This window comes from Catharus ustulatus, chromosome 5 (assembly GCF_009819885.2).
Source record: "Catharus ustulatus isolate bCatUst1 chromosome 5, bCatUst1.pri.v2, whole genome shotgun sequence".
Classification (NCBI taxonomy): Eukaryota; Metazoa; Chordata; class Aves; order Passeriformes; family Turdidae; genus Catharus; species Catharus ustulatus.
This window is the reverse complement of record NC_046225.1, coordinates 29,715,827-30,004,184: the sequence shown is the minus strand read 5'-3', so window position 1 is coordinate 30,004,184 and position 288,358 is coordinate 29,715,827. Positions and strand designations below refer to the sequence as shown.

Here is a 288,358-nt window from a genome sequence, read left to right as displayed (position 1 = left end):
GCTTGGTACTCCGGACAAGTGATTAAGGCACTTCTTGACTTCTGTTTGCTTCCTCAGATAGCATTTCAAAAGGAGTCAGTAGAAGAATCGGTGCCTTAGTTATGGGTGGGTGAACTTTGCCTGCTGTCAATCATCCCAGACTCCATCCCAGGAACAGCACTTCCCATCTTGTATTGGTATCTTGTATACCATCAGGTATTCTCTTAATTAATGAACAAAGTTAATTGAAGGACAGAACATCCTTGTTTCCATTGCAAGAAGATTCAGAATTAGACTTGAACAGGGAGGGAATTAGGGACTCATTACTTATAGACAGAAGCCCCAGTAGTCTCCTTTCTCCAGAAAAAAAGCCTTCTCATGCATATCTGTTGTGACAGACCTGTGACATGGGATTTTGCTAACTGCTTAACATTGCCTGAAAGACAAAAGGAGAAACAGCATGAACTGGCACATAACTACTAGACACACTAATGTCTGGCAACTACCCCATCTCCATTTTCCTGCTTCCTGTTTAACAGGCCCTTTAGGGAAATTTGTTGCTGATCTGTGCTAGATATAATTGAAATATCAGTGTAATATTGTTTTCCCAGTATAATTTTTTCTTTGGGAATTCTGGATGCAATTATCCCCTGTGACTAATAAAAACAATGGTTTAATCACAAATATATGTCTAGAAATGTCATTTTATGATTAAACATAAGATGCCTTTTGTCTCAGCATTTCACATCAAATGGACCATCCTTCCTGGGAACACCCAAAGGAATATGAGGAGCAGAAATGGGGTAGGAATCACAGGAGTGAATTATCCTTTCCTCAGGAATTTTAGTGAATAAGCATTTCACACCTGACCTTCAGGATTTTCAGAATCATCTGAAATGTAGGGCACCTTCAAACTCACCAGAAATTCAGGTCATGAGCCTCTGCCTGATGCAAGTCTACTGGCACCTCTGTCCCACTGCCATCCCCATTCCCCATCCCCTTTCCATATGAATAAGAGCTGGGCTACAGCACGACAAAGGGAGCTGCTTGGCATTTGTCCCCTGATTTACAGTGGGGAATGGCAATTCACAGAAAAACTACTCCAGAAAAGTTTGATTGGGTCATTTCTATTTTGCAAATTTTTTATGAAATCCACTTGATTTTATATATCTCTATGTACACATACCAAAAATTCTACATACACAGAAACATAAAGGCAATGAGGAAGAGGAGAGTGAATACTGACTTTTGAATTCCTGTAAAATCTCCAAATTGGTAATTTTTAAACCCTTGTATCATATTGAAATGAATAAAACTGCTTCATAGTCCCACTAGCTGAGAAATACAAGTTACTGGCAAAACATGATCAGACTCAATACTCTTCAAACCTCTGCCCAAGTTCACCAAAATACAATCATAAGATGCTAAGAATTTATTTTCCAACTAATGTTGAACAATTAGCACTGGAACAATTCCAGGAAATGGCCTAGAAATTGAAAGATCTGGTACTCAGCTGTCAGCACATCAGAATCCTGAGCTCATAACATGAAAAAATCCTGCTGTCCCTGTCTGCAATGAAGAGGATTCAATACAAACAACATAATACTGTCCACATTTGGTGAAATGGAAGGTAATTCCCGCATTACATCATGAAAATGTTTGCTTTTATTAATTTAGAGAGCTTAAATATAATTCACTAATATTAAGATATTTTTAAAAAAATTAAATCCCTAAACCTCTAAATAAAAATAGCTATTTTAGATCCCCTGTGATATCACCATAGTCTACACATCAGAACTGATGTTTTTTCCTTGCAACAAGCCAAGGCAGAACTGGACGACATGGGAACCACCAGAAAACTTGGATCCCAGTTATCATGTCCACTCAAAAAATGGCTCCTGTGTTTAGAAGAGGGCAAAGTTGTCTCCTTGCTCTGAACATCACAAATACAGAGGAAGCCTAGATACACCCTGAAACTTTGCAGCAGATTCTTTCCTTTAACATTCACTTTGAGTTTTGAATTACTTGCTACCAATACAGCTTAATTGTACTCAAGTTGAAAACAACATACTACAAGTATTGAAGCAATTTCTTAGTCTTCCGTTAGCTTTCAGACAACATCACTGTAAGCACTGGCACCAGTTTCAGTATAAGCAGAATGCACATTTCTAGATGTATTCTAAATTAAATATGTATGAAAACCTGAGAACCGCAATGACAATTACTGCACCTTGGAATGAGACTTGGAATATTTCATCTGGAAGAGTTCAAAAGACTTTTCAGCTGGGAACAGCTGTAGCGAGCAGCTGTAGCTTCGTTAGTGCAAGAATGGATTGATTGTAATTCATAACTTGAAATATGAATTAATGAAATATTCATGGAAAACTGCATGTGCAGAGATCCATATGGTCAGTGAAGCTTTGAAAGCATTTTGCTTCAGAGAAAAATCATGTCACCAGAATGCATTTGCCTTTACTGTGTCCAAGTTAGGAAGGAAGGAATCTATTTTCCTTGCTTAGCTGGTATGCAGATTGTGGAGTCTAAAACTCCTTTTGCCCCCACCCAAGGAGGCTGGAAGAGACCTCTCTTCCTAAAGCAGGAGGCTGGGGTTTGACTGCCTCCTCATTTGTACCCTGAAGATCACAAGATGCATTATCTCTGACTAGAACATCCTAACAAATACTCTAAGATAACTCTCAAGATTAGACTGTCAGTATAGAAAACAACCAGGACCTACTCACAGTCCAGGTAGACTCTTGACAGTAAAAAGGCTGCCACAGACCAAACACACCAGTCTACTTTGTACAGCATGAATTAAAAATCTGGATACTGAATAAGACACCAGGCAAGCTCAGACTCAGGCATAAGAGATGAATGCAAAGAGAACAGACAGGCTGCAACACTCACAGTTTTCTGTCAAAGACTGAAGAGAGCATTACAACCTCCCTTATGCTGAGTACCAGGGAAAAGCCAGCCAAACTCCACAATTATTTATCTGGCATCTGCTTTCCTGTTCTGGTGCTACTGAAGATCACAAAGTCAAGACTGAACAGCATATCTGGCAGATCTCTGGTGGTTGGGGCGTCAAAACAGGGACAAAAAAATATGTGATTTCAAATTGCTCTCCTTGCTGGGTCCCCACTCTTCACATGGCTTTATTTCAAAGCACTTCAGGAAAATATTTTTTTTTAAGTAGGAATTGTCCTAGGTCACAGAATGGTTGCTGTTGGAAGAGACCTCTGCCTGGCAAGGCAGTGACAGGAGGCAGTTGAGGACAGGCAAGAAATGTCTCTGTAAAACAACTTGGACTTTTCTGAGATCAAATCATCTGCTACATGAGGAATCACCAGAGGACTGGTAGCAGTGGAAGCAGCTTCTGGGGCATATCTGGACACCTCCCTTTGGAGGTCACCTTGTTCAACCCCACTGCCCAAATAGGGCCACCTAGAACTGGTTGCCCATGACCATGTCCAATATGTTTTGAATATACCTTCGAGGATGGAGACTTCAACAGCCCCTTTGGGAAAACTCTGCCAATGCTTATTCATTCTCACAATAGAAGAATTTCTTTTCATGTTCACACGGCATCTCCAGTGTTTCAGTTTGTGACCATTGCCTCTGGTCCTGTAACTGGGTACCACTGGAAAAAGTCTGTCTCTGTATTCTATGGACTTTTCCTTCAAGTTTTGATGAGATCCTCTCCAAAACTTCTCTTCTCCAGGTTGAACAGTGGCAGCAGCTCTTTAAGCCATTTCTCACAGCAGGAGAGTTCCAGCCCTTTCATCATCTTCATGATCATTTGCTGGACTCTCTTTAGCATGTCCATTACTTTTTTGTTCCAGGGAGCCCAGAGCTGGACACAGCACTCATGGCGAGGCCTAAGCAGTGTTGAGTAGAGGAGACGGATCATCCCCTTGACCTGCTGGCAATACCTCTCCTAAAAGCAGCCCAGGGTACATTTTGTTGTCTTTGCCACAAACACATGCTGACGACTCCCCAGGTCTTTCTCTACCAAGCCGCTTTCCACCTGGGTGGCCCACAACATGTACCAGCTCCCAGGGGGTTTCCTACCCAGGTGCAAGTAATTGAACTTCCCCTGGCTGAACTTTCTGAGGTTTCTGGACAAACGATTCTGTGCAAAGATGCTGCTGTTGGAAGGAGTAACTCTTACTTTGCAGATTCAGGTCGCTCAGGATGGCTTCATGCACAGAAATTGTTCTTCTTCCAACAGGTTGAAATATTGCAGCTGCACTAACACATGAGGCATGAATTTTACATTTGAAGTAAATAATATTCTCCTGTAAAGGAATATACTTCTGAAGGATAACCTGACAAGAAAAGTCAGAATGGAATTCCTTAAACTTGAATTGATCCAGGATACTGAAGTATGATGAAGGTTATCCCCCTCACCCTGTAAAATCTCAATTAGAAATGTCTTTGGGAGATAAGGCTTGAGCAGACAGATCACCTCCCACTGCTCATCAGGGTGGATGCTGCTCTGCAGCACCTATTGCTCACTCCATGTTTGCATGTGCATAAACCAGGAATCACAGCCTCTCAAGAGACATCGACCTGAAAAGTACTGGGATAAGAGGAAAGGCAGGGAGACACCTAGTGCACTTTCCAGGCATGTATTTGTGGCCAGAGGGTTAAGAAAACTTCAGCTTATTTCAAAACATGGCCTGGCTTCCACATACTCATTTCTGTGAGAAGTATTGTGATAAACATACTTTCAAAGACTCATAGACATCGTACTTCCCAATGGGTAATCTCTTTTAAAGACTTGACTTCCCTTTCCACTACTGAGACTTGTCTTTTCCCTAGACTAATTTCACACGTTGCATGGTGCACTTTTGCATCTTTTCCTGATGTACAGTAATTTCACGATTATAAGCCGTATAATTTTGACTAAAATCTTGGTCTGAACCCAGAAGTGCGGCTTATAATCCAGAGCGGCCAATATATGAATGAAGTTCAGAAATTTGCCAACCTGGAAGCGCAAGCCTGCAGCAGCCCCGAGCTAAGCCAGAGCCTGCCTGCCCCCAGCGGGCCGGTGCGGCGCTCGGAGGGGCTCCGCTGCTCGCCAGGAAACTTTCCCACCTGTGGTCCCTGCTGCCTCTGACAGTCTGGGGCAGCAGGTCCCCAGTCCATCCAGCCCCACTGCCCTCGTCCCACCTGGGCCACACCCTCCCCTCACCTGGGTGAGAGCGGAGTCGGCAGGTTTAATAAAAGTGAGTGATTTTTCTTTGTATTTTTTTTGGTTTTAGGCTGCATTTAAAGGCTACCCTGATCCTTGAAGAATGTTTGCAAATTGAGCACCTGCCAGTTAACCCCGTGATTGTGTGATTGTTACTAATTCATTACTTTGTTGCACGTGGGTCCTCGCTGCAAACGAAAGTTTATAATCCGGTGCGGTTCATATGTGGACAAAGAACGAAAAGTTGTCGACACCCGGAAGTGCGGTTTATAATCAGGTGCAGCTTATGGTCGTGAAATTACTGTAATTTAATCTCTTCCTACTCTTCTGTCTTTTCTGTACTAGCTTATGAAGTGGGAGCACACTGGGAGTACCTACTGATTCATCACAGGCTGTGATCTAATGCACAAATTTCTGCCAAAACCACAGTGTAGGTCAGGGAAGCAAGGGTGTGCTTAAAGTAACTTGTGCAACATGTTAGAAATCACACTAGCTATTATAAGGAGGAAGGCGCAATTACTGCATGCTGTTACCTGACTTCTGAGAATTTGGAGGAGCACTGCCCATAGTAAAACAAAATCAGTGAAAAAATACCCCAATTTGTGCCTTCAAAGGGTCAGCAATCCAGTTCTAGGTGTTCAGTGCTCAAGGCTGATGCTTTCTTGGAGTTCTTTTCCAGAGTCTAAAAGTGGCTTGTTGGAAAATAAATCTCAAATTCCAGGACTCCTGTTTCATATCAATGTTTGCAACCTGTACATTTGCAGTCTTCTCAGAATAGCAAATCTTCAGCCTTTTACATGATGCTCCTAAAAACACACTTCTTGACAATTTGTTTTTCAGCCACAACGCTGGCTGGTAGAGGCTGTGAAACATCACTTTGTTATGATCTTCAAGTTGATTGTTTTCCCTGCCACATAGCCTCTAATGCATACCGCAATGATCTACGATCTGGCAGATTGGATTTGGGGAGACAAAATGATCAGACTTGCTGCTAAATTGTGTTTCAGTTTCAGTTTGCCTTTTCATTCAAAACATGGCATGGTTTCAAAGCATTTTTAAAAACTAGAGTCTCTCCAGAATTCATAGATTAACAAAATGTTGTGTCTTACCTTCTCAGAACAAGTGTATAATTACAAGCACTGCCTCATGTAATTATATTTCACAAATAAATAATCACTCTTTCTAGAAGGCAAAGTCAAAGTTTTCCTTCCCGTCAATACTTTTTAAACAATACATTACAGACTGTGTTGTTTTCTCACAGTGATTTTCTGTGCATTCAGGTGCACTTCCTCATGGAGTTCTTGTGGTCTTGTGCACACCACACCTTCTGATGAATTCCCTTTCTTAACTGCTTGAGAGTTCTTCAGGTGGGTCAGGGCCATGTGAGGTTGTGACAGAAGACCCAGAGGTGGCAGAAAAAGGGCTAGAGGCTGCTGGGAGCTACAGAGTGAGAGCATCCATCTGATCTCCACCTGCAGCTAAGAAACAAAAGAAAACTTCCTCATGTACTTTAATCTCTATTTCATTGTGAAAGGTACATGAAGAGCCTGCCTCTGTGGTACTTACATCTGATTGAGAAAGCAAAATGTCACTGAAAAGCACCAGTATCACCCTCACACAAGACACAGATCAATACAGCCTGAAGCAAACACACACTCTTTCTCTACCGCCCAGAAATTCAGCCAAATGAAAAGCAAAGCCTTCCCTCCAGGAAAACCAAACAAAAGCCATGTGTCTTGAACCCTCTTTATGTCCAGACAGGCATAGGGAGTTTGCCAGAGCAAACAAGTTCCAGAGTCAAAAGATTTCCGCTGAGAGCTCTCTACAAGCAGTCTTCCTAAGACTGGCCCCGCACTTCCCAGCCAGCTCTTGCTGCTCAAACTGTGGCAAAGAGGCCTCCCATTACATGACATATTTGATTGCTTTGCCAAGATTACTTGAGGAGGTGCCAAAGAAAGAAGCAGTGCGCTTTCCTGAAAAAAGCAGACACTCTGGGGAAGAATACTTTAAATACTCCTTCTAGTAAACCTGAATGGTTGGGCACCCACACAGAGAAGCGCTTGGGCTGCTATCCCAAGGGAAAGCAGAGAACAGGTTCCACTAGGTTTCTCCCTCTCAATAACTTGCCCCACCCCATTCTCAGTGGTATCCAAAACATCTGCATTGAAGAGCGGCCATCTCTTTCTGTGCTTGAGCTCACTATGAATACATCCTTGGCTACTGAATTTCAGCCTGATACCCTGCATTTGCCTTTGCCTCAATCACCTGTGTTTCAGAGCCTTGGTTCCAGTGGCTCCTGTGTGGAGAAGTTTCACAGCCACCAAGATCTCACAGTCCACATGAAAAAGCATTGTGAGAAAGATTGAGATGTTCTTGAGAGGACACATAGAATTTGGGCAGTATCATCAGGGAGATTTACGCCGTGCTAAATGACAAAGATAGCCATTTGACTCCAAAGCCAGTATCACTCTGAATAACCAACCTTGAGTAAGAGGACAAAGATTCAAAATAATTGTACTTTTATGTCTCTAGACAGTAACAGAAGCCATGGCCTTGTTCAGGTTTTCCTGCTGTAGGGAAAACCCCAAGAAGGAAAGAATGCCATTGCAAGAACTACAGCATTTCTTTCCACTGCCCACAGTGGCAGGATGCTTCCCAGAGGCAGAGCTTTAAGAGACTCATGAAGCAAAGTAGAAAACCTTCCCACATATATATGGGTGTGTGGAATGAGTGTGTGAAATTTGTGCATCATAAAGTCTCCAGTATATTTATCTTGAGGCATCATGCAACTTCTACACTTGGATCTTGCAGAAAGGTTTTAATAGCATGACATAATCTAAATCATGTATGAACTCTGTTTTTAAGGTGTTTGACTTCTGTCTGGTTTGCACAACTGCCTCTGATTTTACACAAAGGCAAGCATAATGGAAGGCTCTTCTTCCATTGCTTTTATGTGCCATATCCTTTCTTTCTGTTTTTTCCTTAAAACACATAGGGTTTTTTTTATTTAATGCAGGATTGTGCATCCAGTCCCTTGCAGATGGAATGCATAATTGAACATTATACTCCACTCCTGAGAGACACCATAAAATAAATATTTGAACCATTTTCTCGCAGATCCAGGGCAGAGAGTAAAATAACTCCAAGAAAATATTCTAAAGCAATTTGGGGCCTACCTGTGAAATACTTTCCAGACATTATACAGTAAGAGAAATACTTAACATTAATAAAAGGTGAGATTTCATTCACAGGCACCATTATACTGTGCTGGGTTGCTATGAGTAATTTTGCAATTACGAAATTGGAGTAGGGTGATGAGGAGAAAGATAGGAGTGAGAAAAGACAAGATTTAAAGCAATGATCCCCTCTCTCACCTCCCAATGGACACACACAACTGTGCAATGGGGAAATACATAGCAAGAAACTGTTAGAAATGAAACTGCATTGCAAATGGAATCACAGTGGGGTCAGTGTTTTCACAGCATGGGTTCATGGAAGTAATTTGAAATGCTTAGGACAAAACATTATGGGTAATGTTTAATACACTACTACTGTAAAGCCAAGAGAAAACAAAACTAAAAAAAATTGTAAACTCTATTTAAGAGAGAAACAAGGCTAGAGGAAACAGAAAGGGGATGGCCATTATTAATTGAGTATTTCTGTCATTACCACAACTCTGAAACTAAGATATGAATTTGGAGTAGAAAGTGCCTCACATTGGGAGTGTTTTATCCTGGGATACTGGTGTGAACAAAGAGATGTATCTTAGTTTGAAAGACAGGTGTTAAGAAAGGCAGGAGCTTCTCTTGAAATGAACAATGTAAACTTCCTCTCTCCAAATTATTATGATTTTGAAATTAAGAACTCTCAGCCAAAGATATGGGAATAGGAATAACAGTTCTTCACTAGGAAAAAATAAAATAAAAATATAGTAATACAAAAAAGCAAAGAAAAAAAACCCAAAAAACCCAAAAAACAAAACACTGACTGAGTCAGAATACAACCTGACATCCTGTCAGTCAGGGTGTTGGTAACAATCCAATTAAATGGTGGCTGCAGTCCCCCTGGAGCGACAGATGATCAGTTGAAGCAGTGGTCCTGTGGAGGGGTGCAGTATTCCTGTGAATGTCCAGTGATGATGCAAAAGGGTCTGGTTTCCTCTGGAATCCAGTGGAGAAAGGCTGCTCTGATGTTCCAAATCTCAGATTTTATTTAGGTGGAAAATGCTTGGCTCCTCCCTCTTTGTGGAGCATCTCCCAATGGGATGATGTAATTTTATCAGTCATGTGGTAAGACTCAATGGCCTATTAACAGAAGATATGTCCCTGGAGGAATGACAGGTTGTGGAAAAGAAAGAACATTGCCCCATCTGGTTTTAACAGATGGTCCATTAACAGAAGATATCCCCCACCCCACATCCCAAATATAAAGATCATTGCCCCACCTGGTTTCAACATATGGTGATAGAATACATACTTTTGGTCGCATCCTGTATAGCAACCCAAGACAAGATTTCAAGTACAATAATTTCACGCTTACAACCCACACTGAGTATAAGTCGCATCTTTGGGTGTTGGCAAACATTCCGTTCTTTGTCCATACACAAGCCGCACTCAAATACAAGCCGCTCTGCTGTTCACAGCGAGGACCCGCGTGCAACAAAGTTGCCAAACAGTAACAGAATCAGCGGGATGGTGGGGTTTATGGGCTCAGCCCTGCTCAGGGTGGCTGCTAGGGAGCGGCCCCAGCTGGTGCTGCTGGGAGGAGGGAGAGGGGTGTCCCTGACCAGTGCCACTGGGAAGAGGGAGAGGGGCGTGCCCGGCCAGTGCCACCGCCATGGCCCCCCAGGGCCGGGCAGCGCTGCCATTGCACTGCCACTGCCCCGCCACCTGGGGCTGCTGCTGGTTCGGACTTCCGGGTTGGGAAATTTCCAAAATTTTTTCATATATAAGCCGCTCCTGAATGTATGCCGCACTTCCGGTTTGGGAGCAAAATTTTAGTCAAAATGGTGCAGCTTGTAATCATGAAATTATTGTAATTAAAATCTGTGCTGATGCCAGACAGTCTCAGATTCCAGAGTTAGGATCCAGAGTTTCCAATTATGTTCAAAGCTGTTTCTAGACATAGGAAAAAATGAGTTTTAACTTTATCATAGGAGCACTGATGCCTACTGACATCCAAACTCACCTGAGTTTTGTATAACCTGCGGTTTTGTGCATTACTTGGACTCTATTTGTCATTTTTACCAGATGGTTAGGTTTTCCTTAGTTAAGATGTTGAATTCTGATGATAGCGTTTGTGGAAACATACCTATAAAAGCATACAATATGCAATTTTGCAGTTGTAAACAGCTTAAAATTATGGCTGAAATGGAAATTTGCTTTTTTAACTGGGCTGGCATCTCTGCATTGCACAAATGGACAAGGCACAAAGAGAAAATGCATTATTTCATCCTCAGAAATAGCTAAGGTGCATAACCATGACCCACAATCACCAGAGTAATTAGTGCTAGAAAAGTTCGAGGCAACAGATACACCTACAGTACCACATCTGCAGCTCAGATGTTTATTAGTCCCAACTTGACATTAAAAGACCTTCAAATTGGCAAGGATTTATTTCCTCTGATCTCAGGAAGTTTATAATTGCAAGGGCCATAGACACAACATGAATAACATGTAAGTCCTCCACTGTTCCTAATGGGTTACAGAAACTTTGGTGCAGAGACCAGAGTGGCAGTGAATAAAAAGCAGGTGAGCTCCCCTCACTGGTCTACAGGGAAAAAAAAGAAGGAACCCTCAATTCCCAGAACAGGCATAAACCTAATTTCTATGTATAGCCTTGGTTAATTCTCTAATTTTTTTTATTCTCTCCAGTGACCAGCAGTTAAGCGTGCCTGACACACTCTTTGTTCCTTCACTCCATGCAGGAGTCAGCCAGCACCCCAGCAGCGCCACTGCTGCTGGGTTGCAGGGCCTGCCCTCCAGCCAGCAGGACTGGGTTGCAGCAGCTTAGGGCACAGGTGTCCCAGGAACGTGGCACTGGGTCACATACATACACGTGCAGCCCCAAGCACGCACACGGTGCTGGCCACACACAGAGCTGTGATGGGGATGATCAGCAGCACCAGTTTGTCATTTTCCTCACTTGTTCCAGTTCAGCCACCACTGCTCAGGGGAGGAAGTACCATGCAATGCTAGGGATGTTCTGGCAAGAAGTATTTCCAGAAAGCTGCACATTTGAGAAGGCACTTAAAAAGCCAGACCTCTTTCTTTAAAACCCAATTGAAGACAGACCCATAGGATCTCTATATTATTTATTAGTTATTGTCTTATTTAATCCCCTTTGGAAAGGCAACAATAGAGGAGTTACAGTTCTCCACTTTTTTTTCCAAGCTAGTGATGTTATTCCCTAACTCAGAAGTTGAGAGCAGACCATACCATACACTTAACTACTAGCACAGATGGGTTACTATTATCCAGCTCATTTGCCCCATTCCTGACTCACTACCAGTCACCATTAGTGATGCATTGGTCCCCAGCTCATCAATGGGGAACACAGGTCTTTGCCCAACCACCTGCGCTCGGCAGATGCATCCCTGCCCTCACGCAGAAGTGCAGAAATGCACTTTTCCTTATCACTCTTGAAGAATACAAGCATTTGGGAGCTGGGAAAAAACCCCTGGTAGACTGCAAGGATCTTACCCCTCATGCATACCACACTAGTTTCCAATTCTCACCCCCAGGCCAGCCTACAAAGGAAAACCAGGAGTAGAAAGGGCCACTTGCAAAATGGAAAGAGAAGATTGTCACCAGCCTAAAAGTGATCCACTTATGATTGAGGAGCATCAACACTCCCAACAAGTTCAGAAAGACTGGGTGACAAACAGGAGCAGGCTTCTGTTTTTTATATCAGGTATCTTAACAAAAATGCACCAAAAAACGCACAATACCCGTACTCTCTCCTTCTAGGTAAAATCCTACTAAGTAAGTAGAAAGATCAACAGATTTCACTCCCTCACAGTGAAGCAAACTGCTCTCAGACACAAGGGTGTTTTAGGTACCTCTGCTGAGGTTTTTGTTTTGAAGAGACATTTGTTGTCAGGGAAGTCATACATAAGAGTCAGTGCACCCTGAAATCTTATTTTAAGCCTTTAATGGTGGGCTTGGGTATCTGGAGTGTATATGAGCAACACCTGGCCTCCAGTTCAGCTTGTAAACCTTTTTGTGGGGGTTAGTGACTTTCCTAGTATTTTTCATGTTAGAATAAATTAGGTGTGCGTGGAAGGTAGAAATACATATGACTGAAATGAAAAGTTGGGCTAAAAATAGTACTACAATTGCATTGTTCATAGTGAAGGAAAGGAAACCTGGGGGAGGGAAATAAATATATTTAACAGTTGTCTCAACATAATGTCAGATTTATTCAAGATTTCTAAAATGGTATTTAACAAGTCTTGACTCATTGGGTAGGACTGAAAACGGTATTGAGGGTGGACTATTTCTCATGATTTATAAAAGACCACTGTGACTAGTTTGAAAAACCTGCTTACAAGTGCAGTAAATTAAAACAGAAGCCTACATAAGACTTGTACCTTACAGACAAAAGGCTGAAAGCATTCTTCAGTCTGAATCACCCAAGTGTGGTTTGCAAAGGGAAATCAGTTTCAAGAATTTCTGCTAGCCAGAGATGTATTCTCCAGTATTTAGAAGAATCTTCTATTAGCACATTTTGGAAACTAAAACCTAAACTCATGCAGCTATATCATGCTTCCAAAGGCATGGCACTTAGTCTCTGTATCAAAAACTGCAAAAATCATCAGTGGTACACAGCTCACACTAGATCATATAGTAGTCTCATGTATCAAACAGCTTGCATGGTGCATATAGCAACCTCTATGCAATTGCAACTTAAAAACCATTCAATTTTGCATGTGCAGAAGAGTGGAAAATGAAACCATGTGTGTTTGATAAAAGATGGGCATGTTGGCCTTCCCCTCACCTCTGAGAGACAGTTGCATAAATTTTCACATAAAATTTGAACGTTACTTAATTCATCAACAGAGCCTTGCACAGACTGTACCACAAAGAAAACACTCCAGACATCTTCACAGGAAGTGAAAACCCCACAGCTAGAGGTGCTCTGCATGAGAAGTGTGTTAGTTTCAAAAATCAAAGAGAAATCAAATTGTGATCTTCCTTAAAACCCTGGTTTCTGCCCTTCAGGCAGACACATTCCTCTACAGATTCCAAGAAATTACTGAGCAAAGGCTCATTCCGACTCTCACAGCTCTCTCCAAGCCCCATGCGTAAATTAATACAGGCAGTTCCTTTGTCTTCTGCCAAAATGTCTGCAGAGGTACATGGTCTACACTGAATAGTTTTGGAAAGGCATTACACACTCAATGTGAAGCTCTAGCACCATTTTGGATGTCCAGCACAAGTCAAAACACAGAAGGGTCACTTCTCCTTGAAATGAGACAGAAAATTGGAGATTAGGTCTAAAATTCTTTACTTAGATCCACTAGGGCATGGTAGAGTAATAGCTAGTGGCATCTTACTAGAGGACAGATTGGGGGAAATGGCATCTTATGGATATGCTTTGTTTGCCATTACCTCTTTGTGATGCTAGCTGGTAATTTGTAGAACCTCAAATGACATATTCAGGAGCCAAAACTCTCCCAACGACAGTTACCTCCCAGATTATATGGTGACCCTATAGTCTTTGTGTTACCATGCAAATTTAAGGGATCAAAACCAAAACTCCCAGAAACTTCTATGCAGCATTGTAATGCCCCTTTTCAGTGATGGGGATTTATTAGCTGTTGTTTGTGGAGGAATGACCAGGAATAGAGCAGTTGATATTCTTAATGAAGGCTTGACAGCTCTTCTTTGTATAAAAGAGTAGTTAATACACTCTGCATATAACAGCCAAGAAGGCTAAAGCAAAGGGCTGAGGAAGAAGGAAGTAACCCCAAGAGAAGAAGATGAACTTAATAAGCAAGAGACAGACCTGAGACTTCCAGCCTCTTCATCATCTCTCGTTACACAGGTCAAAACAGAACACCATGTTTGATCATTTCTTGTCTGATGTGACTATTGCTATTGGAATAAAATTTTTTTTTGGTACCTCTGCTCCCATTTGCCTTGCACAACTACAGTAAAAAAGATTTCTGTGTTAAACCTTGGGGTAAAAGGTCCCTGTCCAGTAAGAACTCCTCCCTCGTTCCACAGAAACTACTCAAGATATCACTTCAAAACTTGAGGGGTTATGATTGTCTATAGCAATTTCTCCCCTTCTTTTGTGTCAGTTAAAATAAAGCAACCTGATATTTAATTCCTACCCACATCCACATAAACCAAACTTCAAATCAGCACAGTTATACCAGATAAGAACTGATGGAAGATGCAAAGTGCCTTTTATCTGCTAGACTGCCTACACATTGAGCTGAAACAATGGGTCAATTGATCCCAATGCTATGTTCTTCCTGGGTTGAAAGAGGATAGTAAGTTGAGATCTCATCAATCACTCCAGCTCCTATTGCTCCTGCAGAAAAAACTGTTATGACAACAGGAGGTTGAAACTCAGGTTTATTGTAACCAAACAGGTGGATTCCAAAACTCTGGGATATTCTTGCAATGGAAAAGCTGACAAATTATAGAAGAAAAAACATATGTCACTTACTTAACTTTCTGATTTTCTTTGATTCATTGCTAGGACAAGCAAACAAATATTAAAAGAAAAAAAAGAAATAAAGAAAAAGAGCAAACATTAACATCATTATTGTTTCTATATTTCATAGAGTAATGCCAGCACACCACCTGTCCCTTGACCTTCCAACCTCAAATCCCTAGATGTAACCCTAATTTTTGAAAGAGGTAGGCTTAGGGAGTGCTAGAGAAAGTGTCCCCAGTTCCTCTCCCTATTCTTTTTTTCCCTACTGGCCAATGGCATTAACATTTGACAGAAGGGTAGCAGCCAACAGACTACATTTCTATGTGAAGATTGCAAACTAAGCACTGGACAGAAACCCAAAGCAGTGCTCCCACAACTAACAGCAGTTGCCAGAACATCCACACTCTCTGGACAGAGAGAGAGCAGGTGAGACTAGAGATGGTGCGCAATGCACAACCCGGGATTACAGCAGTGGATATAGGACACTCGGCAGAAAAGCAAGATCTGCTTGGGAACAGATCTCTCTACGTTATTGCAATAAAATTTTCCCTCTCACCCCTGGCAAAATAGAAAAGAAACACTTCTGAAGATGCTTTGTACTGAAGATTGCATACCTTGTGGCTGTGTAAAATGGCAAGAAGACCGTTTCTGAATCCAACCTTTCTTCTACTTGTGTGTATGTGCATGCTTGCACGTGCCTGCACACACAACTAGAACACTCACCCACAGAACCCAAATGTGTGTAAGCACACAGAATGTACACTTAATGTTCACTCACACAGGGGAAGAGTTAAACACAGCAATCATTGCAAGTATATCCATGTATATGCACACAGACAAAACCTGGGATTTCCAGCAAAGCTTGAGCAATTCAGTGTTATAAAAAAGGGCTCATTGTGACAAAGCACTTAAAGAATGGCAGATTGTATCCAAGGAGTGCCATTACCTAAGGGAACTGGCGGATTTGGCTGGACCATACAGTATAAGCAAATGGCCTGAAGGTTGGTCAGGGTAAGGACTGCATTTGGCACAATCAAAAGGTTTCATCTCCTCCGAAACCTTATCTATTTCATTCCCAAAGCAGATGAAGCTGCAATATTTTCCCATGCTTTAAAAGTAAAAATTTTGTGAGAGATACCTAATTTCTGAAAACTATTGTACCCTCCCAGTATTTTCACAGTCATGTTCTCCTCTCGGCCCATTAGCAAAAAAAATGAATACCTTGCATTTTAATGTAATTTCATTATTCATTACCTTCTTACATACCAACCAGGGAAAATTGAAAAACCTATCAAGAGAGAACAATAATTTTCTGTTTCAAATGGCCGATAGAGACAAATAATGGCAACGACATTGGCTACCTTCTAGAAAACACCTTTTCACTTTCCCTTATAACTCATAATTGTCCATACTCCTTGTGGCTTTGAAAACTCACTGACTCTCAGAATGCTTGAGGTTGGAAGAGACCTCTGGGCATCACCTGGTCCAACCACACTAATCAAAGAGGGACTAAGTCCCCAAGACCATGTCCAGTTAGGATTTTAATATCTCCAAAGATGGAGACTCCACAACAACCTCTCTGAGCAAACTGTCAGTGCTTCACCACCCTCATAGTAAAAAAGTTCTACAGTAATCTCACAAATACAAGCCGCACTGAGTATAAGCCGCATCGACGGGTGTTGGCAAATATTTCATTCTTTGTCCATAAATAAGCCGCACCTGAGTATAAGCCGCTCTGTCATTCGCAGCGAGGACCCGCGTGCAACAAAGTTGCCAATTAGTAACAGAACCGCGGCAGGGCGGGGTTTACTGGCTCGGCTCAGGTTGTGCAGGTTCGGCCCGCTCGGGGCTGCTGACGGGGCTAGGTGGCCCAACTCGGCGCTGCCGCTTGGCGGGTCCACTAGGGACCGGCCGCCGCCTCTGGGTTGGCTTGCCCTGGCCTGGCACTGCCCCGTGGTGGCAGGCAGGCACGGAGCCCCCCCCCGGCTCCCACGGCAGCGGAGGTGGGCGGGGACGGAGCACCTCGCCTCCTCCCCGAGCCACGGTGATGGTAGCATGGGGCCCCCACCTCCTCCCCGAGGCATGGCAATGGCGGTACGGGGCCCCCGCCACCTCCCCGAGCCACAGCAATGGCAGCACGGGGTCCTCGCCTTCCCCCCGGGCTGCGGCGATGGCGGCACGGGGCCCCCGCCGCCTCCCCGAGCCGCAGAGAAGGCGGCCCGGGGCCCCCTCGTCTCTCCCCCGGGCTGCGGCAGAGGAGGGAAGAAGAGAGTTCTCCCTCCTCTCTCCCCGAGCCCCCGTGCTGCCTGCAGGGAGCCAGGCTCCACCTGCGGCGCAACAGAGTAACAATTTGTAACAATCGCGAAATGCCGGCTTTTGCTGGCAGGTGCTCGGCCGCGCACCCTGGCTGGCACTTCTGAGGTTGTAAATGTCAGAAAATTATTCACATATTAGCCACTCCTGAGTATAAGCCACATTTCCAGTTTGGGAGTAAAATCTTAGTCAAAATGGTGTGGCTCGTATTTGTGAAATTACTGTAGTACTTTTTATTTAGACAGCACCTCCTGTGCTTCAGTTTGTGTCCATTGCTTCTGGTTCTGTTGTTGAGCACCACTGGAAAGAGCCTGATTCCATCCTCTTTTCACTCTCCCTTCTGGTGTTTATAAATGTTGCTGAGATCCTCCCAAACCCTCTCTTCTCCAAGCTGAACAGTCCCAGTTCCCTCAGCCCTTCCTCATAGGATGAATGCTCTGATCCTTTTATCACCTTTGTGGCCTTCTCAGGGGGGCTCTCAGGTAAATTCATATCTTGCTTTTACTGGGGAGAGCAAAACTGGACACAGCACTTCAGGCCTCACTGGTACTGAGTAGAGGGGCAGGATCATCTCCCTCCACATGCTGGCTACCTCTCTCCTAACAGCTCAGGGTACTTCTTAGGCTTCCTTATCACAACTGTGCACTGGTGGTCCTGGATTTGTCAGGAACCCCAGGTCCCAGGATACCTTCCAGATGGTCAATCCCCATCATGCACTAGGGCCCCCGGTTGTCTGTCCTCAGGTGCAGGACTTTGCATTTTGCTTTCATGAACATCATGTGATTGTTACAGCCCATTTCTCCAGCTTATTGAGGTCTCTTTGACAGCATAACCATCTGGTCTCTCCCAGTCCTGAGTTTTGTGTCACCTGAGATGATGATACATTTTATTTCAAACTTGATGAGGGTGCGCTCTGTATCACTGACCAGATCATTAACGAAAAGGTTAAACAGAATTGGCCCCACAGAAGAGCTGTATAAGTGTCCTTTGTCACCAAGTCCTCTGCCCCATTTAGAAGCAGAGCCATGTTCTACCTTGTCTCCCATTTACTGCCGATGTACCTATAATAGCCCTTCCTTTCATGTCCTTTGTCAGATTCAACTCCAAGTAGGCTTTGGAATTCCTAACCCCATCCCTGCATGCTTGGACATCATCTCTATGTGCCTCCAGAGTTACCTGTCCCTGTTTTTACCTCATGCATGCTACCTATCATGTTTGAATTTAGTTAAAAGCAACTTGTTCTTCAGGGAAGGCCTCTTAGCAGGAAACCAAGCTGCCTTTGCTTGGCTTTCCTGCTCAGGATGACCTTGTCACATTTCTGGAAGCATTTCTGTGCAATGTTTTTTCTGTGGAATGTGTTTTCAGTGAAATACAAGCAAAATAAAACCTGAGTCAGGAAAAAGCTTCTCTCCATGTAGTCAAGCCCATCCTCCTTTTTTCAGTAATTTCATCTGTAGGCTAAAGGGCACCTATCAGCAATGGAGAGAGGAGGAGATCCAAATTTAGATCAGAAGCTAATATTATTGAGTATACAAGGCATTTAAATAGGGTATTTCTTGTATGGCACTTATATAGGGTTCTATTTTTGATAACAATTTCCCATTGGTTACACGTTCTTTGTGACACCACCTCACCTAGTAACATTATCTTATCACAAAGTTTCACAACATGTTTCTTGGTCACTCCTTGTCCAGGGAACTCTTATCTTGTGTTTGTCTCTCCCATGGTTTTTGCTTGATTAGCCTAAGATATCAGGCCCATTTATTAGTTCCATTGTACTTACTCTCTGTTTTATACCCTATAGGCATCCAATAATTATGACTACATTTGAGTTGAAACCAATATATAGTAAGTCACAATTTGGGATATCCAGAATTGTACCTTCAAAAACACAGCTTGATTTATAAATGCCTGGCTGGAAGATATTTTGTGTTTAAGCTCCCAGCCAGGCATCGCAAAAATACTGCAGTGCACAAGATCCCCTCCTGCAAAGGACTATGTTTGCAAATACTGAACAGCATCTTCCGTAATGAACTGCCAATTTAGAGAAGGAAATAACTTTTAAAAAAGCAGTCCTGATTTGATAGCCACAGATAGGGATAGAGCTGTACTTGCAAATGTCATCACAGTAAGTCAAGCCCTTTCTTCAATTATGCAAATCTAACCCAAAAACTAATACATAGCTATGCATTTTTATCACCTCTAATTTCAGCATAAACAAAAGAGTAAAGTAACGGATGAGTGTCAAGGAAGTAACAGGTATGCTACCTCTTCTCATCACATGCAAAATCAACAGTATGATATTACCAGTGAGCGACCTAAGTTCAAATATGCATTATCATGTAAATCCTCCTAAAAATGTTCCAAAAATAGAGCCAAAGTAGTCAGAATTTGTCCCTTCCTTATGAAATTAAAAAAAAAAAATCTAAGTATATTTTAAAATAATATACAGTAATTTCACATTACAAGCCGCATCTCCAGGTATCAGCAACATTTCATTCATTGTCCATATATAAGCCGCACCTGAGTATAAACCGCTCTGTTGTTCGCAGCGAGGGCCCGCATGCATCAAAGTTGCCAAATAGCAACAGAATTGCAGGATCGCGGGGTTTACTGGCTCGGCTCGGGCCGTGCGGGCTCGGCCCACTCGGGGTTGCCAACGGGGCCAGATGGCCCAGCTCGGTGCTGCCGCTCAGTGGGGCCACTCGGGACCGGCCGCCGCTGCCGCTGGGCTCGCTCACCCCAGCCCAGCGCTGCCCCGCAGTGGCAGGTGGGCACAGAGCCCCCCCGCCCGCTCCCGCAGTGCCAGTGGAAGGTGGGCATGGAGCCCCCCTGCCTGCTCCTGCTCCCGCGGCACTGGTGGGAGGCGGGCACACAGTCCCCCCGCCTTCCCCCGAGCCACGGGGCTAGCAGGAGGGAGCCCCTGCCTCTCCCTTGGGCTGCAGGGCTGGTAGGAGGGAGCCCCCGCCTCTTTCTCGGGCCGCGGGGCTGGCAGGAAAGAGCACCCCTGTCTCCCCTCCGGGCCGCGGGGATGGCAGCACAGAGGCCCCGCCTCTGCCCCGGACCACAGGGCGGCAGGAGGGAGCCCCTGCCTCGCCCCCGAGCTGTGGGGATGGCAGCACGGAGCCCCCCGCCTCTCACCCAGGCTGCACTGCCTGAAGGAGGGAGCCCCCTGCCTCCCCTCCCCGTGCTGTGGGCAGGGAGCCCACCTCCACCCACCGTGCAACAGAGTAACCAATTTGCAACAATCGCGCAATCCTGGGTTTTACTGGCACGTGCTTGGCTCGGCACCTCAGCTGCACTTCTGGGGTTGGAAATTTCAGAAATTTTTTCACATATTAGCCGTTCCTGAGTGTAAGCCGCATTTCCGGGGTGGGATCAAAATTTTAGTCAAAATGGTACAGCTTATAATCATGAAATTACTGTATAAAATAATGTATTTCAAAATATTTAACTGTAAGGAGAAGGATGCCAACCTATCTCATAAGCAGAAGACATACTGTCATACAAGGTCACAACTGAGGGGTTTTACTTCATTTGTGAACATTTGTACAGCCAAACTTTAGCCTTGCTTAGACTGGTGACAGGGCTGAGCATCCCTGTGTGCTGGGCTAAATAATGAGGTAAGTTTCAGAGCTCAGTGCTGGGGCCTTGCAGTATTAGTGGATTGACTCGGAAAATGTCAAAACTCCCTTTGCTAGAAAATAAAACTTATAGAGATAGTTGCAACAATTTGTTTGAAATCTCACTGAATTAAGCAAAGCTGAAAATAGAAGAATTTTTTTCCCAGTACTGTACCTCTTTCATAGAACCACTCTTCTACTTTCCCAGAAAAGGTAAGGTAAAGAGGGAGCATATACACACACTGCTGTAAAGCAGAGAAAGTAACTGGGAACAGATGCTGCTAAATAAGTGCAACCTCATTCATCTGCTTAATATGAGGCAGATCTGAAGGGAAACCTCAAGAAACTGTTCAACAGTTATCATTCTCTACAAGCAAATAGCCAAAGGAAAATCTGCTCAGTCATAAGGTAAGTATTCACAGACATATTGCAGATACCGGTAATAACGCTAATAGGTCTTCTACTACTATAAATAGGTGAAAGATGCTGTATGCTTCTCTCTCTTCTTCCCAAAATCAAGAAACAAAAACCATCCAAAATTCAGAGACATATCCCAAAAACAACAGCAGGCATTTCAAATATGTTACTAGCCCCTATGGCTATAGCACAGCTGCGCACTGCATAGCTTTAGAGAATTAAAGGTGTTACCTGCACACGTTCTAAATTCACAGCCAGCACTAATGACACAGGTCGCCTAGAAAGGATTAAGGATTAGTTATCATTTCAACCCAACAAAAGAAGATCTATATTTCTCTTTTAGACATGTAATTCACAGGAGAATCATGCTTGCCAACACTCTGAGAAAATAATCTTTCAGAATTCTTGCAAACCCACTGTGTTATGATTTCATCTTGTGAAATACAACACCTTTACATAATGCCTCATAAAACTAAATCCTGCCAGATCTCTACCAGGCTCAGAGAATAAACAGCTACATCAGTGATGCCTATATCAGTAAAATCTGGCCCGCTGTCATATGGCATATTCCCATTTACAGAGGGGAGTGGGTCTGCAAACAGCTAATTCACTTTGCTATTACAAAATCCTCACATATAATGAACTTCTCACATAATTGGTCTAAGAAATACTTCAAGAAGAAGAAGAAGAAAAAATGTTTTGAAAACCATAATACATATTTATTTATACTAGGTTTCGGGAGGGGGACGGAAGGTGGGGTTGTTAACCTTTTCCCTTCCTTCTCCTTAATGAAATGTGTTGCAGAGTTTCTCTGGTTTCTGGCAGATAGCAAAGGAGGAAAATTTGTTGCCAGAAAAATGTTGTTCAGAAGCACAGATTAATATTTCTAATGAGTTTAAATCATGAGTAAAACATTATTATTCTCCCTTTGTTGTCAGAAATGCCACTCAAATTCCTTTCTGCCCTGCCAGTCCAGCCAAGGACATGAGTAAGGAAGACATCCAAATAACCAGTACAATTACAGAAGGCAACACAGATCTAATGCTCAAGCCCTCCTCAGAATATAAGTGCAAATGTCTTCCATAGAGATGGATACTGGTGTATGGCCAAAGAACAGCAGCAATTTTATATTTGATTGAGAATCTTCTCCATTTCTCATGTAGAACTGTGCTTCAATCCCCTGGTCCAGGCAGAGGTTTGCACGTCTTTATGTGGAAACTGAAGTTACAGACCCATATGTGCAGATGTCACACATTCCTTCCATCTTGCCTATTATTTATCTGGCTAATTACATCTCAGGTGAACCACAACCAGGTCCACAGTGCGAGAACAGGAGCCAAGGAGCACACAAACTGATAGCAGTCCTTACCAGGGCCCAAATTCCCCTAAGGTTCCCCTTCTCATTTTTTCCATTCTGACCATGGCATTCTGGAATTTAGTAGCTACAGATGGAGGATGATACTTCTACGGTAAAAGGAAGAGGTTAACAGTGCTGTAAACGGCCCTTGTCCACTGACACTAAGCAGAGGGAGAAATTCCAAAACATGTGGTCAGGCAGGAGCCAACACAGAAGGGACAAAGGTTCCTTGGGAATTGTTAGGAGATCTCTTTTGAAGTGGCAGAAGAGAAACATCCCTGTTAAGATGGTTGATTAGACAACACAACATCAGGACAAGGTCACTGACCCCATCACCAGATTTAATGAGGAGGGGATGTATGTGGTGGGCAGTAGATTGTATCTCCAAGCTCCATCAAGCAGAGGACTATGCAGGACACCTTCAGTAGCCAGACATCACACTCCCAGTCTTTCCCTGGGGTGGGGAATGCTGCCACCCTAGGAATGCTCTTCATGGTTGTCTTGACCAGCAAGTGACAAGTCAGAAAACTACTTGCATATGTAGGGTGTCAGAATTACAAACACTTGAAGGTAGGAGGAGAGATAGCAGGTCTTTACGGGCTTGACCATGCTTATATGGTCTAACTTTGCAGTGTCTAATGATCCCAGACCACAATTAGGTGCTCTCATGAGCAGCACACCCAGGCAGACTGTGCAACACAGTGCCGGGTGAAGTCAGAGTCCACAGGGGCAAATCATCATGAGGGAAAGAGAAACAAAACACAGGTGACAGCACACCAAGGTAATGTGAACTGGTATTAACATTCTTAAAGGCTTACCCTGGTATTTCAAGCATCTTTTTCAACATACAGTAATTTCACGAATACAAGCCGCGCCATTTTGACTAAGATTTTACTCAATACTCAGGAGCGGCTAATATGTGAATAATTTTCTGACATTTACAACCTCAGAAGTGCCAGTCAGAGTGCCGAGCTGAGCAGCTGCAAAGCCGGCATTTCGTGATTGTTACAAATTGCTACTCTGTTGCGCCGCAGGTGGAGCCTGGCTCCCTGCAGGCAGCACGGGGGGCGGGGAGAGAGAGCTCTCTCCTTCCCTCCTTTGCCGCAGCCCGGGGGAGAGACGGGGGGGCCCCGTGCCGCCATTGCCGCGGCTCGGGGAGGCGGCAGGGGCCCCGCGCCGCCATTGTCGTGGCTCGGGGAGGAGGGGGGGTGCTCCGTCCCCGCCCGCCACCGCGGGAGCAGGGGGGGCTCCGTCCCTGCCTGCCCCCACGGGGCAGCACCGGACCGTGGTGACCAAGCCCAGTGGCAGCGCCAGGCTGGGTCACCTAGCCCCGTCAGCAGCCCCGAGCGGGCCGAGCCTGCACAGCCTGAGCTGAGCCAGTAAACCCCACCCTGCCGCCATTCTGTTACTATTTGGTAACTTTGTTGCACGCGGGTCCTCGCTGCGACGACAGAGCGGCTTATACTCAGGTGCAGCTTATTTATGGACAAAGAACGAAATATTTGCCAACACCCAGAGATGTGGCTTATACTCAGTGCAGCTTGTATTCATGAAATTACTGTAACTTCATTTTCAACCAAACCAAATTAAGATAATGTAACATGGTTTCAGCTTTTTCATCTTTTTCAGTATAAATTCTTTCAACCCCCAAATGTATAACTCTATACACTAAGTAGCAAAGGATACATGTCTGTAAACCATAGTAACTTTTATTTTTAATGCTTATAAAACTACTCAAAACAACATTATTTCACTAATTATTCACAGATATAAATATTAATGCTAAACTGACCCTGACACACTTTCTGCTACAACTTTACTTACAGGATCTAAACAAACCTTTTTTGCTGTGAAGTCTTCTAAGGAAAAAATACAGTACAAGTTAAACAGAGAAGTACATTCTCATGATTTTTTCCAAAAATGAAGTTTCCCCTACAGAAAGTAGGTCAACCCAAAACAAGCACTACATATTAATTGGGAACATGGGATGCAATACACTCTCTTCCCTCAAAACTAGCAGTTCCAACCAGAATAAATGACAGAGCAACAACCAACTATTTGGGTAGAAGGCAGCTAAGATGGATTAGTCCCACAGTCAACAGAGAGGTGGGAATACTGAAAATATAGACATTCACAGAAACAAATTAATAACTTATAGTATGAAAATCCACCAAAATAATTTAAAAATGGGCTGGATAGCTCTAAGACTTACCTCAGCTTATATTATAAGTAGGTGCTTACATATACTGAGAAAGGAAAAATACATGTGGAGAAGAATGTGTTTATAATGTATTTCAAACAGGAGTTTATTTCCATGACTATTCAGCTTTACTTTTCTGTGCCAGGATCAGGAAGGTAAATTATAGCTCGAAACCAGAATAGTAGACGAAACAAGAAATTGAAGATGTTGAACAAAAGTTTTAATATATTCCTTGAATACAGGTTAAATGTACAGTAATTTCATTACTATACGGCGCACCCTTTTGACTAAAATTTTGATCAAAACCCAGAAGTGCACCTTATAATCCAGTGTGCCTTATATATGAACAAAGTTCATAAATTTGCCAACCCGGAAGTGCGAGCCACGAGCCGCGGCAGCCGCGGCAGCCAAGCTGCGAGCCACGCTGCGAGCCGAGCCGCGAGAGCCATGCCAGCTGGTGCTGCATTTGAAGGCTACACCAATCCGTGAAAAATGTTTGCAAATTAAGCACCTGCCAGTAAACCCCATGATCGGGTGGTTCCATTACTAATTTGTTACTTTGTTGCACGCAGATCCTTGGTGCACCTTATAGTCCGGTGCGCCTTATATATGGACAAAGTTTGGAAATCTGCCACCATTCGGAAGTGTGCCTTATAATCCGGTGCACATTATAGTCATGAAGTTACTGTAAGTTGCTTGCTTTTTCTCAATTAAAAATCTGAACTTGTGAAAACTGCAAATTTAATACCAATACATCATAAGCCATGTCATGCAGACTGCCTCTGGGTCAGCTGCTTCAAACTTCTGGATTTTTAAAAATTATTTGGAAATACCAACTCTGAAGTCTGCAAATATATTTAAATTACTGATTATGTGCCTACTAGTCTGATTATTTGAATCACTCTGTAATTTAACTCCAATGCAATACAGAGGCTTGCTGAGTAGATCAATCTGACATCACTGTTTCATTGCTTTATTTTAAATAGCATAGCTTTGGGGAACAGGTTCTTTTGATTTTGCTTTTCAAAATGCTTTACTACAAATTACTATTATTTTTAAATAATTTCCCTTTAGGAGTAATGGGTGTCCAAACCTTGAGGTCATTAGACTAGCTATCACAAATCTGACCATTTCCCTGCAAGAAGCAATTAGTTCTGAAAGTGAATTTCTATATCTGCCTTACTCACACACTCATTTACAGCTGTTTTCTCTGTAAAGGACTGCAGAAACAGAGCAGTCAGTGGCTATTTTTGTCCATGCATCTGCAGATTTACATGACTCCTGCACACAGATCCACACCGAAGCTCACCAATGTCCACAGCTTCAACTACTCCTCAGGGCAAGTACTAATGGCAACTTTGGACACAAACAGTCAAAACCTGCTGAAGTCCTAACAGGAAGTAAAATTTGGAGCTAGACCACTCATGACAGTAACAACAGCAAAACTCACACAGTGGCCAAGAATGGGAGTATTTCTGTCCCCTGTCATCCAGCCCAGACGGAGGCAGCAATTCTCCTTTCTCCCCACCTGAAGAACCTGTGCCCCACAAAGAACCCTGGCATTTTGGTATAAACACCCTGTACTTTTGTATGGTTCACATACACTCACTCACTCACAGAGTGGGGTCCCGCTCTCTGCTCAAGGTGCTAGCTACTACCAGGCTGCAAATAGCAGCTAGGGGGAAAGAAAAGATTTAATACATTACAGCTTTTTAAACAAAATACACTAGGAAAACCATGTACCACGCAATTATAGTCCTCCAGGGCATGGTTCTGCTACCTTTGCTATCCAGCACTTAGATTAGATAAATAGTAAAGTGAATGGTAATTACAAACAGAAATTCTGCAGGAGCAAAAATGCTCACCACAACAAAAACTGTAGCCAGATATAGATACAGGTCTGATAAATTTAAGAATTGTAACTTACTATAGTACTAGTATACAAATAAATCTGGATTTATATATACATGCATCTGTGTGTGCATAATACAACATATAAGCACCTATATTAAACACTTCATATAAATGGAAAGTACAAAGTAACATTAAAAAGCAGAGGTTTGGAATAATATTTAATAATGCTCCTACAGAAAACATTCCAACCTCGAGAAAAAGAAAAAAAATTTAAAGATAATAAATGCAGGGAAACTATTCAGGGAATGGCCACTAAAATTAAAATAGTAATAGAAGTGAAAACCTAGAAAACTGTGTGACTTGGTTTCATTTCCATTTGAAAGTAATCAGCCTCAATTTGATCTTTCCCTTCCATGATATCAAACCCTGACTAATGATGGCCTGGAGTTCCAGTCCCCAAACAGAGCTTCTAGAGAAGAAGGGTAGCTAGCAAAAATACAGAGCATCGTATACCTAGGGGGAAGATCAATACTGCGTGTCACTGGGCAAAGGAAAACAGAACACAGTGTGCACAGGCGCCACCAAGAGGTTCTTCTGCCATCACCCAAGGAAGATTTTTTTTCCCCTGTGCTGCTCAGGCACATCCTCAACACCTTTCGAGCATGTTCACTGCTGCATTTTCAGTGAGCATTCCAAATGCAAAGCAAAGCAAACTATAGTTTATTTCTAAAGGATTCCTTCCCGAGAAGAGGGAGGAAGACGGGAACACTTATCTACAGCACGTGCATTTTTTGACAATGGAACTTTTAAATGTTGTGGCAACAGAAAACAAGATTGCTGCCCAGCCCGGAAAATGTTAAATTCTGAGTTATCAGCCAGTGAAACAGCATCAGGAGGGATGTGTTGCTGAGCTGCTTCACATCAAAATCTATGCAATAGTATTTTTTTCCTGTCAAATTCAACTATGAGATTCAAATAGTAATAATATTTCTGTAGTGTGATGTTAGACACCATTTCTAAAGGTAAGCAGAAATTTTTTTCAGACGTTTTCATCATGGTGAGAAAACCAGTTTTGTCCTCACCATTGCCCTTCTATGAGCTGAAGAGAAGGAGCTAAAAAGACACAGGTTTTTTGTTCCTCTACAATGTTAAGGGCAAGTCCTCAAGCTCCACTTTTTTGCTTAGAAAGCCCCTGAGGTCATTCCCCTAACTTGCTTGGACTGGCTACTCTCGCCAGTCAGTGAGGCTAGACTCAATTCAGATGTGAAAGCATCACCCAGACATTTGGGGAAGGTGGGTGCTTTGTGCCAGGTAAGACTTGGTTTCCCTCCATGCATCCATGCCTCCCTTTGCAAATCATTGCTCTCAAAGTGGCAAATCATCCATCCTAGTCTCACCATCTCCCACGAAGGGAAACCAATCTGTGGGCTGCCCAAGAGCTGAAAGATCAATGTTTACACCAGGAAAGGGCATGAGGTTGAGACACAGCCTTGAATTAAGCCTCCCAGGTGAGGGTGCAGGCATCCCAGAGAAAGTCTCAGGAGTGTCAGACTGCAAGTCACCTGGCTAAACCCAGAATTTGGAGCATAGATTTGGACTAAATGGTCTCTAGAGGTTCCCTCCAGCCATAGTTATCCCATAATTCTGCAACCCAAAGGGACAACACCACCTTCAAGTCAGTGACAAAGGAATGTAAGGCCCAGGCTGGAGGAGCCATCAGTAATGGCAGCTTTTGCCTCAAAGCTCATCACATTACCAAAGCACCTCATAGAGTCAGGTGAAGGGAGAAGCAAAGAAGATCCCACATACAGTGCATTGCCAGGTAAGGGACTGAGTGATGTCAAAGCAGAAGGTATGGAAAAATATGACAGAAATTAACAAATTCATACTCTTTATTGCTGCCTGTGTTAAAGAAAGTGTCTTGCCTATTCTTTAGCAGACAGGCAAGTGTCAATAGATTTTTCCCTTTTCCACATCTCAGCTTTCAGGTCTGGTCAGAAAAATGTACAGAAGTCCACAGTTCTTACCAAGGCTTGAAAACAAGGGGAAGCAGCACCATGTTTTGACTTAGAGGGCATAGAACATGCATATTCCTTACAACACAATGCAACACTGAACTCCATGCAAGTTGCAAGGATTCCAGTTGGTTTACCCACAGTTAATTCATTTTCACCACCACCCATCAGGCAACTGTGGGTTAGGGATAACTGGAGCTGAGGCCTTTCTTACAAGGCCGCTCATTCTCTCACCTAACTCCCAAGATTTAAGGTGATTTAAGCACTTGAGGATTAAAGACATTTTAACAGCTTATACAGATTTAAACATCTAAAGTGGTTTAAAGGCTTATGTTACTTTCAGGGCTTTAAAGCGGCTTAACTATCCATGGCACTTGATGATTTTACAGGTGCTCAAAAAGCCTGAGATGCCTTTAAAACAATTAAAAAACACCTTAACACATTAAAAACAAAACAAAAACTACAAAAAAACCCAAAACAAAACAAAAAAAAAAGGAAAAAATAACCCCAAACAAACAAACAAAACCCCACAAAAAATCCTAACAGGTAGACCTTAAAACATCATTGTATTTTAGCAGTCCTGCTTGGCTCCTATCAGGTCGGACCAGGTCGCCCAAAAGCCTCTAACCCGATGGCCTTCGTGGGAGGTGGATCCCAGTGCCTTACCTGGCTGCCTCGGGCCCCGCACCTACGCATGAGAGCCAGGGCAGGGCAGGACGTCCGCGGGGTTGGACTCCCTAGGGGACAGAGAGGCGGCACCACTCCTCAGTTCCGTTCCCAATTAAGAGTGAGACAGGGGATGTTTATTGGCCCGAGCGCGTGCCGCTGGACGCCCCCGCGTCCGACCCCCGGGGACGCTCCCGGGCTGTGCCGGGCACGTCCCACGCCTGGCCCCGACGTGTGCCCCCGATAGTCGGGGGGCAGTGGCACCGGGGCAGCCAAAACAGCCCCGCTCCGCCTGCAGCGGAGGAGTGGTGCTGGCGCTGAGCGGAGGGGGTGGGGCCGGGCCGGCAGGGCGAGCATCATCTGCTCCCTGGGAAGGTGGCTGGGGTCATGGTGAACGGGCACTGCTGCTCTGCAGCAACGGCGAACAGCATTCGGCTTCACAGGCTAGGAACGTCATGCCCGAGCTGGCAGTCAGGAGCAGCCTAGCCGTCTGGCGCTTTGACCTGCAAGGGATCAGAGCGAGAACACCAATGATTGCTCGGGTCTGCAGGCATGAGCTGGTTTTGTTTACGTGATCTCAGGTAATTTCAAACTTAGAGTAAATGAGTTCACCGGGGGTCATTAAAAATGGAAATAATAAGGTCTAAATAAAACCTTGTTTCAAATCAAAGTTTAATCCAGGAAAACGTGTGGGTTTTCTGCTTATTTCCTGTAGACTGGAAACAAACAAGCAAACAACTCAGGTAAAAAGAATGAGCATGTTTCTGTCAGAAGTGTCTCATCCTCCACCACAGAGGTTATTGTCTCTAGTCTAAACAGTCTGCTCAGATATGGGTCTTTGCTTCCACATAGCTTAGCTAGCTGCATCCATGGAAAGTAGTGTACTAGAAATTTATGGAGCAGGCAAATTTTCTTCTGGTTGTGCTGAAATCCACCTGAGGGGATATCAATGACTCCAAAAAATGAGAAGCTGTGGAAAGAAAAAAAAAAAAAAAAAAAAAGAGAGAGAGAAACAAACCACAAACTTGTCCATTTTGGTGAACAGCCTGACCATTCAGGAACAAACCTGTTGGCAGATTTCCTTCCACTCAAGAGGAGTTTGGGGACAGAAGCTTGTAGAACCAGCAATAGGAGCTGGAAGGGACATTCCTGGCAAGTGACAAAGGCTACAGCCTCTGGCACTTGGCACAATATGCTTAAAATGGGCACCATAAGCCATCAGTGGGGCTCAGTCCTATGGAAGGCAACTGAGGCCAGCAGCTTACATGTGCTCTGCTTAAATGGCAAGAATATGTGGCGATGTAAGAAATAAACCATTTTTAAGTCTTACCACAAGTGATACTAGACATTCGGGATTTTTATTTTCCAGGTATCAAACAACTTCAGGAGAGAAGCTGGCCTACAGGAAGATTACATTCATCAGCTTGGCCCACTGGAAGGAATCTTGAGACCTCCTCTGAAAGAGCCAGCACTGATTTCATAATGTGACAGCAGCCTGTCTGGGGTAGTACTGCAGCCATTTCAGCATGGCAGACCTGTGCCTTCCTGGTGAGAGCGCTGCAGGTCCCATCTCTTTCCTATTCCACAAGCAATGAGTCACATCTCTGGGAAGCCCAGTAGGGAAACTGGATGTACAGGGATCCTGCAATTTACAGAAGTCATCACGGCTGAGGCTAGCTCCCCAAAAAACATGCCCATAAGGAGAAATATTCAGTAGCTGATTAATGAATGTGGTTCACCACAAAATGATACTACACAGGCCTACTCTTTTCAATAACAACCCCATAAATAATAGTACTAAAAATCCAAGAATTATACAAAGCACACGTAAGCTGAGTTGTGATCCCAGTGCCTTGCCTGTTGTCTTCCCCTTGGTGTTAAATCAACACCAGCACAATTCTTTAAGGGAGTTTCTAGGTGAAGACAGGAGTAAAAGGAAAGGGATGTGCCCATGCTGCAGGGAGCCAGGTCCGCGCTTTTAGCCTCAGAAAAACGTGCTAGTATGTCGAAAGCACTTGGATTCTTCCACTCGGGGAAATCCCCACCGGCAGTCGGAGGCCATCCAGGGGCTGTAGGACCCGGGTCCACTGCAGCCCCCGCTGCTGGCAGGGGAGAGCCAGGGGCAGGAGGGGCTGGGGGGCAGCAGGAGGGTCCCGCCTGGCAGCTTTCAGGGCTGGACGCTGCCGAGCCGGAGGGGGCCGGGAGTGTCGGCAGTCCCCAGTTGCTGCCTGCAGCTCCAGGCCGGACTGAACCATGCCAGCACCGCAGAGAGGGGTCGGAGGTGCCAGACACCCTCCGGGAGATGAGGGAGCCGCAAGCCTCGCCCTTTGCCTGGAAACTGGCCCGGCCGCATCTCCTGTTCGCTGGCAGAGAAAACTTCAAACGTAAGCAGGGAGTGCCGGCGGGAGCGGGGGCAGCTCCGCAGCAGCTGAGCCAGAGGCAAAGCTCACCTCCAGCTCCCCGCGGCCCGGGGCGGCCCCGCGCCCCCTGCCCAGCACAGGAGCTTCTTGGTGTTCTTTGCTCGCCGGGATCTTTCCCTCCTTCTCTGTGCTCGCACGGTAATGTTCCTTGCAAGGATTTCCTGCCAAAAGACAATCCCTCTGAGCAAAAGCAGACCGAGAAAGTAGTGACCAATCCTTTCTGGATGGCTGTCACCAGGCTCCTCCCAGTCCCCGCTCCCCCTACTATTTGCATACAAAAAATCTAGAAAACTCCAGTTTTCTCCAGCATCTCGCTCAAACTCTCCGTTCCCTCCTGGCAGCTGGAGTCCGGTCTAGGAGACACTGCCTGTAGCTGAGATAGCGTCGCGCCGCCCGCCCCGTCACCCCGGCCCCCCGAGCCTTTCACCAGCCCCCCCTCCACTTCCTCCGTGCCCCAAAATGCAGCGCCGCCTCTGCACCCTGCTCCTACTGGCGTCCCAGTGCATGGGCTCGGCCGCCGGGCTCTTCCCCTTTGGGGAGCCCGACTTCTCTTACAAGCGCTCCAACTGCAAGCCCATCCCCGCCCCGATGCTGCTGTGCCGGGGCATCGAGTACCAAAGCATGCGGCTACCCAACCTGCTGGGGCATGAGACGGTGCAGGAGGTGCTGGAGCAAGCGTCCACCTGGATCCCGCTGGTGCAGAAGCAGTGCCACCCCGACACCAGGAAGTTCCTCTGCTCCCTCTTTGCTCCCGTCTGCATCGACGACCTGGACGAGATCATCCAGCCCTGCTACTCGCTCTGCGAGGAGGTGAAGGAAAGCTGCGCCCCGGTCATGTCCGCTTTCGGCTTCCCCTGGCCCGACATGCTGGACTGCAGCCGCTTCCCCAAGGATAACGACCTCTGCATCCCGCTGGCCAGCAGCGACCACATCCTCCCCGTCACCAGGGAAGGTAAGAGGGAGCGGCCGGGTCGCCCCCGGCCCGACAGCATCTGCCCCCGATGAGGCTCCGCGACAGCGGAGTCCATCCGCAGCTTTCGCGGGGAGCGAAGGCGTTACAGCATGCCCGGTGCTCCGGGAGGGGGGGACCGGGGAGGTGGCCGCAGACCACAGGGAGGCAGGCTCAGGGAGGCTTTTCCAAGGAGGCCGGGGAAATCGCAGGTACCGTCGGGGAGCTGTCACCGGCCTGCATCCATCTCCATCCTCAAAGAAAAGTCTGGGATTCGGTGCTGGAAGTGCGTGGCATCCAGAGGGCTTGATCGCCTTGTACATGAGTCGTCGCTGTAGCGCAGAGCTAGGGTGCTCTGTGTCGTGTTCCAACCTCCCTCCCCACTCTCCTTGTACTTTTTTATCCCTTTTTACTCATTAAAACAAAAACTTTTGGTTGAGGCGTGGCCTTATAAGCCCACCGTGCCCCCTGTAGCAGGTCTGCAGCACGATAAGGTGCCACGAAGCGCTCAGGCAGCTCCGGGGCTGGGTGGAGAAGGAGCAGGCTCTGGGGTGAAGGGTTGGAAAGCTGGCATTTCCCAAAGGGTTCCCACTCCATCTGCTGTTCCTTTCTCGCCGAGTCTGATGGGGACTGCTGCTTGCATTTCCAGCACCCAAGGTCTGTGATGCCTGCAAAAACAAAAATGAAGATGATAATGACATTGTGGAAAACCTCTGCAAAAACGACTTTGGTAAGTGGAAGCAGAGTTTCTTGCTTGAAACTTGAGAGTCGAGGATCAGATACAGCTCCCAGTGGAGTCAGTAAGAGATGTGCCTGAATAAAGGCAGGGCTTGGACCATTGGATCATGAAACACAAAATTCCACCTCAGAGTAAAAACTAGCCCTCTTTATCAGTCTTTTCTGTTTACTGTTTTGAAGTAGTGCTCTTTTCTGTTTGTTATTGGCAAACCCAACAGAAAGTAAAATGGAAAAAAAAAATTTAAAAAGAGAATCTTAGAATCCAGACTGTTGCCTGGGGAGAAGTAGAGTAAAGCTTCATTTAGATGTCTGAGATAGAGCTGCATGACCAATCTCAGTGTATCATAAGAAAGACTCTTTCCACAGATTAATAATGAAGCTCTATATATCATTTGACAGAGAAGGTAATGCACGGACAATTGGGGATATAAACTTAATGGGAAGATCTGGGGTTAGAAGAGGACAAGAAAGCCCCTTAAACACAGACAACTGGAGGACACATTATCCACACATTAGCATCTCAGGAGCAAAAGGGAATAAGGAAGAGAATCCTTTTACAATAGGTCAGTGTTTAATATCTGGAAACAGATTTGTAGTATAAGTATCTACAACAATTCAAAAGCCTTTCTTTAAAAAAAGAAAACAAAACCCCACCCAAAACCTGAAACCATGATTGCAGTACATAATTGCTAAAACAATCAATAGTTTTGGCCTGGCAAATTGCACTCAGATAAATCCTCCGAAAGCTAAATATGCCCCACAGCGTCTTACAGAGCCCTGTATCCCCCTCCTAGCTATTTTACCAAATCGAATGCAGCTGTTGGACCAATTTGCCCTCCATGGGATCTTTTCTTTCAAAAAAACAATGCATGTGAAATATCATTTCCTTACAGGTTTGCCTAAAATCCTCTCCAGCCTAATAAATTAAGTGTAGAAATTTTGAGCTGCAGCAGAGATCAGGTTTCAGATTAGGTCAAGGTACTTGCTTCCCCACCTCCCCTTCAAACACTACTTCCAGGAAAGCTGTCCTCTCCTAGCAAAAAAAAAAAAAAAAAAAAAAAAAAAAAGTGCTCTGCTTAGTGTAGCAAACATGCCCTCTCTCTATTGCAAACAGGAGAAAAGCTGGAAAAAATATTAATTTAGAGAGGAGGGGAAAAGAGGGGGAGGGGAAGGAGGGGAAAAGAAATCCAACAAACCTCAACCCTAAGGTTGATTCAAACTGAAATGACTTGCATGCCCTTTGTGGCTTTAGAAATGGAGCCACCTGCTGCCTCTTCTGTCAGCCCTGACAGTTTAATTAGCAATAGAGCACCTCCCTCCCCAGGTCCTCTTTATGTGCCCTAATGGGAAAGAAACCTCTCAATCTCTCTCCCTGTCCCCACTTCCCCCTCCCCTCACTCTATTAGCCTTGAAGATAAAAGTGAAGGAGATTGCCTACATCAATGGGGATACCAAGATCACCCCTGAAACAAAGAGCAAAACGATCTACAAGCTGAATGGGCTAACAGAAAGAGATTTGAGGAAGATAGTGCTCTGGCTTAAAGGTGGCCTCCAGTGTACCTGCGATGAGATGAATGACATCAACGTCCCCTACTTGGTGATGGGACAGAAGCAAGCTGGGGAACTCGTGATCACTTCGCTGAAGCGGTGGCAGAAAGGGCATCGGGCTTTCAAGCGGTTCTCCCGCAGTATCCGTAAACTGCAGTGTTAGTGGCTTTGTGTCTGGCCGTGCTCCAGCAGCTGCCCCTGTCCCAAGCTCTCTGGGCCTCCCACACCTTCCTGCTTTGGCCCATGTGAGCCTCGAGATGCCGTGGGCACAAGACACAGTGACCGCTGTCTGAGAGGGGAAGAACTCCTCCATGTTTGTACATAGGTTAAAATGTAATAAAAAAAAATGAAAGACTATTTTTGGGAAGTATTAAAGTATCTCACTTAAAACTTGGGGTTTTCTAATGGTTGCAAATGTGACTTTGGTCTGAGGTCTTTCCCTCTTTATTTCAGTAATGCTGGTTCATTTATATTGCTGCTTCTCTGTATGCGTGCATGTTTGTTGCGCCACAGCAAGAGTCACAAAGAAAGCCAAGCGTATAGCTGGCCTGTCACTGCGTGCATGGCACTTCCGCTGAGGTGACACAGCTTCCCATCTGTCTTAGCGCTATAAAGGTCACTCTTGCATGTGACACATAGGCACCAGTAAGAGTATATTAACTATTCTCACATTTTATTTTCCACAAGTCTGAGCCCTTCTCTCTCAGAAAAAAAAAATAAGAACAAGTTTTGGAACTGGTTGATCTGAATGCAACTTTCTTTTTTAAAAATAATTTTGCAAATTAAACCATCTGTAGCCTAACTGTAATATATCTAGTGGTTAATCTGAAAGAGTTGTAAAATATTGCTTTAATTAACCTTGTAAATACTCCAGATTAATGTTATATTCTTGTATATAAACTTTACATCATAGTTTACTCATTGTCTCTGTATTCACTTTAATCCATTTTGGGAGAACTGTGAGAAACATGTTCAACTGGACTTTGTCATGGCAAAGCAGAATTTGCCATTCCACCCGAGGTGGCCAGTAGAAAAGCACAAGGAAGCCTCTAGTGCTGCAATCAGAAAATTTGTAGTGGACCTCATTTCCTCAAAAATGAGTCCACAAGGCACAGGACTGAGGTTCAGTCAGCTGATTTTAATATGTGTCCCTTGAGCTCCTGGAGATGAGGCTTCTTTTCTGTGGCTCTTTTGTCAACTGCCTGCATTTTCTCATCTTCTCAGAGGACTTTCCTGACATGGAATTGCAATGAGACCACTGTCTTAAAAATTACGTCAATCTTTCCCTTTCTTGAAAAAGACATATTAAGGAAAAAAATGTCATTTGCCACTTGCAATTCAGAATAATGATAGAGCAAGGCATTTTTATGCGTGTATGTACACTCACTATTCTTATTGAGAAAGAAAATAAAATCTACCTAATAGTGTAACTAAATGAATGTTTTTCACAATTTTCTTACAAATGTTTTCAGATGAAGAGTATTACCTGAATTTTATTGTACTTACTCTGAAAAGCAGTCTTGCTTCCCAGTGTCATTACACATAGAAAATTCTTCTTAGCTTCACTGACAGGATGAGCAGTCCCACATTCCCAAGAACAACATTTTAGGTTAACTCTTCACTGACATAATACAAATCCAACACTAGAATTTTCTGTAAAGTATATAAAAAAAAAAAAAACAAACACATTGTTTTCATAAATTTAGCATTACTTTTCATCATCGGGATCAAAAGATGAAAAGTAAAGATCCAACATGGACATTGTTTTGGAAAAATTAGTTATTGGCCCTCTCCCACAGTCTTAATGTATTCACTACACCTGGTACTAACAGTGGTATGATGCCAATCATGCAAGAAAAGATAAATCCTCACAAATATCCTCAAAAGTACAAGAATTTAAAAAAAGTTAAAAGGGGAACAAAATCACCAAACAAAATCTAACTGGCTCTTAATTATTTTGTGAAATTGTATCTGTATTTAAAGGCCAATACCTTGCCGAAATATCATTAAAACCTTTATTCTAAATGAACCTGACTTATCAAGAGACAGATTTGACTCTTTTCATGTCATGGTGTAATTATTTTAACGTCAGCATTCTGTCCATCATCTTACAGAGCCAGGTGTTTTCAGGTGTTTTATCACTCTACCCAGTCTGCTCACCATATGATGTAAGGCCTGTACTTGATGTAAAGCCTTGGGTTTAGAGGGAACAAGCTCACAGATACAGAGGAGGTGTTTGAAGATGAATCTGCAGAAAACAGGTGTGTGTCCCCCTTGGAAGAAAGTATATTGAAGAGGCAGTTGTTGCAATGAAGTCACTGGGAACTGAAAATGAACAGCTAGGACTGTTGCACACAGCCTGGGTTATAGATACTAAGTTGTCCTACAGCACCCATAAAATTATCTTAATTAGGCTGTCCTAGAAGGAAGCAGTACTGATGCTGATGAGGACAGACAGGTCAAAAGTTATTCACTCTGGGGTCATGTTATGGCCAAGAGCATATAACAGATTTTTGCCAAATCACTTAAATGTATGAAGACATATCGCCTATGATCAACAGTGCCTTATCTTAAAGAAAAACCCCATACCGCATTCTCCTTCCTCTATCACAACATAAACAGAGTTACACCAGAACAATCCTGTTCAGATCAGGAGAAATTCAGGAGAAGAAGAACAAGCTAAGCTGGCAAACATTCAATTTTGCTAGTATAATCAGTGTCCTGTATTAAGAGCACCCTGCCATACAGATGCCCTACTGATAAAGCCTTCTGCATGTGGCCCTTGGCTGAATCACTGGGACAATCCACTCTCAAGGTGAATAGACAGGGGTAGGATTACCTTTCAGATAAACAGGATTTAGGCAAATGTGAAGGGTAATGGGATTCACCTTTTCCCAAAGTTCCATTACCTTGCTCTAACAGTATTGTATTCAAAGAAGGGTCATATCCACCTCAACAAGAAGTGTCAGTGTTTCTAGTGGTGTAAAAGCTAGACATTGCAAACCATTCAGTTGACAATTAGGATTTTAATGTCACAGCCTGACAAAACCTCACCTCTCAGATACTGGCAAAAAAGTAAAAACATACATTTTTACTCTTACTTGCTCAAAAATAACTGAAAATCTTGGACTGTGTGAGGAAAAAAATGAGCCTAACATATACCGAAAAATTATCAGAGCCTGTTACTTCTCATAATTGTGTCACATATACTTCAGAGTAACTTTATTATCTGCTATGGTTCACTTCTAACAAAGTTTGGGGTTTTTTTTGCAACTGATGAAAAAAGGCAACCCACTGCTGCATTTTTTCCAACATTTTTTGTCTTTTTCTAAAGAAAACAATGTTTTTATGCAGTCAATTATGTAGCTCCCATTGTATTTTCTTTTATAAAAAACTATAAAAGCAGCTGACTACAATGGATTAGTTTAAGAACCATAATAATGACACTTGACATTTATATAGAAGTTTCCATTTAGTTTCTCTGACTGCCTTCACAAAAATAGGCATTAATATCCTTCTTTTGCAGATCAGGAAAATGAGGCACAGCGAAGTGAAATAACTCATTCAAAACCACCCAGCAAGGCTTTTACAATCAAGAAAAGCAGAGTATTTTATTTTCTCCAAGTTTTATGCTCTAATCACTGGCCCACAGCAATCAGAATGATGTATAATCAAGGCAGCATTTAGATAATAATTCGAAAGCCTAACAGCAACCAAGGCTCCCGCCAACTTCTTCCTCTCCAGTGTGTAAAAAAAAAAGTCTGCCCAAGTACAAATTTAAAACCCATCAGCAATATTCCTCACAGTCTTTTCCTTTCTTTCTTCTTGATCGTTCTCTTTAATTATTTCTTAATACTTTGTTTTCTCTCTCACTTCTCATTCACTTCAGACACCCACAGAGAAGCCGTTCAGCCCTCTCTTACCCCTCTCATACAGACATTTTTGCCCTCAGAATGGTTGGCTAAAGAACTCATGCAATATAACTACACACAAGCCACAAAAATCCTAATGACCAGCTGAAGACTTAAAAGGACCCATGCAGAAAATCCAGCAAGAGACATGTCAATTTAATTAACGATTTTCTCTGACAACAGGAGTGGTGTTAGATGCTACAAGGAGCTTCACAGACAGATGCTGGTCAGCTCAGGCCACTATACCTATTCTGAAGCAGGAGAATATAAAGATATTTAAGGAATATGTGAGCAAGAATGAAGAATAGACAGGTAGAACACACCTTTTCTTGCTGACCAGGTCTCCTGCATCTCTCCCTATTGTTTTAACCCTTTGTTCTCCATTCTTGGGCCATAAAGCACCTCTCTCAACCCTCTTTCAGATGTCTCACTAGCTCTCTTCAGCCATCAAGTGTATCAACCCAGAGCACAGCCACTAAGCCTCAGGAAAGGACCACCATGTTGTCCCCTGGGTGACTGCTGGGACATGAACAACCTCCCTGCATCCAGCAGAGCAGTTCAGCTTTGGCTGCTTCGGCAGCCAAATGCCCGCATCACCAAACCTGCCAGCTCTGACAGGCTTTGTGATGTGGCCATAATTGGCAGTGCCAGAGGAAGGGCAATGGATTGATTGCTACCAGAGCAGTAGGCAGCCTTCCTTAGGGAAGCCAGGATTTTGTTATTGGAGCCAGAAGTTTTTATTTTTAGGCTTCAGAGACCTGCCTATATGATTTATCTAGAAGTTGCTTTCTTATCAGCAGATGTAGTTTTAGTACGGCCTGACTGTCTGGTGAAACAATCACAGGAATGGATCTTGTTTGCCTCCGTATGAAGAGGAGAGTGCAAGATATTCACATCACAGGAATTCAAGACCCTAAGCTCTCTTACAAACATAAATTAGCCCACACTATATCCCTTTGGGATGAGTTTAATAGAGTAATATTTTCCAAATGCATCAACTGCTTTCAGCGTGAGCCATGGGCTCCTAAGTCACCTAAATGCCTTGGAAAATATTAGCTGCTATCCCCCACTGGAGTTAAAGCCAATTGGCCAGGCTCAGCCAGCATGCCTGTCACCCAGCCGGGTGGAATACCTCAGCAATCAGCCAGCCAGCCAGCCCACTGCACTCACAATTGATCAAAATAACCAAACAATACAGAAAGCTGTATTGTGGAACAGCTGATGGAGCAAACTTCAAAACCAATCACCACACACACTGAGCAGCTGTCTGGCCAGAAGAACCAGCACAAGTTATATGTATGCTCAGTGTCTTACAGGACAGACACAAGAAAGAACTTAGATACTTTCTAAGAATCACAATAAGGAAATACTATTAATGCAGCTCTTTCAAAACCCAGATGCTACAGACCATCCTTTGGGAGTCATTTTCAGACCACAAAAGTGATGCTAGAATTGTGGAGAATTTTCTGTTTGGACACAACAGATTGCCATTAGAGCTATGGCCAAAACCAGCAGCAACTGGCAGATTTAGGACTGATCTAAGAAGGTAGCAGAAAGTCTAATTTAAGAGCATTTTCAACTTTTCAGGTCTTTGTTTTCAGAGCTTAACCCTGACAGTCTTCATTAAACATAAAACTTTCCATATGGTTCCACTATGGAAGGACAATTAAAGAATTTTCCAGTGTTACCTGTTTTTTTCAGGCAAAGAGATAACTAATCCTTCCCTGGTAATATCCCTACATTGTTAGTTAAATCCCTAACATTGTCTAATTGCGTTTTTGTTATGTGAATTTCCAGCCATGCACCATAGGAAACCCTGGCTGGTTACACACTGAGACAGGTGCTTTAGTGGCTGCAAGGCTCACGTCATTAGGCACACACAGAGCTATTAATAATTTCAGTTTACTCAGAGGCACAAACCTGAATTAAGTCAGGCCACTTTTCTAAGCAAAACAATAGCTTAATTCTTACAGGTAAGGCAAAAGCATTTTGAGACATAGCATTTCAAGAACTAGGATAACTCTCCACCCAAAAAAAGAACCAAGAAAAACAAGAAAATACACTGTTATTTAAGAATTAGGAGATTTAATAATTTGTTTTCAACAAGGGAAGAAAAATAATTTTAAGATAATCTGTTCACCTCACACAGCCTGTTACCTTCAGATGCTGAATTCCTTGATATGGGAAAAGTAGTCTCATTTACATTCTGTGATCTGTAGCACTGCAATCATCCCAGTGATATGAACGACATGTTGTTTGGGTTTTTTTCCACACAATGGGGAGTTTTAAATAGAGATGGATTTTCAAAAGCATCTACTAAAACACAAATTCAAAGATTTCAAAAGTATTCTTAGGTTTTGATTTTTAAAGTACAGTAATTTCACGACTATATGTCATACCCTTTTGACTAAAATTTTGGTCCGAACCTGGAAGTGTGCTTTATAATCCGGTGCGCCTTATATATGGACAAAATTCAGAAATTTGCCAACCCAGAAGTGGGAGCCACGGGAGCCCCATGTCGCGGCTCCCACTTCCGGGTTGGCCGCAGCTCCTGAGGCACGGGGCTCCCGCAGTGCTGGGGTGGCGCAGGGCTCCAGGAGTGCTGGGCCGGTGTGGGGCTCCTGGAGCACAGGGGTGGCGCGGGGCTGCTGGAGTGGCACGGGGTTCCTGGAGTGCCAGTGCAGCACGGGGCTGCCGGAGTGCTGGGCGGCGTGGGGAGGGAGGGAGCAGGTGGCCGCAGAAGCCCCGAGCCACCCCAAGCCAACCCGGAAGTGCAAGCTGCCGCCGTGCCACGGCAGCCACGAGCCACGGGCAACCCCAAGCTGCCCCAAGCTGCGGGCCGCCCCGAGCCACCCCAAGCCGTGGGCTGCCCCAGGCCACGGGCAGCTCCGAGCTGCCCCAAACTGCAGGTAGCCCCAAGCCACTCTGAACTGCCATGAGTCGCAAGCAGCCCTGAGCCACCCCGAGCTGCAGGCCGCCCCAAGCCGCCCCAAGCCACAGGCAGCCCCGAGCTGTCCCAAACTACCACAAGCCACGGCAGCCCCAAACCACTGCAGCCCTGAGCCGCAGCAGCCCCGAGCCACGAGCCATGGCTGCCCTGAGCCACATCTTGCCAGCCGGTGCCAGAGGCAGGTGGGAGTGCTGGGGCCCACACACGGGGATGGCACTTGGGGCTGCATTTAAAGACTACACCAATCTGTGAAAAATGTTTGCAAATTGAGCACCTACCAGTAAACCCCGCGATCGCGCGATTCCGCTACTAATTCATTACTCTGTTGCACATAGTGCGGATCCTCGCTGCAAAAAAAGGTGCACCTTATATTCCAGTGCACCTTATATATGGACAAAGATCGGAATTTTGCCAACTCCCAGAGATGTGCCTTATAATCCAGTGCGCCTTATAGTCGTGAAATTACTGTAATTTACACAGTAGATGGAGGGGAAAAAACTTTGTTAGAAACAAAATAAGAAGTCATTTAAAATACTCTCAGATGCCTACAGCCTACAGATACTTATGTGTTTCTTGAAGTACCTACATAAATTTTAAAATCTGGCTGCAAGACATCTTTAGAGCAGTTAATGTACCTGGCACCCAGGGATTTTGGAAATGGAACCTAAACTGTTGAAAATATTAGCAAGTACTGGTGTTATAATCTATCCCACACATGTGGAATGATAAATTTGTCTTTACTCTTTTCTTTCAACATTTGACTAGAATATGATACCTACTCAAAGAGCTGAAATAAAACATCTTTGTTTCCCCACAGAAACAGACTTTGTAAATTCATAAGGTACCTCTGTAATTCTAAAGCTGGCTCCACCTTCACAAGAAAATATTCCATGGAAATCAGTCCCTCAACTCAGCTTTAGAAACCTTGCTAGAAAGATTAGCATCCTTCGCAACTTTGTACTGCTACATTAAGTAGATGAACAAGAGAAGATTTGTATTAAATATTTCTGTCTACAACACAATACAGCTGGAAACTACATTAACTGTTAAGACTTGTAACTGCTACAACTTACTAGTACATAGCAAGGAGTAGTATAAAATCAGAAGTGTAGTCAGAGTACACAGAATCACAGAATATTTTGAGTTGGAAGGCATCAATAGGATCATTAAGTCTGACTTAAGTGAATAGCTCATACAGGAATGAGACCAGTGAACCAGGCATTATTAGCACCATGCTCTAACCAGCTGAACTGATCTCAAAATGGATGAAAGAGTTGCATTTCCTCACATGTGAAACTCAAAATTATCACCAGAGACATCTAGAATGTGGATTACAATATAGCACATCTATGCTGGTAATATGCCATGATCTACTTTCAGGTGAAGTTCACCCAGCAATAACTACACTTATTGTTTGCATATTGTATGCAGCACGTGAGCTGCTAAATAGAGCAACCATTTTCTGCACGCCACTGCCAACTGTGTGCTTCCATCATCTTCCTGGATTACGCAAGGCAGACAGTGTGTGGGCTCAGTTCTTTTACCCAGCCCAAAATGAGTCCTGAATGCAAACAGCCAGATACCGTGAGCGGCTTGTGGTGAGTTTTGCAGCTGAGCAGGGCACCTAGTTCCATGGCTGCACCATCTCCATGTCTGCAAGGGGGGACCAAGCAATGCAGGGAGGTCACATGAAGTACACCTCAAAACCAGGCCCTCAGTCCAGACATTTGCAAAGAAAGAAGTATATTACAGGAGGCTCAGTCTTGATTTGCTGCTGTGGCTTGCCCATCACCAAGGTAAGTTGGTGAGGTCAGCTAAAGCGTTTGCAGTATCAACTTCGTCTTGGTATAGCCTTTCTCTGAAGCACATTACAAGGTCCCACAGGGGCCTACTCTTCATGACAAGGAGCCGGGGTGGGTTGCTGTTCCAGCCCTTTAACTCCCACAAGTCAGGAGAACAGCAGGTAGGAGATGCCAGTCGAATGACCATCTGCAGGGCAGGGCTCACCACACCTGTCTTAGACATGAAAAATATAGCTTTTCAGTCTTAAGGTAGTCTTGATAAGGCTCAGCCCTTAAGGCCCAGGCTTGCAGCATTTGCCAGCTGAACACTCCTCCTGCTTTTCTGTCTCTCACACTCATTCTATCTTTGATCCTCTCAAGAAGAAAAAGGATTTAGAACTTGTGGAAAACTTTACACACAGCAGTACTCAAAAGAGAGATAAGAAGGAGGTGCTGGTGAATACTGTAATGCCACAATCTTCTTCAGTGGAAGATTCTCATCTGGCTGATGCATTTAATTTCTGACACACTATTAAAAGGAGAGTGCAGAGATAGAGGTTAAAGAAAAAAAAAAAGAGCCAAAGTTTACTAGATAATTTGGTACCAACACATATTCTAGGTGGACTTTAATGAAGTGTGAAATCATGGCCTAGAGCTGGTCCTAGAGAAATAAGCAGTAAAATTTCATATACAGTAATAGAAACAGAGGTACCAACATTGACTATTTTGAAGAGTCTGACTGTTCAACAGCAAGAGAATCTTTTTCCTAATTTTCATGCTATGGATAAGTCAGTGACATCAGGGATTCAGAAGAGCCACTCCTGCTTAAACTCCAAGTAGAAGAAAAACATTGTGAGTAGATTTAATGGAGCCCTACTGAAGCCACTGCTCAAATATAGCTGATAGCTAAAATGTAATAGCTCACTAAGTCCGAATAAAACATCTATTTATATACAATAGTAAAATAGCAATAGTAAAAACTAAAAAATAGTTGGGAAGAAAAAACATCAAACCTGATTGTCATTGTGTGGGCATATAAAGAGGTGGAGAAGTAACTGTGGTCATGATAAAGTCATTCTCATAGTATAGTGTCAGGCAACTGACTAAGTGCAAAGTTGCCCAAAGTTCAGTGAAGTCAGCCTGGTGACAAGTAGAGCAGAGGCTGAAAGCCTGACAGCTGGAAATGCTGGAAGCACTTGTCATAAAAAGGTGGCAGGAAGCTTATGTCAGCTGGAAAAGAGCCTGGGGGCTTGTTGCTAGGGCAGCAGAGATAAAAGTGTTGGTGAGCAATGACCAGAGAGATAAGAGCATAGATCCCTGGGAAGGTGGAGGAGGGCTGGTTCTTCACATTTATCTTAAGTGATAGGGATACAAAAGGTCACTGCAAACCTCCAATTTGAGGCAAGGCCTTGCATGGTCTTTGAGTCATCTGCCACTAGCTTAACTCTAGAAGGGAATTGTTAGTGTGATATTTCATGCTCATTCTCTGTGTTATGGTATAAATGATACAGCTAGCAGGGAGGCTGCAGATGGGGAAGAAAGCAAGGGGTGTGGGGAAGAAAATATTCACCTTTGGGAAGAGTTAGACTTCTTAGACTTGACCTTGAGAACCTGAATGACAAAAGTTATGTCCGTGCCTGGAAAAATGCCTTCTTTTTGTATTTTACTTTCCTCTAGACACATTCAGAATAAAGCAACAGACATAGCAGACCTGTCCTCAAGTAAATCTTATTTGGTCCTGCAAAAACATAGAAGAAAAAAGACCCAAAATCTCTTTATTGGAATAGCTAAATCATAAGTATGTTAAAAACAGAAAGAAAACCAAAGGTCTATTAAAAAAATGCACAATCTTCAGAAAGACTGAAAAATAAAACCTTGTTGGTTGCTGGTTTCAGTCCAGATCCAGTAAAAAAATCTAGAAAACAACAAAAAATAGAAATTATTTTGCAAGTTTTTTTAAACAAGTTTCCCAAATGTACAATATTGCTCAGACATTTTCCAGAGCAAAATCCTCTTCAGAAAACATTATAAAAATTACAGTATTGATAGCAATTTCAGATAAGTGGAACACCCAAGGACTTTGTCAATTTTCACACTATGAGAAGTTTCATTAGTCAAGTACACTGGCTGAATATTTTTTTCGTTATATGGTTTATTGGTTTGGATTACTTAAATAAATTGGGGAAATTTGCCTAGTGCTATTTCCCTTTAATTTCCAAGGTTGGCAGTGGACATTTCTGAAACTACATATTCCAGTTTTGGTAACAGATTTGCACAGTCGCTGTCATTAGCTATACTCACTCATGCACACTCAAAGAGGTAAGTGAGATAAGATGGCAAACACTTATCCAGGTTGTGGGAGACCCACACTCAAATCTGGCCTCTCTGCCCCTCTGTGTTCCATGTCTCAGTTCACATTGAGACCTTAACCAGCAACCAGAGAATTTGGTAACTACACACTTGAATGGGGATTATGTTCCAAATTATATAAAATTATAGAATAAATTGGGAAGAGAAAGAATAAGCCTGTGGCCCGATGACTATGTTACTCACTTCGCACAGCAGTGGGAGGACATGAAGAAGAAGGGTCAGAGCCCTTCTCTGATCCTTAGTCTCTCTCTTGCCTCTGTAGATGTGTGCTACACATGATGGTCCCACATTAAACTCACAAACCGAGAAGATTCAGCGCAAGAAACCTGACCCACAAATTCTGATTTACTTGCTTGATCCATTTGGATTATTTTTTAAAATCTAGATATCCTAGGAAAGAAACAGAGCTCCACCTCAGAATACTATTTCCAGCATTATGACTTTCATCCAAGTGTTAGGCAAACATTTTAGTAAAAAGTTTGAAGTGGCTTGGAGTCTTGAATTTAAGTTGCTAACATCCCAGGTAAATTGCCCTACTCACCCAAACAGAAGATAAAATGGGAGAGCTAGGACTACTTCCCTCTCATGTTTATGATCCAATCCTTTTATTTTATTAAATGTACATGAAAGCCAAATGAAACAGTTTGCCAGGTGTTAAAAATGTTTTTATAACTTCAAATCAATCCTTGTGCTGTGCTAATAATTCTAAAGAATTTAAGTTTCCAATCAGTCCATAACATTTTCTTTGCAGCTCAGCTGCCAAAATATTTTAAACCCAGCAACTATTTGCACAGGCCTATAAATTAGATTTACTAAAGGAAACAATAAGCAAGCCCGTAGCTTACAGGAATTTTGGTTGGTACTGCTACAGTGCATTGTTAAGTAATTAGAAAATTATTCCAAATATTGTAAGTATTTTCAGAGCAAATCTGGTGCACATATTAATAATGGAAACTATAAAAAGCTTGAAAAGCTAGTCTGCAGAGGAGGTCATATGTTTATTACTAGTCAAACCACTATATGCTTCTCATCGTTACTGAATAACAATATTAAAATAAAATAGGGGCATACAGGGAAATGTGCTGCTAAAGTTGTGATAAATATAAATATATAGATGTGTCGCTTATTCCATTCAAGTTGAAACAGATGACAATCTGGATGAAGACATGAACATAATAATTATTGAAGTTAAGGTGTGCCACTGAACTGGAGTTCTGTATGAAATACTTAGCAGAGCTATAAAATCAGTAGCAAGATATCATGAAACCAAAATGAGTTTCCAAATGAATGAATGTCTATTTCCAAATGGAAATAGATTAAATCATAAATGAGATGCTTTAATACTCTCTACTATCTTGGAATGCAATTAATCTGCTACAAGACAGTAATACTTCTAATAACGATTATCAGCCTTAAGAAATTCGGCACCTCTGATTTAGCTATTAAGCTCTAAAGATGGGCTAGCAGCCAGATGTTTATAAACTCTTTTCAAGTTACAATTTAGTTACGGTTACAGGGTTAGACAATGTACTCTCATTTAGCCCTCCAACTGACTAGCTTAACCATTATCTGCCACTACACTGGGCATATGCACCCTGCTGGCTGCCACCGTCCAATGCCAAGTCATCTATTTCCCTGCTACTGTTCGTCTGAGGCTGCTCTATTCATCCCCTAGACAGCCTCCTTTCAGGGGAGCATTACAGGCTCAACAGACCTCTTTGTTGGAGTTCTATTTACACCACCATTTTTTGTTACTCAGATTGTGAAAGGAAACAACAGGAGATGGAGAGGAGATGGACTGCTAACACAGTAGACCAGAAGTCATCAACCTCAGTTCTTTGAAGTGATATGCACAGTAAATAGAGAAACTATACCAATATATGAAATAACCCGGTGGTCTAAGTGCAGTTCCCAATAGATACACACATCTGTATCTACAAGAAGTCAGCATCATAATCAGCAATAACCGGCAATCTTCCTTACTATTTATAAAGAACTGCAGTGCAATTATTCACCCAGCTCCCATTGATTATAATGGGATTTGGCTGGATAAATCCCCATGTAACTCTGAAAATTTGGGAGATTTAGGGCAGTTGCTGCTCTAGGGCAGTTGCTTCTACACATTCAGATGGAATGCACCCCCTTCTGAACACAGTTAAAATGCAGCAGTATGAGCCCTTGACTTGATTACTGCTGTCTGCAAGCTGTTGTGAGATAGAAATACATCTCCCTGCAGCAGGACAGCCCAATGACCGTGTGCCTCCGGTGCAAAGGAGCGCTGGAGCACATGCTAAACTTCGAAAATGTGTTAAAATCCTTTTGACTTCCATACAACTAAAGCACGCACGTGACTGCTTCGTGGCATGGATTTCAGCATGTGACCCAGGATGTAATGCATACAGCAGTGCTACAGAGGCCTCACCACACCTCCAGTTGTCAGATTTTATTTGGGGAAGCTGCTTTGCACACACACCAGGCTGCTCAGCAGCTGCCTCCCCGGTGCACCACGGGCTAGCTGCTCCTTGCCTTCACCACAAAGGCTTTTGCAGCCACATTGCTTCACTCTGTTGGCTTCAGCAGGAGCAACACTGCATTTCAGCAAGCGATGGCAGCACCAGGGATTTTTAGACTGAGATGACAGACACAGTATGTTGAACCACCAGTTGAGGAGGCATAAAGAGCTCAGAGAACTATCTCTGTGCCTTTCAGGCAGATCTCCTATACCAGATAGCAGCTCCATTAAGGGTACACGTGTATCACTCATTTCTTTGACAAACCGACTGAAATACACCTGTAACCCCTCAGCCCTATTATCTTCATTGTTTAGTGCAGCACCTTATCATCCAGCCTCAGCTTCCTCCATACTACTCCTTCCTGAGCTTCCCTGAATGGCAGTTCTGTGCCTCTTCAGTTAACAGATTTTAAGTTTGCAAGGCTAGGGCACTCTGGAACCACTGGCCATGCTGTCCATTGGCCCTTCTAGCACCCTCCACTACCATCTTCTAATCCAGTGGTGCCTTAGATAAAATAAACACCACCAGAGGCAAAGTTAATCTTACTTCTCTGTGACAACTGTCTCCTATTTCTATAGTGGGAGAGATACCAAAAGTGGTGGTGTGGAATATAAGTCTGTATGTGCTGCATTTTCAATGGCCCACAACCAGTCTTTCAGAACATTTTACTGGTGCACAGATTGTGAGGTTCTGGGATGATAAATATCTCACCTGCTTTCATTTTATAAAATGCAGATTTTTGGATTGCCTTTTTTAAACAACGACAAAAAGATGAAATATATAAGCCTAGTATCTAAAAATTTTAAAATTACTAAGAGAAATTATGTTGTTATTACAGAAATCTTTCTCTTCCTAAACCAGTCACATCACTGGGGAAACAAGGGCATTGGTTCTTGAATTTTCATTATTTGAAATAAAGAGGCTTGCTTCACTAACTCTTGCAGATATGAGGAGAAAACACATTTTTAACATGCTGCTTTTTGGGCAGATTAATTTACTATTTCTTGTCTTGTATGTTTTGCTGCTTTTTAAGAACACCTTCAGAAACTAAATATGTTCTTTTATTTGAGAGTATCCAGAAACTGGACATAACATGGACAATGTACAGGGCAGTGTGTTTGTGTGCATGTTTCAGTGCACAGAAATTTGCACTTTTACTTTTAACCAGTGCAAACCAGACAACTAAAGGCAATAGCCTTTTGACTTTTGTGAAAAGAGGTCCCATTTTTGCAAATGGGACCCTATAAGGGTAGTTAGAAAAACAAAATTGTATTGCCTGTAGAGGGCAACAATTTTCAGTAATTTGAGCTTATAGCGAAACCAGCTGATCTCCATTTTGCTTTATCTGTATTGCTTTATTCTTTGATTATAAATGTATCCAATGAATATATATATATATATTATTTTTTTGGTAAATTGTATGCATCATGAGATTTAAAAAAACCCAAAAACAACTAGTTACCATTATTTTCCTAATGGCTTTTCCTTTCCAGTACAGTATTGTTTTGTAGTAATCACATTGAGAATTTGCCAAAGTTATCTGAAAGACCCAGCCTATTGCTTCAGCAATTCTGACATTCCCACAAAAGTTCCCAGAAGAAGAAACAATCCATTATTTTTTACTTCCTAAGAGCCCCAGAACCCAACCTAGTCAGTCAGAAAAAGTTGTTGTCTTGTAAGGCTAAAGCAAGCCTTTGAAGCATATCAAGTTTATGAAAACATAGACAAATCCAGAAAAGCATTCTTCAGAGAAAAGCTCAAAGGATAAAATTTAAAGCGTTTGTTGTGTTCTGTTGATTGGTGGGATAAAGACAACAACTTACAGGGTTGTCTGGTCATCAAGAGGTTGGGATGGAAAAACAGAGCCCCTGATGTTAATTGCATACAATTTAAATTTGGCTTAGACTATCTTACGCAGCTCCTTGCTTTTGATTAGATTTCTGCCAAGTGCTCAGACTTTCTTGTTTGGTAAGTGCTACAAAGGTACAACGTGCACAGACTGAACTTGAGTGCTGTTGGTTTATGCAGACACATTCTTCTATCATCCAGTCCCATTTTGGCTGCCTACTCCTGTTTCTTAAAATGCTGTAGAAAGAAAAGAAAAAAGTAGGATAACAACATACAACTTTTCCCTTGAAAATTTCATTTGTGTCAGAAGCAAATTCTCTTTAGACTTCATTTTTTTTTAGAGATTCTGCCATTACATTTTAAAGAACACTTCGAAATATAAACCAACTACTTTTATAACAGAAAAACATCCAATGATTTAAGATTATTGCAAAAATTTTGATTCATATTCTGGGTTAAATACCCAGTATGGAAGCTATAAAATGAAACTACATTATGCTATGACATGCAACATACTGTACTGAAATATGTACATATTTTCAAAATAAATACTTGTAGGGAAATCTCTAGGAAAGGTTCACCACTCCATAATGATTAGGGACTTGTAAAGGGTGGCCATCTCTTCAGGATCCTCAATAACAGACTCAGACGGGGTCAGAAGACAACCACCATTTTAGTGTTCTATGCATCAGATTAAAAAAATAAGTCATTACATGGAAAGAACAAACAATAATGAAGTTCATTCTGCTGTTGCCTTGGAAGGCTCTGAGGAGACTGCTCAAGAGATCTCTCAGGCTGGTTACCCACAGCTGCTCCTCAGGCACTTGAAGCAAACCCAACAGGGAGAGAGTAATAATGACACATGTCCTCCCTCACGTTTAGAACGGAGAGTGGAAAGGCCCTTGTGGTCTGGGCTGTATTGGGTCAGATGAAACAGGGGGCAGCCTTGTCCACTCTTGATGCCAGGCTGCCAGCACTGCCGCCAAGACACCATGGACTTGGTTGGACATCTGGCAGTGACACCTTCCTTCTCACCTGCTGCAGGCGGTGTGACTACCCCCATGGCTGTGGTATGATCCTGGAGGTACAGCAGCAGGGCCAGAGGGAAGAGGAGAGCAGAGGCTGGCTGGAGAGAGGCTGGCAGTGCTAGGAGGTGTGGGGCAGTTGTGGAGTTGTGGTGGAATGCAGCTGTGTGTGTCCAGGCTGTGTGCGTATGCAGGGTGCAAGGCTAAGAGGTGGTGTTGACTGTGTGATGAGAAGCCACATTTTCAGCTGTAGTGTCCCACAGGCTGGGAGGGAGCATAGATCTTGGGGGAGACCAGATGCACCCTAGGCATCTGCAAGAAGAGGCAGTGACAAGCCTGCACCTCTAAACAAAAACCCAGTGCTCCTACTCCTAAAGAGAAATTTGTGCTTCTCAGCCCACTGGCTTGGCATCATCATTCCTAGCCAGCCTAGCTGGACTGGCCACTCTCTTAACCACCTCACTCCTGGGGACCAAGACTGTCAGGCCCTCCTCTGCCTCTGTGCATTTTTCCTTTGCTTTTGGAGAATGGAGCCATCAAGAGACTTTCAACAATTTCCTGACCTAATACAGCTTTCACAGAATTTTACAGCAGCTGACAAGGGTTAGCTCTCTGTGCAACTCTATGCATTAATCATTAGCATTTTTCATTACAACTGTAGTAGTATCAAAAAGCCCAAGAACAATTTTGGGCTAACGTTAATTTACACCTCATTAGTGAGTACAGTCATCTCATGACTATAAGGTGCACCCTTTTGAATAAAATTTTCCCCCGAACCCGGAAGTGCGCCTTATAGTCCGGTGTGCCTTTTCTGATGGACAAAGTTCAGAAATTTGCCTACCCGGAAGTGAGAGCTGCGAGCCGCAGGGGGAGCCAGCAGTGCCATGGCAGGCGGGTGGAGGTGGGCCTGGGGGCCCGCAGCGCCGCCCCTCCCGGGTCCAGGAAGTCCTGGGGGACCATGGCTGCCGGGTGAAGGCAGGCCAGGGGGCCCGCGGCACCACCCCTCCCGGGTCCAGGCAGTCCTGGTGGCTCACGGCACTGCCCCTGCCGGGTACAGGCAGGGCCTCGACCAGCAACCATGTGGGGGGAGCTGGGGGCGGAGCCTCACTGCAAAAAAAAAGTGCACCTTATAGTCCAGTGCGCCTTATATGATCTACAAAGTTGCGAATTTTGCCGACTCCTGGAGAGTGCACCTTATAGTCTGGTGTGCCTTATGGTCGTGAAATTGCTGTACTTTTTACCCAGCCACCAGAAGAGAGACCCTGACTACACAAATGGTATCTAGTCTTTATCTGAGTCCGTTGCTGACAGACACTATGTTTACAGGAGAGTTTAGCATTTACAGCAAGTACTTTTTTGACAGGTCAGTTTGTCACTGCTGAGTGGACACTGTTAAGGGCAAGTCATGCACATGGCCATACATTCACTGACCATCCATTGCACAATGATGTTACAGATCCCTGCTGCATTCAGGGATCCATTCTTCTCTTGGAGGTCAAATAAAATTTTCACTGTCACATCTAGATTCTGGCACATATAGGCTGATACATGAAGAAAAAATGTCACAATGTGACATTAATCAATTATCACAATGTGTAGGGTTAAAAAAAAAATCCAAAAACCAAAACAACAAGTTAAATAAACAGCAAAAAATCAGTATTTTCTATAACTTCCTCACTTAAATAAGCTAGAAAGGACTGTACAATACCATGAAATACTAGCAAATGGTCTGCTGTCTTTGAAATACAACTAGTTTTATTAAGACCCAGTTAACTAAGTTAACTCTCAACTGGTCCCTAGCTGGCTGCAGAGTTAAATTATGGTGTGCAATGTTGAGTAAAGTGGGATCTAAAGTATCCCAAGCAATTTTCAGTTTTATTGCACAGTGACAAGACACATGAGATTCAATTAGCAAGACATGAATGCATTTTCAGAATCTGCAAGTTTTTTATCACTTGCTAGCTGGTAAACAAATGAATTATGCAGTGTGAATTGAAACACATCTCTACTTGGAGCTATATAATGTAATTATTTTATCAGCTCTAATAAGATTAGATTTTGCAAATGTGTAATCCAGTACTTTTGTAAAGATGCATTACCATATATTTGAAATACAAAAGCAAGTCTGTTTTATCATATTTGCTGACTTGTTAACACCTTTACTTGACTCTGCAAAAGTTTAGTGAGTGTTTTCTTTACCCTTGTTCCCTCAATTTGATCCTTGTGACCTTCAAAAGACATGAGATCAGGAGCTTCTTGCCTTACACCTTTTCTGAAAGAAGCAGCAAAAAGAGCTGAGAAAGCAGAATGGCAGGTGGACATCTGGATGGCTATGAAGTTCCTGCTAGGCGAAGTTGCATCTTTTGGTACTTAAACCCTTATAAGAGTATACATCTCTCCCCAAGTGAGTGGTGACTAGGATTCCCTGTTTCTCCCTTAGATGAGTAGAAAGTGCCATGCAGTCCTTTAAGGCTGATGGTAAAATTGTAGCATATCCCTCAGTATTCAGGAGCAAAATTCAAGGGCACATCACCCATAAGGCTAAGCTGCATAGGGAAAAAACAACATGAAGGGGGACACTTCAATTCTTATTAACCACAACAGCCACCACCACATATGGACATTTCCAAAAAAACCAAAAACAACAACAAAAAAAACCACCAAAAACAAACAAAAAAAAAACAACGACCAAAAAAACCCCAATAAATATTTGTTTAAAAAAAAATTTATCCCCTTCAGTTTTATAATTTATATAGAAAATTTAAAGACATTTACAGAATTGGAAGATTTGGGAGGAAAAACAAGAACCAAATGCCATTTTGATAATGACCTTCTCTAAGAGAACTCAGTTTGGAACTAGACTTTCTTTGGAACCAGACTATCTTTAGACTTCATTGAGTACTCAAAGTCAACTTTTCAGCCTCCTTATGTGTCACCTGTACTACGGGTTTTATAGTGTACCTATACAGTTGTTGGATAAAAGCACCTGAAACATAAGACCCAGGCCTTTTTTATTAAGCCTAGAAGGCACTTCATTTAAACCTCAGCCTGCTAATTTTATTGCAGTGATTTTACCCCCATGTATTGACGATGTAAAAGAGAATTTGTTGCCACAGGAAGCCTGGAGAGGCAGTGAAATACCCATCCATGAAGATTTTAATAATTAAGCTAGACTCAGCCCTGAGCAACCTAATGTCCTTACTCTGTTTTGTGCTGGTCCAGATAACTGCCATGGTCCTTTTGGTGGAAGTCATGCTATAATTCTAGTAGGTCTCTAGAATACCCCATCATCACAGTTGGTCATTCTAAAGGAATTACAAGATCACTATTCCTTATGTACTGCAAATTCCTAAGTGCTTTCCATTCAAGAGAGGCAGAGGAAGCTTAGCAACATATCCAGCAATTCATGGAACAAAGAGGGTGACGAGGGTGAAGGGAAGAAGACTCTCATCTGGCTGTAGTTCAGTGTGAAGTTAAAGTATTTGTTTTGAGTGCATTTCAGGAAAGTGATTTATTATCAGCAGAGGAACAATGGAAGTAAAGTAATTTATATTGCTTGCAAATATTTTATAATCAAATTGCATGTGTATGGCAATACATTTAAGTTTCATCAGTACCTCAGGAAAATAAAATAGGGAGCAGCTCTACAGTGATTATTATGGTGATTGCTGCTGTACTACAATGTTTTCCTTAAGGTGCAATAAATGTACAGTAATTTCACGATTATAAGCCGCACTGATTATAAGCCACATCACCGGGTGTCGGCAACATTTCATTCTTTGTCCATATATAAGCTGCACCGGATTATAAGCCGCACTTTCGTTCGCAGCGAGGATCCGCGTGCAACTTTCACAAAGTTGCCAATTAGTAACAGAATTGTGGGATCGCGGGGTTTACTGGCTCGGGGCCAGGCGGGCCTGGATTGGGGTCACCTCCCCTGGGCTGGGCTACGCCTGTTGCCGCTCTTGTGCCACCTCCCTGGGGCCGGGCTACGCCCGCTGCTGCTCCATGCCGCCCCTCTGGGGCGGCAGGCTCGTATGTCCAGGTTGGCAAATTTCTGAACATTGTTCATATATTGGCCACGTCTGATTATAAGCTGCACTTCTGGGTTGGGACCAAAATTTTAGTCAAAATGGTGCGGCTTATATTCGTGAAATTACTGCTTCCTGTCCTTGCAAGTGTAACATAAAGAAATGATCCTTTAGCCATCCTCTTAAGACCTGCTTTGCTGGGAGACAGGTGGGAGAGGGTGGAGAGGAAAAGCTTGTTACCTCCCTGTTTCCACCTCACTTTTCCTAGTTCCTTAATTACTTACACCTTAATCAGTTCAGCCATGGGCTTGTTGGTATGCTCCCCATAAGGGGGCACTCTTGGTTGTGTCCTGAGGGACCACTACAGGCTGCTCAGAGATGCTGCTGAGTGCCAGCACGCCGCTGGCAGGGGTGATGTGGTGTCCCTGTAGTACCCACATGAAGCTGGAAAATGACATGTTCCACACTGGTACCGGTACCCACTGCAGAACTGCAACATCTAAGCTCAGCATTCATCATCTAACCACTTCCTTCCAAATAAAAAAAATGCAGCTACTACTGTGCTTTTTCTTCTGAAGAAGGAATGGGAAAGAGTCACGTGTTTAAAACTAGTATCCAGATTTCTGCAAAGTCAAAAGTTTAAATTGGATGCAAACTTTGGTTAACATGAGATAGTAACTAAATAGCAAAAAAAAATGGCTTCTGGCTTTTGCCTGATTGCTTGCTCAAATCTGGATCCCAACTGGTTTTACACTGGCTGTGTCTGAACAAAGAAGCTGCTGCCCATCAGCCACCATGACACAAGGTCTGGATCTGCAATTCATCCAAGGCAGGCATCACACAAAACGTTGTAGCTCTCTTCCAGGAATTCAGGCAATGCATGTCAGTCTCTTTAGTTTGATTTCAGGTTGTAGTTGAGGTGCAGTCAGTGCATAAACAGATCTATAAGCCAGGACGTGCTGCTGACTCCTGAAATGTAGGCCCAGGTTAGAGGAAATGAACATCCACATTAATTCAAGTCAAGCTCAGATGAAGAAAAAAGTTTTTAACTACAAGAACATGAAACTCTGATCTAACACAGAAGCTTACTTAGACTTAGGTATAAAAAGAGGCTGATTTATGCTCTAAGACAATCTCCTCCTTCTTCAGGGGCTCAAAGAGACTTTTATTAACTCTAGAAGGAAGAGAAATACCCCTTACACTTCTCACTTTCTATAGAAGGAAGCAGAAACAGGGCTTTAAGCCCTCTTCTGACTTTCCATTTACTTTGGATATTGCAGCCTTGCTGTTGCCCAGATCGGGCTTGTTCAGTGAAAACAAAGCCACTGTTGGTCCTACAATGTGAATGGGTTGTCAGAAAGAACCGTTTTGGAGCTGTCTTGCTTAAGACAACATCCATCTCAGGTTACAGGCGGGAGTTAGGACACAGCCCTCAGGGGCTACATCTAGCAAGAAAAACTACGGCTGTGGAAAGCAGCAAGCCATGGCTTTTAGTCAGGTGGAAAATAGCTTTCATATAGGAAGAAAAATCGGGTTCTATTTTCTGTGTATGTGGAACGATGCTGTTGTCAGTCTTTAGTAGGCTCAAACTTCTAAAGAAAATACTCGGAGTTTTCAAACTGTCTAATAATGGACTATGTAGGAGAAAAAAGTCACTACCCTTATCTAGATGAAGTATTGCTACAGAGGATTTACTGAAAGAATTGAACACCCCTATTCATCAAGTTACTCAGGCACATGCCTAATTAGAGAGAAAGCTTTTTATGTGATTAAGGTGCCAAAACTGGGGCTCAGGATGCTTTGGTTCATTTCCTTCCCCCTACCACAGGCTTATCAGCAAACCTAAGAAAACCAGAGTAATGTATTTTCGACACCTGACCTCCCTATGCAATTGCTTAAAAAAAAAAATAAACAGGTAAGGCATCTCAGAAAGGACCAGTCCTTAAAAAGCAATTTTTATGGTTTTTTGAGTTTTAAGGGAATGTTAAACAAATAATGGGGATTACACAGGTAATACACACAGGAAGAATTGTATGAGCACAAGTAGCTTCTTTGTTTTTCTATCTTCATTAGCTGATAAGTGTCCTAAGCCATCAGTAGATTGAAGTCCAGTTTTTAGTATCTGATCTTCCTGAACTGTGATATTACATGATCAATACTTTATCTCTTGACAATTGCTTCTCAGATTCTGAAGCATCAAACACAGTGATGTGACATGACTGATCAATTCTAAAGCATGAAACCTTGATACAATTTACAGAAACTGTTTCAGTACAAGATACAGAACTATCCTGATCTATGACAGCCTAACTATTAGAGGATTTCCACAGTGACATAAAATTGTAATGCAGAGATTGTAAAATAGGCTTGCGAACTATACAGAGGTAGGAAAGATGATGAAGTGTTTGTCATGCCATCATATACACAGGACAAATAACGCCTAAGTGCAGCTCATTCAGGGTTTTAGCCATATCACTAACTCTCTACCTTTACAAACACAAGCTCCTAACCCTGAATGCACACAATATCTGGGAGCACGTAGTATAATCCTATACAATACTACTTTACAATTATGTTCCCTTTAATTCTCTGCTAGACCAGTTTGCTGTATGATTTAATCATTTTATGTTCATGTTAGCATCTCAGCTTTCGAAGTTTTTTTTCTAGAATATTTGCCTTATGATTTTAACAGACATCTAGAATAAAGAGCACAACACTGAAGTGACTAAGGTCATCACTCATGTCATCCAGGTATGTTTTCCATTGAAAAGATTTTGCATAAAATTGGTGTACGCTTGAATTCAAAGTGCACATATTGGAAAGGTTCCTGTCTGCCTAGGAAAGCCTGGGAAAGCCTGGGGGGTTCTAAAAAGCATGCACTTGGTGTTGCCTTGGCATTATCCTCCTTAGCAGTATTTACAGTTAAGTAAAGTATGGGTACTACAGAAAATCAACCACTATAAAAAAATGCCTATAGCCTACAGTTCTTACAGTTCTATTACTCGTGTAACTCAGTCTTCACAAATGAAGCTTCATTCCCAGCCATTAGTTTACAGGAGTCAGTCACACAAACAAGATGACATAAGCAATACAGGAAAAAATACACTTTCAAATATGTTTAATCTAATTTAGGGAGGATTCCATATTACTTTAACCATACAACACTTTAATAAGATTTTGTGATGGTTTTTTGTATTGCATTTAAAACTAAACAAAATATTTGCACCAGAAACGTGTTGTGGCCTCAGTTTCCAGTGTGTAGCTGCATGACAGCATCAAAGGTTCCTTCTCCAGTAAAAGAGGAACCGAAGCAGAGCCTCTTTCAGTAAAAATAGCATCCCCAGAAGCTGAAGTTCACTTTTCACTGAATTTTCACAGTTCTGCTTCATGCTCTGTTTAGCTGGGAGGGTAATGTCTTCTCATATCTATCATCTATCTGTGTGTGAAGTTACTTTATAAAAGTGAACACTGTAGAGGTAGAGGGTTTATTGCATTTATTCCATGTTAGATAATTTAAGAGTCACCAAAACAACTTCCAGGTTTGTGTGTTGAGTAGTAACTGCCCTAATGTTTCATATCCAGATACTTTTGTACCGTTTTCTAACATACTGTTGATCTCCTTGCATGAGCTTACTTTCTTTAAAAGCATGTCATAAAGCAATGCTAAAGTTAAAAATTTCTACCTGTAAGGTAACTGCCAAAATCTGATCCCTATATTTCAAAGACTAGCAAATAGGACAAACAGTTAAGAAACGAAGTTGGATGATTAATGAGACAAATGAAAAATAACCAGCATACATTTTTGTATCAGATAAGAAAGCCTGATTCAGGAGTAGAAAATGTAATGATGGTCATATTTAAGATTTAAACAGCTTGGTTAATGCATACAAGAAATTTTCCATTTGAAATAAAAACAAATAGAAAAAAAAATCTATACTCCTCTAAGTATAGGCAGGTCTAGACTTCTGCATTGCAGAAGTGGCAATTCTTGCAGGTGGCAATTACAGTAATTTCACGACTATAAGGCGCACCCTTTTGACTAAAATTTTGGCCCAAACCCGGAAGTGCGCCTTATAGTCCGGTGCGCCTTATATATGGACAAAGTTCGGAAATTTGCCAACCCGGAAGTGTGAGTCGTGAGCCATGGGGGGAGCCGGCAGGGCCGCGGCTGCCAGGTGGAGGCTAGGCCACGAGGCTGCGGCTGCCGGCTGGAGGCGGGGCCACGGCTGCCAGGTGGAGGCGAGCCCAGGGGCCCGTGGTCGCTGGGTGCAGGCGGGCCCGGGGCCCCGTGGCTGCCAGGTAGAGGCAGGGCCTCGGTCAGCAACCGCGCGGGGGGAGCTGGGGGCGAATCCTTGCTGAAAAAAAAAAAAAAGTGCGCCTTATAGCCTGGTGCACCTTATATATCTGCAAAAGTTCGGCAATTTGCCAACACTCGGAAGTGTGCCTTATAATCCAGTGTGTCTTATGGTCATGAAATTATTGTATTTTTCTTGCATTCATGTGCATATAATTTTAGTTTGATTTGGTGTGAAACATTGAAATGAGTCAAAATTTAAAAATACAACCACATACTCATTAAAAACAGCCCTCTGCTTCTGCTTGCTTACAGATTTTTTTTTTACTTTCCACCCAGCATTTGCCTGCTTGGTTTACGCCTGTGTGGCTCACATACAGGTTACACAGCACAGTGTCTAACACTGGAAGAGAAGACACCAAACATTTTCCTCTGCCCATAATAACATTTGCATCTTTAGGAGCAAAACAGAAGGCAAATCAGATGAAGAAGTAGAACATGCTATTTTTAGCGGGAGGGGTAAACCTAGGATTCCTTTTATCTGATTTAAATCTGCTTTATTTTCCATCCTCTGTTCCATGGACCCAAACAAAGCAAGTAGCCAGCGCTCCATTGCATATCATGGCATGGTAGACAGCATCAGCTGGCAAAACTTTCTATCTGAGTCTGAGGTCATGGTGGGTCTTTGCACATATACATCCCTACTCTGAATAGTCATGCTATTCTCAGACATAGTAAAAGCCCTTAGAGAATTGCACAGTCTTGTTGGTAGAAATAAAGCAAAGGATTGCAATGATTGACTCCCACCCTTCCCTTTAAAGTGCTTTGCAAACAGGTGAAAAAACCTTGGTTTCTTTTTGAAAGAAAAAGGAAAAGAAGGTCAAAGGGAGCAGAAAATCAGCCCTAAATGGAAAGGGCATTCATTAGCTTTCTCAAAAAACAAACAAAAATAGCAAGAAAAAAAGCAGTAACTACTTACTAGATGCAAGAGAAACAGCAACAGTCTGTACCTTCCAAAAGAGCCTTATCTAGGCTTATCCACAATGTAAAACATCTCCTGAGGAGATGGGGGGAAAAAAAATTGCAGCAAAGCAACCAAGGTGCAGCTGTAGATACTTTTGGGTAAGAGGGAAAAGATTGTCCCTTACCAGAGGGCCACATATAAAGTAGTAAAAAGGAAGGGGGTAGGAAAATGGGAAAAGAGAAGAAGAAGAAGAAAGAAGAAGAGGAGGAACTTGGATTTGTTCGGGTTTTTTTCTATTAAGTCTTGGTCTGAAATAAAATGTAGGCCATTCTGATACCTGTGGTTTTTCCTCCAGATGGTAGCTAACAGTTTGGGGTTAACTTCAACATGAAAAGGAAGCAAATTAGAGAAAATTATTGTTTCCCAGCTACTTATGAGAATTTTGTTATTTCAGATTTTGAAAAATAAACATGGAGCCTCTGTTCTGCTAATTTACCTTGTAAAAACCTGATTTCCAGTGGGTTTGCATATGTGTTAGAATAACACTCTTGTCTCTCCATTTTACTCAAGTTTTGCATTTAACGAGGTGTAGGCAACTGTTTGCAACTGTATTGTGTACTCTGGGATGTGGAGTGGCAATCAAGAATGTTAGTCAGAGAATTACCATCCTTGAAAAAAATATTCTATCCTGTCTCAGCCTAGCCTATCTATTTTTCTCAACATAATGGCAAAAATCTAATATAGCTAATGGAGAAGGAAGGAAGAAGTTTGTTAGCTATTCTGGCTCTGTATTTTCCCAAAGGAAATTCTGACTATTGGGCACTCAACTGATTCTTATAATGCAATTTGCTTGCCACTGGAAGATGTCCATTGATGAAAATTAAATAAATATGATATATATGAGCAAAGTTGTTCTCCCCTTGTATAATATTTACCTTAAACATCTCAGATAGAAAGGTAGATCAAACACAAAAGCCTTGCATCTGGTACCATAGGTGGTTGCCCATTTTATTGATTATATTTTCTGGCAGTCATGGAATAAGAACTTACTTGGGAATGTAGCTGAAAAATGAAACAGCATAGTCATGACAGCAATGATTTCTATATCTAAGTAATGAGGCAAATCTTGAAAAAATAAGGTTGGTTGATTTACTTAACATAGAAATTCCTGCCAATTTTCAATGTGCTGTCAAATATAATCATATTAACTAAACCTCAAAAACCCCAAACAGCCTGATTTATTATTTCTTCAATGCATATGTTTTGGGGTATTTGAATATGCCTACATCAAAAGAAACTATATTTTTAGGGAGCCAGTTAGCTTGTCTTGCCAAGTTAAGAAGTTCTGGTAAGGTCAATCTCTTACAATAAATCTAAAAATTACACAGCTGCTTTCTTTATATATACAGTTTTTACCTTATGCTATAAAATAGAAAGGATAGTAGGATATTGCTCTCATGTTGAATTTCCCGGTGATAGTAATTTTTACTTCCTCAGACCATTGTGAGGGAAGCAGAGGACAGATGGATGTTTTTCAGTTGGTACTTGTATGACCTATTTAATCTGCACAATTAGAAAATGGAAAGTTGTCTATGAAGCTGATGCTGACTTCACTTCTAGGTCTTTTTGAGTTCATTTAAAGTATGGTAATGAGAAAAACATTTTACCTTTGGGCAGCAATCTAATTTGTCAGGAAATTCCTTTTGCTATGATGAGTGGATGAGGGAAATTTGGAATAATATGATCCAGATGTTAAAATTTCTATTTAACAGCAATGCAGATGTATTATTTTATGTTTAAGTTCTGGCATTTTGGTGAAGAATAGACTGACATGAGTAATCTTTCATGGTTTCATGACAGAAAAGTCTGATGACTACGGATTTTGCCATGACACTGCTTTTTATATGTATTGTACTTTGTATGTATTGTGGGAGTGATGGGAAGAGACTTTGTGGAGATTTGTCCTGCCTACATGGCTTCCACCACTGCTGTATCTGCCAGTGTACCTAACTCCCTATATACCTACATACCCCTAGACACCTGTAATACCATAGGCAAGGACCAGAAAGGAGCTCTTGAATATCTTTTGCCCCTGGGTTCATGAGAGTAAGGTCTACTGGATACTTGTGCAGTGAACTAACTTCTCTTTTCCTAGAGAAGAGCTCTTCTTGTGCCTCAGACAAATGATTGAAGTCCCTCATCAACCTTACGACTAGGAGAGTACTCTTAATGCAGCAACCACTGCATACACTAGGCCTTTTGGGATTTGTGATTTCCAACAGACAAATCCCTATATGCAAGAAACTACACCGTTTTCCTAATGGCCATATGAAGGAAAGTTTCTTCCTTCCCCAAAGTCTGTGAAAGACTCTTCTTGTCTTTTCCTTTTTATAGCTCCTATCTTCCCCTTTCAAATGAGAGAATTATGCTGACATAAACACCTTATGTCCAGTTACTTAATATCAAGCAGATGGTCACTAAAGTTCTTGCATCAGCAATAAGATTTTAATTATTCTTTGGTAACTGTGCATCCTGGCACTAGCAAGCCTATACAATTGCAGCATTTTCATGCTGTCCTTATCTTTGATGGCAGCTGAAATGTGTTTATGCATCTTTGGCACTAAGTAAATATTTGTTGTTCTTTGACTTCTTTATTTCCTGTAAATTTGATCTTGACAGTTTTACAATATCTGTGGCATACAAACAAGAAATTTGTCCAATGACATCTGTGCAGTCTGTGGACAGAAAAAAAAGAAGGGATCATTGAAAATACCTGACTGCTGTCCTGTAATCATGGCTCTCCTTTCCATGTACAGTAATCTTAAGATAATAAGCCGCACTTGATTATAAGCCATATTTCCGGAGTGTCGGCAATGTTGAGGTCTTTGTCAATATATAAGCCACACCTGATTATAAGCCGCACTTTCGTTCGCAGCGAACTTTCACAAAGTTGCCAATTAGTAACAGAATCACGGAATCACAGGGCTTACTGGCAGGTGCTGACCTTGGAAACATTATTTCCAAGTGAAAAAAGACGCAGACAATAGCTGCAGCAGTGTAATCTGAAAGTTTTATTTACAAGCAGAAAAAGACACGAACAATAGTGTGGTCATTTTGCGAGCATTCCCAACAGATCTGCATTGCCCTTAAACAGCCGCTCAGCCGCGCGGGCAGCCAGCCATTCCTCTGCGCGGGCACGGTCAGCCCGCTCATCTGCTCAAACACGGCCACCCCGCTGATCTGCGCAAGCAAGGCCACTCTGCTCATCCGCACAAGCCTGGCCACCCCCCTCATCTGCGTGAGCACGGCCAGTTGCATAGTTGCACAAGGACAGACAGCCGTGCAGCCACACAAGACTGAAAACACTTTAAAAAATACAGAGAAATATCACACACTTTGATCAAACTTTTAAACAGTTTCATTTTTCATTAATCAACCGCTTCATCAGTGGCTTCATCTTCCATGAAACCTTCGAATTCTTCGTCCTCTGTATTGGAAATCAGCAGTTGGGCTATGGGGACATCCAGCAAACCCGAACCCACATCGCCCATATCTTCACCATCAGAGTCATCAGTTTGAGTACTCTCAATGGCATTGCTGGTCAGCCCAGGAGCAATGTCAGACTTCGTGAACCCTCGGATGATAGTTGTGGCTGTTACTTTACCCCAGGTATCCAGTATCCACTGGTATACAGTAGTATAACTTGCTCGGCACAGCTTCCCGGTCTTGGTGTAGGAATGGTCTCCTTCCACCATCCAGTTTTCCCACAGAAGTCGCAGTTCAGCCTTGAAGGAATGAATAGTGCTTATGTCCAGAGGCTGCACTTCTTTGGTCAAACCACCCACTATTACAGCAAGCTCTGAGTTCATCTTTTTCACCAGGGCTTTCATGCTTTCGGTTTTGTGCACCCGCATGAAATCGAAAATCAGCAGTCCTGGCAGTGGATGAAAGAATCTATCTGGTCTGCGAGCATAAACTTCCGCTAGCCAAGTCCGCATTACCCATTCATCCATCCAGCCTTTTGGATTCACTGCAACATCTATTCCCTTTGGAAATTTGTCATTAGGGAATGTTTTTCTTTTAAAAATCACCATTGGGCATAATTTCTGCCCATCTGAAGAAACGCCGAGGATGACTGTAAACGACGTCTTTTCCTTCCCTGTGGTTCTTATCGGTACTGTCGATGTTCCGGTTTGCTCCATGGTTCGCGTCAGTGGTATATCAAATGTCAGGGGGACTTCATCCATGTTGATTATATAATGTGGTTGTATATTTTTTTCAGAGATCTTGCTTTTGCAGTAACTCCGGAAGGTGGCTAACTCTTCCTTGTAGTCCGCCGGCAACTGCTGAGACACGGTTGTCCTTGTATGGATAGAGAGCTGCCGTTGTTTCATGAAATGGAAGTACCAAGACGGTCCTGCTTTAAATTCTTCTATATGCAATTCATTTGCAATCACTTTGGCTTGTATCTGAACGGCGACAGTAGACAAGCTTTGGCCAGCTGCCCTTTGCTCAGAAATCCAGCAGTGAAGTCTGTCTTCCAGTCCTGGTCACCTTGCTTTACGTCCATGGAAACTCTTCTTTGTCTTTCTTGTAAGATGAAGTTCATCCTCCTGCTGTCTCCATCTGCATTCATTAATGCTGAATTCTCTTGCTGCAGATCTATTCCCATGTTCTTTTACATAGTTGATTGCTTTCAATTTAAACTCGGCGTCGTAAGCTAGTCTCCTCTCTGTAGCCATGCCCAGGTAACTCGCCGAGGTAACTCACCCTGGTAACACACCCCGCCCCTCAGTAATGCCGTTATCCACAGGCAGGCAAGAAACTGTTCTCTGATTGGTTCATCATCGGAACAATGGGAAACCATCAATTTCAAACCCTTTTTGCTCGGGACAGGACCAGCGCGGTACAAGGTAAAGAGAGATCTCACATTTTTGTTAATATATTAGCCTCGCCGGATTACTAACTGCACTTCCGGGTTTGGACCAAAACTTAAGTCAAAATTATGCAGCTTATAATCGTGAAATTACTATAATTATGTAACTGTTGTTTTCTCCTCTTTTATGTTGTATTAGAAAAATATGATGACAATAAAGTCCAAGAAAAAAAACCCAAGAAACCAAGAAACAACATTGTGCAGAAGTGAAAATAGGAACACAAATTATTTTTCAGTTCTGTAACAGAAGTTGAGGCCATACAGATTTCTGGCTGACAAATGAGGCAAGGGTGATCATAATCATATAGTCCCAGGCTTAAATCCACCTTCCAGGTACTTGGTGCACAGCCTTTGTAGGTGAACCTGGCAGGATTAGAGCAGGCATGCTGATCCACCAGCCAGGTCTGCTAATGAAGGCTCCACTCCTGTGTATTGTAGAGGATTTCCTCCAGCTGTGCCTGGGGCTGTTTGCCTGGTAGTTTTAAGGCAGATGTGGAACCCTTCTCAACCAATGTTCTGTACTCTAGAGCTTGACAGAAGAGCCAGGGATACCAAACAACTCTACATCTTGCATTTCAGAAACTCAAAACGAAAACTACTGAATATGTGCTGGAACAATGTTACTAGTCATCCACTTATGCACATAAAAGTATTCTAGCTTCTTGCAAGCTGAAAAATATGAATACTAGTCGGGATGTTCAGGACATTGAATTCAGCTTTACAATAACTTCAAATAGTCCAAGTATTTTAAGTAATTCAAAACTGTTTGGTTATAAAACCAGGCAATGTCCACACTCAGTCATTAAAATTATCTGCTGATGGTTTGACCAGGTTTTCAAATGCAAGCATTGAGTGTTTTTTGCATTTGAAAGATTCTTCAAAAATACACCTGATACAGCCGGTGTATTGTTGGCAAGAACCAAACTTGCCCCGATGGCCATGAGAAAGCTGATTTGAAGGGGTTGTTAAGAACCCCTCACCCTCTCTGTAACAAGTGTGGTTTTCATTTGGATTTTCTAAACCATACCCTAATTACTTACTAATTCTTGGTTTTATCTGCAGTGGAGGGATAAGATGGCCACATTAAATGAATGAAAAACCTGTTATTATTAAGGAAAAATTATATTTAAGGAAGATGATAGTTCTGTTTGTCTTTACCTTACCTGAGACCCCAAGCAAGGTAGGAAAAGTACATATATATATTTTCCTTCTCATTGACAACTGAGAGAGAGATGGGGACTACTGACTGGTAATCAGAATCTAAATTTACTGTGAACTTATATAAACTTATATAATTTACAGTAGTTTCACGAATACCAGCCGCACGGAGTATAAGTTGCACTTCCAGTGCGTCGACAATGTTGCTGTCTTAGTCAATAAATAATCCGCACCCCGAATATTAGCCGCACTTTCATTCGTAGCGAGAATCCGTGCGCAGCTTTCACAAATTGGCCAATTAGTAACAGGATCGCGGCATAGCGCGGTTTACTGGCCTGGGGCGGGGCCAGGTAGGCTCGGCCCACTCATTGCCGACGGGACCGGGTGGCCCAGCTCAGCGCCACGGCTCGGCGGGGCCGGCCAGGTGGTGCTGCCGCCACCACCGGGCTCGCTGGCCCCCCTCTCCCATCAGCACCACCCCGTTGCCGTGTTTACTCACCCTGCCGGCGGGGCAGCCGCCACCGCCGCTGCCAGGCTCGCCGGCCACCCCGCGCCACGTTTGCTCGCCCTGCCGGTGGGGCTGCCGCCGGGCTCGCCAGCGGCCCCGCGCCACGTTTGCTTGCCCTGCCGGTGGGGCTGCCGCCCGAGCCCAAGCCAAGCCAGTAAACTCCGCCATGCCACGGTTCTGTTACTTATTGGCAACTTTGTTGCATGCGGTTCCTCGCTGCGAACGACCGAGCAGCTTATACTCAGGTGCGGCTTATTTATGGACAAAGAACAAAATATTTGCCAACACCCAGAGATGCGGCTTATACTCAGTGCGGCTTGTATTCGTGAAATTACTGTATTTAAATGTGGCAAGGAAGAATAATTACACTTGAATTACTAAATAGTTGCACCGAAAGTTTCACAATAAAAAACTGTTAAAACTATGGAGTAAAAGGCAAGCAAATGGTTTGATTGAGGCAAGGTGTCCCTTGGGGCCATTGATCTGTATCAAGTAGTGGCTTGAATAGGTAAGTCTGCTTCTCCCAGTGCCTGAAAGCTCCTGGGACTCTACAACAAGGGCCCATTGTGGGGGCTTGAGAGATAATGGAAACAGCCCCTGCGTCTATGAGACTGACAAGTGTTATCTTTTGTCCTTTTAAGGTCAGGGTACATTGCCATGTGGGGTGTTGTTCTAATACAGGCTATACCCAGCATATTTGGGGTGTTATGCATATGCTGCCCCAGTGGCCCAAAAACTCAATTAACAGATTAATCAAGTAACGTTACTCTGTTGGAGGTTGCCAGGTCCAGTCCAGTGCTCCCTGGTGTGGCAAGTTGTAGATTGGCAATGGTCCAACAAAGGCTGCTTGTGCTGGCTGGGCTGGGGCTTGCTGCGGTCCACTCTGGTTTGCAAGCCCCACAGATTTCACAAGCAAAGCTTCTAACCCTTTTTTCCACTGAACACCAAAAATGACATACTGAGTTTGGGTTAATAGCAACTTCTCCAGTCTCTTTAAATCATGAGGGGTCATGAGATGAGTTGACAACATAGACCGTAAAAGATTAGCAAAGTAGGGAGATCCCAGTCCATGTTCTGTAGCTGTGCAGTATAGTTCCTTAATTTCTGAATAAGCGAAATGGACAAAGAACTTTAATAACCGTTTTCCATAATGTGAAAGAAATTCATCATGTCCTGGAAAGAGTAAAAAGAGTTGCTGAATACCGATGGTGGGATACTCTTTTTGGGAGGTCGCCTACTGCCACAGGGGTCCTAAACAAACTGAGTCATCCCATCATCGTCCTCCTGATCCTGGTCTTGGTTGGTTTTGTTTTATCAGCAATTCTCTACAGTGTGAATTAGAGAATTACGAAACAGTTAACACACTTGACATCCACACTAAATTTACACAAACCTGTCACCATTGACATCCCTAAGGTTATTGATGCAAGGAGAACTGTGTGATCTTGAAATAAGACAAAACATGTTCTTGATTAAAAAATCACTTTCTTTTGACCGTCCTGTAATTCGAATGATAGTTAAAATGGATTATTTTTGATTATCTTAACTTTTGAATATCAATTTACAAATTGCTTAATCGAATTACATTTTAAATATTGATTAAAATTTATTATTGCATTGTATTTCTCATTGAAATTGATCATTCTCTTTGCAATCAGAAATTGTTTCTATGTAATGAAAAATAATTGAATAATTGAAAATTGATTATTTGTTTGTTTTCTTTTCCCTCTTTTTCTTTCCCTTCTCTTCTTTCTACTTTTCTATTCTGTCCACCTTCCTGTCTCTATTTTTCTGGGATGTGCTGCCAACTCGGACGAGTCCTGAAGACATTGGAACAACACCACAAAGAAGTGCTCCTGACAATGATCATGAGTCACAGGGTGGTGTAAGAGTCGGTCCGAAGATTGCCTGATTCTGCCTCAAAATCATCGTCAGAGACTGAGACCCTGAGACCCTTGAGACCCCTGGACCCCACCACTCACTCTGGGCAGGAGCTGCTGGGCCTGGCTAGGGTGGATGCTTGCTAATGGACTGTGTCGGGTGTGTGCTGTACTGTCATGGTACAGTGAACTCGAGCAGGTACGGGGCTAGAACAGTCATACTTTCTGCACCTGATTCTTGAAACCGTAGTCCTCTGAACACAATAGTCCATAAATCTCCCCACCTTTTGGCCAGTGGCCCCTTGCCTTGAAATGAACTATAAAATTACCACTCTCAGAAGAGACCTTGGAGACTTCTTTCTCCCCACGAATGGAAGACATCGCTGGATGATCTGAGGACGTCCCATCTGTTGGTAGCTATCCCCCCCCACTGTCTTTCTGTCTCTCTGTCTCCCTCTCTCTCTGTCTCTCTGTCTCTCTGTCTTTCTCTCTCTCTGTCACCTTTTTATCTCTCTCCTTCTCACTATTACCCCAAAACTGAATTGTTTGCCCTCAATAAATTGCTTTGCTGCTTGTTGCTGAACAAAACCTTAGTCTCTTGCTGTTGTCCTTTACACCCCGCGGTCAAACGAACCATCACGACCCCCGCTCAGGTTGTGTGGATCGTGACACCTCCAGGTTGGGAGTATACATATTGCCTGTTCGTGTCCCGTACTAGTCAGATCATAGAGCTTGACACCAACCTTGTCCCAGTAGAGGAGGGTAAAAATAGCAGAAGGGGTGGTATCAGGAAACTTGTGTGACACCCATTGTAAAAATGACTTAAGGTCATGCTTTCGGATGGGGGAGCCATGCTTGGCCAGAAGAGCAAGCGTGGCTTTGTTATTTCTCTCTCCTCAGACATGTCCTGTCCCATAATTCAGTTGCTCTGACTCACCTGTCACATTGCAGCTGGACAGGTTACTGTGGGCTCATTCACAGTTCTTTCACCAACATGATCAATTCCAAGTGCTCACTGACTGCCACAAGGTAGGCTGGTCCATCTCCTCACACGGGGCACCAATTATCAATGATTGCGAGAGAGACAGGGACTACTGAATGGTGATCAGAATCTAAATTTACTGTGAGCTTCATACGCTTATACACCATTTTAGGAAGGGTAGTAATTTTTACTACATTCATCAGATTAAACATCACATAGACAAACTTACACATTTTGCAAAATTTCTAATTGATTCAATCTTCTTCCCCATCTCCAGTCTTAATCCAATTTTCTTGCTCTGTTCGTTTGTCCTGGTTTGGAGGACAAGTGTCTGCTAAGAAAGGCAGAAGACTCTCTTCGAAATTATTATAATTTTGAAATCAAACGGCTCTCAGGCAAAGATATGGGAATTAGGAGTAACAGTTCTTTACTAGGAAAATTAAAATAGAAATACAGTGTTACAAAACGCTGACAGACTCAGAATACAACCTGACACCCTGTCAGCCAGGATGTTGGTAGTAGTCCCATTAAATGGTGGCTGCAGTCCCCCTGGAGTGACAGATGTGGTACAGTTGAAGCAGTGCTCCTGAAAGAAGGGTGCATTTTTCCTCTGAAGGTCCAGCGATGATGAGGAAAGGTCCAGTTTTCCTCTGGAGTTCAGTCAGAAAAGGGCTATCTTGGTGTTCCAAATCTCAGTTTTTATCTAGGTAGTAAAGGTTTGGCTTCACCCTGTGGTTGGAGCATCTCCCAGCGGTATGATGTAATTTTATCAGTCATACAGTGGGTCATTAGCAGAAGATACCTCTTTGAAGGAAGGATGGGTTGTGAAAAGATAAAGAACACTGCCCCACCTGGTTTTAACAGATGGCACATTAGCACAATATCTGCCATGGAGATAAGAATCACTGCCCCACCCGGTATCAATACATGGTGATAGAATACATAGAATACATCCTGTATTGCAACCCAAGACATTGTTTTTGCCAAGGCATCTTGGTTATCAAACTGCTTATGCTAATTAAATCCACAGTACTCTCTGTCTTAGTTCCCACATTTCTTGTTTTCAAGACATCCAGAATTAATTTTAATAATGACAGAAACACTTCAAGAATATAAATAACAATTTTATAAAGATCAGGCAATGGATTTTGTACTCTAACAAAATTAAAAAAAAAAAAGTAAGGCACTTTCAGAACAAGCAGTGTTTTCCCTTTCAGCAGTTAGTAAACAAGATTTTTCCTTCACTGAGTAAAAAAATAGTTGAAGATCTGCTGCTGTGTCTGTAGAAAGCTATTTGACTGAAAGCAAAGTTTGGATTACTTTTTTGGAGTCTATTTTAACCATAGGATACTCACAATAATTTCACGACCATAAGGCGCACTGGATTATAAGGCGCACTTCCGGGTGTCAGCAAATTTCCAAGCTTTTTCTATATATAAAGCGCACTGGATTGTAAGGTGTACTTGTTTTTTGCAGCAAGGATCCACACGCAACAAAGTAATGAATTACTAACGGAATCACGCAACCGTGGGTTTACTGGCAGGTGTTCAATTTGCAAACATTTTTCACGGATCGGTGTAGCCTTTAAACGCAGCCTAAAAATAACCATAACACTAAAAAAAAAAAAAAAAGTAGAAAAATCACTCACTTTTATTAAACCTGCCGTCTCCACTCTCGCACAGGTGAGGGGAGGGTGCGGTCCAGGGAGGCAAGGGCAATGGGAAAGTTTCCTGGCAAGCAGTGGAGCCCCCCGAGTGCCGCGCTGGCCAGCCCCGGTGCCAGGATAGCCCAGGTGCCCAGGGCTGCGGGATGCTCGGTGATGCCGCCCCCCACCCCAGGCGGCATTCCCAGGTGCTGCAGGCCCTGGTACCCTGCAGCCGCCATTCTCCCGCACTCTGCAGCCGCCCCCAGCACCAGGCGGGCCCCGTTGTTTGCCAGCCGGGCCGGTGCCCTGCCCTGGGGCATGGATGCGGCCCACATTTGGCCCCTATGCCCCGGGACCCTGTGGTAGCGGTGCCTGGGTGTAGGGTGGATCCGACCACTGAGAAAAAACCTCTCTCCTCTGCATTTGGGTCAGTGAGTGCCAGTGACTCCCCAGAAGGAAATAAAAGGAAACCACGACCATCCACCCCCTCGCCCAAACCCCCCCAGTGATTGAGACATCGAGAGCACCCACCCATCTCTTTTATCTTATGAGCAATTAAAAGCTAAGTGAGTCGCCCTGCCAGCTTTGTTAGCATTATAATGGGAAAAATTTCTCCACAGAGGGAAAAAGTAAAAGCCCCCCAACCCCCAACACGTGTGCTCCACCTGCTTGTGGTCATTTGATTGCAAGTTTCATGTTTGTTGCTGCGCAATGTGAAACAGAAATTGTTTTGAGAGCCCTTCAATACTCAAACCTTTTCTATATATAAGGCGCACTGGATTATAAGGTACACTTACAGGTTTCAATCAAAATTTTAGGCTTATGGTGTGCCTTATAGTCGTGAAAATACTGTAATTTTAACCTTATCTCTATTTTTAAAAAAGAAAGTAAATTACGGGCATAAAGGAAGCAAATAATGAGCACTAAAAAAAAAAAAAAAAGTTATTTCAAAAATTTTACCCAATACCATATCTTTGATTCTGACTAAGAAAAATACCAAGATTTACCTATTGTTGCATTTTGTCTCTTGATTCCTAATGAACAGATTGTGTGGGAACACCCAAATATTTTATGGACAACTTCTGGACTGCCTCTGCTATCTGGTGGTTTGGCAGTCAGTTGTTACAGGCATCATCCAAGGTACTACTTACTCACTGGTTCTAGAATAGGATGTAGACTATTGGTGAGAATTCAAAGTGTTGGATATTTACCTGCCTACAATAATATGCATAGTCCGTATTTAATTTTAAAAGACTAGAGAAAATAGCAATTAGTGGAATTCTGGTACACTACAAACAATTCTGTCTCTTTTTGCACTAGAGCAAGGCTTTGAATACATATTTTATTTTCTCAAAGTAAGAATGGAAAGAAATTGATGGTTTTAATGGGAAGCCCACGCTAGAAAAAAAACCAGATTTCCTAGAATGAAGAAATAGGTGGCAGAAGTAGCTTCTGAATTCAGATTAATCTATTTCACTATTCACTGTTCACTATTTTAAAAATCTCTACATGTTATTAGAAATTAGAAATACACTTACTTAACGTATGTTTTAATATAAAATAAGATTTAGATGTTAAACATAGGAAATTGTGTGCTTAAAAAAACCAAAGTAAATGAAAGATCAAATCTTGAATACATAGAAAGAAGGTAGCTTTTTTAGCTTAGATGAAGCAACAAATAATTCTTAATATGTGTTATGCCTGCATTCATAAATGTAAAAATGCATGTAAATAAGCTGTTAATTTTCATTGGGCTGTCAAAGTTGCCTGCTTGTGGGTGTAATGGAAACTGGTGTGTCCTCAGCCTTCTCAATGGCTAGCAAATAGGGATACTTTTGCTCATACTGCTGATTAACATATGTAGATAACTATTGTTGTTTAACCTCAGAAAGCAGCTCAGCATCACACATCCACTCTTTCACTTCCCAGCAGTGGAAAGGGGAGAAAATCTGAAGGGTAAAAGTGGGAAAACTTGGGAGTTCAGATTAAGGCAGTTGAACAGATAAAGTAAAAGCTCACAAGCAAAGCAGAAGAAGGAATTAATTCACCGCTTCCCATCAACAGGCAAATGTTTAACCATTGCCATGAAAGTCAGACTCCATGACACAGAACTTTTACTTGGGAAGGCAAAATATGGTAATATCCTCCTTTGCTCTTTCTTTCCCGCAACTTTTAGTGCTGATTACATTGTCATGGGTCATGACATTATGTGTGGGACATCCTTTTGGTCAGTTGGGATTAACTGTCCTAGCTGTGTCCCCTCCCAAATTATGATGCAACCCCTGCCTGCTCGCTGGCACGACAACATGAGAAACAGAAAATATCTTGATGCTGTGCTAGCAGTGTTGAGCAATAACTAAAAAAAATCCTGTGTTACGGAGACTGTTTTGGGCACAAATAAAAACACAGTACCACAGAAGAAGCTATGAAGAAAATTAACTCTATTGCAGACCAAACCTGTACAACTACACAGAACAATAGCACAAAAAGTAATTATCTCATAGCAAGTGTTAGAATTTGTAGTAGCCCAGCTCTCTGTTATTGAGATGCAGATAAGTGATGGGACAAAGAGGCAAGTGAAACAAATCCAGAGTAGATTCACTACATATTTATTCCTTCATGTCCCTGTCTAGGATCTTAGAGCTATTTTCAAGTTTTCCCAAAACATCTCCTGCTGCTCTTCAGCAGCAGGCCACTCCAGGTAGGTCTTTGTGTTCATGATCTTCCGCAGCTTGCAGAACCTCTTGGGAATCACATTGCTCTGGATGGGCTCCAGGAGGATGAGAATTGCTGCATCGTTGTTCTCATCAAAGAGGCGGAAATGTGAGAAATCTAGCTCGTATTTGCACCACTCACTCTGCACAAAGTGCTTGGACAGCACAAAGAGCGTTTTGTGGCTCTTCTCAATTGAATCAATGATGTTGTCCACAATCCACTTCCCAGGCACAAAGTCCCGCTTATGCAGGCAGAGCCGGAAGGGAGGGCAGGCCTGCTCCAGCTCCCGCACCATAGTGTTCTCCACCCAGTCAGAGTCATTCTCGCTGTAGGAGACAAAAGCATCATAGCAGACATCCTTTGGCGGGGCTCGCTTGGGCTTCCGCTTGGCTTGCAGCCATGCCCACGTCATCCGCAAGTACCAGACTATGTGGCACTTGTAGCCAACGGCGACCAGCAGCAGGATGACCAGGAACACCAGGACACAGATCAATGACACCACCAGGGACCTGTGGCACTCCACCATGGAGAGGTGCACAGTGTCAACCAGCGCCCCTCTCACCGCCAGTGGAGAGTCACACACGTACTTGTCCGGCCACCCCATCAGCACCTGGGCTATCCTGGCCTCATGATGGATGAAGGAGAGGAACTCACAGGAGCAGATGAAGTTGTTGTCACTGGCATCCAGAAGCTCCATTCTTCTGAAGGACTCAAATGCCTCCTTGGAGAAACTGTTCAGCTTGTTTCTTCGGACAGACAAGACCACTAAGTTTGGAATGGGTGCGGCACCCGGCAGGGTCTTCAGCTGGTTTCTTGTGAGGTACAGCTCTTTCAGAAATGGGAGCTGCAGTCCAAACTCCTTCAGGTTGTTTGCACTAACATCCAAAACTTCCAGCGTTGGAGGAATGCAGGTGGTTACTTTAGGAATTTGAGTGCTGGATAGGTTTAAATATTTCAGATTTTCTGGCCATTCACACACATCAGGAATCTCACCAAAATTATTCTGGCTAATGTCCAAAACAATTAGGTTTCCTAGATGAGATAAACTTCTACTTGTCATTTCTAAGTCACTCAGTGAATTCTGACTTAAATTCAGAGTTTGTAGTGATGGCCAACCACCCTGACAGGCTGAATGTTCTAAACTCATGTCTCCAAGCAAATTTGCACTAAGGTCAAGATATTCTAATGACCGAAGCTTTTGGGAAATTCTGCATGGGACCAAAAAAACCTTGGTGTTTTGAACTGTGAGTCTCGTAAAAAGAGATAGTAGATCTTCCACAGCATGAAGATCTGTAAACAAGTAAAATTCTTCTATAGATAATTTCTTTACTGTGAGAACTCTAAGTGTCTTTGATTGTTTTGCTTGAATTTGCATTTTCCATTGTCCAGTACCAATGAGTCTACAGTCTACCAGTTCTAGCTCCACTAATTTTGGCATGTCTTCTAAGATGCTGGCAATCTCAGGCACAGTATCATCTGTTAGTAAGATCTTTCTCAAAGAAATTTTCTTCGCAAAAGATGAAGACATGACTCTCAATACTTGCATTTCTGCAGCAATACTGAGTGCTATTCTTCTCACTTCCAGCCAAGAGACAGAGTGCAGAAGGTCCCTAACAATTTCTGAGAATATATTACTATCTCTTATGTTTATGATCATGTGATTTATCTCCTTAATTGATTTCAAACTTCCCTGCTCGTACTGATTGAGATTGCTACCATCAATCCACAACTTGTGCAGAAGCTCAATGCCTTCAAAATTCCCTTGCCTTATCACAGAGAACCACGGGTTACCCAGGTGGAGAGAGCTCAGGTTCCTTAGGCCAGAAAAGGGGGAGCTCTGCCCCAGGTCTCTGTAGGAATTGCCTTGAAGATGAAGGTGCTGGAGTGAAAAAAGGTGCCCAAACCACAGAGGGGACAAGTGAGCCAAGCTGTTATTTGATAAGTCCAAGAGCTCCAGTTTTGCCAGGGACTGAAATGAGTCCTCATCTATGGAGCTGATTTTGTTGGACTGCAGCAGCAGGGCTCTCAGGTTCACAGCCTGCTGCAGGTCCTGGGATTGGATGTGCTTTATCCTGTTGTGGGCCAGGTTTAACACTGTGATTTTGGCTGTGAGCCCAGGGGGAATGAAGTCCAAGCCCATGGAGGAGCAGTTGCAATGCTGACTGGCATAGCATGAAGCACAAGCCTGCTTCAGTGCTTGCTGTTCGGAGAGGCTTGCAGCTAAGACCATGTAGATGGCCAACATTTGCCAGGTGTGTGTCATCATTATAATGCCTAAAATATGAAATGCAGTCAGAGCAAATATAAGATGCATAGCTTATTTTGGAGAAGGTATAAATCTAAAATGCAAGGTATAAAGCTAAAATGCAAGTTTTGCTGTTCTGTCTTGTTGAAGACACTGTTAAAATATTTGGTTTTAACACAGTTTAGGGTTGAAATTGATTAGTTACTACTCTGATCCTCCTCCTGTTTAGTAAGTATCCTTCATACTTCAATATCACCTCAGGTCTTCTGAATCTGTGAATATTATTTTGTATATTAATTTTTTATCCCTGGGAGTCTCCCGTAAGTGTTTCAAATCCTGGTTACATCAAGAAGAGTCAGTATCTTACAGTGGATAGTAACATTCAGGTTTAATATTTACATCAAGCATATGTCTTCTCTCTATTCTGACAATAGGGAGAAAAGGAATGCAGTTGTTTCAGTCGTTTCTTCATTTTATCTGTCTTTTCCTACTCTGATTGTAAATGTCCTGTAAGCAGGGAAACAAACACTTGCCTGGATGACTCTCATGGTCCCACCAGTCTGATACTTGTTAATGAAATTTAAGCTTGTAAAACTGACCATTGTTGCCTACTGACTCAGCTCTTCCTTTTTACTACCACATCCTTCTTCTCTGCCAGTGTCTTTTTCTATTTTGGGAACCTGTGGCAGAGAGAAGATCAGGCCAAGCCAGAAGGAAGAGCCAGGCGCTCAGATCAGATCAGATCAGCTGACAGGACTAGATAGCTTTTTCCAGCCTTAGAGTTTGTTTCTGGTCTTCTGCACTGAAATTATTTAAAAGAAGGCACACAGATGTGGATCCTGTGTCACTCCACTTTCTTCTCATAGTTTTCATGATGATTTGTCATGGCTTTTTTTTTGTTGCAGAGCTTCCTGCAATATCCAGCTTGTCTTTACTCCTAACAGGATGCCTTTAGTTCCGCTATCCTTCTGAGGAGCTGGAAAAACAATTTTTGAAGCCTAAGAGAGATCTTTTCCCTTTAAAACCTTTATTGCATATTGATCAAAGAGAATATTTAAAATGTAATTTTCCCCAGCATGCCACAAAACCCACCTAACTCAGTAGGTATCTTACAGAGGATAGAGTTAACAATCCCCAGAGGTCAATCAGTGAGTTCACAAAATCATTGTAGGCTCTCTATCAGGTTAATCAGGTTAGATTGGCTCTTGAGAACTGCTTTCTCCCTCAGTCATCCACCTGAGACTCTGTGCAGAAGACCTACTTCAGTCTTAATTAATATTCTGATTTGTTTTAAAATAGCTGACCCATGTATACAAGTTAATACAGAGAAGTTCCACCTTTCCAGTTGCATTATTTTTAGTCATAACTGCTTAAGATTATCCAGAACTGACAGATACAGTTTGGGTATATGGGGAGGAAAAAGTTATGGATAATTTTTTCACTCATTCCATCTCTTCCCCCCTGCGGGACTATAAGCATTTTGACCCCTTGTGTTACTTTCATGTCTGTCTGTCTTTGATGTAGAGCTTTGGATCTTGAAGGACAAGGTTCTCTTCCCTGTCTTTAGATGCTCACAGCTGAACTCGTTGTACACCATGAGCTCCAAAGCCAATGGAGAGAAAGAACACCTTTTAGGAGCAATTAATATAGTGTGTCTTGGACACCCAGATTAAGATGGGATGACTCCAAGAGAAATTACCCCATTGCCTTAAAATACGGTTTCACAGTTTAGATACCTAGGTATTGGTCCATGTGAATCCCAAACAAAAAATTGCAGTCTGTAGTTAGACTCATCTGCTGTCCAGATGAAGTTGTTTTGCACAGCTTTTTGATCTCCCAAGAGTAACTTGATAATGCAGTGCTGTAGGCTAAAGGTTAAATCTAGGAGCAGTGTGAGTTCACTAGCAACAGATTTAGGTAGCATTTTAAAAGTTGTCATCAAAATAGTTACTTCAACAACCAGGTAACCTGATCAATCAAAAACTGTCCATAGGCAGGTTATTTATAGGTGGAAAATTGGCAGCAAACAAGGGAACTAGGCAGGTACTGCACAGGAATAAAAACAGCAGAGCCTAATGGCTCTCCATCTTATCAGCCTGAAATCATCCAGAGACTCCAGGACTGAACTGCATTTGGTGATTCAGGATGCTTACTTTCCAGTTTTTTCTCATCTGTAATCTGAATAGACACTCAGAGGAATCCCATTCCCACCCTCAATCACTTTCAGCCATTTTCTTCCCCTTCCAATTCCTGTCTAATGATTCTGTTTGAGACCCTGACTTACAAGGTCATTTCAGGCTTCTCCATATCCAGACATACAGCCTCAGTGTATTATATCACTGCCCTATCAAGAAATCACGTCTCCCTTTTGTGGAGGGAACTAAAAAGCCACAGTAGGAAAATTAAACTGAAATGCAACTAAAAACACATAAACTTGCACAGATGTCCTTCATAAGGTGCTGTGATGAACCAGGCATTCAAAATGTTTCTGAGGAAAAAGGGTCCAAGCCATCAGACATGCACAGGATTATTTTCCCTGGTCCACATGAGTAGAAGTATTTGAGGAAATATGCACATATTCTTAAACAAAACCATGACTGACAACAAATGAGGTTGTATAAATGCTCACAAATGGAGAAGGCTGGTGTAAGGCCTAAAATAAAGCATGCCAATAGTGTGCGAATTGATTGTAGCTTGGGGAGCACTACCCAGCTAAATGTGGGCTGGTAAATTTGAGCAGTGGAGCCTGCAGAGGGAGAGCCACTGGTTGGTGAAGAGGTCAAACCACAAGCAGACTAAGAAAAGCTGCTGCTCTCCACCTGGCAGTGTGTGGGTTACTTGTGTCCTAGTTCTCACCACCCAGCACCACCCTAACAACACGTATGCACAGGCACACGTGGCCATGCCTCTGCTTACTGCCAACACAGAGGATGTACAGTGGGTCAGAGTTAGGTGAGGAGGCAGCTGATGTCCCGAGGCCATTGTTAAGTGAGCTCTTTCCTGATTGAATTCCTGAAACCAAGGCACCTCACCTTCAGTCCCACTTCTCTGGGCAGCTGGTATCTATGACATTGTCTGGGCACCTGGCTGGAGACAAACACCACGACCCTCCGTGACGCATGCGACAAAAGCTCCTCTATTGTTCTGAATGCTCCTTAAAAAGAGGGTTTGGATTTCCTGGGTATACACATGTGATTGGTTTACTGTCCCAGTCACTCATTTCCTTGGCCAATGATACATCTGCACTTAGGGTTCAATGTATTGGCTGGGATTCTCTGTATTTGTTCAAATCCATCCTATCATCACTCACCCAGCTACCTGCCCACCTCCAGGCTGGTTGAGTTTTAGGTTACAGCTTTTAGAGCGTCTGCAATGTGACAGGGAGCAACACTCAGATGAGACAACATACAAAGAGGAAAAAGTACAAGGCACCCTCCTATGAGGAAACTGAGCACAAATGGCACAGCCTGACCCAATTTATCTCTTTCATTTGCTGCTTTCCTCTCTCCCATTTCCCACAGGACATTGGTCTCATCAACATCACAGCTCTCCATCAGAACCTTCCTTTGCTGCTATGCATCCCTGCCAGATGCCTCTGATTGCACCTTCCTGCTCTACTTCTGTTGGCAGCCAGAAATCCCTTCTCACCCCATACTCCTGCTCAGCAGCCTTGAGCACCCTGAATCCCCTTTGCAGAGGGGGATTGGTGGCAGAGATTAGGTTGCCTCTTCCCAGGGCTCCCTGTTTGCTTCTTGCTCTGACATTGCAGCTCCACTGTCTTTCCCTGCATCTCCAGCCCTCACCTACCTGAAAACTCACCTCTGTGCAGAAAAGATACGCAGAAATGCCACCTGCAGCTCCAGTGCCGTTAACCTATGTTGTGCTTTGTCTCTCTCTTGCTGATCATTCTCTGCCCAGCTTCCTCTCATGCTGCTGTTTTATTTCCACTTCATCTCTCAACCTTGACAGTATAAGCAGGGGAATTCCCACCTGAATGATCTGATTGCAATAAGAGCAGTAACACTATCAGTCCTTTTAAATGTGCCAACACACAAAAGTCTGGGTCTATGGTAAGAGTTTACTGTGTGAAAAGTAACTTCTCTCACATCTCTCTTTGACCCTCTCTTTGTAACGACTGGCAAGATTTATTTCCCTTCTTACCTCTAGGTGCACACTTCTCCTAATTTATCAGCACTCAGTGTTTGCTCTTGCATGATTCACTCATCACCTACCTGGAGTTTAGCCTTGATTAAACCATGAGCTATATTTCTCCAAGACAGTTAACAGAAAAATTGCTTTGTAGCAGACTTCGGACTAGCCCTGGAGATAGTACTGTAACAGGAAAACAGAACTGAAAATGGCATTTGCAGGCTGAACCTACACCTGTAGACACACACATAGACAGGAGTGTGACTAGACATCTATAAAAGCACATACATTTATATATATATACACTTAAAGATGTATAAATATAGCAACAGACAATATACACAAATTTTCCTAATTTTCAAATACTCAGCCCATATGCCAAGGCTTTAGTATTACAACACAAAATAATTACATGGCTAAAATTTAATCAAGATCTAGACTCTCCTGTAATTAAACTCCAGCAAAACATGCAAAAGGGGACCATGAAAACATGGAGTTAGAGAAACAACACATAACTTAATCCTCTCAGACACAATTTCAGGTTCCCATAAGAACTTCTAAAACACAAGAAATCCAAGCGCTAACTACCTTAATATAAACATCTGTACCTGCTTGGCTAGTCTCCCTTTATCATCAGTGAAGAGCAATATGGTAATTCTAGGAGATACCACACAGTGAAGTAGAGAAATGAACTTCCTCTTATCCCTGTGATTTTCTTCACTGACTACAAAGGAAGATAAGTAGAAGGGTAAGAGTGGCATGGCCCAGCGATGACATAAATATGTTCTGCAAAGTAGTAGAGCAAAACTAAGAAATGAGCCAGTCTGCAAGACCATCTAGTCCATGCATTAGTCTCACACCCAAAAATAGAAGGCTTCAGCTGTTTCTGCGGGTAGGTAAAAAGGAAAGTGGTGGTGACCATTATAAGAAAAACAAGCATTTTTTGTTGGACATAGGGGAATACTGATTAAAGCCCATGGCTTTTAATTTCATTTGCAAATTACAATTGCATTGTTAGAAACTAATTCGGGAAAGTGGTAACAAGAGTAAAAAGTACAGAAATACTGCATACCAGCAAAATGTATTTAGAAAATTATATCAAGTCCAACATAGTTTCCAAATATCATTGTTATTGGGAGGGACTTCCAAAGACCAGAATATCAAATCGCTGGAAAGTATAAAACAGGTATATTCCAGTTGGTAAAATGACAGTTGTCTCTATACACAACAAAGCCAGTTGCAGTTACAAAGGAAAGTAAGAAAATATACTTAGCAGTAAGAAACAGTGATAAACAGCCTTTGTGAAGATATGTTGAAATGGGGGCTTCTGACTTCTATGACTTCAAGGCTCCTTTCAAGTTTTCCCAAAACATCTCCTGCTGCTCTTCAGCAGCAGGCCACTCCAGGTAGGTCTTTGTGTTCATGATCTTCCGCAGCTTGCAGAACCTCTTGGGAATCACATTGCTCTGGATGGGCTCCAGGAGGATGAGAATTGCTGCATCGTTGTTCTCATCAAAGAGGCGGAAATGTGAGAAATCTAGCTCGTATTTGCACCACTCACTCTGCACAAAGTGCTTGGACAGCACAAAGAGCGTTTTGTGGCTCTTCTCAATTGAATCAATGATGTTGTCCACAATCCACTTCCCAGGCACAAAGTCCCGCTTATGCAGGCAGAGCCGGAAGGGAGGGCAGGCCTGCTCCAGCTCCCGCACCATAGTGTTCTCCACCCAGTCAGAGTCATTCTCGCTGTAGGAGACAAAAGCATCATAGCAGACATCCTTTGGCGGGGCTCGCTTGGGCTTCCGCTTGGCTTGCAGCCATGCCCACGTCATCCGCAAGTACCAGACTATGTGGCACTTGTAGCCGACGGCGACCAGCAGCAGGATGACCAGGAACACCAGGACACAGATCAATGACACCACCAGGGACCTGTGGCACTCCACCATGGAGAGGTGCACAGTGTCAACCAGCGCCCCTCTCACCGCCAGTGGAGAGTCACACACGTACTTGTCCGGCCACCCCATCAGCACCTGGGCTATCCTGGCCTCATGATGGATGAAGGAGAGGAACTCACAGGAGCAGATGAAGTTGTTGTCACTGGCATCCAGAAGCTCCATTCTTCTGAAGGACTCAAATGCCTCCTTGGAGAAACTGTTCAGCTTGTTTCTTCGGACAGACAAGACCACTAAGTTTGGAATGGGTGCGGCACCCGGCAGGGTCTTCAGCTGGTTTCTTGTGAGGTACAGCTCTTTCAGAAATGGGAGCTGCAGTCCAAACTCCTTCAGGTTGTTTGCACTAACATCCAAAACTTCCAGCATTGGAGGAATGCAGGTGGTTACTTTAGGAATTTGAGTGCTGGATAGGTTTAAATATTTCAGATTTTCTGGCCATTCACACACATCAGGAATCTCACCAAAATTATTCTGGCTAATGTCAAGATTATTCAGTTTGGGTAGACGAGATGTATACTTTGCAGTCTGTTCCAGAGATTTTAGAGAGTTCTGACTTAGATTTAATGTTTGCAATGAAGGCCAGGAACCTTTACAGATTGTCTCATCTAAACGCTTATTTACAAGCAAATTATCATGAAAGTCCAGATACAGAAGTGATGAAAAATGTCTTGCAAGGTTGCATGGTACCATGAAAACATTAGAGCTTGCAATAGTGAGTCTTTTTAGTTTGTTTATTTGTGATTCCATACCTTCCAGATCAAAAAATAAATGAAAATTCTGAATAATTATCTTTATTATTGTTACTGTTTCAACAAAACTTTGCCCACTCCTTGAAATTTCTTCAGTGTTCCATATTCCCTTCCCCTCAAGCACACAATTGATTGCCTCTAACTCTTTTAAAGATGTGATTTCCTTCAGTAACACTATTGCTTGGCTAATAGTTTCATCTGTGAAGAAGGCTTCCTTAAACGTAAGTTTTTGTATCCTAAAAGGACGTGTAGAATTTTGCACCAGGCTTTTTTTTTCAACTGGTAATTTGATTTCTGTAATTTCCAGCCAAGAGACAGAGTGCAGAAGGTCCCTAACAATTTCTGAGAATATATTACTATCTCTTATGTTTATGATCATGTGATTTATCTCCTTAATTGATTTCAAACTTCCCTGCTCGTACTGATTGAGATTGCTACCATCAATCCACAACTTGTGCAGAAGCTCAATGCCTTCAAAATTCCCTTGCCTTATCACAGAGAACCACGGGTTACCCAGGTGGAGAGAGCTCAGGTTCCTCAGGCCAGAAAAGGGGGAGCTCTGCCCCAGGTCTCTGTAGGAATTGCCTTGAAGATGAAGGTGCTGGAGTGAAAAAAGGTGCCCAAACCACAGAGGGGACAAGTGAGCCAAGCTGTTATTTGATAAGTCCAAGAGCTCCAGTTTTGCCAGGGACTGAAATGAGTCCTCATCTATGGAGCTGATTTTGTTGGACTGCAGCAGCAGGGCTCTCAGGTTCACAGCCTGCTGCAGGTCCTGGGATTGGATGTGCTTTATCCTGTTGTGGGCCAGGTTTAACACTGTGATTTTGGCTGTGAGCCCAGGGGGAATGAAGTCCAAGCCCATGGAGGAGCAGTTGCAATGCTGACTGGCATAGCATGAAGCACAAGCCTGCTTCAGTGCTTGCTGTTCGGAGAGGCTTGCAGCTAAGACCATGTAGATGGCCAACATTTGCCAGGTGTGTGTAGTTTTTGATTTGTGTTTTGCTTGGATGGACATTTTGCTGTAGCAAACAGGAAGAAGAAAAGGTTAGATGAAATTATAATTTTGGACAGCTGCTGAAACCTCTTGAAAACCTGTACCCTTTTATTAGTAATCTCAGATTACAGTAATTTCACGAATACAAGCCGCACCAATTTGACTAAGATTTTGCTCCTAAACCGGAAATGCGGCTAATAATCAGGAGCGGCTAATACAACCTCAGAAGTGCCTGCCAGAGTGCTGAGCCGAGCAGCTGCAAAGTCGGCATTTTGCGATTGTTACAAATCGCTACTCTGTTGCACCGCGGGTGGAGCCTGGCTCCCTGTAGGCAGCACGGGGGGCGGGGAGAGAGGCGGGAGAGCTCTCTTTCCTCCTCTGCCACAGCCCAGGGGAGAGACGGGGGGGGCCCAGCACCGCCATTGCTGCGGCCCGGGGAGGAGAGGGGGGACCCGGGCCGCCCCTACCGCGGCCCGGGGAGGGGGGGGGAAGCCCGCGCCGCCATTGCTGCAGCTCGGGGAGCCGACAGGAGCCCCGCGCAAGCCGTTGCTGTGGCCCGGGGAGCCGACGGGAGCCCCGCGCAGCCATTGCCGCGGCTCGGGGAGCCGACGGGGTGCTTTGTCCCCACCCGCCGCCGCTGCGGCAGGAGCGGGGAAACTCCGTCCCTGCCCGCCGCCGGCGCCACGGGCGCGGGAAAGCTCCGTCCCCGCCCGCCACCGCTGCCGTAGGAGCAGGGGAAGCTCCGTCCCTGCCTGCCACCGCGGGGCAGCGCCGACCCGGGGTGACCGAGCCCAGTGGCAGCGCCGGCCGGCCCCGAGCAGCAGCACCGTGCTGGCCCACCTGGCCCCGTCAGCGGCCCCTAGCGGGCCGAGCCTGCACAGCCTTAGCTCAGCCAGTAAACCCCGCCCTCCCGCGGTTCTGTTTCTAATTGCACGCGGGTCCTCGCTGCGAACGACAAAGCGGCTTATATTCGTGTGCGGCTTATCTATGGACAAAAACCGAAATGTTTGCCAACACCCAGTGATGCGGCTTATATTCAGTGCGGCTTGTATTCGTGAATTTACTGTAATTTTTTTTAAAGTGTTATCCTATGATCTCAGTCTTCCTCTCCTTCTGGAGCTTCTCAGCCCTGCAACCATGGTGTGTTGCTCATCCATGGTGTACAACCGTATCACTTGTCAAGAGCAATAAAATACCATTTTTAGTATCCCACTTTTTTATATGCACATTAACTATGGCTCTCACCTCTTTCATCTCTCACATTATGCTCCTCTCAGCAAAAAAGCCACAGCTGGATGTTTCAGCTTAAAATAGGGGAAGATGGTTAGATCATCAATAATTTGGATGAGGGGATTGAGTGCACACTCACTTTGCAGACAACACCGAGATGGGTGGTAATGTTGATCTGCTGCAGGATAAGGAGGCTCTACAGAGGGATCTGGATTGGATGGATCCATGGTCTGAGCTCAATTGTACGAGAATCAACAAAATGAAGCACCATGTACTGCACTTGGGTTACAACAATCCCACACAGTACTAAATGCTGGGGTCAGAGTGGCTGGAAAGCTGCCCAGCAGAAAAGGATCTGGAGGTGCTGGTCAACAGGCAGCTGAATATGATCCAGCATATGCCCAGGTGGCCAAGAAGGCCAATGGCATCCTGGCCTGTATCAGGAATAATGTGACTAACAGGACCAGTGCAGTGATTATCCCCATGTACTCAGCATTGGTGAAGTCACACCTCAAATCCTGTATTGATTTTTGAGCCTCTCACTTCAAGAAGGACATTGAGGTGCTGGAGTGTGTGCAGAGTAAGGTAACAGAGCTGGGGAACGGTCTAGAATGTAAGTCTCAAAAGAACCAGCTGAGGGAGCTCAATTTGTTTAGCCTGGAGAAAAAGGAGGCTCAGAGGGGACTTTATCACTCTCTACAACTGCCTGAAATGAGGCTGTAGTCAGGTGGGGGTCAGCAGATGGGGGTCAGTCTCTTTTCCCAGGTAACAAGTGATAGGAAAAGAGAAAATGGCCTCAAGTTACATCAAGGGAAGTTCAGATTGGATATTAGGGGAAAAAAAATTCACAGAAAGAGGGGTCAAGCACTGGCACAGACTGCCCAGGGAAGTGGGAGAGTCACCACCCTGGAGGTATTTAAAAGACATGCAGACGTGGTGCTTAGGGCATAGTTTAGTGATAGGCTTGGCAGTATTTGTTTAATGGTTTGACTCAATGGTCTTAAGGGTCTTTTTAAACCAAAGTGATTCTGTGATTGTATGATTACAAATGCTCACAGCCCTTGCAGCGTCAGCCTGCCCATTCTATATGGCTACATGGCAGGCAGAAGCCCAAGGGGAGCCTGCTCCCCCTTCCAGCCCTTCCACAAACTTGCCCAGAATAGATCTGGGGACCCCCTGCATGGAGTCTCACCAGCCTCAGGGCTTCTAAAAGCAGAGCTCCTGCCACACCCTTTTGCACGCTAAGTAAGCAATTCACATTCTTTACTGGAAAGGCAGAACAAGCTGATATGAAATGAAGTCTATCAGACTTCTCTGTAAAACAACACCAGTAATTGATGAGAATTGGATGTTACTGTCACCCTATAAACAGTGGATGTAATTACAATACTGATTTTAATGTAAAGAAGGGCTGTGTTTCCTGCCACAGGTGCCAAAGAACACTTCACCAAATTTCAGCTGTAAACAGTTCCAGTACTGCAGATGAACAGCACCCATAAACCCTGAATAAGCAGAGATTAAGTACTTACCTTGTGTACTGCATGCTGTGTTTCAGTACTTGTGTGCTAGTCATGGCATCTGAATAGTCACCTCATACCTGCAAACACAAGAAAGGCTGGGAATTTCTGGCAGGTCTGTTGAGGTGACACTCCCGAAGTGAGAAAATATTTCAAAATAACTTCAAAATATTTTTCTCTTCAAGCAAAACTTCATGTTCCCAGTTTCCCTGTGTCCTTTTAACTACACAGCCGGTGAATCATACCAGTTTGTATCGCTTCTATCCAGTGGTGGCTCCCCTGAGGAAACCATGACTTCTGAAGAGTCCAGGATTGTCCGGCACATATGGCTCACCCTTCAAACTCACATTTCAACCAATTCTACCATTGCTGCTGACTGGGGACACAAAAATGAGAACAGACTGTGGTTGAAATCTCTTCTTTGAAAGACAAAATTTATTGTCAGTCTCTTCTTTTTGTCAGTCAACTTCCATTGCTGGAAGGGCTGATGCAACCATTTTGCGCAAGTCATTCTTTCATAATCACTTCCTCCACCAATTAAGTAGAGAAATAATTTCCAGGCAGAACTGCATTCTCCTCCTACTTTTTGTCTGGTAGGCACTGGGGATTGTTCACTGTGCTGAGAAACAGAACATCTCAGCACAACCAAGTTATTTAAGTTCTGTAAAATATTATCAATATATTGAGTGATATGTATATTCTATTAAGTCTTGGAATCAGATTGTTTAGTCAAGGACAGTACAACAGAAACACTCAGCATCCTTTAATTTCCTAGGACCCTACAATCCTCTTGTCAACAGGAAATTAGTAAGAACAGGAATGATATTCTGTCTGAAGCATAAGACACAATCCTGAAACAAAGTATCTCTCTGTAAACATCAAAGGAAATTTTGAGAAAGGAGGTTTGCTAGTGTTCATTTTAAGCTGACTGAAGTAATATGTTTGGTCAAAGTATGCTGTTTGCATAAAGGGGGAGGGAGTTGTCCTACCAGCTCTGAAAGGGAAGTCCATTAAATTCAAATATTAACATTCCTATTGCAGTTACCATTTTTTTCTTTGGTGTTCAGAAATCATCACATGTTGCTGCCCTCTTACACCAAGAAGTGCCTGCCCGAGAGCAGACAGATGGACTGATTCCTGCCATGTCAGAGGGCCCACAGCAGCATCTGTGTGATCAAGCATGGCAAAGCCCACAGAGAGCCCAAATGCACCTCATAGCAACCTTCAGTCCCACTGCACTGACATTAGCATTGTACATTAGGTTAAGAGAAAAAGAAAATGAAAGACTGAGATATCCTTGTATTTTCTGTCTACTATAGAGGATAGCTAATAAGCATAACATTGTAAAATAGAGGCAAAGCAGCTGTGGGGCAGAGAGAAGGGAAATAGTCTTTTAGTGAAAGGATGTCATCAACTTCCCCAAAGCCACTTCTTCCCTTTAGCACCTCTCAGCTGAAATGGTTCTTGTTCTTCAACAGGCAAGATTTCAGTTTTCAAAATATTAACTCTGGGTTCAATGAGACTTAGTACTGTATATTTTTGTCTCAAAATTGCACCTCCCTGATACCATAAAAGTTTTTAGTTAATTTGGGAAGCGTTTTGGAGAAGACCATGTACGTAATTCAGTGTGGAATGGGCACACTCTTCTATCTGTTATGACTTCATCACCATGCATTTGTGGAGAAGTAGGTAGGCACAAGCAGTTTTTTCAGAAAAAAAACACTTTGTGCTAACATTCAGGCTCAGTGAGCTCTCATCATGGATAGATCTACACTGGGCAGGTTTCTGGTTTCTCTCAGAGAAGAGTGCTGTGAGCACGCCACAGTTCACAAAACAAACAGTCCATTTCAGCATTTCATGGTTAAAATGCCAATAAATGGGGGTGATTGCCAGGGTTTATCACATTATCCAGACTCAAGAAGAAAAATGCTCTCCATAAGCTGCCCCACACACAGACAAGGTACCAGCTGCCTGCCCCCCACAGCATTAGCTACAGCATGTCTCAAAACAACTTCTTTTGAAATCAAAGAATCTAAAGTAGGAGAAAGCTGCTCTCTTTTAAGATGAGAATACTCTTCAACTGCTTTTTCTCCAGAGTAACTGTATGTTTAGCATTGAACAAAGGTGCACCTCACTGGTGCTCCTCTTCCAAATTTAAACTATGATTAACCTTCCTCTTTTATACTGTTTAAAACAAGTCATATGCCTTCAACTGCACTACATTATCCTAAGAGAAGCACATGGATCCGCAGCAAGCCTGTGTTTTTGTAACTGCAGATGTTCCAAGCAGAGACACCACATCAGCCTTTACCAGCAGGTAGATGGGGATAAGACAGAGACATGGTCATTATTTTTAAAGTGATCTTGCTTTAAATGTTCCCCTTTATACAACAGCAGCATGAGCAGTACCCAAACTGGGCATGATGCACTCTTTAAGCACTTCCCGTTCCCAGTTTCACATGGAAGGATCCTGCAAGCCCACTCCCCCCCACCCTCCACCCTTCCTCCTCTACGTCAGTGTCACTGAGAGCTGCTTGTTGCTTTTCTGCTGAGAAAAGACAAGTGAGCGGTGCAGAACGGACCAAATTCAGCCAACACCCTGCCCTAGATCCCTGCCTCAGAGAAAAAGCAGAAGCAGTAGAAAAGGCATGAATCCACTGACCAGCTTGTGATACAAGCAGAAAGCACACTTCCCAAATCTTTGTAAACAGCACAAAACTGCTTCCTCATACTTACCACTGGTAACCAGGATGTGCCAGCATGTCAGCTTGGCCGCAGCAGTGCCAGGAAGGCTGAACCCAGGATGCTGTTACCCTAAGTTCCCTCAGAAAAGGGTGGCAAGGAAAAGCCAAAAGCAAAATCTGTCCTTGCCGTCTTTGGAGCCGGAGGTATAATAAATACTCATGTAATTGAAAGCAGAATGGCTTGGCATCCTTTCATGGTCCTGGGAACAGATTCTTTGCATGCACTGCTGGTGCCTGTGCTTTAATGTGTCTTTCAGGGCTTTTGGTATTCATCTTCAAGGTACAACAAAAAGGCACATGATAACAGAAAGTAAACCATTTTAACTTTGTTGTGTGCCATATCAGGCATACTCTGCCAGCTACTCAATTCCTTGGTTAGATCTTCAGACTGGAAGTTTAAATGCAAAGGACCCGATAACCTTTGTTTTCCTTCTGGGCAATCCTCACCCTGCAGTTGTGGAAGAGCATGATAATGATTTATAACTGGTTAGTCATTCAGCAACTAGCCTACAGCACTGCCTCTGCCAAGGAAGCAGAGTTGTGTATTTATTTTTGTCATTCCCTTTCTGAAAACATTCAATCAGAAAAACACAACACTGATTTGCTACCTTAACTGAGGAGCATCTTGCAGGAAAGTTCACAGGCTAACAAACTAAAGCTTATCTTAATGATATGGAAAATTTCATTTTTCTAAAATACAGTAAATTCACGAATACAAGCCGCACGGAGTATAAGCCGCATATCCGGTGTGTTGGCAACATTGATGTCTTTGTCAATAAATAAGCCGCACCCGGAATATTAGCCGCACTTTAGTTCGCCGTGAACTTTCACAAAGTTGTCATTTAGTAACACAATCGTGGGATCGCCGGGGACCTCGGAAACATTGTTTCCAAGTGAAAAAAGACACACCCTTTATTTACAAGCCGAAAAAGACAGGAACAATAGTGTGGTCATTTTGCGAGCATTCCCAATGGATCCGCGTTGCCTTTAAACAGCCGCTCAGCCGCGCGGGCAGGCAGCTGAGCTCCGAGCGGAGCCACATCTCCACGCTGGCACAGGAGCGGCGGCTGTAGCCCTCACAGCCCCGCGGGGCGAGCGGCCGTTGTAGCCCTCACGGCCCGCGGGACGAGCGGCCGTTGTAGCCCTCGCGGCCCCGCGGGGCGAGCGGCCGTTGTAGCCCTCGCAGCCCCGTGGGGCGAGCGGCCGTTGTAGCCCTCGCGGCCCGCGGGGCGAGTGGCCGTTGTAGCCCTCGCGGCCCGCGGGGCAAGCGGCCCCGTTGTAGCCCTCACAGCCCCGCGGGGCGAGCGGCCGCTGTAGCCCTCGCAGCCTCGTGGGGCGAGCGGCCGTTGTAGCCCTCGCAGCCCCGCGGCCGAGCAGCCGCTGTAGCCCTCGCGGCCCCGCGGGGCGAGCGGCCGTTGTAGCCCTCTCCCTGCGGGCTGAGTGGCTCTCCCAGCCCTCTCCCTGTGAGCCGATCGCCCACTTCATCCTTCTCCCTGCGGGGAGAGAGGCTCCCCCAGCCCTCTCCCTGCGAGCCCAGCCAGCCCCGTAGCCGCACAAGACTGAAAACACTTTAAAAAGTACAGAGAAATATCACACACTTTTATCGAACTGCCGAGGTAACTCGCCGAGGTAACTCACCCCGATAACAACCCCTGCCCCTCAGTAACGCCGCCATCCATAGGCAGGCAATAAGCTGTTCTCTGATTGGTTCATTGTCGGAACAACGGGAAACCATGGATTTCAAACTGTTTCGGCTCGGGACTGGACTGGTATGATACTAGGTAAGGGCAGATGTCACATTTTTGTTCATAGATTAGCCGCACCCAAATATTAGCCGCACTTCCGGGTTTCCACCAAAATTTTTGTCTAATTACTGCGGCTTGTATTCGTGAAATTACTGTAGTTGTAAGAGCATGACTCAACAAGAGAAAACATGTAATTTCTGCCAAAGTATTTCTGATGAGTTCTACACTCCCAAGGAAGCTGCACCAACAGGAAACAGCCTACATCCAAGGCAAAGCTGGACAACATAGTCTTTTTCTTACTTTGCCCTTTAGGTATAGTGAAAACACTTGTATCTTACAGGAATACTAGGATACGCGGTAAATAAGAATTTTCCAGTAGTACACAGTGGAAAAAAAGGCAAGTTTTGACACCCTATTCTGAAGACACTGTGACAAACACACAAAATCCTGTTACCAACACAGAGATTTGTTACTCCAAAATGAGAACTCTGAGACAACTCATATGGTACTGGAAGCTCAGAGGTCAGCCCAAATGTACTTGGGCAGACAGGTTCCCAGCTTGCTTCTGCTGGGGATCCATCCCCTAGAAACAGACATAATCTGGAAATCTTATTTTCTTTTAAAATATTTTCCGCAATTTTCATTCTGTTGATTGGTACAACGTTATCATCGTAAAAAGCTGGTTCTTAAGTTTTTTTAGAGTTCTTCAGGAAATACTTCTGTATAGCTTTGTCAAGTACCACTCACACAGTATTATGAACTACTGTATTTTCACGACCATAAGGTGCACCGGATTATAAGGCGCAATATCAGTTAACGGTAAATTTTCAAACTATTTTCATATATAAGGTGCACTGGATTATAAGGTGCACATTTTTTTTTGCAACGTTGATCTGCGCGCAACTTTCACGAACAAACAAATTACTAATGGAATCACATGATCGTGGGATTTACTGACAGGTGCTCAATTTGCAAACATTTTTCATGGATCGGCATAGCCTTTAAATGCAGCCTAAAAAGAATCAAAACACGTCCAAACAATCTCCTAGTCTAAACAATGTAGGCAAATCCACTTGTCTTGGTTTAGGGGACAGTATTGCCAGGAAAAAGGCTGGAGCTTTTCTTAAAATGGAGAGTGAAAATCCCCTCCCTCCCAGTTAATTATAATTTGGAAATTAAGGGCCCTCAGGCAAAAAAAGTATGGGTTTAGGAATAACAGTTTTTTATTAATATATCTACAAGACAAACAAGAACAACATCAGCTATGGAAAATCAGTGACAAAACAGAACAAAACTCAGTCTCAGTCTCTTTTCCAGTCACAGATGTTCTTCTCCTCCGCACAGTCTTGGTGGAGAGCGGGGCGGGGCGGGCCCCTCTCAGCGGCAGCAGCAGTAGCAGGAGCAGGGAGGTGAGGCGGCAGTGGCAGGGCTGTCTCAGGTGGGAGAAGGGTGAAGGAAGACTCTGCTCACTGTTTGCATCCCGGTTCTCAGCGCTGTTCTCAGAAGCAGGAGGCTGTAGCAGGACCGGGTTGCAGGGCAGATCTCACCGCAGAGAGACCTCTCTCCTCTGTGTTCAGACTGGTGAGTGTCCCCCCCGGCAGGACAAAGCAACCAATGACCATCCACCCGACCCCTCAAACCCTCTCCCTAGTGATTGAGCCAGCCAGACAGCCCCCCCACTCAACCCTTTTGTCTTGAGCAATTAAAAACTAAGGGAGCCACACAGCCAGATTTCTTAGCATGATAATGGGAAAAATTTTCTACCTCCACCAAGGGAAAAAGTAAAAAACCCCCCAACCCCACTTCAATCCATTTTTGCCTGGGAAAGGTGCGGTGCAGTATCTGTTAATGGTAAACTTTCAAACTATTTTCATATATAAGGCACACTGGATTATAAGGCGCACTTCCAGGTTTTGATCAAATTTTAGGATTTTACGTGCGCCTTATAGTCGTGAAAATACAGTACTTTTTTTCTTTGCTTTACATCTGTCTCACTCTTTTGTGTTGCTCAGTTGGCTTTGCTGTATCCTAGACTGTATGACATAAGTCATCTAATATGGGCTTCCTAGAATGGTATTTGGACACCTAAGCCATATTTCCAGGATTGTTTTTTAAAAAAAAGAGATGCTATTCCTGTTTCCAAACAAAGAATTTTGCAGGATTTTAGACAGAGCCACAAACACTTATGGCTATGGACTCCCAACACAGGCTGCAGTACTAGGGGGAATGGTTGGGAAGAGAGAGCAATGGGATCGCTTATGTTTGCTGTTTGGACAGCTGCTGCTTCATTTCATCTCACCAGGAGAGAAAATACCCTGTCACAGCCCACTGGGTGCAAGTCATCACTGGCAGGCTGCTGTGAGGAAGTTAGGGTTTAACATCCTGGCACCAGAATTTCCCATAAGGAGGAAAAAAACTTCACTCAGCTCCAAGTAAAAGCTCCTCCATGAGATGCTGTGCAAAGGGACATGAATATTGTTTCATTCCAGTATGGGAAGGTCCAGCAAACCTTGTCTTGCCTCATTCAGAGGAATGCATGGATGTATTTGTGCTTAAGCCAATCTAGTGCTAATAGGCTGAAAAAAGTGCTTTATTTTTTTGTTTTGGGTTTTTGTTTCATGTGGGGGTTTTTTAATTGGAAGGGAAACATTCCTGGGAATAGGACCAAGTCACTGCAGAGCCAGTTAGAGTTTGTTTCCTGTAGGGAGGCAGAAAGCACTTTGCTGGGATGCAGAGATACATATTTAACTGTTAGTTATACAATAGAGAAACAATTGTGTTAAACAGTTGGGCAAGAATCTGAGCAGGAAATGAAGCAGATCATTATCATGTACCATAATGATATGGTACATGTATCATGTACCATAATGTATCATAAAAATATAAAGATTTTTGTATTTTTTCAAAAAAAGATAACGTATTTTGCACAGGTAGTTCAGGAATGATAATGCATTTCAGAAAGAAAAACCTAGTAAATTCCAAATCTTTTTTTCTCAGCTATTCAAGACCTCAGAAGTCCTTTCTTCAGCATAGCTACTTTTCTGGATTTGTAGCCTATCAATATGCTACATTTTTTAAAAATACAAAAATATCTAAGGTACTATTTCCTGAGGTTTTTTCACTCACTGGAAAAACAACATGTTTTGTGAATCTCTTGCAGGGATTGTTTCTATTGTCTTCTTTTGCAATTGTATACTTCCAAAAAAAACTTTTTAGAAGCTTGACTTCAACTGAGTCATAAACATGCAAGAGACCATAATTTTAACTGAAAATTAAAAGCCTGATCATAAAAACATGTCAGTAAGTATTTTAAATGTGTGTGTGGTTTCTCCTAGAGCCACCAAACTAATGCCTGGAAAGGCTGACGTGGACCAGAGACTAGAGAGAGCAAAAGGAATAAAACAGGTATTTATTGAAAGAATACACTTTGGGCAGTGCAAGAGCTCAGCCAGGGCTACATCCAAATCAAATCTGAAATGGAACCTGATCACGAGTTTTTACTTACAAAACTTTTATAAGTTTTGGTTCATCATTGGGCTCAATTGTCCAACCACAATCTCAGCCCCCTGGCTTTCCCCTTTCCCTTTGCTGTTGTTTATGCTTTCTGGGTACCAGCTGCCCTTGATTCTTTAGCTGGGAAGGGATTGTTTTGTCTAGCTACCCTGTGAAGAGAACTTACTAACACCTAATACGACGTTTCAGAGTTACACACCAAGCAGCAGAGATTCTGGAAAATATAAAAGCTAAAACCCAAGGCATCAAAACCACCTTCAACTAATAAGTTATTTCCAATATTGGATGATTCTCTGACTTTCTGAATTTGAACATGATTGAAAACAGACAGCCCAAGCTGATTTTCAAGCACACACTCAGCTATTTTAATAATTCCCTCCAAATTATCCTCAGATTGCATTTCTTCTTGAGGTAGGTTTTCTTGACTGTAACAGTTCCAGCACAGTAATGACAGATTCAGAAAAGACCATGTAAGTGTGCCTGTGCAGCCAGATGCCTTTTTGTGTTTTTCACAGTATGTACGGAAAGAAACACACCAGATGATCAACCTCAAAATCAAGGTGTTTTCTGTTGCTGTGAAACACCTATATTTACAAACTTTGAGCTGAATGCCTCTCTAACATCCAAAATAAGTTACATGGACATGCCAGGAAGAGCAGGGCAGTGCCTTGGCAATGCAAGAGAGGGTTGTAGCCAAAATGCCAAAAAGACTTGTGTATGTCTCAGTAAGTCCAGAAAGCATGGTAACTCATGCTTTCAAGTAATTTGCTCAGCATTTCACAGCTTTTGGACAGAAGAGTTTTCAAAGGAAGAGGAATCAAAGAAAATACAGGTAAAAAACCAGCAAACAACAACCAAATCCTATCTCCATAGCTGAAACTACATAGCTACATAGCTAGATCTCCACAGTGTGATATATGTTGTAAAGTAATTCATGTTAATTTGTAATTTATGTAAAATAAATCATGTTCTTATAAGTAAAGAAACTAATAAAGAAACTTTAGAACATTAGCCGCAGTGAGAAGGAAAGATGGCCTCACGAGAATTCCAATGCTGCAACTGCTGCCAAAGCCGAGATTAGCAAGTTAATAGAATCGGCTCCAAGAGGTGGCTCGTTATGGTGATAGTCCAGGAAACACCCAAACGATGAGCACTCAATAAGTATCACCAATCAAGATAACCAGAGTGTTCAAGAAAAACTACATCTCAATACCTGGTTCCCTAAACCAAAATCAGCACTCATCAAAATTCATCGCTTCCCAGAAATGGTTTTGTCCAGTCCAATGCAGAGAAAGGAGGCTACATGAATATGTGAAACCACGACAGGAAAGGAGGACCTTTGCTCCAGGCTAGAAAAATTGTATAAAACCAGGACTGACCAAGACGGCATTCGTGAACACAGGGGGATCCGAAGCGATAGAGTTCAGATCAGCGTGTGTGTGTTCACCCAGTGTTGACCCCGGGCTTGGTGTTGCCCTTTTTGATTGTGGCTATCGAAGACCGTATTTCGGTCATGAAATAAAAATTGTTTCTTTAATCATTTTTAATTCGGTTTGATTTCTTTATTACCTATAACAACAGCTCCAAACCACAGTACCAGAATAAGTTGGTTGAGAGATATCCATAAGGTAATATAATTTGTCTACCTTACATCTGCTCTAACATGGGAAAGAACATCACATTAGATGCACTCTCCTACCCTGTATCAATTCCAGTGATAGTCTTTCAATGCTTAAATCACTGTGGAGTTCACACCTGTGGGCACAAGATCTTTGTTTCTTTGGGTCTTATTACTGAATGTCTACCCAAGAGACTGGCCACCTGGTTTGTTTTCAGCTTAAAACTTACACTAGTGTCAGCTTAAATATTCTTTTCTATTAGTACAAATTATGTTTCATTTACACTTCTTTCATGTGCTATTTTTATGATGTCATTTAAAATTAATTTCCTGATTGTTCCATTATTAATAGGGTCAACAAATTTCTCTAAAATCTGTTCTTTGGAGTACTTTATTTCTCTGGGGTTCATTCCTTGAACTCTGTGTTCCCAGCTCAACCAAAAGGCCAGGCAGAACATACTGACATGTAGAACCCTCGGCTGACAGGCATGTTTCTTGGTGATCTCTCTGGTGTCTCCATGTTTGCCTTTGACCATGTCCTCTCTGATATTTGTAAAGCCTACCAGCTGAACAGAATTTTTCAAGAGTCACTAACAAAAATGCAGTGAGTAATGGGAGAAGGGATATATAAAGTACAGGTTGGCTGGACACTTCTCCCCTACTGTTCAGTTGTCTAAACTCTTCTGTAAAATAAGTACTCACACTTCTCACGATGAAGCAGAACCTGTGAATGAGTTTGGCTTGTTCCCTGTTTCTGCAGGTGGAGAAATCCTACCTCCAGGCTGGGCAGCCCTTTCCTTTTCAGTAAGGAGTTGGCAAGATGGTTTGCTGGACAAGAAATCCATGAGCTCATAACTTCTCACTGAGTAACAGGACAACATTGATACCAGTAACTCAGTTAGGGTAAATCAGTCTGCAACTGGATTAAGGGAGAAGGGAATGTTTCCTTCTGCTTTGGCTCCTCATGATGAAATAGCCTGCTATCTGTGAAGGAATGGCTTTGTGCTCTCCTCTGCAGGAAGGTTCTAAAAATATAAATGCCCTATCCCCCAAGAATGCCACCAATCATAAAATAATCCCTCTCCAATTGCTTTCCCTAACTCTGCTGCCACAATGATGACTGCACACTCTGCCAGACTTAACAAGCAGGCACATTAATCCTCCCTCCTGCTAGAAAGTCTTTCCAGATCTGCCTCAGCTTTCTGTCAGTCACTGTGCATGGAGGCAGGTTTGTCCCAGGATGATACCGTGCAAGGGTATTTGCAGGAGAATGTCAAATGTGCACCTAATCTGAAATGACTGAAGCCCTTGGAGGCATGGGACCAGCTGCGCTGTGTGGTTCTTTCATTTGCAATTTTTCATATGTGTGGTTTACTCTGGCTGTTTGTCTTTGGTAAACATAGTACAACACTGAAACCAGGAACTACTCAAAAGGAAAAAAGAAATGGACGATGATTAATAGATCTTGTTTTGTCTTACCAAGGATCTGCCTTACTAAGGGCCAGATTCTTTCCATCCAAAGAGGAGTAAAACCTCCCTGGGAACCTATCAGGAATGAAGGACACCTCTAGCAGGGAAGGAAGGGATGGGGAAGCTGCTGGTCTCATGAAACCATGCTAGGGTTGGTTCAGTAAGCCTTTGGAAATCACAAGCAGAACAAAAGCCTGACCCAGCTGTCCTGGAGACTGGGGAAGTGGGAAGCCCACCATGGTGCCTCAGAGCTGGTTTGTCCTAAAAAGCTTGCGCTTCTCACTCCAGAGTTCAGCCGGGGTTTTCCTTCCCCTCCGACCTTTGCTTTTCCCTATGACTTCTGGTGTGCAAGAAAACAACTTTGTAGATAAAGCCACACCTTTAGAAGTGCAGGTACTCTGCAATTAGATTAACGCCTAATGCATTTTAAAGGGAAAATCAGATAATGAATATACTGCAGTACTGCAGGGCCTTCTGTCTTGGAGCGGGACTTGTTCCCTCTCTTCCAGGATGGAAAGTCAGAAGAGCAACAAAATCCTCTAATTCCCAGTCCCCACCAGTGGGGAAGCAGCTGAGAGGTGGGTCCTTACAATTGTCTACATCCAATCTACCCTATACATTTGCAAGGCAGCAGGACAAGACTGCTCCTGCACACAGGGAGACTGGCTTTGCCTGTCTCTGGAAAGCCACAACCTTCTGTTAAGAGGCCTGTGGCAGGAGGAAATCACTGAGACAAGCTGTCACCACTGCTCCATTTCCTACAATAAGCAGGACAATAAGGAAAGTCAGGAAGGATATACCATGAATGTTCCACTTTCAGGGCAGAGAGAGGGAATTTTATTTCATGGGCTCCCTAAACCTCTGTAAATGTTGCCACAGCTGAAACACAGAACAAAAGGAGGTGCTTCTTCTGGACAAGCTTTCTGAAGAAGCCAGGTGATTAGGAATTAAGCCTTGCAGAAAATGTGGGCAGAGAAGATATGAATGAGCACTTGATCACAAGATACTGTCAGAGATAGATGATACTGTCAGAGCACCAGCTGTACTGAGACATCCTGAGCATACTCAGAAGCAGACACAGAAATCCAACAGGAGTTATGGTATCCAGATTCCAGGGTGTCCAGATACCAGTGTCAGTTAAATATGTGACATCCAAGAACTAAACACTAAACACATGTCTAAAGAGGCAGCAGGATCCCAAATTTTACCCAAGTCTCTCTTGCTTGCCACTGTGGTAGGACTGTTTTCTAATTCTAAAAGCTCTGTACAAATGTCACTGTGACTTGCTGACATCTACTCCACCTACCAAAAGAGAGTTGACATTTTTTCCTTCTCTCTTTGTTTCAGGAATTACATTAAAGTCTAATGGGTAAGATAAAATTCAAGGGGAGAAAAGTCCCTTCTACAGGCTTTTTGCATAATTTTTTAGGTGACATCGATATTCAGTTTCATACATAGATCTTTTAGAAACTCAACTCCAGGCTGTTTTGATGAAGAATGCAGGGAAAGGGTACCATTACCAGATCCAGAGATTTCTCAAGTGTGCTTGTATTTCCATCTTCACTGCCAAAAACATGCTTTTCAATCAAGCTAAGTAAAATGTTAGACTTTTTAATAACACCCATTCATGTAACACACAAACCAGGGAAACAAAAGAGAAGTCCATGTCCAGGGAAGGCAAGTTTCAGTAAAGTAAAAGGGGCCAAGAGTCCCAGCACACACAGCAGCATTTCCCTCCCCTGGCATGGGGTTTGGATCTCAGAGCACAGTAGCAAGACACCAGAGAGAGACAGACTGTAACACAGTGTGCAGTGTTTGCAGAAAGCAGAAGCAGTTGCTGTGCAGTTAAACTAACCAAAGTCAGTATCTTGCACAAGGGCAAGCATTAGCTCAACTGCATACAGTATGGACTCCAAAAGGTTTATTCCAGTTTGTGACAAATGGCCTCCTCTGACATCAAAATAAATTGTACAACTGGAAAACAGTTTTAAGAATAAATTGTACTGCTGAGACCAGTTTTTGGAGTTTGCAGCAACTGGCACACAGCATTTCCACCTGCAGCTAGGCAGTGCTGCAGTTTCAGTGGCTTCAGTCATCTTAGATATCATACATACAACCTGAGAGACTGTGCTGCACTGCAGAGCCTGCTTGAGCAAATCTATGTTGGGCATGCTATGGTCTGTCTTCTTCCTGTATTTTTCTAGGAATTAATACAGATACTCATGAGCAAGCCGACTGATCTAAACAGCAGTAGATGCTGACATACTCAGACACTTAAGGGGACCTGGGAGGCTTCCTACTCCTTCCTCTCAGGAAATGCTTCCTTACTAGGCTCTCTCATATCCCAGACTTCCAGACTTCTCTTAATACCTGCAGCATATTTGAGGCAACACTGGGTCCACAGTAGTAGTAATAAAAATAATAATTAAAAAACCTCAACCAGAGCAGTCATTAGGCATTATTCACTGAAGAAGTACAGGGGGGAATTTGAAATTGGCAAGTGAGTCCCATTACTTTAAGGATACATTTGGTCTGTCATCTATTAGAACACATGGCTGTGTATACCTGGCAAATGCTTTAAAGTTGTTATTTTGATCTTTGCTAAGATAAAACTGTAATACTTTGTAGGCATTTGAGAACATTAGCTACTGGACTATTAAAAGCCACTTAACCACTTGGAATTGATGCCATCTGTTTCCTATTTTTATTCACAGAAATCAATACTCATTTTTTTGAGGACTTCTCCAACAAACTCTCTATATGAAATATAAGTAATGCTCTGGCCAAGTCAGTTGATCTTCTTGACAGGTTCATGGATGGGGCTGTTCAACTGACATAGGACTACTCAGACAAGAGGAAACAAGGAGAAGGACAGAACAAAGGCCATGCCCTTTAACTCATCCCTCAAATCAGCTCTTCAGAAAGAATAATACTGTCTTGGTTAGATTTCAGATTTCTCTATTACAGGAAACGGCACATGAGGTTCTTGCAACTGAAATCAAACCTGTAGCTTACTGAGCATCAGTCATGTCAGCCATTCTGGAAGATGCACCCAGGCTTACATTTTACTAAGGAAACTAACAAAAAAGAATAAACAAATACTTTATATTCACTTAAGGATTGTGAAGCAGTTGTATAAGCCATAATTTGGTCCTCAACTAATTGTAATTTATCAGTACCTAAGCAGAATTGTTATTAAAAAACTTTCACGTGAATAGAACAGTTACAGTAATTTCATGATTATAAGTCGCACCATTTTGACTAAAATTTTGGTCCCAGCCCGGAAATGTGGCTTATAATCAGATGTGGCCAATATATGAACAAAGTTCAGAAATTTGCCAACCTGGAAATACGAGCCCGTTGCCCAAGGGGGGCGGCAGGTGCAGCCCGGCCCCGGGGAGGTGGCACGGAGCGGCAGCAGGCGTAGCCTGGCCCCGGGGAGGTGGCACGGAGCGGCAGCAGGCGTAGCCCGGCCCCAGGGAGGTGGCACGGAGCGGCGGCGGGCCTGCCCCAGCCCCGGGGAGGCGGCACAGAGCGGCAGCCGGCATAGTCCGGCCCTGGGGAGGTGGCACGGAGCGGCGGTAGGCATGCCCCGGCCCCGGAGGGGCGGTGCGGGGCAGCGGCAGGCAATGCCCCGGCCCCGGAGAGGCAGCCCCAAGCTGTGCCCGCCTGGCCCCGAGGCAGTAAACCCCACGATCCCACGATTCTGTTACTAATTGGCAACCTTGTGAAAGTTGCATGCAGACCCTTGCTGCGAATGAAAGTGTGGTTAATAATCCGGTGCGGTTGATATATGGACAAAGAATGAAATGTTGCCGACACCTGGACATGCAGCTTATAATCAGTGCGGCTTATAATCGTGAAATGTTCCAAACAAACCCTCCACCAAACAGTGAATATGCAGGTCATCTATAAAAGGCACAAAGATATCTCTCCTTAATGCCACTGTGAATTGAATGCAATCACAAGTTGCACATTGCTGTAGGGTATCAAACTGGGTCATGAAGTTCAGCTACTACAAGAGAAGTTCATAATCTTGCCTGTGAACTTCATTTGGAAGACAGATAAGAAAAGTTTGTGTCACTATGAGCTCAGCAGGTTGTCCTCAGCAGCCTTGAGCATTTCCATCTGGCCTTTGTGTCCCAGGTTTCTGCTTGCCATCCGGAGCATCCCACCCTGCAAGCCACAGATGACTCAGGCCAGGCCATGCTGAGCTGTGATGTTCCAGACTGCAATCAAAAGCAAACCTTGCAAGCAGGAGGAGGGAGACCAACTGCTCTCGCTGTGATTTGTGAGTGGTAAAAGTGTCAGGAGAAAATTGCTCAGACACATCTGTGCTCGCCAGAGGGCCAGTGTGGGAAAATTAGACAGCTGAGCCTAGATTAAGCAAAAGACACCTATGGTATGATTTCTAGCAGCGCTGGAAAGTGCAGTGCATGCCAAGGACATACAGATGGGAAAAACTGAAACTTGGTATGATAAATCATTTGGCAAATGCACAAACTGTACACAGTGCTAACAGGGAGAGCCTGAAATCAAACACAGTGAATGCCCCATTCCTTAGCCAACGCAAGGGACTGGATGGTGCCTAATTAAAGGCTAATAAGTGAAGGAGGAAGACAATCTGGGATTAAGCAGAGGCTTTTACCAACAAAACAGCTGCTTGCTTGTCTGCAGAGAGACTGATCAACCTGCAGGCAGCTCTGGAAAGAGCTGATCAATACGAAACTGCCAGTGAGCCCCAGAAGCCATTCACACCACAGACTGTGGGTTGCATGGCTGGGAAGCGTGGGGCAAGTCGCTGAGGAACAAGGGCTTCCCACTCTGGTTTGGAAATAGGGCAGCAATGAGGTAATTTTCCATTCTCTTACACGTGCCATGCGCCCTGTGCCATTGTGAGATGGCCTGGAGGCAAAATGAGCCAGCCTGCCTGCAAGTAGCTGGAGGAGAACTGCTGGTATGCTGTCTTTCTCATACAAACGCAGCTGATAAAAGAGCAATAAGCTCCACTATCTCACAGGTCTGAGGAGAGTGATGGGAATGGTACAGCGTTAACTGACATTTCTGCAAGCTTCCCTTATCATCCTCAACATCTGGTTTCCATTGTTCGACATTTCCTACACCACACTGCAAATCACCTTTCATCTAACAAGGTTGTGTTCAGCGAATGAAGTGAAATATTTCTCACTAAATCAGAACCAGCCATGGCAGCAGGTTCTTGTAAGGCACTGATGGACAAGTACACTCCTGCAGCACCCCAGCATTGCATGAGAAGGAGGTAATTTCCAATTTTGAAATAGCCCTACACTGTTATTGAATATTATTTCTAATACTGAAATAGCACCTGCTGATGCCCAGCCCAGGGAAGGCAGTCCACCTTCCATGTTGCTGTCTCTGAGACCTGGAGCAGGGTCCAGGCATAGGCTCCCCACACATCTGTGCTAACAAAGATGTGTGAAAACATTAGCTTCCCTTCAAAAATTGTACATCCAGTCAAAATTAAAACCAAATGGCTCCTAGTAAATGGAGCATTTTTCCAGAGGGGTTGGAGAAGAGGTCTAGCACAGCCTGTCAGCCTATGGGTACAGCAGTCATAACCCAGAACATGGCAGGGACAGTCATGGGTATCATCTGTTGCCTTCTCAAACTCCCTGCACAAGAGCTGATTTTTTTAAGAGGATGGAGCCTTTTTGGTCACTCTTGAGGGTGACATTGTCATTTCAAGAGATGTGTACATTTGCACTCAGTTGCAAGCCAAGCCCGGCTGCTGGCAATTTAGCTGACAGTGACTAAATCACCATCTCATGCTAGATGGGAAGCTAGTCCACAACAGCCAGAGAAGTTCATCTGGCACTAGTTTGTACACTGGGCAGGTCCTTCATTCCAAGATAGCATGGTCCCTGTGTTTGCAGGTTGCTGGGAGCCTCTGAGCAATAAAATCTGCAGAGAGGTGCAGGGGATCATGTGGAATCACCTAGACCTCCATCACCTCTTAACAAGACTGCTAAAACCCCAAACAGCCCAGGGAGTAACTCCCACATACAACCAGGGGAAAAATCCTTCTGAGCAACCCCACGGATAGAAGAGGTTTGAGGGATTGTGCTGCTGTTGCTGCTGAAGAACTCAGTAGGAAATGAACTCAGCAAAAAAAGCGAGCTCAACAGTGTGTGGCCCACAGTTTAAAAGGAGGTGTTTTTGTCAAGCTGTCACAAACAGATTTTGCAGGGAAAAATACTCTAGAGATGGAGGGAGGAGCAGCAAGATTCAGCTTGCAGCAGGCTGTGAGTGCCTATGTTGAAACATTTGTAATGAGCTGCAGAGGTGGGTGCAAGCCCCCAGGATCTCAGCTGCAATACTACCTTGTCGGAGTGGACAACAAATCCTTTCTCCCTGCTCTGTTCTGTCACTTGCTCACAAAGGGGCAGAGCAGAGCTCACCCTCTGTCTTCCACTCCTTCACATCTCTCAGCTTGCAGAGGCAGGAAGCACCGCTGGAACTTGCCCAGTAAAGTGTCTTCCAGTGCAGGACAAGGCAACTGCCCCAAGCAAGAACCACGGACCTCCTTCTCCCATTGGGACACCAACCTCTATCAGAAAGGCAGGGTGAGTGTTGCATTGCCATAGGGACAGAGTAGGGCCAGACAGCACAGCAGTCCTGGGGAGACAGCGAGACTTCGACTTCGCTCCACCCAAGCGTGTTGCAGAAAAGGATGTGATAAACCCTGCCCTGAACCTTTTTCTCCATAGAAGTGGTCAGAGAGACTAAACAACAGGACAGGGCAATCAAAGGCAGAAGTAAAACACGCCCATGGTGACATCGAAGTGCCACTTTGCACTTTTTCCCAGTAACTGCTGAAAGCAAAGCAAGTATGTGAAAAGGGCATAAGCATATGGACGTGACTCAGTGACCCGGAAAAATAAACAATGGGTGTTTCACAAGGATGAAAGGGAAGAAAACAAATGCCATAAAGCAACACTCAACCTAGCACTGCAAATACCAGCCAGGAGCTCACCTGGTAGGACGGCTCTGCAGGAACCTGTGGTGCTGCGAAAGCCATGAGTTTCCAGAAATCACCGAGGCTTCTCCAGAGGTAGAAAGAAGTAGAGTGGTGGAGTTGCAGGCACTGCCAGTCGTAGTATAGGTGGTAGAAACCTCCCTTGCTTCCTCCCCTTCCACTCTCTTCAGAAGATTAAGTTAATTCTCCAATGAAGTCATCTGCCCCCCGGGCAATCAGATCTCTCACCTGCCCTAAGAGCTTTTAGGCTCATTCTGCCAGCATTGTTGCTTGCTGGTCATTGCTTCTTTGAGCAGTTGGAACAGTCCTGCATGCCCAGGTCCAGCTGCAGGAGCTGTAGGACAGATATGCCAATTCCCACCGTGTTTGTGACAAACACAGGTAAGCAAGCAATGACAGTGCTCCCTATCTAAGCCTGCCTTGGGGACAGCACTGTCCTCGCACCCTGAACCCTGCAGGCGGCATTTGCAGCTTGGCCTAGCCCATCTGGTGCTCCCATGGTGTTCAAACCAGGCTCCCAGGCCAGACTGGTGGCAGCCAGACTGCTGGGCTCTCCAAATCCCTCCCTGCAGCAGCAAGCTCAACATTGCACCAACCCCACCTACCAACAAACAGGGTCCTAGCACAGCACTGCCCCTCTCCTACAGGGAAGCTGTGTTGGATGCTTCCCTTCCTGCAGCTCTACAGTGTAATGCTGGGAGGGGCTTGCTGCAGCCTAGCAAGGCAAGGGCAGGCAAACACCCTGCCACAGATCCTGGCTTTGTCCAAGTGCTGTCTCCCAGTACCAACAAACCTCCAGGAAATGTGCCAGGAATGTTCTCTGGCTCTGTAATGGAAATACTGGCCCAACCAGGCAGGCTTGGCCAATTATACCCTGTGAAAATCAAGGACAGTGATAATGTGGGATACACATATAAGAAGCCACAAACCAGCTAGGAGCAGAAAACAGTTCTCTTTCTCTTGGGGAAACAGTCAATGCTCGGAGACTACGTAGTGCTTACATGGTGACAGAAGTTAATGCTGAATGCTTGTGAGAGGAACGCTGGATTTGTCTTTAAAAACAAACTGTGGGTCTGCTGGTAGATAAGGCTAGCACTGAGAGACAGAAGAAACAATGGGATTGATTGCACTGATTGACGTAGAAAACTGTAGAAATGAAACTGGGTATTGGAAGATGAAAGAAACAATGGGGGCGGGGGGGAAACTATGAATTCTGTAAGAATTAAAAATTAAAAGGGACGGTTATACATTAGAGGAAAATCTCAGGTATCAGGCGTTCCGGGAAGTCTGTGCCTCTCAAGTACCTCAGCCAATGGGGAAAGAGAGAAGGAAATGAGGCCGGGAAAGTAGGATAAAAAGGAGGCTGCGTCCTCCAAAAATCTGAGAGATCCCAGGAGAATGTCCCATGGCCTCTCCCTTTATTCAAATAAAGCAAAAGGGACTCCTGTCTCCTTTTTGGACATAAACCTCTAATGTTTGTGGATTAATTTTCCTGACACTTGGAACTGCACCCCCCTACACTCTGTCATTAGCCCTACTAGTGTATTGTGCAAGCTACTCTTTTATACTCATATTTTTGGTCTTCCCTTTCAAATTTTAAGCATTTCTTTGGTTATCCAAGAAAAACTTTTGCTGAAGTCTCTTAAAATGGTACCAGTTTCAGAGAGATCAATGAAGCTCCCACTACTGCTACAGGCACAAGGCAAGTTAGAAATGTCTTTAGAGCAGCCTCTCCAGTTCACTCCAGCAGAATTACAATCACTTCGGTACAAAGCAATCATTTATTTAATCTTTCCCTTTACTCTAGGAGGAATGATTTTTAACTGAGCCCAAACTCACTTGCATTCAAGTGGATTGCTAATTAAGCTACAAATGTCTCCTGATGGCAGCAATTATTTCTAGTAACCTTAATGAGCTTGTTACAGTCTTTCATTATTGTCATGAAAAGTTGTATGAAAAACTTTGCCTGATACTATACAGCTCCTGGGGAAATAACTTCTTGATCTGTTCAGGTTTGATTAAAGGGAATGATTGTTTTCTTTCTTAGTAGTATTTCTCAAGCTCTTTGTGGCTTGTTCCCCTTGTCTTTTGTTGGCACTTTTAACAGGTCTGACCGAATTTTTCACACAGGTCTTCTTTTCCAAACATTTCTATCTGGTTTTGCTCTCCCTGAAGTCTCCAGTGCCTTTGCTTGGCTTATTGCATACTTTTCCCTGTCTTTTCCAGTGACTGACTGTTTAGAACATACACTTTACTTACAACAGGGACTCAGTGCCTATCAGAACTCCACAGGGTTTTGAGGTTGTTGCTAGTTTGTTGCAGATATAAGAAATCCATGTCCTTACACTGAAATTTGAGGAAAAGCCTCCCTTCAGTGCACAGAAAGTAAGGATCTCCTTGAAACATTGAATGGAATTAACAGAATAAACTGAGTAGGACGACTAAGCCCAGTTTTCCATGTCCTCTCCTCTCTCCTGTGCCTTTTTATCCAAAATCCATGCAATATTATGCAGGAAATAAAGAACTCCATTCTGTTTCAAACCAAAAGATAACGTTTTTTTTTTTTTTAAATCTGTATTTTTTGTGTTTATATTCCCACTCCTATTCTCCTGAAGTCCCCTACCATAGGCAAGAGGTGCACAGAAAGCTTGTCAGTGGTTATTACTACTTCCTATGACTTAGTACCATTTTCAGGAGCATCAAAGTTCATAGGAATATGTGAACTTTCCTTCAGAATCACAAGCACTTATGATGAAACTCGAGTCAGAGAGATTCCTGCCCAGCACAACACATCATAGAAAGCAGCTGCAGACTCCAGGTGCTAATTCCTGGTTGAGCAATTAAAACACCACAGTTCAGAGAAGCATTCAGTGATGATCCCATTTTTCTGACACTGAAACCACAAAGGAAGGCTTTGGAGCACCTTCTGCACGAGCAATTAGAGAAGGTAAATGTACCAGCTTTTGAGTTTCCCAACCAGTCCCTGACCACTTTCTGACCTAACCCAAACACATGAGGAACCATAGTTGGCAGAGTAACTTTCAACAAAGCTTATTTTGCAGTAACTGCTGATTTACTGAAACAAACCTTTTGTGAAAATGCACTTTCTGCTAAAATATTTCAAGCCGTGGGATGGCTCCAGATAAAGGAGCTGGTCTGATAGCTCAGCAATGTGGTGAGACTAGCAGGGCCAGAATTTAGGCCTGAGAACTCAAATTACCAAGTAGCCTTGCATGCAGGCTGTGAACTATCATGCAGTGCCTTTTCTGCTCTGCTTTTGAATAAAAACAAAGTCTTGATTTCTTATTGTCAAACAGAGCTCTTGTCTTCCTGTCACTCTGTGAGCAAAGGGCAAGAGGAAATTAAGGAGCAAAAAGTAAGGAATTTATTCAAGCTCGCAGAATCCTCAAAATAGTGTCTGGTCCCCCATGGTCTCCAGTCTGACCTCTCATGAGGAGAAGGACTGCCACCTCCACTACAGCAGGTCACATGTGGCTTCATTCAGTCACGCCATTAACATGAAGTAGCAATCTGTTCACCTGCTGAGGTACCTGTTCTCCTGCAGCATCACCCTCCAAGGGATGTCATTCTTCCTCATGTTCAACCTCCCATGTGGTGATCCATGACCACTGCCACTTTTGCCATTAATGCCTGTGGCGACCACAACACAGAATTTGGTTCTGCCATCTTTATGGCTCTTCTTCAAGCAAGAATGTTGTACAAGACTGCTACTGGATCTGCCTTCACTCTCTTCAGGCCTGACAAGTGCCCTTGTGCCATGGACATCTCCAAACCTAAGGGATGCCTCTCCCTTCCTCTGATGTCCAGACACGCTCTGCCATGGAGAAGAAAAGGCTTTACCAGGAAGGGTAAGCAGAGACACCTTGCATGCTGGACTGAGTCCTGGCATGGGTGGCAGCATTTCCTCAGCTGCCTGTCCCACTACAGAGTTTTAGTCTCCTAACAGGAGCCAGCACAATATCATTCTGTTTTGGAGAGTGGTGTGAACTCTGCTCTTAAAGAAACATTTCTTTCAGTTCAAGCTTTGGCATTTTAAACAAGTGCAAGTAAATGCACTGAAAATGCTACTGCAACATGAAGGCTAAAAATAAAATCACAAAATTCCAGGAGTCACTCAGGAAGAAAAGTTCCTGGAAGAAATGCACACTCACCCACACCGCACAAGTGTAACATTGTTCAAGTGACAGACTGCATTTTGAAGCCAGATAAACAAGCCACAATTCAGCTTTTTCCCTACTGCCAGAGGTCTGCACTCATGAACAACTATACTAGAAGTAGCACCATTTGGAAACTCTCCGATCTGTATCAACAGGTAGGTTCCCAGTTACTATTTGGTACAGGTGCAATTACTTATGGGTGTAAGTTTGTACCTACAACTGCTAAACCACTCCTAGTTTATACCACAGGATGTAAACTTCAGAAGAAACATGTGCAGTATAAGTTCATGGACGCTCTTAAGAATACCATCCTTAATCACAATAAAGAATTTTAATTTTAAATTTATAGCCTTCACCTGAAAAAAACAGCATCCTGAATATGCTTTGCTTTTTAAAATGCACTGAATGCTCAGATGTCAGTAAAAAAAAATTTATTTTCAATATAAAAGTGCCAAAATATTCACCAACATTGTAATCTATTCAGCAACCAGCTTACTCTAGTAATCAAAACTGCAAGCATCTTTATTCACATTTTTAAATCAAATTCTTTTCACACATTTCCACAATAACCCGAGTCCCTCGAAAGTGGGAAATTTGCATTTCGATTGGCTGCTGTAGTCCATATGTCCAAGTTCATGTAGGCATGGAAAGGGTTAAACCTCGGATAGTATTCCTGCTTACACATAACTGCCTGGTTCTCCACATGGGTTGAATGTTGAGTTGTGGCACTGATGGGGCAGCAGCTTTCATAAACATCACTCTGAGGTGCCCAGATGGAACCAAAAAGTCCAGACATTGGAGACAAGCTTCGGGTGCTTGAGAGGTAGGGCTGCAGAGCAAGATAAAACCAGCATGGGGAAACTGTGACACGGACCATTTGCCAAAGAAAATCTGGAAATGCTAAGTACTAAATGAGAAGGAGGAAGCAGTGTTTATGCAGAAATGTAAGAAATCCACAAGTAGAAAATTACACAGGCTGCCAAAAATATTACAGCAGCATTTATTCATGTGTGTTTGTATGTTTAAAGGCCCTTCACTGAATGAAGCCACATGAGCTCCTCCCTGCACAGCACAGATAATACTCTAACAACAATATACTACTCAGTTCTGGTCAGACTGTTGAGGAAAATAGAGGAGAAATAGAAGACACACAGAGATCACCATGCATACTTTGAGAGTTAAAATTTAACGAGGACACCTAGGAATGACAAGAAAAGGGCTGAAGTATGTATCAGTCCAGAAAGACTGTGCATGCTGGGAGCAGAAAGGAATATTCAGTGTGAAAAATAAGACTATAATTGGGAGGTAGGGAATTTAGTTAGAAAATTTTGAAAGCTTATTATGAACCTTCTGGAGGGCAAGATGCGTTAGTCTGCAAGGAAGTCTCTCAGTGAAGGTCATGGAAGTCTTGGGACTTTTAAAACTGAATGAAACATTGAAATGTATTGCGGAGAAAAGCTCGCCAGGGATATGAACTGAATTATCTAATGCATTTTCCAATCTCTACCTTCTGTGTTTCCTGGCATTCCTGAATAAAATATGAAATAAAGCCATGTTTATTTTAGGAAAAAGTCTTCTACCAGTATTGCCACTATTTAACACAGAAAAATTTTCATTTTTACAGCTGAAAATACTTCTTGCTTTATTTGTTTAGTTTTATTCAAAATAAACCTACAGTAAATGAAAAACAGAATCTAAATTATAAAATAGAGTGTTTTGAAATATGAGCAGAAGAGAAGATGCAATTAAAGACTACTTTGAACTGAAGTTACTACACTGCACTATGAGATGACATAAGCATGGCTAGTCAGGAGTATAACAGATAAAAGTCAGGATTCTGAAATCTGCACAAATCCAGCTTAAATCACTTGGATTTCCTACCAAAAAAAAAATCTTTGTCAAAGTCACTGAGAGCAGCTGTCCATTCAGCTCTTCAATTTTCAAATCTCTCTAGGTTTTGCTCTCAGGACTTTTTGGTTTTTACCCTCAACTGGACACACTGATTTTGACAGAAAAAAGTCTCAGTAGACTACATGAGCCCAAAATATTTTCCTATATGGAAGATGATTTTAGTCAATTTTCAGGCAAAAGGATCATCTTAAAATTTTGCAGACAAGGTCAGTAACATCCTTGACAAACAGCTGGGAAAAACCTGGGCTACCAATGCCAGCATTAAACACATACATCAGCCTACTTAGATTCACGAAGAACGTGCAAGCAACAGGTACGGAAAAGACAGGAATACACTAGGAAGGCTTTCAAGGAGCACACAAAGGCAGTGCCTCACAGTGACAATACTCACTGTGGAGTTGATATAACTGGTAGGCTCCCAGGCAGGTGGCATGTTGGGAGGGGCATTCCAGGTGGAGGGGCAGTTCTGGTCAATGAAGGCTGTATTCTGCACTGCTGCAGTACCTGGGAAGCCACTGGTGTAGTTCATGTTTTCTGCAATTTATAAAATCAGTAAGACAAACTAAGGCTTTTGCAACATAGAACACACTACTATAACATTTCAGTGCAGAAATGCTGAATCTTCTTCAGAGTGAGCCAGGCTGGGACTTACCTAATCCTTCAGTGACTTCATGCAGTGTCAGGGTAGCACAGCAGTAAAGTGTATTAATTTCTGTCAACAGGACTACACCCTCTAACAAATTGTTATCAGGAGGACAGAATAAAGACTCGGCAATCCCTCTACTGAAGAGAAGTGTCTATTAGAGAGAATGTGCATGGTAGAACCTCCCCAGGCCTCACTGCCAACATATCTCAGCTCTAAGCACCCAAGTGATCAGCCTGGGATACTGCAGTCTGACCTTTCATTATTACTTAGGTAGGTAATGCTAAAGAATTCTAGAATGCTGCCAGTGTGCTTCCTAAGCCAAGAAACTCTAGCCTGGAAAGATTGGTTACAAGAGGCCTTGTATTTCACACACTGGAAGGCAGAAGCCTGCCAGAGGGGAAACAAAGAAGATTGTGCAAAAAGATATGTGTAATACTATAGGAAAAAGCTTTTCTCTCTATTCCCTCTGAGAGTCTTGCATACTGTGTGCTTCTTTTTCAGGCTTAATAACTCTTTACAAAGTCAAATCTTCTCATCCACCACATGCAGTCATTGTTTATTACTAGAGAGCACTCAGCTGGAAAACATGAAGTCCACTTAAGCAATGAACCCCCATGTGTGTATAGACCAGTTCAGCCTTTTGTTCCATAAAAGGTGAGAGGAAAATAACCATACTCTGTGATAGGTAAATTTTATTTCATCTTACCTTCTGGGAAAGCACCATAGTCATTCAACTCTAGTGAACAATACATGTTGGAAAACTGGCTGTCACAAGCTGCATTCCAGTCAATGAAGCTGTCTCAAGAAAAAGAAAAATCTGCAGTCAAAAACAATTTGCAGGACTTCTGAAAATTATTTATAAATACTTATTTAATATAAAGCTGTTGGATGCAAAATACCTGTAAGTGATCACGAGGCTTTTCATATTCCACTTGTCAATTTTGTGAGCATCTACTCTGTGTCACTACATAATCACAGCAATTTCTCTCACAGAGCTCTTTTTCCTCTGAGAAAATGAACTTGCAATGACGCTACCAGAATCCTGCAATATCTAACTGGGTTCAACTTTCTTCACCATAACAAGAAAATAACTGTACTTCTTCCCCACAATCATGGATAATGTGATTTGATGTGGCAGAAGACATAATACATTTGAATGCTTGAGAATACCAATTAAAATGGAGATTTCTATTTTCCCAACCAAATGTGCTAAAGTCCTGTGAAACAGTGCATTTTCTAAGCTATGCATAGATTTCTAGGGGTTAGACTTCTTTAGCTGAAATAATTTCGGAATATCAAGAAGACTTTTTTCCAAAGTAATTCCTGAAGACTTGTCAGTAGTAAAACAGGCCCTGCTATGCAGCAAGTTCAAAGTAGTCCAACTCAGGATCTAGTCTGCACAAGGTAGGCATATAAAAGGAGTTAATATAAAACTTCAATTTTACTATTCAGCCAAGCAGCTATCTAAGTTATCAGTACAAAATATCAATAAATAATTGTATGGACGTGCATGCAATATTGCATGTGAAGTCCAAGCAGAATGGGTAAGCAGTCACAGAATGGGTAAGGCTGGAAGGGACCACAGTGGGTCATCAGGTCCAATCTCCCTGCTCAAGCAGGACCATCCCAGAGTACATGGTACAGGATTGTGTTCAGAGGTTTCTTGAATATCTTCAGTGAGGGAGACTCTACAACCTCTCTGGACCATCTATTCTGGTGTGCAGTCACTTGCACAGTAAAGAAGTTCTTCCTGATGTTCAGGTAGAACTTCCTGTGCATTAGTTTCTGCCCACTGCCTCTTGTCCTACTGCTTGGCCCCTCTGAGCAGAGCCTGCCTCCATCCTCTTGACACCCTCCCTGCAGACAGTGACAGACATTGATAAAGTCTCCTCTGAGTCTTCTCTTCTTGAGGCTGAACAGACCCAGCTCCCTCAGCCTTTCCTTGTAAGAGAGGCTCCAAACTGTTAAACAACTTTGTAGCTCTTTGCTGGATGTGCTCGAGGAGCTCCCTATCTCTGTTGCATTGACTGTGGAGTCCAGAACTGGACACAGTGCTCCAGACGTGCCTCACCAGGGCTGAGCAGAGGAGCAGGATCACCTCCCTTGCCCTGCTGGCATTGCTCTTCCTAATGTACTCCAGGATACCACAGACTTTCCTGGCCACAAGGACACTGCTGGTTCAGGGACGGCTTACGGTGCACCAGGAGCCCCAGGCCCTTCTCCCGTTACTTTGGATGATAGGATACAACTTTGAAGAACTGGTCATATTTCACTGCTATGTGGTGGCAGAGTATTTCTGCTCACTAGTTTGTGCACATCTTTCATTACTAAAATCTGCTGTGTGAGCAGTGTAAAATACAAGAATTAATAAAGTTCATTACTACAGGAAGATCAACCCAAATATATAGAGACCTTGAAACATACCAACTTGTATCCCTAAACCACCTTTATACTGGAATATTTGTCTTTATAACAATGTCTGTTCCTGCCATTTAACACAAGTACACACTGCATAACACACATGTGGCATACACAAGCTATGCATTTAGCAAGAGGGCAACACATTTCAAAGCCAGGTCCTCTGCCTGCAAAAGAAGTGAAAGGAATTAATAGCCTTCCAAAAAGTAAATAATTTCACGATTATAAGCCGCACCTGATTATAAGCCGCACTTCCAGGTGTCGGCAACTTTTCGTTCTTTGTCCTCATATAAGCTGCACCTGATTATAAGCCGCAGGTCCGGGTGTCAGCAACTGTCTTGGGTTACAATACAGAGTGTGATAAAAGGTATCTATTCTATCACCATCTGTTGAGGGTGGGGGCAGTGATCCTTATCTCAACAGCAGATACTCTGCTAATGGGCCATCCATTGAAACCAGGCGGGGCATTGTTCTTTATCTTTTCACAACCCATCCTTCCTCCAGCGACTCATTTTCTGGTAATGGCCCATTGAGTCCCACTGGGTGACTGATAAAATTGCTTCATCCCATTGGAAGTTGCTCCAGCCAAGGGGAAGAGCCCAACAATTCTTACCAAGATAAAACAGAGGTTTTGGGACACTTAAGGTAGCCCTTTCTCCACTGGACTCCAGAGAAAAACCAGATTTCTCCACATCACCACTGGACCTCCAGAGGGAAACTGCATCTTCTACAGGACCACAGCTTCAACTGAATCACATCTGTCACTGTAAGAAGACTGCAGCCACCATTTAATGGGACTGCTACCAACACCCTGCCTAACGGGGTGTCATGTTGTACTCTGACTCTGTCAGGGTTTGGAGTTTGTTTCTTTGTAGTACTGTATTTCTATTTTAATTTCACTAGTAAAGAACTGTTTTTCCTAATTCCCATATCTTTGCCTGAAAGCCCCTTGATTTCAAAATTATAATAATTTGGAGGGCGGGGGTTTACATTCTCCATTTCAAAGAGAAATTCCTGCCTTTCTCAGCAGACACCTGTCCTCCAAACTAAAACAGCAACTTTTCGTTCTTTGTCCATATATAAGCCGCACCTGATTATAAGCCGCACTTCCGGGTTTGGACCAAAATTTTAGTCAAAATGGTGCAGCTTATAATCGTGAAATTCCTGTAATTAAACTTGAAAAAGGTTTTAGACTATACATGAACAGGGACAGCAGGGATTTTGTCTTAGCAAAATTAATCATGATGTACTCATGGAAGAGTATTGACAACTAGAACTAAGTTTGAAGCGGCAGAAAGACTTTTATTTTAACTATCATCTGCCTTTACAAATACTCTGCAGATTTGTACAAATACTCCAGTCTTCTGCATTATAGATACCTGAACAAAGCACTGTCTGTACTTTTTACACAAAATATAACTTGCCTATTGTGGACAGAAGGGGTTTCTTGGATCATGCATGGTATATTATTCTCAAGGTTGTAGTTCAAACTGTTTGTCACGCAGACTGGCTGGGCAGGCCACAAGTCTCCTGTTGGGTAAAGACCTAAAAAACAAAAGGGGAATGAAATGCAGAGTAACAGGAAGGAGAATTTGCAGATTCTGTCACACTTGACACTTTATTCTCAGATCCCAAATAAGGACTGTCTGCTAGAGGAAAAAAATCCAGAGTTACTAAGCAATTTTTTTTGTGATGAAGGCCTGTCTTTGAATGCATCTCAAAATTTCTATTTTTGAAATACATAAGACTGTAATTCAAGAAAGAGGGGCAAGAAATTCCTACTGAGGGTCCTTAACCATTCAGCTGCCAGTATCAAAGTGGCACATTTCCACATAGCAGGACAGACAGCAGGGATGCAAGTCCTCACTGGCCTCCTTGTCCCCACCCCACAGTCATCTCTGAAGTCCAACTATACAAATACAGCAGGAACAGAGTTTCTAACAGAGTGGAGCCATTCCCGACCAGAGAATTTGTGAACTCATTAAATGCTGTATTTAGCCCCTAGGGCAGATATTCATTGTGCCGCTCTTCATGGACTGAGTCTCCTGACTGCCCACAGATATGTGGTTCCTATCAACTATATGAGAACTGGCAGCTGGGGAAAAGAAAACGTCCACATTATCAATGTTCATGAGACAATGGTTGCAAAGTTGGCTCTATTTCATTGACACGTACTAATACCATGGAAGAAGGTTAATCAGCATTTGCATCCTATCAGCAGAAGGGTGGGGAATGTGTTCTGACTAGCTTTCAAACTCCAGCTCACCATGCAGCATGATGCCTTTTATGAATCCCACTCAAAAACCTAGTATTACTATGCTCTGAGATACAAACAATGAAAACTCAAGAATTTTAACAGGGCTACTTGCTGGGTTCCTGAGATATTTTTTTCTCTTATTTTATATTTACATATATATGTATGCAAACAATGGGATGGGACTGCTGGAGCAGCTGTCTCAAAGTTTTATTCCATCACAGTCAGCCTCATTTTACAGAACCAAGCAAGGGAGATGGAAACAGCTTCAGATGCTTACAACAGGAGAGGAAGTTCTCTTTCTTACAAAGTCTTTTAACAACTTTCTAGCCAATAGCAGAGTATTAAAAGTTAAGCGTTTGCTTAAGCCAATTAACAAAGCTGCACATACATCTTGCTTTGAACAATGCTTGCTCGTAATAGTTTAAAAGAATGGATAAAACTTCATTATTAAGCTTACATATTTCTATTATCTTACTTAAAATATTTTCCTAAGGTCTGTCTCTACGCAACTTATATTCCTATTGTTTCTTGTCCTTGCATCTTCAGCATTCTTGCATTTCTCCATCCTGAGATTTGCTTTCACACAGCTTTCTGAGAGTTTCTATTTCCCACAGCTACACAACCTCACTCATTATTGTTTTCTAAGAGAGCAAGTCCCAGCTGTGGAAATTTAGAGAGAAAAACAGTCATGTTTGATTTGATGTCTAACACAGCAAGCAGTGTTCTTGATCGCCCAGCTGCACTGCTTCTGGACATTAATCTGTGCACAGCAAGAAGATGAAAAAAAGAAAGAATACCTAGAACATGAGTTTAAAGCTAAATGTTACCTTCACACAGAGAAGATGCAGCAAAAATTATCAAGGTTATAAGCAAAAACTGACAAGGTTTTAAGCTTTCATTTGCTAACTTTGCACCTAACTAGCTTAGAAGCAAGTCAAGGTTTAGTAACAATGTGTCTATCAAGTTGGTGCATGCGTTATTAGCAACATCACTAAAATTGCTTGACAAAGTGTGAAAAAAACAGCTTAATTTGTTAATACTGACCTTTATTTTTGTCAGGATCTGCAGCCATGTCAGTGAAATTGGGACATAAGGTTTCAGGATATTGGGGGATGCTGTTCACGTCTCTGCTGAATGAAAATTTAATTTCTTAAGTCTCACATTCCAAACTATTTCAAAGGAAATATACAGAGATGTAAAAAATATTCTAATGACTATCATGGTTGCTATTGCTTTCCCACTGTCTCGATTTCTACTCTTTCTGAATTACCACTGTGCAATTTTTGGAAGTTATTTTTCCCAATTAAAAGCCAGCTACTTATCACACATGCAAAATGAATAAAATTAATACACCTTAATTACCCCATTTTTATTATCCAAGCATCAAATTAATTTAACTGCTCTTCTCTAAAACTGGAAATCAAGCTATAGTTCATGAAGATCAGTAGGACCTCTTATAATGTTTAAACAGCTTTCTGGTGAGTTTATTTATATGTCCATGAAGACACAGACACATGAGCATGAATTTGATATTCATCCAAACCCATTAAAGAAACTAGTCAAAATTAATAAAAGGAAACATTTTCAAGCACCAGAATCCCAAAGGCAAAGGACTGGATTATTCCTTCTAGTGAAACAGAGAGTGGTGAATGAGAAGTGAAATGAGGAATCACAGTAATAAATATTGTATAAAAACTACTATAGTAAAGAGGGAGAAAAGAATGTGGGGGAGGGAAGAATCAATTTTCATGCTGTATACTAGGAGAACATTATTCCCATTAAAAGAATAACATCAACTTGAAAGTCTTATTCCCACCTTTTTAAAAAAAAACCACTAAAACTTTAATACAGCTAAGCAGCAATGGCAAAGTAGTAAGTTGCTAGGATCTGGAGGAAGTGAAAGAGGAAAACCAATTTCCATTTTTTTTTCCATTTGGAAGTTTTTGTTGTACTTCTGCAACACAATCAATTTTGCTTATATCTTTTTACGTACTGAAGAAGATTCTTCTTCCAACTACTAAGTACAATCAGAGGATCATAAAAAATTACAAGACATTAGGCATTATTTATCAGACTGAGAAAGGCTTCAAGTTGGTGTTTTCTTTAACGACTTATGGCTGTAGATTCAAATTTTACCTGGTATTGCAGATTTTATGAGACAGATTTAGAGTGATAGGAGTTTCAGATGGAAAATCATTTTGTGAAATATTCTCTCCTAAAGAAAAGAATGACTGTGAAGATCAAAGATCCTTAAAAAAGAAGTATGCACAGAATATACATAAACACAAATAGAATCGTCAATGGTGTAAAGTTTTCTCTCACACTGGATTATCACTAACTGCATCAATTTCAAGGCACGCTACCTAGGTCCATAGTATTAACATGTATTTTATGATTTAGAAGTGATTACCACAGCCTTAATGGAGAGGTTCCTTGTTACTATCAAATTAAGTCTGAATTTAGAATTACTTATTTTTTGATTTTTAAGAGGCATTATAATTTGAACAAAGAGGAAAACCATATACACATGATTTGTTATCTATTAAATCACAGATTCAGACAGATCACACACTATCATTTAGTAATGTAAAGTTTTATATGTACACAAGTGCACATGAAAGTTTCTGCATATTTTTAAATCATTCAAACCATCTTTTTGCAGGTACCCAAAGCTGGGTTTACTGGTGTTACTTCAGCACTTTCAAATTTACTTCTTGTGCCACATCACTCTAGGTAATTATGGCAGTGACTTTCAACTACTTTAGTGATATTCAGGTATTCAAGAATTGTAGTAATGAACCACAGCTCCCATTTCTCATAGTCAAGCGGCTCAGGTGTTCTGATTACTTGCGTCTCAAATACACCTATCCAAACCCAGCATCCTGAGATCTGAACTGCTTTCACACATTCCTCATTTGTGCATTATTTAAATAGTTTTAATGTTTAAAAACAACAAATAATGTGATGAAACAAATTCAAAGGCAGAAATTGCTTTGGCTAGTGACTCTCAGTTCTCCCATCCTTCCATGACAACTAACAGTGCATACTGCTCATTGAGGAGCCTGACAGTCATCTTCATCTCCACTGAACATATGATACTTCTTGTCAAAAAGAAAGTTCTTTACATTTCTCCTTGTGTGTCTAAGAGGTGCTCTACAAAAGACAATTTATGTGCCCCACACCTTGACAGGCCTTTCCATTCAGCAGGAAGGCTAAAACTCTGCTCACTACTGTGAAGAGGTGCTGTTTGCAAAACTTACTGGATGGAAGAAAATGCCTGGTAGTTATAATTGGCTTTTTATCTCCATCTGAACTGCTAGTACTGCTCCAGCTACCCCAGCTCCCACGACTTGCACGAACACTTCCTGACGAACTTCCACAATCTGAGCTTGAATCAGAACAAAACTTCTCCAAACGCTTCTTTCTGGATCTGTAGAAGTTTTCTAAAGAAGTTGGGAAAACCAGAAAACCAACACAGCATTTAAGAGAGTTTTGCCAGGGAAAAGTAATCTGAATTATGAATTTACATGGATTCTCTGAATTTACTGATAAGAGAGAGAATAATACTTACTGATAACTTCAGTAACTAAACCAGCCCCTAACACAAGGAGCTTCCAACCCACATGATATCCCAGTAAAATGAATGCAAGTGAGGATACAGTGCTGCTATAGGTAATAGGTTGAAAGAGGAAGTGCACACTGTCCTTTGAAATACATACTTAATACTCCAAACATATCCTGGCTGTAGGTCAGGATGTAACGTGCATACTAAGAGCAAGGAGAAAATGTTGCAAGTAATTAATTCATAAGTGATAGATTCCCTTTTCTTATTATCTCATCAGAGATGCAAAGGACAATCCTATAGTAATTTATATCCTCCTTCAGATTTCCTCTTCCCTGAAGTCAAGGAGAACAGATGATTAAAATCCTGATGGAGAGGCAGGAAGCAGGTACCCAAGCTAGTGGTGTTTTTTAAAAGTGATACACTTGATTCAGTTAATACTAGCTTTCTTTTGAACATAAAAGCAGACTATCAGTCTGTCTTTCCTTCACCAAGAACTGATGGATCATTGCTTCAGATTCATGTTCTGGTTTGCACCACCAACCCACCCCATGGAGAACCATGCAGAGCCCTTCAGAAAGGAGCAGCTATTATTTCAGCATCATACCAGTCCTGTCATCTTTGCATCAGGGCTCAAAAGGGAGAAAAGTACAGGTCTCTCAAGTAAGGAATGCTCTACTGCCACAAAACCCACATTGTGTTCTTTCCCCATTTTAAGACAATTAAGATTGCATACCTGTTTCTCCCTGTATGGACAAGCTCCCAGCTTTTTGGTCTGCTTTACAATTTTCCCCGTTACTCTGAGGACACCAGGCTCTCATTCCAATATTTGCTCTCAGATCCGGTCTTTCAAATTCACTGCACATGTGCTTCAACTCACTCTGCTCAGGGACCCTAATAAAACCACAACCCCAAAAACATGTTTGCATTTTACATTTCATCTGCATTTTTCCTTTTCAGGCATTCAACACTTCAACTCACACAGCTATCAAGGGGACACAACAAGTTTGGGAGTCTTATTCCCTAACTTTACAGAAACCTAAAAAAGCCTTCCTCAAAATGCAATATCCTACCACACAGACTACTACTTCTTTGGGGGAGAGGCAAAATGGCGTGCATATTTAACTCCATTCCCTAATGCACTTGGCAGAAGGCAATCAGACGTTACAGGGATAAGCACAGTCTGGCTGTATACAAAGATCTAGATACAAAGAAAAATGTGCCCTGTGTTCATTTCACTGTCATAACTATAACTAGAGTAAAAGCACATCTGAAGCAATCTTAAATTTTGGCTGGTAAATGTGAAATGGAATGTCTGCATCCAATATCATAATCAGAGAGTATTAAGGAAAAATTATTAAAAGTCAGCTGTCAAATTTCTGCAGAAATGGAATGGTTCCATCTTAACTCAAAAAGTAGCAACTGCTGAATTGGTTCAAGGAACTTCAGTACTTCACTGCTTGGTTTTTATCCTTTCTACCTACAAACGTGTGCATCCAGCAAAGATTTAGACATGTACTGACCTCCCACAAAATGAATAGAAATTTGTGTACAATGAGTTATAACAGCCCTTTCAGGTTTACAATCTCCTTTTAAAATCCACTGACCTCAATAGAAGCACTCACAATAAAAATTAAGTCTGTGAAGTCTTTGTAAAATTGTGACCTTAATTCAAAGGACTAGGGGAGGAGAAAGAGTAGGATTTTCTCCTCAGAAGTTTTTCCATTCTAGTAGCAGTTTGTAACTGGTATTTTTAATAATCCAAACAACTTAAATTTAAAACATAATAAAAAAATATTTAAAAGTAATTTTCAACTGACTTTAAAATGCATTAAAGTAATTTTCAACTGGCTTTAAAATGCATTAAAACAATTCTCAGGGAGAAAAAAAGTGCAGTAATTTCACGATTACAAGCTGCACCTGATTATAAGCTGCACTGTCATTCATAGTGAGGACCCGTGTGCAACTTTCACAAAGTTGCCAATTAGTAACAGAATCGTGTGATCATGGGGTTTACTAGCTCGGCCCTACTTGGGGTGGCCGCCAGGGAGCGGGCCCGGCCCCGCTTGCTGCTGCCACCAAGAAGCGGGGGTGCGGCGTGCCCGGCCGCTGCCGCCGGGAAGCAGGGGAGTGGCGTCCCTGGTTGCTGCTGCCGGGAAGCGGGGGTGCGGCGTCCCCAGCTGCTGTTGCCGGGAAGAGGGAGAGCAACGTGCCCGGCTGCTGTCGCCAGGAAGTGGGGGTACACCGTCCCTGGCTGCTGCCGCCAGGAAGTGGGGGTGCGGCGTGCCCGGCCGCTGCCACCGCACACTTCCCGGGGCTGGGCAGCACCGTTGCACTTCCCAGGGCCGTGGAGCACTGCCGCGCTTCCCGGGGCTGCAGAGCACCACTGCGCTGCCCAGGGCTGGGCAGCGCCGCCGCATTCCCCCAGGGCTAGGCAGTGCTGCCGCTGCGCCACCGCTGCACTGCCGCCCAGGGCCAGGCGGGTTCCAGCTTGGCTCGTGGCTGCTGCGGGCTTGGACTTTCAGGTTGGGAAATTTCCAAAATTTGTTCATATATTGGCCACTCCTGAGTGTAAGCCGTACTTCCGGGTTGGGAGCAAAATTTTAGTCAAAATGGTGTGGCTTGTAATCGTGAAATTACTGTAACTTTCCACAGTGCTCACTCAATATTCTTTTAGAATCTAGTGCTGCTTTAGTTTTTTTAATCATTATAGCAAAAATGCAAGCCGCTGTCTCATTTCTACATGTTTCTCTTCCAAAATTAGTAGAGCACAACATTCCCCCAGTGACTCAATACACCAGATGACTCTCCTGAAGGTAGAATTATTTCAACGATTTTATTTTCCTTTTTTCATTGAAGAGAATACATGACCAGAACTTTTCCACACAATACACAAGGGGAAGGAAGCTAACCATCTGAATTTCAGAGACAGGACATTCCAGACTCTTACAGAAAGTTACCACTGCTATGCGTTATGGGCTGCATCTATATACATGCAGATTTACAAATGGAGTATTTTTAAATTTTTTGTTTTGCTGGTGATACTTAGTACTGCACATTCCTAAAAATAAATGCTCGGGCCAGAATTAAAGTGTGCTTATTTAAATAGATAAAACAATCCTGCCTAATGTATTATGCAAAACCTGCAGAAACATTACAGCTACTCTGTTTTTCTTCATGATTTGGTGAGGTAATACATACCTTGTAGATATAGTTACATTCTTCTTCTTATTTTTCCTAGATGTTCTATTTCTATTCCAATTAATATTTGGTAAATTTCCTTCCTTTTTCTCCTGAGATTTCTTCATCCTATATGCATCTTCTTGCTAAAGGCAAAAATACAACCTGAGACAATACATACATTATAAAATGAACTTAACTTAGTCAATGAACTCCATTGGATTTTTCTAATTAAATTTCTCTGGACAAAATGACCCAACCCAAATGCATAGTTACTTCATGATTTAGTGGCTATCCACAGTACCATCAATTAAACCAGTCTTTCCAAGACTCTGTCTATAATGAGAGCAAGAGATGATGAGAGAGAAATTTTTGAATTCCAAAACTTAGCATTTTCCCTGTCACAGCATCTAGCTCTTGACTTTCAGGGAAATAAAAAAATGGAGGCAGAAAAAGTAAAGCAGTCAATTAAATTCCCAAGGTGCTAAAAACAAAAACATCTGCCAGATTTATGATCAGCTGGTGTGCAAGTTCAGCAGCAATAAATCCTCCCTTTCCTCAGCAGCTGGGGGGTGGGAGAAGGCATTCATTTGAATTACAGCTGAGGAAATTATGGAGTAAGTTACCAACAAATATTAGTCATTTTAAAAAATTCAAGAAAAAAACCGAACACCATCAGCCACACCATGGAAAGAAGTTTGAAGCAGTTCCCAAAGCACAGACCATGTCTTTTCTGACATATTCCCCAAGCAATGTAAGCAATTCTTCCTTACACCGTTTTGCCATGGGATTTCTATCCAGTAGACAGAATACAAACATAATATATATTCACAAGTTTACCAATTGCCTGATTAAGTTCTTTTAGTGTTTTATGCTGCCTGCAACAAAGGTACAGTCTGATGTGTTTATCATACTCAGAAACCAGGTGTGAAGAATGATCCTTCTCAGCAACTTCACAGTCTGATAAAGGGCTTCTGCTGCTGTACTCTCAAATGCAAGCTTCTGATGCAAAGCTCAGGGTTTGGAGAACAGGCCTGCAAATGAAGGCTGATATGCCCACCCTTCCCCTCCAGAGAATGTTCCCACATCATTAGCGTGGCTGATAGTTGGCATTAGATTACAGTAGCTTGTGCCTGCTCTGACAATAGCAATCTCTGGCTGTGATATGGCTGTTCTGATTTTTACCCAAACTGTTCACCATTCAGAAAAGCAGCATTAATACACAACGGATGTGGGACAGCACATCTGCATACCTCCTCATTCACTCATTTACTCATACTGTACTGATTTACAGTATTTCAGATCTGTGACTCTACACAGTAGTCCCTACATACACATACATACCTACATGTGTATATATACATACATAAACTATAAATAGATAATTTTAAATTTGAAAAACAGAAAGACCACAATACAAACCTCAGAAGAAATAATCTCCTCTTTTGCACAGCATGGAGTCTCTTCCTTAGGTCCCATATTAATCTTTTTCTCTGTTGTAGGTTTTTGGTTGATCTGCGTTCTTAAAGTCTCACAGTTTTCTGTTTCACTCCCAAGAGGCACTTGCTGGCTATTCCCTACAATTAAACAATAACAACAATTTGCATGGGAAGAGAAGAGGCTCCCAGTGATAACCACATACGTTTCTTTAAAAACAGCCTTGCGTTGCTTACCAAAACACTACCAGACTAACATCTAGGCTCATGATACTGAAAATTTAAAAATCAAAAGCTAATGCTGTGTAAAAATTCTTACAGCAGTTGCAAAAAATAGCTTTGTGTTGGTTCATGGTCATGAGCACACCACTCCCAGTGCGTGCATAGATTACCCAAGTCCCGCTCATCTCATCTGAATTTGAACTACTTGGGGCTCAGCCATGGGTCTGTAAGGTAGAGTCTGAAGCTAGAGAACAGTGGACTAAAATAACAGAGGAAAAAACTCTGCAAGCTGAGTGGGGAGAAAAAACAGCCTTTACTTGGTGCTTGACACCTCTGAAGTGTTCTCTGCATTCACTATGAAGACAAAGGGAAGTCATCCTTTCTTTAGCATGAGTTCCACATTAATAATTCTTTTACTTTAGAGGCTTGTGAGGAAGAATTATTTTGATCTAAGAGTCCAAAAGATGAAAGCTTCAAAAGGAAGCCTCCTTCAACAACTAGCTGAGTTGCTCAGTTGAGTCATATTCCTCTGCCTGGGCCAAGATAGGACACAACAGAATTAACTTTGCCTCTGATCAGTTCCAGTTATCTCACAGGTCTGCACTACATCCAGTGATCTGCTGCCGAGGCTCTCAGCTGCTCTTGTGTGAGAAATGTCATCACTTACTGAACTGAACTGGCCTTCTCAACTGGGAAAGGCACACCCAAACATTTTTACAGTTACCTACCAACCAACTACAATATCCCAGCTCTGAGTCAGACACCATCTCCCCTCTGGATCAGGCAGCCTTGAGGACTGCAAAAGGAGCACATGTGAATGAAAGACCAGGCAAGGGAGATTGCCAGAGTTGTAAAGAATGCTCTGTTGCTCTCCAGCATACAAACATGTGAGTACCTCAGGACCTGAACTCTGTTTGCATAAAACCAGGTCTGTAACTATAATCAAGATACAAACACTGCAACATGGTACTTTTTAGACTTAACATATTCTACTAAACATCTTGAAACACAGAAATACTCACATGCCTGATAGTGCAGAAAAGCACAACTGCTAATAGACAACAAGGGGATTACCTTTAGTGCTTTACTACTGAGTATACTGACTGCATACTTCTTAGTATACAGTAAATTCACGAATACAAGCCGCACTGAGTATAAGCCGCATCTCTGGGTGTTGGCAAATATTTCGTTCTTTGTCCATAAATAAGCCGCACCTGAATATAAGCCGCTCTGTCGTTCGCAGCGAGGACCCGCATGCAACAAAGCTGCCAAATACTAACAGAACCGCAGCATTGTGGGGGGGTTTACTGGCTCAACTAAGACTGTGCAGGCTCGGCCCGCTAGGGGTTGCTGACGGGGCCAGGTGGCCCAGCTCGGTGGTGCCACTCGGGGCTGGCCGCTGCCTCTGGGTTCGCTCGCCCTGGCCCCACTCCTGCCACGGCGCTGGTCAGGCACGGAGAGCGCGCCTCGCTCACGCCGCGGCGCCGGCCAGGCACGGAGCACCCCCTGCTCCTGCCACGGCAGCGGAGGGCGGGGGCAGAGCCCCCCCCCTCCTCCCTGAGCTGCGGCAATGGCAGCGCGGGCCCTCCCCTCCTCCCCGAGCTGCGGCAATGGCAGCGCGGGGCCCCCCCAGGGAGCCAGGGCAACAGAGTAACACTTTGTAACAATCGCGAAATGCCGGCTTTTACTGGCAGGTGCTTGGCTTGGCGCCCTGACTGGCACGTCTGGGGTTGTAAATGTCAGAAAATTATTCACATATTAGCCGCCCCCGAGTATTAGCCGCACTTCCGGGTTTCCACCAAAATTTTTGTCAAATTGCTGCGGCTTGTATTCATGAAATTACTGTACTCCTAATTCAAAGCAAAGAATAAGCAACAGTGCATTTTAGGAGCATATGAAGAATCTCAAAATACCTTATGAGTGAAACTATCTTGCCTTCAGCTGAGATTGCACACTTGTACCTGCTACAGCTCACAGATAATAACACAACGAGAAGCAACGAGCTCGTGGAAACAACTAAGTAATTTCACAATTATAAGCTGCACCATTTTGACTAAAGTTTTGGTCCAAACCCGGAAGTGCGGCTTGTAATCCAGATCGGCTAATATATGAAAAAAAGTTCTAAATTTGCCAACCCAGAAGCGCAAGCCGACAACAGCTCCAAGCCAAGCCAAGCCCACTTGGTCCCGGTGGGGCAGCGCCAGGCCGGGGAAAGCGAACATGGTGGGGGCTGGGTGCAGCAAACATGGCGGGGGCTGGATGGGCAGCCCCGGGCCAGGGGGAGCGAAAGCGGTGGGGGCCAGCCGGCAGCGCCAGGCCCCGGGCCAGGGGGAGCGAACATGGTGGGGGCCGGGGGGGGCAGCCCTGGGCTGGGTGGAGCAAATGCAGGGCCAGGGCCAGTCTGCCCAGCGGGGGCGGGGCCGGCAGCACCAGGCCCCAGGTCAGGGGGAGCGAACACAGCAGTAGCGGGGTCGGCAGCGCCGGATCCCGGGTTGTGGGGAGCGAACGCAGCAGTGGCAGGACTGGCAGTGCTCAGCCAGGGCCAGCCAGCCTTGCGCTGGTGGTGCAGATGGGGGCGAGTGAGTCCGGCACTGGCAGCTGGCCCCGAGCGGCCCTGCCAAACAGCAGCGCCGAGCTGGCTCACTCGGCCCAGTCGGCAGCCTTGAGCGGACCGAGTCCGCACGGCCCCAAGCCGAGCCAGTAAACCCCACGACCCCGCAATTCTGTTACTAATTTGCAACTTTGTGAAAATTGCACGGGGATCCTCACTGCAAACGAAAGTGCAGCTTATAATCCAGTGCAGCTTATATATGGACAAAGAACAAAATGTTGCCGACACCCGGATGTGCGGCTTATAATCAGGTGCAGCTTGTAATCATGAAATTACTGTACACAAAACAGCAAGGCCTGAAATCCCTCTCTGATGGCTCACTCCGTAAATAAACTGCCACAGCTATAGCAAATGCCAGTTTTCACCATTCAAGTATCTCAGTAAAGCCAAGCTTCCAGAGGATACCTTCTCCTATCCTGCATTTAATTTCTCCCAGGTGCTCTTCTGCTGTTTTTAAAATTTTGGATTGTGAAGCTAAGAGGTAAGACTTCCCAGGCAGCTTAGCCCCACAATTTCAAAAAAAGAAAAGATAAAAAATACACAATACAATTACTAAGGAAAACACTGATTTGCAGACTCCTACACAATAAAAGTTCACATTATCTGATGTTAGGTTTTAGTTATTTTGTGTGGCTTTATCAAAGGAGTTCTGAATTTCTTCTTCTGAACGTGCTTGCTTAGTGATTCAAGTAAGTGATTCACCATATTTTCAGTGGACATGAAAATAGCAAACCGGGATCCTTCTGAATATCTGACAAGGGCAATTTGTGTCTTATAAGCAGATCTACAACATCAATTATTTTAACAGTTAAAATGCTACGGCAACAAGCTTGAAATCTGTAAACCAAGCAAATCACAGTGAATGCATAAGAAATACCACATTCCTTTGTCCCACGCAAAAGACAAAATCCTGATCACAGTGAACTCATCAGAAGATTTCACTTAGTAATTTAGACTGATAGAATTTGAGAAAAAATTACCACTAATTTTCCTAGAAATTTCTCGCAGTTCTGGTTGTTGTTGGAGTGAATTTCTGGGCAAGTGACTTTCAGGTAGCTTCTTGGATATCTTCACAGAACAGAACTCCTGTTCTTTGAGCTCAGTTAGATTTTCTGAAGCTTTAAGGTTAATTTCCTTAGGAAACATACATGTTTGAAGATCTTCCTTCAGATCACATTCTGAAGAAGTATTTTTAATGAGAACCGTATTTTTCAGTGTACTTTCTTCTTTACCCAGAAAGTCTTCTGGAAGAGTTAAATTATTGTTAACATTTATGCCATTTGCATATTTCAGAGTTACCCAGTTCTCACTGACATCATCAGTGCAAATGTCCTCTTTTGGTGCTGAGATCTGGCTCTCTGCAATCTGATTCTGTTTCTCAGCAGCAGCTGCAGTGGCACTGCCAGCTGCTGTGTTTGATTTCTGCTTACTGGAGTAAACTGAACATTTGTGTTTCTTCTGAGAGTGGCTGTAGGTCGCAGGACTTCTCTTTGCTGCACTCTGACTTCGGTTGGAAGAAGTGCCTACAGACAGGAAGCCCTTCCCTTTACCTTTATCTGAGGAGCTATAGGAATCTATAAATGTCTTGCAGCTTCCCCTGGAGAAAAAAAAAATTGGGATTTTTTTCTTTACAAAGCCATCATGAATTGCTTTATTAGATACTGTTGTAAGAAAAGAAAGAGGGGCATATTCGCAAGCCATGAAATTGCTTTAAGTCTTCAATTTATCATACCAGCTAAGCACATTCTGATTTCAGTGAGAACTGAGCAAGACTCTAAGTATTTGCTCAGACTTCCAACACATTTACATGCTTCAGTGAGTAAGTGCCTCACTGGCCACTCAAGAGGGTCAGATTGAGAACTATCAATGTATTTTCCATTCTTTCCATGGTTGCCATATGTTGTGTATCCTTTATTTTCATCACACAGTTTTTATCTTATGTATTACTCGCAATATTTAAGATTAATAAACCCCTGAGTTCCTCCATTCCTCCTGGATTGAGGTGGAAGTTTTGTAAAAGAGGCTGCTTGGAACACTGTCTCCTTTAAGCCAGCCCACAGCAATATCAGAACACAGACAGAAAGCATCATTCCACAATACACAGGATAGGAAAGAAGGAAAAAAAAAAGTTTTTTTACTTGTAGGAGTCAGAGCTGACTGCATCAATGGAGTCATTGTTCTGCTGGGGTGAAGCACTAGGATTTGGCCTCTGTCTTGATTTCATGAACTCTGCTAGAATGTACTGGGCTTGCTGGAAGGCTATAAGAATCACTCCAAGCAGGGACAAACTGCCAAAGAAAACAATAGATACCGGTGTCTATAACTGTCAGGAATATTCAGTGAGTTAAAAAAGAGTTAAAAAGCTTCTAACAGTATACACTTTTCAAATATTTTGTTAGTAAATTCTAAGTAAAAAGACAGACAAGAAACTAAAATACAGCTTTAAAAGTGATAGTTGTAATAATAATTTATTTTCCTTTTTTTTTCCTTATAGCCCTTACTAGTTATTAGCTCTAGAAAATAACTTAGACATGAACTTTACAAAGGAAAAAAAACCAGAACACGGAAAAAGTTCATTCTAGAAGAGATAATCCTCAATTTGAAGACAATTTAGAAGTGCAGTAATTTCACGATTATAAGCTGCACTGAGTATAAGCCGCACTTCCGGGTGCCAGTAACTTTTCGTTCTTTGTCCATACATAAGCCGCATCTGATTGTAAGCCGCACATTACAACACAGGGTGTGATAAAAGGTATCTATTCTATCACCATCTGTTGAGGGTGGGGGCAGTGATCCTTATCTCTGCAGGAGATATTCTGCTAATGGGCCATCCATTGAAACCAGGCGGGGCATTGTTCTTTATCTTTTCACAACCCATCCTTTCTCCAGAGACTCATTTTCTGCTAATGGCCCATTGAATCCCACTGGATAACTGATAAAATTACTTCATCCCATTGGAAGTTGCTCCAGCCAGGGGGAAGAGCCCAACAATTCTTACCAAGATAAAAACAGAGGTTTTGGAACACTAAGGGAGGAGGAAAACTAGATTTCTCCACATCACCACTGGACCTCCAGAGGGAAACTGCACCTTCTACAGGATCACTGCTTCAACTGAATCACATCTGTCACTGCAAGAAGACTGCAGCCACCATTTAATGGGACTGCTACCAACACCCTGCCTGACAGGGTGTCATGTTGTACTCTGACTCTGTCAGGGTTTGGAGTTTGTTTCTTTGTAGTACTGTATTTCTATTTTAATTTCACTAGTAAAGAACTGTTATTCCTAATTCCCATATTTTTGCCTGAAAGCCCCTTGATTTCAAAATTATAATAATTTGGAGGGCGGGGGTTTACACTCTCCATTTCAAAGAGAAGTTCCTGCCTTTCTCAGCAGACACCTGTCCTCCAAACTAAAACAGCAACTTTTCGTTTTTTGTGCATATATAAGCCGCACCTGATTATAAGCCACACTTTGGGTTCAGACCAAAATTTTAGTCAAAATGGTGCGGTTTATGATCGTGAAATTACTGTAACTGTGTTGTAGTGAGTCTTATATCATATCATGACACCTATCAGCCTGCTGTTCATTCATGACAGTAACTGTCATTATTTTAGCATTTATTAAATATTGTCTCTTTCTTTTCCTAGAGAAAACACTGGCATAAAATGAATACAAATGCCATCATACTTTTAAACTAAAAATATAGATGCAAAATATTCTCTCTATCCATAGTGTATTAATTGCATCAAACGTATATGGATCAAAGCAAAAATCTTTCTAATTCATCAAACCACCTTTTCAATCACACAGTATAAATATTGTTAGCAGGAAAATAGAATGAAAAATTCCTGGTTTTTCAGACACCTGTAGTCTTCTTCTGTTGCATCTAGAACCAGGAAAAGTGGTCACCGCCGTTGCTTCATTTGTGCTCTGACTGTTTTCAGTGTCCAAACCACGCAAGTAGCAGCACAGTGTGCATGGGGATCTCAGTCAGGGGTTCATCAGCACATGTGTTATCACCATGATAGTTACATACACTGCATCTTGTAGGAACTCTGGGGCACAGTGAGGAAAGCCTTACCTTACAAAGAGGACAGTGAGCCTCCAGAAAGACTCTTCCCAGCTGGGTCCCGGCACCACATCTGCACACAGCGGTAACAGATGGTGAGGGAGAGTCACATTGAGTGTGAAGTGGAACTCCAAATCAGCAGCAGTCACCAGTGTGAGCTCACGAATTACCCATGAAGATGTAAAGTCAGGAGTGAATCTGTCAGGAAAAACATAGGTGGTGTTACTTTTCATTGTTGATTGAATTTTATTTTCTGAAGTCACACTGATACCAAAAATACAATACTATGACGACAACAATATTAAGTAGGAAAACTAATTTAACAATATTTACCAATAAGTTAATATTATTTTTTAAATTACTAAAATATCACCTCATTATTAATATCAATTATTAATTTATTAATCTAACACTTTAGTTATATTAAATAATATTATTTATTACTATGTTTTAAACCACAGTTAAATAAACTGTTTGCTATCTGCTTAAACTGTGCAGGTGGCACAGTTAGGTCATCCTAAATTAGACAAATATGTGGATTTATTGTGACTCTTCACAATACTCCTATTACTGTGACATGTTTTCCTTTTATCAAGGAAATGCACACGATCAACTCAGTTTAATCAACAAAAGCACAGCTGTCCATCATACAGCCAGTATGAGTTCAGAAAGTGCCAGGTACTATTGTCTCTTCTTCCACTTCCCTGACCCATCTCACTATTCTACTTGATTGCTAGAAGGTATAAGTTGCCTCTCCAATCAGCAGAGGTGAAATTTGTTGTATGGGACACCACAGTAACTTGAATACTGTAACATTAACTTTTGCTTAAGTCACAGTATCTTTCACTCAAGGATAGTGTAAAATGAATCAGTTTTAGACTACGTGCAATGTTGGGAAAACATGACTAGATTGTGATCAGACTACTTGGAACAAGCTTAGATAATAACAAGCAAATAAACAAAATTGTGGCAAGTATTTTGATTTAATTTATTACTTCATTATGCACTGATAAAAGCATGTATGCTGCTTTTAAAAATACTGGGTCATATAAAGAACCAGTATTATATTATCTGTTTGTTAATGTTATCCTGAGGGAAATGCTTACTAAATTTCTATTCAAAATTTTGTGTGTAGTATGATATTGGAGTGTCTGTTTCTGAAATTAATTGTTTCAAATTTCCATTTCAATTACTTTGTCAGCAAATTTGTCAGTGCTTACACAATGCTGATTTCTCGTGATGAGTTCTGAGCCAGGAAAAATTCCTGACAGTCTAACACTTCAAATCCATATCCTTGGCAACTGAAACCATTGATTTTCATTGACGAAATTGTGATAGGAAGAGGTCCAATATTCTCTACTTTGAAGTTCTTCGTAATGGATAGAATTTGATTGCTGTCTTTATGTTCTTAAAGGAAAAAAAGAGAGCAATTATTTTACAGTGCATAAAATTATTTTCTTACATTCATAAATAAATTGCTATTTTTACTTACAATTGTATTTTAAAAAACCCCATGAGACCAAGATTCAATACAGACTATTCTGCAGTAGTGTATTTCTTAAACTTTTAATGATTTTCAGTTAGATTTTTGACAGAACAGAATCTACACTTATGGCAAAGCTCTTCAGCTTCTACCATTCTGTTTATGCAACAGTAATGTTCTGTACCAGTACCAGTGCAGAGCAAAGCAACCAGCTGCACAGAGACCTGTGTCTCCTTACTCACGTCGTCTGCAGTCCATTAGTGTAGCTTCTGGCACCTTAAATCGAAGGGATCCTCCTGTACCAGGGAGTCTTCCCCCTACTTTAAGCAATTCTTTGGCTCCAAAGCCTTCTACATTGACTACATCCAGGATGGTTAAGTTGTTTCTGCCGTAAAATAAAAATCAAGCAATCAGCCAACTTAAGAACAAATTAAGTTTGCAAAATCATAGCTTTGCTCTCTAGGTGCCAAACCAAGACAAGAGTGTTTCAGTAACAGATTCAGTGGCAAAACCGGTAGAGATTTCCCCTAAACAGAAACAGGATCACTCCAGAACCAGCCACTAGTGAATTTCACACACCAAAGGAGCAAGTTTAGAGACTAGTTCCACCAGGGAACAACTGTGCCACCTAGTAAAAATGGTTGCTTCTTCAATAAATTCCCTTTTCCTACACAGGTAACCAATGTTTGGCTGCATAAAAGACTCACTGGATCCATAACTCCTATCATTATGAAGTCAGGTTGAAAAGAGCAAAGTCATGCAATGTGTTTCTCTTTTAACTCAATACTGCCTCAGTACAGTCACAAGCATTTTATAACACTCTGACCACATATCAAGAAAATTAATGACTGAGACATAGGCACAAATACACTTTAAGCAATTTTTATTAAACCAGAGGTATTAGTCTGAGTTTCCAATTTTGACCACTTGTCTATGTGCCAGGACTTTGCAAATTCATTTTTATATTGAGTTGTTTGATTCTTACTTGCAACTAAAACTTGGCTTACCTGATTAAAATAAGGGAAGCAACTCTTTTGCAGTCAAGAGGTGTAAAAATAACACCAACTTTTCTGGTTTCCAGTGGCTGTAAACTTAACCAAAGCATCTCAGAACTGCATTTCTTGCCAATGAAGCCCTCTTGAGGTGCATTCTGTTAAACAGAAAATGCACTCCTTAATCACAGAAAAACATGTGTTTAAAGATGTCAACAAAGAATGGACTGTATCACTACTTAGCACCACCTAGAATATTTTTGGCAAGGTGCAGAAACTGCTAACTAACTTGCTTTACCAAAGTCTTTCCTTCTGACAACATAAAACATCAGATAAGATTGTTTATTTGAGCAAAAGTTCATATTACTGCATTAATTTTGAGGAACGTATTACTTCATTATTTAAAACAGCTTTTATTTGCTCAGATGGAAAAGAAATAGTTTCCTTCATATTCAAGGAATCCTGAAACACTTCACAAGAACTGACAATGTACTGATTGCACAGAGAAATGTGGCAATCATTATACCCTCAGCGTATGACTTACAACTTGACTGAAGTGAGAAAAGGACTGTTGGAAAATATGCTGATCATTTGAGTCACTGGAAAGAAGCCAAAGAGAATTCTCTACTATATTAATTGAAAACCAGAGCTACCAAAAATTCACTTAGTCTGGAAATAACATATTTTTTTTAATACTGTTGTTTATTCTTTCTGCCTTTGAAAAATGAAAATAGTCCTATAACTTGCTCTTACAGAATTGGGGGTTCCCTCTTAGAAAGGGGTGATCAGATACCTATAGCAGTAAAAAAACCCATAAACATTCCAAAACAGGCTCTCACTTGGTTGTTTCTCAGTTTATGGGTGTTGTACTAACAGTTTCTCTCATCTTTTTCACTTCAAAATGTTTTTATTCTTAGTCTACTTTATGAAAAATAGTACAGAAAAGCTATCAGAACTTGCACAGAACTTGCATTTAATAGTTAGTATTTATTAAAAGGAAGCCATGAATGGCATTTGCAAACTTCCCTACATCATTCCCTACAAAGATGAGGTTAACAATTCCCTGCACATAAACTGACTAGAGAAATTATGACAAATGCAAAAATTTAAATATTAGCAACTATTGTTATTAACAATTACTGTTAACAATATTGTTAACAACAAATATTAACAACTATTGATTTTGTTAACAAGGCAAGATCCCTCTCATGTGCTGAAAGTCTATCTAACCATGCATGCTCCCCATAGCTCTTCAAATCTAATGAAAAACATGCAATGCACACACTGATGTGAAGATCTACAGGTATTTTTCCATTTGGCCATGAGTATGGTGTGTGGGACTCTGGAAGCTCAGTCCTACCCCTATGCTGCCTTCCCTTTTTTCAAAGTGCCTAAAGGTTAGTATTTATGAACTGCTGTCTCCCCTCTTTTACAACTCTTACAACTGTTGCCAGAAAGGAAAGGTCTGCTTTGATTAGTATAGCAAACATACTCTTTTCTTTTTAAAAGGTACAAATATTTCATTAAGATCTTAAAGCATATGTGTAGAAACATGTATCTACACAGGACATTTAAGATGAAGCTGCAGCATGCCCAAACAGCAAGGAAAATACATTAACTCTGGGCTGTTCCATAAACAAGAAGTCTTAAGAAGAAATTCTCCGGGTATTCTGGATAGTACCCTGATCACCAAAATATGCCAGCATCCCTGATACAGCATCTCCTCTGTCATCCATGACACACACCTCAGGGTTTAAGCACAACTCAGCACTGGTATGCCACAGTCAAGTGTTACCACACTCATGCAAAAATTAGGCAATGGGAACCAGAAAGAAAGATGACATTCCAAACCTGAATCCAGAAGTTTCAATGGCATGAAGCTGAGATGTAGAAATACTGCCTCCTCCTCCCCTGAACTACCCGACACTACTTCCCTCTACTGCGAAGATAACCAGTCAGCTCCTGACATCACGGACTCCACAGCCTTACACTTCATGGTCAGCCTGGAGCCAAGGGTGAAGTCACAACCTATCTACACACTTGCAGGAAGGCATGCATGCACTTCCTCCCTACAGCTGCATTCAAAACTGACCCAAAGCCTAAAAATAATAAACTGCAAAGATACAAATCTAATGAAGAATCAAGAAAACACTGTGAAACTGCTTTAAATTGCACTTGGGAGGAACCAAGAAGTAGCATAGGTAGAAAAATCTTTCTCTAGTGTGTCAGACCACTTCTACCAAAATTAGCCATCTTACCCTGTGAGAACATTTATCCATTAGCTTGAATTCGGTGGTTGTGAAATTAATAGCTTGCTCATTTATGCCAAACCTAAATAAACCAAAACAAAAAGTTAAGCACTTGAAACCCAGTCTTATAAGAACTGCATTGACTTATTTTTATGTGCTGGCATCTATTCTTAAATAAAGACTACTTTTACAAACTTGGCAATGGGAAATATGATAGAAATGTCTGTCTGCATTTCAACAGAATACACTGCAAATCAGTTTTATGTGGATTCCACACATTTGGAAAACAGACAAATGGTTGGGTGTTTTAGGTCTGTCAGTGTAGAATATTGTAAAAGATCACAGTCAAGAAACAGATTTCCTAAGCCACATAAACACAAATTCCCCGAAGCCACATAAATACAAATTCCCCAAAGCTCTTTCTGCTCACATAACTGTTAATAAATAATCATTATTAAATCTCATAATTTATTCAAATATCCCTTTTTCTACTCATAATTTTTTAGGATAAATTCCTGTTTTCCATCACATAACTTGCAAATCAAATTCATTTAAAGCAATTGATTTTTTTTTGCTCAAAGCAAAACACTGACATTAGGTACTAAAAACGGACATAAGAAAACCAGTATATAAAATGTAGATTATAGAGGACAAATGGACCTCCAGCCACTGAACTGAAAATTCACTTGTCATAACTGTCTATGACATTAGCTTAAAAAGAACCAGTTAATGGATGTGATTTTTGGTGAACTTAAAAGATATGCAGAAATCAAAGTGTGCAAATACAGAGAAAATGTAATTGCAAACCACTAGAAAGAGTCTATGTGGAAATCATATTTAGTATGGAAACAGATGCTGTTATTAATGTGCATATATATACACAGGCATATATATGCACATGTATGTACCTATGTAAAGAAATGAGGTTAAGGAAGCAATTAGACAGGGATTAGGACCCCAAATAAGCAAATTACACCTAAGCACAGGAGTAATCCCACTGTCTTTAACCACACAGTCCTACTAACTTCTAGAACATTTTTTCAAAGATAAGTGTGGTAAGTGTAAGTTATTTTGGTGAACTTCAGCACACTCACCAGGTCCCTTTATTGTTCATCTAACTCTTCTCTAGACTTCCCATTAGATCATCTCAATTCTAAAACAGAAAGTCTAAAAGAACGCAGAAACATTTACTTAGCTGATCCTAAACATTTATGTTGAGGTTGCTCCCTCTGGACCTGCATTTTTCTTCCTGGTTCCCGTTTCCTCTTCAACCAGGTTATTACTTAGGAAAAGGCTAAAAAGAAAACTTTTCCTGGTGGGACGGTTCAGATACCTTCTTTTCACTGATCTAGAGACTCCATGGATACCAACTAGCACTGTGAGGAGATGCACAACCCCAACTCTCTAAGTTGTTCACCTCACTTTGGCAGCTTGCACTAAGTCTCAGATCCTAGAAGATGACAACTATAATTTATATCTGGTAGACATAAACTCGCTTAAAACATATTCATGTTTTATCTACAATAAGGTAAATTACAAAGGCATGCACCATACAGGGAGCTGCCCCGAACATGGATGTATCTTCCAAAATGGGTCAGAACATAATCCCCAACAAGGTTGCACTTTGAAAAACTAAATAAAACCTAATAAGTAAAATCATAAGGTATAGCAAATAAGATCTTTTAAAGGGAAAACAGTATCCTGAGGTAGTTATTACCATTTGTTCAGTAGACTCAGTGAAGCTTGGGGATCAGGGTAGTAAGAAAGAGGCAGAAGCTGCAACGTAACTGGGAAGGATGAAGGGTTTCTTAGTACGAAATATTTTACCTAAATAGTTTGGAGGGGAAAAGAAAGAATTAAAAACTACGTATTTGAGAACTGCTTGGTAAAATACTCAGCACTAGCAATACAATCTGCATTTTCAGGAGACTTCAATCTGGCTTCTGTCTCAGCGCAGTGTAATCATACATGCACGACTGCATGTAACAGCAGGACATATCACCACAATGTCATCATTTTCGAAATCAGCTAAGAGTACATTTTTAACCACGTGTATCAAAATACCACCCCCACTCCCCAAACAACCTTTTCATTTGGATTTTGATTTATGCAGGCCGATGTGAACAAAACTCTTGCACAGAAGAAAGTGAATTAGTGAGGTGCCACCCTTTCTTAGAGAAGTCTGAATGCAAGCAGGTTATAAAAATTTCTGTAATGACTAACAATTAAATTGGACAAATGGAGTATTAAGGTAATTCACAACATGTGCATATGAAAACAATTCCATATGACTGGTTCTGGCCTAGGCTATATTAGTAGAGACCTAGAGACAAACAAGAAAGAAATAATTGTCAGTGCAGCTTGAAGATACATTGCTCTGCAAGTGTTGAATCTCTCACAAACGTTTTACACACTTCTGTTACAAAATGCAGTAGGCATGAGGTAGGTCTTCCCATATGGTTTTACATGCCTCACTAATGACAACACACTCTATCCCTAGTCCCATGTTCAATTATTTTACCACAAGCATGTAACTTATACAATGAATGCAAGGAAAGTTTTAACAACTACAAAAAAAATACAGTAATTTCATGATTACAAGCCGCACTGAGTATAAGCCGCACTTCCGGGGCGTTAGCAACATTTCGTTTTTCCTCCATATATAAGCCGCACCGGATTATTAGCCACACTTTCATTCGCAGCAAGGATCCGTGTGCAACTTTCACAAAGTTGCCAATTAGTAACAGAATCGCAGGATCACGGGGTTTACTGGCTCAGCCCTGCTCGGGGCGGCCGCCAGGGAGTGGCGCCAGTCCCGCTCGCCGCTGCCACTGGGAGGCAGAGGAGCGGCGTGCCCGACCAGTGCTACTGGAAGGAGGGAGAGGGGTTTGCCCGGCTGGTGCCACCAGGAGGAGGGAGAGGGGCTTGCCCAGCCGGTGCCGCTGGGAGGAGGGAGAGGGGCGTCCCTGGCTGCTGCCACCAGGAAGAGGGAGAGGGGCGTGCCCGGCTGGTGCCACCAGGGAGAGAGGCGTCCCTGGCTGCTGCTGCCGGGAGGAGGGAGAGGAGTGTCCCTGCTGCTGCCACCGGGAAGCGGGAGAGGGGCGTCCCTGGTTGCTGCCGCCGGGAAGTGGGAGAGGGGCGTCCCTGGCTGCTGCCGGGAAGCGGGAGGAGGGAGAGGGTCGTGCCTGGCTGCTGCCGCCGGGAAGCGGGAGAGGGGTGTCCCTGGCTGCTGCCACCAGGAAGAGGGAGAGGGGCATGCCTGGCTGCTGCTGCCGGGAAGAGGGAGAGGGGTGTGCTTAGTTGTTGCCACCGGGAAGAGGGAGAAAGGGTGTCCCTGGCTCCTGCCGCTGAGAAGAGGGAGAGGGGAGTACCTGGCTGCTGCCGCCGGGAAGAGGGAGAGGGGCGTGCCTGGTCGGTGCCGCCGCCATGCCTCCCGGGGCCAGGCAGCGTTGCCGCTATGCTGCCACTGCCCTGCTGCCCAGGGTCGCTGCTAGTTTGGACTTCCGGGTTGGGAAATTTCCAAAATTTGTTCATATATGAGCCGCTCCTGAATGTAAGCCACACTTCCAGTTTGAGAGCAAAATTTTAGTCAAAATGGTGCGGCTTATAATCACTCCTCTCCTTGAACTAATGTATTACAACTAAGAAGCTAGAAAATTTATCAAAGAGTCAAAGGGATACAAATTTAGTGTCTTAACTAAGATCAAAACACTAGATTATAAAGCAGTATGAAAAGGCTAAGCAGCATCAAATATTAACCACAGACTTTTTTATTTAAACAAGCTAAGCATATATCAACTCAGAAAAAACCATAGTAACAATCGTCCTCACCATACTACTTCTAACAGCTGTGGCACTAAAGTTGAGTGCAAGGCCAGGCTCTGTAGTCAACCGTGGCAAGAAAAAGGCAAAGGATTCCTCTTCAGAATTCTTCTGCTGAGTAAAGCGAGTCAATCCTAAAATACTTCTCCTGTTTTATTGGCAAAGGCAGAAAACTTAGTTAGTGTCTTTGTTTTTTCTTTCAAAGAACAACAACAACAAGATATGCCAGGACCTATAATTGTATCAGCTTATCTTTCCTTGAAAATGGTCTCTATAAAATAAAGTCCATTAAGCTGTAGCCTAGTAGCAGAAAGCTAGCATAACTTCTGTGTATGTAGGCCAGGGACTAAAAACCTTGAAAGACATTCAAAGACCCTGAGAAAACTGCTATGCAACCTGTTGATGAAGGACTTGTGCAACTCCATAGATGAGCTGGTAAAACTTGCTTGGACTACTTTCATGCCAGGTAGCCCTGGTGAGATAACTACAGTCAGAATATTCCTTACATTCTAGGTTGAAAAGCTTACTTGTGGCTGGCAGTACCTTGAAATGAAAGTTGGGGGTGTCTGGGGTGCTCTGAAACTCCACGTGCTTCAAGAGAACTAACTGAAGTGTAAATGGTCCAAAATGCTTTGTTCTAATTAAAAATACTTCAGAACAGAAATATGCTTTCCTACAACACTGTACTGGCTTGAATTAAGAACCTCAACAAATTCTGTACAGACCTGCATGCTTCCCCACGTCTTATTTTTTGCCATCTTTCATAAAGATCACTTGCAAGTTCAGAATCCACGTCCCAGGCAAAACGGTCCAAAGAGAGACTCTTCTGCCAAAGCAGATTTGCTAAAAGGATAATAGATTTTTCAGAGTTTACAGAGATAATATTTGCTCCTTTCCTCAATCTACTTCTGAACATGAGTACAGTAATTTCATGACTATAAGGTGCACCCTTTTGACTAAAATTTTCCCTCGAACCCAGAAGTGCGCCTTATAGTCCGGTGTGCCTTATCTGATGTACAAAGCTGCGAAATTTGCCTAACCAGAAGCGTGAGCTGTGAGCCATGGGGGGAGCCGGAAGTGCCACAGCAGCCGGCTGGAGGGGCCTGCGGCACCGTCCCTGCCGGGTCCAGGCAGTCCCAGGGGCCCATGGCTGCCGAGTGAATGCTGCCCAGGGGGCCCGCAGCACTGCCCATCCCGGGTCCAGGCAGGCCCGGGGGTCAATGGTTGCCAGGTTGAGGCGGGGCCTCGGCCAGCAACCACACGGGTTGAGCTGGGGGTGGAGCCTCGCTGCAAAAAAAAAGTGCGCCTTATAGTCCAGTGCACCTTATCTGATCTACAAAGTTGCAAATTTTGCCGACTCCCAGGGGGTGAGCCTTATAGTCCGGTGCACCTTATGGTCGTGAAATTACTGTAATCAGTATCTGAAAAGTGTCCAGACTTAAAACAAAAAAGGCAACCCACTTTTCCCCTTTAAAGTGAGAATATGCAAGGGTATATGTATTATTTTCCATATCAGATTCGCGTAATGGAATCTGCAAAACCAAAGTAACTGTATGTGCAAACAAGAGAATGGATATTACATAGGCTGTGTATGCTCAAGTAAGCCCTTTTTACTGCTGATACTTCTAATGGATGCCAGTGAAGAGTAACCATGTTATCAGTAGTCTACACAGTACTCTCTAGTGATGGCAGTAGATATGTACCTTGGCATGTAAATATCTCAGAAATCGTTCAAGTCACATTTTTTATGTATGACACCTCACTTCTCCTTTTCACTTCTGATTGACTAGTACTGCATTCCTCATATCCTCACACAAAAATAAATGTTAGGAAACGTCATCTTGAAAGCATCTCCAGGAGAGCACTCAAACATTTAAAGCTTATGATACCAGTTGCCTTCTGAAACTCCTTACTGCACAGAGAATAAAAAATGCTATTTTGAATCAGCTTTTAACAGGTTCAGCATTCTTTAGGCAGTATCATGCCATGTAACACCTATCGCTGTATTATGGTAAATGCCAACCAGGTACTTAAAACAGCTCCTAGCATTACAGTATCTGGAGATAGTTTCCTCAGTTCCAGAAAAATAAGACCCCTTCTTTCTGTTTCATATGATACAGTGTTAAAGATGCTGTTTCATAAGCCTGATAAACCATCTTTTGCTGAAATCTATGGCATTATTGCTGTGGAAAACAGAGAAAGAGAAGGCCTTCACATTTATCTCTGGATACAGGCAAATATTGGTCAACATTTTTTTGTTGTTTTTCATCAAAGAATTCCCAGGATCTGGGCCCAGGTTATGCACATTTTCTAATAACTCTGCATTAGTGGACAGTTTTACCATTCTACCTCAACATCTCTCAAGAAAATGTGTATGAAGAAAGAAAAGGGCAATATACCACCAGTGAGAACTTACAGGAGAGTCTTAAATACTACAGTTTTTAAAAAAATGTTTCAAGACACAACAATAGCTTAGGCAAGTGCTATGTACAGTAATTTCACGATTACAAGCCGCATGGACTATAAGCCGCATCGCCGGGTGTTAGCAAACATTTTGTTCTTTGTCCATACACAAGCCGCACCCAATTATAAGCCCCTCTGTCGTTCGCAGCGAGGACCTGCGTGCAACAAAGTTGCCAAATAGCAACAGAATCGCGGCAGGGTGGGGTTTACTGGCTTGGCTTGGGCCATGAGGGCTCAGGGCTGCCGACGGGGCCAGGTGGTCCAGCTCGGCACTGCCGCTCAGCGGGGCCGCTCGGGGCCGGCTGCCGCTGCCGCTGGGCTCACTCGCCCCGGCCCGGCGCTGCGCCGCGGTGGCAGCGGGGCACGGAGCCCGTCAGCACCCGCGGCGGTGGTGGGAGGCAGGGATGGAGCCCGCCGGCACCCATGGCGGCAGCACGCGGGGACGGGAGCCCCCTGCCTCCTCCCCAGTCGCGGGGCCAGGAGGAGGGAGCCCCTGTCTCCCTCTGGGCCGCAGAGCCAGCCAGAGAGAGCCCCTGCCTCCCCCCGAGCCGCGGGGCCAGCAGGAGAGAGCTCCCCTGCCCCTCCCCCCACCCCCGTGCTGCCTGCACGGAGCCCAGCTCCACCCGCCGCACAACACAGTAACCAATTTGTAACAATCGCGTAAAAGCTGGGTTTTACTGGCAGGTGCTTGACTTGGCAGTTTGCACTGACTCGGTTTGCACTTCCAGGGTTGGAAATGTCAGAAAATTATTCACGTATTAGCCACTCCTGAGTGCAAGCTGCATTTCCGGTGTGGGAGCAAAATTTTGTCAAAACAGTGCGGCTTGTAATAGTGAAATTACTGTAATTAGATGTCTGAAATACTGCACTGTGTACTCAGAACCCTCAGCCATTTTATACTCCCAGAGAAGTAGATGTTTTTAAAAAAACATAAAACTAAGTACTTGCATGAACAATTGCAATATTCTCATTACAATTCTTGTTATATAAAATGAATTTTCTACAACAAAACTGTCAGATGCCAAAAAAACCTTAGATGAGTCTACCTGAATCAGACTTTCCCAAGTAGCACTGAATATCACAGTGGGCAACCGCTTCAAAATTAAGATCCCCCTGTTGGAAAAACAAAACAAAAATATGACAAAACAAGAGAACAAATTTCAGTTTCTCAGTGCATAACTTCATAGAGTCAAACAAGGGAATTAAGGCCTTGAATTAAGACACTTAAGTGCCAAGAGAACTATAATTCCATTGCTGTTCAATTCTGGAGACTTAACTTCTCAAGCTACAGAATGGATTAACAGAGTGGTCTGGTACTGAACTTTTCTTTCAAGACTAAGAACAGATTTCTGACCTGACAGAGACGCTGCTGTAGTTGGGTTTGCAGTGCCTAATAATAATTCAACACACACAACTGAACACAATACCTTGAACACAGTCGAATATATCTGCAGAGGTATTTCAAACATCACTCCCACATTTGTGGACAAAAAAATACTAGAGAACACTTTTGTCACAGTTTCTTTCACACTGAGTTTCAAAGAAAATACATTCCAGCAGCCTGGAGGTAGAATCAGAGGTTCAGCGAAGTTCAGAATCTGAAAAGATCCAAATGACAGCTGAATTAAAATTGGTACAGCATTTTCTGACGCAGACGGTACCTTGAAAAATGCAAACTTTCTTGTCCTTTGTGTTTATGCTGTCACTACATGGTCATATGTGCTCATACCTGATCCATACAATGCACTTATGCAAATCTCAATATCAAAACATAAAAAGAGTCATTTAGATACCCACGTCATGTGCTTATTCATAAACCAGATTTGCCTCATTTGAACCAAGCAGTTGTGCCAGTAAATTATCAGTTTTTCAGCTAATCTATGTACTAAAGGCTTCCACTATGAAAAAATCCTAGAGAGCACAAACACACGCATTCAACAATTCTGAGAACAGAGCAGTGGTCTGTAATTTGATGCATCTACAGCTGCAACTCAAATGAAAGAACAGTTGTCAATAAAACAATACAAAAGTAAGCTGGACAGTGAATAAGGCCTCTTGAGACAGTAACCTAATAGTTACAGATGCATATAAACCTTTCTTTTCAACTTATTCCAACCAGCTCTGTGAACGCAGAGTTCTTCAAAGAATCTATTTGGTATGTGAAAGGCCCATATCTTCAAATCAAAGACAAAACATTGTACAAAGAAGAAATAAAGCTTACCTTTACTATGTTCTTTGTTTCTCTGGCTATGAAGACCTCATTCAACTCAATGCTGAAGTAAAAATTGTTTGTAAACCATATGGACCAATATCCTGAAGTATTATGATGTGATTCTATATGAAACAATGTTGCAGAAGGATCTACATCAAAATACCTGTAAGATACAGAAAAGATATAAATACAGAAAAAACATAAATACTCCTACTACTGTCCTTGGGTACACAACAAGTGGTCTATACAAGAGAAGATACCATAGCATTCTTGTATGATGAGGCTCTTCTAAGTTTTCACAGAGAAGAACAAAATTACTTATTTGGGAATAATTACACATGAGAATAAAAATTCACAAGAACAATGTAAAAGAGACAGGCAAAGTATCTACCCTCTTGGTATGCTATAGTACAACATTGCCTATTACTTTGTGATACAGCAGGCTGGATGAAATTGGCAAAAAATGACTGAAGTAAGAAAAGACTTCACATTTTTTCTAAGACTATCCAGCTTCTGTGTTGCATTAACAAGGATGCTGGAAATTTTATCATAGACCAAGCAACATTTATATGATATGAGCTGCTAAGGTGCATCTTTTTACTGGATCCTAAAATTCTTCTTGGGATAAAATACAGAATTATTGCCTTAAATGTGACAGGTCCATTTTGGCAAATGACACAGCAACAATAGGAAGAAGCTTCTTCACCGACCTTGGAATCATAGAGAGACAAAGGAAGCTAATTTCATCTCTTAAAAGTAAGGTACAGTATTTTCATTATGGTATCAGTGAACATTAACAAACAAAAACTCACTAACAACCTACCCTTCCATCACAGGACAAAAAAAACAGGTTTTCAGTGTAGTGCCTTTCAGAAGACTGTTCTTGTTGTTCTCAGAATAAAGACTTTCACTGTCACAGGATGCAGCTGGGAAAGAGCAGACATACAGAATACATCAGCCAGAAGCATATCCAAAATGACTTTCATGTGAAGACTTGCAAGAACACTAAAAAGGGGAACCTTTGCTAGTGCAATCCTTACACAGGTGAGCAAAGGATCTAACTCTTTGGTTCCTAAGACTCAATCTTTTCAGAGGTTTCAAACCTTGCCTTAAGAAGTATTCATGAATGCTAAACGCCTTCAAAAAATACACACACAACAGGGCTGTGAAGAGTAACCTGACCAATTTTAACCATGTGTTATTGGCACAGCATTCTTACTAATCAGAGCACACTGCCTCCTTTTAACAAATGAAAAACTGCTCTGAAAAAGAGAATCACTTAACAGTCCCTTCTTTCTTATCTATCCATGCTTTCCCTAAGAAAAACATGTCTCAGTATCATTATAAAAGCAGGCTGTTTTCATTAATGCTTAAAGTCTATATGCTGCAGTCTAGTGGTCACAATAGGAAATGGGTTGGAGTCAGGAATGCTTAAATGCCGATCTCTGCTCTTCCACAAACATGTCTGGTTTCAGGTAAACTTCTTCAATGGTCCTACCAAGAAATGTCATAGAAAATGACCACCCAAGCACAACAGCCTTTTAGAAAACATTCAAAACAGAAAAAAACCCATAAAATATCAAAGGAAGTTGAAAAAGCATATTCAATAATTATGCTTATTGGAAAATCAGCTAACATTTTAGCAACTGTTTTTTCCCCTTTTACAAGCATGTACAGCTTAGAGCTTTCAACCAGCATCAGAGGATATATGCACAAAAAGGGTGGAATTATTAGCAAAAATAATTCATCCTCTTTCTCAATAAAGTCTAAACAAGTTGATTTTGAGATCTTTCAGCGTCTCTGCTGAAAAACACCCTATCTTTTTATCAGCAATCAAATCCTATTTAATCATATTATCTCTAAATCTGTGCAACCTGTACCTTTACAAGAAATAGAAGTAACTTTTGTGAAGTTAGTAGATGATGAGGATAGCAGTACTGGCTCAAACTCCACAGTTGATGCGTCTTTTTGTGACAACTGCCGTATTTCCTGCATGAAGACAAGACAAATGATTTTTATAGCAGTACTACCATTATTAGTGTTGCAACTCTTGTATTAGTCTATCTTCTCGTCAAATTTGCATGCCACCATCTGCCATTTTCTCGTATCTTCTAAATCAACACATGAATTTTTATTCAAGTTAACAGCTTTTATGTCTTAAAAAAGAATTCCATCACTGAACTACAACGTATCTATATCTCAAATATCTATTAGACATTTGGACACACTTTAAAAACTTAGAAGTGTGACATTTGCCACCAGCAAAATCAATCTGCTATTAGAGAAAACTAATTCCCTAATCAAATTCACCACCCTAACTTATGACTTACTGAAGCCCATGATTACCTGAATATGCACAAGGTTGTTTCCAGAATGCATGATATACACATCTACTGATGAATGACCTGTCCAAAAGAATAAACATGAGGGTAAGTTCACCAAGAACAGAAACACTTGTTTTTGTCAGACACTCCTAGGAGAAGCAGTCCCAATTTAAATTTTAAAATCTTTGTGTGGCTCGATATCCTTCTAAAAAGGAGGAACTATTAGCATCTTGAGCTGGTAAACATTTGAGAGAGGAGTAAAAATCCACTTAACAAGATTTTTAGCCACAAACATGCAGGCAAGCTTCAATAGAGAATCCTCATCATCCCCTAAATCTTAGATCAAACACAACTCCCCCCACCTAGGGGCAGGGAGACAGGAGTTATCAGCTGAAGGGAAGAAGAACAGATGATGATGAAGTGACTTTCTAAGGGTCAGTCTACCAATAGCAGGAGAGAGTCCAGTAAAAACTGTTCTGTACCACACACAGCTGAACAATATCCTGGTTCGCCTGCTTTAAAATGCAAGCATTCCCAGGAAGTAATACGAAGCCAGATTCAGCACTTTGGGCTCAAATCAGGAATGGTTCTATCACCTGGTTGCCTAAAGCAACAGCAGACAGGGATAACACAGCTTTCACCTGCTGGTAAGATAGTACAGCTATGTTGGGAAACTACCCTTGGTCACTGGCAAAGCTATGTTCCCATCCACAGGACAGCAGGAAAATGTAGAAGACCAGAAGAGACAACCATATTACAGTCCTTCCACAAGGAAGATAACTTGAGTTTTCGACTTTGCTTATGCTTGTATTAAATCAGTATACGCAGGCTGGCTTGAAAGCATGTTATCTCACCCGACCAGCCACAATTTCTAATAATGTGCGTGCTTTGCTCAGCTGCTTGAAAGCAAGACTGCAAGTGCCAACTTCCAAAAGAGGGTTCAAGGTATTGATTATGAGCTCCACAGACCCCACAGCTATTTACAGCACATACTCCTCTTCAGCCTTTCCAGCTGGTTAGTTCCCCTGTGCAGACACTGCCTACCTGCTGCCCCACTCTAGGTGCTAACTACCCACCAACAGCTAATTCAAAAGGCAGGACTTATAATTGCACTATATTTAACAGAGAAGAGCCCTAAAAGATATTTCTAGTACTTTAAGCATCGAAAGTGTTAACAGTGAGCACCCTTGACAGAACAGATGGGAACAATTTTCTACCAGCATCCGAATAAATATACATCCACAACTCAGCATAACAAAGCCCTGGCATCTCACTGGCAGGGAGACTATGTTTACAGTGGGTACTTCAGTTTCAAGTCTATGAAATATCATATCACAAAGCAGGCACAAGGGAAACAGTACATATTGTAGATTTTGTTTTGTGTATATTGAATCTATTGTTTTGTGACAAGATTTTGAAATGCAATTCTCAAAAGATAAAAAGATCATGTTCCTTTTCAACAAAAATGTTAAAAATACTATTTTAATCTTGATTTTTAAGCAGTTTCTTCTTCAATCAGAAAGGAAAATAGGCAGAAATGTCTAAAAAAAGCTATTTTAATAGACTGCAAGACTCTATAAATAATTTTAAATCCCCTGGATTTGGAGGATTTGCAGCATAAAGAAACTGCAAGGAGTTCATTGTTTTGCCTGTGGAACTCTAGCTTACCAGAACAAATGGTATGCACATCTATATTACCTTATTACCCGACTTTTCACAATAGCCACTACCTCAAGTACTGTATAAACCACTCTGCCTTCACAATCCTATTATGGTCAATTTAATTAATGGGAAACCAGAAATGCAGGTGGAGAATTCAAAGGACCATGTCATCTTTCCATACTATTTAGGCGGATGCATAAGCATGGGGGACTAAAGAATGAAAGAGATGTAGTTTACAACTTTACAATTGTTACATTTATGAAGAAAACTCTTCATGATAACTCTGCCTGACACAAATTCTCTGCAAGCTGTGTTTAACTGAACTTAATTGGCTTCCCTTACTTGTGAAATCAAGCTGTCACTGAATTCAATTTAATTTAGGACACAAAATTACAAATTATGTATAAAACCAAACTGAATTACACTTAACAGGTAGATTTAGGACTTACCTGAGGTCTTTGTTCTTTCCATTGCTACATAAACTATAAAAAGATTCTCCAGTAAGTATTGTCTGCGCTCCACAAAATCTTGCTGGACATTTTCCACTCTTACTGTTAAGCTCATTTCTAGCAGTGTTGGGTCATCAGACATAAAACAGCAACTCTGGAGCAAGACAAAGGGATAGGGGTGTGTGTGTGATGGGGGACACAACAGAAAAAATTCTTTACACTACGGAACTTTGAGAAATTAATCAAAGGTACTATCTAAGACACAAGGTTTCCAGAACCAAAGTGCTGGCAAAACAGAAGTACAGTAATTTCACGACTATAAGGTGCACTGGATTATAAGGTGCACTTCTGGATGTCGGCAAATTTTCAAACGTTTGCCCACATATAAGGCACACTAGACTATAAGGCGCACTTTTTTTTTTTGCAGTGAGGATCTGCCGCCGGCTCCCCCAGAGTGGCTGTCAGCTGCAGCCCCACCTGCACCCGGTGGCTGTGGCACTGTGGCTCTGCCTGCACTTGGTTGCCGCGGCCCTGCAGCCCCTCCTGCAACCGTTGGCTGCAGCACTGCGGCCCCGCCTGCACCCACTGGCCGTGGCCCTGCCGGTTCCCCCCGCGGCTCGTGGCTCACACTTCCGGGTTGGCAAATTTCCGAACTTTGCCCATATATAAGGTGCACTGGATTATAAGGTGCCCTTATGGGTTTCCATCAAAATTTTAGTCAAAAGGGTGTGCCTTATAGTCGTGAAATTACTGTAATTAGGACCTTCGCTAAAATCTCAGCAGAAACCAAACACAGTGCAGGTGCAGAGAGCACAGCAAAAGCAAAGACAAAAACAACTAAAAAAGACACTGAATCTTGAGAGAATGCAAAATTTATGAACTGTCTTAGTCAATCTCACCTCAGGGACTATAAAACAGTTTCCTTTGTTAAATCCTCTGCCTTCAACAAAATGTGCCATAAACAGACTGATACATGTGTCTTAATGGTAGGAAGATAGTTCATGTTCACTGGTCTGTTTATAGTTAATTTTTCCAAATCCTGTGGTTTTGTCTCCATTTCTCACTGGAGTAATTTTTAAAAAGCAAACATACACGTACAATTCTTAATAAAAGACACTGCTGTCTGACTAGAATACTTCAGAAAAATACAAATAGGATCTTATTTCCACCTCTAAGTAGTGGCTGCTGTTAACACAGCTAAGTCATAGTAACTACAAAGACACATCATTTTGCAAAAAAAATGAAAGCAAACAAAACAAAATAGAACTAAACAATCAACAATGAATAACATAAATTAGTCCTGCATCAAACCACAAAGGTCACCAAATTCAGGCTCTGATGCCCTACCAGGACTAATTTGCTCAGGATGGAGGATGAGAAGACTAGCACGTGAAGTACTCTCAGTGTCTTAAGTGACACAAGCAAGTACAGCAGGAGTGAGGAAGTGCCTGAGGATGGAATGCTGTCTCATAGCTCACACAGCATCAAAAAGACCCTCAACATTTGAAATGGCTGTCACTTGAAATGCTATATGGTCATAACTAAGGATTTGTTAGCCCTTATTCAATGCCATTGTCATTTAAGAGAGGAGGCTGCCATGGAGACTGGAGCACAAGCATGGCATGCCCTGAGAAGCTCAGACCAAAGGGCAGACAGCCACACTCCATGCAGCCTCCAATATTCATGTGCACCTCAAGCATTTCAACGCATTGTGCACTGCAAGAACCCAACGGGGAAACGAAGCAGCACAGGAATGCTGCCATCTGCAACATGTACTCTGTACAGAAATACAGCTAAGGAGCCTGGGCCTCATAATTCCTGGGGAAAGAGGTGCTGCCACCACAGCACAGGTCTGTGTCTGACCCAGCTCCACACCCATGGCTAATCACTGAGTGTGATCACTCAGTGATCACTGAGCAGCACCCACCCACTGTGTAAGGACACTTGAGAAGAAATGGGAAGAGGACTCAGAAGGCATAGCCTAGGACAAGGGGATAACCTACTGTCTTGAAGGCTCAGTGCTTTTGCAGGAACATCTCTGCTAACACCCTTGCCCCTCCTCAGCTCTGTCCAGCACCACAGCCGCCTTCACACTCCCTGAGAAACAGCCCAGGCTTCAGCCTCTCAGCTCACTGATCACTTCTAACTGCAAACCAGACATTTGTGAAAGGTTTCTGGAGAGAAGAAATTACAGTAATCTAACCAATTTTGTGCCCCACACCAGTAGTACAACAGCTACACATCAGAATGCTTAGCCTGTTGGACTGGTTTTGGTTTTTTGGGAGATTTATGGGGTGTTATCTATTTTCATCTCTTTCTCACCTTAAGATTTTAGTGTGCTTTGTCTGACATTTAATCTATGTCAGAGTATACAGTTTTATAAAAGCACAATTCCCCTCTAAACTAGACACTGAAAACTGCATCTTTGCTAAAACTTCTACAGCTGTGGAAAGTGTCCCTCTAAGCTTGGTTTAAAATAAGACTTATAAAGATATAAAATAATAATAAAACATACCTTAACTAGCTGATATGTGTCATTAGGTAAACAGCATTCAAGATGAACCTGTAATATACTGGCATTCACAGTTTCTGTCTGTAAGAAAGAAAAGTGAAGAAAATATCAAACACATTGCTTCAAATGTTACATAAATCCAATTCACATACCCTAATTTATAAAGTTAATAGGACTACTTCCTCATATACATAACACAGCAATGTAAGGAAATTTAAAAATTAATACAATTACTCTGTACAGTAGTCCACTAATCAATCTCCAAATTTCAGGACTCCATCAATATCTACCTACTTATCAAACTATTACTACATATGATTATTAAATACTTATACCTTATCAGCATGAGAACTCTTACAAATTTTTTAATGCCAAAAAAAATGGTATTCAACAGGCCCTTTGTGTGCAATATAAAAGCTTATTTCCTTGTTTTCTGTGTATTTTCTTTGCTGATTGGATATTGAAATACAGTATCTAGGCCAAAAACATAATGCTTCTTGGACATGGTCTGATACATAGGCTTCATGCCAAAACGGACAGACAGAAAATACTTGTTTTGCCTTTTTAATGACTAGAATGGGAAAGGGAAAATGAAAGAGGAAAATGAAAAGGGAAAGGAAAAGGAAAAGATGACACTGACTGCGCCAGCATGCAAAGCACTCATAAATCCGACAAAGCCAAGTATAGTTCCTGAAAGCCATCTGGAAATCTGCACTGCCAAATTACGGGCACAAATTACACAGTCAGTGTATCTCAATTCTGAATTAAATTTTAAAAACAAAAACAAACTAACAAAATCAAACCAACAAAAAAAAAGCCAGAATCGGAATGGTAGACCGGACACTTTGTCAGTGCCTTTCTTACAGTCAAATTTCATGCCAATTTTGAGGCTGATCTGGAACCCCCACCCTCTGTTTCACTTGCAATACTGAAACACCTGAGTAGGGTATCTGCAGGTTCAGGTTTTTGAAGGTGTTGATGAAACTGACTTTAAACAATTTCAATAATTTGATGCTGAAAAGTAAAACTTTTGAAGGTATCTAGCTCCCTATTTCATATCTTTTTAGGACAAGAAAACGGAGACAGGCAGGGGCACGTGAGTAGAGAGATTTAGCACGTGTGTAGCATTTCATGGGGTCTAGTTTTATAAAAGCACTGCCAAAAGGAAGCCAATATTGGCATTCCCGATTCAACAGGATTTCAGATCAAAATGAGCGAGGCTTCACACAAGAGGGCGATGTAGCCCCTGCAAAGGTGGTTAGCGGCACGCAAACACTGACCCCAACACAGCTTCCTGGGGGACTCAAACCCCTTCAGTCCTTTATTTTTTTACAGATGTTTTTGTCCATATCAAATTTGAGAGCAGAAAAACTACAAAACCTGAAGATTTTTGCTTCCTTTCCAAGAGTCTGTCTTTGTATGTCCACAACCAAGTGGAACCATGTGACTACAGGGAAGAGACTACTATGGAGGAAAAGAAAGGGAGAGAAGGAAATTGTGCATTAACATTAGATAGAGGTAAGATTGATCTAACATATGCATAGCAGACTGAAAAATACAACCCTTTTGTATAGTTGGTAGTTTTTCTCACATAGAACAGAAGGTATCACAAAGGCAACTAACACAACTTACGTTTAGATCATGTATTAAATTTTGTTACATGCCAAGGTATTCTAAGTATGCTTTTGGAAAAACAATGTTTGTGTATAATACAACAGGAAATCTGAAAGTTCAATTTTTCAAATCAGTTATTCACAGAGAGGTTCTGTATGGACTGGAAGACTATGAAATTATCTGCAACTGCAACCAAATGACAGAAATCATTAAACTTCCTTAACTCAAATATTTACACCTTATAAATTCAGCTTGCTGTGTTCTCCAGAGTTCTTTGTGAAGATGAAGTAAGCAAAGCTTAAAGTATCTTCAGCACTGACAGGTGCAGGAGGGGATGCTGCAGCCTGACTCACACCTCCCATTTTCATCCATGCAGCATGCCATGCTTTTTAACGTGGCTGTTGATGCAGCCCTGCTGTAAACTTGCATGGCTAGAAGTAAAAAAACAAAATAAAACCAACACAGCTTCCGCCCTTCTCAGTTTTATGGTATAAAGTTTATTTTTTTTGTTTAGAGCAGGCCAATTCTCCAGTTCAATCGGAGGAGAGCCTCACAAATAGTTTTGCCAGCACAATTTAGAGAGCACCTCACCACAGGGGCACAAAGAAGAACAAGTGTGAATAGTTTAAATGCCAATGTCTTATAAAAGCAGCTGATCACAGTAACCCTCTATCTTGCAATCTCTCTTCTGCAGTCTCTGGTACTTGGATTTTTTTGCTAATGTTCCTTGCATCCCAACAACCTGAAGTCAAAAATATTTTGTGGTTAAATAGACATAGATTTCTCCCTTTGAAATGTATACTGTACCAGTGTGTGTGATGCCTGGATGTTCTGAATGTGTGGAAGTAGTAAGTAGGCATTTGCTAGCTGCACTTTAGGTTCTTCTGGAGAAGACATCACAGTTCCTGTTCCAAAAACCTGATATTAAAAAAAAGTCATCCCATCAACATCTAGAATTTCAGTTACAACAGCAACTTCCAAAATTATATTGCTAATAACAACAATCTTCCAAAAAACAGATTCGTTTTTCACATTAAATTCTTTTAAGACAATAAATATAAAGTTCCAATGCAGAAAGTTATCATAGACGTAAATAACACTTGAGAATCGTCCCTCATTCAGGCTATTACAAAGACAAAACAAAGAACTCACCAGTAGAGCATCAGGTTATCTCAAAAATAATCTACATTCTCCTACTATTCTCCAGGTGATTACAATACACGTATCACCATTTGGGAGTGTAGTAATTTCTGAGAAAACTTTGTTACTAGTCCCACTGAATATTGAATTCAATGGCTCTCTCTTAGAAATTGAGTAAAATATTTTCTCATTATTTTGATTTTTAAAGACTGCAGTTTTCAGAACACTATAACATTCATAATTTGGATGGTTCTACTGCATTTATATTTTGCTCCACCAAGATTAGTTTATGACAATGAGATGCAAAATAACTGGGGGGTGTGGAGCCAGGATGGATCAAGGAGGCAGGGGATCATTAGAGGCTAACTAAAATTACTTTGGGCTTTTCACTTGTGTGCAAAGATTTATTGTTTTTAATAGAAAAAATCTATACATATTTTTAATTAAGAGGATAACAAAATGTGTTCTGTCTTCACTGAAGATCTCTGACTACAGATAGAAAATACCAGAAAAAAGGGAATATGCCTTTTTTTTTTTAATGTGGGTATTTATAAAGTACATTTTAATACAGTGGTACCTTGTCTCCTTTTGGGTGATTCTTCTGTACATACTCTTCCATAAATGCATAGAAACATCAGATGTTTCAAGGCTTTGGGGCTCTCAAGAGCACTGTAACTGTGCACTAAACACTCAAGTCATGCCTCCTTTTGAAACTCCTAAACCTAATGTGAGCTGAAAACATGGACAGCTACTTCCTCTGTCTCAGGTGGCTGGTGAAAATGCCCATGAAAACCAGTCTGCTACTGATTTTTGCAGCAGCCCAACACAACTTTTGAAGAGGCACTGACAACTGCTTCCCTGCAATTTGTTGATAAAAGGCTGCGCTGATAAGGCAATAAATGAAGAGCGCAGGGAGGGGGGAGATGTCATAAAGAAAAAGTCGATCACTCTATAATGCACTTTTTCATCATCCTTGACGAAATGTTCCTGCCAAATGTGGCTTTACCTCTAATAAATACTAGATAGATGCAACATTTGCATTAAAATCCCATGTACAGTAAATTCACGAATACAAGCCGCACTGAGTATAAGCCGCATCTCTGGGTGTTGGCAAATATTTTGTTTTTTGTCCATAAATAAGCCACACCCGAGTATAAGCTGCTCTGTCGTTCGCAGCGAGGACCCGCGTGCAACAAAGTTGCCAAACAGTAACAGAATGGCGGCAGGGCGGGGTTTACTGGCTCGGCTCGGGCTGTGCAGGCTCAGCCCACTAGGGGCTGCTGACGGGGCCAGGTAGCCCAGCCTGGCGCTGCCGCTCGGCGGGGCCGCAGGGGGCCAGCCGCCGCTGCCACTGGGCTCGGTCACCATGGCCCGGCGCTGCCCTGTGGTGGCAGGCAGGGACGGAGCCCCCCCCACTCCCGCGGCGGCGGCAGTGGGCGGGGATGGAGCCCCCCGCCGCCTCCCAGAGCCGCGGCAGTGGCGGCCCGGGTCCCCCGCTGCCTCCACGAGCCGCGGCAATGGCAGCCCGGGTCTCCCGCCGCCTCCCCGAGCCGCGGCAATGGCGGTCCGGGTCCCCCCCCTCCTTCCCGGGCCGCGGTAGGGGCGGCCCGGGTCCCCCCGCTCCTCCCCGGGCCGCGGCAATGGCGGTGCAGGTGCCCCGCCGCCTCCCAGAGCCATGGCAGTGGCCGCCTGGGTCCCCCCTCTCCTCCCCGGGCCACGGGAGGGGCGGCCCGGGTCCCTCCCCTCCTCCCCGGGCCGCGGCAGTGGTGGCCCGGGTCCCCCCTCTCCTCCCCGGGCCGCGGTAATGGCAGCGCGGGGCCCCCCCGTCTCTTCCCCGGGCTGTGGCAGAGGAGGGAAGGAAAGAGCTCTCCCTCCTCTCTCCCCGCCCCCTGTGCTGCCTGCAGGCAGCCAGGCTCCACCCGCGGTGCAACAGAGTAGCGATTTGTAACAATCGCAAAATGCCGACTTTGCAGCTGCTCGGGTCGGCACTCTGGCAGGCACTTCTGAGGTTGTAAATGTCAGAAAATTATTCACATATTAGCCGCTCCTGATTATTAGCCGCACTTCCAGTTTAGGAGCAAAATCTTAGTCAAATTGGTGCGGCTTGTATTCGTGAAATTACTGTATTTAAATTGTTACCTAAGCTTTTACTTAAGCAGCTTTGTTTTTCAGCAGAAGATCAAAGTATAGGAATGAAATAGTTTGATGATTGATTACAACTGTCACTCTTTTTAAATCACTTTTAAAATTCATAGTTAAGATTTCTCTTCATCAAATTAATAAAAGCCAAAAATTTTGAGCATATAGTGTCCCTTACAAAAATTTTTAAAACCTTCACCAGTTAGTCAGAAAACAGGCAGCTTTAAGGCACAACCATTATTTCAACTTTTATGTTTAAGGGCCTAAACCTCTCACCCTGGGCTACATCCCTAATGTGTTTACATAAAATCCTGCAGAGTAGATGAAAACCACCTAAAAATATTTCCTAGTGGATTTTTCCCAACAAATGCATTCCAGCACAGTGCAGTTTAGACTACACTAATACACTAATATATGAAACTAATTAGACCATGATCTTTTAAGTACACATATACAAATACATTTGGTTTTACTACCACAGCTAGCCCCACTAACAGCAATAATTTTAATCATAGACATATATGTGATCATGACACTAGCACAATCTAGTAAAAGGGACGAATGGGTAACATTACCCCACCTGATTTGTATCAGGAATTCAGTGAACTTTTGAAGTTTCTAAAATTATGAAAATCAATTTTTAAAACATAAGTAAATCCAAAACTCAAGCTAAAAATAAGAGTAGTTCCCTGATAGGAAAACTAAGAGCAGTTACCTGATATGAAAGTACTCCATGAGAAGAGGTATTTATAAATAATGAGCTTTCAATACTGCCTTCTTCTGTGGGCAGGAAGAGTACTCTGAAACACATCTTTCCCATCGTTGGAATCACCTGCAGAGTTCACAAAGAAACTTGCTTGCTTGGTGCCAGTAATCACACACTCAGAACTCAGTCACAGAGCCCAAAGGACACTTCCACATGTACATCCCTACCTGTAAATCCCACCAAGCAGAACCTCAGCACTGAGAAGTTTCATCTGTGCACAACTCTCAACACTTAGTACAAAGAACTGAGATCACACATCAGCTTGCCAAGTTATGGCTGGAGTTTCTCAGCCAGCATGGGGCCACACCGCTCAAGGCTTCTTTTTGCATAAGATCTTAACCATGCAGCACCAACAGCCTGTGACTAAACAGAAACACTTCCCCACAAAGAGAGAGATGGCTATTGCAAAGTGAATCAGTGCCCCTGTGATACACAGGCAAATCAGCCAAGCTGAACTTAGGCAATGCTCTTAGTAACTAGATAGTCTGGTTGAAAGAATAACGACATTTATGTCTGCACAGTAATACCCATTCAGCTACAGTAAAAGTAAAATTCATACGAAAACATAATAAAACCCCTTTGTACATCAGTGGAGGATAAAACCTGGGCTTCAGCCAACTGAGATCACATCAATTAATTCTTAACATGCGTTATACTGTTATACATTGTTAAAAAAATCAGAGTTAAAATAACGGTGTTAGATCATTAAGGCAATTATGCCCATAACTGCAATACAAAAATACATAAAACATTTCACTGCAGCAGGTTTTTCTGACAAATATGGAAGACCATTCAAAAGACAGAAAATTCATGGCTGTAGAACATTCCCATGCATGTGGATTACTGCATAATGAGAATGAGATTTAAACAGCCTCTCTAACACTGAAAAATTCTTTTCTTCTGTTACTGTCAAACACATTTCCTACTGTAAGTTTCGGATAGCATCTGCAAAAGTAGTAAAAGAAGAAGTGAACCAAAAAAACACTAGTAAAACACAAAAAGAGTTGGAGGTCCCACAAAAAAGCACAAAGCCATTACATAGTTTCCAAAAGTACATCAACACTCACCCGGTTACAAGCAGGAGACACATGAAACTGTCTTGTAGCTGTAAACACTGAATTGACTACAACATCTCTATCTCTACTAGGGTTGTAGACATGCAGCATTTTAGCTCTGGGTAACCCCAGTAACCTAAAGCAGGGGAAAAAAAAAGAGAAATAAATTATTCACTTTATAAGGACAGGCAATGCACAAAAGAAGCAACACAAATCACCCTAAAACCTGTTGATCTGTAACAATTACCTAGTTGTAATTAACCTTTGGAAATACATCAAACAAATTTTGCCTTTAGTATACAAAGGCAAATAAGTAACACTATGATGTGAGAGGCACATTTAGCCAAATCATGTTGGAGTAAGTAGAAGTTAAAACAAGAACCCTTACAAAGCACAACATTTTGTATAAAAAGGCTTAAAGTCTTGTTTTGTCAGCCAAAGCAATGACTCTCTTGAGGCTTTTGCTTTAGCTAGTACATCCTAAACCCCAACGTCTTAGACATTCCTCCAATGCATCCTCTGAAATACTCCTTTAACTCACAAGGAGACTGTGTTTCTTTTTGGTTACTGACAGATCAAAGGTTGATTTCACTTAAAAACAATTTTTAAAGTTTTCTTAAAAGACAACTAAGAAAAAGCTCATTTATTCTATCAGTATGTTTTGCTTGGGACTCTCTGGATTTTGTTATCAGAATTTAAAGGAAACAACAAGCTCTTCCTCCACTAGAAAGGCAATCTTTCAAAAAAAGAGCAACCAGCATGCAGACATCCATGTAGAATCACCTGAAATGTGCACCCAGAATGCATTATGTTCCCTATCAGTTTTTCCTCCTCCTCAGAACTATGTTGATTTTAACTTACAAAACATTGCAGGCAAGAAATGCACTTCCAGCTCTGTGGCAGTTACTTACTATTTCTCTCTTTTTCAGATGATGGCATGATCCCAGCTAATGCTTTTTACCTAAATGGAGCCCAGTATAGCTGCTCCTCCACACTTCATTATCAAGCAAAATAACAATAATGTAAGATACTCACTGCATTCCAAAATGCAGAACTGATGGGTGAAAATGTAAGGCCTTCTCATTTGGAGGCATCTTTGCTGACAAGCTGAAAAGAAGAGAAAAGAAGCCACAATTAATATTTAGTGGGCATGATGCAGGTCCTTAATTTCTATTCTGAAACCTCCCTTCCTTGCACACGTCTCTACAGTCATGCCGGCCCACTTGTTTATGGGGCTGTGCAATGGACTAAAGAGGGAAAACAACTGGGAAGAGTCATGCAGAATGAAAATGATGGAGCAGATCCCCAGTCTTGCCTATTAGATATCTATGCAAGCACTGGTACAAGCACACCTGAGAGGCAGAGGTCAGGAGTAAACAGCAGCTTGGGCAAAAGCAGAGATCAAAAGAAGTGCTTGTATAGCTGTGGTGTTAATGCAAAAGCCAGCTCGTTTCTTCTATGCAGAAGAGAGTAAGAAATACTGTGAAGCAGATGTGAAGCACATCATCTTTCTTTCGCCCTACAAAAAGTCACAATAAAGTTCCTAACAATTCTAGCACATTTTTAGCTTATTGCAACATTACTCAATACACTGTAACATAGAAATTCCATTATATCTTCACCATTATCTCAATTAAAACTTGTCCTCCGCAAGTCCCAAAAAACACAGTGGTAAAAAACAAGCCCAGCATTTGTTTATTTTATCTGTATACCCAGTGCTACTCTGTTAAAAGCTTCCCCATAAGCAGTCTGCATGTTGAATAGCCAGAAAGATTTTAATATTTACCAGATGATGCTAATAAGTATCCTATCAAGGATGAGTCTGAGAAGGGAGGGATGAACTGTGGTCTCATTATGTTATCCAGCTGCTTTATATAATTTGTGGTAGTACAGTCAATTGGTTCCCAACTGTAAAATATAGTTCTGTAACACTACACCTTTAATCTCTTAGTGTGTACATAATCCTGCTGTTATATTCCAAAGCAACAGGCATCATAATTTATGATGCCAATCAGGAAAAATAATGCTTATTATTATGAAAACACAGAATCACAGAAGGGAGAGAACTCTCTCACTATTGTAGCAGGCAGAATGCAATATATCCAGGCAGCATTCCTGAGGAGCTGCTAGTGACAGTCTCCTTCCAACCACCATGTCTCTTCAGCAGCCAGTTCTTACTCCATTCCTAGAAACACTGCACCAGCACCTTCCTTCCCTTGTAAAATTCAGCCTCAGGTACATATCCAGATACTAAGTCTGAGTACTGTTGTAATCACATACAAATTAAAATTATGATTATGATTATTATTATAGTAAAAGCCACAGATATTTGAGGAAGACATGTTTCTTAAAGCCCTCAGATCCTTTTATTTTATGCATACACAAACAGTAAAATAAAAGTTAAGCCACTGGTTAATGCACTACAGTATGACCTTAAACCTCATCCCTGTTTAAGTTTTGAGCATCTTACAGGTACTGCTGAAATACCTTTTCTCACCAGAAAAATCTTTGCTGACAACAGCAAAAAGCTGAGTGCCACTCTCTGCCAATTCAAGTAATTAGCAGTAGCTGTCCAAGACTTACCCACCTTCTGAGGAATTCTAGCAGCATCAGCTCTTTCCCTTTCAACTTTCACTCTTTGCAATAGGCAACAAATGCACTAGCTGGGTGCAAATCCAGCAGGGGGCGTAGGAGACTGCATTTAATTTGGTCTAGGTGTATATGGTCATAGTGTAGCACTGCTCTTAAAAATGCACTGTATTGCTCTTCAGCCAACCTTCTATCAGTCAAAAAAAGGGAAAAGCCTTAGGTCTTGCGCACAATGCAGGATGTAACCAAGAGTATGTATTCTATCACCATCTATTAAAACCAGATGGGACAGTGATCTTCATCTTTTCCACAACCTATCCTTCCTCTGGGGAGATATCTTCTGTTAATCGGCCATTGAGTCTCACTACACGATTGATAAAATTACATCATCCCATTGTGAGATGCTCCAATCAGGGGGAGGAGTCAACCACTTCCTACCTAGATAAAATCTGAGACTTGGAACATCAGAGCAGCCTTTTTCCACTGGATTCCCATAGGAACACCAGACCTTTCCACATCATCAATGGACCTTTGGAGGCAAACTGCACCCTTCTATAGGACCGTTGCTTCAACAGAACCACATCTGTCATCCCAGGAGAAGTAGAACCACCATTTAATTGGACTGCTACAAAGACCCTGACTGACAGGGTGTCAAATGATATTTGGTCTCTGTCAGTGTTGGGTTTTCTTTTTGTTTGGTTGGTTGTTTTTTGGGGGTTTTTTTACTGCATTTTTATTTTATTTTTTCCTACTAAAGAACTGTTATTCCTATTCCCATATTTTTTCCTGAGAGCTCTGTAGTTTAAAAATTATAATAATTTTGGGGGAAGGTGTTTATATGGTCCATTTCAAGAGAGACTGCTGCCTTTCTTAGCAGGCACCAGTCATTCAAACCAAGACAATATTACAAGCATTTGCTTCTCCCAAAGTCCAACAGAAACAGGTCTTTTTACACAGGAGATTTACTCCTACTTCACTGGTCAAAATCACAAGAGAAATATTTCTCCTAAAAATCCAAACAAAAGAGCATATCCATTCTGAGTAAATTCCTGGAGATTGCATTGGGGTTTTTTGTTTTGCCTTTTTTTTTTTTAAATTAAATTTTAAAACTGAGTTAATTTATCTGACTATACACATAAAACACTCAAACTGCAGAATAAGCTGCATCTGACCAGAAGTGAAGGACATTTCCTGGAAGGAAGTTTATCCCAATGCTGATTTTTCTTCTATCAGCTCCTTTAAGTCTCTCTTGTATCTTTATTTCTTCATTTAAATTGATTACTTCATACCACCTTAGCATGCAGATTACTGGTCTGTATTTGAAAATAATCACAAAGGCTACTTGGTTGCCTTTATTTTTCCTTCCTTTTTGTATGCTTTGTTCACAGCACATGCCAAAAAAAAGCAAGTTGAGGAAAGAGATTTTATTGTCAGGTTTTCTTGGAAGTAACAGGCAAAAAAGACTAAATTTTTGAACATATAAGAGGTCCTTTTTGAGTGTATCTGTTCAGGTAATATTGTTTAATTTCTCAGTATATTGATAGAAGTAAAATTTTAGTTACGTTGAGAATTTTGGCACTTTGCACCATCAGTGCAACAATGTTAATGAACCTACAAGATGAGATTTTAAGATATGAAAGTGTGTATGTATTGTACAGGAAAGTACATTTTTTATTCAAATCGGAGAAAAGGAAATATAACCCCTCATTTACTGACTAATTTTAGATTAATTCCTCTAGACTACACCTGATAAAGAAAATGCAAAATGGAGCACATAGGGAAACAACCAAACCCTACCCAGATAAAATCTGAGACTTGGAACATCAGAGCAGCCTTTTTCCACTGGATTCCCATAGGAACACCAGACCTTTCCACATCATCACTGGACCTTTGGAGGAAAACTACACCTGTCCACAGGATCACTTCTTCAACAGACCCACATCTGTCACTCCAGCAAGACTGCAGTCATCATTTAATCAGACTGCCACCAACACCCTAACTGACAGGGTAGAGTGTCAGGTTCTATTCTGGCTCTATCAGTAGTTGGTTTTTTTGGTGGTTTTTTTTTTTATTACTATACTTTTATTTTAATTTTCCCAGTAGAGGACTGTTATTCCTATTCCCATATTTTTGATGAGAGCTCCTTAATTTCCAAATTACAATAATTTAGGGGGAAGGGGTTTACATGGTCCATTTCAAGAGAGGTTCCCACCTTCCTTAGCAGACACCTGTCTTTGAAACCAAAACAGTGGTAGGTAAGTCTAGCCTGTGTAAAGCAGAAACCATTCTATTACTTCCACTTGGTCCCTCCTGCATTGCTTTCCTCCAGCAATCTCCTTGCTCCATGCTCTAGCCCTGATCTTTCCATAGACACAGGTCACCTTCCTGGGCAACCTTCTCTGCTCTCACTCCCTGTGGCCATCCTGTTTCCTACCAAGTTCTGCAATTGCATTTACACAAAGCATTTGCACAGCATCTACCTAAGACAGCAGGGTTTCAGTTTTATTCATTACAAAATAACAACAAAATTGTAATGATCAAAGTTAAAAGTATCTCACCCTATAGGCCTTAAAGTCGTATTTCTCAACGGGGCTTAAATGGAAGGACACATTAGAAAAACCAGGCTTTTCTCTCTACCCTCATGACCAACTCTAAAGAAGTTAAATGCAGATCACAATAAAAATGGGATTAAGACTTGTGAAGAAATCTAGGGGAGATGATGATCAGTAAGGGACAAAGTACTATAGTGAACGTTTTTGGTGAAAAGAAGAGGCTTTCTTCCCCAGCTGTGCCTGTGTTTTGCATTTTAGTAGCAGTAGCAGCACAATAAAGCATGTTTAAGAGCAAAATGGAATTAGTCCCTCACATAAATCCTTCCCCAACTTCTGAAATCTGTAGTAAATTAAGATACTAATTCACAATGACTTGAATTCATTTGAAATTTATTTTCTGAAATTTCTTCTTTGAAATCCTTTACTCATCCAAATTTCAAGCAAAAACCAGCACTCTCTACAGATGTTCCACGGGGACCATGTATATTTAAGGCATCTTGGACAGACAGTAACTAAGCTACTTGTTTTGGATGACTGTACAGGGCCCACTAGTCCAAAATGCACATCAAATACATTTTCCCAAATATCGTGCCAGACAGAACATCTACTGTCATTTTACTTTTGGCATCATAAAATTCAACAACTGTCTTTACATTCTGTAATATTTCATTAAGTAAGCTCTGATATATGCTCCCCTCCAAAAAAACCTTTGTTTGCCTTTCTCTTTTTTAAGTTTCTTTACAATTTATCTTTTTCCAAGAAATCAGAAATCTTCCATCAAAATTAAAATTGCAGAAACAATACAATTTACTCTCTTCTTTTTTTTAAGTTCTTCCCAAGACAAATTAAAAGAGTCACTTGCCCAATACAAACACATAGTTTTGGTTCCATCAGGAATCTAGGTATTCTTGACGTTTTTTCTTTACCACGTCCGGGATTTGTGGGGTTTTAAGAAAATACTGTATTTCATGTCTCTTCGAAGACTGCTTCTAGCCCATGAATTTTCAAAATAAAACCAAAAATAGCAAAAGCAGGCAGCTCATGCTATTTTTCCTTCATTTTTAAACCTCAAAACCTTTTAGCTAAATTCACTTTTTTGCATAATTTGCTTACCCTCTAGTTGCCAAGCCCTCGAAAAAAACCCTAAACACATTTAAACAGCCTACATAACACAGGTTTGCTCTTCAAAAACTGCCACTAAGATCACAAATAATTGATGAGATGTTAATTTTTGCCTTATTCGATTAACTAGAATGAATAAAGGCAGTCAAACCAGAAGCACCCTGGCCTATTTAATACATGTACAGAAACAGCTGCTTTTTGAAGAACGCTGCTCAACTCTCATTACTTGAAACCCCTACATGAGTAGCTTTGAGTCTCCGCACCTCTGAAAGATCGGGTCCTCCAGCCACACTCCCACCTAGCATCTCTGAAATGAAAATAAAACATTTTCAAGTGAGATATGCTGCTCACAGCCTTTTCCAGACACTTTGAAAACATGAACACTAGAGAAAGGGTACATGGAGAAACACCTAGAGAAAAGGCTTCCACAGTGTCACCATGCTGCCTTTTCTAAAAGGCTAAAAACAAAGCACTAATGCAAGTCTTGAGCTGAAATACCATGAAATTTAAATGACTGTTCCCAACCACAGTTTTCAAAGCCTTTTGTTGAAAGCAATCAAAATTCACAGCATAGCCCTATGAAAGAGGCAGGATAAAAGAACTTTTAAAAAGTCAGAAGATAGGGCTAAAGCCCACCTGCCTTTTACCTAAGAACACTATTATTTTTACTTACTAGGTACCAAAGCCTTTATTTCTGTCCTTGCAATGGCAAAACAACAGCAGAAAATTTTAGTGGGAAAAGCAGTTTTTAAGCACAGTCCTGTACTAACATAATTACAAGCTGAACAAAACAAGAGACATATATTTCATATATTTCAGAAGAAACACCTGCATCAACTAAATTAATTCCCACATAAAGTGACAATGAAACTATTTGCTTTTCCTGCAGCGTGTCTACAGAACAATTACCAGTAAAAAAGGAAGAGATCTAAGTGACCTCACCAAGATCTCACCTTTTTAAATGCACCAACTGCAATTCTGTTTTTAACACCAAAAATAAAAATTCATTTCATCAAGCACACCCAATTTTACTCAAAAATTCTCTCCACAAGCTGACGAGTAAAGGGCCAGATTCTGTCAAGTAAGTAGCAAGCTTTCCTCCTTCAAGTGTTTCACATGCCAGGGAAACTAGTTTTCCTCTAGCTCTGAGAATCTGGCTCCCACCTCAAGAAAAGCAGGACACATTGACAGGAAGCACTGCAGGGTTGCAAAGCTCACAGCAGTAGGAAGTTACACTCTTGTCAAATTGTACTGCACCCAACCATTTCCTTTTTCTACATCAGGCACAGCCAAAAACTTCTATCTTGACAGAAACCATTCTGAGTTATAGCAGCACAGCAAAATGCATGAAAGAGTTCTGTGGTCACTGATAAACTTGACCTGCTTGATAATTAAATGTGATGATTTTCCTACAGTAATTAAGAGTGATAATCTTCCTATGGGAGGCGACTTTTGCTGTTTCTACATTAATCCAAGCCTTTTAGTTTATTTTTATAATGAAAGAGACTGTAGGACAGCATGTATTTGTCTGCTAGAGCTCAACAGCCCAAATAACACCTTTACACTGAACCCATTAAGTGCCAAAAATCTCACTATCCTTCCCTGTGCCTTGCCCTCCCTGTAAAAGAAAAAAAGAATGCTAACTAAAAAGGAAACTAAGCAAATATAAGAAAACTCAGACCTAGGACTTCAAAAAGTAGTAGCTTCAAAAAGCAGTAGATCCCCCTTGATCTGGACAGTGCACCTGATACCAGTTTCCGTGAAAAGAAGTTACAGAAAAGTCACTAAGATCATGTCTCAAAGCTACAAAAAATATTTAGTAGTGGAAAACATCAATCTGGATTTTGCATTTTTTCCTCTTTTGTGAATTTCAGGCCTAATTTTTTTAAGCAAAGTATAATCTTTGAGCATCAACCTTTTAAAATAGTAATTTATCCATGAATATTCAATACCATGCCTTGTTTAAGCCAATGTATGAAGACAGACAATGAAAATGAGCTCAGTATGGAAAACTGTAGAAGTTATCTCCACAGCATTTTAAATGGCAGCCTCAAATGCTACAAATGCAAAAAAAAGCAAGCATTCCAATATAGTTTCACTGCATTGGTAGTAATTTATTTTACAAACTGATAAGATGCTGGGGAAGTCCCTCAAAAACTTAAAACCATGCACCACATACAGAAACCTTTTACCAAACATTTGCTGGAGCAACAGACCAGCTTTCTCAGGGCTACCATTTCAGTTTTTTAAGGACAAAAGTTATTGCCACTATTGTTTGCCAAATTTATTAAAAACTTAATTATCTCCTCTTGCAGATGAAATTTCATACAAGACTTTCTGAAGCATCTCAAATGCTTCAAATTTGTTACCAGAAATTTAAACTGCTTTAGTTTTCTAAAAAATACATAGTTTTTCATGCAGTTGAAAAGCATTTTCACAAACTGCACCATATGAATGAGAATAAATGATGCAAATAAAAATATAAGGAGAAGCAACAAGGCTACACTTTTCTTAAAAGTACTGTAAGCATGGTGCTGCATAGGGAACCTGCGGTCACACAGTCATCCTACACACAGCAGGGAAACCAAGCTGCTCCCTCACATCCCATGGGGCCACTAAAAATCTTCAGGATGAAAAGTTAAAGTCACTAGCCAAATACCAACAGTGAAAAAGTAGCTTCAACCCCAAACCACCATCACTATCTCATAGGAGCATTATTCTCTTGTACTTGTTTTCACTCCTCCCAGCTGGGATGTATTATATTCTCTTCAGGTCCCCTCCAGATGTTTCGGCATCATTTGACAAAGCTTTCTGTTCTGCTGCACTGATTCATTAAATCTATGCCATATGTGATGTGTGGTATTTTTTTAGACAGGACACAAAATACAGAACCCTATGAAGAACCTCTTAAAAGTATTAATTAAAAAAATTGCAGACTATTTTTATTGTTCACTGGTATTTTATTAACTGACAGCACTGTGCATTTTCATCATCATCTATATGCTTTGATAGCACACTCGCATAAAACTACTCTCAAATTAAGAGCTTTTCTCTTCTAGTTTCCCATACAAAACTCTGGTTATACTTACTTCAAAGTACATCCCCTCCTGCAGTCAGAAAAAGAAAGGGGAATCCTCCAAAGAGTCAGATAATTTCCAGTTTTTCACCTAAAGCCAGTAAACCCCCATGATGACAGGACACCATCGCAGACAGCCTGCAAAACTTCCCTGGTTGCCCCTTTCGAACAGTGCAGTTTGCTGAGCTCTCCTGTCTTGTGTCACTCGTCACTCTGAGTTTATGGCGTGCAAAATGAAAGACTTAGTGCTATTAATAAAAACAAGCATGCTCATTGTGTGTTTGTGACCTACTCCTAAATACTACCATGTATTTATAATTCACTAGTTTACAGTAATTTCAGGATTATAAGCCGCATCATTTTGACTAAAATTTTGATCCCAACCCAGAAATTCAGCTTACACTCAGGAGAGGCCAATATATGGAAAAAGTTCTGAAATTTCCCAACCCAGAAGTGCAAGCCAAGGTGCCCGAGCTGAGCACCTGCCAGTAAAACCAGGGATTTTGTGATTGTTACAAATTGATTACTCTGTTGCGTGGCGGGTGGAGGCGGGATCCCTGCCATCGGAAGTGTGGGGGGAGGCAGGGGGCTCCATGCCTCCCTCCTGCCACTGCTGCGAGTGGGCTCCGTCCCCACCTGCCGCCGCCGCGGCGGGTGCGAGCGGGCTCTGTCTCCACCTGCCGCTGCTGTGGGTGCGAGCGGGCTCCGTCCCTGCCTGCCACTGTTGCGGGTGCGGGCGGGCTCCCGCCGACACCGCAGGGCAGTGCTGGGCCGGGGTGAGCGAGCCCAGCGGCGGCGACAGTGGCGGCCGGCCCCAAGCGGCCCCGCCAAGCGGCAGCGCTGAGCTGAGCCACCTGGCCCCATTGGCAGCCTCGAGCCGAGCCAGTAAACCCCGCGATCCTGTGATTCAGTTACTAATTCGTTACTTTGTTGCATGCAGGTCCTCCCTGAGTGCAGCTTATAATCAGGTGCGGCTTGTAATCATGGAATTATTGTACCTTGTTAAAGGAAGCATGCATATATGAAAAAATTCATACTGGAAAATTCAAACTGGCAAAAACCAAAAAAAACCCCTGGCATTACCAGGATTAGTACTTGCAACACTTATCACAGAAACCACCAGACCCTTACAAGACATCTGGGATCTGTTGAAGCCGGCAAAAAACAAAACAAAACAAAAAGCTGGCATTACTAGGATTAATAGTTGCAACACTTATCATAGAAACCACCAGGCCCTTACAAGACATCTGGGATCTGTTGAAGCCAATGCATAGCATGTGCTCTCAGCCAATTTCTTCTGATGTATAGATGCTGCAGCGTTCTGCTATTAAACAATGCAGAACCATATGAAACACACCCTGTTTCACAAGTTTACTAACAAAATGTCAACCACCAAAGAAATCTCAGGTATGTTATGGCGCTGAATTCCAGCAAGGGGCACCTAAAATCCATAAGATAGCATTTGCTTCCTTCAGCAGGGTAACTGTGAGGAAAGGAAAAGGAGGAAAATTAGCTGAAAAAACCTGCAGGAACTCAGCTTTTGATTATTTTTATCCACTAAAAAAAGTATTTGCAATCAAGTAAAATATTAAAACTCCATCTCCCCTAGATTCTTGCATTTCCTCCTTTATTTCAAAGCTAGGAAACTAATCAGAGTTCACTAACTGGAAATGTTCACCTGTGACACCAAGGGCAAAGTATCACTAATGCTATTTTTAGTTTCTTGACAAGCCTCTAACCACACATCTGCTTCCACTGCAAAAAAGGATGCACTTTGCTTCTGCATGCCCCACCTGGGATTTCTCAAGCTGCCCAGGAGAGAAAAAGCTCCTCCAGACACAGTAAAGATCCCTCTGCAGCCGAAAGGTATATTTAACTGGTCCTGGACATGCATCTCTCAACACTTCTTGCTCTTCAAGATAAGCAAATTAATGCCATGGTCCCATATGGGAACTCACACAAAGGTCCCACTGAAGCCAGAGGGGCTTCTCATAGGCAGAGGGGCAGCTGAGGTGGACTGAGGAGCAAGACTGACACACACCACTTTGCCCCTCCTTATGGAAGCATTTGGGTATATGGATGGACATGCATCTGAAACAAGAGCAAGACATAAAGCTTGGCAAAGTGCATCCAGCCTCTGAAGAGGCTTCTTCTGTCACTCCATGGCAATAATTTACGCTAAAAAAGGAGTAACATGGCTTTGTAAGGCAGATCTTCAATCACACCAAAATGGAAGACGTGGCTTTTGGCAGGACTATGGCAAAAACACAGAGGGAATAAAGAAACTTAAGGTGCTGGCCCAAACCATGGCCAGCAGTAGGTAATGTGGATTTGCAGTTACCACAAAGTCACATTTTCGACACCTGATCTTACCTTTCACAGCTTGCAAGCTTTCCGTATAAAAAGGGAAAATAAAGATATAAGTGTTCAAACCAAGTGTCATTGTCCCCAACCCAGTACATGCATCCAGAACAACTTAACCATCAAGGCAGGCAGCACGGGAAAGTCACGGACGACATGGGACAACCTGAAGTTTTCCAAGTCCCAAACAAGCTTCCTCAGCTGGGGGACAAAGGTAAGGGTTCTCATCTTAAAATTTAGAAACATATACTTCATGTACTTCTCTACACAACAAATGTTTCAGTAATTGTTTCAGGAACAACAAAACATAGCCCATCGCTTCAACAGCCCAAAAGCATGAATAATTTTTTTTATTTACAAGGAGAGAAAAAAATCCAAACAAGACTGAAAGACCAGGGCAGGAGTGTGTGTGTTTGTTTTAAAGCAACTACACACATCTGCAGGATCAACCACATTATCCCAGCAACACTGAGAATGCTCACAAAAGCCAGAAATGTCCCCTTTTCAAAAGGGCAGTTTAAACACTGCAGAAACTGGGTCAGTAACCCTTAAAATCATTTGAAATGAAAGGAGGCGGTGGTTACCCAAGGTGCAAGCAGTTTTGAATCAGTCACTCCCTCCTTTCTCTTATTTCACTTCCCTTTTGTTATTGTGTATCTTTCCCTTCATTGTTAAGATTGAAATCTGCTGTTGTCCCTTACCAGTTTTGCCAATCACTTGAAATGAGCAAGCTCCCATTTGTTCCCTACCTACCAGAACCTTTGTTTACTTCATGGTTTTATCAGGGCACAGCCTTTTGCCTTTCTTTGCTCTGTTCACAATCTTCAGCGTTTTTCCACTTGTTACCATACTTTTTCTCCTGCCTTTGCCCTTCCAGTAATTACACCCTGTCCTTCCCCTGCTGTGAAATTCTAGTCCAGACGTTCAGCATCACATCCAAGTAGTTTCCACTGCCATGTGTAACTTGCCAGCTGCCCAGCCTCTCTCCCCACAGCCAATCAATCATGCATGGATGGTGGCATCCTCTTTCAGCTGAGTTTTGCCTTACCCAAGACACTGCTGTAAGCTTTCTTTGGTAAGAAGCATCAGTCTGAAGAGGAGAGCCCTGTGCACCAGAGCAGACGTGATCTGTAAGCAGCACTCCCAGAGAAAGATCTGGTGGTTGCAGTCTGCCTTTTGTTTCTGCAGCAGAAAGTCCAGTGGTACCCAAGTTGCAGCCACAACCTCTGCCCCCCAAAGAACACCAACTGATGAGCCCAGAGGGGATGAAAAGGGGAACAAACTGCACTCAGTGCAACCTCACAGTGTAGTTTGGGACAAACACTGATGGGCAACCTTGTCAGACAGTGGGAACTTAATGAGTGGAAACAAAACCACCTCTCTTGCCACATCCTACAGCAAAACCCCAGTGCCCCTCCACCCAGAGATTTAATATCAAGATATCAGCGCAACCATCACACTGGGCAGCACTCACGTACAGTGATAGCATCATTACTTCAAAATGCTCAAGATTTGTGGCTATTACGTGGTGCAGGAACTGACCTTCTGCGGCATTACTTCAGCCAGGATCTGGTGCTCAATGCCCAGACTGCACCAAAACCATAGCTGTCCAGCTCTGTGCATGATGACAGTTACTTGTCAATAACTTTGGTAGAGTTCTAAGGTAAAAAGACAAACATTTTATATTTCAATTCTGAACCCTTCTAATAGTCCTTGTAAGACTGAGAGCAAACAACTTCATACAATAATTTCTGCATCAACTACTGCAAAGGCAACCAAATCTTTCAGGATGACACCTAGTAACTACAACTGTGACATTTCATGCAATGCACATCTTCATACTCTAAGCAGTAGTCAAGTAATTACAGTAATTTCACAACTATAAGGCGCACCAGATTATAAGGTACACTTCCGGTGTCGGCAAAATTCTGAACTTTGTCCATACATAAGGCGCACCGGACTATAAGGCGCCCTTTTTTTTTGCAACGAGGATCTGCACACAACAAAGTAACAAAATAGTAATCGAATCACACGATCACGGGGTTTACTGGTAGGTGCTCAATTTGCAAACATTTTTCATAGATTGGTGTAGCCTTTAAACGCAGCCCCAGGCACCCTCCCAGTGCCGCGGGCCCCGGCACTCTCGCCCACCCCCGGCGCCAGCTGGCACGGCTCTCGCAGCTGGCGCGGCTCGGCTTGTGCCACAGCTCGGCTGCCACAGCTTGCAGCTCGGCTCCTGCAACTCACATTTCCGGGTTGGCAAATTTCCGAACTTTGTCCATATACAAGGTGCACCAGATTATAAGGTACACTTCCGGGTTTCGATCAAAATTTCAGTCAAAAGGGTGCGCCTTAACGGTGAAATTACAGTACTTTAAAATTTAAAATGACAGTTTTTATTTTCTACCAAGTGTAACTGACTGTTTTATTAATGAATCACTGTGATTTATCCTCCAAGAAAATTAAACAACTGTATTGTCAGATAATTCAGTAGAATTCAACTAGTTTAGCTTTTTATCATACAACTCTCTCAGGATTCAGCTACCTTGTGTAATGACAACAACACTAAACTGTAAAGTGATGATGATGGGTTTCAAAGGAGGGAAATGTCCCCATAGACCATACCTGTTTATAAACAGCTGGCCTGGAACAGAGGAGTAATTGACAGTTTTTACATATTCCCATGCAGAAAAGCCTTGAGAACATGGTGCACTTTGGCATGCTGACACAAGCAGCAAGGAAGTCCAAGAGCCTAAAAAACTCAGTGCACATGCAATTTCAATGGCTTGTATAAACTGCACCTCTTGTCCAAGTGCACTACAGCCATGGAGTTAAAAGGCAGCACAACATGCAGGAACCTCAAGACGGAATGGAAGCCATTCAAAGGATCCTACTCACAAATAATGAAAAACAACAAGCATGCATCTGTTTTTTCTCTCTCTGGTGCTAAACACATCTTACTGAGACTGTTGGCTCAGAGTCAAAGAAGTCTCTGAAGTTCCACTTTGTTCCAAACGTATTCTCAACGGCAGCACAACACACTGCTCCAACAAATGCCAGGAGATAGCATTAAAGTGCATACTCATATATGAGCCAAATTTTGGTCTTACACGTGGCTCCTGAACCTGTTTCTGTCCTCACTGATAAGAAATAAATACCTGCAGCTGAAGGACTGCAAAGAGTTGCCTCATGCCATCAACCCCACATGCTGCCCATGGAGGAACTCTTTGGAAACACTCACCAGAAAAAGAATACCAGCAGGTAGCAGGATACCAGCTGGTATTTTCTTTTAAATTTGATTTTGATAATAACCAGAAATCACAGAAATAATTGAAGCAGCTTCACAAGAAAGGTGAGACCTCAGTGCATCAACAAACTTTTTAAAGTGTTAAGTATTAACATTTGGATACATTGGTCAACAGCCACTGTCAGCTCTGAAAGAAGTGTGCCAGACTCAACAGCAGCACTCGCCATGACTCAAAGCCAGTTCCTACAACTCCTAGAAATCTGAGTCTATAGCAATTCCCTTTTGGATCCCCTCCTGGGACCCTCAAAAGTAAGCTGTCACATTAATTCAGGAGGGGAAACAGGCTGCAAGAATATGGCAGAATTCAGGGATCAAAACATGCAACAAAGAACTGTAAAAAAAGAGAGATTATTAACTTTTTATTAGATCAGATACCAGCATTCACAGGATTAAAAAAAGCTGGGAAATTCTCCGTGTAAATGTGCTACCAACCAGGCAGATAGTCATCACTTATCTCTATCTACTTTGTAAAGCTGAGATTGCCTATTTTTCAGAAGGTCAGAAGGATTAGTCTGAGATTAACAGACATCTGAAATCCATTACTAGTGTATTAAAATGTAAAAGTAGAAGCATAAGTAGAAAAGTTCTTATTCTGAACTACTTCTATTACAGAGGCAGCAAGTACAGTCTAGGGGGACACAAAATTTACAAATGAACATGGACAAACATGCCATTGCAGCTGTTTACTTTTGCTTTTCTTTGTTTTTTTCCCCTCTTCTCTAAACACACATGATGTGACCCAATATCCCCTTTTTCAAAACAAAGCAGGTTAAGTTTAACAAGAAAAACGGCATGTTCCCAAAAGACTTGCACAGCCTTCGCAGCACGTGACCAGCCTGGCATTAAAAGCTGACCTTCCCCATGTGTTTGCTGAATGACTACAACAGGCTGTGCCACAAGATTCGTCTCTGCTCTCACATAGCTCTGCAGCCAGTTCTGGACCAAACACAATGGGAAATAAGACATCATATGCCCAAGTCCCATCTGCTCAGACCAGGCTTGTACTATGTCAAAAAAAAAAAAAAAAAGGCACATCAAATGATGTACACTTTTGCGCACAAGCTTGCAACTGTCCACATAGTGCTGCCACTGTGTGATTCACCACATCATCCGCCCAAAACCCATGAGCTGTACTCCAGGCTATCATCCCAGTACAAATGCGTTAACCCACTCCTACTCCACAGCCGCAGACTCAAAGACATTACTCCTAACACATAAGACACTGTCCATCTCAGCACCCTACTTTGGAGGACTAACCTGCTCATCTATCTCACCAACAGTGAGCAGAACAGAAGATCCGGCTGGGCTCCTCCCCAGCTCCTCCTGCACTGCAGATAAGGAGCAGGGTCAGCCCTGGCACAGTACCACCACACAACAACCCACTCCCACAGCAGTAAAAAGTCAGGGGCAGGAAGACGCCGGTCTGAAGGACTGAGGAAAGACCAAAAAAAACCACAAAGTCCAGTTCCAGTGCCACACCAGCATGGGTGGGGCTCCCCGGGAGCAACATGAGACAAGTAGAACAGAGATGACACACATCCTGCAGGTGTATCCTGGTTGGGAGAACAGGTACTGCCAAGAAAAAAAGGCAAGAGCTCCTCCTGAAATGGAGAGTGAAAATCCCCTCCCTCCAATTTATTATCATTTGGATATTAAGGGGCTCTCAGGCAAAGATATGGGTTCAGGAATAACAGCTCTCTACTGATAGATCTACAAGACAAACAAGAACAACATCAGCTATGAAAATCAGCGACAAACAGAACAAAAAACTCAGTTCCAGTCCCCTTGCCAGTTGCTGACACTCTTTTCCTCTGCACAGTCCCAGTAGGGACCAGGGCAGGGCCCTCGCAGCCACAGAAGCAGCAGAGAGGCGGAGGCAGCAGCTGCACGGCCGTGTCCCAGGTGGGAGAAGGGTAAAGGAAAGGCTCCCCGCTCACCATTTGGGTCCCGATTCTCAGCGGTGTTCTCAGAGGCAGGAGGCTGCAGCAGTGCAGGGTGCAGGGCAAATCCGACCACCGAGAAACCTCCCTCCTCTGTGTTCAGACCGGCGAGTATCCCAAGGAAGAGAAAAACAACGAGGATTGCAGACCCCCAGACAGCCCCCACCCATCTATTTTGTCCTCAGTGAACAAAAGATGGAGGAGCTGCCCGGCAGACTTCCTTAGCATGATAATGGAAAAAAATTCTCCACAGAGGAGTAAGAGTAAAACCTCCCCAACTCCTAAAATTATCCGCCCCGAATTTTTCCCATGCCAACATACTACATCGAATTAAAACCTTTAAATTATATACATACATGCAGTTATAGACACAGTATCATAGTTCACCCTAGAACAAGGTCTTCTTGGGGTACACATCAGGTCTCTCCATCCTTTTGCATCACCCACCAGGTACAACCTGGTGCTTGAGTGAAAACCACCCCAGGATTGTCTTTGCTGGAGGCAGAGTTCACCCAAACAGTTTTTCCTAGCATATCTCTCATGTGTACCACTGGAAACTTATCTCCATCTGGTGTTCCCAAGACCTCAGATTGGGCAGGGCCTGCTCGGTTACTGGAACCTCAGGTATTCACTAACCATGTGGCCTTTGGTAGATTACTCCTCCAGTTCTTGAAGGTTCCCCCACCATATACCTTCAAGGTGGTTTTAAGCAGGCCATTGCACCGTTCGAATTTCCCAGCCGCTGGTGCATGGTCGGGGATATGGTACACCCCTCAATGCCATTTTCCCTAGCCCAGCTGTTTATGAGGCTGTTCTTGAAATGAGTCCCATTGTCTGACTCAATTCTCTTAGAGGTACCATGCCTCCAAAGGACTTGTTTCTCCAGGCCCAGGATGGTGTTCCGAGCAGTGGCGTGAGGCACAGAGTAGGTCTCCAACCATCCGGTGGTGGCTTCCACCATGGTCAGCACACAGTGCTTGCCTTGGTTGGTTTGAGGCAGTGTGACGTAGTCAATTTGCCAGGCTTCCCCACACTTATATTTGGACCAACGTTCACCATACCAGAGGGGTTTCACCCACTTGGCTTGATTGATGGCAGAACACATCTCACAGTCATGGACAACCTGAGAAATACTGTCCATGGTTAGATCCAACCCTCGGTCTCATGCCCACTTATAGGTGGTATCTCTGCCCTGATGACCTGAGTTATCATGAGCCCATTCAGCAAGGAACAGCTCTCCCTTGTGTTGCCAATCTAAGTCTACCCATGACACCTCTATCTTCGAGGCCTGATCTACCTGTTCGTTATGTCGGTATTACACATTAGCCCGACTCCTGGGGACACGGCCATCCACACGACAAACTTTCACAGGTAGTTTCTCTACCTGGGTGGCAATGTCTTTCCATTCATCAGCAGCCCAGATTGGTTTTCCCCTATGTTGCCAGTTTGCTTTTTTCCACCTTTCCAGCCAACCTCACAGAGCTTTGGCCACTTTTCTCTCTCAGCAATGTCCAAGGCCAGCTGAACAGCTTTGAGTTCAGCAAGTTGACTTGATCTACCTTCTCCTTCGGTAGCTTGTGCAACCTGTCGTGTGGGACTCCATATGGTTGCTTTCCACTTCCGGTTCATCCCCACGATGCAGCAGGAGCCGTCAGTGAAAAGAGTATAGCATGTTTTATCTGCTGGAAGTTGGTTATATGGTGGGGCTTTCTCAGTCTGGGTCATTTACTCTTGCTGTAGGTTGTCGGTGAGACCAAAATTTTCACCTTCCAGCCAGTTTGTAATTATCCCCAAAATCCCAGGGCGATTTGGGTTTCCAATGCGGGCACGTTGCATGATGAGGGCAATCCACTTGCTCCATGTGGCGTCGGTGGCATGGTGGGTAGAGAGAACCTTTCCTTTGAACATCCACCCCAGCACTGGTAGTCGGGGTGCCAGGAGGAGTTGTGCTTCCATGGCAATCACTTGAGAGGCAGCTTGGACTCCTTCACAGGCAGCCAAGATCTCCTTTTCTGTGGGAGTGTAATTGGTTTCAGACCCTCCGTAGCTTCAGCTCCAGAATCCCAGTGGTCGGGCTCGGGTTTCACCAGGCACCTTCCGCCAAAGGCTCCAGGAAAAGCCGTGGTTCCTGGCTACAGAATACAGCACATTCTTCACCTCTGGTCCTGTCCTGACTGGGCCAAGGGCTAGTGCATAAGTGATCTCCTGTTTGATCTGGGCAAAGACTTGCTGCTGCTCAGCACTCCAGTGGAAATCCTTCCTCTTGCAGGTGACCAGGTAGAGAGGGCTCACAATCTGACTATACTCAGGAATGTGCATTCTCCAATGACCTATGGCACTTAGGAAAGCTTGTGTTTCCTTCTTGATAGTTGGTGCACACATCGCGGTGATCTTATTAATGACCTCAGTGGGGATCTGGCGTCATCCATCTTACCACTCCCAAGAACTGGATCGCTCAGGCAGGTCCTTTGACTGCTTTTCTTGACGGAGAAGCCGGTTCCCAGCAAAATCTGGATGATCTTCTCTCCTTTCTCAAATACCTCCATTGCCGTGTTCCCCCACACAATGATGTCATCGATGTATTGTAGGTGCTCTGGAGCTTCACCCTTTTGCAGTGCAGCCTGGATCAGTCCATGGCAGATGGTGGGGCTGTGTTTCCACCCCTGGGGCAGTCAGTTCCAGGTGTACTGCACGCCCCTCCAGGTGAAAGTAAACTGAGGCCTGCACTCTGCTGTCAGAGGTATGGAGAAAAATGCGTTGGCAATGTCAATGGTGGCATACCACCTTGCTGTCTCGGACTGCAGCTCGTACTGAAGTTCCAGCACGTCCAGCACGGGAGCGCTCAGCAGCAGAGTCACTTTATTCAACGCATGATAGTCCACAGTCAATTTCTGGGGCTGTTGAAGGGTGAGTGGGTTTTGCTGACCACCCCTTGGCTCTCCAGCTCACGGATCATCTTGTGGATGGGGATCACGGCATCTCGATTCCTCCGGTACTGCCAGCGGTGAATTGTTGAGATAGGAACTGGCACTTGTTGTTTTTCCACCTTCAGGAGTCCCACTGCAGATGGGTTTTCTGCAGTCCAGGCAAGGTGTTCAACTGCTTAATGCCCTCTACCGCTACAGTAGCTATTCCAAAAGCCCACCTGAATCCCTTCGGGTTTTTATAACAGCCATTCCTGAGAATGTCTGCGCCTAGAACGCGCGGTGCCTGTGGGCCAGTTACAATTGCATGTTTCTGCCAACCCTCCCCTGTCAGGCTCACCTCAGCTTCCAGCAAAGTCAGTTCCTGTGATCCTCCTGTAACCCCAACAATGGAAACAGGCTCTTCCCCCCATGTTCTGATGGTATTAGGGTGCATTGTGAACCAGTATCAACTAATACCTTATATTTCTGTGGCTCTGATGTGCCAGGCCATCGGATCCACACCATCCAATAGACTCTGTTATCCCGTGCCTCTCCCTGGTTAGAGGCAGGGCCCCTCTAGCCCTGGCTATTACTCCCTTCCTGGCCATATATAGTGGAGGTTCTTTCAAGTGGGTCTGACAGACTATCCTCCCTTCTGTAATACCCTGCACTCTGGTCATGGGAGGTTGAGGCTACCTTCACTTTAGTGTAGCTCCCTCAGTTAGCATTTCCCTCCCTGAGTTGACACACCCATGCTGCCAGGACAGAAGTGGGTTTCCCATCCCATTTTCCCATGTCTTCCCTGTGATCATGCAGAAAAAAACACAGATCAGCTCTTGGGGTGTACCCTCTTTCCCTAGCTGGGGGGCATTGGGCTGTAACCTTGGGGTATGAGGCTTGCACTGGTGCTGCACTGATCTTCCTCACCTCTTCCCTTATCTTACCTCTCATCCCCCTCACCTCCTTCACCTCCTCCCTTATCTCCTCCTGTATGAAATCCTTGACCACGGCAGAAACGTGGGCCTGCACTGCGCCATTCATCATACTGGGAAAATCCCTAAGCTTGTTAGCAACATAGCTCACTGTTTCTCAGTGTTCATCAGCATCAATCATGGCAGTGAAGGTGGTATATTAAGATGGTCCTACGTTTGCCAGATTCCACATCGGCCCTGTGCACGTGACCTTGTCAGGGTCATTATCGCACTGTCCATCCCTCCCAAAGAGTACCTCCAATACTGCCACTTCTCTCAGCTGCTGAATTCCTTCCTCAAGGGTCTTCCAGTGCATTCTATTGTAGTGCTCCTGCATTCCTTCTTTGTTGACAAACCTTTCTCTTACACTCATTAAAAGCCGCTCCCAGAGGGGAAGGGGGTCTGGCTCCCTTAGGAATATCTGATCCACACCTGAGTCCTGGGACAAGGATCCCAAATTCCTTGCCTCGGTACCATCCAAGTGCACACCCGTACCCATAAGTTCCCAGACCCAAAGTAACCAAGTTGTAAAAGCCTCCCAGCCCTGTCATGCAATATCTTTCTGCAGATTACAGAGATTTTCATATGACAGGGACTCGGTGATGATTTCAACCTCTGGCTCCCCTGCTGGTTGTGAGGGCCCTCCTCTCTGATCTTCCTTAGGTGGCTTGTTTTCATCTTAGACTTCCTAGTTTCCACAGGGTCGACTGCTGCTGGCTGTGTGTACCTTTGCAATTCAGCTGCAACCTGGGCACATGTAACATCTATGGGTTCCACTGTAGCATCATTGCATTCTCCCTCTTTAAGGCAGGGCTTCTCACCAGCTGGGGAAAGATACTCCATCAGCATTTGGCCCATCTCCTTCACTAGAAAACCCCCACTCACTCCGGGTGGTTCCTTTCTGAGGTGGGTTGTGGGGCAGGGTCAAGCTCTGGGGCAGCATCCCTAGTCTCTGGGGCAGTGTCAATGTCTGCAGCACCATCCCTATTTCCTGGAGTAGGTATCAGGGTTGTTATCCAGCTCAATCCCCCATTATCTCTAAATGTTAACTAGAACAAGCCTATCAGTAAACCAGTCACTGTGATATCACTAGCATTTAGAGGAGATTTGAACCATTCAAAAACTGATGGGGTAGACCCAAAAATCTGGGTGAAGGGCTGGGAGAAAACTTCCCCTGGTATCATTCCCTCACAGTAGGTACCATTATTAAAGTAACCCCAAAAACACAGTTAGTGTGTGATAGCCCTGAATCCATGTACTCGCCTTCCAAAGGAAGTTAAAAATCTATGAATTCCTCACCTTATCAACCCATAAAGCAAACTGGATAACAACCACAATAGCTTCAGTTATAGGGCCCATGTTTAGATAAGGGCTTGCAAATGGGAGAGATATATATGTGATCACATGTAGCCGAAACCAGGTTAAACTGGACCATATGTTGCTAGCACACCAAAAAAAACCCAACCTTAGGCAACTGAAGAACTGTTATTCCTTTTTTTACCCTCTTTTCAGTGCCCTGAGTGCCCCACATTGGGCGCCAAGATCTGTCCTGGTTTGGAGGACAGGTACTGCCAAGAAAAAAAGGCAAGAGCTCCTCCTGAAATGGAGAGTGAAAATCCCCTCCCTCCAATTTATTATCATTTGGATATTAAGGGGCTCTCAGGCAAAGATATGGGTTCAGGAATAACAGCTCTCTACTGATAGATCTACAAGACAAACAAGAACAACATCAGCTATGAAAATCAGCGACAAAACAGAACAAAAAACTCAGTTCCAGTCCCTTTTCCAGTTGCAGACACTCTTTTCCTCTGCACAGTCCCAGTGGGGACCAGGACAGGGCCCTCGCAGCCTTAGCGGCACCAGGCAGGAACAGGGAGGCGGAGGCAGTAGGGCCGTGTCCCAGGTGAAGGGTGAAGGAAAGGCTCCCCGCTCACTGTTTGGGTCCCGGTTGTCAGTGGTGTTCTCAGAGGCAGGAGGCTGTAGCAGTGCAGGGTACAGGGCAAATCCAACCACAGAGAAACCTCCCTCCTCTGCGTTCAGACCGGGAAGTATCCCAAGGAATAGAAAAACAACCAGTCTCTCAGACCCCCCAAACCCCGCCACAGCGATTGAGGGAGGGAGACAGTCCCCATCCATCTATTTTGTCCTTAGTGATCAAAAGCTGGAGGAGCTGCCCGGCAGACTTCCTTAGCATGATAATGGGAAAAATTCTCCACAGAGGAGGAAGAGTAAAATGCCCCTAGCCCCCAACAAGGTGACACAGGGCACCCGTCCCACATAACAAGCTGTAGACATTGAGTGAGAACTTCAGTGCACATTTTCCGCTGATGCTACCAGAGAGCAACAGGGAAACCAACCAGAGAATGATCACAAGTAAATCATAACCTGGCAATAAAATAAGTCCTTCTAATCCAGAGAACTTGTAGGGCTGCACAAGGCAGGGGACAGCACCAGGCAACAGAGTGCAAGACACCCTCTTCTGGCTGTACAGAAACTACAACCATTTCAGGCACAGCCTAGACAGAAGTTAAAAAAAAGTAGAGATGCCATAAGACAGTATGCAAGGCACCTGCAGAAGATACAGAGAACAGAAAGTGGAGAAATTATTAACAGAGGAAGACAAACAACTATATAGGGCACCAAAATGCAAAGCATAGTTTATTTGTCCTTTTGAAACAGGTCATTACACGTGAGAAAGTTTCCTCCAGTAGTACATAGCCACGAACATAATTTTTCCATAGACACTAATCCCTGCGCAAACAATCACCTCACAGCCCCAGCCTGCTATTTTTACCAGTACAGAAACTGGTGTTTTCATAGAACCTGTGTGACTTCTCAAGGCACCATGAGCCATATGAATGCAGAAGTGCCAATTTGCAACTATCATACAGAGACTGCTTTCATTTCTCAAAGTCAAGTTGTCACCCACAGATCAGAAAGTCAATTTTAGATAGCATACGAGCTGACAGATCAAAGAATCTCTGATCCAATCATGAACGTCCTCCAGCCCAGTGGGTGCACAAAAGTGAAATACACACATTCCAGCAGAGGTTGTTCAATGCAAACAGATAAGACTTTGATGATGAGTGGGACTGCAACAGCAAGTCAAAGAGTACAGTAATTTCACAATTACAAGCTGCACCTGATTATAAGCCGCAGCTCCGGGTGTTGGCAACATTTAGGTCTGTCCACATATAAGTTGCACCAGATTATTAGCCACAATTTCGTTCACAGCGAGGATCCATGTGCAACTTTCACAAAGATGCCAATTAGTAACAGAATCGCGTGATCATGGGGTTTACTGGCTTGGCTGTGTTTGGGGCGGCCGCCAGGCAGTGGTCCCACTTGCCACTGCCACCGGGAAGCAGGGGAGCAGTGTGCCTGGTCGCTGCCGCCGGGAAGTCAGCCGCTGCTGCTGGGAAGAGGGAGAGGGGTGTGCTCAGCCGCTGCCACCGGGAAAGGGAGAGCGGCATCCCCAGCTGCCACTGCCCCACCCCCCAGAGCCAGGCAGCGCTGCCCCGCCGCCCGGGGCCAGGCGGGCTCCAGCTCAGCTCCGGGCTGCTGCGGGTTCGGACTTACAGGTTGGGAAATTTCCAAAATTTGTTCATATATTGGCTGCTCCTGAATGTAAGCCGCACTTCCGGTTTGAGAGCAAAATTTTAGTCAAAATGATGCGGCTTATAATTGTGAAATTACTGTAATTAAATATGGGCACACATGACCTTTAAAGTACAGTAATTCCATGATTACAAGCCGCACTGACTATAAGCCGCATCTCCGGGTGTTGGTAAACATTTCGTTCTCTGTCCATACACAAGCCACACCCAATTATAAGCCACTCTGTCGTCCGCAGTGAGGACCCGCGTGCAACAAAGTTGCCAAATAGTAACAGAATCGCGGCATGGCGGGGTTTCCTGGCTCGGCTCGGGTCGTGAGGACTCGGGGCTGCCGACAGGGCCAGGTGGCCCAGCTCGGCGCTGCCACTTGGCGGGGCCGGTCAAGGCCAGCCGCCGCTGCCGCTGGGTTCGCTTGCCCCGGCCCAGTGCTGCGCTGCGGTGGCAAGGGGGTACGGAGCCCGCCAGCACCCGCAGCGGTGGTGGGAGGCGAAGATAGAGCCCCCCCGCTCCTGCGGCGGCGGCACACGGGGACAGGAGCCCCCCTCCTCCCCCCGAGCCAGCAGGAGGGAGCCCCCTGCCTCCCCCCAGGCCACGGGGCCAGCAGGACGGAGCCCCCTGCCTTCCCCCCGGGCCGCGGGGATGGCAGCATGGAGCCTCCCCGCCTTCCCCCCGAGCTGCGGGGCCAGCAGGAGAGAGCCCCTGCCTCCGCCCGGGCCGCGGGGCCAGCGGGAGGGAGCTCCCCCGCCTCTCCCTCCGCCATGCTGCCGGCATGGAGCCCAGCTCCACCCGCCGCGCAACACAGTAAACAATATGTAACAATCGCTTAAATGCCGGGTTTTACTGGCAGGTGCTCGACTTGGCAGTTTGCACTCACTTGGTTTGCACTTCCGGGGTTGGAAATGTCAGAAAATTATTCACATATTAGCCGCTCCTGAATGTAAGCCGCATTTCCGGTGTGGGAGAAAAATTTTGGTCAAAATGGTGCGGCTTGTAATCGTGAAATTACTGTATTTCCATCAAGGTCTTGTAGGACCTACCCTGAGGACAGAAGTTTGACAACTCTTTGCTAACAAGCGCAAGACTCTCATTTGCCATTATCTCATGATCATCAAAAACCACAGGGTCACCTCCTCAGTTTTGTGTGAAAAACTGTACAGTTGGCCTAGGCAACTTCTCTCATTTATGAAATGTCTGAAAACAATTTAGAAATAAAGAAATGAACAATAGTTGAAGCCTTTGTTAGCACACAGTACTGCCATGCAATGTCCCAGGGAAAAAAAACAAAAGACATTTTTTACTCGCTGTATCATCAGGCAAGCAATGTAATTTTGTAAAAGGACCAGTATTTTGGAACAAGCTATGCACACAGAGGAAGAGCTGTCCCTAGCAGCATCTAATACAAAGTTCAACAAGGCAAAGTGCATCAGTGAATCAACTGCCACATTAAAAAAAAAAAGAGATAAACAATTAAAGCAGCAGGAGCTCAGCCTGTCACCCTAGCTGTGCCTGACAGAAGCATAAAGAAGAGAGTAACACTGATTATTTCGGAACTATCTGCTTCTTCATCTACAAGAGAACTTCCAATTTCATTGACCGCTTGCAATTATTTTCAGTAAGCTGCTTTTAGTCCAGTTTCACAATATCCTGTTGCTTCCTTAGGGATTTTCACCCATATTACAGGTGGGTATGTCCATTTCAATTCTCCTCCTTTACTTCTAAGGATTAGGTAAAGTAAATTTTATTTATTTAGGCATCCAGTAAAACTTAAAATTAGTAGTCCTTTGGTGATCTAGACAAAGTGGAAGTGGGGCACAATAGCCATGACTTATGAATTAAAACAAAAGTTAGCCAATATTGAAGAAGGTTTTAGTGCTAACCACTAAAAACATGCATTCTGCGCATACTGCAGAAATTGCAACCTTATGCAAGTAAGTAATGGGGACTAAAAAGCTTTTTCCCAAGAAACTCAGGAGTTTCTTTTCTTTTTTCATACACACATGGATTTTTGTTTATTTTATAAAACAAAAATTTTACAAATCACTAAAAACTTAATAAAAAGCAGCTATCATTATTACAAGTTAAGACCAAGCATATATTCTAGGAAAAGTCTTCATGTAGTTAGACTTAGAGTTACTTTTGGGGTAAGTTTAATGACAATCTAAGTGATCAGTGGTACTCCATACAACCTTAGGTTGCAAATATTAAGACAGTTCCTTTCAGACAGATTAAGCATTCACTGACACTCTCAGAACTACTTTTCAGCTTTTCATTTTGAAACTCTTTCTAAATGGATACTCACTCTGATTTTAACAAAATATATTTTAAAAATAAATACAACATAAACTTTTTTTTAAAATATTCAGACGTTTCTGCTGGCACAAAACCAATTTTTATTCATTTCAGTAAAAAAAAAAGGGAGAAGGAAAAAGAAGATCTGGTTGATCCTAACCTATTTTTCAATCTTTTTTTTCCTGCCTTAGGCACTACCCAAGCTAGTTACCTAATACACAAGCATACAAGTCCCTCGGCACTACTTTCCAATTGGACTGTCAAAAATTACAGCACTAAGACCACAGGCTTTTTGGAAGGGTGAGTCACCTCTTAATACTCCATCTACAGCACCCGACCCCATTTGCACCTCTTGACTAGAGCCGAAGTTATGACCAGGGAGAAATTGCAATGGATAGCCTCTCAAGTGAAGCAGGTTCATTCTCCCACAGCCACTCTGGATTCTTCCTGAAGCAAACGTTGTAACTACACCTCTTAAGTATTCCCTAAACCCTCTAGCAATTCTGCAGTCTGTGCACCTCAACTGCTTTGCTGTCTCTCAGGCAGCTAGTAAGCTACTCCCTTGTTACCTCTATCTTCAATTTCTCCTCCACATCTGTAGCACTATTTCACAGACACAGCAAAAACAACAGGATTAGAAGTGATTTCACCAAGCAATCAGGAGAGGTCAAAGTCCTGGGCATCAGCTGTCACTCCCAGGCTGCACTGACACTCTAGCAGGAACCCACTGAGAGCCAATACCATCTATTGCCCCAAGCAGCTCCAGTCTACGCTCTCCAGTGATCAAAGCTAAAGGATCAACAGAAATGCCTGACTGAGCCAACTGCATCACATTTGGAATTTTCCTAGTAGCTGATACCTAGTTACCCAAAGCAAAATATGCTCTGCCATAGAAAAAGGCTGGAAAATGCCCTCTTCCGGGCTAACTTCATTCCATACTTCTAGTATTTTATGGATTTCCCTTCTCATAGACAATCATTGTGCATCACATATTCAAAATGCATGCTCCACATACTGAGTACAGCAGTTTATTCTGGTGCAAATGCTCCTTAATGTGCCAGCTGCAAAACTGTATCCTCAAAGGCCTTTCTGCAGAAGTCCTCAAAACCCAAGTACTAACAATGCCATTGTCCTGGTTTAGGGTAAATTTGAGAGGAAACCTCCAAACAGTGTTTTTCTAGGAAACAGACTCAAGTGGTCGTTTCCCCAGCTTGTTCAGAAAAAATATTTCTTTGGAGAGAAGTGGAAAAAAAACGGATTATTTAACAGGCAAAACACACCCCAGTGCAAAAATGAACAATATTAAATAACAAAACCTCTTGCCACTCTGAAGAGATGACAAATTTGGAAGAGTTTCTTTCATGGGTTGCAGCTCGGCTCACTCATTCTGTTCTCAGTCCCTCCAGTGCTGGGAAATGCCGCGGCCCAGGCTAGGCCCGGTAAGCCACAGATGCAAGCTCCAGGTGCTCTTCTGGGTTTTTAGTCCAAAGCAGGTTCAAACAATTTCAAGAAAAAGGAAAAAAACCCCACAGTCCATGGAACTCCTCTGCCTCAGCTAGCCAAAAACTGACTACAAGTAAAGGACAGCTCTCTCCTGCTGTCCACTGCTGACAACACAGTCTGTGTGAAGGATGTGGGGGAGCAAGTGCAGTCTCTGATAACAAACTGCACCTCTTCTCTCCCCTTCACTCCTGGAACCCATCTTAAAGCTGCAGAACTCAATATTCAACACAAACAGAACAAACAATTGGGGATAAAAGCATCATAGTCACCCCAGGACAGTCACACACATGAAATTACTTTTTTTTGTAGTCCAATGACTACTTCCTTTAGAAAGCTAAAAACTTTGATAGAATCATGTGTGCATATCACCCAACAGTACTGTCTCTTTATTTATGCTAGACTTCTGCATTTCACAGAATCACAGAATATGCCGAGTTGGAAGGGACCCACAATGATCATCAAGTCCAACTCCTGGCCGTGCACAGAACCACCCCCAAAAGTCACATCATGTGCCCTGAGAGTATTGTCCAAACACTTCTTGAACTTTGTCAGGTTGGTGCTGTGACTACTTCCCTGGGGAGCTGTTCCAGTGCCCAACAAGAAAAGGTGAAAAACCTTTTTTCTAATATCCAACCTAAACCTCCCAACACAACCTCAGGCCATTCCCTTGGGTCCTGACTCATTATGCTGCTTTAGCACGCACCTAAACCTTCAAAATTTGCTACTGCCAGCTGTGGTAACCAAAGTCACCAGGATGAAGGGGTGGGAGTACAAACCCCCACCCACCCCCCCACCAAAAAAGCACAACAACAAAACCTTTTCTTGTCAATACCTGTCATTGACTGTTATGAAAGGCATCTTTTTACTCCTGACTTTCAAAAGTAAGAAAAGTTGGAAAGAAGAACTGGAAACAAACTGGAAGCTTTTTAGTAGGGTAATCCAAATACGCATTACAGTAGTTTCACGAATACAAGCCGCACGGATTATAAGCCGCACCCCCGGTGCCTCGACAATGTTGCTGTCTTTGTCAATAGATAAGCCGCACCCCGAATATTAGCCGCACTTTCGTTCGTAGCGAGAATCCGTGCGCAGCTTTCACAAATTGGTCAATTAGTAACAGGATCGCGGCACAGCGGGCTTTACTGGCTCGGGGCGGGGCCAGGAAGGCTCGGCCCGCTCATGGTTGTCGACGGGGTCGGGTGGCCCAGCTCAGCGCCACGGCTCGGCGGGGCTGGTCGGGTGGTACTGCCGCCGCCGCCGGGCTCGCTGGCCCCCCTCTCCCGTCAGCACCGCCCCGCTGCCGCGTTCGCTAGCCCCGCCGGCGGGCTCGCCGGCCGCGCCGCGTTCGCTAGCCCCGCCGGCGGGCTCGCCGGCCGCGCCGCGCCGCGTTCGCTAGCCCTGCCGCCGGGCTCGCCGGTTGCGCCGCGTTCCCTAGCCCCGCCGCCGGGCTCGCCGGTCGCGCCGCGCCGCGTTCCCTAGCCCCGCCGCCGGGCTCGCCGGCCGCGCCGCGTTCGCTAGCCCCGCCGCCGGGCTCGCCGGCCGCGCCGCGCTCCCTAGCCCCGCCGCCGGGCTCGCCGGTCGCGCCGCGCCGCGTTCGCTAGCCCCGCCGCCGGGCTCGCCGGCCGCGCCGCGTTCCCTAGCCCCGCCGCCGGGCTCGCCGGTCGCGCCGCGTTCCCTAGCCCCGCCGCCGGGCTCGCCGGCCGCGCCGCGTTCGCTAGCCCCGCCGGCGGGCTCGCCGGCCGCGCCGCGTTCCCTAGCCCCGCCGCCGGGCTCGCCGGCCGCGCCGCGCCGCGTTCCCTAGCCCCGCCGCCGGGCTCGCCGGCTGCGCCGCGTTCCCTAGCCCCGCCGCCGGGCTCGCCGGCCGCGCCGCGCCGCGTTCGCTAGCCCCGCCGCCAGGCTCGCCGGCCGCCCCCTCCCGTCTGCACCACCGCCGTGTTTCCTCGCCCTGGCCGGCACTGCAGGGCCCCGCACCGCCGGGCTCCCCCACGCTGCTGGCCCCGATTCTGCTGGGCTTCCCCCGCTGCCAGGCAGCCCCACCCGCCGGCCTTCCTGCTTCTGCCATGCTCCCCTGCACTGCTAGCCCCAGTTCTCCCGGGCTCCCCCGCCCTGCTGGCCCGGGCTCTGCCGCCCCCCTGCCCCGCCCTGCTGGCTCAGGCTCTGCCGCCCGCCCCCCACACTGCTGGCCCCGCCTCTGCCAGGCTTTCCCACCTCAGCCGGGGCCGGCCGGGCTCCAGCTTGGCTTGGGGCTGCCGCGGGCTCTCACTTCCGTGTTGGCAGCTTTTAGAATTTTGTTAATGTATTAGCCGCCCCGGAATATTGGCCGCACTTCTGGGTTTCCACCAAAATTTTGGTCAAATTGGTGCGGCTTGTATTCGTGAAATTACTGTACTTTAATTTTGTCAAAGTCTGTGTCCTGAAGTAGCACTTAAGCATCTACTGTGCTGCATTTCTTATTTCAGAATCTGATGCAGAGAGGCAAAAACCAGTGTGAAGTGACCTGTGGAAGCATCCAATTAGACTAGCAGGAGTCATAGTGTGGAAATTAAGGAGCTGATAACGATCTTCTCCTCACTCTTGTGCAGCTGCAAATCCATGGACCTACAAATCAACCACTTCTCATTCACCTCTGAAATAACTCTTCACAAAAATTGCTATTTTGACAGTGTCTTTTACCTCATGCAAATTTCTCTATTTGTTAAAGCTAAATCTAAGGCAGAAACTATAGGACCACATCCATCTCCCTTGTGCACTTGACGCAAGAACAGCAAACCAAGAAGACCACCCCAAAAAGAAGATCTTATGATGCACATGCATCAGAAGTCTGTTAAAAGACTGTTAATACTTTACTGATTTTGTTATGTTTGGTTTTTAAGAAGTAGGTTATCAAGTTCCCAGGGAACCCACTAACCTAGAATTAAAAACTGAATAAAACAATGTTTTGGAAAGAGACTTTCTCCCTCATGCCCCAAGATGATGAACACTACACTTCCCTCATCTCTGGGGAAATTTCTGATTTCTCTATCTCCTTTAACTTCTGCTAACACCCCTACATTAAGGTGCTTTGCTTCTACGGGTTTCACATCAAATTGCAGTAGCTTCAGCTGATTTCCCCAGGGCATGCAGTCAGACAATGAGATGAAGATGCTGGAAGCTTCACGTTATGCTGCTACAAGAAAAGGAAATCCCCATGATTTCACCATATAGTAATGTAAGCCAAGAGAATGAAAATTAATCTGGAAATAAACTAATAAATTCTAATCTTTCCAATGTACGTTTGCTGGTTATTCTTCATTAAGACTACACTAGAACATTCCTTCAGTATATAGAGCACACACAAGACTATGTATGTGTTCACACAAGCAGGAAACCAAAACAGTTTAGAAGATGCACACAAGCCAGGATCTGTTTAGGTAAGTTTCCTGAAGCATTTCAGTATGACAATAGAAGGATGTTTCCACCATGCAAGTGAACCTCTACAAACTTTACTCCCAAGAAGCAACTTGTTTTTGAAAACAAATAATTACTAGAAAATTTTTAAGCACCTGAATGACCTAAAAAGCCTCCAGTCAAATAATTTTTTCCTCTCTGAGTCTCAAGAACTAGTTATTTTCAGTAATATTTTTATTATTGCCATAGTAGCCAATTACCCCATCCACCTCCAGAGAAAAATAGGCAACCACCTAAATTACATCTCTCTGCCTACTAAGGAAACAATTAGAAACAATCTTAAGCACAGCATTAGAGACTGCTGCCTTTTCAGTTCCTCTCAATAAAGAAAGCATGCAGGTAATAAATTTACACAGTAAAAATTCTGCATCCAAAACATAATAGCTCCCAGACGACAAAAATCAGAAACTTCTGTATTTGTGCAGGGAAATGCAGCTTTCAGTAGTTTCCCTTCTTTTCACTAGAGCAGGCAGCAAATAAAAAATCCCCTATGCAGGTAGAAATTGGGGCACTTAGGCAAGCACAAGCAATCAGCACCAGCTGTCAGCAGCCACAGTAATTCTCACATCTTGTTTCCAAACCATCTTTGTAATTCCTATGGAGATGAGGCCCAGGAGCCTTAATGTGATTCTGGGCTCAGATGAGAAGGCTCCCAATGGGGCAGAAAGGGGAAAAAGCCATGCAAAGAAGTGTTGCAGTGTAGGACAGACCCATCATAACCCATCCCAATCCCACTCTCCAGGCTTACTCCTTCTGCCAGCTCCTAGCAAGGCTTATGTTTTATCAGATCTATTTGCTCTCAAACCTAAGTTAAGAGCAAAGACTAGAGATAAACGAGAAAAGCATTTGCGGCTAACTGCTGCCATCAGAAAATGGTGCCGTTACACATGTTTATTTTCAGTCTGGTGATCTTTCTGGCTGGCACAGCACTGAAAGCTGTAGCCAGAAGAAGGATGTGTTTCACTGGTGGATATCCAAGCATTTTAACCTGAATGCTCAGAGGAAACAAAATGTGTATTTAAAAAATAATCTGTGGTGCTATTTACCCAACCCTTCAAAATACAGAAGGCCTGATATTAACATAAACAGCAGAGTTGTGGCTACTGTTTCGAAGAGCTTTATTATTTACAGTAGTTTCACGAATACAAGCCGCACGGAGTATAAGCCGCACTTCCGGTGCGTTGACAATGTTGCTGTCTTTGTCAATAAATAAGCCGCACCCGAATATTAGCCGCACTTTCGTTCGTAGCGAGAATCCGTGCGCAGCTTTCACAAATTTGCCAATTAGTAACAGGATCGCGGCATAGCGGGGTTTACTGGCTCGGGGCGGGGCCAGGCAGGCTCGGCCCGCTCATGGTTGTCGACAGGGGCGGATGGCCCAGCTCGGCGCTACAGCTCGGCGGGGCCGGCCGGGCGGTGCTGCCGCCGCCGCCAGGCTCCCTGCTCCCGTCTGCACAGCCGCTGCCGCGTTTGCTCGCCCTGCGGGCGGTGCTGCTGCCGCCGCCAGGCTCCCTGGCTCCCCGCTCCCGTCTGCACCGCCGCTGCCACATTTGCTCGCCCTGGCCGGCACTGCTGGTCCCAGTTCTCCTGGGCTCCAGTGGACTGCTAGCCCCGCTTCTACCGGGCTTCTCCCCGCCGCTGGGCAGCCCTGCCCGCCGGGCTTCCTTGCCCGCCGGGCTTCCTGCTTCTGTTATCCTCCCCTATGCAGTCTGGCTCCCGTGCACTGCCAGCCCTGCTTCTGCCGGGCTCCCCTGCCATTCTGGCCTGGGCTCTGCCGCTCCCCCTGCCCCGCCCTGCTGGTTCAGACTCAGCTGCCCGCCCCCCGCACTGCTGGCCCCGCCTCTGCCAGGCTTTCCCACCTCTGCCGGGGCCAGCCGGGCTCCAGCTTGGCTTGGGGCTGCCGCGGGCTCTCACTTCTGTGTTGGTAGCTTTTAGAATATTGTTCATATATTAGCCGCCCCCAAATATTGGCCGCACTTCCGGGTTTCCACCAAAATTTTTATCAAATTGCTGCGGCTTGTATTTGTGAAATTACTGTACCTGATTTCAAGACATAAGATCAGAGTACTTATTGTTCCACAACAATGCATTCATAAATCTTTGGCTTTAAATCTCCTTCACCTCTTTCCTTGCTTCGGTGCAAATTAACACGCCAAGACTACTTACATTTACAAATTTTGTAATGGAAAACCATCCTTGGCCTTAAAGAAATAAATTATAAAATATACAAAAAAACAATAACAAACTTTTTTTTGTGTGTGAAAGCAATGAGAAGCAAATTCATCTTAGAGACAAGACTAGGAAAAAGAGATGAAAGAAAGTATTTTACGCTTGCATACACTGAGCACAGATTTTTTTAGTTTTGCTAATATATAAATGTTAACATTGAGAAAATTGTAAGCCACAAGTAATAAAATACTGTTTAACATGCAGAAGAAAAAAGTAATTTTTTGTAGTCTGCCTAATTACACTTTGGTACTTCCTAATGCAAAACCTAAAATGAACTTCAATACTCTTGCTTCCATTTGAGTTTAGCTTACCTTTGCTCTTGCGGATGCTCTTCCACATCCTCCTCTGAATCAGCCTAACAAACAGAGAAAATACTGTGTAAGAATATCAGAACTGCAACATACTACACTGGACACTTTTAATTCCATCACAGATGGATTCTCATGTGACTTGTTTGCAAAACAAATTCAGAAATTCAGAATTACTACAACTCCTTTATGAGCCAAGTAAGGTGGTTGCTGGACATCCCATTTGAGGTTTCACCTCATCTCACAAAAGATAAATGGTGACTTAACTTGGCTACTCTGCTGCTTCTTCCCAAATGCTGACTGAACAGACCCATTTTCCATTTATGCAAATGCATCTATACAAAATCCACTCACACACAGAATTCCAATCTAAAGCCATCAATTGCCCTCAAACAACAGGAAGAATATTTCCTCCACTTTCAAATTTTCTGCCCCATCAGTAAATTTCAAAAGCCAGTACCTGAGGAAATAGGATGCAGAATGCCTTGAAATGCAGATCACCTGACAATGGCAAAAGCAAAGGCAAAGTACCACATTCCAACTGGCATGGTGAGGTCCCAAACCCAGACTTCACCGCTGATTAGCAGCAGGTACAGAAAGCAGAGAGAGCAGAAGCTCTAAATACATCATCTTAGCTCAGTTGCTGCACTCAGGTAATTTTCAACACATGCAGCTGAACTGTGTCACCTTGCAGTTCACCACAAACCACTTTGAGCTGTCTACAGTATGAACTCAAGTGTTGGTTCAATGAGCTCCCTGCAGGAAATCCATTTAAAACAAGGAGATAGCTACTCTGAACTGGTCCAGATCTCCAGGAAAGCTTTAGGTACAACTCAAAATGAAGTATGTTACAGCCACAACCCCTGCTGATGAAACCAGGGACAACTTCAGGGAAATTAACATTTTTCAGGATGTGGTCACAGTCATCCTGCCAGGAACAGCTGGTGAGTTTTCCCAGTTTCTGCAGGTGATGGTTCTACACAACACGAACTACAGACCTTAGCTTAGCAATGAAAAGGTTAGGGGGGGAAAAATATTTTTCAATGAAAAGACTGTACTTTCCACCACCTCTCCTACATGTTTCCCACGCAAACACATCACGTAACAGGCCCCAAGCCACCAGTTTACCTCCTAGTTTCACTACATACTGCAAAAAAAAAAAATCACCTGTAAATACTAAACATCTTTCTATAGGCTTCAGATGCTTAAGCAGATCAGGTAGCCCTACCTGCCTACTGAATGGGACAGGCAGCAGGATTTCTGAAGACCGGAGTTTCAAGAAGTGAGGAAAAATTACAACCGCACTATGGCAGTAAATATGCTTAATGTTAACATTAATATTATTATTGTGTCTAAAACAGCGACTTTATGGCTAATATTAATACGGATCTTGCCAATAACTATGAGATGCATCTGAACTCCCATCTTTTGTCACAAGCATCTCATACAAGAGAAGCAGCACAGCCTTCACCATAACATAATCAAATCTGGAACGAGATAAGGAAGTATAAGTAAATTTGAGGACTTGACAATCTTTCTGTACGCCTGCCCAGAGGTTGGAGACACCATGCTAATCCAGGATCTGCAGTACACCACAATGCTCTTTAGCACAGATCTACCTGGAGGTCCCAGCACCTGGCCGCCATGAAGACCCACCCATCTTCTCTAGAGATCTTGCTAAGCCTTGCTGTTAGACTCCACCAGGATGGCATGATACAAACCCATCATGTTTTCCAGCTTCTCCAAGCTCCTTTTGTACTTCTAGGACCACAGTACAATACCAAGCAGAACTAGAGAACTTATCCACCTTCTCCAGAAACAGCTCCTTTGCCACAGCCAGATAGCAAGCTATCCTCATTTTAAATGGCTTAGTTCCTCCTTTAAGTGGCTTAGCATCTGCCTGGCATCAGAAATCTGGGTCTGTGTCATGACACCATGCTCACCCTTAACACTAGCCACCTTACCATTTCTCCACTTTTCACCAAGCAACAATGAAGCAAACTTCCCAATCTACAGTGCAGCCACAGGACATCTGAACTGTGCAAGGAAAAAAAAAATTTAAATCACCCTCAACTCTGATCACACACAGACCCCAATGTCCAGCCTTCTCCTATCTTCACTACTCTGTGTGCTCCAGGCTACATGTGCATGTAGGTTTAAATTGAGAATTTGCAAAAAAAAAAAAACAACAACCCCACAAACCAAAAAAAAAAATAGCATTCTCAAACTGCAGGACTACGGGGGAGAACGAAGCAAACACCTCCTGAAAGTTAAAATGCAGTTCCCAGCAGTCTACCTACGAAAAGAAAAAAATCCCCTTCCTCCAAACCTTATCCTGAATATGGGGCAGGTGCTTATCTTGTGTTGGAAGCCCTTGAAAGCACCCTCTTGTGTCACACAAGTCTCAAGAGCCTGAGCTGTCAGCTACTGCATAATCTGCATGGCCAACCATCCCCAAGTCCTATCAGCACCTTCCAGAAGCTCAGCTGGGAGTCTGAAGATGCCTTCTAAAAGCCCAAAGAGGAACACAACTCCCCCTCAAGTCTATCTCAGACTTTCACACAAACTGTGTGTCTTCAGACAAACCTTGCTTTGAAGTACGTGACTCCACATTTAATTTACGCACAGCTGATGGGATCGTTAATGACACACTGCAGTGTCACGTATCTCTAATTAATGTATGTAACGTCAAGGTCTTCATCAGCTTTCAAACCCAGTCGAACAATTTACCTTATTAGCCCCTGAGCTGCACTGAAGAACAGAACCTGAAGACAAGCTGCTACTACTTGAGAGAAGAAAAAAAAAATCTTTCAGACCCAAGCGGGGCCTTGTAAGTGAAAACTCAGGCAGCAGCTCTGTATTTGTCAGTGTCTATAAAGATCACAGATACAGTAAACACTACGGTATCTTTCTCTAAAATTCAAGCACATGAAACACTGTCACAGTAAAGTGAAACAAAAAGTTACTGTAATCTCCTTAGTATCTGCAAGCAAACTGAAATATTCACAAGGTGTTCCTCTAAAGAAACATTTCAGTCATCTCCTACCTGTGACACACAGGAACAGCAGAAAACCCATGACATCAAACACTGCACTGACACCAAAATAAAGTTTGATATACACTGACTTTGATGACTTATGGTCATTTTCAGTCCTGATAACAAGAACTACAACTTAAACCTCATTATGTCATTTTAAGGTAGTTCCTCCCTCCAAACTGAAGAGGCTGAAGGGAAAGCACTCTGGAGGTACCCAACCTGCCTGCCCCTGCCTTCAAATGCTCCCAGTAACCTGGATGGTTTCTGACAGACAGAAACACACAACTGTGACTCTCTGATACCTTTTTAACTGGTATAGGCCATGAACAACAATTGTCATTTGTGCTTCTTTCATACACCTGTGGAAAACAGCTGGTCTGATACCCTTACTGTGCTTTTCCTTCTCCTTTTTCCTCTCCTTTTCAGCAAACATAAAACATAACTGCCTTTCACCTTCGCACTGAAGTGCTACAGCCCGGCTATCAATATCTGGAGCTTTTTCAGCCTTTACTGGTGAACAGCTTGGATGTACATAAAGGAACTTGTCTCCCAAGCATTTTAATTAAGTATTAATAAGTTGTAAATAAACGTGCAAGACCACAAAATTGTAAGGGGTCTACAAAAACCACAACTGCTCTAAATCAAGTCTCTCACACTCAAGATTTTCCATGTTCAAATCCCACTGTTTTTTAAAGAAAAATCCAGCTGCCCATCCCAGGGACATCTGCTATAAAAGGGAGGTTAAGGGTGAGGAGAAGAAAAGCAAGGCCAGTGGACACACTGTGATTACCCCACACTTCACACCACTTTCAACAAGAAAGAAGAAACAGCCACAAGAGAATACAGCCACCACACCCGACTTGGAAAACCAGCTGGTCTCAGAGCTAAAAAGGGAATCCAGGAAGAAACACTGAAATCCTGGAGGAAGCGGCAGAGCAGTGGAAGACAGTCAGCAGGTTACGTACAGCCAATTTCCCCTCAACCCCAGCACACAAGCCCACACACATCCTCACCAACTACAGTGCTTCAGACAGCCTTCAGGCTCAGCTGCAGAGCAAAAGCAGTAGGTGAGCCATCCCCAAACAGCTCTGCAGGCTTCAGAGGAAGCTGAATCAAAAGCTCACAAGTTCTAGGGGAGGGGAAAAAAGGAAAAGGACAAATATGTATAAGAGGGAAGCTGGGAAGGGGCACACAAGAAGCACAGACAATGAAAGGGAAGCAAGAGGAAACAGAAGACAGAAAAACCAAGCATGGTGGAGGTGTGGGGCCCTGGGCAGCTGCACTCCAGCGTGCAGATTCATGCAGTCCACGTAGACAAAACAATACTGTGAAAGGCCTAGAAAGCAACTACAAATATTGTTTCCCCTCCCTCACCCCTTAAGGTGATGTCTTTATTCACTACATGCTCCTGAAACAAACGCATGTGCAGGCAACCAGATGGCTGAATGGGTTACCAATCCATTCAACTTTCATCTTCAAATTCTTTGGGCAGCAAGGAATGCTCAAAACTGCTCTGTCACAGGCAGGCAGTTGATGATGCATGGAAAATAAGATAACAGTGCAAAGCCATGACAGAAAGAGAAAAACATCCATCAGACAGCATTGGTAACCTTCCAGAAATAGGCTAAAGGGCTGGCAAACAGGGCAACCTAACCCATTTTCCTGCTGAGAGCAGTGGCAGGGAGGTGCTGTGGCAGAGGAACATGCAGTTCCTTCCCCATATTTTTCATTTCTGCAGGTGAAATTCTCACTGGTGCCACACTTCCTCCAAAAAGAAGCAGGAAAAACAAAACCAAAGGGTCAGAATATTCCTATTCCCAAAGTCTTCATCAAGAACCATCTTTAAACACAGGAATGAAGCAACTCTTGGCTATTCCATACAAAACAACATTTACTGTCCACTCAAAAGCAAGGAAGTTCTTCCTGTTACTACACCCTCACCATCACATCACCACTGCTGTGATACATGAACACTGGGCAACAACCCTCATCAAGGGTTTAACCAAGAAAGTCTATTCTTGCAAGAAAACATGGAAAACCTTCTTGTAGCAGCAGTAGGTCAGACCATTTTTTTAAGTGTAATGCGATCAACAAAGAATAAACCTCTTGCAAGTTTAAGCATCTCTCTAACAAAGGGCAGTCAGATGCTAACAGCTGTAGTGATTTTCCAGAACTCAGGAACTGATGCTGATGTCTCCACTGATGCCCTTCACCAACCTAGCAGCCACTCAGGAGGGCAACAGTGCTGATGTGCCTTCAGGACCTCACAAACATCGCAGGGTATCATGGCTCAACCCTCCACTCTTTGGGCATCCAGGGAAGAGCCATGACCAGCCACTGCAGACCAGTGCCACCACTCCATAAAAGAGATGTTGAAAGGATCTCTCACCATATCCACAGGGACTTAGGGAAGCCTCTTTTCCTCCTCATCACAACAAATGGAAAAGGTGGTTTCAAATGTGGTCACAGGGTCCAAACCCAACAGGGGCTGGATAAAGCCCAAGTCCACATAGAAACAAAAGAGAAAGCATCAGGGTCGGGCCTGTAACCAAATTTTGGTCTTAAACCTGTCTGAGGAACTCAAGTCCTTCTGTTCTGCTCAGACACTACTGCAGTCCTCAAGCTCAGAGGAGAAAACCATGCAAACCAGTCAATGTACCACAAGTACTCAGAGACCAGCTCATGACTTTTAACCTCTTAAATCAGTACGCCTATTGTGATTTACTTCTTACTCTGCCACAACTGAAACCAGATCTCTTTCTCTCCTGCATACCTAACATAGTCTCTACAGAAATGATAGAGGAACAGCAATCTCAGCTTTGTCTTCATTGCTGCAAGAACTGAGCAAGACCATATGCTCAACTATGCCAAATTCATGGGTCATTCACGCCTGATTTTTTCTTTAGCCAAGCTAAAGCTTTTTTTTGTGAGGATGCTCAAGAACAAAGCATTTTCCAAGAGGACCTAATCTTCTGAGGAAGAAAACATCATGTCATCATCACTCAATTGCAGCTTCACTATGAAAAGCAACTATAAACGACTACATTACACAGTTCTACATCTACTGCATCTTAGTATCTTCAATGTAAAGAACACAGACACACAAGGCCGATCTACTCAAGCATCTAGCAAAGCAACTCTACACCTTCCCTTAGCTATTACCACATCAGCAACAGGCAAAATCTCAATAGTACAACAAATGCATATTATAAAATTATTTGGACATACAATAGATAATACTTTCATAACACCACAGTACAAAATACTGGGTACTGATAAGCAGCATCAATTGTTAGCTAGCTAAGGATTGTTTTGTCCCATTTATGAGCCTGGTGCCTTCAAGTCTAGAAGGGCGAGGTAAGCATATGGCAGAGTCCATCAGTGCAAGCCAAATTATTGCCTTAAATGCCATAAACTCCAGATCCTGCTTCCAGTGCCCCTCCTTGCACAACCGGCCCCCGCCGGGCACTGTACCATATTAGTTCCTCTCACCAACACAGAATTTATTAAATCTTGTTACTGCCTAACAAAAGCACCTAAACAAGAAAAACAAAATGCGCTAGAACGAGAGGAACAGTACCATAAATGATGTGTCATTTGAGGGGAGAAAAATGGCTGAGACATATCTATGTCAGGCCTGCTCCTCACCTGAGCAGGCCTGAGATACAAATACATGCATATGCACGACAAGCACGTCTAGTGCGTTCCAACCACAAATGCACTCGTTTGAAGAAAAAAAAAAAAAAAAATGATGTGGAGGGTGGGGGAAAGGGGGGCGGGGGAACCCCAAACAGAAAATAAATGAACCCGAACAACCACGCCGCTGAACGCGCTGACGCAGGCTGAGGGGGCCACGGGAATGGGGCTGCGCCGTGACAGCAGCGGGCGAGGCCGCCCCCGCCCCACCGGCCCCGCGCCCGCCCTGGGACCCCAACACATCCGCACACTCCCGCAATGGCTCCGGCCCCTCCGTCGCCCTCACCCCTTCCGCCCCCTCACCTGGGCGGGCATCAGGAGTTCCCCCTCCTCAGCTTGCCACAGCTCCACCACGCCAGGGATGGGCTCGATGGCTGCGGGGACAGAGAGAGAGAGAGAAAGAGAGAGAGAGAGAGAAAGTGCGGATGGGTAGGAGGCGGGCGGCCGGAGCCCGCAGGCAGCGGCCTGGGGCTCCCCGCGCCGGGGCGGACCGGCAGAGACGCATGGCCCGGTGGATACCGCGGGACCGGGAGAAAGGGAACTGAAGTGGAGGGGAGTGGTGAGCAGCGTCCCGGCTCCCTTTGTGTCCCCGGGCTGCCACCGCGGCAGCCGCCCGACGGGACGGCGGCGGGGGTGGCGGTTCCGCTCTCAAGCCCGGGGCAGGCAGTGCTGGCACCTCCATCTCGCCCCGCCAGTGCCCTTACCTTGTCCCTGCGCCTCCCCGGGCCGAAAGAAGGGCAGGAGGACGTGGAAGACGCCGAGCAGGAGGTTCATAGCTGCGGCTGCGCGGCAATAGCCGCCGTGATGCGGAAAGCGCAACCCCACCATGCCGAGCCGCGCCGCGCCGAGCTGCGGCTGGGGCGGAGCGGGCGGCGGCGGCGGGGGCGGCTCCACGGGTACCGGGCACCGCCCCCGCCCGCAGCGCGGCTGCGCCCGCCCCGCCCCGCAGCGCCGGGCACATGGCCGGGTAGCAGCGCTAGCGCAGTGTTCTCGGAGGCGCCCGAGGAAAGTCCGCCGCAAAGCAAGAGGGAGGCGCGGAAGGCGTTGTGGAAAAGCCGAATCGGTTTTGTTACCTCGGCCGTGCCGTCAGACCGCGAGCTGCCCCACACCCCACCCGCCCTTATGGCCGTGTGGGATGTCACCGCGTCGGGGTCCAAGGCTCCCCGGTGATTTTCAGAAACACAAAAGCATGGAAAGTGCGAAGGGAGGAAACCAGCATGCTGCGCGAAGGGGGAGGGGAGAGGGCAGCGAGGAAGGCGGGGGCGCGTGATAAAGGGGAAGACAATCAAAATGCCCCCGATTTGGTGGGGGGGACTATTGCAAGTCACACAGACTCGTTAGGGCGGGAAGGGATCCCTGGACATCATCGAGTCCAACCTCGTGCCAAGGCATGGTCATCTTGAGCAGGTGATACAGGAACTCCTCCAGATGGGTTTTGAAGAGGGGACTAGAAAGAGGGGACTCCCTGATCTCCCTGGGCAGCCTGTTCTAGTGCCACCAATCTAGTTAATGTTGCGTGACAGACATCAAATGGGAGTAGGCAGCCTAATTACATTGCTGCTCTTGTGCCTCTGTGTATCCCTTTACCAGCAAAATATGCCTGGGACGGTTCCTCATGTGTGAGGATGAGATGAGATGAGATGACATGATATGACATGACATGTACCTGATGCCACGTACATGGAGATGCTCCTCAGGGAGCCCTGAGAATGTCACCAACCACTGAGAGCACAGGGAAGGACAAGGTAGGGCAGGGTAGGTGGGCAGAGTGGGAAAGAAGCAGAGGGGGAAGCTTTTCCTCCCAGTTAAGGCTTCAAGTGACTTCCATAATCATGAGAAGGGATATTTGGGCTTAGGGATTTAGAGGACTACACTGAAAACACCTGCATCTCTTGGCCTCGGTTGTTCAGCAGGATACTCGAGAGCCCCGTGTCTCACAGCACCCATTGGCCATTCTTCTCTCGGCCAGCTTGGCAGGTGCCAGTCCCAACCCGCTCAGGGAGGGTTTTCTTCACTCTACAGCCCAGTGGAGACCACTCTGCTCCTCTTCACCCACAGCGTTGCCTGCAGTGAGCAGGCATGTGACATGCAACCCTGCTCCCTAGGCAGCTTGGGCATCCCTGACACCACATCCCTCACCATCTGGTTGTGTGCACATCAGCACCACCACCAGCAGCTTTCCAACTACATCTGATCTACATTTAACACCTTGCTGCCACAGCTCCATTTTATCTAGGGCAATCTCACTCCTCTGACTGCAGACCCATCGGTGAAAAGGAGCTCAGTGTGAAAGGGGAAACAAAGACTGCCGGCAAGACCCTGGCGGCCCTACTTTCCTGTTCTTCAGAAATGACTGACTAATCTCGAGCGAATGGATTCACCCCACTCACCAGGCAAAGCAAACAATGCTTAAATATTTGGATAGAGAACTCGTTGAATGATGCACAAGGAGGGCATGGTCCAGTTTGTCAATCTGGTGCAGTGGTACAGCATCCTGTGCTATCTGCAAATGTGACAGTGCTCTGCAAAGCTCATAGATCTACTGATGATGCTGTTTTCCAGCTAGAGAAGATTTTTTTGAGGCTGTAGACATAAAGTAATTTCACGATTATAAGCCACATAATTTTGACTAAAATTTTGGTCCGAACCAGAAGTGCGGCTTATAATCAGGTGTGGCTTATATATGGACAAAGAACAAAAAGTTGCTGGTTTAGTTTGGAGGACAGGTGTCTGCTGAGAAAGGCAGGAACTTCTCTTTGAAATGGAGAATTTAAACGCCCTTCCTCCAAATTATTAGAATTTTGAAATCAAGGGGCTTTCAGGCAAAAATATGAGAATTAGGAATAACCGTTCTTTCTAGGGAAATTAAAATAGAAATACAGTAATACAAAGAAACCAACTCCAAACCCTGAAAAAGTCAGAGTACAACCTGACACCCCGTCAGGCAGGGTGTTATTAGCAGTTTGATTAAATGGTGGTTGCAGTCCTGCTGCAGTGACAGATGTGGTTCAGTTGAAGCAGTGGTCCTGTAGAAGGTGCAGTTTCCCCTCCGGAGGTCCAGTGGTGATGTGCAGAAATTCGGTTTTCCTATGGAGTCCAGTGGAGGAAGGGGCTACCTTAGTGTCCCAAAACCTGTTTTATCTTGGTAGGAAATGTTGGGCTCTTCCCCCTGGCTGGAGCAACTTCCAGTGGGATGAAGTAATTTTTTTCAGTCACACAGTGGGACTCAATGAGCCATTAGCAGAAAATGACTCTCTGGTGGAAGGATGGGTTGTGAAAAGATAAAGAGCAATGCCCTCCTGGTTTCAATGGATGGCCCATTAGCAGAATATCTCCCGCAGAGATAAGGATCACTGCCCCCACCCTCAGCAGATGGTGATAGAATAGATACCTTTTATCACACTCTGTATTGTAACATGTGGCTTATAATCAGGCTTATATGTGTGGCTTATATATGGACAAAGAACAAAAAAGTTGCTGCCACACGGAAATGCAGCTTATAATCGTGAAATTACTGTACTTAGTATTCATGCAAAACAAATCCCTACTCTGTCCTACTTTAAAATCTTGGACTTGTTTTTTCACTAGGATGTGCTGCTGAAATATTTTTTTTTTACTGTTTGCCTTGCCCTTGAACTACAAGGAAAAGGAGCTGAGTTTTACCTGTTACTGCTGTAAACTTCTGAAAATCATAAAGCACACAGAAATTATTCCAGCCCTAAATGCCATTACAAATCCCCATTACTTGAAGCATGGGAATAGCTACTTGCCTTTCAAAAAAAGATGTGAGACTTAACAGAAACACTAGGCAAAATTAATTTCTGGAGGAGCTGAGCCCAGCAGAAGTCTTTATAGTATGCAATCATATCACTTGCAGCCACATATTGCACCATATGCAGTTAATGCTCAATGTAAGTTGAGCATATTTAGGTATTTCCATTAGGTGCAGTTTGAGAGACAGTATGCACTGAAGATGACTTTTTATTTTTTTAATGCTACAGGAAAGTGGTCAGCTCACTCTGGAGTGTTACCTTCACCTGGCCATCCCCAGAGAGGAAATTGGCAGTGACAAGCCCTACTGGCATGAGCTGATTATGCTCACCCTGGGGTCTGTGTCAGGCTCCAGTGGAGTTCAGGGCCTCACCTCACCCTCTTCAGTGGCTTCCCTCCCTTGCCAAGTTCGTCTTTATCAGTTCCATGGCTATATATCCCCACACCCACTCCACACACGCAGAGCCAGCCCTATCAGCAAGTGCAGGTCTGGGCAGTCCCCCCTGATAAGGCTACAAATCCCAAAGAGAGATCGAGAGGTGATAAAGCCTTGCCCTGCATCATCTCCTCGGCCAGCTAGCTCATTCCTCCCCAAAGATGGAGCCTTTCCCCAGACACCCACTGCTTGGCGACCAGGAGCTCAGTCCCACACAATGAAAGCCAAGTCCTTCAAACCTGCACCGTAGGACTATGTGCTCCCCAAAGAACCAGCTCATGGGTGAATGCACAGGGAGGAGGAAAAAAATTAGCGAGAGAGGACCTGGCAGAGTACAGCCATAAATGTCTGTTCGGTTGCCCGTGTGACAGCTGAAGATAAGCAAGCAGCCCTCCCTTTTCTCCCTGGCATTTGCCCCACTGCGTTGCTTAGCCAGCCAGCGTTCTGGGAGCAGGCACTTTTCCTCCATCTCAGTGTTTGCGTAACTCCTAGTAGAGCGGGGCTGCGATCTCCGCCGTGGCCTCTCTGCATCATTAGAAAAATAAAACAGTACGGAAACAGGAGAGGACAGTTTCTCTCTTCCTTCTGGTGACAATTACTGTCATGCACTCCACCACTGCACGCTCCCTGCCGCCCCCCCACCTTTCTAAGCAAAGATTCTTAGCGAAGATGGTGAGCTCAGCTTGAGCTGGGCTGAGCCTAATTCTTTTAAAGACTAATTCAGCCTGATAAGACTGTCTGGGACAAAGCCTGTCCTGACAGTGTAATTAAAGAAGTACAAATTGTTTCTAAAACCACACACAGAATTTTCAAAATTAATGACCAGTTGTCACTGCTGGGGCTTGGCAGGGAGGAATTGCTCTCGTCTTATGTGATCTGGGTCAGCAGCCCATCCATCGCCTCTTTGAGGACAAGAAAGTGAACAGGCAGCGGCACTGCCCTAATAAGCTGTTAATGACATCACACTCATTACTGCGGATAACAAACATCTTGTTTCTAAGCAGAATTTTTGCCAACTCGCTTTGACTTTCTAGGCTGTGATAAACACATACAGAAAAATAGGGTGCTTACCTCGCCTACTTTTTTTCGTTTTTCCCTCTTCTCATGCATTTTTGATTGAAAAAATCTGCATGGTGAAACAAGCATCTATAGAATCACACAGAAGGCTTGATGAACATAGGAAAATATTAAGTTATTTTAATGGTGCAACTTCTGAAATATTGACAAGAAAAGTAGAATGAGGTTAAAAAGTGATCTATTAAAAAAAGCCGGTTGCTCTGGAATCTCAAGTAACTTATATATCTCTCTGTATATATATATCCCAACTCCTCTGTGTACTGAAGAAGAAAGGATAGTAAATATTTTTATTTTAAAAAGCAATGTTACCATTGTGGTATCAATCAAATGCTAGGTAATTAAAAAATATGCCGACATGCTCTGTCCTTTCCTTGCCCTGCTCTGCCAACATTTTTTAGCACATACACTGCATCCACTTGAAAGCATGGATCCTTGCACACAGCAGGATTTTGCAGTCTCCTGCAGAACCCACCATGTTACAATAGCATTCAAAGCTTTATAAGCTTCATTTAGTTTCAGCAAGCCTGTTGGAGCATTGTCTGTGCTTAAAGAGGCATTTAAAACTAAAGCAAAGCTTTGAAAGCTTCAGAGGCAATGACGCTGGACTCCCTAAACCCATGAGTTCACTGCACAGTTTGAAGTGATGGCATAATGTAGAAAACATGACACGCTGCTCTGAGAGCCTGGCAGTACCTTGGCACAAAAGTGGAGAGGGAATAGAAAATCTGGGGTGCACATTGAGTTTCTACCACTGAAGGTCACGCCTGGACCAAAGGGAAGAAAAGCATTCTAATTTTTTTTCTGCTTATGAGATTTGTACCAATGCATATTTTTTCTCTCGTTCTGGAATGATTTCTAAGCCATTGCTATGTGTGCTTCTAAGCTGTTATGAATAAAACAAAACAACAGCCAGATCACATACAATAAAAACAAGGGAAGATGCAGCAACTATGCTTCCACGAAATGTCCAGATTTTGATCTGAGTGGTTTTGCACATGCCTGGACTGTGCAAAAGGCAGCATTTAATGCAGAACTACACTACCTACAAGCTAAGGGAAAGAGCAGTAAAACAGGCATCAGGAAAACTTGGTTTCCTGAACAGGCATTCATTTTTCAATGTACAACCCTGCTTGTCACCATTTCTAGGCAAGGGCAGGCAATTTGTATAACCACAGTGACAAACTGCATTAGTAACATCTCAAGGTGAGAGGAAAAGATTCTCCTGAATCTCAAAAATAAGCATCCACCCTACCCATGACACCTCAGTCAGGTGGTGAATGTTACAGGTATTCTTGGGCTACAGTGGCATGAAGTTCCTGCCTTGTCAGGCTTCCCCAGGGAAAATGACAAGGAGAGGAAGCCTCTCACAAAAATAGCAATGATCCATGTTAAAACAGCAGCTTGTGGATCAAGTCAGGTACAGGATGCCCATAAGTAGATTGAAAGGACAGTCTGTAGGAAACAGGTCTAATAAATACCAGCTTTGTAAAAAAGACATGGTGCCTGAGCAGGTTTAGAAATAAAACAGTAAAATAGGATTTCACAGCATGATAAATACTGTTCAGTAATAGCTGGGCACACCTCAGCAGCACTCAGAGAGCCATGTCATGTCTCACAGGCTGCCGCACCCCCTCGTTCCTAAGACCACAGTATTTCATTGTGGCACATCTGCAGGCAAAGCTCGATGGGCTAGAAAGCCTGGCATGAGCCACAGCAGAGTTACCATGTGTTTCATTTTCAATTTCAATAGCTGTAGAAGGTTTTGATGGGAGTAAAATGTAGTCTTATTTAACCTCAGTCCTCAGCTTGGTGGAGCCATTTGTCACTGCAATTGAAAATAATGAACATAAACTAGTTGGAGGCAGATAACGGGCATGCGAAATTTGAGCTCAAAGAATTGAAGCCTGGACAAAGTGTAAAGCAAGCATAATCAGTTTAGTACCACAGTGTGTCAGAAAAAAAGCATAGCTGTCAAGAATGCAGCACTTCCACATGTGTGCAGATACTCTTGAGGGAGAAGATGCACTGATGACATTGAAAAAACTTAGCACAAAAGTAAAACATGTTTCAAAATATACCCAAGTTGGAAAAAGTACTGTTAGAAGCTTAATAAAACACAGTAAAACATTGCTGTAGATCTTTTTTAACGTTCTGAAGTGCTACTATAACAAAGATCAACATGCTGATAAAATATAAGAGAACAACACCATCAAACTCCTGTAGAAGTGAATGTCACATTTGCCAGAGCTGTGCTGCCAAAACTGGCTGCGCAGCCCAGGATCCATTGTTAATGGGTCACAGATGTTCTCCTTGTACAAAAAGAAGTTGAATGTGTTTGTTTCTTTCATGGTACCAGCTGGAGGGCAGTTAGGGGAGTAATTGGAAACCTGTGAGTTGCAGTTACTTGACTGAATAATCTGTTTGAAAAAAAGATGTTGCTATGCAAAATTACCCTCTCCTCTCCACCACCTCCCTGCTAGTTTTGACAGCACATAAGAGTTTCACTTCCAATCAAAACTGAGAGGGAAATTCAGGTTAACCCAGCACAATTTAATATGCACAGTCTGTGAAGTACCAGGGATTTTTCACACCACAGACTTAAAGCCAGCTTTTCTTATTACATACCCAAAGAATCCAGAGGTCTGGTTGCTGCCCAGCTCAGTGCCAGAACATCAGGATGCTCACACAGGACAGGCTCTCCAACTGGAGCCAGGTTCCCTGCCTGCTGTGTGAGAGTTGCCATCATCTCTGGGCATGGCCTGACTTCTTGGCTTACCTATCTGCAGAAAGCTTGTGTGGCTGCAGCTATCAGTTTATCACCAAGTGCCTTCCCCCAGCACCTAGATCCTTCCTCCTTTAAAGAGAAAATAAATCCCTCCCTGAGGACAAGCGGTCCTATTACAAAGCCTTCCTGACCACCCCAAAGCATTGGCATTTAACAGCATTCATATCGAGGCTGGTTTTAATGTGGGATAAGGAGAAGCATGGCCTTGCACCCAGGCTGCATGGGCAGCAGTGGTGTGGGTAACAGGGTACTCAGAACAGTACAACTGAAATGACATGAGGAGAAGAAAGCTGATGGTGCCCATACTCAACCCACAGCATGAACAATGCTTTCTGGATACCTACACCACAGAGCAGTGAAATCCTAGGGAGGAGTTGAGTATCTCATGGCTGTTCTGCAATATAGAGTACTGAAGTCTTCTCCAGGGGCCCAGCTCCCTCACCACCGAAGTCAAACATCATGTATATCATGTATAAATGTGGGATGCTTCTTCGGGGGTAGCAGGCATGGGTGCCCAGTTACAGACAACCTTTCCTCCAAGGCACAAACCATACATGAACCTGCACCCTGCTGACCTGGAACTGAGTGGTACCCACAGACAGCTCAGCCAGGGGTTGGGAGGCACTGCCTTGGCCTGGGACAGGAGCCACATGACCCCCCCCACCTGAAATGGTTTGGTTGCTGAAGGAATCTCTGCAGAAGGCCTTGTCACATGGCAGACCCCAGAGCAGCCTGGGGAGAAGAGAGGCCCAGGCTGTCCTGGGAAGAGCTGAAAGAGTAATTTTTTTTCTCTTGTTCCTATAGCTAGGAATCAGCATAGATATTTATAACTTTCTAATCCACTTTCGAATGCTGCCTAGCAAAGCACTTCAGAAAAATCAGGTGATCTGGACATTTTGAAGACTTATTTTATTTCCCAGAGAGCAATTTTAGGCTTGTTCATTTATTTTCACAGAACATCTGCAATTCCCTGCAACTGTAATTTCTATCATTGTCTTTCAAAAATTACACTTGTTCAGCCTCCTTCCAAATAACTGCAGGAACATTCTGTTCATTAGGGGAGCATATTTTCAATGCACAGGTCTTCACCTCACAGCACCTCTGCCCTCTCCCCAGGGATGTGCAAGCATTCAGCTGCTGTACTGACATCCCAAGGGCTGTGGCCTTTGCTCACCAGCTATTCCAGCATGGAACTCATAGCTGGACAGGAAGCAGTACAGTTCCAGCACAGTCTAGATGAGAAGCCGTGCACATCGTCAGCCACAGGAACTGGATGCCTCATTCTCTTCCTGCTGTGCCAAAAATGTATTCTGCCATGAAGGCCATGCAGGGCTGCTTTTCCAAACCTATTGCATATGTTGAGTGACATTCAAGTGAAATGCAACTATGGTGCTCCTCTACAGGTCTTGATAAAACATCAGACCTTTGAAAACACATCTGCCCTAGGAAATACATTTTGGTTATTGTAATGAATTTTATGTCCAAAATCTCTTTAGTTTCCAGCAAGAAATCAGAAGATGGCTAACATGAAGTATTTCCTTAGATTCTGCCGTTAACAGCTATCTGGTGGCTGGATAAATGCACAAGGATATGGACTTTCTTTAGGACACTGAAGACAGCCCTACGAAGAGGTTACCAATAATAAGTTGTGTTTCTATGTAAAACTGTTAGCCTTTTGATTCAGAAATCCAGCTTTGCTCTCAGCCTTCTGGAGCATTATTCCTTATGCTGCTGACCGCATACTTGCACTTGCATGCTTTCTTATTTTTTGGCTCAGTAGAGAAAGCAGTCAGCTTTTCCCTCATTCTTGAGGGATATCAGGTTACTACAAATGCTGTTCTGCTATTATATATTTACCCAGTGGCATATTAAGAATGCATATTTTCCATTTGATTTTTCTCCTTGCCACAGTCAGGTTTAAGGCCACTTTTTCCACTTGCTAGGTACTGTTAACAAGCTACTAGCTTATTCCCAGATGTAAAAAGGCAGGCAACAATACATGCTCTGTTTAACCTCAGCTGGGGATATATTCCTTGCAGTTCATTTAAACTAAGGAAATTTACAGGGCATCTCTGCAGTTAAACTACTTTTGAGTGTATTCATTTTTGAGAAGTAGAAGAAAGTACATGTGGAGGCTGCCTGGTGATGGGCCAGCCTCCTGCAGCTGTGTGCACTCCTGCCTGGCCAATGCATGGCACACGCTCTCACTGCAGGTCCCAGAGGATGTCAAGTCCCTACTGGTGGATGCCACGTCCGCCCTCTGCCCTGCCCCTGGGCCACGTGAGAGTGAGCTGGCAAGTGAAAGGCCATGGATGAGCACTGCTGCTGGAGCTCAGGGGCACCTTGAGGGACCTGTCACTTGCAGATTTGTTCCAGCTTTGAGATCTATTTAGTCATTAAAATTGAGCAGCAAATTCAAAGTAAATACATGCAGAAATACTGTGCAGGCTTGTTAGAGCTGTGTGGTGGAGCCTGTGGGACAGGGAATTTCCTCCCCCACCACTAATATTGCTCAGTTTAGCAGTTTCATTTAAGTCCCAGAAGAATAAATCCAGAATAGAATCCCATTGGATGGTTTGATTCCCCACAGGCATTATCCAGCACTGCACCAGCAGCCTTCCCCCTATCTGACACAAGAAGGCCGAACGCCACAGTGCCCACATCTGCCCATGTTTTCCCTTCGGGTGCTTCCTATGGAGGTGTGGTTCATCAACCAAACATTCCAAGGTCAAGGTACTGCAAACACATGGGGTAACCCTGGTACCTTGTTCTCAGTCTCCAAGCTCTTAATGTCCAGGAGCACATATGTGTACACATATCAGTACAATAAAAACCCCAAAACCTTACTAACTCACTGTTTTTTCCTGGTTCGCAATTAGGTTTAAGACTTTGAATAATTAACTAGAACTGATGCTAAGAATATTCTTTTACAGATATACTAGAAATTGGTAGTATAGGAATCTCAAGAGGCAATTTAATTGCTGTCGTGATTCCCTGAAACAGCAAAAAGAAGGATGCAACTGTTTTTCCTACAGTAAAAAGAGTGAAAAGTTCAGCCTGAAAATGCGTCTGTGGCCTGGTAATTGCCATGCATAAAGAGCATGAACTAGAAAACTACGCAGACAGAGAGGAACAGTAAATCATATAGATGCAAAAGTATGTTACCACTCAAGCTAGAAATACTCCTTAAGGGAATTACATTGTAGGTTGGCATATTTTATTTGCTCTTAATTGAGCATATCAAGAAACAGATCACTACTCAATGCAGACTTCTGATTTGGTGCCTCACTGCTTGGATTTGTCTGTGGCCATACAATTACGGATGATCAAAGTCAATTAAATGCATTCACTAAGTAATCACCTTAGCAACAGAAAAAAAACCCCACCCAAATAAAGCCATAGGAGAAAATGTTCTGAATTTATATATTTGTATTCTAATATGACATACAATAGCAAGAAGGACTGGCTGATATTTCTTAAAGGTCAATTTTTTGTGCCAGTAACCAGAAAAATATGAAGTAAAAAGCCAGAATCTTATATTCCCTGCAATTCATAGTCCGAAGAACCAGAGCATAGGAGTTTGCATAGACATACTCTAACTCAACCCACAAAAGGACTCATCTAAGTGTTATGCCAACTCATCAGTCTTCAGCTGGAGAGCTAGGCTATCTTCCTTAGCTTTATCCAAATCTAAGCATCCAATTCTACCCATTTGGGAAAAGTCCAAAATATTTTCTTTATTATACTTAGCATGACAAGCATGTGAAAATAGAGGATACTTGATAAAAGGAAACGAATGCAAACTCACCTCTAAGTTTCCTGGGAAACACTCCCATTCCAATCAAGAAAACATGGGAAAAAGCATAATGGAATAAACTTGAAATCTGGTTTATTTCAATTTCTGCTTTTCTTAGTTGAAGTTTATGCATCCATCTTTCAAAAGCATTAAATGTGGATGAGACAGAGTCTCAAACTGGAAAAGGACAGGAGACCACTGTCAACTCCAAAAACAGCTATTCTAAAAAAAAAAAAAAATCTACTGCTGGTGAGACCTCAAATCCTCTCCAATGTATTTTGGGCTCTAGAAACAGTAGTTTGCATATTCCTGCTGTATTCAAAACCAGGCTCAATTGCTTCCGCAGTAAAGGATGATTTATAATCCTTAACAACAGAAAAATGCAGGAAAAAACCCCTCACAAAATCTCCCTTATCTATTTTAGTCCATCTATTAGGAAAGAGACCTGAGACTAATACAGATTTTTAGGCTCCGAGTGATTTCAGCAGAACTCGGCCTCCTAAAAAGCTCTGAAGAGACATAGATGCCCAAATGCCTTGCATGGCATTTAGCACAGATATACTCTGAACCTCCAGTGATGTCCAGGCAGATGCTGAAAAACGCTCAATAACCTGCCTGGAGGTCCAGGAGCAAAAGTTGTTGCATTGTGCTTAAAGCATGCCAGGAAAACTTCAGTTGAGGAACTGTACTGTGGGTAAGATCTTTCCCTAAGTTTGCAGGTTACAGGTTGTGCTGGTTTTGCACACAAGTCACCTAAGCGGAGAGCACGCGCGCGCACAAGCACAAGCACAAGCATAGGCACATCTCATAGGCTCTATGAGAACTTCCCCTGTGAGTTGCTGGGACCAATCGGGAAGCTGATTTAATAATTGACATTCTGGGAAACCAGTTAAAAAGTTACTTCGCCTCCATGAATCACATTGGTTAAAGTGAAAAGTTGTCTTAGGACTTCCGGATTTCAAGCAGGTAACACTCGGCCAGGCTTTGGGCTGGCTCGGGCCCAGCCCCCCCACCCATGCGGCCCGGCCGGGCAGGAGTGGGCTCGGGAGCCTCTGTGCCCCTTTTTTTATAACCAGGGGCCCTGATGGCCAGGGGAGAGAGAAAGACGGAGAAGCCTTTGCTATCGGCTCGGAGCAGCCGTGGAGAGGTGAAGCCTTCCCCGGCGCGGCCTGAGATCCTGGCACGGCTCCAGCATGGCCTGGCCCGGTCCAGTTCCCACACCTGTTATATGAAATTTTAACCCTTCCAATGCTCGGATAAGACTTGCAGACCTCCTGTCCTCCTCCTTTGAGTAAGAAGTAATAGAGCAGAAAGAAATATACTAAAGTCAGTGAAGTAAGAGCCCAGTTTCCAGATGGGAAGAGATTGAGGAGACGCCGCGAAGGTTGGCGGAAAAAACCTTTTGGTAAGCTATGGGGTGGACTGGATTACACTGAAAATTCCTATAAACTAGGGAGAAAGCATGGAGGGGTTGAAGTGTTTGAGAAAAGAATCCTTTGCCCCGAGGTAGTGGGGGTCTCTGTTCTGGAAAATGGAAAGACGAACAGAGACATTTGATGAGAAAAAGATATGAAGAAAACTTTTGCCTTTGAACAACTTGCCCTTAAAGTAATGCCCCATGAGTTTGATATGACCCATAACACAGCTCTGGAAAGACTGTGAAAATGGGAGGAGTTTCACGATTTTGCAGATTTTTTTCCTGGACGGATGCAAATCATGAAGGTGAAGATACAAGAGAACTTTTTTCTTCTCTTGGAAAAAATCCCTATAGCCAAAACAAGAAGGAACTTCTCTCTCTGAAGTGAACTGAAATGATTATTTAAATCAAAGACTGACTGAAGTGTCTCTGTATGTTGTTGTTAAGAAATGTGGGAGGGGGGGAAGGAAGGAATGATCTAAAATCTTTCTTTCCCTCTGTGTTATTAATAAATTTCTTCTTTATACCCTTTTAAGTTTTAGTCCTGCCTTGTTTTTGCTCCTAAATCCTATGTCAAAGAGAAATTGGCAAACCTAAACTAAACCAAGACAGAGGTATAAGTAAAATGTAATTAATTTCAAGAAAAAATATTAACAAGACTTGTTTATTGTGCTCATGGAAAGAGATATTCAGGCTTATCCCTTCCATAGGCCAGCCTGCATTGCAACTGTGTTTTATGTGGCATTTGACTGAAGCATATTTTCCACAAAAGCAATTCAATCTTGAAGCCACCTGATGCTGTAGAGACGCTACTTTTCCCCACAGCAAGATAAAGGTAAAGCTGCCTCTTGAGTCTTGTTTTGACACCGACAGATGCTTCTGCAGCAAGACATTGCAACACATGCAGAGTTCAAGGCTTGTTTGCTGAGTCTCTGCGTGACTGATCTCTGAGCAATCCCAAGTTTTCCTCAAGAGAAGCTCCACACTCTACCACATATCACTGGACTCTGCCTTCGTATCCAGTGCTCTGGCTGAAAGGCATTCTGAGGCCAAGCTGTAAAAACAAGTCAGCAATAAAAAGGAAAGGTGGTAAGCTCAATATCCAGCAGCATCCTGCATTACACAGCCTCCCAGACATGCTGTGGAGAGCACTCCAGCAAAGGAGAGCACTCCAGCAAAGTTATTATGTTTTCATAAAAATCAAGTGCAATTCAAGAAGCTTTAGCTAGAAGGTTAAGACCAACATGCCAAGGAATTGTGGAGCACAAAGGTCACAGGTTTTTATCTGTGAAGCAAAAAGTAATGATTTAAACTCAAAAGACAGAAATAAGTGGAAGAAGAAAATTGAAGGAGTAAAACCTTTTGCACACTTGGTAGAGGTGAATGGAAATAAGAATCCTGATTCCCTAGAGGCAAATAGGGTTCAAGCAAAAAGGGAATTTTATTGAGCAGAGGCTCAATAATTACAGTAATTTCACAACTATAAGGCGCACCGGATTATAAGGTGCACTTCCGGGTGTCAGCAAGTTTCTGAACTTTGTCCATATATAAGGCTCGATGCTGCCGCTCAGCGGGGCCGCCCAGTGCTGCCACTTGGTGCTGCCACTCAGGGCCAGGCGGGCTCGGCTCGGCTCGCGGCTTGCACTTTCGGGTTGGCAAATTCCCAAACTTTGTCCATATATAAGCCACACTGGATTATAAGGCACACTTCCAGGTTTAGATCAAAATTTTAGTCAAAAGGGTGTGCCTTATAGTCATGAAATTACTGTATTTTCCTCCTTTTCATTGACAGATTGTTACCGTGAGAGAGTTACCATGGAAACCAAATTGAGAATAACAAGAAAGCATTTATGGTACAGAGCTTATTTTAAACGATGGTGAACCATCAGCATGCCATTCCCTTAACTGAACTGACAACCTGACCAGATGACCCACAGAACTAAAACAACACATTTTAAAGTGGCATGGAATGGCAGTGCTAAAAGGAACAGGCACAGCTTCCTATTGCTGTGCTTTTATGACCTTCAAAGCTATGGATATCTATGGATATAGTGATCAAAAACCTCTCCCAGGACACAACTTCAGCAAGGCTGACTGGCACCCCAGCTCTCAGCATGTGAAAGCCAGAGACAGGTGAGCACCTCTACTCAAGTTACTTAATTCAGGTTGTCATTTTCTTGTCATTCAGTTCTACTATGAAAGAGGTTTGTTTTTTTTCACCGCCAGACTGAAAATTCAATTGTCAAATGTAAGGGCACATGGGACTGGCCAAATCTAGGAGGGCAACACTCCTGGTGCTTTTCAAAATATTTACACAGACTTTGCTTATTCCTGTGGCTGCGGCACAGATAGAGTAAACTGAGAAATGCTTGCTACCCAAGGTAGTGGAGGGAGGAGAGACCCCTTGGGTCTCTCTCCTCAACACCTTGTTGAAATGTTGACTTCAGAGTAGAAGTCATGAGGCTTTTTTCTTCCACTCATCTTCAGTCTTTGGTCTGCTTTGCATTTACAGTACAGTAATTTCACGACTATAAGGCGTACCCTTTTGACTAAAATTTTCCCCTGAACCCAGAAGTGTGCCTTATAGTCCAGTGCGCCTTATATGATGGACAAAGTTCGGAAATTTGCCTACCCGGAAGTGAGAGCTGCGAGCCGTGGGGGGAGCCGGCAGGGCCACAGCTGCCCAGGTGGAGGTGTGGCGGAGTGGCGGCAGGCATGCCCCGGCCCCGCGCAGGCAGGTTGGTCCCCCCCACAGGCACGCCCTGGCCCTATGCAGGCGGGGCAGCCCCCCCACAGGCATGCCCCAGCCCCGTGGAGGGGGCACGGAGGGGCGGCAGGCATAGCCCGGCCCTGTGGAGATGGCACAGAGGGGCGGTGGCCACAGCCCGGCCCCAGAGAGGCAGCACGGAGGGGCGGCGGCCGCAGCCCGGCCCCGGAGAGGGGGCACGGAGGGGTGGCAGGCATAGCCCGGCCCCGGGGAGGGGGCACGGAGGGGCAGCGGCCACAGCCCGGCCCCGGTGAGGCAGCACGGAGCAACGCTGGGCATGCCCCGGCCCCGCCGGGTACAGGCGGGCCTGGGGGCCCAAGGCACCGCTCCTGCCGGGTACAGGTGGGCCCAGGGGCCCATGGCTGCCGAGTTGAGGCAGGGCCTCGGCCAGCAACCGCACAGGGGGAGCTGGGGGCAGAGCCTCACTGCAAAAAAAAAGTGCGCCCTATAGTCCGGTGCACCTTATATGATCTACAAAGTTGCAAATTTTGCCAACTCCCTGGGGGTGTGCCTTATAGTCCGGTGTGCCTATAAGGCGCACCTAAAATTCTAAAACTTGATCAAAACCCGGAAGTGCACCTTATAATCTGGTGTGCCTTATATATGGAAAAAGTTTGGAATTTTACCGTTAACTGATAACTGCGCCACACCTTTCCCAAGCAAAAATGGGTTGAAGTGGTGTTGGGGGTAGGGGGGGATTTTACTCTTTCCCTTGGTGGAGGTAGAGAATTTTTCCCATTATCATGCTAAGAAAGCTGGCTGGGAGGCTCCCTTAGTTTTTCATTGCTCAAGACAAAAGGGATGGGTGGGGAGGCTGTGGCTCAATCGCTGGGGGTTGGGTTTGAGAGGTCAGGATGGATGGTTGTTGGTTGCTTTGTCCTTCTGAGGGACACACTTGCCAGCCCAAATACAGAAGAGAGAGGTCTCTCTGCGGTGAGATATGCCCTGCAACCCGGTGTTGCTACAGCCTCCTGCTTCTGAGAACAGTGCTGAGAACTGAGAAGCAGACAGCCCTGCCACTGCCGCCTCGCCTCCCTGCTCCTGCAGCTGCTGTGGCTGAGAGGGGGCCGCCCTGCCCTGCTCTCCACCAGGACCATGCGGAGGAAAAGAGTGTCTGTGACTGGAAAAGAGACTGAGACTGAGTATTGTTCTGTTTTGTCACTAATTTTCCATAGCTGATGTTGTTCTTGTTTGCATTTTTTTTAGTGTTTTGATTCTTTTCAGGCTGCATTTAAAGGCTACACCAATCCATAAAAAATGTTTGCAAATTGAGAACCTGTCAGTAAACCCCGCGATTGCATGATTCCGTTAGTATAGTAATTTTACGACTATAAGGCGCACCCTTTTGACTAAAATTTTGGTCTGAACCCAGAAGTGCGCCTTATAGTCCAGTGCGCCTTATATAATGTACAAAATTGCGAGATTTGCAAACCCGGAAGTGTGAGCTGTGAGCCAAGTCAGGAACCACGGGAGCTGCGGCCGCCAGGTGGGGGGACGCTGGGACGCAGCACGGCTGCCACCTGGGGGGACGTGGCGCGGCCGCCCGGCCAGGGAGAAGCAGGGGGAAGCAGCAGTGCCGCTGACCGCGGGGAAGCAGGGAGAAGCGGTGCTGCTGCAGGGAAGTGGCGACAAGCGGCGCAGACAGGGGGAATTGGGGAGAAGTGGCGTGGCCACCGCCGTGGGAAAGCAGTGAGAAGCGGCACGGCTGCTGCCGCGGGAAAGTGGTGAGAAGCGGTGGCGCCACCACCAGCAGCGGGGAAGTGGCGACAAGTGGCGCAGACATGGGGAAGTGGCGAGAAGTGTCTCCGCTGCCATGGGAAAGCGGCAAGAAGCGGCGGGAAAGCGGCGAGAAGCGGCAAGAAGCGGCGAGAAGCGGCATCACCGCTGGACGGGGGTAAGCCGGGACGCAGAGCGGCCGCTTGGTGGGAACCAGGAGCTGTGAGCCATGCCAGCCAGCGCCAGGGGCGGGGGGGAGTGCCGGGGCCCGCTGCAGGGGGAGGGCGCCTGGGGCTGCGTTTAAAGGCTACACCGATCTTTGAAAAATGTTTGCAAATTGAGCACCTGCCAGTAATTTGTTACTTTGTTGCGCGCTGTGCAGCCCCTCGCTGCAAAAAAAAAGTGCGCCCTATAGTCCAGTGTGCCTTACATGATCTACAAAGTTGAGAAATTTGCCGACTCCCGGGAGGTGTACCTTATAGTCTGGTGCGCCTTACGGTCGTGAAATTACTGTAATTTGTTTGTTTGCGAAAGTTGCGCCCGGATCAACATTGCAAAAAAAAAAGTGCGCCTTATAATCCGGTGTGCCTTAAATATGGAAATTTACCATTAGCTGACACTGCGCCTTATAATCCAGTGTGCCTGGATTATACAGTCGTGAAATTACTGTACTTTTTTTTTTTTTTTAATTAATTCCCTTTGCACTATGAAGGCTGAGGGATGGCAGGCTGGCCAGACACTTCAAAAGAGAGAGCTCTAAAATAAAGGGAATAAGGTTCTACTGGCATTCCCACAAATATTTTTTATGCAAGGCTATGTAGAGCTTTCCAGCTGCCCCAGATAGGAGGCTGTTCTCTGCACACAGCAGCCAAGGAGCAGTATCTCTGCTCACAGCCACCCACAGCACTGGAGAACAACCTCACTGCCCTGACTCCCAGGCCAGCCTCTAACAGCTCAAGCCCAAGATAAGATGACAGTTGTCAGGTGGAGCAAAGACAAGAGGCAAACCTCAGGCTTGATGAGAAAATACATTCACTTAATCAGATCTAGATTCTTTTTGAAGTACAGTAATTTCACGACCATAAGGCGCACCGGACTATAGGGCACACTTTTTATTTGCAGCGAGGCTCCGCCCCCAGCTCCCCCTGCGCGGTTGCTGGCTGAGGCCCTGCCTCAACCCGGCAGCCATGGGCCCCCAAGCCCGCCTCCACCCGGCAGGAGCGGTGCCACGAGCCACCGGGCCCGCCTTCACCCGGCAGCCATGGGCCCCCGGGACTGCCTGGACCTGAGAAAGGGGGTGCCACGGGCCCCCTGGCCTGCCTTCACCCGGCAGCCATGGGCCCCCGGGACCATCTGGACCCGGGAGGGGTGGTGCCGCGGGCCCCCTGGCCCGCCTCCAGCCAGCTGCTGTGGCACTGCCGGCTCCCCCCACAGCTCACAGATCACACTTCCGGTTTGGTGAATTTTGCAACTTTGTACATCATGTAAGGCGCACCGGACTATAAAGTGCACTTCCGGGTTCGGGGGAAAATTTTAGTCAAAAGGATGCGCCTTATAGTCGTGAAATTACTGTACCCAGAAATCAAGCAAGCTGTAAGAACACTGCAGAAATGTTTCTTTTTCAAGAAGACAGGATTTTCTGAGCATAATCATTCTCCACTGGCCACCAAACTGGGGGGACTTTGATTGTCTTGGCAAAACTTTAATTTTGGTGAAAGCTAAGGCCACATGTCCTTTATCACTGCTGTTGTTCGTACAGACGTTACAGAACTGTGCAATTAGCATTGGCATGGTGTATGAAATGAAAGCCTCTGAAATACAAACCTTGAAAAAAATTACACTATAAAGTACACGGCTTGACATCAAAGGATTTCTTTAACTCCATAATACACCTGGCAAGCCTGGCCCTCTGATTTTTTTTTAACTTAATTGTAAATTATTGTTTACACTATTGCATACTAGTTTATGATGCAAAAGCACCTGTAATAGAGTATGACTATTCACCACTCACTTGTGAAGACAAGTATTTGTTAGAGTAAATCTGTCAAAAATAAAGCTGTCTAGAAGAGCAGAGAGGGGCAAGGTGGATCTAAGCATAGATCTTAACTTGCGCTTTTTGAGCAGTGAACTCTCCTCCCTCTGGCCCTATTTTAGGATGGAGACATGCTAGGCAACAACTGTAACAGTAAAAAGCCAAAAAAACCTTTTCAAAAACTCATTGCTATTGTTTTTTCTATCTCCTCGCTATCAAAAGCTGGATGATGCAGTTGGGGAGTTGGTATAGAAAATCAGGTCAGGAATCAATGCTTTTCATTTATGGTTTTTTGATTTGGAAAGTTAGTTCAAACCAGATGTCAGACAATGCCCACTCTGTTGGCTCAAGACTGACAAGGTAAAAGTATAAAAAGAACCAAAAAATTTGACATTAAATTCATTTTTTTTCATTTCCCCATGTTCTTATCCAGTTATCAGTCAAATCTGCATAGCAGTAAAGGCTATTTAACAGAAAATTTTCTCAGTTCCAGTAACTAGCACAAGCATTGAAAAAAGAATAAGAATGAAAACACACAACCCCAAAATGCAGATTTTAGATCATGCCTACTTAAAAGAGTGAAGACATATGTCCTACCCAGACATGCACAGTTCTCCTATGTTGGTAGAATCTTCTAATGATTTAAACAGTTTATGACAAGGAAAGGAAGTTTTTAGTTGTTGAACAAAAAGATAGCTTCATCAATGTGATATCCAATTTTGAACATAACGATTTAAATTTGAAGTTTTGATCGTGAATCTGTTTTCATTTTTACCACCTCCAACCTAAGGCCACTTCTATAAATACCTTGAAAGTACCAGAAAAAGCTGATGGATTACAAAGATGGATTTGAAACTGCTTTGATCAATGCTTTATTTTTTTAAAAAATTATTCATTTGCTGAAGCTCTGGATGGTAGTTACACCAAAAATGGAACACATTGTCCAGGCTTCCTGCATTTCACCAGATGACAGAGTCTGTTGTTCTGGAGTACTTGGTATAACTTTCTTCAATTTTTTACATATCCTTTTCAGACAGGTACAGCATCAATGACCACAGGAATAACAGGTCTGCTGCAGAGCCTTGATTTTTAATCACTGATCTCAGGAGCTGACTGACTTTTAAAAACCTGGTGAAGAGCATATTGCCTAGAAGAGATTTCAGGGGAAAAAAAAAACGCACAGAAGAATATATTCTATTATGATGATTAATTTGTGTCCATGCAAAAAAAACCAAAAAAACCAAAAAACCCAAAAAGCATTCTTGCAACTGGGAGTATATCTTTGACCATGTACAGCATAACAAGGAAAAAAAATCTGATTCAATAGATAATTAATTTTTCTGAGAAACTGAAAACAAAGTATGAATATTTGACTTTTATCTTCTTTGAAAAATCCTCCAGAATGCTAGGATCAGCCAGAGGCATTATTTTGCATGGCTAGTAATGTAAGAAAGCATGGGATTGACTTTTTCCTCCCCTTTTTTCTTTCTTAGCAGGAAGGGAAAGACAAAAAACGTGATAATTTTTCGCACTGTAGACTGCAAAAATGGGGGGAAAAATTTTTTTTTGCATCCCAACATAAAAATCCCATCTCCAAAATGCCAGTGAGGTGCAGCCTGAAGGAAGGTGACATGATCAAAGGTGTCCAGGTAAAGAGTGGGATCCCTGTAAGACATGGCTTACAATATGCAGATGATAACTCAGGCCCTTTTCAGTTCAAACACAACTTCTCCCATAATTGCCTTTCTCTAGAAGTCATAATTAGAACAGCTTTTCCTTTTGAGCCTCTGCAGCAGCACAGCTGAATTTCATCATCTCACCTGAATCAAGGTATCCGTTGGACAGGTTATAGTATTTACTTTTGCACTGGTTACCAGACCAGTAATGTTTTCTTGAAACAAAAGGATGTATTATATTTTAAAATTAAGTTTTTCATACGGAAGCGTTCATCCTTTCTCAGAATAACTTGGGTTTTCATCAAATACTGGAAATGGAAAATTGCTCAGCAGGTTTTGCTTAAAAAATGTTCTGCATAAATACTTCAGCAAGAACTTTTTTTGTAAGGAAAACTTTTCTAACTAGCTTAGGTACAACCACCACATAGCAAAAAACCTGTTTATTCATTTGCGAGACATTATAAAGGACTCTGAATTGACACTGAGAATTTCAGCAGTGTTTGTGGTGATGTTCACAGATCTTTTTGCTCCCTGGTCTTCTTGACATGCAATCATCTGTGCATACAGTTTAAAGAGACAAGTCTAACACAGAGATAGAAGCTTCCCCTCCTGTATGCCTGTGCACTGGATGGTATGTGTGCTTACAGCAGTGTCAGCAGAAGGAGTAAGAGAGACAACCATCTATGCAGACTGCAGTGCTTCACTTGTTCACCCTTCGTGGTTGCTACAAGCAGATCTAAAAGGGAAATGACGGTGGAGGGGTGGAAAACGCAAAAGCGGTAAGGATAAAAAAAAGCTGAATAGAAAGGCTATCCTTGCTGTGAAGGCAGACTCCTTATGCGCAAGAAAATTTACACAGGAACTGTGTCTAGATGGCACTTAACTGCTGCCATTATGGAAGAATGTGACACTGAGGATTAGTCGAGGACTTCACTTGAAGTCATCTGTTCCTTCCCACTGAAAGGATGCACACACCATCCCATCTCAGCCCTAGCAATGATGCCAGATCCTGATGTAATATTTCATCTCCATGTCTGACATCTTTCCTTCCTCCTCCCACCCTCAGCATGTTCTACCCTTTCTCAGGTCCCAAAAGTGGTAGGTAGGAAAGGTAGAGCCTGTGTTTATCAGGCAGGCAGCCAAACAGAACAGATAAATTGCGAGCTTGTACTAGGGCCCCTCGGAGTAAATTTAGCTGAAATCACTGGGTAATTTAAGAACAGTGGGAGGGAAAAGGAGAAGATAAATGACAGAAAAATATGATCATAAAACCTCACCTCTAAAAGAAACCTCTAAAGGGGAAAATAAGCACCAACCAGATTACCTGACTGGTGGAAATATCCCTGGGTGACAGAGGGACTCTATAAGGAGCTCTTGCATTGCAGTTCTTAGTAACCATCACAAACTGGGTTTCTTTTCCCCTCGTTCACCCAAGAAGTTTCAGTTCCACCTCTGTCACGTGATTACACCATCAGTGTGCCATTTGCATCAGAGCTTGTATTTTCCCTTTTAAAACACCTCCAAACAGCAATGACATTTAACACAATGCATTAAATGAAGGGCTTAGCACTTAACTTGTATCAAAGCCTAAACCTTTGTGACTGTTAACATTTAACACTCTGCAAGTACCATGGAGAGAGTCCTAGAGCTGATACTTGGTGTTGTACAGAGCATGCGGATGGCAAGTTAAAAGACAAGGAAGAATGGGACATTTCAGGGCAGATATTTAACAAAAGTTGCTGATTATAAGTCAGGTTTCCTAGTAGATCAGGTAGACATAAATATTTTCTCCTGCATCTATACTGCTTCACAGTGGCCAATCAACATCAGTCCCAAAGAGCAGGCCTATCCAAAACCTCAGCCTAGTACTGCCAAGATAAACTCCTCATGAAATTTTGAAAAGCTGGACCTGATCATGTTCCTGGTATTGTTCAGAGCTACCGACTCTGCTTAAAACAGCTTTGGGTTTCACTCATTGCACTAGTAATTGCTTTAATTATAAACCTGAATTGTAGTAAGGGCCTGACCTCCTGACTTAGCTATAATAGTTGAAAATATTTACCTTACATGGGCAAAAAAACCTATAGGCACAAGAAAGAGAAAAGTGGAAGACATATACATAAAATAGCTGTGACATAACCACAAGAATGACAGTAGAAGTAAGCACTTAAACTCCATTGTTTTATTGTTAGATTCTTTAGAACTATTTCAGATTCTATCTCAAGAAAGCACTGAAAATACAAATTGGAACAAAAAATCAGCTTGAGTACTTTCATTTTACTATAGGCTAAAAGCAAAAAATTTCTCAGAAAGAAAATAATTTTAAGTTACTGACTTTTAATTCAGCAGATGACAAAGTCCCAGCTTCTCCTAAAAACTGAACACACATCTCAAACCACACAATCCTACATGGTTTCGTACTGTGGGATTTAGCAGTCTGCTGCATACCTTAAGAAGAAAAGCTTCCAAAAGTGAACAGATGCAGCAAGCTCAAAGTCTCTTGGAATATACAAGATACAAAAATTGTCTCTTTTCCTCTCAGAAAGGATCTGGCTTTGCTTTTCCTCTTGAAATTCACCTATGCTAAAAATCCAGAATCACAAAAAGTTACCACAAAATAAATTTATTACACTACAGGAGTAAGAATCAGTAACACATCACCTCTTCCGTTCTTCTCTTTAGTTGTGAAATTTCTGTTCTGACTGTTCTAAAATTGTGTCCTTACAGCAGCAGACATATAGACTCCCTCCAGGTTTGCTAACCAACATCAGGAGACAGAACAGAAAATAAAGCACAATGGTATGTCTATATCTGTTCTGTACCTGTAAAACAAATCAAAAACTCTAGAGAATATTGCAATTGCTAGAAATTCCCCACAATTGAACTGCCTAACTTTTGTGTCCAAAGCATAATGGCTGTGTTTGACATTTTTAAAGCCAGCTCGTTTTGGCTGACTGTAGTATCTTTGGGCAAATCTACCTCAAGTACAGTGATTCAGATGCTATATATTATATTTAAAGGTTTTATTACAGTCCACAATGCTTGTACCCTACAGACAGGAAGCCACAATATTGCAGCTAAACTTACATAGCTGGTCATCTTTGTTTCCCTCTCAAATTTGGAAAGTAGCCAAAGCAGTAAAGTCAGTAAGAAACCCTCATCCCCAAAGGTACCAGAGGAAGTCTTGGTGCATGAGCTGCTATGGACCATAAATTACCTGAGGCTCCCTAACATGTAGAAGATCAGGCACATGAAAGTGATTCTAACAGGCAAAAAACATCAGTAAGTTAATGTGGTCAATGTTTTTTCATACAAACAAGCCTTTTGAGTTGTCATCACTGTCTCTATGGCAGTTATGTGCTCTTGAACACAGATGTACTAAGGAGCTTCTCATTAGGTGGTACAGAATAGTCACAGAAAAATCTAAATGTTTAGAAAAACAAGAAAACAACTCACTTGAGAGAGATCTCCTACAAAGAACAAAAAAAGCTTGCCTCTTTACTGTTTCACAGCATAAAATCCAAGAACAATCCAACCATTAAAGCTACAGATACATCAGTAGTTTGGTTTGGCACCAGCACAGAGCTTTGCTGCACAGCACCCCCTTCCTGAAGCAAAAGCCAAGTCTGGCCAGGAGCACTTCAATACTGCACTCAGCTCAGTGCCACCTATTTCCCTTATGCCTTTACCAGTCAGCAGCTATACTCAATGTTCAATACTGGACATATTAGGAATAAAGTCCTTCTAAACACATAAAAGGAAACATCTCCATCGCAATTTTAAACATAATGACATCTTCCTGTGTCCCAGGCATCCCTTACATTTTCTTCTGGCAACGGATAGCTTGCTATGCTATCTTTGTGAGAGGAAAATCCTCCATCCAGTACCTTCCCAGTAACTTTGCTTCATATCTTCATAGACATGAGATGACAATAGCCAGGGGCATACCTGAAATCCTTGGATTTTAACATGCACCAAACTGCTAGGAAACTTTTTAATTGGAAAGCTCACAAGAGACACATTTCTAGGCACATCTCCAGCTAAATGCCACCTTTTCAGTAATGGTCTCACATCAGATGTTACATAAAAGGCAAACAGACACTTTTCAGTGATAGCTTGCAGCAAGCCCACCTGCATCCTAAAGGTAAAGCTTAAATCCCCCAAAGTTCTACAGCAGAAATGCCATCTTGCAATCAACAGCTGTGGAAGGTGAACACCAGTCTCCACTGTCCACATCTCTTGCTGTAGCCATGCACTAATCAGAACTAGAAACGAGAAGCTGATACAAAGTGAGGTGCTTCAGAAATTTCATCAAACAAGAATGAGGCGCTCATAATCTGTTATTATTTTGGCTGACGGTGCTTTTAACATGAAATTGAAAAATGTACAGAAACCCAAAAATGCTCAGTTTTTAACAGTAAATTAAATTCAGTGTCTCACATCCCAGATAAACATCCTAAATCTTGGTGCATGTGAAGGGACAGATGTTCTTTGCTCCCCCTTCTATGCAAGATACACTCTTGACCACATCAGCTTTCTCAGTGCCAATCCAATATATTTTCTGGAACAGATTCAGCTCTGTTGAACTAGTATTTTCCAAAAACAAATACATTTTTTTTCACTAAGCTTACAAGCAGTTCTAGCAACACAATAAAAAATTACCTAAAACCACACCTCAGCCTTTCGACTCACCTCCTTACTGTCTCACTGTTTTCCATTAATGGATTTATGCCTGTTTTCTATTTCATTGGTGAGACAAGGGAAAAATTAATCCTATTCCATATTGTTCCCTGTTATTCCCACTCCAAAGCCTTCAATATGTTTAAACATAAATCCCTGGAGCTTCTAGCTCTTAGTACAGTAATTTCACAAATACAAGCCGCACCATTTTGACTAAAATTTTGCTCCCATACCGGAAAACACTCAGAAGCAGCTAATATGTGAATAATTTTCTGAAATTTCCAACCCCAGAAGTGGAAACCGTGGTGTCGAGTCGAGCAACCTGCCAGTAAAAGCCAGCATTTCGCGATTGTTACAAATTGTTACTCTGTTGTGCCGTGGGTGGAGCTGGCTCCCTGCAGGCAGCACAGGGCTGGGAGAGGCGGGGGAGCTCCCTCCTTCCCTCCTCTCCCACAGCCTGGGAGAGAGACGGGGGGGCCCCGTGCTGCCATCCCCGTGGCCCGTGGGGTAAGCGGGGGCCTCCTGTCCCCGCCTGTCGCCGCAGGTGCCGGCGGGCTCCGTCCCCGCCCACCGCTGCGGGAGCAGGGGAGCTCTGTCCCTGCCCGCCGCCGCTGCCGCAGGTGCCAGCGGGCTCCATCCCTGCCGACGGCCGCCACTGCGGAAGCGGGGGGGCTCTGTCCCCGCCCGCCACCGTCGCCATGTGTGCCGGTGGGCTCCGGCCCTGCCTGCCACCACAGGGCAGTGCCGGGCCAGGGCGAGAGAGCCCAGTGGCAGCGGCGGGCCAGCCCCGAGCGGCCCCGCCGAGTGGCACCACCGAGCTGGGCCCCCTGGCCCCATCGGCATCCCCAAGCGGGCTGAGCCTGCACAGCCTTAGCCGAGCCAATAAACCCTCCGCCATGCCCCGATTCTGTTACTATTTGGCAACTTTGTTGCATGCGGGTCCTCACTGCGAACAACAGAGCGGCTTATACTCAGGTGCGGCTTATTTATGGACAAAGAAAGAAATGTTTGCCAACACCCAGAGATGCGGCTTGTATTCTGTGCAGCTTGTATTCATGAAATTACTGTACTTACTACTCCCAGTTAAGCAAAGGAAGAGTTAAATCCAGTCTCAAAACTCTCTAATAATTATTCCCTATAACCTCTGTCCATGCTAAGTCTGTCTCACAGAGTACAAGAAAAAAAATCCCGCAATAAATATTTTTAGTATTTTATTAACATTAACAAAACCAGCAAATTACAGTCATCACCTGTTTGGAGAGGATTCACATTTTAATGGCAGCTATGAATATATAAAGAACTATGTACAACTGTGTCAGCCATCCACTGAACACTAATCAATGTAATCCAAATCTTCTGGGATTCCAAAACATTTATCTATTCTGCTCTCTTCAAATCCAAATTTACGCTTGGCCCAGGACTTTATAGAAAAGATGTTATCTGAAAACAGAATGAAGAACATTCATTTTGAGTATTTAGGAAAGCATGAATTATAGTCTCGCCTACAAAAAAATCCTTCAATTTTCAGTATCTCTTGTATGTATGAAAAAGGTACATAGTGGGAAACATCATTATTAAGTACATTTAGAACAGAAAACATACAGCTTTTGTTAATAACCTCCAAAAAAGACAAAACAATTTACTTAGCACTGAATAAAAATACGTTATCTTTATCTTTTCTTCCTCCTCTTTTACAAGGAGACTGAAAGGTACAGTTACAGTGTATGTATACAGCTATAATGATGAAGTAAGTGCATAGTGAGTATTTTACACATCCTTCTTCAACTAGACACCTAATATGTGACATCTACAGCTACAAAAATTGGTTTTAAATTAATGTAATGTCCTTTCCAGTCCTGCATGTTTGTTCAGACATTGTGTATTTTTTGAAAGTTAAAAAAAGGACATTCAAGAAGTTTTATTTTAGTCAGCACTTCTCTTTTAGCATCACATTAACATATACATTTTGATCAATTTAACAAAATTTTTCACTGTAGCATTTACTGAAACTTATTATGTCATTTTTTTACACCCATAAATTGCAGCATTCCTTAAGAGAGGAAGGGTTCCTTGTCTCTGCACAGCTTAGAGATATTTTTCTTTTTTTTAACCATCACACATTTGGTTTTAAAACTGTCTCTTCAAAAGAAAAATATGCTGCAGCATATAACCAAATTGTCTAATTAAACAGCGAAGTATTTTCTACAGGCTGAGGCACAGTTCCTTTAACTCACTTGAGGCCCTGAGAACAGCCTGTCGTCGACAGCAAAAAGCCCTGACAATGCCCAGAAGTTATTTTTAAATACATAACTTTATTTCCCCACACACAATAAACAAACCAGATATAAAATAATAGTCCAAAGACTAAGACAATTATATCCTGCTGCACTTGGCACAACCAACGATAGCCAGCAGTTCATCAGTAGGAGATCTATTCTAGACAAAAAATTATAAATATTCTAAATAATTTTAAAAACCATAAGGACATATAAATTGTTTGCTTTGCAAAATGAGAATGAATACAGCAAAGCTAAGCAACAATAGGAAACTGAGTTAAAATTCCATATGAATGTCATAACAGTAACACTCCTTAAAACTATGCATAATTTTACCTGTCAAAACTGATCAATTAGTTTGAGAAATACCTACTTTGTATCAGAGTTCATCACATAGTAGCAGCAGTAAGATCCCACAAAACATTCTACTCTTTAGAAAGAAATAAGCATTCAGAGTAGAATTAAACTTTCTGAATACATGGAAATCACCATTCCCAGTCTCTGTTGCTTTCTTTATCTTAAGAGATTTTAACTCATCCAAGGAAATAAGTTGCAGGATTTAACACAGTGTACAAGACAGAAGGACAAATCTGTTACGGCACATGAAGTACATTCAGTAACTAAACTGAGAAGATGCATTCTTTTTGTTGAATCATAATAGTTTTATAAGTAAAATAAATTTGTAAGTGAGGACTATCCCATGTCAAGTCCTAATAAAATCTAAAGTTCTTAACACTGAGTAGGTCTTTTACTGAAATTGCTCTAGTGTGAAGCGGTGTCACTGCAATACACACCAGTCCATCTGTTGGCTGCCTCCTTGGCCACTTGATTTGTTTGGCCTGAAACAGAGAAAAACACCACCAACAATAAAAGCATGCATCACAGTAAAATGATCACATAGTTTCAAGGTACAGAGACTGAATTTTTATTGATGTCATTTTTACAGAACCACACAATGCAAGGAAGTTGTTCTACTGCTTCCAAACACTTGTTTTACACTTTCAAGATTCCAGCAAGCACAAAGTTAGGTTAAAGAAAAAGAGTAGCAAAGAGCATAAAAGATACCACATGAACGACTATAAGTTTTTAAAGTGTATTTTAAAATAAAACAACCCCTAGACCGGCTTGCCTAGGGACTTAATTGTCTTCACCAAGATTGGAACTAGATACATGGCCTGAAGATACCAGAGGCAACAGACATGGAAAATATTTCATAATCCTCTCTATACATATGTAAAGCATCATATGGCTATGCATGACTCTATATAGATAAGGAAAATGACAAGGCAGCAGACCAGAAGTTTATTATATAATTTTGGAATGTCTCCATGCCTTTGAGAGCCCCCTTAATGAAATGAAGACAAAACAATGATTCTGGCTATTAAACTTGGCTTATGTTATGTCCCTTAACACCATTCCTGAACTAAACACATAATAGTAAATTACCATTACTACAAAAAGGTTTTGTATAGTTTCCATGAGACAAAACGATCAAGGAGAATTCCTCTTAGATCACATTTCCCTCATTAAAGTACAGTAATTTCACGATTACAAGCCGCACCTGATTATAAGCCGCATGTCCGGGTGTCGGCAATGTTTAGGTCTTTGTCCATGTATAAGCCACACTGGAATATAAGCCGCATTTTCATTCGCAGGGAGGACCCGTGTGCAACAAAGTAACAAGTTAGTAACAGAATCACAGGATCACTCACCCTGGCTTGGCGCTGCCCTGCGGTGCTGGTGGGAGGGAGGCACAGAGCCCGCTTGCACCCGTGGCGGCAGCGGGAGGGAGGCACAGAGCCTGCCTTCAGCAGCAGCGGGAGGGAGACATGGAGCCCGCTTGCACTCACGGTGGCAGTGGGAGGGAGGCACGGAGCCCACCTTCATCTGCAGCGGGAGGGGGAGGGAGGCACAGAGCCCACTCGCACCCGCGGCAGGAGAGGGAGGGAGGCACGGAGCCCCCACCTGCCCCCCTCTGCCGCAGGGCCGGCAGCCCGGACCCCCCACCTGCTCCCCCTCCTCCTGAGCTGCTGGCACAGAGCCCACCTCCACCTGGCGCGCAACAGAGTAACCAATTTGTAACAACCACGAAATCCTGGGTTTTACTGGCAGGTGCTTGGCTCGGCACCTCAGCTCGCACTTCTAGGTTTGGAAATTTCAGAACTTTTTTCATATATTAGCTGCTCCTGAGCGTAAGCCACATTTCCAGGTTGGGATCAAAATTTTAGTCAAAATGGTGTGGCTTATAATGGTGAAATTACTGTAAGTACTGAATCAAATCAAGACGGTCAGGTGGTAATGTGGGAATTCATCAGAATAATTCTGGTTCTCACACCTACATGTAACTTAGTTATTTCCAGTCAGTCTTGTTAGCACTTGCATGATAATACTCGTTTGAATGGCCAGCATGAAATTTGTCTCTGGGGTACTGACATCTAAATACATGATCAGATATCCATTGTTATATACATTAAACTTTAAGCAAAATTAAATTATGTGGAGAAATCATCTGCTACCACACAGGAAGAGTAGTACTCATTATTCCAAACTTAACAATACTTTAACTGTTATGAAAAATGTTTACATTGGAGTAATATGCTATTCCAAAACCAATATAGTTTCTAAAAACGGCCTACAATTAGAAAGCTTGAGCACAGCACAAAGAAAAGCAAAAAAGATGAACAAAAAAACAAAGTGGAAGAGCAAATGGCATTTTTGCTTGCTTGCAAGCATCAGAAATTCAAGTTGTTCCTAGCCTGAGAGGGATATCCCTTACTTCCTTTGCTGAATTCTTGCTGCCATCTCTACTTGTTCAGTTCCACAGCTGGCAGCACTGACATTCTTGCAGCTAATGGCATTTGGAACAGTACCTAACCTAACCCTACTGTAGAGTAAGAGCTTCCACTTATCAAGACTTTAAATTTGTGACCTACAATACTTCCCTCAGCATTTTTCTAAAATTCTACCATAAAACTTGACAACTGTATTTGACTCCAAGTAATGAAGTTTGAAATGAAGTGAGGGCAAGTGGGATGGCATTAAACTCCATGGATCCAGAGCTGCGAGGTGACAGCATCCTGGTGGTGAGGGAGCCAACTTATTCCACAGTACCTGCGAGGTCTCAGCGGAAAGCTCAGCTTTGCTGGAAGCAGCTGACCAGCTCAACAGTGGTAGCAAGTTGCACTGACATCCTGCAAACACTGCATATATGAGATCATGTGTTCTGAAAATGTGACTTCACACCTCTGTCAAAGGCTGAAGTGACAACGACATAGGTTGGACAACAAGTTAGAATGGCAATCACTGCCTATAACCGAGTTGTGGCTAGAAACAAAAACATGGTAGTGAGAGCAGGAAGCTATAATGGGGAAATCCCACTATGACAAATATAGATATAAAAATATAATATAAAATAATAAAAATATAGATAGATAGACAGACAAGACATACAACCCCCAGTGTCTCATGGCTACAGGTGAACATTTAGCTATCTGAAGGCAAGATTTAAGTCCCTTGGGATCAGTCTTAAGTCTTTCCTATGATTACACTGCATGATCTTGTGTGTCTACTGTAACGAGTACCATGACTAGAAGAGGAACAAGAGACAGGCTTTGATAGTTATGGACCTGCATCTCCTGTGCCACATTTGCATCATTGCCAGCATCTTCCAGAGACCTCCAGCTCCATCACAAGAACTGACAGAAATGAAGAAATCGGCACCTTCACTGCTTTCTGGAACTCCTTTATAGTTGCTTGTTGGGACTTTCACTGGTTGCATCATTTGTATATATACATGCACGGAGGATGATGGAGTAAAGCAGACATCCCCCAGACACACCTACTTCAAGTATGGGTGTAACTAACTCAAAGTCATGCTACTTCTGACTGCCTGTTCTCTAGCTCCAGGGGATCACACAGCCAGGTTGGTTTTTAGACTCCACTGAAAAAGAAAGCTTAAGATCTGAAGACAGCAGTAGCATGAGAACTCAAAAATATGCACTCCAAAGCAGAATCAGGACACCAACTGTGTGAAGCTGTAAAAAGGAGAGACTCAAATAGAGCACTAAGAGCAAGTTGCTAATTGCCAAAACTATCACAACCATGGAGTCTGAAACTTGGCTGGAGTCCTGATTCTCCTACTCACCAGAGCTGCTCTAACTGAACTTGATTTTTGGCAGCTGCTAAATAGTGCTCCAGTACTGAATCTGCACAAGACAATGAAAGGCCAAATATGCCGTAGAGATGAGCAATAGAGGAGGCAACATTTTCCAGATGCTTCCAGATGTTCTCAATATCCTTAGGCTCTAGTTACAGTCTGTATCTATATATCTGCATATAGGCTGACAATATATATAATTGTTTTCTGGAAGCTGCAAAACAATTCATTTGTTCTGGACATTACATATTTATTTCACCTATTTGAGTGACAATGCATCAACAGGCTTTCCCATGTCTTTAGGATACAAGTCATTTATTTGGCTGAGGCACATACCTGTATCCTCTGCTGACTAATTTCAGGCACATTTGGCATTTTCTAAGAAAGAAAATGGAAGCTTACATTTTTGTCTCCAAAACTGAACAAAAGCAACCACTATGTGTAGCAATGCAAGGCCCTGGAGCAGCAAGACTTGAAGTGCTAGTCTGTAATGTCAGCAAAACATAGCTGGAAATATGCCCAAAACAATGAAAGGCTACAGGACAGAGAGTTATTTTGACCAGTCCTCATCAAAGCTTTTCTCCTCCTCAACCCCAAATATCTCTGGAGAACTGCAGGGAACTCAAAAAGCCCAGATTCTGGGAGCTGAATCACTATCCCAAACATCTGTGATTGTCCTTATCACAGGGACAATTCCCTCTATCCCCACAGAGGAAAGCAAAAGTATGGAAAGGAAGGTCTAGCCACAATAAATGTCTAAAAAGAAAACAAGGGTGGGTTGGAAACATGTTTTTCAATGCAGGTAAGAGACATTCTACCAGTGACCTGCAGGTATTTTGGAGCAGGCCAGGAGACAGAGGTGACCAAAGGGCACGTGGACAGCTGTCAGAGGTGCACTAAGAAGCTTCTAAAGCAAATGGACAGCACCTGATCAGGAGACAAAACCAGCAGCACAGAACATCATCACAGCAGTGTTTCTAACAAATCTTAGCAGACATTATATTTTGACTCAAAACATTGTAAGGTCACAATGTTTCCAGTCTGATTCAGGAAGCCCCTACAGTCATTCTCAGCATACTGCAGAACTACAGCCTCCTCTTTCCTTCTTCTCCCAGATGCTCTCACTTTTTTCACTGGAAGGGAGAGATGGTTGGAATTAAAAGTCCTATTTGTATTGCAAAATTGAATGGCCAATAGCTGTATAAGTCTCAAATATTTCCACAAGGCAAAAAATAATTGTGATAGCAACAACCACCCACCATCTCCTCACAAATATTTACCAAATAATTTCACGATTATAAGCCGCACCTGATTGTAAGCCACACTTCCGGGTGTCGGTAACGTTTTCTTCTTCGTCCATATATAAGCTGCACCGGATTATAAACTGCACTTTCATTCGCAGCGAACTTTCACAAAGTTGCCAATTAGTAACAGAATCACAGGATTGTGGGGTTTACTGGCAGGTGTTGAACTTGGAAACATTATTTCCAAGCGAAAAAAGATACAGACAATAGCTGCGGCAGTGTACCCTGCAAGCTTTATTTACAAGCGGAAAAAGATACGAACAATAGTGTGGTTATTTTGCAAGCATTTCCAATGGATCCGCGTTGCCTTTAAACAGCTGCTCAGCCGCGCAGTCAGCCAGCCACTCAGCTGCGCGGCCGGCAGTGCTCACACAGCTGCGCAAGACTGAAAACACCGAAAAAATTACAGAGAAATATCACACATTTTGATCAAACTTTTAAAAAGCTTCATTTTTCACTCATCAGCCACTTCATCCGCAGCTTCATCTTCCATGAAACCTTCGAACTCTTCACCCTCCCTATTGGAAATCAGCAGTTGGGCTATGGGGACATCCAGCAAACCCGAACCCATATCACCCGTATCTTCACCATCAGAGTCATCAATTTCGGTACTCTCGATGCATGTCGCAGGAATGATGTCAGCCCTCATGAACCCTCAGATGATAGTTGTGGCGGTTACTTTACCCCAGGCATCCAGTATCCACTGGCATACAGTAGCATAACTTGCCCAGCGCAGCCGCCTGGTGTTTGTGAAGGAGTGCTCTCCTTCCACCACCCAGTTTTCCCACAGAAGTCACAGTTTTGCCTTGAAGGAACAAATAATGCTTATGTCCAGTGGTTGCACTTCTTTGGTCAAACAACCCGCTATTACAGCAAGGTCTGAGTTCATCTTTTTCATCATGGTTTTCATGCTTTCGGTTTTGTGGGCACGCATGGAATCGTAAATCAGCCGTCCCGGCAACGGATGAAAGAATCCATCTGGTCTGTGAGCATAAATTTCTGTTAGCCAAGTCCTCATTACATGTTCATCCATCCAGCCTTTTGGATTCATTGCAACAACTATTCCCTTTGGAAATTTGTCTTTAGGCAACGTTTTTCTTTTAAAGATTGCCAGTGGCTGTAATTTCTGCCCATCTGATGAAACACCAAGGATGACTGTAAACGACGTCTTTTCATTCCTTCTGGTACCGTTGATGTTCTGGCTCTCTCCAGTTCTGATGATTCGCATCAACGGCATATCGAATGTCAGGGGGACTTCGTCCATGTTGATTATACAATGTGGCTGTATAGTTTTTTCAGAGATCTCACTTTTGCAGTAACTCCGGAAGGTGGTTAACCTTTCCTCGTAGTCCGCCGGCAACTGCTGAGAAACCGTCGTCATTGTATGGATAGAGAGCTGCCGTCATTTCATGAAATGGAAGCACCAAGACGGTCCTGCTTTAAATTCTTCTATATGCAATTCATTTGCAATCACTTTGGCTTGTATCTGAACGGCGACGTAGATAAGCTTCGGCCAGCTGCCCTTTGCTCAGAGATCCAGCGGTCAAGTCTGTCTTCCAGCCCTGGCCACCTTGCTTTTCTGCCACGGAAACTCTTCTTTGTCTTTCTTGTAAGACGAAGTTCATCTTCCTGCTTTCTCCATCCGTACCATGGATTCATTAATGCTGAATTGTCTAGCTGCACATCTATTCCCATGTTCTTTTGCATGGTTGATTGCTTTCAATTTAAACTCTGCATTGTAAGCTAGTCTCCTTTCTGTAGCCATTTCGAGGTAACTCACCCCGTTAACACCCCACCGCCTCGCCAGTAATGCCATCATCCATGGCCAGGCAAGAAGCTGTTCTTCGATTGTTTTATCGTCTGAACAATGGAAGATCATCGATTTCAACCCATCTTTGCTCGGGACAGGACCGGCGCGGTATAAAGTAAGGGCAGATCTCAGAATTTTGTCCATATATTGGCAGCTCCTGATTGCAAGCTGCACTTCAGGGTTGGGACCAAAATTTTAGTCAAAATGGTGTGGGTTATAATTGTGAAATTACTGTACTTTAGGTTCTTCCTAAAAACCTTTTTATGGCTCACAAATACCATTAAGGGAAGACTAAGGAGTAATGGAACAGTACTCAAATTCAGCCTGTAAAGGCAACATACTACAGTTCCAGTAGCTATAGTAAAAGAAACAAAACAACAACAAACCAATGGTCAGAACCAGTTTACAACCACCTGAGATGGTAGAAATTACAGTAATTTCACGATTACAAGCCGCACCATTTTGACTAAAATTTTGATCCGAACCCGAAAGGCGGCTTATAATCAGGTGCGGCTAATATGTTGATGAGGTTCAGAAATTTACTAACCCGGAAGCACGAGCCCGCACGGCCCTGAGCCAATCCGAGCCCTCACAGCCCTGGCAGGGGAAAAGCGGGGCCCATCCGAGCCTGCACGGCCCCTGCAGGGGAAAAGGGGGGCTGATCCGAGTCTGCACGGCCCTGACAGAGAGGGGACATGGTGCTGATCCGAGGTGGCCTGGTCCCTTCAGGGGAAAAGCGGGGCCGATTGAAGCTCTCCCGTCCCCGGCAGAGAGGAGAGGCGGGACCAATCTGAGCTCGCCCAGCCCCTGCAGGGCAAAAGCGGGACCCATCCGAGCCTGCACGGCCCCCGCAGGGGAAAAGCGGGGCTGATCGAAGCTCGCCCGTCCCCGGCAGAGAGGGGAGGCGGGACCAATCTGAGCTCGCCCGGCCCCTGCAGGGGAAAAGCGGCGCTGATCCGAGCTCGCCTGGTCCCTGCAGGGGAAAAGCGGCGCCAATCCGAGCTCGCCTGGTCCCTGCAGGGGAAAAGTGGGGCCCATCTGAGCCTGCACGGCCCCGGCAGGGGAAAAGCAGGGCCAATCCGAGTCTGCACGGTCCCTGCAGGGGAAAAGCGGGGCCCATCCGAGCTTGCCCGGACCCGGGAGAGAGGGGAGACGGGGCTGATCTGAGCTGGCCCGATCCCTGCAGGGGAAAAGCAGGGCTGATTGAAGCTCTGCCGTCCCCAGCAGAGAGGGGAGGCGGGACCAAACTGAGCTCGCCCAGCCCCTGCAGGGGAAAAGCGGGACCCATCCGAGCCTGCATGGCCCCTGCAGGGGAAAAGCGGGGCCGATCCGAGTCTGCATGGCCCCGAGCCAAGCCGGTAAATCCGCGATCCTGCGATTCTGTTACTAAATGGCAACTTTGTGAAAGTTGCACGCGGATCCTTGCTACGAATGAAAGTGCGGCTTACAATCCAGTGCAGTTTATTTATGGAGGAAAAATGAAACATTGCCGCCACCCCGGAAGTGCGGCTTATAATCGGTGCGGCTTGTAATCGTGAATTTACTGTAATAAAGAGCTGTAGCTTCCTTTGATCTCCTAGATCTTACTCCAGCATTTTCTGGATAACTTTAAGGATTTCTAAGTCCAGGAATCTCTACTTCCCTAGAATAACAAAAGCTTACACACTTTGGTGCCAGTTTTGACCTACCACAACGATGCCACAAGAAAATTGTATGGACTTCCTCACTTAAAATGCACGTAACTGCAGAGGGAATTAGCGCCTTACCAAGGAGAGAGTCACCCATCAGCCCGCAAGGTGTTAGCGGACACATGCAAAATACAACTGCAGTCTTCAGCATGTGGGCGAGGGAGTAATTTTACAGCATGGATTACAATTCCTCTGCATGAAATGCAGGGAACAGCTGCAACTGTTCTCAGGGAGGATTATTAGCCCAAAGATTCCCAATTTCTCGTGAAATTGGTCAGGGTAAATTAAGTGCATTAAGTGGGTTTGAATTTCTGTAATATGCATTCACTTAGATTGAATTCAAAGATGAAAACCAGCAACTACCACAGGAACTGAATATGAACTTCAATCTCCCATGACTCTGATTATCCACTACCTTCCACAGAGTCTATTTTCCTGCACATAGGTTGCCCTTACTTTCCAGAAACATCACCTTGCCATCATCACTGTGACAAATTTGTTTTCCTATTACTCCTGGGGCAGCATCACCATAATATCCTGTGATGTTAGCTTCCTATAATGCAGTTTCCAAAATCTTTCCACCAATGAAAACATCTCATGCAAATAAAGATCCCATCTCCAAAGGCCAGGGTAGAAGTTGAGCATAGAAATTTTACACCTGTCATCCACAGAAAGTACAAGGTTATTGCCTAGTAATTCTACCCACATATCCATTCACAAACTGACACCACAGACTCTGATTAAGAGCCTGTGGCTTGCCACTGGAGACTGTTTATGGCAATGATGTGATGAAGTGGCTTCTTAAGGTCCATATTTGAATACCTTGAGAATAAGTAATCTCCAACACTGTCACCAGGCTGAATTGCAATGTGGCAAGAAGTGCTGTACAAGAATATTTTGTAACCCTGCATTAGGCAGATACCTCCACACTACTGGAAATCTTTATTCTCCCCCATGCTTCCCAAAGAGGCGTTTCCTCTTATAAACAGAATAGAGTTGCTGTGTAGAAAAGTGATAGGACATCAGAATTCTGCCAACTCCTTTGAATCCAGAATAACACATCACTCTTCCCCCATACTCCAATATCCCACACAACACTTTTCCTCATGATATTAATCAACTGGTCACAATGCTTCAGAATTCACGACTAAATTCAAGTCAATGTGTAAATATGACTTCTCATTTAAATGCCATCACAAGCTCAACTCAACTTTTTATACTGACTTATTTTAGACTCTGAATAAAGTTTCAGCACTACAAAAAACCCGCACTGACAATTACAAATGCTATCTACTGATCTACAACAATTTTGAAAGGCATAGAACACAATATAAGCTATTTGTTGTCAGAAAAATACTCAAGAATATGAGTATTATGATATATGATATAATGATACTGATAGATGAATTAATTAAATCAGCATTTCTGCTGCAACACCTGTATATACATGCTTGAAAACAAACCTTAGTACCACAGTGCCAGTCTTGTCTATGTGGTGAGACATAGCCGTGCACAGTAAAGCTACTAAGAAGCTGATCCACATTGCTGAGAATATGCTTTTAAAGGATCTGTGATCTCTGTCAGCATGTTTGAAAGAAGTGTCAAGTCTCATCAGCAAAAAAACTCCCTCTGTCCTGTATGAAAAGATCACACTGTCAAATTTCATCAGTATGTACACAGGGTCTCCTTGAAAAACGTCCAACAGAATTTGTCAGAATTGGTACCAAAAAATTCCTCTATGCAAGATATGCTCTTCCACAAAAGTTTAGTATATTCATATGACTACAGAAAAAGACCATTTACCTTTCAACTGTTGTACTTTAAAACCCATGCTGAAATCTTAGCTGCATAAGTAACATATATCAATTTTCATCCAAAGAGCAGAGGGAAGCAAAGAGCTTGCAAAACAGAAACAGGTACACCAACTTGATTCAGGGCTGATTCAAGGCTCCCTGATATCACTCTGTTTTTCTTGCACTGGACAACTTTTCCTTTCCCACTTCATTCACTAATAAACTCCCAACCTTCAGCACAGCTAAAGGAACTTGCACACTTCTGAGTTACTGAACTGTATTTTGCAAGGAGGCCCATTCCAGGGCACCATGGATTTTGGTCGGTTGTGAACTGCAATCTGGTGTCACCTCATGTGTCGCAGACATTGCAGAGAAGAGTCGGGAAGGCATTGCAAGAGGTTCTCTGGTCTCTGTAACTCAAGGCATGTTCAACTTTACCTATGCCATTTCTGAGGTATTTGTTGCCTGTTTTTAAGGTTTCCAATTTTCTGGCCCTACAATTTAAGGCTATTACTTTATGCCATCTTCTCCCACGAACCTGAGTAACAGGCTATTCCTTTTCTTTCCTTTAGGAGATATGGACATACCAAACCCACCAGGAACCATCTTCTTTTGAGCCCTATTTTTGTCAAGTTTTTTTGTCTCTTAGAATGTGATTGCTCAATGTCCTTTTGCTCTACTCTGAGCACTTAGTTACATTTGTATGAATATACAAATGCTCTGAAATAAATTAGGTATAATCAAGGTAGGATGTCCAACACTGACACTGTGTTACAGCTGAAGCCATGCTAAAGCCTTTAGTGCCTTGAGAATAAGGATTATTTCATACATCTCATTGTGGGTTATACTACTGCTTTTGTATCTTGGTATGGGGGTTCTTCTTGACACAACAAAAATTCTTATATTCAACTTGTAAATTACTTAACTCTGACATCTTTTTTCAAATCCTCTCCACTTAACCAACTGCTTCAGATCATTTGTGCAGCACAATATCCTTGAATACAGGTAGTACCCTTGCACTTGCCACTACTTAATGTTACCCAGGGTTTATCAGACTATCTTTTCAATTTGTCATGATCATTTTGAAATCCTACTTTGTCCTTGGTCTGTGCAGTCTCTCCTAGTGTCATCATCTGCAGATATAACGCAAGAACATCTTCTGTTGTATTATCCAGCTCATTAATATAAACACTGAGCAGATGTACATACATGACAGACCGTATTACAGAGCTTCATCAATTTCACCTCCCTTTCTAATACTGAATTGCTCACAAATTATAAAGTAGTTTGAGATTCACGCTACTGCTGTTTCATCAGGATTGTATTTCCCTACATTCCTTAAAACAGTATCATGCAAAACTGAGTCAAAGCACCAAATAAAAACTTCCTACAATGTACAGGGAGTTCTTACAGTGGCAGAGAGAAAACCTGAGGTGTTCTAGTTGTTTCCAAATTGGTTTTCTGTTCTGAATTTTTCTCTGATATTTTGCTCTTTTCAGTGAAACTAGCTCATAAAACATTGAAGTGAGAAGGAAGAAAAAACATTGGAAATACTGTCAAATGTGCCAACATTAGTTTTGCACTTATACAACCTGCCCTGCAAAAACTTCAGTTAAATAGACCAGAAAAAGTTATCTATATGAGGAATATACAATCATAATCCAGATAAACCTGTAATGACAATGTAACATATCATCCCTATGGGGGTTATCTTATTATAAAAAGTTAGCAACAAATTTTTTTTAAGCAAGGTCAGGGAAGACTTCAATTTGATAGTCCTGCATGTTAGCACTAAAGACAATGAACTAAAATCACAGTGCCTTTCCTGACCTTATTTTTCATGTGAAAGTCATGAAAAGATACAAACCAGTACATTCCTTTGAATATCACAACTTCATCAAAATTGTCTGAATGAGTACTACCATACACAATAAACCTAGAAAGTCTAACACTGGAAGACAGAAGCAAAATACTTACTCCACACAAGGTTTTTTGTTGCATATATAAGTGGATCTGTAGATTAGTTCCATTTGATGCTTTCATCAGGGCTTTAAAATATGGTCAAATGGACCACTCCCAATTCACTCCTAAATCAGAGTGTCATAAATGTAGCCATAAGTAGCCATTTCCCACACCACAAATTTTATCAAGTGTCTACCATCCTAAGCAGCTCAACAGTTTTTGCCATAAGGATTTACTGGCTCAAACAACAAAGCTATTCCCACATACTTCACCTATAAGCCTCTCAATTTACATTTTTTTTCTCTCATTCCAATAAAACAAATAAGAAACAAAATAAAGAAAAAGAACAAAAATATGTCTTGTGAGTGTTATCACTTGATTTCAAGAAAAAGTAACCTGCCAGAGTGGCAAATTCATTTCAGTAGGGTATTTGTTACATATATTATCTAAATATTTGGTCGTCCAACTGCCTCCTTTCTGAGTGTCCAAGAAAAGCCCCACTGACAAAACATAGCTTTTTGCTTAACTAGTTAAAATACAGCTTCATTTTAAAAGAAATTGGTTTGACACTCCCTAAGAATAGTCTGGCTGGAATGCGTTTGAGACATAAAAACCCAAGTATGCACAAGTCTAAATATTTTGGACAATTTTTCATTGCAGACTAATCTCTTATCTGAAGACCAAACACGGAGACAGATAAATTCTCTGAAATGCAGAGAATAAGGGCCTTTTGCCAAAAGGCAAATGACCCTTCTGGACTGAAGTTTTCCAGCTTCATCCAAAAGCCCCACATTTCACTTTAAGCTTTGTGCCTCAGGTATGTACAAACACTTCTTAAGCTGCCCAGATTGTCCTGATGGTCCTTCATTCATTATTCTTCATGTTTGTTTTATTTTCCTTTCTTCCCAAGTGCCAAAAGCTGCTCATACATTTATGTAGTTCTGTTGTTGCTCCCTCATTCAGTTTTCTTCAAATCCATTTTCTAACAGTTGAGTTCATCGCAGAGTTCATGAAAATGCCCTTATGAAAAACCTGTCACTTGTTCCTAGCTGGTTAGAAGTTCCCTGGGTGCTCTTCAGGGACACTACCACATGACACACAATTCTGTGACGTACGTGACAAAAGACCATACAAAGTCTTGTGAAGAAGGCATTGAAAGACTTCATCAGCTTTTCCGGAAGGAAAGAGAGATTTCAAAGATCTCAGGAAAGTCCATTACAAGCCACAGGCATCTACATCACCAATTCTTAAACTGAGTTGACAACTTCCTTTTATCACTGGCGATCTTCAGCACTGGAATGAAGGGCCAAGGCAAGAACTCTAACTTGCTTTTCTCAGGGAAGGTCCTTAACCAGTACATCAAAGCCCCTGGTAATCACAGACAGATTCTGCTTAGCAAGTGTTTCCTTTGTCAAAGGACCAGCCTTTTCAAAAGCTGGTATGCAAACAAGCCTACTTTGATTTTCAAGATTAAAAAGAAAAAAAAGGGTTGAAGAGAAAGGACCAGATACTCTGCTTAAACTGGCAATTCCATCCAGTTTCCTATGATTGCTAAATGAGCTTGGATCAGTAATCCAAACACCCATTTGTAACTCCATTAATTCAGTATGAAGGGAGTTCCTTTTCTCAACTTTACTTAACAGCTAAAATTTTACCATTACTGTATGAAACTGTATTCACATACAAGTAGACTTATTCTTCATTCTTCCTAGAAACTAAGCTATGTTTAGTTTTCATAAGTTTGATTTATCTTTAAATGTAGTTTTTGAACAGGTAATTTAATTTGTCAAACTTCCAAATGAATGACAAGCCATTCCAACAACAGTATAGGGAGCAGGGGAAAGAAAACAAAATTCTTAGTTTGTTGCAATTAGTTGAGAACCAGTAGAGTAAACGTGTCCTTTCATTACTACTGCACATCGATATATATTCTGGTACTCCATGATGAAAGAGGAAAAAAGGTGTGGGTGTGTGAGCTGTATAGGTTTTTTCTGATTAGTAGCAGATAGCCTGAAAGTTATATACATGAACATCCATTGTCATAGCCTCATCCAAATCCTCTGGAGATTAATATATTAAATATACAATACTCTGTAAGATATGACTAATTTAAAAAAAGGATTTAAAATCCTTTTTAAATAGTTAAAAAACTATTATTTTTCTATGTACTTTCAAGAAAGTGTCTGATTTGCTCCAAAGAAAGATAAGTTTAACACGCTAAGACTAACATAAGTGTGAGTGAAGATACAAGTTTAGCATCAGCAGGGAGACTAATTTCCAACTGCAGACGTTTGTTAATAGCATTACTGCATAAACTGTAAAAACCACGGCTTTTCTCTCAGATGCCAGGTGCATATTTCATGGTCAATAGCTAGGAAACATCCTTCTGATTGCAAAATGGACATATTACATCTAAAGGTGATTAAAAAAACATTTCCTCTCTAGGCTTCATCTGTACACTATTGTACACATCTTGGTGGCACCTAGACCAGGTAGACTTCCAGGTGGACTATTTGTGGACTTCCTCTATTCCAAGTGGAAACGTAAATTTTTTAAAAATAGATACTTAATAGTTCATTTGATGATATTGCTGACAAGGCTTTTTAGTTTAAACCACCTTTCTGATAAGATTTCTGGACAACAATCCATCTTTGAACAACAATCCATTAAACCCTTTTGTAAATTATTAGCATTCGGAAGCATTTTGAGTAAAACTGATGCAACTCATTATGAAGTCTCTCCATTAGCCAGGTGTTGGGGGTTGAAGGGGGTTTGTTCTCTTACTCTTCCCTCCTCTGTGGAGAATTTTTTCCATTATCATGCTACGGAAGTCTGCCGGGTGGTTCTCCCAGCTTTAGATTGCTCAAGAAAAAGGGATGGGTGGGGGCTGTCTCCCTCCCTCAATTGCCGGCAGGGCTTGGGGGTCTCAGAGGCTGGTCATTTTTATCCTTGGTACACACGCTGTCTGAAACGTGGAGGAGTGAAGTTCTCTGCGGTCAGATTTGCCCTGCACCCTGCCTTGCTACAGCCTCCTGCCTCCGAGACCACCACTGAGCACCAGAACCCAGACAGTTAGTGGAGAGCCTTCCTTCACCCTTCTCCCATCTGGGACATGGCCCTGCCACCTCTGCCTCCGCCTCCCTGCTCCCGCCTGCTGCTACTGCAGCTGCAAGAGCCCTGCCCTGGGTCCCCACTGGGACCATGTGGAGGAGAAGAGGTCTGCGACTGGAAAAGGGACTGGAACTGAATTCTTTGTTCTGTTTGGTCGCTGATTTTCATAGTTGATGTTGTACTTCCCTTGTAGATATATTAGTAAAGAACTGTTATTCCTAAACCCATATCTTTGCCTGAGAGCCCATTAATTTCCAAATTATAATAAATTGGAGGGAGGGGATTTTCACTCTCCATTTCAGAAGGAGCTCCTGCCTTTTTTCTTGGCAGTCCCTGTCCTCCAAACTAGGACACCAGGATAGTCCAATCTTAATTTCATTTCTTCACTACTGTTTTTTCTTCTGGAAGGAGGAACTATTCCCAGCATTAGTAAGAATCCCCTGAAGAATCTAACACTTGATATTGAAGTTTTTGTAACATGAAGTATAACCTGCATATATAACATATTTTCAAATTGAAGATAAGAAAATAGGTGGGTCTATAAACATAAAAACCACCCCCAGAAGACCAAGCCCCAAACTATGCACTACAAAAAATCCAGTAGCTAAATCAACATTAACTTTTCAGCATTCACCCTTCAGATATTAAGATGAATGAAAAAACTGAACAATACAGAACTATTTTCTCATGTCTGTATGCCCTGACAATTCCCCACAACAGTTTGCCAAGCTGAAATTTTCATTGTTTAGAAATATGAGAATTAAAAAATTTTTGAAAGACCTAAAAGGAAAAAAAAAAAGATGTTTTGAAGTACATATTACATATAATGTGACATTTTCATGGTATTCAGCAAAGTCTGGATGTTTTACCAAAATTTATTTTCACAGAATCATGTAATTACTAATTTTAGAAAATAAAATAACCCTGAACTGGACTGGCAGTGATGCCTCTGAGATCACACATTCTGAGAGTCAAAAGAATAACTATGTGGATATTTGTAGTTTGAAATCATGTCATTTGAACCACTTGCCCCTCTTGTTACAGGATAAAAATAAACAGAGCTAAAGCAAAAAGGCTGACACCGAAATTGCTATATATGTTGTATCTAATAGTTTTCTAATTATTGAGAAAATAGTTTGCCTAGACATGCTCAGATCACCGTTTTAAAGGTAAAAGCTCAAGACATAAAAGTTATCAGTAACCAAGCATTCTAAAAACAAGCTAAATAAAAAGGAATGCTGACAGGTAACATCCCAGGCCCCATAAATACCACCAATCATACCACACAGAAGTCAGTGCAGTCAACATGCACTATTTCTGAGAGAGCTGCCCTATCCAAAGGCACACAGGAACAAAGCATGGCTATCGTGAAAGAAAGGCAACGACCCAACAATGCTTTAATAAAGCATAAACCAACATTCCTCATATTGCAGTGAAAGCACAAGAAGTCAGAAATTCTGGAAATGTTTATTTTACAATAAGCACTGAAAAGTATTTAATTGTTTCCAATTACAAGCCTACCAGCAACTCAGAGTAAAGTCCCTGCCATTTATATACTTATGTTACCAGACAAACTTTTCTATTACATTAATAACGAGAAAAATTTTATTAGTTCCCTAACATCTCTCTCTGGTGGCCAGAAAGAATGAAACATATGCAGCAGGTTAATCTTGATATTAGGCAGAGCTTTTTCTGTTGACCTTATGAAAATCTGCATAAATGATGAACTATTGTGTTGGAGTGTGTAAAATAGAAGCCTCTCCGAGTCTCTCTGAGAGAGAAAAGAGTGCAGGGATTGAATTAAAGCCTTTAGAGAAATTAAAATATATTAAACCACACAGATATGAAGTAGAAGTGTAAGATTTAATTTTGAGTAAGTTGGAATATTATTAAGGTAGACAGATATGAAGTAGAAGTGTAGGTTCTAATGTTAAGTAAGTAAGAATATACTTTAAGCGCCTTAAGAGTGTAAAAAGTCCTAAAGTCTAATATAAAGTTCAAGATTAGTTTAAAGCTCAGCAACTTAGCCCCAGACCGAATGAAAACATAGTAAGAACATTGCTTGCATTTTCTAGATAGAACCATTTACATGGATAGATGTAAGTATATGCATAAATCATGTGTAAGAAGTGATGCTACTTTCCTACTTTAGAATTAAGATTCTAATAGGTGTAGAAAGAATGTTTTAGATTCATGTTTTCAGCTCATTGGATGATTTATGAATAAAAACTCCTGCATTGGGTTCACACACAAACACACACACACAGAAGAAGAAAAGGAAGAAGAGGAGGAGGAAGAAGAAGAAAAGGAAAAAGATGCAGAAGAAGATGAAGACGTGGAAGAAGAAGAAGAAGAAACAGAAATGCCAGGGAGCTGCAGCTGATTCTACTTGGGACTCTACTCCAGAAAGTTTTAGCATGGACTTTAATATTCTGAACTCTATGCCTTTGAACTTTATAGCAACCAGCTACTGCTCTTGTCTCTTTGAAGACCCAGACCCACGAATAACTCGACTCTGTTGTAAACTTGCATTCTCCATGGCTTTGTTGTCTGCCATAACCTTTATAGAAACATCATGTCTCCAACTCTGCATACATGGATGCTATGTCATGTAAGAGACAAATCTCTATACAATGGCTGCACTCCCATGAGAATATATTCCAGCCTACATTGACACACCTCAAAAGTGAGAAAAAAATGATCCTGTCCTGCACCATCTGAAGTAGGAACACAAGTTTAATAGAAAAGTATACAATTCCACTATTTGTTTGGCTTTTTTACTTCAAATGACTCTTGTCAGTTTTACTGCCTTTGAGAAATAATTAATCAATCCTAACTTACAGGTGTCTTAAACAATGTTACCAAGTGGCAAAGACAAGCTTCTGAACTGAAGAGGTCATTAGAAAAAAATCCACATATTTTGCTGTTCTAGATATATTTTTACAATACTGATCCTGTAAAATAGAATCATCTGAATATATCCACAAGACAAGACTATTATGTAGCTTACTCTAGTTAGTTGTTACACACAAATTCTTCTGTGTTCAAATGTTGTAAATTTGAGAAGGCATTAATATTCATACTGCAATTTACCTCTAATACAAAAGCCAAGGAAACTAAGCCAAAACATTGAACAAAACATTTGTTAGTGATACTAAAAGGACAAAGAGTGAAGTCAGCAAAAACCAGAACTATTAACTTTCCCATTTGCCCCCTTGTGAATATGCATTATAACATATTTAGTTACATGGTCAAGCTCGACTTTGCCACGACAAGATTCAGGAATCAAATGCAGATGTTCAGTTCTTAGTTGAGTCTTCAGATATTTGCTATGAATCATTGAAACTTTTGTTTTGACCCTGAAAATTACAGTAATTTCACGACCATAAGGCACACCGGACTATAAGGCACACTCCCCAGGAGTCGACAACTTTCGCAACTTTGTAGATCATATAAGGTGCACTGGACTATAAGGCGCACTATTTTTTTGCGGTGAGGAGCCGTGCGGCGCGCAACAAAGTAATGAATTACTGTCAGGTGCTCAATTTGCAAACATTTTTCAAAGATCGGTGTAGCCTTTAAACACAGCCCCAGGCGCCCTCCCCGTGCAGCGGGCCCTGGCACTTCTGCCTGCCTCCAGTGCCAGCTGGCATGGCTCACGGTTCCTGGCCCCCACTGCGCGGCCGCGCTGCATCCCAGCTTCCCCCCGGCCAGCGGCGGCGCCGCTTCTCAGTGCTTTCCTGCGGCGCTTTCTCGCCGCTTTACGGCACTTTCCCGCAGCGCTTTTTCGACGCTTCTCAGTGCTTTCCTGCGGTGCTTTTTTGCCGCTTTTCGGCGCTTTCCCATGGCACTTTTTCGCCGCTTTCCCGCGGCGCTTTTTCGCCACTTTTCGGCGCTTTTCCACAGCGATTTTTGCTGCTTTTCAGTGCTTTCCCGTGGCGCTTTTTTGCCACTTTTTCGCCGCTTTTCTGCGGCACTTTTTCGCCATTTTTCGACACTTTCCCGCGGTGCTTTTTTGCCGCTTTATCACCGCTTTTCCACGGTGCTTTTTCGCTTCTTCTCGGCGCTTTCCCGGGGCGCTTTTTTGCCGCTTCTCGGCGCTTTCCCGTGGCTGCGTCGCTTCCCCCAGCTTCTCCCCGGCCGGTGGCCGCGTTGGCTCCCGGTTTCCCCCGGCCAGCGGCCGTGGCTCCCACGGTTCCCGACTCCCCCCGCACAGCCGCAGCTCCCGTGGGTCCCGGCTCAGCTCGCAGATCGCACTTCTGGGTTCGCAAATTTCCAAACTTTGCACATCAGATAAGGTGCATCGGACTATAAGGTGCACTTCCGAGTTCAGGGGAAAATTTTAGTCAAAAGGGTGTGCGCCTTATAGTCGTGAAATTACTGTATATATTTGTGTGCATGTGCATGCACGTTTTAAATATGTTTTTCACTGTGCAATTGGTTTGTTTCTGTAAAACTCCACTGAGGGAGAAGGCAATTAAAAGACACAGCAAAGCATTCACCAAATTTGAAGGCCACTGAAAACAGATAACAATTTGATATAGCTCTAAAATACCACAAGAAGAATCAAAGAAGCTCTCTGTGGTATGGGATGAGAAATTAACAGGATGAAATTTTAATCTGAGAATCAGGTTGAAGTTATTAAGGAGGAAAAGGGAAAACCCAAAGGTACAAAGTGACAACTACCTGTTATAAAATATATTTTACTGAACAATTCAATTGTTAGAAAGAGTGCAATTGCATAACATAAAAGCCATCTCTGACTCTAAAACAGGGTAGTTAGAAATCCACTCAGGTGATTTAACTGAAAATAATTCCAACAGTTCCGTTATCTAAATCATACAGAAGTAAAAAATCGTATCACCCACGTGCAGTTTGAAAATCTGTGAATGAGTAACTTATTTATTATAAGGTGTTTTTCTGTGAAACAGCAGCAGTAACTGTTATGTCTAGCTGAATGCATTCCATTGCCTGAGATTTTTTATTGCCTTCTTACTTTTGCCTTTGCATTTCACTGCACTCTGGAACCCAAAGAAGTTTCCCTCAACCTTTTTTTTTCCCATTCCATCTCTCTCACAAAGCCTGTCAACTTCCACTAAGCTTTGACAAGGACATAACTCCTCAACACTGACATCACCATTTATTCCCTTTATACATTGCCAGCAACAATGTATATTGCCTCTGCAGCAACACCTGACAGAAAACATAATGAAGCAAAAACTTTGAAGATTAAGTTCAAGGACAAATTAATTTTGAAATACTACTGCATATTCCCCTGGGAAGCCCACAGGTAGCTCAACAGCGCTAACCTAATGTTTCTTAAATGCTCATCCCTCCATCACAGAAATTCAAATGGAGCTTCCACACACTTGGACAAAAACACCCAGACCCATAACATACAGACAAAAGACAAGGGCATGATTGAAGCAACGAAGTATTACATTTCATTCCCTTTCTGTGTTTCTTTTCAGGATACCAGTCTCCATGTGGCCAGCTAATGCAGCTTCCCCTAGAATTGCAGTTGTGATTTGCTTTCTCCTGACGTACTTAGGAACATGCCCACTGTGACTGTTTCATAAGAGAGGATCTCAAACCATTCTGTACGATGCTGACTGTAAGAGTAGCTCAGCATTTAAAACAGCTGACACTACACATGCTGTTGGTATCTACCTAACCTCAATCATTTTTACTGCTGGAATGTGTCTTCTCCCCAGGAGAGCAGGTAGCAAGGGATTTACAGCACAGTAACTAACTTCAAGTCTCAAGTTTGCTTATTCCCTGGCATGCCATTACATCCTTGGGGAAATATAACACAGCTGACAAAAAAAGTCACAGCTCCTCAAAAAAGTACAGTAATTTCATGAGTATAAGGCACACCCTTTTGACTAAAATTTTGGTCCAAACCCAGAAGTGCGCCTTATACCACAGAGCGCCTTACATATGGGCTAAGTTCAGAAATTTGCCAACCCGGAAGTGCGAGCCGAGCCGCGCAGCCCCGGCAGCCATGGAGCCCCGCCAACCCTGACATCTCTCGCACCACCCGCCTTGTCTCCCCCAAGCCCGCGCCTGGGGCCGCGTGGCGCTGCGGGTACATTGAGGCCCCGTGCCCTTGCCCACTGCAGCTCTGCCGGGCTCACAGCCCCCGGCGTGGCACCACGCTCACCCCATGTACCTGACGCAGCCGTGGACACTGGTGGGCCCAGGCTCCGCACTCCCACCCACTGCCGCGCAGCACCTGGGGCAGGGGCCAGGCGGCGGTACCTTTGCCCACAGGGCCGCTCCGGGCGGCCCCGCTGGGCTCGCAACCTCCAACCGGTTGCGGACACTGGCGGGCCTGGGCCCGAGCCCCGCGGCCCCACCAGGCGCACCCACCCTACCCCAGGGTCTCCATGGTGGAGAACCCACCGCCCGCTCAGCTCGGCGACTGCCGAAAAAGTTTGAGTATTGAAGAGATCTCAAAACAATTTCTGTTTCACATTGTGCAGCAACAATGACCTCGAGCAGGCACACACATGTGTTGAGGGGTTTTTACTTTTTCCCTCTGTGGAGAAATGTTTCCCATTATCATGCTAACAAAGCTGGCAGGGCGACTCCCTTAGCTTTTAATTGCTCAAGACAAAAGAGATGGGTGTGTGCTCGATGGCTCGAGTTTGAGGGATTTGAGTGGTCGGGGTGGATGGTTGTGGTTTCCTGTTTTTTCCCAGTCCGAATGCTGTTTTTTTTCTGTGGTCGGATCTGCTGTGCAGAAGGGCACTGCTACTGCAGGGTCCCGCGGCGCAGGGGACAAATGCAGGCCGCATCTGCGTCCCAGGGTAGGGCACCGGCCCGGTTGGTGAGCAGTGGGGCCCGCCTGGTGCCAGGGCTGGGGGCCCCGAGCATCTCAGAGCCCTGTGCCACCCCGGCCCAGCTGGTGAGCACCAGAGCCCACCCGGCGTTGGGGCCACCATGGCACCAGGGCGGTCCGGCGTGGTGCTCGGGGGCCTCCGCTCCTCACCAGGAATCTTTCCTGCCTGCAGCCCCCGCCACCTCCGACAGCCCGGGGCAGCAGGGCCCCAGCCCGACTGGCCCCACAGCCCTTGCCCCCCTGGGCCACCCCTCAGCTGGGTAAGAGCAGAGCTGGCAGGTTTAATAAAAGTGAGTGATTTTTCTCTGTTTTTTTTTTTTTTTTTTTTTTAGTTTTTAGGCTGCGTTTAAAGGCTACCCCGATCCATGAAAAATGTTTGCAAATTGAGCACCTGCCAGTGAAACCCATGATCTTGCGACTGTTACTAATTGGTTACTTTGTTGCGCAAGGATCCTCACCACGAACGAAAGTGCCCTTAGACCCTGGAGCGCCTTATATATGGACAAAGTTCAGAAATTTGCTGACACCCGTAAGTGCGCCTTATACTCCGGTGCACCTTATACTTGTGAAATTACTGTAGTATCTGTCCAAATTTGGTGAGTGCTGCCAACTCTCTATGTTCCTGGCTTTGTCTCAGAACAGCTCTAAACCTGTGGACTTTGTTAGTAAAATAAGGAAAGATTTAGCCACATTTCTTTTCAGAAAATGTTCTGTGCCTGTTCCTTATCATTGCGTAACAGCATTTTGGCATTACAGGAACCTGAATATGCAGTGGTGCTTGGGTAACAATGTAAGAGCCTAATAAATAAAACCTGCAACAGAAATTGGTGCATTGGCTGAGAAATCTCAAATTGGTGAGCTAAAACCACTACAAACACGAAAGTTGCAGTACAGAAAATTCAATTAAATTTCATGCATGCTTTTAATTTTTCATACTAAGAATCAGAATATTAAGTGCATTTCAGCGCCAAATTCTGTATTAAAGTCACTCACCATTCCTTGTATTCTGTTGGAGTTAGAAACTCAGCATGTCAGAGACAGTACAGTCAGTCAAGAGTGTGATAACCCACTTTCATGTACAGTAATTTCACGACTATAAGGCGCACCGGACTATAAGGCGCACCTTTTTTTTTTGCTGTGAAGATCTGTGCTGCGTGCAACAAAGTAACTAATTAGTAACGGAATCCCGCGATCGTGGAGTTTACTGGCAGGCGTCCAATTTGCAAGCATTTTTCACAGATTGGTGTAGCCTTTAAACACAGCCCCAAATACCCTCCCTGTGTGCGGGGTCCGGCACTCCCGTCCGCCCCTGGAGCCGGCTGGCGAGGCGGGGCTTGGGGCTGCTGTGGTTCGCAGCTTCTGCGGCAGCTCGCTCCCTCCCTCCCCATGCTGCCCCAGCGCTCCAGCAGCCTCGTGCAGCTCCGGGAGCTGCGTGCCGCTCTGGGAGGCCCGCCTCCCCCACCGGGTTTTTCCCCCGTGCTGCCACTGCCCTGATGCCAGTGGCTTTCCCCCGCCACCCGGGCTGTACTGCCACACTTTCCCCCAGCCGCCCGGGCTGCGCTGCTGCAGTGCTTTCCCGCAGCCACCCGGGCTGCACCGCCGCTGCCCCGATGCTGGCGGGCTCACGTTGCGCCGCTGCTGCCCCGATGCTGGTGGGTTCGCGCTGCGCCACTGCTGCCCTGATGCCGCTGCCGGGCAGGCTCTGCTCGGCTCGGGGCTGTTGTGGGCTCACATTTCTCATTCCCCCCGCGCCCGTTCCGGGGCTGGCGTCACTCAGCTTCTCACTTCCCCTGCGCCCAGGCCAGGGCCGGCACCGCCTGGCTTGTCATTCCCCCTGCCCCCGCACCTGGGGCGGCACCGCTCAGCTTCTTGTTCTGCCCATGCCCGGGCTGGGGCGGGCGGCAGCTCCCTCCCTCCCCACACAGCTCCTGCTGGCCGTGGCCGCCCGCTCCCGCCCCTCCTCGTGACTCGGCACTCCCACGGCACCGCCCCCCCATTGCGGCTCACGCTTCCGGTTTGGCAAATTTCGCAACTTTGTCCATTATACAAGGCGCACCGGACTATAAGGCGCACTTCCAGGTTTGGGGGAAAATTTTAGTCAAAATGGTGCACCTTATAGTCGTGAAATTACTGTAAGTGACAATTAAGTGACTCTAATGAAATGCTTATGGTTTTAAATAGGCAAGACAAAGTAAGTAGAAAGATACCCATCTTAAGAGCATGGAAGTGAAGGTAAACAGGAGCCAGAAACTCCTTGTCCTACACATGTTCTAGGATACAGCACAAGTTACAAAATTAATATGGTTCTGGAAAGGACGATCCTGATTGTAATGCATTACAGTATTTTAATTACAGGATTGTTTCCTAACTGCTGAAGTGGTGGCAAATACCAATAAATCTCCTCATATTATAATAGAACAGAATAAGAAAAGAAATCGTCAGTGTACATGGTTTGTATTGCTGAGCTTTAAAAAGAAAAGCAACTGTTCTTTGACTAACCCCTGAATACCAGATTTTCAGCTAAAGAAGTGCAGACCTTTTTAGGCAAAAGATCACTTTAAACAATATACAACTTACGCATTTCTTCAACCACATCTGGATCACATTCCCTGTATTTGTCTATTTCTTTCTTTAGCTGCTCTTTTTTCTGCCGAAGGGCAGCAAGTTTCTTCAGCAGAGCTTCACGTTCCTCCTGAGGATTCAAAGGATGTTGGGAGATACAAAAAATCCCAAACATTAAAAATAGTAATCATCACATAAATTTTTTTTAAAAAATAAGAACATACAAATTTAGAAGTTGCTTTCACTACTGCTTTCTGGCCATGAACCACATGAGCATTCCATTTTATTACACAGAATTCTCAGAGACACTAAATGATACCGAATACCAACTAGAAAGAAAAGAAAATTAAGGTCGAAATGGATCAACAAAAAAGAAATTTCTACACCCTCTGAACCATGGTTTAACAAACTCGAAAGAGATCGCTTGATTATTGGGCATAAAGGTTAAGCAGCATTTAGGAGTGCTAGTCTTGCAATTAAAGATGGCATTACAGAAAAACCTATGATCCACCCTTCCACAAATTGAGATGCTGTGTATGAACACCCTCTAAATTTGTCTTCTTTCCTTTTCCACACCAGTTAAGAGCAATGGTCTCAAACATAAATTCAGATATTTATGACATTGTAGTCTTTGCTGGGATTGTAAACAATATTGGCCTCAAAGATTCTATTGATCAGTAAGAAACTGCAGATGCTGACTCAACATGAGCTCTCCCACAGCCAGCTCACCACATACTTCTAATTCAGTCTATAGTTACAGACAAACACTGGAACTGGCTGATACTCAAATAACTCAAGCTAGGGTAGCCTAGAAGAGTTTGTTAACCATCAAGATTTTACCAATGGCAATCTCCACAGTAATCCAACAGTCTGAGGTGTTTGTGGATTTGGGGTTTTGTTTAATGTTGTTGGGTTTTCCCCCCTCTCAAAACTTCCATACTCCCAGAGCTTTTGTCAACAGTTTGGATTTAGCATGTTCTGAAAATGCAGAATGGAAATCGAAAGTTTCCAGATGCTGAGGTATGAAGGTGAGATGCTTGGAGACCTACATTGAAATCCATATTTTTTAGGACTTCTTCCTGATGTATAATCAAGAAGATTATACATGTTTATACATGTACACATATATACATGTTATGTATATATGTGTATTTCCAACAAATGTTGGAAACATTAGCCAGAAGAGGATTTCCAGACAATAGCTTTCTGCAGGGCACGCCACATCCTAGAGAAGTCCAAGGCTGAAACAGTTTGTTTGGAAACATGACAAGCACAACTATGTGAGAAATTATTACAGTCCGCTGTGAATGAATGAGTAAAGAATTCCCATTAAAGATACTGCCAAAAAAGCAAGTTTCAATTGAATTTGTGAACTTCAACTTTAATAGAACTTAATGGTAAGGTTCACTCTATACCTCACTAGATAAATGAAACATACACAGGGAAAACCTAGAGTGTTTCTACGGAACAGTTTGGATTCGAAGATTTGGCACTTTCCTACAAAATCCAATTCCTCCTGAAAGCTTCTGGTTCTCTTTTACTGGAGGTTTAAATCATTTTAGACTGAGCATCTCAATGCAAGTCAGCAACTGAGAATACTATATGAAGTATTTCTAACTACTATGTTGGTTATGACAAACATGAAGCCTAGATATATTTTTGCAGCTTCAGCAAGTGAAGAGTACTGGGCTTACATGGTTGCTCAGAACAGTAATTTAGGAATCTGTATTACAAGTAAGTTGAAAAAACCCAAACCAACATCTAAGTTTGTAGTTAGCAGATTTGGCAGTTCAGCAACCACTGGCAACTTTTGTACACACCTCTGGGTAGTTCAATTTTTAGGATATTTTTAAATCTAAAAACACCTAGAAGTACTACACTAGTATACACAAGTACATACTTGTAGCACTATTTCCTGGTAGGATTACCTTCCCCCAAAGCAACTTACAGTATCTTCACGTCCAGTTTTTGATTTCTCAATGCTTTTTTGTAAATGCTCTTTTTTCTGACTGCTTTCAGCAAACTGATAAAGAAAACAAAGAACAAAATCAAATTTTTTCAGCAATATATTAAACATAGCTATAAAATGTGCATACATATTAAGACATTTAAATAAACAAGTGGATATATATATTTAAAATACATGTATTTTTTAAAAATTGCTTTTAAAATATATCTATAACTTATGGAATTAAAATGAACAAAATAAATACAAAAGTGACCAAATATAAATCTGAGGCTCTGAACTACAGAGAAGAATTACAGGAAGCAACTTCAAGTTAAAGAAATTTTCATTCCTGTGGCACATAACCTTCTTACATACTTAATGTTCCGCATGGGACTCAAATCCTATTTCATACCATAATCTGGCATCACTGTGCAAAGGACCCCGTAACATGGAGGCTTTGAATCTGCTGATTTCCTTTGGTCTTTTTCCAGCTGTCCCTATTCAATGGAAGCAGTGACAAAAGCTGTAGCAGATCCACCTGCTCAGCTGCAGATATCAGTGTTCCCAAAGTCTGATATGGCCCCAATTCCTTTTACATGCTGATGAACAGAAGCCTCTGTTCAAAGGCATGTAAAGCTGTGGCCCCCTTTTACTGTGTGGCCCTCGCACTGCTAGACCTCACAGAGATCCCTTCCTTCAGGCCTGAGGGAGAGGAATCTCATAGCACTGGTGTGAATAATCCTTCCATTTTTTCTGTTACATCGGGAGAAATAATTTGCCAAGAGAGATCTCTCTCCATTAACCTGACACCCATCTTGAACCAGGCCTCCCCAGGTCAGGTGACAGTTTTCCAGAGATACTTTGGAAAATCTTAAGCTGGGCAGGAGTATGACTTGACCCTCAGGGACACCATACTCAGCATCAGAAAAAGCACCTTGAAATATTAAACGAGATAAATGAGAATGAAAAAAAAAAAAACTCTAACAAAATACAGTTTGAAAACCAGTTACTGCATTGAAAACAAAAAAAAAATTTAAAAAATAAAAGCAATAGCATGCTTTTTAAGTTTGTTTTAGTTCTAATTATGTCACACTAAGAAAAGAACAGTTGTCAGAGCTCAGGTTTTACTCTGCCCTACCCCAAAATCCTCCACATGAATCCTCCACTTCTACATTCCCTTCCTCACTAAGGATTCCACTGAGTACAAAAGCAAGCCTTGATAATTTAACCATATGGTTTATATTGTGCAGCTGATATAAATGCATTCATGCAACACAAACAGAACTCCTTTGGAGTTACAATCACTTCTCAATTTCAATTTAAACTAACGTTTGGTCCATATTTTCAGAATATTAAAAGTAAATGTATGATAATTATCAAGCAAGGCTTAATGCCAAGTGTTGGAGATCAGTCATAACAGTAAAAAGAAACTCCATGTTGGTGGTCCATAAAAATTAGGATAAAGCCCAACTGCAGCTCACTGGGTTTAGTGGTTCCTTTCACAGCTCGATTTTTAAAAATAATTACTCTGTGTTCATGCATGTGTGAGCATACATACAGACAAAAAAGTCTCCTTTCTAAAAGAATGTTTTAGTTTTCTTCAATTTATAGAGGAATTATACTAATAGTAAGACATGCAGTAATTTCACGAATACAAGCCGCACTGAGTATAAGTCGCATCGCCGGGTGTTGGCAAACATTTCGTTCTTTGTCCATAAATAAGCTGCACCTGAGTATAAGCTGCTCTGTTGTTCGCAGGGAGGACCCGCGGGCAACAAAGTTGCCAAATAGTAACAGAATCGCGGCATGGCAGGGGGTTTACTGGCTCGGCTCAGGCCATGAGGGCTTGGGGCTGCCGACAGGGCTGGGTGGCTCAGCTCGGCGCTGCTGCTTGGCAGGGTTGCTCGGGGCCGGCCGCCGCCACTGCTGGGCTCGCTCGCCCTGGCCCGGTGCTGCCCCACAGCGGCAGGGGGGGCACAGAGCCCACCAGCACCCGTGGCAGCGGTGGGAGGCAGGGATGGAGCCACCCCGCTCCTGCAGCAGCAGTAAGAGGGGACGGGAGCCCCCCAAGCTGCAGGGCCAGCAGCACGGAGCCCCCTGCCTCCCCCCGGGCCACAGGGCCAGCAGGAGAGAGCCCCTGCCTCCCCCCGAGCCGTGGGGCCAGCAGCACGGAGTCCCCTGCCTCCCCCTGGGCCACCAGGCCAGCAGGAGAGAGCCCCTGCCTCTCCCCGGGCCATGGGGCCAGCAGGAGAGAGCCCCTGCCTCCCCCCGAGCTGCAGGGCCAGCAGGAGAGAGCCCCTGCCTCCCCCCGGGCCACGGGGCCAGCAGGAGGGAGCTGCCCCGCCTTCCCCTCCCCCTATGCTGCCTGCACTGAGCAGCTCCACCCACCACACAACAGAGTAACCAATTTGTAACAATCGCATAAATGCAGGGTTTTACTGGCAGGTGCTCGACTTTGCAGTTTGCACTGACTCAGTTTGCACTCCCGAGGTTGAAAATGTCAGAAAATTATTCACATATTGGCCGCTCCTGAGCATAAATTGCATTTCCGGTGTGGGAGCAAAATTTTGGTCAAAACAGTGCAGCTTGTATTCGTGAAATTACTGTAATTTGAGGAAAAGTATATCCAGCTCTTTACTTGCTGCTCTCAGTGCAAGTAACCACAGAGGCAGAGTAGATTTCACTATGTGGCTTGAAGTACACCAACATCTTAATTTTGCTGGATAGTCAAAGAGTATCCTTCTAGGTTTTCCACAAAATTCCTAAAAGAATAGGAATGTTAGTCCCCATATGAAGCCATACCAAACAGAGGTATATAGCTCAGAAGAGGGTAAGTACTTAGATGCAATTTGCAGCTCTCAAAGTCCAAGGAAGACAAACCCTAGAGCAGGTCATTTGGCATCTCTGAACATAGGACTTTTCTGGAACAAAACCCACAGAGGAGGTAGAGAAGCCATGACACTTATCTAAACCCTTATACTGCAAACGCAAAGAAGCCAATGGTCTCTGCAAGAGAGGTCATAAAGGTGTAACTTTCTGCGTATTTTTTTTTCATACTCATTAAGTTCTTAAGGAATGTTTCTGCTTCCTCTAAAATGGATGTACAGAAGGAGCTCTCAGGGCAGTGCAAATGAAAAAAGCCTTTTTCCAGTTTGGAAGCACCCAATAAGGCATCTTATAATTTTATTGCTCCTTTATATTCCACAGAATTTAATAATGCAAGAGACACTAATGACAAAGTGTGGGAGATAAAGAAATTTCTTACATTCTGTCCTACACAACATGCAAGGCTGCCATGCCAGGAGGTTAGAAGACCTTCCTTTGCCTAAAAGCAAAGATGATTTTTACACAATCTCATTTGAGCTACTGCTTTCTTATCTCACAGATTTTAATTGCTTGAGTATTTTTGGATTTTTAAATTATTCTTTAATTGTTATTTCACATAACAAAAAAATTACGAAATAAAATGACACCTCAGCTCTTTGTGCATTATTGTGAAGTCATGGTGGTTATGCTCTATGATGGCAAATAAAAGATGAGGATAAGGAAAAGGAATAGCAGGAGGAAAGATATTGAAAAAACTCTAGCACAGGACAAGGATTCAAAGGGTGAAGAACAGATGGCCAGAATCTATGACAATGGGAGAAGCAGAAGGGCTTGGAGAGAGAGGTGGGAACACAGTTAAAAATAACTGTAATGAAAAAAGGAAAGACAGTCAGCAAGGAAGAAGGATGGATACACATGATACAATACTTAATTGAAAGGTAAGTGCAAATGGCAAGTGACAGGTTATAGGGAAATAAAGGAAAAAAAATAGAATTTACAAACCTTGTGTATGTACGATAGCAGAGGATCACATGGCAAATACATTGACTTACTTTCCCACTCATCAGCCATAGAAAAGCCTGATTGCAAAGAAGCACAGTAGCAGATGGAATATTTCAATCCTTGGAGCAACCTTGGGGACATTTTTCAGGAGAGTTGGTAAACAATTTCTCAAGGAACATTAACCACTCTCAGAGAAATCTGACCGGTGCCAACAGCAGAGAGACTGGTCCAGAGATAAAGATACTGTGTTCCGTCTATGTTTCTTGAGAGAAATGTCTGGGCTGACACAAGAACAACTTTCTGCCACAAGTGTAACTGACCAGGTGTGGAGAAGTAGTACAGAGAGATTCTACTCCAATGCAAAATTTTGTGTCTCCAATCTGACTGCTCTGAATCAACACATGATTAAGCAAGGTGCAAGAAAGCAGCAAAAACTTCATCTAGGGGAAATAAGAAGGAGAGGAGACCAAATAATTCAAAACTACGAAGTTACAAATGTTCTCCACAAGAGCATTTTCATGTTTTCAAAACACATTGGAAGGTTGCAAGAAAACAGTTTAACAAAGAGAGTAACTAGCATCTATAAGACAGGAGAGTTGGGGAACAATTTCTTTAGTTTTACAGACCCATATGATCAATTAAATGGCCACTAGCCTTAGATATTAATTCAGTCCAAAGTCCCCCAAAGGGATGATTTTTCCTACTCTTCAACGGTGTCATGTTTAGCTATACATGTGTGCAGTACTTCGGGTGTGCAAAGTGCTAGTAATGATAACCACCAGTTCCATCACGGAACTTGGGGTCTGGTTCTTATCAAAAAACACAGATTAGACATACACACATAATTTATACTCTAGTATGAATGCATTAATACCAGGGTTCCACTTCAGCAAGCCACTGATTGGAACATTTGGAAGAGGAATGTTTAATGAACAACAGCAGTAGGTTTCAGTTCCACTCCTTCTCAAAACCTGCCTGATTGACTTTTATTCTAGAATAAAAAACAACCCTTTTTCTCCAGCAAAAGTTTTTGTTACTTCTGTGTCTTCTGATTCCCTGTTTTTAATCACTTTAACCACCACTATCCCACCAAATATGTAGGTTATCTCACCAGCATATTAAAATATTGACAAAGCCATGCAAACCCAGCCCTTAAGTATGTTCACTGGACAAGAATCAAGCCAAGGTTGCACATGCTAACCACCAAGAGGGCTCACAGCTGTTAGCCCACTATCATCATGGTCTGAAAGACAAATACCATCCATTTGGTTTTCTTTTGGCCAAACAGTCAACCAAAAATGGTACTAAAAATATTGCTCTTGTGAGCACCACTCACTATGGCACTACAGAAGAATTAAAGACATTAAATTTTTATATATTTCTGACTTGCAACATTATTTTTTTCAGGTTTGAAGCTCACTGTCCTTTGTCTCAGGCTAAAGGCACTGTCCTTTGTTTTCGGCTTAAACAAAAGCAGTTCAAGAGGTTTAGGGTAACATTAACATTAAGTAGATGTATTTCTATTCTATTTGAAAACTAATTCACTACTGAAAAACTTAATTGGAATTGACAGAAGGCATGGAGAAAACGTGCTTCAAAGCATTCCTCCAGATTCTAAAGAAAGGTAACAAAAAATTGAAGCTAAAAACAGACTAATAATATATAGAGAGGAAAAACGCAAAGATCAACAGCCAAAGAACAATCTAAAAATATTGAAAACAGACCTTTGTGTTAAAATAAAGGCATAGAACATTACTAAAAGAAATCACTCAACAATTATTGTTGACTAAAACTTAGAGAGGAAGGAAAATCCCAAAGGACAGCACACTTAAGTGCAGAACTGCTTTCTAAAGTATTACACTAAGCAAGGATGTAGCTACTTCTACGTACGCAGTCACAAATCCATGCTTCTCAGGGTTTCCAAATAAGCAAACTCTGCAGCCAGCTAATTATGGTCACAGCAGTGTGGATAGCCCTCCTGTGACCTGCAATACAATGGCTTCCGCTCTGATATTGGGATGTCACGTATCCCCCATGAAATGCCATTTCTCTATATAAACCACACAGTGAACTGAACTACAGTTAAGAGCAGCCACCAGGTCCATTGGGACTTCAGTCAGGGATGCGATAAACTGTTAGTGAGGCACAAACAGCAAACATACACTCACTATATAAATACAATTAAGATCTTCTTTTTAACATTTGTGAAAGGAAGAGAAAGTAGCATGCAATGTCTTATCCTGAGTCACTCTAAGTCATTTTAGCAACATGAAGTAGAGATTTGTATTTGGTGGGACTTAGAAGGAGCAACTAGTAGACTGCAATAGTTCAAGAAATACAGGTAAGAACAAGAGTAGAGATCAAAGCAAGATAGAGCAAGAAGTTTTAACTCATAAACTGAAGAATAAAATATTTTTTCAGCTAGAGAACATCATAAAATGGAAGGAAAACAGACTGTAGAAAAAGAGAATGGAAGAGTTAGGGCCCACTATATTTCTGTATTCATAAGAACTTTTTTAATATTGCAATATAAATGTTCAAGAATGCTCTTTATGCATGATACAAATTTTACCATAAAAAGACTTTTAATGCAATCCTTGAAAGAGTTAATTAAAAAACTTGAGAGAAGATTGGGAATAAACTTGATTTTCTAGAGAAAAAGGATCACAGAATTGGTCAGGTTGGAAGGGACATCTGGATCATCTGGTCCAACCTCCCTGCTCAAGCAGGGCTGTCCTAGAGCACATTGCACAGGATTGTGTCCAGATTGTTCTTGAAGATCTCCAGTGGGAGAGGCTCCACAACCCCTCTGGGCAACCTGTGCTGGTGCTTGGTAACCTGTAAAGTGACCTTCTTCCTCATATTCAGGTAGAATTTCCTGTGCATCAGTTTCTGCCCACAGCCTCTTGTCCTATTTCTTTGCACCACCAAAAAGAGCTTCAATCCACCCTCTTGACAGCCACCCTTTAGATATTTATACACATTAAGGAGGTCCCCTCTCAGTCACATCTTCTTGAGGTTGAACAAGCCTGGCTCCTGCAGCCTTTCTTCATAAGAGATATTCTCCAGACCCTTGACCAACTTAGCAGATCTTCACTGGACCCCTCCAAGTCTCTCTTGCAGTGTGGAACCCAGAACTGGACACAAAACTTCAAATGTGGCCTCATCAGAACTGAGTAGAAGAAGGGCAGGATGACTTCCTTCAACCTGCTCTTTCTAATGCACACCCAGGATACCACTGGCCTTCTTGGGCACCAGAGCACACTGCTGGCTCAGGGACAGCTTGTTGTCCACCAAGCTCTCCCAGTCCTTCTCTGCTGAGTTGCTTTCCAGCAGGTTGGCCCCTAGGCTGTGCTGGTGTTTTTCCTACCTGAGTACAGGAATCTGCATTTGTCCATGTTGAATTTCAGAAGGTGGTCAGATGTAATTTTAGATGGGACTTGGCCTTTCAAGTCTCATTTCTACTTCTGATCACCTCTAAATCCTCACTACAAGTGGCCTGGCCTTACTTCTGCCTCCTGGGAACTTTTTGCTTTTGCAATGACAGCAGTTCTTTATTAAATCTATGGCAGCTTCTTGTGCCCTTGGCCTGACTTCTTTCTCATTGGGATGCATCATTCTTGAGCCTGGAGGAAGTGAGCCTTGATCATCGACCAAATCTCCTGGAGCCCCCTTCCCTGCAGAGCCTGGTTCCCTGTGGGAACCCAGGACATCCCTCTGGCTGCCCTGGATGGCTTGAGACCCTGGCAGGGGGCTCAGAAGCCTTGGCACAGAGCCCAAGACCCCTGTGCCTTTGATTTTAGCCCCTGGGAAAAATTACCACCCTTGCATGAAGAGTTACACAAAAAAATAAGTAGAGTATAAGTTAGTTTATCAAAAGGTGAAAAAGTAGAATTTTAAGATTTTTTAGAATAGGGTTCTAGGGTCAAGATGGAGGAATCTGGGCATGTTCTGTCCTTCTTTCTCCTTCCTAGCATCCATCTTCTGGGTGATGTTGGCACTTTTAGATTGGTTTAGAGTAAAACTAGACTGTACAATATAAGTGATAGGTATTATAAGATAATTGCAAATAATGTTTACGTAGTTTATAGTACAAAAAAATAATAATGCCCTGAAGGCGGGCAGTGTGCCTGGGACTGACCTACTGGTGGACCTCAGCTAGCCAGGGAAAGAACTTCTTAGATTAGATAAAATAAACAACCTCTGGAAACCACAGAAGATGACTCCAGACTCTTTCTCTGGTGCTTGGACTGGGACACAGAGACTTTTAACATACAGTAAATTCACGAATACAAGCCGCACTGAGTATAAGCCGCATCTCTGGGTGTTGGTAAACATTTGGGTTTTTGTCCATCAATAAGCCGCACCCGAGTATAAGCCGCTCTGTCGTTCGCAGCGAGGACCCGCACGCAACAAAGTTGCCAATTAGTAACAGAACCGCGGGAGAGCGGGGTTTACTGGTTCGGCCCGCTCGGGGCTGCCGACGGGGCCAGGTGGCCAAGCCTGGCGCCGCCGCTCGGAGGGGCCACTCGACGGGGCCGCTCGGCGCCGCCGCTCAGCGCGATCGCTCGGTGGGGCCGCTCGACGGGGCCGCTCGGCGCCGCCACTCGGCACGATCGCTTGGCGGGGCCGCTCGGCGGGGCCACTCGGCGCCAGCCGCCACTGCCACGGGGCTCGGTCACTAGCCCGGCACTGCCCCGCGGTGGCAGGCAGGGACGGAGCTTCCCCTGCTCCTACGGCAGTGGTGGCGGGCGGGGACGGAGCTTTCCCGCGTCCGTGGCGGCAGTGGTGGGCGGGGACGGAGTTTCCCCGCTCCTGCCACGGCGGCGGCGGGCCAGGATGGAGCCTGCCTGCTCCTGCCGCAGCGGGCAGGGACGGAGCACCCCGCCTCCTCCCCGAGCCGCGGCAATGGCGGCGCGGAGCCCCCGCCGGCTCCCCGAGCCGCGGCAATGGCGGCGCGGGGCCCCCCCGTCTCTCGCCCGGGTTGCGGCAGAGGAGGGAAGGAGGGAGCTCTCCCGCCTCTCTCCCCGCCCCCCGTGCTGCCTGCAGGGATCCAAGCTCCACCCGCGGCGCAACAGAGTAGCAATTTGTAACAATCGCGAAATGCCGGCTTTGCAGCTGCTCGGCTCGGCACTCTGCCTGGTACTTCTGAGGTTGCAAATGTCAGAAAATTATTCACATATTAGCCGCTCCTGAATATTAGCCGCATTTCCGGTTTGGGAGCCAAATCTTAGTCAAAATGGTGCGGTTTGTATTCGTGAAATTACTGTACACTGGTGGTTGTCTCAAGCTCCTGAGACTCCACCAACCATAGTTCCCATGTGATTCTTACAAGAATATCCCTAAAGAGGCTAAAGTCCATAGTCATCATCTTGCTTGCTGTCCTGCTACCTCTTCATCCAACACTTAACTCTACAGTCTTGGGGTCACTGCAGCCAAGGCTGCCCCCAACTTCCACATCCCCAACAAGACTTCCTTGTTGGTTACTATGAGGTCAATCAGCACACTATTCCTTGTGGGATCCTCTACTACCTGTGGCATTTTTTCAATGCTCTCCAGGAACCTGGACTGCTTGCATATTGTTGTACAGCTTCTCCAGTAGATGTTAGGGTACTTAAAAGTCCCGCACAAGACTCAAGGCCTGTGACTTTGAGACTTGCTTCTAGTTGCCTTTAGAAGGCCTCATCCCCCTCCTCCTCTTGATCAGGTAGCCTGTAGCACATACCCACAACAGCGTCACTCTTGCAACTCTATCCTTTTATCCTGAGCCATCAGCTCTTGACTCCCTCAACATGCTCATCAAGACAGAGCTGAACACATTCCCCTCCCCCATAACACATTATATTTGCTATTCACAATCAAAGAATACTACATTGATTATTCTAAGTAAATAACATTTGCTCCAAAACATCATACTACTAGTCCTGCCAATGTGTAAGTTCTGTCTTTTTTAAGAGGCACCGAAGAAATAACAAGAGTGAAAGTTTTAGTTTGGCACTGCAATATATCGGTGATTAAAAAAAAGTATCAGACACTCATGTTAAGTAAGTGAAAGTTTTTTTCCAACTGAAATAATATCTGACTCTCCATACAACTATCTGACAAAGCACTACAAAGAACATCATACTACCGTATGAAATATCATACAGTAAATTAGGCATGGCTCTATTCTCAGGCCATGTTGAATATGAGATGCATCCTTTTTTTTTTGGCAAATAAAATATCGGGTATTCAGAAGAAACAACTGAGAAAGTCTCTCTCTACAGGAACCTTCACCCATCCATGTACAAACCTGATATTGTTACCTGAAAATTTTTTTTTAAAATATTACTATAGAGCAAATCCCTCGACATTAAAAGTATTTTAATTCAATTATTTTCCATCTTTTTAGATTTGCCATGATAATTAAGGTAATTTAGAGAAAATGTCTTGTCAAGAGCTCTTGGTTTTGCTTCAACTATTTGCAACACCATTTGATCAGTAGTGGTTACACAACAAAAAATAACTGCTCAAGCCAGCCTCCTTAAAAGACAAAAGGTGAAAGAAACAGTTGTGCAGGCTCAATGAAAGAACTGAATTTCTGTAGCTGCTTTCAAAGTTGGCGTAATTGACACAACCTGAGGGACAGATGGCTGTCAACTCAGATACAAATATCAAATACACCCAAATCAAACTAAAAAATCCCCCAAACCAACAAAAAACCAGCTGAAATACCCCATTTAACACTGTTTCACAAATGCAGGCAATCTAATAAGGAAAGCTGAAAGAACTTCAAAAGACATTCACATACTGACAGAGCTAGAGAAAATTTTCATACCTGTACATGAAGGACATGCTTGTTATTGCATATCAGGGTATATTAGGTAAACCTACAAAGTCCAAGGTAGTTAACAGGTCTGTTCAAGGCAGGAAGAACACAGAAAGATATTTTCCCTTGGAAAGAAAGGGAGAGAACAGAGAGAAGTTTTAATTTTTCCCTAAAGGGTTTTTAAAGATTGCTATCCTAAGCAACTGGACCAGCTCTGCAATAGGTCATTTCTTTATGACTCTAGTCCTTCAGTTCAAATAAAAACTAGAGGTCAGTGAAAGTCTGAAGGGTAAAGATGGGTGGGGTCACTAATTGTCTTTGTTAAGAGTAATTACTATGCAAGAGGAAAAAAAAAGTGAGCCAGCACAGAATGGAATCACCCAGCTCACTGGGGCTGCAGACTATCAAAATAGTCAGGGCAATCCGAGAAAGAATAACTAAGTACAGTAATTTCACAATTACAAGCCGCACCTGATTACAAGCAGCACTTCCGGGGTGTCGGCAACGTTTTGTTTTTCCTCCATATATAAGCCACACAGGATTGTAAGCCGCACTTTCATTCGCAGAGAGGATCCCCGTGCAACTTTCACAAAGTTGCCAATTAGTAACAGAATCGCGGGAGCACGGGGTTTACTGGTGCGAGGCCGTGCGGGCTTGGCCCAGCTTCCTCTGCCACCGCCAGGGAGCAGCCCCAGCCCGGCTCGGTGCCCCTCTCCCCCACCAGGGAGCTGCCCCGGCCCAGCTCGGCTCCCCGCTCCCCCTCCGGGGAACGGCCCCAGCCCGGCTCGGCTGCCCCCTCCCCTGCTGCCGCCGGGGAGCAGTCCCGGTCCAACTCCCCTGCTGCTGCCGGCCTCAGCCCCACTCCCCCTCAGCCGCCAGGGAGTTGCCCCGGCCTGGCACGGCCCCCCCTGCTGCCACCACAGAGCTGCCCCAGCCCAGCTCAGCTTCCCAGTCCCATGCTGGGGAACGGCCCCGGCCCGGCACGGCTCCCCGCTTCCCCGTTGGGGAGCTTCCCCGGCCTGGCACAGCTCCCCTTCCCCCACCGCGGAGTTGGCCCGGCCCAGCACAGCTTCCCCCTCCCCCGCCAGCCCCGGCCCCGCTCCCCCACCCATCAGGGCCGGTCCTGGCCCTGCTCGGAGCAGGGCGGGCTCAGCTGGCTCAGGGCTGCTGCGTGCTCGCATTTCCAGTTGGCAAATTTCTGAACTTTTCTTCATATATTAGCCGCTCTGGAATACAAGCCGCACTTCCAGGTATGGACCAAAACTTTAGTCAAAATGGTGTGGCTTATAATTGTCAAATTACTGTAAATTAATAAATAAATAGAAAGCTAAATGACATGTCCTCAAGTAATATGGGAAAAAAGGACACCTCGCACGCATATGGGAAGACTGCTCTAATAGCTTAGTCAATACAATGGGATCCTGCCTACATATTACAGAATAATAAAATGGTAAGGGTTGGAAGGGATCTTAAAGACCATCTAGTCCCAACTCCCACTGCCATGGCCAGGGACATATTCCACTAGACCACATTGCTCAAGGCCTTATAATAAGCATTAAAAGAAACACCTCTTCAATCAGAATTTTATTTTTCCTGAAAAGGAACAATTTATTACATTTCCCGCAACCAAATTAAATTAAATTGTAAGAAAACGTATGTCTAATTGAATGAGAAAAATGTCTAAATAAGTACAGTAATTTCACAATTATAAGCCACAACATTCTGACTAAAATTTTGGTCCCAACCCGGAAGTGCAGCTCATAATCAGATGTGGCCAATATATGAACGAAGTTCAGAAATTTGCCAACCCAGAAGTATGAGCCCACCGAGTGTGGCACGGCCCGGCCCCAGGGGGGCGGTGCCAAGCGGCGGTGGGCATGGTCTGGCCCCGTGAGGGTGGTGCAGAGCCCGTAAACCCCGCGATCCCGTGATTCTGTAACTAATTGGCAACTTTGTGAAAGTTGCATGTGGATCGTCGCTGCGAACGAAAGTGCGGCTTATAATCTGGTGCGGCTTATATATGGACGAAGAACGAAACGTTGCCAACACCCAGAAGTGCGGCTTATAATCAGGTGCGGCTTGTAATCATGAAATTACTGTAATTCCCAACGTAAGTCACACACCTTAGTTGCAAACATTCTGAGGTACTTCTATGGTTTGGAGAACAATTCTTTAACCATGCCATTTACACTCTAAAATTAATATAATATATATGAAAAAGATAGTGCAAAGCTTTCTAAATGTATTACAGCAATGGTTAAGATCATGATAAACCTTAAGACATTTTACACCTGCAAGTCCTTTTTCTCAATAAATAGACAAAGAATTTTTAAAAACAGACTGAATACACCCCAAAAACAAACTATTGTATCAAAGGCATTAAGCCATGGATTCCAAAGGTGTTGCACATGTACCTCTGGGAATAGCTCATCACTACAAGGCAAAAAAAACCCCTAAAAAGTGAGACCCTGCATTCAGAACCATCAGAAGCTGAAAACTTTCAATAGAGACCTGAGGTGTGTGAGGAGCTCTGCTAAGAGTTGATGCTGTACCATCTGCTGAGGACATTTCTACAAAACAATGCCAAAAGCTTACTCCACAGAACTAGGTCCCATAGGCTCTCCCTGCTGATGTGAAGCTCCATCCGGGGCACAGAACTTGTCCAGTTCTAAGCACCATTAGGCCTGCTACCCCTCACTGCACATCTGTCATCTCCAGGGATTTGTACCTCAGCTCAGGATTGGTTACTTTTAGCCCAGCCACTGTTGAGGACTTGTACTTAACTGCAGTCCAGACTCAACCTCCAAAACATGTGGAAATACCCCAACAACTGAGTGAGTCAATCAGATGAAGGAGGAGGCTGCTCACACTGGAACAATAGAAACAGCAGAAGTTTCTTCAGCTTCAGTCAGTGGTCTCAAGCAGATTTATTCAGCAACCTTCCATCACAGTATTTAAGGAGCAAAAATATATCTAAAAGGATAGAAATAAACCAAGCTGCATCTTGAAAGAACTTTCTGATGGTTAATACTCTAAATTTTTTGTGTGCATTCTAAACAAAGAAGGTTCTCTCCTTTTACTCACGTTGTCAAATATCTTCAGGAGGCTTCAAGCCAGATTACTCACAATATTAATATTTTTTCCATTACTCTCTTTAGAACAATATGCATTCCTAACATAAACATTTCCTAATACAGTATTGCTTTTTTACTAAAATAAATTCTTTCACTTTTCATATTTCAATGCTCATTAGCACAAAGAATGTAATACATATGAAGTCACTTAATTTCAACAAGTTCATTCTGGCCAGAGGGGGTTGTTGGGGCTTTTTTCTTTTTAAACTAGCTAGCAAATGTGAGTAGGATGTACCCAGCTCAAATTCTCCCCATGGTTCAATACACGAGTCATGGGAAGTGAAAATCCCTCCTTTTACCAACCCCAGGACAGGGATTTAAGGAATGAAACATCAACTAATCTTTTCTATCTTAACTAACACTGACCCAATGCAATGCTTAGTGGTAGAAAAAAATTGCCAGGAACTCTCAAATCTCTTGGTCATGAGTATGTTGAAGCAGGCACAGGGAATAGCGCAAAATGCCCATCCTGTATCCTGCTCTAAAAAGATTCTGTTCAATCTTCACTGCAGTGCAAGGTGACGCCATTTTGCTCTCAGTTGGAACAGCAGCTCTAATAGTTTTGGCTGTGAAACTTTCCCTTGCAAAAGCCTCAGAACACAAAAGATTAACCCACAAGAAAGCAACACATGAGAAATTAGACAAATAACACAGTAAAATGAGCAGCTGTTAACTGAACAGCAAAATGAACAACACCACACTAAGGAAACTAACTGGTTGTTTCCCCATGCTTCTGGACTACAGTGCTCATAGCACTATCAATAGTTACAGCACAGATCTGTGCTTTGTCCATCACCTGTGTTTTGCCCAAGACACAGATGAAAAAAACGAAAGATAATCTAAGCTGAATCTGTTTATAATAAGGCTGCATCAGGAAGATTTCTCTTTTCCTCACTCACAACGGTTATGCCAACAATAAATATCTTGGTTTATCAAACCATAACTGATCATAGGTACAGTAATTTCACAACCATAAGGCGCACCAGACTATAAGGCGCATATCCGGGAGTTGGCAAATTTCGCAACTTTGTACATTATATAAGGCGCACTGGACTATAAGGTGCATTTTTTTTTTGCCGCGACGACCCATGCCACACTCAACAAAGTAACAAATTAGTAACAGAATCCCACGATCGTTTACTGGCAGGTGTTCAATTTGCAAACATTTTTCACAGATTGGTGTAGTCTTTACATGCAGCCCCAAGCGCCCTCCCCGTGCACGGGGCCTGGCATTCCTGCCTGCCTCCGGCTGGCAAGGCGGCTCGCGGTTGCCGCGGTTCGGGGCGGCCACGGCTCACACCTCAGGGTTTCTGCGGTTCAGGGCAGCTCGGGGCCGCCTGTGGCTCGGGACCGTCCACGGCTCGGGGCGGCGCGGCGCTGCCCGTTCCCTCTCTCCCTGTGCGGCTGCTACTGGCCAGGGGCTGCCCGCTCCCTCTCTCCCTGTGCAGCTCCTGCTGGCCGGGGGCTGGCCGGTGCCACCCAGCCCACACGGCTGCTGCTGGCCGGGGGCAGGCTGCTCCTGCCCCCCCTCGTGGCTCGGTTCATAGCTCGCACTTTTTTTTGCAACGAGGAGCTGCACCATGTGCAACAAAGTAACGAATTACTGGCAGGTGCTCAATTTGCAAACATTTTTCACAGATTGACGTAGCCTTTAAATGCAGCCCCAGATGCCCTTCCCGTGCCGCGGGACCCGGCATTCCCACCCGCCCCTGGCACCAGCTGGCGCGGCTCGTGGCTCCTGGCTACCACCGCGCGGCCACAGGTCCCAGCTTCCCCTGCCCAGTGGCCGCAGCTGTCACAGGCCCAGGCACTCCTGCCCGGCATTGGCTGGCGCAGTTCGGCTTGCGGCTCAGCCGCCACGGCTGCTGGCGGCTCCATCTCGCTGCATGCGGGCTGCGGCCGCCGGCGGCTCCTTCTCCCTGTGCCCAGGCTGGGGCCGGCGCTGCCCGGCTTCTTCTTCTCCCCGCACCCGAGCCAGGGGCGGTGGCAGCTCCCTCCCTCCCACGGCGGCCGAGGTCAGGGTCAGCACTGGCTCCCTCCCTCCCTCCCTGTGCGGCAGCAGAGGCCGGGGCCAGGGGCAGCTCCCTCCCTCCCTCCCTCCCTCCCCACACAGCTCCTGCCGGCTGCGGCCACCCACTCCTGCCCCTCCTCGCGACTCGGCACTCCCGCGGCACCGCCCCTGCCATTGTGGCTCACACTTCCGGGTTGGTAAATTTCGCAATTTGTCCATTATATAAGGCGCACTGGACTGTAAGGCACACTTCCGGGTTCGGGAAAAAGTTTTAGTCAAAAAGGTGTACCTTATAGTTGTGAAATTACTGTAATTCCAGGCTTCTGAATCCAACAGTCAAAAAAATATTGATAAAAAAGAAGATCACATCATTTTTTCTTTTCATAGGGAAGGAAGATTACCCCCTCAGTAAAGCTTCAAAAGTTCTCTTGACAGGTGAGGTTGCATGAAAAATTTCTCCATTTATAAACATTGTTAAAATATTTCTCAGTCCACACCCTCGCTTTTGTTTCACCATCTCATATCTGTACCTAATCTAACCAAATGCAACTTCCACAGGCAAACAAACTAAATGTATGTATAAACCCATTTCATCAAAATGCAGCTTCCATCATATTTCACTTTTTTAGTGGTCCTCTTCACAGATGCACAAGCATAACCAAGAGGTGAAGAATAAGCATCGACAGAAGGCATAAACCTTTAGGAGCAACTACACCACTACAAAACAAATCAATACAAAATCCAAAGGGTCCTACTTAGTAAATCTCCCTCTGTGAGCTGTTGGAGGAAATAGCTGCAGTAGATGCTACACAAACTAAAGGCATTTGCTATCCTTGCTTTTCAGAAAAACCTGGGGTTAGAGGGCACCACCAAGATCCTAATTAGATCAGGATGAGATCTGCCATATATGTAAGTCAGGGATTACTGCCCCTCTCCAAACACCTGCCTCCACAAAAGCGAGCCAAAAGATGGGGTCAGGTAGGAAAGCTGTCAAAAGAAACTTTAGCATTGTTTTTAAATGTGGTATCTCTGCACGTTGATGATGTAATCAACCTTTCCTGGACCTGTGAAGTGCAGCTTTAAACATCCAGACAAAACTGGCTTGATCTTCATTATGAATACCGAGTCAGACTTCTTTGCTTCTGGATCTCCAAGATGGGGTATGGCTTAATAATCATGAAAAAATATGAAACAAAAAAATTGCTTCAAGAACATCTCTTTAAACCACCTCCCACAATCACAAGTTCTATAAAATGCAAAATGCTACGAGCAACCTGGCTGTAACATTCTGAAGTATCAAGGTATGCAGGCAAAAGGTCCTGCAGCAAGACCAACTCGTCAAACATAAGCCTCAGTGCTTTGAACTAACAGGGGAATTTGCATAATGAAGAAGCTTGCTCTGTTCCTTCATATTATTTTCAAGTGACAGTTCAGCATTTGGGATCACTCCTTTCCCTTTACTATTTACCCATGCCCTTAGGAAACAAAGATTATGCCTCCTGGTAAAAAGCCTTAATTGCAGCATGAACAGAACTGCTTGATTTCTAAACATGCTTTAAGTAAGGCAGCCTGATTCCGGCTTTTAACTGCTGAACGAAGAGACTGATTAGTAGTTAAAAATCAATCTGGACAAGACACAGAGAGAAAACACATCTCTCAGCATGCCACAAGCTCAACATGGGAATGATTAAAGACAAGCAACATGCAACAGAAATAATAGCTGACTCTTTTCCTCTGCTCTGCATATTCTGACAAGTGATAGTCAGTGACTAGATTTAGAAGCCCTTAAGAAAATCCTTATGTGTGCAGATCAAGAAGAGCAAACACCAAAAGAGCTAATTTGAACTCAGACAGAATCTGTTATCATCTTGTAAAACCACTCAGAGAGCACTTCATTGAAAATGCCTCCTTTCCACTGTGTCAGAGAAGTTATTTTCAGCTAGTGAAAGTGCTTTTCCCTGAAAAGCTGAAACATTTCCAGTCTTGTCAGAAAAGCAAACTAACAAAGAGAAGTACTTTTAAAGACTCATAGCATCATCTAAAGAGAGCTCTCACACCAATAAGCCTGCATGTCAAGAGCAGGGCTTGGATTGCAAATAAGGTTCTGGTAATAAAACTATTTCTGGAACGGATTTATTTTATTTATATTGCAGAATTGGTCATATCAGAATAGTATATTTCTACATAGAAATAACATCACAAATCAGTAATTACATGCCTATTACACTTTCACAATAATAGATGTGTTTGTGTAAGTAAAAGCATATTTAAAGCAGTTCAGCATATTTTTGTAGGCAATTCCTGGGTAGTTACCATTAGGCAGATTCTGCAAGACCTTACAAGGAAGATATTCGTCAGGATATGCCAGAGACCTGTTTGACCAATTATGCTCAAAATTCACAATGGAACTAGGCCTAAGGACAGGGACAGAAATATCAACTCCTTCTTTCAGCTACTTAGCTATGATACGGAACATGACCAACAACAAAGAAGATCTAAGAGCAAATCATCTGCATTCAATGAAACAGTGGCACCAGAGACTTTGGTGAACAAAGCAGGAGTTTTGGAACGCACCTGTTCAATTTCTCAGTTGGCAATTTATGTGCTGGCAGAGTAAGCAGCCTTGTCTAAAACGTGTGTGAATGTACGAATAAGTTGATTAATTTTACTAGGAAGTTCAGTTCCAAGTCAGTCCAGAGTTAAACTAATCTGTTTCAGACAAATGAAACTCCACTGGAGTAAGAGCTAGTGCATTGTTACTACCAGCCCATAAAAATTAAACTCCAGTTGTGCCAGGTTAGGTCCATACTTGAAAATAGTACAACCATAGTCAGCTAAATAAAATTCCTTTTTCAATTCAAGATGGGGTGGGGGGGGAAAGCATTTTTCCTTTAATTATTTTGATATAACTGTATAAAGAAATAGCTGAAGTTGACAACACTGTACATAAGACAGCAATGCCTGAGACTGATTCAGAGCTATGCCTGAAGAAAATAATGGCTGTAAAAGTGTTCAGATGCTACTAGTAAATCTGCATTAATTCAAATGATTCTTTGATGAAAGAACATAATGCTGAATAATCATGGGAAGAGCTGGCAGTGCTGTGGTACCATCATCCAATATGGTCTCATAAAGCTCATTTGTTCATCTTGTTCCATTGCAAATAAACTGATGAATAGATGCTTTCCCACTCCCATTAGAAGCAGAAAGAAAGACAGTTTCAAAAAATAGGAAAGAAACAGATCAATAGAACAGCAGTGCTGCAGCAAAAGATACCCTGCACTTCTGAAGAAAAGCCTCTCCTCCCCCTGTCCTCTGCCCTGGTGAGGCCCCCTCAGGAGCACTCTGCCCTCTTCTGGGCTCCCCAGTTCAAGAAAGACAAGCAGCTACTGGAGAGGGTTCAGAGGGAAATGGATATGAGGAGGGTATTGGAGCATCTCTCTTATGAGGAAAGGCTGAGGGAACTGGATCAGTGCAGCCTGAAGAAGAGATGACTTCACAGAAGTCAGGACACCTTATCAATACAAATACCTTAAGGGTAGGTGTCCAGAGGATGGAGCCAGATTCTTTACATGGTTTTGGCTTTACACAGTTTACATGGTCTCTTTGGTTTTGCAAGGCCCAGCAAAAAGACAAAGGGCAAGTGGCACACAGTTCTAGATAAGAGAAAAAACTTTCCTTTGAGGGTGACAGAGCACTGAAACAGGCTGCCCAGGGTGGTCATCAACTCTTCTTCTCTGGAGATACTCCAGATCCACCTGGACGTGATCATGTGCACCTGCTCCTGGTGATTCTGCTTTAGCAGTGATTGGCCTAGATCTCCAGAGGTCACTTCCAACCCCAACCATTCCTTGATTCTGTGATACATGACCAATTTTCTCTTTTCTCCTGCTAAAAGTGCAGTATAGGATTACAGATGCAGTCACAAATTAAAATCACCAATAAAAGCAGATGAAAACACAATGGCTAAGTAGAAACCATTGCCTCATTTACACAGGTTATGCATTCCGACTGTCACCACTTTCAGGTTATTACCACATGATGGCCTATATTATATAAAAGACACAAAAACATGCTACCTTTGAGTCTTTAAATGATGTCTTGCATCATGACTAACATGCTTTCAGCAGCAAGTAGACAAGTTTTCTCAAGCCCCAACAAGAACTTCCAAAGTTTTCCTGATGTAACAGCAAGATAATAACAATGCCCTACCATGAATGCCAGATAATTTCTAAAGTAAAATCTCTGTGTGTGGGTATGTACATTTGTACACGTGAGAGATGTAAACAAGAATTACAAGTTGGTATAAGAAAAAGAAAACCCATTCACATAAACAAGTATTTTTCATAAAACAGATTTACCTGAGACTCTAACTCCTCCAATTTACGCTTCCTGGCATGAAGAGCTTTACTGGGAAAAGCCCAGAAATAATTGGAAGTTCCAATTCTATCAGTGTCCACCATGCCATCATCAACAAGGCTTTGCAGAATCTCTTTCACTGACATCGAGGCTAATAAAAGCAAAAACGTAAAATTAGAACTGCACAGCAGCTGGACTAATGGAGAATTATGAATACCACAAGCCACCATCTACAATCATCCGTATTTTCCTCCAGTGTCAGCTAGCTGGAAGATTTCACAAGAACAATGTGCCCAAAGCTTCACTTGAAGGGACTAATCTCTCTGAAACCAGTAGTTTTCTCCTAAACACTGCTATTCTGCACATCTGCTACCATATGTTCACAAAACACTGTTTCTGAGTATTGCACAAAATACTTGCACCCTACACTGCAATACCACAACAAACCCATGAGAGGTATCTGAGAAGTTGTCTTGCAATCTTAATTCTAGCTTGGATTAACTTCTTTAAATTTCTTGATTGGGAGTATAATTACATTCCACTTTGCAATGTTTAACAAAGTATTTCATAGCAGCAGAGGTATTAGAGCCATCTGTCTACAGACTCAGGAAGGACAGATTCTGATTTTGATTATAATTACTTCCAATACAAAACATCTACACCCACAATCTGAACACAACTGATCATTTCATTTTAAAGCTGTGGTATAATTCACCGTTTTAAAAAATTGTACCTGTTCAACAAAGCTAAGTATCCTCCGGTGTTACAGATATAAAGACTTTTGAGCTCAAGTACGGATTTTGGTACCTGATGTTCAATTTCAAGACTACAGGGGGTCTCATATCTTTTGGAAGCTATAGGCTGGATGCCAGGATGGGGGCAGGTTAGTAATTTTTTCTTTTCAGAGTAACTGGGGCTTAAGTTGTGTGGCTAAATGCCTTCATATGCTGAGACAGGATGAATTTGGACTACTCAAAGATGTTAATGGCTTTAGAAACTCTAAACGCAAATGTACTGCAAATTTCAACTAAATGTGTGCATTAAAAAACCCAATCAAGACAGCGCCACATCTCCTCAGAAGCCCATGAATGCCTCTGTTAGCTGCTGACACAACTGAAAAACTCTGCTTTGTGATATTCACATCTTAGTTCTCTCAGCAAGTTCATTTACTCTTGCAATGCCACCAAGATATGCTAGAGAAAGACAGCGGTAACTACACAAACATTATGCTTTGCCTCCCTTTTGTCAATCAGCCTAAAAGGAAAATGAATAAGGAACATACAAAACAATCCAAGAACATAGATAAATCTTCTTGGACCTAATCCTAAACCAATGGATGCCACCAGGAAGGTTTTTATAGAAAAGACAAACCCCTTCCATTTATAGCTCTCCAGCCATTTTTGGAGGGAAAAAGATCAAGAACACATTACCCATGTGTATTTGGACTAGCATTTTAAACATCTGTGATATTACCACAGATATTTAATCAAGTGCAAACAAGATAAAAGCCTTGTCAAGCCTCTAAAGGGGGGAAATGATGCCTTGGGTTTTAGCTTTTATATTTTTTCAGATTCTCTGCTGCTTGGTGTGCAACTCTGAAACTTCACATTAGGTGTCATCACAGGTTAGCTAGACAAAACAATCCCTTCCGAGCTAAAGAATCAAGGACAACCAGTACCCAAATAACATAAACAACGGCAAAGGGAAGGGGGCAAGCCAGGGGGTTCAGACTGTGGTTGGATAATTGACCCCAATACGTTGATAAAACAAAATTTATAGAAGTGTAAAAACCCGTAATCAGGTTCCATCTTGGATTTGACTTAGGTATAGCACCGGCTGGGCTCTTGCACTGCCCAAAGTGTATCCTTTTAATAAATACCTATTTTGTTCCTTTTTCTCTGTCTAGTCTCTGTTCCAGGTCGGCCTTTCCAGGCATACACTGAAAGTCACTGCAAGTCAGGCAGCTCAGAACCTAAGCAAGCCCCCATCCCACATCACTTTTAATACTACAGCCCTACCACTGACCAGTCTCCCATTCTACCTATATTTTCTGTTCTTAAAATCACAAACCTAAGATTGCAGCCAGGAAAATTTACACTGTAGGACCTGTCCCAAAAAATGATTACCTTCTCAAGAGAAATAATTTTTATAAATACTTACTAATCCCTTTCTCTTTTGGAGCAATCTTCTCTATATCTTTCAACTGGAAGACATCTTTCTGTGCAAAACATAAAAGACACTTCAGTTCCAAATGACAGCATCATCTAAGCCTGAGTTTTTTACACTAAATCAATGCCAACAAAATTAAGTAGGAAATACAGTGCATGTTTTGGTTTTGTGAGGGAAATAGCCTGCATATTCCTCAACGGAACTGGAACATTCTGATAACTAAATAATAAGAAAAACAATATTATTGTAACAAGCCCCGCTCTTTCCTTTGGTGATCTGAAGTCCTCATACTTCATCTCAAATTAGACTATGAAATCCTCAAAGCCCAGGTTAGACTGCCAGCACAGATACCACACTGCTCAAGTACTCAAGTGTCACAGTATTTTTTCTAAAAAGTAAACCATGGTGTATTACATGTGCCACCAATACCATTACTGTAGTTCAATGAGCTGTAGCTCAGCTTTTTGAATCTCCAGGTTTCTGCTCCCAGGGAACCTTTCCAACTCTGCTCTCAGATTTTCTAAAGCTCAGATTTCCTCCCATAAAACACAGTGAGATACTTCCTAATTTCCTGCTGTCCTCCCTTATGGTAACAGACTCAAAATCAGATGTGCATAGATAGCACATGAAGAATTTAATACCACCTGTGCATCTTCATTCCTTGGTTCCACCAGGGAATGAACCATCTTATCAGAAGTTAAATGAATGAAGTTTTACCCCTATAATTTACACCCTGATGTTACAGGGCATCAGTGAAACACATGCCAGGATACAGAGTTCAGCTACATCTACAGTTAAGCTCCTTTTAGGACCTGTTTTCCTACCAATGTAAATGCAGGACAATTACAAATTACTTACTGTCTCAAAAAAGATCTCCATCATGCGGGCCCTCTTCTCTTCAAAATTCAGACCCTTTTTCTTGGACTAGAATAGGGAAAAAAAAAACAACCAAACCAAGACATGAATCCATCTGAATAATTAGCATCTGCTCAGAATTCAAATCTATTTACCTGTAAGTTATATTTGCCATCCTTTAAAATACCTTACCACTAAGCCTAGACTTTCAGATAAACTCCTTCTTTGCAAATAATCACTACACTAAGCTCATCTATCAAATGGAGTGACCTACCTTTAAGTTCAGAGCCAGCCATTCATATAACCCAACCCCGCTCCAGCCTTAATGCTCCTTGACACATACCAATCCCAAAATATGTATTTATACCAAACTCACAAAAATGTTTAATAACCCTTAAAAAGATAAGGAGTACTTTGTGTTTGGTTTGGGGGTTTTTTTGGGTTTTTTTTAAAGAACTGCTTTCTATGTTGTGATATACAGACAGCAGTATGAGTTGTAGGCCATTTGGGTTTTTCTAAGGAGATAAAGAGCACTGAGCATTTTGAGGTATGTCTTTCTTCAAGGGTCCTAACCAACTTTATGATTTCAAGGTTGCATTTTAAAAACCGTGCTGCTTTTATTTCTTTCCTCTCTGGTTGTGTGACCAGGCATTAAATAACTTGGGTTGAACTACAAGCAAAGGGCAGAAATGGTTATTCGTAAACTGCTACCAACAATACAAAACTGAGAAACAGTCTCCTCTGATCACTTTGATGCACTCTGACGCTATTTTGATACGCCTCTTATAAAATTAGGATATAAAATATTTCACAGAGAATTGCAGTTTTATTAATAGCATTTAGCATAATCCTCAACAACCCAAAAGCAGCAGCCACAATGTGAATCTGCAGTTTCCCATTGCCCTACTCCCTGATTCACACACTGTGTGCAGCCACAAAAAAGGGAAAGGGGGATAGAAAGGGTCAAATAGGATGTTGGCAGAAAAAAGTCTCATTGTAAAAAACAACAAAAAAAAGCGTACTGTTGCCCATAAGTCAGTGGAAGTGGGTAGTCTAATAACAAGATGCTTTGAGAAAGACATGGTTATGTTTCCAAGTTTCCAACAGAAAGGAATCAGCATAGTTTTTACTTTTCAACAGCTGTTTCCTTCTTAAAAAAGAACACAATCAGGTAGCACACAACACTTAAAACATTCACCAAGAGGAAAATGGCCAAACTGGTTTAATTTTAAAAACAAATGCAAAAGCCAGTTTATGCAGCTGCAGTAATACAAAGACAGGAACAGAAGCAACTCAATATTATATTTAACAAAGAGCACCATACTGTTTTTTTAGGTTCACTCTCTCCTCTTTTAGCTAGCAATGCTCTAGGATCAGCACTGCTGTCTCCTGCGATGTCAGTACATTGCAGGATTAGAATCTGGAGCTGCCATGAACATTCAAGTAGGAGCATGAACAGAAAGTCGACGGATTTAGCTTCCATCTCCTGCCTTCTCGAAGAGCCCTGACACCGTCAACAGCAGCAGGAACCAAACGCGTAGGCACACGATGAGGAACGTTAAGTGGCGTTTCTGGAAGCACGTGCTTGTAGCTACGCCCCTCGGACGCCAAGTTTCACACCACGACACCAGCAAATGGAGCGAAACAATGACGTCAAGGGCACTCTCGACGAATGTTATAAACTTTCAAGTTAACATTAACCACATCACGAACATCTATTTCGCTTGGCGCTCCCGCTATCGCAAGCACACGTAAGAATGCGGTGCCGTGAGCGCACTCGGGCACATCTGTGATTGGCTCTACCCGCTCCCATCTCCACACAGCCGCAGCCTGAGGCTCAGAAGCCTAGCCTGACCACACCTGGTCTCCCCGGTCTTGGGCACAAGCAGCGGGCACCATGCCCACCTCGAGCCATAGCCATGGCTACTTCTCTAGGTGCCGGCTCATTTACATCGCTCTTCAACAACCCAAAGGTACGGCCCACGCCGTGCTGACGCTTCACTCCCAGACTGGCACCGTGGGGCCTCCCTGGAGCGGGAGCCCCGCTCCCCTCAGAGACATCGGGGTGGAGGGAACAGCAAGGCGCGGGCGGTCACCAACCCCCATCACCACAGCCTCAGAGGGCACTCAGGAAGGAAAGCGGGAGGAGGCGGAGGGCGGGCGGACCCACTTACCATGTCGCAGGCGGGCGGTGCAGTTTACTACCGGCGCCACCGGGCGGGAAGAGGCCGGTGGGCGGGAGGTCGCATGCGCAGCGTCGCCTGCCGCGCGGCCGACGGACTTCACCGCCCTTACGGCGGCGGCGGGAGCTGTGAGAGGCGGCGGTTTCGGCCACCGTGAACGTGCGCCTGGTTTTTGTTTGTTTTTTTAATTGTTCGTTTGTTTCGGTTAGGGTTTTTTTTTTTTGTTTTGGGTTCTTGTGGGTTTTTTTACCAGCCGAGTGGTGCTGAATAATAAAACTGAGGGCACAAAAAGAACGTGTTAACCGTGGTCTAACATGATATGTGTTGTGCACCTGGCCTGTAACAGGAACCACGGGACGTGGAAAAACGAAGCCTTCGCTGCCCATGGAAGGGAAGGGCCTGCCACATCTGGTGTTGCTTGAAGCAATTGTTCCTTGTGGTGTCTGTTTAGCAACTTTAATTACTGATAGTTGTTTTGATTATTATTTGTGTTGTAAATAACTTTCCTGCAGTTGCAGCACCTGTGGCTTCATATCTGCCATACTAAATCAAGAGTTTAAATACAAGCAAATGAAAACGTGCAAACTGAGGTGTTCGGGCAGTTCTGTGAAGATTTTCAATGCCTTTTGCAAAGTGACTCCTTCCCTGAAACCTGCATATTACTAAAAATTAAATGCAAATTAGAGTTATAAGTTTTTAACATATTATTGGCTTTTTTCAACTATTGAAAGAAATACTATATGTATAATGCTAAAATACCTTTTCTGTATAAATACAAGTTCTTTTTCTTTTCTGCTAATAGCAAAAGTAAGATAAAAGTTTTAAAAATTAGTATGCTTAAACTACCTGCCTAATTGAAATAACAACCTGTAAACATGTGATGGGGGCCCTATAGCTGACATAACAATTATCAATGCTCATCGGCTGCAAAAGGCCAGGACCACCACCCAAATTAAAAAATAATAAGAAAAAAATTAAAACTGCAAGCCAAAAAACACACATGTTCTAAAAAGATGAACCCAAGGAGTAGCCATACTAAATAGTTCCCAAAATTTTTTAAATATGCAAAAAAACCTATAAGTATACAACAAGTTAATGTATTGTAAAGTGTATTTAAAGCATTCCCAAAGTAACGGTGTGCTCTTGGCAGCTTGCCAAGCACCCGGCCATTTTAACCTTTTGCTTTATGTGTGTCTCCTATTGTCTTTTTATTAAACCTTTTAAATTTTACCAAGACAGTAAAATGTGTTTTTCACATTAGAAAAAAACATTTTTAATAGAAAGCTTTTTGTTCTTTCTTATGTGCATCATGTTTTCAACTTGCTAACTCAGGATGAAATCTGTTGGTACACCCTCTCATCTACTGTTGAGGGCTCATTCTGTCTCCCTGCCATTTCCTTTGGCCAGTCCTCAAAGCGACTACATCCCCATGTTCCCTGTGACAGTTCTTTTCCTCCTGGCACCCTCACCACTGCAGTCCAAGGGTCAGGGCCCCTTCCTGCTCCTTCATAGCCTGAAACAAAACCCAGCTCCACTGTGTTTTCTACTGCTGCCAAGCAAATGGTTGCTGCAACATTTGCAAAGCCCCCTTTGCAGCATAGGTTTTCTCCAAGTGACACGTATGAGTGGCGGGATGGGTGTCAGAGCTGAATATGTTGCCTGCAGTAGTGGAAGATGAGAGGGTGGAAGGGTTTTCAGAGGAACACTCACTCTGAAGTGGGCTTGGGGCATGTACCTTGTGTCTTCTGTTCAGTACTTGTGAGGCACCAGTGGTCCCATCTACTCATTACTTGTGAAAGTAGACTGGCAGCAAACACCCAGGTGTCACTCCCAGACAGACTGGAGCACATACCTGTAGCAATTAGGCCATGCTCTTCTGATGGTGGGGAAGGTGGTTTAGCAGGTTTTCTCTGCCCATGGCCCCTGGGGACAGCCCCAGGCTCAGCTGCCCCAAGTGCTCTGGCAGCCCTGAAACTCTTTCACAGTGTTAGGAAAATCCACAAATGCTGGAGGTCTATGTCCAAAAAGGAGACAGAGGAGTCCTGCAGCTTTATTCAAATAAAGGGAGAGACTCCACTGGGGCACATGCCCGCAGGGTTCTCAGAGGGCGCAGCCTCCTTTTATCCTAAACTCCCAACGGCAAGTTTCCCTCTTCCTTTCCCCGTTGGTTGAGGTTCTCAGAAGGTACAGCCTTCCCGAACTGCCTACCACATATTTCCCCCCCTTGAACCTACTATTTTACCCCAAAGTTCAGAAACTCCAGCTTGTGCAGACCCTTGTCTGTTTCAGGAGACAAGATATCTGGGCTCTGCAACAAACCTGCTGCCCAAAGTTAATAGAGCCATTAGGACCGATTTCAAAGATACACATACCTTATCCATCAAATTGTTTGTAAAGACATTAACTTTCCTCTCAACAGTCACATAACCAGGTCAAATTTGCTCTGTAATAGGAGGTTCCCTAACACTACCCACATTTCACAGCACCTGATCAAACTACAGTAATTTCATGATTACAAGCCGCACCTGATTATAATCTGCAGGTCCGGATGTCGGCAACATTTAGGTCTTTGTCCCTATATAAGCCGCACCGAATTATTAGCCGCACTTTTGTTTGCAACAAGGATCCATGTGCAACTTTCACAAAGTAACAGAATCATGTGATCCTGGGGTTTACTGGCTAGGCCCTGCTCAGGGCGGCCAGCAGGGAGTGGGCCCGGCCCCGCTCACTGCTGCCACCGGGAAGAGGGAGAGGGGTGTCCCTGGCCAATGCCACCAGGAAGCAGGAGAGGGGCGTGCCTGGCTGCTGCCACCGGGAAGAGGGAGAGGGGTGTGCCTGGCCGGTGCCGCCAGGAAGCAGGGAAACAGTGTGCCCGGCTGGTGCCACCGAGAAGAGGGAGAGTGGCGTGCCCAGCCACTGCTGCCAGGAAGAGGGAGAGGGGCATGCCTGGCTGCTGCCGCCAGGAAGAGGAAGAGGGGCGTGCCCGGCTGCTGCCGCCGCCGCGCCTCCCAGGGCCGCAGAGCGCTGCTGCAGCCACTGGGCCTGGGCAGCGCCGCCACTGCGCCGCCACTGCCCTGCCACCTGGGACCGGGCGGGCTCTGGCTCAGCTCAGGGCTGCTGCTGGCTCGGACTTCCAGGTTGGGAAATTTCCAAAATTTGTTCATATATAAGCCACTCCTGAATGTAAGCCACATTTCCGGTTCGGGAACAAAATTTTAGTCAAAATGGTGCAGCTTATAATCATGAAATTACTGTAATTAATTGAAGGACCATGGGGTGAAAGAGGTCCCAAACAGAAGTGGAACACATGGTGTATCTCATGCTTTGTCATTTGAAGGGTGGTTTTCCATTACTGAATGAAGTGGAATGAAGGATTCCTAAAATATATAAAGGTCTGGTATTTTTAATGGGCTTCAGAATGTCTAAACATGGTATTTCACAAAACTGCTAGTCTTATGCTATGATCTAAAAACAAGACAATGGATGGAAATACAGTGGAAAAGAGACTCATAACTGTGTCTTTCTGTTAGAAGGTTGTTCTCATTTTCCTATGATTTTCTCAATTTGGTATACATGTTCTATTCTAAGAGTGTGAGATCCTTAAGTACCGATCAAAATAGTTTTCCACTATTCCTTAGTCAGAGAAAATACAATGCTTTGTCAATGTAATTATGCTTGGATGAGACAAAATTTGTGCTTTCCTTACTTTGCTCTTACAACTGACTGTAGCTGAATTGCAATCAGAAATTCTGTCTTGAAAGGACCATAAAGCAACAGTGGCAGAAAGCTTAGCCAGTAGAGAATGAAAATTATCCTAGTTTAATTTTGTTCCTTTCATATGTATGTTCCGTAGCACAATCCTTATTACATGAGCTATTTTTTCAGAAGGGAACAGTTGAAGTCGAATATGTCAAGAAAATTAACCCACAAACACCAGAAGTTTATGTCCTAAAAGGAGACTGAGAAGTCCTGCAACTTCATTCAAATAAAGGGAGAGGCCATGGGGCATTTTCCTTGGAGTCTCTCAAATTTTTAGGCGATGCAGCCTCCTTTCTATCTTAATTTTCCAGTCGCACTTCCCTCTCTCTTTCCCCATTGGCTGAGGTACTTGAGATGTACAGACTTCCCAAAATGCCTAATACCTAAGACCCCTTCTGTGGGAGAGACAGGATTTCTGGACACTAAATTAATATGATTATGCAGAAGCTGATTTATCGTTTGCATTTAGCCCTAATCATATGTTCTAAGACTATTGTCCACGCGATCATGCATTTCTTGATTGGTACCTCTATATTGTCCATGTGCCTTGCACAAGTCTTTCAGGTTAGGTGATTGTTCAGAGCTTCACTGCCCATCTTTATCTTGGGTCTTTTAATTTTGGCATGTTGTTTTTCATTTTTTCTTTCTCAATTTAGCATAGTTTGTATTTCAGCAACCTTGAAGGGTTTCAACAAGTTAAGATTGTTTTTTTTTTTAATTGGCTTATTTATGTACCTGTGATAAACATTGCTCTGAACTAAAAAATATGCAGAAAAACAGCTAGGTATGGGAAAGTATAGTAAAGTACAGAGAAAAACATCTAAGCAGCAAAATATGGAGAAAAACAGCTAAATATAGTTTGGCTGGTGCACTTGATACAGACCATGGCCTAGACTTGTTCAGACATGGCCCAGACTTACTCAGTATTATGACACCCTTCTAATGTATAACCCCCCACACGCAATTTTTCTTTTTCTTTGTATGTGTTTTTTTCTCTAAGTGTGGAGATCTAGCACAGTTTTAAATGAATAACGGTCAGTTGCCGGTGTCAATTAGTGGAATTCCTACAGAATTTATGGTTTGCCGCATTGCTTCTTTCATCTCATCGTATCTGGCCTTATCTACCATCAGGCCCACAGTTTTTTTGTAAACACACCTCCTTCTCATTCCTTTCAAATAGCAGATCAGTTTATTTCTAGAAGAATAAGAGCAAGCCTTTTGATTCCTGTGGCTGCCTCCCATAGCATCTGTATTACTGACAGCGGTAGACCTTAAGCATGGAGGACAGGGAGATGCTCGCCCATGGGGGGTGATAACAACTTCTCTGGGATGCAAGCACTCTGTGATGGGCTGTGGCCACGCATCAGGAAGCAGTATGATCTATGATTATCCCATACAAGCCAGTCTCTACAGCATCTGCTGCCTTATTTCATCCTCAAATGAGCTTTTAGACTGCAAGCAAATGTTCTTCCTACAAACATTTAACACTTGAGTGAAAATCCCTTGGTGAGAAATGCTACCTGGCCCACCCCAAAAACTTACTGCTTCCATAGCTTTGCTAAGCCAAGCTGCTAAATTGAGCATTATGATTATCCTTGAGGTGAGCAGCTCAAACACTAGGATTTTGGTCACGAGGCATTTCTCTGAAGGAAGAAAGTATTCATATGCCTAGCTCAGAACAAATCTGAGGGCAGCAGCCTTCAACTGCATGTAGCAATGAGCAGCAAGTGCTGGGTATCTCCTCCCCTAGCACACCTAGGCCTGCCAAGGGAGAACATCTATCCACAGAAATAACATTGACTGCTCCACTCCCCTGAGATAGTTCAGTCTGGTCCAAATTAGGGAGCATTCACATAAACTGTCAATAAAAATGTAGGGACAGTTAACTGCAGAGCAGCACAGCTGGGTGTGAGAGAGGTCAGTCTAAGGAACAAGGAAATGTTTCTGAACATGCAATGGCATGTTATAGAGTACCATTCTAAAAAGAGAGACCCTGGCTAAGGGTTGCTGCCTAAAGTACCTGCTCCTTTAGCTACTTGGGCCCTATTCTCCCTGACATTGTTTCTTATTGGTGAGACTGGGGTCTCTAGTCCTATTTACAGAACTCCAAAAAGATTCTGCTGCCTCAAGTTGGCCATTTACTGCAGACTTTTTTCTGGTAAACAACAGCATTCCCCAGAATAAGTGTTCAACCTGTCTGTCTGATTTTAGTCAGTGGTGAAGAGCCTCTGCTCTTGTAATCCAGGGGACAGAAAGCATTTCTAGCCTATCAATAAGAAAATACTAGGAATGTAACAAGTATCTTACCTTCTATGCCCAGTGGTTTCAGGATATTCTGTGCTATTGCTTCTATTCTTCATGTTATTTTTTTACATGGGAAGGAACAAGCGCTCTGCAACTCTGAATGTCAAACCAACACTACTCGGCTTCAAGATGCGATGTTCTTTTAACTGGCAGACAAATAAAGCCTTTTGTAATTATCTGAACTTCAGGGCAGATAGACAAGTACACTTGGCACCAAGAGTCTATTTGGAGACTGACAGAAAACCAAAACTGATCCATTATGTTGTACTAAGTTTGTCTTTAGGAAAAAAGTGAGGCCTCAAAACATAACTGCTGACGGGTGCAAGAAAGAATCAAACACATATTCCTCTAGAGGGTTTGGAGGAAAGATCCACAAAAAAAAGGACAGCTGCTCAGTACTTCAGCTGTCTCATTTCTGACTGTCCTGCCACTGAGCGAACACTCATCACTGGGGGTTTCATTTACCTTGCTAGTCCCCTCCATTGAGGTTACATCCAAGCCAAATGATGCAGCTGAAGATTCTGTCTCACTTTGTGAGCAAGTTCCCAGTCACACTGAGTTCTCAAATGATTCAGGTTTAGAGAGTTCACCAGTGACCAAGAAGATATACTATGTGAAATTGATGTGAATGTAAGCTGGAAATTTGTTCTTACAGGAACAGAGTGAGACTGAGCTCCTAAGGCAAATTTTCTGTTCTCCAAAATAATTCAGTTTTCTGCAACAGACCCTTGAATGATTGTTACACGCTTCAGCTGAAAGGTACTGTGTACTTCTGTGATGCAAGCAGAAAAGCTTACAGCTCTTAATCTTACCGATCCACCTGTTAAAATCTTAATTTTGATTCCTGGACTGAAGAAGAAAGAGATGAACAAAGAAGCTCCAACTCTGCACTCTGCACCTTCTTCCCAAGAGCAACTCAAGTCCCTCTTTCCTCTGTGTTCACATAAAAGTTTAACACCGCTGAAAAAAATGATGGTTTCCTTGGCTTGTCACCTGTGGTGTCAGGGAAGAAAACTGGAAAAAATTACCTGTCCTCCTGCATTAATGGAGTTATTTTTAGGGACAGTGAGTGTGAGACATATGAAAAATAAATCCTCAACCATGAAAATAACAGAGGAAACAAGCTTTATTTTTATTATTTGAAATTTTTGTGCGTGATAAAGGTACACATTTGACTCCAGTTTTCCTATAAGACAGAGTAATTTTTTTGTCAGCTGAAGCATTATGAATACCATGGCGCCCTGGCACACAGGAAGCTAAAACTACACACACACACACACACACACACACACACACACACACACACACACATGCGCGCGCGCACACACACACAAACACTTTGATGTTTAATTCTCGGCCTTAAGGAGAAAAAGTCTTTATTTAGACTCATAGGGATTTTAAAAAACCAAACAAAAACATCATGGCCAACAAAAAACCAAGTGAGAAGAATATTTCATTATGAGTGTCAAAAGAGCGCAAGGTTTACATATATGCAAAACATATATTGACTTACAAAGATGGAATGTACAAAAACTTTAAAAAAAAACATGAAAAAAAGAACTGGAAAAACTGCTAGAACTGGAAAGCTGCAGCATATCAATTGGTAGAGATTTCTATC

The 288,358-nt window shown here is 43.4% G+C and overlaps 5 protein-coding genes across 18 annotated transcripts; 1 reads left to right on the top strand and 4 right to left on the bottom strand.

Annotated features, from left to right (window-relative positions):
* The first annotated feature begins 31,902 nt into the window (after positions 1-31,902).
* Positions 31,903-36,383, top strand: SFRP2 (secreted frizzled related protein 2). Its single transcript, XM_033061080.2, has 3 exons — positions 31,903-32,665; positions 33,312-33,392; positions 34,807-36,383. Exons 1-3 carry the CDS (start codon positions 32,173-32,175, stop codon positions 35,109-35,111), a joined length of 879 nt encoding a protein of 292 aa, XP_032916971.1. The 5' UTR covers positions 31,903-32,172; the 3' UTR covers positions 35,112-36,383.
* A 37,990-nt stretch (positions 36,384-74,373) lies between these two features.
* TLR2 (toll like receptor 2) lies at positions 74,374-81,721 on the bottom strand. The gene has a single exon (XM_033060338.2). It carries the CDS (start codon positions 76,771-76,773, stop codon positions 74,374-74,376), a length of 2,400 nt encoding a protein of 799 aa, XP_032916229.1. The 5' UTR covers positions 76,774-81,721.
* Positions 81,722-81,810: 89 nt separating this feature from the next.
* LOC116996551 (toll-like receptor 2 type-1) lies at positions 81,811-106,621 on the bottom strand. Of its 4 annotated transcripts, none has more exons than XM_033060336.1 (3): positions 105,398-106,621; positions 87,308-87,375; positions 81,811-84,573 (listed from the first exon to the last, which is right to left on the bottom strand). In XM_033060336.1, exons 2-3 carry the CDS (start codon positions 87,349-87,351, stop codon positions 82,188-82,190), a joined length of 2,430 nt encoding a protein of 809 aa, XP_032916227.1. In that variant the 5' UTR covers positions 87,352-87,375; positions 105,398-106,621; the 3' UTR covers positions 81,811-82,187. The 4 variants fall into 4 exon arrangements, with proteins under 4 accessions (XP_032916227.1, XP_032916226.1, XP_032916228.1 ...); XM_033060335.1 differs by lacking the exon at positions 105,398-106,621 and adding an exon at positions 87,458-87,805; XM_033060337.1 differs by lacking the exon at positions 105,398-106,621 and adding an exon at positions 87,541-87,805.
* A 3,373-nt stretch (positions 106,622-109,994) lies between these two features.
* TMEM131L (transmembrane 131 like) lies at positions 109,995-200,583 on the bottom strand. 9 transcript variants are annotated; one of them, XM_033059542.1, is made up of 38 exons: positions 200,428-200,583; positions 200,027-200,097; positions 192,994-193,037; positions 192,620-192,654; positions 173,435-173,514; positions 170,486-170,502; positions 159,809-159,880; positions 158,786-158,909; positions 157,668-157,784; positions 154,481-154,591; positions 152,063-152,140; positions 149,548-149,701; positions 147,459-147,517; positions 146,993-147,101; positions 145,936-146,038; positions 145,122-145,275; positions 144,328-144,498; positions 143,947-144,013; positions 141,163-141,280; positions 140,447-140,585; positions 138,333-138,442; positions 136,625-136,697; positions 134,382-134,524; positions 133,617-133,759; positions 133,112-133,298; positions 131,904-132,089; positions 129,960-130,109; positions 128,802-129,418; positions 124,975-125,129; positions 123,574-123,698; positions 121,109-121,266; positions 120,071-120,253; positions 118,947-119,025; positions 117,855-117,940; positions 115,978-116,098; positions 112,842-112,930; positions 111,881-112,023; positions 109,995-110,407 (listed from the first exon to the last, which is right to left on the bottom strand). In XM_033059542.1, exons 1-38 carry the CDS (start codon positions 200,549-200,551, stop codon positions 110,129-110,131), a joined length of 4,974 nt encoding a protein of 1,657 aa, XP_032915433.1. In that variant the 5' UTR covers positions 200,552-200,583; the 3' UTR covers positions 109,995-110,128. The 9 variants fall into 9 exon arrangements, with proteins under 9 accessions (XP_032915433.1, XP_032915434.1, XP_032915435.1 ...); XM_033059543.1 differs by having other exon boundaries at positions 117,855-117,937; XM_033059544.1 differs by lacking the exons at positions 170,486-170,502; positions 200,428-200,583 and having other exon boundaries at positions 200,027-200,103.
* Positions 200,584-213,822: 13,239 nt separating this feature from the next.
* Positions 213,823-280,770, bottom strand: MND1 (meiotic nuclear divisions 1). Of its 3 annotated transcripts, XM_033059420.2 has the most exons (8): positions 280,669-280,769; positions 278,498-278,563; positions 277,631-277,688; positions 275,473-275,621; positions 255,331-255,405; positions 253,398-253,512; positions 228,947-228,991; positions 227,075-227,316 (listed from the first exon to the last, which is right to left on the bottom strand). In XM_033059420.2, the coding sequence occupies exons 1-8, from the start codon at positions 280,669-280,671 to the stop codon at positions 227,210-227,212; spliced, it is 618 nt and encodes a 205-aa protein (XP_032915311.1). In that variant the 5' UTR covers positions 280,672-280,769; the 3' UTR covers positions 227,075-227,209. The 3 variants fall into 3 exon arrangements, with proteins under 3 accessions (XP_032915313.1, XP_032915311.1, XP_032915312.1); XM_033059422.2 differs by lacking the exons at positions 227,075-227,316; positions 228,947-228,991 and adding an exon at positions 213,823-214,059 and having other exon boundaries at positions 280,669-280,770; XM_033059421.2 differs by lacking the exon at positions 228,947-228,991 and having other exon boundaries at positions 280,669-280,770.
* Positions 280,771-288,358: the final 7,588 nt, after the last annotated feature.

Coding starts and splice junctions, on each gene's coding strand:
- SFRP2 (XM_033061080.2), top strand. CDS start 32,173: ATGCAGCGCCGCCTCTGCACCCTGCTCCTACTGGCGTCCCAGTGCATG. Junction 32,666..33,311: donor CCTCCCCGTCACCAGGGAAG/GTAAGAGGGAGC, acceptor TTGCATTTCCAG/CACCCAAGGTCTGTGATGCC. Junction 33,393..34,806: donor CCTCTGCAAAAACGACTTTG/GTAAGTGGAAGC, acceptor TCACTCTATTAG/CCTTGAAGATAAAAGTGAAG.
- TLR2 (XM_033060338.2), bottom strand. CDS start 76,773: ATGCATCTTATATTTGCTCTGACTGCATTTCATATTTTAGGCATTATA.
- LOC116996551 (XM_033060336.1), bottom strand. CDS start 87,351: ATGACTAGCACACAAGTACTGAAACACAGCATGCAGTACACAAG. Junction 84,574..87,307: donor CACAGCATGCAGTACACAAG/GTAAGTACTTAA, acceptor TGTTTGCTACAG/CAAAATGTCCATCCAAGCAA.
- TMEM131L (XM_033059542.1), bottom strand. CDS start 200,551: ATGGTGGGGTTGCGCTTTCCGCATCACGGCGGCTATTGCCGCGCAGCC. Junction 154,592..157,667: donor ATGGAGTACTTTCATATCAG/GTAACTGCTCTT, acceptor TTTTAATATCAG/GTTTTTGGAACAGGAACTGT. Junction 129,419..129,959: donor GTCAGCTCTGACTCCTACAA/GTAAAAAAACTT, acceptor TTTTTTCTCCAG/GGGAAGCTGCAAGACATTTA.
- MND1 (XM_033059420.2), bottom strand. Junction 277,689..278,497: donor TGGAGATCTTTTTTGAGACA/GTAAGTAATTTG, acceptor TGTTTTGCACAG/AAAGATGTCTTCCAGTTGAA. Junction 228,992..253,397: donor AGATGTGGTTGAAGAAATGC/GTAAGTTGTATA, acceptor TCTCTGTTTCAG/GCCAAACAAATCAAGTGGCC.